The sequence below is a fragment of the Oncorhynchus kisutch genome, linkage group LG11, assembly GCF_002021735.2.
Source record: "Oncorhynchus kisutch isolate 150728-3 linkage group LG11, Okis_V2, whole genome shotgun sequence".
Classification (NCBI taxonomy): Eukaryota; Metazoa; Chordata; class Actinopteri; order Salmoniformes; family Salmonidae; genus Oncorhynchus; species Oncorhynchus kisutch.
In genome coordinates, this window is record NC_034184.2 from 21,550,048 (window position 1) to 21,838,405 (window position 288,358).

Sequence of the window (288,358 nt, forward strand, 5' to 3'; positions counted from 1 at the left end):
GTGCCTTCGTAGATTAGCAAAAAATGTTTTTTTCCCAAAAATTTAAATTGTGAAATGACACCTTGGATAACAATGTTTAAGTAAACTATTCAAATGTTTTTACATTACAAATGTCCTCTCAGGAAGACTGTGGCAATGTTATCATGTAATAAAGCTGTTCCTAAGAGATTATCTTCCTCTTCCTGCCTTTTTTATGGTTGTTGCTATATCTGTCTTTTACAATAGCGTACAGAAATTAAGTGAAACTTCCAAAAGCTTTAAAATGAGGGCCAGAATGTCAGGATGGGTAATGTACAGTATAAATCCACACTAATTACAAATAAGTACTCTACAAGATATACCTATTTTTAACTGTCTAAATCTTGTGTAACACCTAGTAATTACATTATACTTATGCAGACATTACATGTCTGGCCACAGTGTCTCCTGACCCCTCCTGTCTCAGCCTCCAGTATTTATGCTGCAGTAGTTTATGTGTCGGGGGGCTGGGGTCAGTTTGTTATATCTGGAGTACTTCTCCTGTCCTATTCGGTGTCCTGTGTGAATCTAAGTGTGCGTTCTCTAATTCTCTCCTTCTCTCTTTCTTTCTCTCTCTCGGAGGACCTGAGCCCTAGGACCATGCCCCAGGACTACCTGACATGATGACTCCTTGCTGTCCCCAGTCCACCTGGCCATGCTGCTGCTCCAGTTTCAACTTCCACCTGACTGTGCTGCTGCTCCAGTTTCAACTGTTCTGCCTTATTATTATTCGACCATGCTGGTCATTTATGAACATTTGAACATCTTGGCCATGTTCTGTTATAATCTCCACCCGGCACAGCCAGAAGAGGACTGGCCACCCCACATGGCCTGGTTGCTCTCTAGGTTTCTTCCTAGGTATTGGCCTTTCTAGGGAGTTTTCCCTAGCCACCGTGCATCTACACCTGCATTGCTTGCTGTTTGGGGTTTTAGGCTGGGTTTCTGTACAGCACTTTGAGATATCAGCTGATGTACGAAGGGCTATATAAATAAATTTGATTTGATTTGATTTGATGTACTCTGTGGTGTACAAATTTGTTTAGTCTCCCACTTACATAGTGCTTCTAGAAGCTTTAATTCTGAGTTCCAGGTTGTCTAGATGGGTAATGTACTGTATAAGTACACATTAATTACAGATAACTACCCCTCATGAGACACTTCATTTTAACAAGCTAAATCCTGTGTAACAGCTAGTGATTACATTGTACTGAGGCAAACATTACATGTACTATGCTTTGAAATAATGTAAGTAATTAGAGCCTATTGAGTATAGGTTATAATCTCTAAGACACCCATAACATCCATTTGGGCCTTGGTGAGGGAGGTGACCAAGAACCCGCATTGGTCACACTGACAGAGCTCCGGAGTTCATCTGTGAAGACAACCATCTCTGCAGCACTCCACCAATCAGGCATTTATGGTAGAGTGGCCAGACAGAAGCCACTCCTCAGTAAAAGGCACATGACAGCCTGCTTGGAGTTTGCCAAAAGGCACCTAAAGGACTCTCAGACCATGACAAACAAGATTCTCTGGTCTGATGAAATCAAGATTGGCCTGAATGCCAAGCGTTTCGTCTGCATAATGTCAAGCGTCATGCTGTGGGGATGTTTTTCAGCAGCAGGGACTGGGAGACTAGTCAGGATTGAGGGAAGATGAACAGAGCAAAGTACAGAGAGATCCTTGATGAAGGCCTCCTCCTGAGCACTCAGTACCTCAGACTGAGGTGAAGGTTCACCTTCCAACAGTACAATGACCCTAAGCACACAGCCAAGACAATGCAGGAGTGGCTTCGGGACAAGTCTCTGAATGCCCTTGAGTGGCCCAGCCAGAGCCCAGACTTGAACAGGATTGAACATCTCCGGAGAGACCTAAAAATAGCTGTGCAGTGACATTCCCCATCCAACCTGGCAAAGCTTGAGTTGATCTGCAGAGAAGAATGGAAGAAACTCCCCAAATACAGGTGTACCAAGCTCGTAGTGTCATACCCAAGAATACTTGAGTCTGTAATCGCTGCCAAAGGTGCTTCAACAAAGTACTGAGCAAAGGGTCTGAATATTTATGTAAATATGATATTTCAGTTGTTTAAAAAAACATTTGCAAAAAAATAAATAATAATGTGTGTAGATTGATGAGGAAAAAAAGAATTTAACCCATTTTAGAATAAGGCTGCAACGTAAGGAAATGTGGAAATACTTTCCCCGAATGCACTGTACATACCGCGATTACTACCAGTTGCATGTTGTTATTACACTGTAACTAGGAGATGTTAGTGTAATTAGATGTGTAATTACACTGTAATAAGGACCCTTTAAAATGAAGTGTTACAGGACATTTTTGTAATGGGTCCTTTCACATCTCCTCTTGAGTCATTTACTTCGTTGCATCCAAGCGGTATTGTCTGTGAGAGAACAAAGAAAACGCTATTAGACATTAATGGGCAATCGTTGTGTATTGTCTGTATTCCTACTGTATCAGCATGGTGTAGAATTTGAGGCATCTCACAGACACATGTTAGCTAGCTACCTACAACACACAAGTGTAGTTACTCCAATACAATATGAGTCATAAACCCAAAGTCATTCCTTTACTCTCCGCCATCATCATCAAAACATTTATCCAGTTTTGCTCCTAATGAGAGGCACTGAGTCTAGCTAGGCTAGTTATCTAACTACAGTAGCTATAATGCTAGACTACAGTTCATTTTAGGTATAGCAAACAAATCAAACCAAATCAAATCAAAGTTTATTTGTCACGTGTGCCGAATACAACAGGTGTAGACCTTACAGTGAAATGCTTAATTACAGGCTCTAACCAATAGTGTGAAAAAAAGGTATGTGTGTGTGTGTGCGTGCCTATGTGTAGGTAAGTAAAGAAATAAAACAACAGTAAAAAGACATTTGAAAATAACAGTAGCAAGGCTATATAATGGATCTGTTAGCTAACTAGCTAAACTGGGCTAGCTTGGCTTGTACTGTTTTTAGCAAGCCCCGTTATGGGTGAATAGATCACCAAATTGTAATGTACTGAAAATACTGCCTTGTGTAAAAAAGTGAGTTTATATTGCTAGCTAGCTACCGACAGCAAAACAACTTACTTGTTTGTCATTTGCCTTCCTTTGACCTGGTCCAGCTGGTCTAGGCTGCCGCCGCTGCTTGCTGGTTTCACAATTATTTTTATTGCTGTCTCAAATCCTCTCCAGTGCATTCCGACTCAAATAAACAGGGCTGTATGGTCCTATGTAAATGAACATCCCCAAAATTAGTCTTCCAGCTCTTCTTGGAAAGCGGAATCATCAGAAGCAGCCATTGTAGTGAATTATTTAGCAATCTCGGATATACAGTGCACAGTAACATAGCTCCTGTGAACCTGTAAAGCAGTGCCGTCTCCATTTTGAAAAGCCTGTCTTTGAGGGTGGGAACAGGGAAGTAGGGCTCCCATTATGCTGTAGATGCTGTAGATATCCTGCAATATCATGGCAGATAGGAACATCATTGAGCCAAGTCCAATGGCTCTATTGAACAATGACAATCATATCTACTCACTACTAGTGTAATCGTGCAATCGGCGAAACAAAAAAGGCCACAATAATTGCTACTAAACGTGATTTCATTCATTTTTAGATCAGACAGCAGGCTCAATCAACCAATGACGTAATTGGTTGAACTCTCCCGGAGCCAAACATTTAAAAAATACAACTATAGCGCATAGTTAGGTTTGAAACACCCTGTCATCAATCATAATTATGAAGGGAGACTGGAAAAACACCCCAAATAGTGTATAGTAGGAATGTTGTAAAGTATTTTGAAAGGACTCGCACCTCAGAATATGTTATAGATTACTACTTATTGTCTTATTATATCTGCAGACTGTAGTGGCAAAACTGCTCATCAACTTTGATCCTGCCCAGCAATACTATCTTAACATTTGCATATGTGCTGGTCTTTCCGCTGCCTTGGTGCCAGATGTAAGCCATAGTGTGCATTTGTGCCAAGCACAAAAAAATTCAATCAAGCCTGATTAATGGTGTAAACATGTTGGAATCAACTCACAGGGCACATTCTGTTTGCACATAATTGTATTTGAATGAGTGTTTAGTCTAATGGGTATTTCCACAAAATGTGTGCCTTTTGCATAACTTTGATATTTTAAGCAGAAATTGTGCACAAATATAGCATTTTAAAAGCTTGTAATATTAACTAAAGTGCCCTTTAATACAGACCACATGGGAATAAAGATTTGCTAAAGTGCCAAAATTCAACATGTTGTTTTCACAATCATTGTAAAGCCCTAGTTTTTTTTTGCTTTGAGAAAGTCATTTCTGAAGATTAGTATTTATTACATGTGATTAGTGATTCATTTTAAGATAAAAAAAAAAGACCTGTCCCTCATTTTAAGGTCAACCCTGTTACGGGAACTGAATTCTTGTTTCAATATGGTGAAACTTGTCACGCCTACTCCTGGGCTCGACATCGCCGGTCTTAACCAGAGGTCCTGGCTACCCACATTACGCACACCTGGCAACCATCATTGCGTAAAGCTGCTGCCCATCCTCACCCTGATTACTCCCCCCTTATTTAGCCCACAGTAGGCTCAGTCTTCAGGCAGTATTAGTTTAGTTTACGTTCAGTACGCTAGTCCTGTCACGCCCTGGCCATAGAGAGGCTTTTATTCTCAATTTTGGTTAGGCCAGGGTGTGACTAGGGCGGGCATTCTAGTTTCTTTATTTCTATGTTTTCTGTTTCTATGTTTTGGCCGGGTATGGTTCTCAATCAGGGACAGCTGTCTATCGTTGTCTCTGATTGGGAATCATGCTTAGGCAGCCTGTTTTTCCACCTTAGTTGTGGGTAGTTGTCACGCCCTGGTCTAAGTATTTTGTGTTTTTCTTCATGTATTGGGTCAGGCCAGGGTGTGGCATGGAGTTTTTGTATTGTGGTGTGTTTTGTCTTGGGGTTTTGGTGTGTATGTATTTGGGATTGTAGCTAGTGGGGTTTTCTAGCAAAGTCTATGGCTGTCTGGAGTGATTCTCAATCAGAGGCAGGTGCTTATCGTTGTCTCTGATTGGGAACCATATTTAGGCAGCCATATTCTTTGAGTTTGTCGTGGGTGATTGTCCTTAGTGTCTTACTTGTACTCGCTGTTAGTTTGCACTAGATAGGCTGTTTCGGTTTTCATTATGTTTATTGTTTTGTTCGTGTAAGTTCGTGTTATTTTGTTTCATTAAATATGAATCGCAATCGACACGCTGCATTTTGGTCCGATCCTTGTTCTACCTCTTCGTCAGAGGAGGATATAGAAGAAAGCCGTAACAGAATCACCCACCACCAACGGACCAAGCAGCGTGTTAACAGGCAGGAGCCACAGGAGAGGCAACAGAGGCAGCAGCAGCAGGAGCAGCAGCAGCAGCTGCAGTGGGAGAGGCTGCACCACCTGGAGAAATGGACATGGGAGGAAGAACTGGACGGTAAAGGACCCTGGGCTCAGCCTGGAGAATATCGCCGCCCCAAGGAAGAACTGGAGGCGGTGAAAGCTGAGAGGCGCAGATATGAGGAGGCAGCACGGCGTAGCGGATGGAAGCCTGAGAATCAGCCCCAAACATTTCTTGGGGGGGCTCAGGGAGAGTGTGGCAGAGTCAGGAGTCAGACCTGAGCCAACTCTCCCTGTTTATCGTGAGGAGCCAAGGAGGAGACCAGAACCAGAGCCGGTGTTGGAGGTGAGCGAAACAGAGACTGTGAAGGAGTTAATGGGGAAATTGGAGGAGAGAGAAATGAGGGAGTTGCTGTGTTGGTGCTTTTTGCATGGAATTCGCCCGACGGAACGTGTTGGGGATTTGATGGCACCTGGGTTAGCACTCCATACTCGTCCTGAGGTGCGTGTTAGTCGGCTGGTGAAGTTGGTGCCAGCCTCACGCACCAGGCCTCCTGTACACATCCCTAGCCTTGCACGTCCTGTGCCAACACTGCTCTCAAGATCTCCAGTACGCCTTCACGGTCTAGCCCATCCTGTGCCACCTCCACACTCCAGTCCTCCGGTAGCAGCTCCCCGCACCAGGCTTCCTGTGCGTGTCCTCTGTCCAGTAACACCAGTACCAGCACCACGCACCAGGCCTTCAGTGCGCCTCGCCGGTTCAGCGCAGCCAGCGCTTTTCTCCTCTCCTGCGCTGCTGGAGTCTCCCGCGTGTTTAGCGCAGCTAGAACCTTTCTCCTCTCCTGCGCTGCCGGAGTCTCCCGCCTGTTCAGCGCAGCTAGCGCTTTTCTCCTCTCCTGCGCTGCTGGAGTCTCCCGCCTGTTTAGCGCAGCTAGAGCCTTTCTCCTCTACAGCGCTGCCGGAGTCTCCCGCCTGTTTAGCGCAGACAGAGCTGCCAGCCTGCAGGGTGCAGCTGGAGCTGCCAGCCTGCAGGGAGCAGCTGGAGCTGCCAGCCTGCAGGGAGCAGCTGGAGCTGCCAGCCTGCAGGGAGCAGCTGGAGCTGCCAGCCTGCAGGGAGCAGCTGGAGCTGCCAGCCTGCATGGAGCAGCTGGAGCTGCCAGCCTGCATGGAGCAGCCGGAGCTGTCAGTCTGCATGAAGCAGCCAGTCTGCATGGAGCAGCCAGAGCTGTCAGTCTGCATGGAGCAGCCAGAGCTGCCAGTCTGCATGAAGCAGCCAGAGATGTCAGTCTACATGAAGCAGCCAGAGATGTCAGTTTGCAAGGAGCTGTCAGTTTGCAAGGAGCTGCCAGTTTGCAAGGAGCTGCCAGTCTGCATGGAACAGCCAGAGCTGCCAGTCTGCATGAAGCAGCCAGTCTGCATGAAGCAGCCAGTCTGCATGAAGCAGCCAGAGCAGCCAGAGCTGCCAGTCTGCAAGGAGCTGCCAGTCTGCATGGAGCTGCCAGTCTGCATGGAGCTGCCAGTCTGCATGGAGCTGCCAGTCTGCAAGGAGCAGCCAGAGCTGCCAGTCGGCAAGGAGCTGCCAGTCGGCAAGGAGCTGTCAGTCTGCAAGGAGCCGCCAGTCTGCAAGGAGCCGCCAGTCTGCAAGGAGCCGCCAGTCTGCCCAGCGTCGCCAGTCTGCCCAGCGTCGCCAGTCTGCCCAGCGTCGCCAGTCTGCCCAGCGTCGCCAGTCTGCCCAGCGTCGCCAGTCTGCCCAGCGTCGCCAGTCTGCCCAGCGTCGCCAGTCTGCCCAGCGCCGCCAGTCTGTCAGGATCAGTTAGATCCACCAGTCAGCCAGGATCCACCAGTCTGCCAGGATCCGCCAGAAGTGCCAGTCGGCCAGGATCCGCCAGAGGGGCCAGTCAGCCAGGATCCACCAGTCAACCAGACTCTTCCAGATCCGCCAGTCAACCAGACTCTTCCAGATCCGCCAGTCAACCAGACTCTTCCAGATCCGCCAGTCAACCAGACTCTTCCAGATCCGCCAGTCAACCAGACTCTTCCAGATCCGCCAGTCAACCAGACTCTTCCAGATCCGCCAGTCAACCAGACTCTTCCAGATCCGCCAGTCAACCAGACTCTTCCAGATCCGCCAGTCAACCAGACTCTTCCAGATCCGCCAGTCAACCAGATTCTTCCAGATCCGCCAGTCAACCAGACTCTTCCAGATCTGCCAGACTCTTCCAGATCTGCCAGTCAGCCAGACTCTTCCAGATCTGCCAGTCAGCCAGACTCTTCCAGATCTGCCAGTCAGCCAGGATCTTCCAGATCTGCCAGTCAGCCAGGATCTTCCAGATCTGCCAGTCAGCCAGGATCTGCCAGTCAGCCAGGATCTGCTGAAACCACCAGCCAGCCAGGATCTGTTAGATCTATCTACCTGCCTGAGCTTTCTCTCACTCCCGAGCTTTCTCTCACTCCCGAGCTTTCTCTCACTCCCGAGCTTCCCCTCAGTCCCGAGCTGTCCTTCAGTCCCGATCTGCTCCTCAGTCCAGTGGGGTTCTGGGTGAGGACTACTAGGCCATGGTCGGCGGCGAGGGTGGTCTATCCAGGGACGCGAGGAGAGGGGACTAAGACATTAACTGAGTGGGTTCCACGTCCTGCGCCGGAGCCGCCACCATGGACAGACGCCCACCCGGACCCTCCCTATTGTTTTTAGGTGCGTTCGGGAGTCTGCACCTTAGGGGGGGGGGGGGGTTCTGTCACGCCCTGGTCTAAGTATTTTGTGTTTTTCTTCATGTATTGGGTCAGGCCAGGGTGTGGCATGGAGTTTTTGTATTGTGGTGTGTTTTGTCTTGGGGTTTTGGTGTGTATGTATTTGGGATTGTAGCTAGTGGGGTTTTCTAGCAAAGTCTATGGCTGTCTGGAGTGATTCTCAATCAGAGGCAGGTGCTTATCGTTGTCTCTGATTGGGAACCATATTTAGGCAGCCATATTCTTTGAGTTTGTCGTGGGTGATTGTCCTTAGTGTCTTACTTGTACTCTCTGTTAGTTTGCACTAGATAGGCTGTTTCGGTTTTCATTACGTTTATTGTTTTGTTCGTGTTATTTTGTTTCATTAAATATGAATCGCAATCGACACGCTGCATTTTGGTCCGATCCTTGTTCTACCTCTTTGTCAGAGGAGGATATAGAAGAAAGCCGTAACAGTAGTTATCTTTGTTAGTGGCACTATAGCCCTAGTAAGCTTCATGGTCGTTTCTTGTTTAGTTGGCGACATTTACATAAATAAAGGAAAATGTACGCTCACAACGCTGCACCTTGGTCCGGTCATTTCCATGACGACGTCCGTGACAAGTCCTGTTTGGATTATCTTCATGTTTCTTATTATTAAACTCACCTACTGCACCTGCTTCCTGACTCCCTGTGTAAACGTTACAAAACTATTCCTTTTCAAGTACTTATTACTTTCTAACAGTCAAATAATATTGTAAAAGCAGTTTAACTGGTTCTACACTTTTTGGTAATTTTCTGGTGTTTTGTGTTGGAAAGCTGAGTGGTTGATAATACCATGCCAACCCTGTTACCCATGGATAGACAGGCTAGAAATGATTTTTAAACTATTTTTGTAAAATTGCATTCAATTGCCCCTCCCTGTTGCACACAACAAGCTTCCATTCTCTGTCACAAGGGGATTTATGGATGATTTCAGATGAAGTCGTCAACCATGTTTCTCACGGTCAAGCCTGTTCCTTTATTTGGCACTTAATAGGTGTCTTAATATAGTACGTTTTTATTGAACTCTTGATGGGAAAACACGTTTTTTAATAAGTTGAAAATGTGTTCTTTATGACAGAACACACAGAGAACAAATGTGTTGCTCGCCTCCTACACTCAGAACCCTAAGAGCTAATATGAGTGATGTCTCAGTTTCTGCTTAAATCTATGATATATTGAGTGTACAAAATATTAATAACACTCTTTCAATGACAGACTGACCAGCTGAAATCTGTGATCCCTTATTGATGTCACTTCTTAAATACACTTCAATTAGTGTAGATGATGGGGAGGAGAGGTTAAAGAAGGATTTTTAATTCTTGAGACAATTAAGACGTTGATTGTGTATGTGTGCCATTCAGAGGTTAAATGGGCAAGACAAAAGATGTGTGCTTTTAACGGGGTATGGTTGTAGGTGCCAGGCGCAACGCTCAAGAGTTACCTGTGTGTACCAAGAATGGTCCACTACCCAAAGGACCTCCAGCCAACTTGACACAACTGTGGGAAGCATTGGAGTCAACATGGGCCAGCATCTCTGTGGAATGCTTTCGGCACCTTGTAGAGTTCACTCCCCGACAAATTGAGGCTGTTCTGAGGGCAAAGGGGAGGAATGATTTGTTTATAAAATAAGTTCATGCTATACTAGATCAGTAATGTCACTCTACAGTACTACTAACAGGACAGGCAATATACAGTAAAACCTACCGAGTTTCCGTTTCAATACCATTGTAGCATTTCAGTTTCACATTACCTTTATTATTTGGTGTGTTGTTTCATTATCTTTTTGTAGTTTAATAAAGGGATGGTTAGTTGATACACGAGGCCCTACTGATTAATTTGTTTGGACTACAGCATGCCAGCATACAGTAGTGGATGACAATGTATTGGTTTAGCACTGCTTTACTATTTATTTCTTAGCTAATGCAAAGTCTAAGTCAAGTGTTTGCTTCCGGTCCTCCTGTGTTGAGGGTGAGTAGGCCTCCGCTGAGCTTTTTGATTGGACAGACTGGTGTGCTCCACAGGCACATAGGCAGCTTGCATGCCCCATTAGTGGAGGTTGGCGAGGCATGGGCTGTGGCAAGTCTTGAACATATTTAATAAGTGATTAAGGCCACCTTAGGGAAACAAAATACAAAATTGATATAGCAATGTATATACTGTATCTATTATATCTAAATCTTATTATCATCAGGATTGTAAATCTATTGTCATAGAGATAGAGTAAGGCAGGGATTCAATCCGATCCCGCTTTGTTGACAAATGCCCCATTTAATGTTAATTTTCCGATTGAGCCGACATATGCAGTATTGACCGCTAATGCAGTCACTGCCAACGCTTAGGTACATTGCTGACAAAGTGCGATTGGATTGAGTCCAGGCCTAAGTACACAAATTCTGATTATGTTTTCTTGTTGTATACATATCACTGTAGTCTTTTTAAAATATGTAATGACACAAAACAAAAATAAAAAAGTTCTATACAGATGAGACCATAGATAATTATATCAAAAATGTTTAATCTGAAATCATGTCTTCAAAATATGTCATATAACTTGTGTCATAGAACAATCTGTAATACAATTTTTTTCTAAGGTTTGTTTTTTCTTGTATAAACAAATATATACGAGCAAATGTTTTCAAATAAAAGCTTGTATATATCGACATTTGCAAGAAAAGTTTCAACCATAGATAATATACATTTTATATTCATACTCAGACGATAAATTTACATTTTGTATAGTAAAAACATTTATTTTAACAAGTTTTGTACCTACATTAATCAAAAAAGCACAGCATATTTAATAATTGTACAAATTCTTCATAAAAAATATATTTCTGTACAAAAACATTTTCTTTTGCACCTACTTAAAGTCAGCAGCACATGATAACATGATGTTGTAAAATGGATGATATTTAATTAAATGCAGTTGTACAGCTCTTTTCTTGGGAATATATTTTACAGATGATGAAAGAAAAACATTATTGCAGCAAGCCAAAAGGAAGGCAAGATGTGGATTAAAAGCAGTGGGTCTTACATCACAAAATGTTGACAAAGAATGAGGGATGATTTGATTCATTTTTGTCTTAACCCTATTGATTGAAAACACTGCTGTACAGTATGTAGGTGTGCAATGAACAACAGGCATAATTTGAAATGTAAAATGCTAAATAGTTCACTTTGTAGAAAAATGAAGGAAATGCAAATTCTTCTTATTTTACGAACACACATTCAATTGATCACACTCTGGGAATCCTGCAATGCTTCAATGGCCACAAATACAACAGACATTAACTGGAATCTGATAGCTCACAAGATTATATTACACATTTTGTCATTGATCTCAAAGCAAGTGCATATGATAACAGATTTTGAAAGGTAGTTCATCTACTGTTAATTTTTAACATTATTTGTGAAAACATGCATAACCAAAATTATTAGGAAAAAAAATAAGCTAATCTATGACTTTGGAATCACAGTGTACTGTATGCATTCAAGTAGCCCTACACTCTCAAGCATTAGTGTTGTAACAGGTCATCTGTGACAGCTTTGTCATGCTTTTGAATTTAATAAGGCAGTGTTTCTTGGAGTGTAAATATGAAGTCAGTGTTCATGTCATCATCACTGACCCAATACCCTTAAAGGATAGGACAGACATACCATAAAGGGGGAAAAATAGATTATTAAGACAAGCTTCTAAACAACCAGCTCAAGCCTCTGCTAAAGAAGGATTGCCATCCAACTTCATTCCCCATCTGGCCTTAAGTGACATGTGTGTCAGAATAAAACATGGTGTAATCTTATGGCACATATAAATTAAAATACACTTCTGCATTAAAACTGTGATTTAAAGCAAGTGCAGCATTTATGAAAAATAAACATTTCATTAGTTCCAGTATTGTAGAGTAGAAAAATGGTGTCCTTCTGCGCAACGAGGTATATTTGAAATGTAAGCAAATTTGCAGCAAGACCACAAGATAGGACTGCAAACTGTTTTGCAGGGTTACAAATGTTAAATGCTTGTGGTAATGTGAAATAAACTAAAATATGAACAGCAAACTGATGATTGACAATATAAACAAACTATCATGCTTGATACATACTGCAATTATCTGATGCAATTTACAGTATACTACAATATTGGGCATTGTTGTTTTTCAAAGCAGATGAGCCAGATCGGTTTGCTCTGCAGTAATATTGATCTGTGAATACAATGACAAATGACTCACAATAGCTGCACATTTGCATGTACTCCAGTTGCTCCTTAATTGAGATTTGTGGAATGCTGCTTGATAAGCTGCATGGTATTTGCGACTCCAGAGTTAAAATTATATGTAAAAAAGTAAGCAGAGTGTTCCATAAATGTATTTGCAAAACCAATATTGAAAATAAAATAAGCCTCTCTGTTTATAAACAGTAGCATGGCAGTATGACAACTTGCTCCCTGTGGATATGGAAATATACTGTATGTTTATCTACAAATGGTCAAAAACCCTGTATGTAATTTTTTCAGTTGGTTTGAAAATTCCTCTTTTGACTCATTTCATACCCATTCATAACACACTAGTGCAAAATTTGTGCAATAAAGTTTTTCAACACAACAGCTGAGAGAGTTCCTCTAACTACCCAGAGATTAGATAGCCAAGATCTCATGCGAGACAGTTGTAGTTGTAGCATATTTTCCCTTTATTGGAGAAGTCTGGCAAGGAATGAGCAGCAACACGTTCAAAGTTGCTCCCTCCTTTGTTGTTCATCTTCACTGAAGAAAATACTTTTTATCAACAATTATGTGGCTTTTCAAGACACTTCCGTGTTTCCCCAAGGAGGGCCTTTGGGGAAAAAATACAGATTTTTTTTTAAAAGAGAGGAGAATGAATACTTTCATCCTGCAAAGAGCAATGAAAGGCAGAACTCCTTGATCCAAGAGAGTATCTTCTGTCATATGTACATAGTCCTTGCTCCATAGAACACCAATAGTTGTTGTTTTAGTCCATATAAAACTGTCCTTGATTTAAAACTTGTCTTTTATCATCATAACGTGATGAGTCAAAGGAATATTTGCATCTCGCTATAAAAACCAGTCCAATGCTGGCGATACAAGGGCTATACTACTGTGCAGACTGTGTTCAGAGTTGTATCAAACCTCACAGCTTTCGCCTCCGTGGGTTTCATGTTTGTGTCATACAAAGGGTTTTCAAATGACGCTTGTCCATTTGTGTTTTCATGGCCTGTGTAGCCATTATATTGTACTTTTGGTCTTGTTCTGAAAGGTGAACAATTAAAAGTGTTAATACATTTACAAAATTTTAATAACTCTACTAGCTATGATTGTTGTTCACTTTTCAGACAAATATGACTTTGCATCATGAAGGGATGTTAATGTACAGCAAAAAGTACAAAGACACGGCAAAAACTCTTTCCCACTTGAAGAAATTGTAAATTAGTGTAACTGCATATTTAAATATAACGAATAAGAATAAATGAGACCCGTAGCTAATGAAATTATGTTTCAGCCCTCCTTTGATCTAGAATACACATTTACCCTAGGAGACTATATAACCTATTATTATTTGAAATATGATACTGAGGAGTCCTACTCAAAGCCTACTGACCTGGTTTTAAGCTTCAATATAACATCAATGTGAAGACCTTGATTCCATCCGGGAGTTACTTTGTTAGCCTTTACTTAATATTCCCTCCATTAGCTTACAAATCTCACTAAGTAAGACAAATGCAGGTTTAGAGACTTGCCTGGAGGGCTTAGTGTCTTCTACATTAACTTTGTTTGGATATAAAAAGTCCTAAAGCTAATCCCCCATAAAGGCATTGTTAAAGCAGGATCTATCTTCATACAGTATGTGGAGAATACCTCTGCACATTAAAAAACACATTTCCAAAGCTTTCCAAAGTCTCTGTGGGAGTTTGAATGAGGTAGAGAGGGTGGTAATGTAGCCTAGTGGCTAAACATGTACAGTATGGTATGCAAAAATCAGTAAAGAAAGAAGAAAATATTATAACTATCAAAACAGACTAATCCTATATTATGTTATTATGACATTGTCAAAAAACAGTATTCTAAATCTGACACGTATGTGAATATGAAGGTACTTAGTAAGCATGATTCTGTATTCATTATACATTAAAACACAATACTTCAAAACTCCCCTCCGGTAATTTTATCAGTCAAAAAACATGGATTCTCATGAAATGTTTTAGGCAAATGTCTACAAAAAACAAATAGAACAACATTCAGCTGGTTTAAATATGCTGACAGAGAGATGACAATATGAGATCAAAGAAGACAACATATTCATTTAAGCCCAGCAAGTTGATGTTTTTCCCTCAAATTATCATTTTTTCTCCACAAATGAATAAAGTAAAAGACAGTAATGACGATGTGGAAGTAGGAATTGTTGTTTATAGTGATTTAGTTTCTTATGTCTTACCTGCCGCCAGCCCTGATTACATCTTTGGGTCTCTCATTGTCATCAGTGTCTTGTGAAAGCACCCTGCCAATTTTTTATGTTCTTTTAGTATTGGGTAATTTCCATTTTATATTGTCACATTTTCTTTCTTTTGCTTGTTCAATTAGCTTTGGAAAACTCCACTGCTCTTTCTTGTAATCATTTTGTCACACACTCATCTAACATTTGGATTTGTTATGTAATGATTTATCAACTGAAACTTTTAGGGATCACTCATCATTGGTGATTTGCACAGGAGTTTCCCATAACTTATAAGAAAGAAACAACAATGTTGAACATCCAAGCATATATGGACAAACATCACCAATGCAGGTTACCAGATTTCCAACAACCAGCACTCCTTACCTGTGTTTGTAGAGGTAAAATGCAAACCCTGAAAGAATAAGGGCAAAGAATGGCACTAGTATGGCAACTGCTACTGAACTGCTATTCGTGCCATAGTATGGAGGATTTGATGGGTCCAGGTCTGTTGTAAAGAGACCTAATAAAGAAACATAACAGTACAATCATTCTTGTCAAGGTTTCGGGAGTAACTTATGTAAAAGGAATCATGTATCAGCAGTGAAATGTAACCGTGCATGTCGTTTTTTGTTGTTGTATTACTGAGACTACACAATGACTGTACCTCCTCTTGTTAGCACAAATATTCCAAAGTCCTTGCTGTGAATATGACCCTGGTAAACAAAGGTTTTCTGGTCAGACTCTGCAGTCACCTAAACCAACAAAAGAGAGAGGGGATTTAATTTTTTTACTGATTATATCAGGGAAGAGTTGAAATGCAGAACCATTACACAATGAGAACTATTACCCATTTACCTCACATAATCCTTTGGTTTCTCAAACAGCTTATCATTCTCACTCGCCTTGAAGTTACTTACTTCTATAGTGTTCACTTAAGTGATGCCCGAGAAGCCGGTGTTTGGAGGATATATTGGAACTTGCCAATATATCCTTATATACAACGGTTTACCTACATATTCAAATAATGATTGAGATATTTCATTAAAAAAATATTTTGATGAATGTATTCATACTATTTCATCCTTTCACAAGATATAGTCCCGACACAAATCTAGGGTTGCTACCCAAGCCGGCTTGTCGTTCGTTCTATCGGTTCGGTTGCTGGAGACGTCACCCAGTTGTTCAGACTTTTTGTTCTGTATCCATGGAGGCGGCAGGGTAGCCTAGTGGTTAGAGCGGTGGACTAGTAACTGGAAGGTTGCAAGTTCAAATACCCGAGCTGACAAGGTACAAATCTGTCGTTCTGCCCCTGAACAGGCAGTTAACCCACTGTTCCTAGGTCGTCATTGAAAATAAGAATTTGTTCTTAACTGACTTGTCTAGTTAAATGAAGGTAAAATAATCTATGGACACAACCCAGTTGTTCATTCTAAATGTTCCATTGCCATCCAGGATAGCAACGTTCTTATCTCTTGCTTGCTAGCTAGCCAACTACGGCTAACATACAGTCACGTCATGAAGTGCAGTAAGAATAACAACAAAATATTATTTGGATAACTCCATAACAATGACCTAATGAGGCGGGATTTCGTCTGGCATAGAAAAATGTGTTCACTCGCCTGGACACTGTTTTTCAGAGGAGCTAGTCAACAACACAGGGAACACAATGACTTCAAACTGAAGCTGGAAAGACTGCAAACTAGCTGCACATTGTTTAGTTTGACATTCCTTTGTATATATCCATAAAAATTATGCCAGCTGATTCATGATTTCAACTGGCTGAGAAACGCTGCCTGCCTGTCTGTCTCGTCCCGACTCCCAACACGTTCATTACTGTGGGACAGTTGGAGATCGTTTGGAGTAAAAAGTATATCCTTTTCTTCAGGAATGTAGTGAAGTAAAAGAAGAACATTGTCAAAAATATAAATTGTAAAGTACAATACCCCAAAAAAGGACTTAAGTAGTACTTTCAAGTATTTTTACATCTCTGCCTGTTGTATAAATGAAGAAACAGTATATTTTTTTACTTTCAAAAGAGGGCTACACTAAAGTAATATGGTATCTTAAAACTGACACATTTTTATTTAAATCATTTTAAGTATGCTAGTATTAGGTATGCTAGTCAAAACCCTATGCCAGAGCTGCATATTGATGAAGGACATGGTCTGCAGACATTAGCATCTCATGAGCTAGGTGTACAGCTTATTAGTAGAAAACAGAGGAAGGAGAAAACATGCTTAAAGTAAGGGAGCCAAAATATTTTTGTTTTGAGTCCATAATAAGGCCCTAATGTAATTGGAAATAATATATTTTAATTAAAATAAAAGACTCACGTAGCCATCCATTGCCCAGTTGTCATTCTTGAATTTACTGAAATGATGCTCTGTTGGACCACGTATCTGGTAAACCTTCAGTAGCAAATGATTCTCCTCCTTTTTGTATGTTCCTGAAAACAATGGAAGTTGGGTTATCGGTTGGTGTTAACTGTTGTAATGTTGACTTCAACTGTAATATTTGCCAAATCAAATAATGTCAGCGTTAACATGTGTGTTGTGCTTTACCAGAGAGTTTAAGCTGCACTCTGCTCTGATCCAAAAGTGTGACATTGACTCTACTGGTTGATGCATTGAATCCATTTACAGTAATAGTGGCACCTTCTCTTGCCCCAAGGTACTCATAGAACCCGGTCCAGCCAAAGTTTAAAGAAAACACATTTACAGGAACTGAAGGAAAGAAAGACTTGTGTTATACTGTATGCCTAGAAAAAGATAAGGTACAATAATTAAACCAGATTATTTTAGCTTTTGCGTCATCCATCGGCCGTCTGTACATAAAATCCGTCATTAAGAGTAATCTCAAAATGTGCAGTATCCATATTAAAGGAAAAATCCATAAAAAAACCTATATTGGTATTTTTTTCATTAGTCCACTGTTGATACAGTCCCAAAATGTTTTGCATGTCAGCAGTCAAGTTTTCAATATATTGGACTTTCAAGAAGCAAGGTGTCACTTGCCACATCATCATGACGACGCAAAATACCAAAAGAGAAGATGACTCAGAGAAAATAACATACCACCAATCTTGTTTTTCTGAACATCTGACTCCACTCCTTTTTTACCATTTATTTTTGGGCCAACTGAAAGACGGAATAAATAATTGATTCAATTAAATTTATGGATGTGACCTACTCACTGTCAGTTGCTGCTTGTAGCCTAATAGTCACAACGTTGTTTTGGCCACATTTTACCAAAGTGATTCAGATGTGATGATAGCAGAAATGTTGTATACTCAATTATCTAGGTATTCTCAGCCAGCACAGAGAACAAAGCAAATTAACTACTTTATTGAATACCAATGTATAGGGGGAAATATGATTGATAAATACAAGATGCAGGTGAACTGATAATGTAAATATATGGCCCACAGTAAATGTATCCTCCTCACCGGAAATAGTGACATTTTAATAATAGGCATATTCCAGTGCCAAACTATACCTTTGCAGACGGGTGGCTTTCCGGACCACTTTCCATCAGGTTTACATGTCCTGTGCTCTGATCCCCCATCCAGGAAGAATCCGTCTTGACATGTATAGATCAAAGTATAGCCCAGAGTTGGTAGATCAATAGCCCTCACGTCAATGTTAGACGGTGTCTCGGGCTGTCTGCAGGCATGGGCTACAAAAAAAGAAAGAAAGGAAGGTAATTCACAATAAATTCCCTTGACCCGGTCAGATAACAGCAGCCCCCTACCCACACCAGTACTATGGAGTTATGTAGAGATCAAGCAATCCTATCAGGAGTGAAATTATTAAACAAATCCTGAGTGTTGCTATCTATTTGTAACATAATATATGAGCTCAGTCTTCACACCTTCCTGTCATCAACTTAAGCCTCCCTACTCCCAAGCCTCTGACAGTGAAGCCACTTTATGTGGAGGAGACGCCTGAAGGATTTTGTGGGGTATGTTGTCAAAATCGCACACTGATTTACCACTCACATACGAACATCTTAAACTTGGCCAACTTTATCTATTTTTTGCTGAGGGCAGCAATCCCTACTTTACTTCCGTCCATGAATCACACAGCCATTTCTCAAATGTCCATTCCCTTTTGAACATCACCCTCAATGGCTTTTCCGTTTTGATCTGTCTTTTAATCCATATATACAGCTCAAGACCTATAATACTGGGCAGAGTTATTAAGAAGAGGGATAGAGAACATGACACTGACATGGGGAGAGTAGTGATATAGAATGCAATAAATCAAAGGGTTACATTTGCTAAACCAATACTTACTCCTTTTGGCTGTCATACCCCCCTATATACCGCCTGTATCTCTCCCTCAAGTCATTAACAAGTCAATGCTAAGAAAAATGATACCTGCCGGACTAATAAATTACTTCTTCAGTTTTCTTGACAATGTCTTGGGACAAAAACAAATCTTTCAAAAAGTCTTACCAATACATTCTGGTTGAACACCACTCCACGTCAAATTTTCCAGACAGGTTCTTGTCGTAGATCCCAGTATGTGGTAGTTTTTACGACATTTGAAGGAGATTTTGCTTCCAACCTAAAATAGAAGACAATTTACTATAAATGGTCAACAACCTGGGAATTACTTTGACTGACCAGAATACTATTTTGGATTGTTTTAGCTAATTATCTGAGCACAAATGTCAATACAAAGATGTCTGTTTCCTCATAAGGACCTTACCTCAAATCCTTGGTACGTGACTGGTATCCCGTAAGATGGAGTTCCAGGGTCTCTGCATGTGTTATATGCAGGATCTGAAGACAAATGGAATGTTTAGCTCACTGCCTACCAACATCATCATCACTGAAGAAGAGAAGGAAACACTCAACAACACAACACAACATGATATGGTACAACACACCACAATTAAGGCAGCATATGTGTATTATTATTATTATTATGGTATGAATGGGCGACCCACCTATACATGAGGGCTGTATTCCACTCCAGCTCCCATCAACCTGACACAGTCTCCTGGGGGACCCGACCAAGATGTTGGGGTCCCTGCAGAAGAAGGTCACCTCTGACCTGTAGGTGAACTGCTTCCCCTCAGCATAACCCTCTGCTGGGGTGCCAGGGTCTCCACACAGCACAGCTAGGCATAACAAATCACAGAGACCATAAATCAAATCACACAATTCACATCACACACATCATCCGGGTTACGTGGGTTTCGGATTTCATGATTCACCATTTTTTAATAGGCAGAGGATCACAATGTTTCAAAACTGACCAGCTAATCTGGAGGAAAAGAGGGGCAAGCGAGGTGCTAGCTAGTGGAGTAGAACACTTGAAAAAGAAAAGTAGAGCCACACACTTTAGGAGCACTTATGCAATAATTTAATAACCTAATAATCAACGTTTCGACAGACAAGCTGTCTTCATCAGGGTATAAATGACAACTGACTAGCTAGTCATTTATAACATGACTCTTGGAATCACAACATTATGAGGTGAAAAAAGATAATCTTGTTGTGAGAGCTTGTTCTTTACAGGGTTATGTGAGACAGAGAGCCTATGTAATATAGGTCAGTGGTTCCCATTACACACACACACACACACACACACACACACACACACACACACACACACACACACACACACACACACACACACACACACACACACACACACAGTATATATACACATATACTGTATATATACACATATACATATTTATTACGTGCTTCTACACCTGCATTGCTTGCTGTTTGGGGTTTTAGGCTGGGTTTCTGTACAGCACTTTGAGATATCAGCTGATGTACGAAGGGCTATATAAATACATTTGATTTGATTTGATTTGATTTTGGAGTCCGGCTTTCAACTTAATCTTGAAAGTTGTAATAGTAGAATGCACAAAGTGCAATTTCTAAACTAGGTTGTACATCATCAATTTTCCTCTTCTCAAGTCAGTCACTGTATACCTTAAAGAACTACAGCGTCTTCGGAAAGTATTCAGACCCATTGACTTACGTTAGTGTCTTATTCTAAAATATACATATATTTTTAAACACAATACCCCATAATGAAAAAGCAAAAAAAAAAATTTATTTTCTTTGCTAATTTATAAAAAATAAAAAAACAGAAATACTTTGTTTACACCACATGCTTCAAGAGGGCCACCATTGTTCCTGTTCCCAAGAAAGCTAAGGTAACTAAGCTAAACGACTATCGCCCCCATAGCACTCACTTCCATCATCATGAAGTGCTTTGAGAGACTAGTCAAGGATCATATCACCTCCATCCTACCTGACACCCTAGACCCACTCCAATTCGCTTAGCGCCCCAATAGGTCCACAGACGACACAATCGCAATCACTCTGCACACTGCTCTAACCCCTCTGGACAAGAGGAATACCTATGTAAGAATTCTGTCGACTATCGCCATGAAGCTCGAGATCCTGGATCTCGACCCCGCCTTGTGCAACTGGGTCCTGGACATTCTGACGGGACGCCCCCAGATGGTGAGGGTAGGAAACAACATCTCCACCCCGCTGATCCTCAACACTGGGGCCCCACAAGGGTGCGTTTTCAGCCCTCTCCTGTACTCCCTGTTCACCCATGACTGCGTGGCCATGCACGCCTCCAACTCAATCATCAAGTTTGCAGATGACACTACAGTGGTAGGCTTGATGAGGAGGAGGTGAGGGCCCTCGGAGTGTGGTGTCAGGAAAATAACCTCACACTCAACCTCAACAAAACAAAGGAGATGATCGTGGACTTCAGGAAACAGCAGAGGGAGCACCCCACTATCCAGATCGACAGGACAGTAGTGGAGAAGGTGGAAAGTTTCTATCTCAAGGCCATCAGACTGTTAAACAGCCATCACTAACGTTGTGTGGCTGCTGCCAACATACTGACTCAAATCTCTAGCCACCTCAGTAATAAACAATTGGATGTAATAAATGTTTCACTAGTCACTTTAAACAATGCCACTTTATATAATGTTTACATACCCTACATTTACTCATCTCATATGTATATACTGTACTCTATACTAGAGATCGAACGATTAATCGGAATGGCCGATTAATTAGGGCCGATTTCAAGTTTTCATAACAATCGGAAATCGGTATTTTTGGACGACGATTTTGCCAATATTTTTTTTACACCTTTATTTAACTAGGCAAGTCAGTTAAGAACACATTCTTATTTTCAATGACGGCCTAGGAACGGTAGGTTAACTGCCTTGTTCAAGGGCAGAACGGCAGATTTTTTCCATGGCAGCTCTGGGATTCAATCTTCCAACATTATGGTTAACTAGTCCAACGCTCTAAACACCTGCCTCTCATTGCACACCACGAGGAGCCTGCCTGTTACGCGAATGCAGTAGAAGCCAAGGTAAGTTGCTAGCTAGCATTAAACTTATCTTATAAAAAACAATCAATCATAATCACTAGTTAACTACACATGGTTGATGATATTACTAGTTCATCTAGCAAGTCCTGCGTTGCATATAATTGATGCAACGCTGGGGGATGATTTAACAAAAGCGCATTTGCGAAAAAAGCACAATCGTTCCTCGACTGTACCTAAACATAAACACCAAATCCTTTCTTAAAATCAATACACAGAAGTACAGTGGGGCAAAAAAGTATTTAGTCAGCCACCAATTGTGCAAGTTCTCCCACTTAAAAAGATGAGAGTGGCCTGTAATTTTCATCATAGGTACACTTCAACTATGACAGACAAAATGAGAAAAAAAATCCTGAAAATCACATTGTAGGATTTTTAATGAATTTATTTGCAAATTATGGAGGAAAATAAGCATTTGGTCACCTACAAACAAGCAAGATTTCTGGCTCTCACAGACCTGTAACTTCTTCTTTAAGAGGCTCCTCTGTCTTCCACTCGTTACCTGTATTAATGGCACCTGTTTGAACGTGTTATCAGTATAAAAGAACCCTGTCCACAACCTCAAACAGTCACACTCCAAACTCCACTATGGCTAAGACCAAAGAGCTGTCAAAGGACACCAGAAACAAAATTGTAGACCTGCACCAGGCTGGGAAGACTGGATCTGCAATAGGTAAGCAGCTTGGTTTGAAGAAATCAACTGTGGGAGCAATTATTAGGAAATGGAAGACATACAAGACCACTGATAATCTCCCTCGATCTGGGGCTCCACGCAAGATCTCACCCCGTGGGGTCAAAATAATCACAACGGTGAGCAAAAATCCCAGAACCACACGGGGGGACCTAGTGAATGACCTGCAGAGAGCTGGAACCAAAGTAACAAAGCCTACCATCAGTAACACACTATGCCGCCAGGGACTCAAATCCTGCAGTGCCAGACGTGTCCCCCTGCTTAAGCCAGTACATGTCCAGGCCCGTCTGAAGTTTGCTAGAGAGCATTTGGATGATCCAGAAGAAGATTGGGAGAATGTCATATGGTCAGATAACTTTTTGGTAAAAACTCAACTCGTCGTGTTTGGAGGACAAAGAATGCTGAGTTGCATCCAAAGAACACCATACCTACTGTGAAGTATGGGGGTGGAAACATCATGCTTTGGGGCTGTTTTTCTGCAAAGGGACCAAGACGACGGATCCGTGTAAAGGAAAGAATGAGTGGGGCCATGTATCATGAGATTTTGAGTGAAAACCTCCTTCCATCAGCAAGGGCATTGAAGATGAAACGTGGCTGGGTCTTTCAGCATGACAATGATCAAAAAACACACCGCCCGGGCAACAAAGGAGTGGCTTCGTAAGAAGCAATTCAAGGTCCTGGAGTGGCCTAGCCAGTCTCCAGATCTCAACCCCATAGAAAATCTTTGGAGAGAGTTGAAAGTCCGTGTTGCCCAGCAACAGCCCCAAAACATCACTGCTCTAGAGGAGATCTGCATGGAGGAATGGGCCAAAATACCAGCAACAGTGTGTGAAAACCTTGTGAAGACTTACAGAAAACGTTTGACCTCTGTCATTGCCAACAAAGTGTATATAACAAAGTATTGAGATAAACTTTTGTTATTGACCAAATACTTATTTTCCACCATAATTTTCAAATAAATTCATAAAAAATCCTTCAATGTGATTTTCTGGATTTGTTTTTCTCATTTTGTCTGTCATAGTTGAAGTGTACCTATGATGAAAACTACAGACCTCTCTCATCTTTTTAAGTGGGAGAACTTGCACAATTATTGGCTGACTAAATACTTTTTTGCCCCACCGTATATATTTTTATAGCTAAAAGAAATCCAGGTTAGCAGGCAATATTAATCAGGTGAAATTGTGTCACTTCTCTTGCATTCATTGCACACAGAGTCAGGGTATATGCAACAGTTTGGGCAGCCTGGCCTCATTGCAAACTAATTTGCCAGACTTTTACGTAATTATGACATAACATTGAAGGATGTACAATGTAACAAGAATATTTAGACTTAGGGATGCCACCCGTTAGATAAAATACCGAACGGTTCCGTATTTCACTGAAATAATAAACGTTTTGTTTTCGAAATGATAGTTTCTGGATTCGACCATATTAATGACCAAAGGCTCATACTTCTGTGTGTTATTATGTTATAATTAAGTATTATTTGATATTTGATAGAGCAGTCTGACTGAGCGATGGTAGGCAGCAGCAGGCTCGTAAGCATTCATTCAAATAGCACTTTTGTGCGTTTTGCCAGCAGCTCTTCGCAAGCACAGTGCTGTTTATGACTTCAAGCCTATCAGCCTAAATGGCTGGTGTAACCGATGTGAAATGGCTAGCTAGTTAGCGGGGTGCGTGCTAATAGTGTTTCAAACGTCACTCGCTCTGAGACTTGGAGTAGTTATTCCCCTTGCTCTGCAAGGGCCGCGGCTTTTGTGGAGCGATGGGTAACGCTGCTTCGGGTGTGGCTGTTGTCGATCTGTTCCTGGTTCGAGCCCAGATAGGGGCGAGGAGAGGGACGGAAGCTATACTGTTACACGGGCAATACTAAAGTGCCTATAAGAACATCCAATAGTCAAAGGTATATGAAATACAAAAAATGTATAAAGACAAAATTGAACATGTTTCATTATTTATTTGAGGCTAAATTGATATTTATTGATGTATTATACTAAGTTAAAATAAGTGTTCATTCAGTGTTTTTAGAAATCGGCCGAATAATGGTATCAGCTTTTTTTGGGGTCCTCCAATAATCGGTATCGGTATCGGCGCAAAAAAAAAATCATAAACGGTCGACCTCTACTCTAAACCATCTACTGCATCTTGCCTATGCCATTCGGCCATCGCTCATCCATATATTTATATGTACATATTCTTTTTCATTCCTTTTTTGTTGTGAAATTGTTAGATTACTTGTTAGATATTACTGCATGGTCGGAAATAGAAGCACAAGCATTTCGCAACACTCGCATTAACATCTGCTAACAATGAGTATGTGACCAACAAAATATGATTTGATTTGATTTTAAGTATTCAGATCCTTTGCTATGAGACTCAAAATTGAGCTCAGGTGCATCCTTTTTCCATTGATCATCCTTGAGATGTTTCCACAACTTGATTGGAGTTCACATGTGTACATTTAAATTGATTGGACATGATTTGGAAAGGCGCACACCTGTCTATATACAGTGCCTTGCGAAAGTATTCGGCCCCCTTGAACTTTGCGACCTTTTGCCACATTTCAGGCTTCAAACATAAAGATATAAAACTGTATTTTTTTGTGAAGAATCAACAACAAGTGGGACACAATCATGAAGTGGAACGACATTTATTGGATATTTCAAACCTTTTTAACAAATCAAAAACTGAAAAATTGGGCGTGCAAAATTATTCAGCCCCTTTACTTTCAGTGCAGCAAACTCTCTCCAGAAGTTCAGTGAGGATCTCTGAATGATCCAATGTTGACCTAAATGACTAATGATGATAAATACAATCCACCTGTGTGTAATCAAGTCTCCGTATAAATGCACCTGCACTGTGATAGTCTCAGAGGTCCGTTAAAAGTGCAGAGAGCATCATGAAGAACAAGGAACACACCAGGCAGGTCCGAGATACTGTTGTGAAGAAGTTTAAAGCCGGATTTGGATACAAAAAGATTTCCCAAGCTTTAAACATCCCAAGGAGCACTGTGCAAGCAATAATATTGAAATGGAAGGAGTATCAGACCACTGCAAATCTACCAAGACCTGGCCGTCCCTCTAAACTTTCAGCTCATACAAGGAGAAGACTGATCAGAGATGCAGCCAAGAGGCCCATGATCACTCTGGATGAACTGCAGAGATCTACAGCTGAGGTGGGAGACTCTGTCCATAGGACAACAATCAGTCGTATATTGCACAAATCTGGCCTTTATGGAAGAGTGGCAAGAAGAAAGCCATTTCTTAAAGATATCCATAAAAAGTGTTGTTTAAAGTTTGCCACAAGCCACCTGGGAGACACACCAAACATGTGGAAGAAGGTGCTCTGGTCAGATGAAACCAAAATTGAACTTTTTGGCAACAATGCAAAACGTTATGTTTGGCGTAAAAGCAACACAGCTCATCACCCTGAACACACCATCTCCACTGTCAAACATGGTGGTGGCAGCATCATGGTTTGGGCCTGCTTTTCTTCAGCAGGGACAGGGAAGATGGTTAAAATTGATGGGAAGATGGATGGAGCCAAATACAGGACCATTCTGGAAGAAAACCTGATGGAGTCTGCAAAAGACCTGAGACTGGGACGGAGATTTGTCTTCCAACAAGACAATGATCCAAAACATAAAGCAAAATCTACAATGGAATGGTTCAAAAATAAACATATCCAGGTGTTAGAATGGCCAAGTCAAAGTCCAGACCTGAATCCAATCGAGAATCTGTGGAAAGAACTGAAAAATGCTGTTCACAAATGCTCTCCATCCAACCTCACTGAGCTCGAGCTGTTTTGCAAGGAGGAATGGGAAAAAATGTCAGTCTCTCGATGTGCAAAACTGATAGAGACATACCCCAAGCGACTTACAGCTGTAATCGCAGCAAAAGGTGGCGCTACAAAGTATTAACTTAAGGGGGCTGAATAATTTTGCACGCCCAATTTTTCAGTTTTTGATTTGTTAAAAAGTTTGAAATATCCAATAAATGTCGTTCCACTTCATGATTGTGTCCCACTTGTTGTTGATTCTTCACAAAAAAATACAGTTTTATATCTTTATGTTTGAAGCCTGAAATGTGGCAAAAGGTCGCAAAGTTCAAGGGGGCCGAATACTTTCGCAAGGCACTGTAAGTCCCACACTCTGACAGACCTCTGGAGTTCCTCTGTGGAGATGGGAGAACCTTCCAGAAGGACAACCATCTCTGCAGCACTCCACCAATCAGGCATTTATAGTAGAGTGGCCAGATGGAAGCCACTCCTCAGTAAAAGGCACATGACAGCCCACTTGGAGTTTGCCAAAAGGCATTGAAGGACTCTCAGACCATGAGAAAGAAGATTCTCTAGTCGGATGAAACCAAGATTGAACTCTTTGGCCTTAATGCCAATCGTCATGTCTGGAGGACATGGTAGCATCATGCTGTGGGGATGTTTTTCAGCGGCAGGGACTGGGAGACTAGAAAACCTGCTCCAGAGCACTCAGGACCTCAGACTGGGGTGAAGGTTAACCTTCCAACAGGACAACGACCCTAAGCACACAGCCAAGACAACACAGGAGTGGCTTCGGGACAAGTCTCTGAGTGTACTTGAGTGGCCCAGCCAGAGCCTGGACTTGAACCCGGTCGAACATCTCTGGAGCGACCTGAAAACAGCTGTGCAGGAACGTCACTATTAAACCTGACAGAGCTTGAGAGGATCTGCAGAGAAGAATGGGGAAAAACTCCCCAAATACATGTGTACCAAGCTTGTTGTGTCACACCCAAGAAGACTCGAGGCTGTAATCTCTTCCAAAGGTGCTTCAACAAAGTACTGAGTAAAGGGTCTGAATAATTATGTAAATGTCATATCAGTTTTTTATTTTTAATACATTTGTGTAAAAATGTCTAAAAACCTGTTTTTGTTTTGTCATTATGGGGTATTGTGTGTAGATTGATGGGGGAAAAAATTATTTAATCAATTTTAGAATAAAGCTGCAACCTAACAAAACGTGGAAAAAGTCAAGGGGTTTGAATACTTTCCAAAGGCACTGTATTTATAACTTGTCAGAAATGTCCAGATCAACTAGCCCATGTCAGTTAAGATTTTCTTAGCCCATAGTTTTTGTTGTAATGTTTGAGTCACTCAAATATCACATGAATAGACATTAGGCATAGAAAAATGTATAGAAGTGCAAGGAAATTAGAGGGGTGGGATGTTAGACAATGCTGGAAGGGGGCTTTGAGTGAAAAAGTTTGGGAACCCCTGATATAATGTAGGTGAGTGTAAAAAGTGTGTGAACTAGTCCTGCTCTTTATAATGGATAATACAATGGTTTCAAGTTGCTTTTTCATAATAGGTCCTTCATGTTTGCGAAATGCCTCACTTAAATGTTCCACAAAGAGTTTAGCGGCAGAAGTCACTCAGACCTGTTTCAGACCCATAGCATGAGGAGTTTATTTTACAGAGTGGGCTCTCCTGCAGACGAAAACTCACTCTGTGCATGCAATTTCTGAACATTCTGGCTCTACTTCTGACACTGTGTCAGGAGCTTATGATCAAGGGCCTGCAGGCTTCAGCAGCAGACTCCATCCATGCACCTTGTAATGCTCATGTTATGGGCAGACCTAGCTGCGGATACTTGAGGGATCAAGAAAATGTTTGCGTCTGTCACAACAGTTTCACAATCTGTCAAATCTGACATAACACAGAGGGTTTAGTCTGGTCATGCACCCTCCAGCAGCACTACTTTAACAGGGCTATAGGAAGGATAAGTAGGCCAGGTACTGCACATTTCATTTGAAAGGCACTGCTTTCATTAGTTTGATGTATCTACTATAGAATTACATTTATTACAAAAACCAGCAATAGGCAAATAGCTAAGCTTTGAGCACACTGCCATTGCACTAAAGATTAGATCAAGTGCTCAGTTTCAGTCTTAAAATAACTTGAATTTCAACTTACGAAGACAATGAGGGATCTCTCCTCTCCATGTGCCGTTCCCCTCACATGAGACGATTCCAGGGCTGGATAGCTGGTACCCATCGAAGCAGCTATAGGTGACACTGGAGCCCCACTGCAAGTCTGATCCCTCAACCTTCCCATTGCGAACAGCCGGAGGATGGCCACACATGATCACTGATGTGGGGGCAAAACAATATCAATATTTTGAGTGAGGAAGTACTGTATGTTAACTCAAAACGCCTCAATTTTCTAAACATATCTATTGATGTACGAGAAGGGAATGGAGGATTTACAATGGTTCATATCCTATTTGATTATCATATCCGTTCTCCAACAGGGAGAAAGGGTTTTCACTTGCCTATTAATGGCAAGTAATGTAATTCATTGGGAAGTAGCCGTCCCTTTAATCACAATACATATCCGTTATGGGAAGTGTATCTGTTTTTGATTATATGCAGGGTATTGCATGAACTGTAATTTCTTAACACTCCCGCTGAGACAATAAAATATTACAATTCTAAAACAGGAACTTCTGGCATATTAAACAGTATTCACCCACAGGATTGCAATTGCTTTGCTAAAGTACTACTCTGGGGAATAATATGTGAAGTGCACACATTCATTCTCTGCCTGTCAATCTGCTCAGGAGGAGACTTCCCTGCTCTATGCTTGCCTGCATTGCACCACTAACTGGATACATTGTTTTCTCCACACGTTTGATGTCTGACATCTGATAGCACAGAGCTTACACATTTCATGGATAACATCCCTTCAGTCTGTGCAAGTCAATAATTTTGCTTGCTGTTCCAATAAGGTAGAGAAACTACTCCAAACAGGATCAAAAAACTTTTGAAATCTTTTGATCTCTGAGTGCTTGAAATTCTGGGGTGTTGTTGTAATATCTGTACTATATTTCTCTGGTTGCGCCTTCTCATCTCAGCCCTAAGTAAAGAAATTAAAGTTGAAATGTTTGTTTCTTTGTAAGCAAACGACAAGTATTATTGAGTCATAACCAAAGTTGAATTACCTTTACAGTTAGACTTGGTTTGGTTCCAAGACCCGTCCTTGGTGCAGAGGAGCACAGACGTACCGACAGTGTCCATGACGTGGCCTGGGTTACAGTGATACTGAACAGTCTTGTTGAAGGTGAACTCATTCCCTATGTAAATCCCATTGGCAACAGGTCCTGGATCTCCACAGCTGATCACTGTTGAATTGGTCAAATAGTCATAGACAGTACTGTCCAAGCATAATCAAAAGCATAGCGTGGCATGTAGGATTAGGTGCATTGTGGCCACGTCTCATTGTCTAGATTGAATGAACACAAGATGTGTGTTAGACGAGTCCACTGTAGTGCTCCTATCAGTGGCGACGCGTCATTCTGGGCAGGTGAGGCAGAGCCGGAGCGTACAGGTTGGTAATATTCTGATATGATTGGCTCAGGTTGACAGTGTTTCCTCTGACACATTGGTGCAGCTGGCTTCCGGGTTAAGTGAGCAGTGTGTCAAGAAGCAGTGCGGCTTGGCTCTCGACCTTCGCTGAGTCCGTAGGAGAGTTGCAGCGATGAGACAAGATCATAGCTACCAATTGGATATCACAAAAAAGAGGGTAACGCCATGGCCCAGAATAGTTTGAATACTTTGGCCATGCTGTCAATCCAGCATTTCTGACACGTTCAAAACAATTAAAAACTTGGAACTGGAAAATCTCAGGCTTCAGTAAGTTCAAGACAACTGGGAACTCGGAAAAAACTATGTCAGAATGGGAAAATACGGAAAAAAATGTTGAACGGTCATCCAACTCAGAATTCAGGGTTGTGATTTCGGCCCACAAGAAAGACATCTGTGCCAACTTCCACAACAAGGTGAGTCCAAAAATATATATTGTATGCTGCTGAATAAATTATGTAATATGCCAGGGAGATATGTATAGTGTAGCAAAGAAAGTAATATTAAGTGAATGTTGTATAGTAAGCTGTTAGTAGCACATGTGCCTCATGCTAATAATTTGGTTCCTTTCCTCCCTCTTAGCGTACTGTTCTGACATGATGGTGCACATGTAGCCCTATAGCCTGTTTTAGATTAATGCAATAATTTAATATTGTAAGAGCTTTCATTGTCTGCTTTTATGCCATATTTATATAGCCTAATTTCTGACTTGTTGTACAGGGAGAATACTGTAAGAATGGCCAATGTTCTGAATTCTGTCGCTGTACATTTCAAAAGTGCTGAACACATAGTTATATTGACTACGGCCGTCCTAGCTTGCTCAATAATGTCTTAATCGAAATTACGGATTGCCTCTTATCCGCTTGTTGTTCCCTTGTGCCATAGTTTGTACATCTCAATTGTCAGTAGAAACCACATATGTTTAAGCAAGTCACCCATATCAGCTATATATTTTTTTAAAGGGTAGTAAATGAGGCAGAGTCACCCATATCACGAAAAATAGGGTAACGCCATGGACCAGTCACCCATATCAGCTATATATTTTTTTAAATGGTAGTAAATGAGGCAGAATGTATTGTTTCGCTGCCAGACAAGGCTCTGCTGATTGCCAGGTGTAGCAGTGGTAAGGTGTTGGGACTGCTGTTTGGACTCTGCTGTCCTAACAGTTTGTGGGCACCGTTTATCACCGTTATAGTTGAATGTATTGTTTAGTGTTGTGATGTGTAGGCTTTGCTGGCCTTCATAAAACAATATATTTTTATGTTTGCCCCACCAAGATTTACATGCTAAAATCGCCACTGAGCACCATACCTGTGCAGTCTGGGGCCGAGCCGGTCCAGGTGCCATTGGTGGTGCAGTGGCGAGTGGTGAGGCCGGAAGTCTTATATCCTTCCCAACAAGCATATGCCACGGAGCTTGAAAACAGTATTCCATCACTGAAGACAATCTTCCCGTAGGCAGGCGTACCTGGATTCCCACAGGAAACCGCTGAAAAAACATCAATAGATTAAAAAAATATTTTAAGATACATTTAAGGTAAATAAACCCTACATTGATTGTTATCATTAACACTTTAGAACCCATAGCGGCCGTCGACTGCCTTTCTTTAAATTACTATAGCGGTCACGAACTGCCTTGTTTTTCTAACAATAATATCAGTGTCAATATCGCAAGATTAACTTGCAAACAACCTGTTGTCATATTCATGTGGCTGTTGTCATCAACCAGAAACCAGAAACAGTGTATGCTGTCAATTGACACTTGGGGTGTTGCTATCGTCCACCAAGTGCAAACAGCCAGTATCTATACAGTATGTGTGAAATGCTTGATAATGTATGTGATGTAAACAGATGTCACGCCCTGACCTTAGAGAGACATTTTATTTCCCTATTTGGTTAGGTCAGGGGGTGATGTGGGGTGGGCATTCTATGTTTTCTGTTTCTATGTTTTGGCCGGGTATGGTTCTCAATCAGGGACAGCTGTCTATCGTTGTCTCTGATTGGTAATCATACTTAGGCTTTGTTAGTGGCCTGTGTAGCCCTAGTAAGCTTCACGTTCGTTTGTTGTTTGTTGTTTTTGTTGGCGACATTCATAATTAAAAGAAATGTACGCTCACCACCCTGCACCTTGGTCCGGTCATTTCCCTGACGACGTTTGTGACAACAGAGAGATCTACTTTCTTGGGGACCTGAATATTGACTGGTTTTCATCAAGCTGTCCACTCAAGAGGAAGCTTCTTACTGTAACCAGTGCCTGTAATCTGGTTCAGGTTATTAATCAACCTACCAGGGTGTTTACAAACACTACAGGAACAAGACCATCCAGAGGTATCGATCACATTTTTACTAATACTGTAAAACTTAGTTCTAAAGCTGTATCCGTACCCACTGGATGCAGTGATGACAATATAGTGGCTATATCAAGGAAAGCCAAAGTTCCTACAGCTGGGCCTAAAATTGTGTAAAAGAGATACAAAATATTTAGTTGTGACTCTTATGTGGATGATGTTAAAACTATTTGTTGGTCTGATGTGTTTAATGAGGAGCATCCAGACGCTGCACTTGAGTTTATGAAATTGCTTCTTCCAATTATTGATAAACATGCACCTGTTAAGAAACTGACTGTTAGAACTCTTACGGCTCCATGGATTGATGAGAAATTGAAAAACTGTACGGTTGAAAGAGATGGGGCAAATGGAATGGCTAATAAATCTGGCTGCACATCTGACTGGCTGACTTATGTGACTAAACTCAACAAAAAGAAGAAGAAAATATAATATGAAGCCAAGATCAATGATATAAAGAATGATGGATAAAAACTTTGGAGTACTTTAAATGAAATTATGGGCAGAAAGACAAATTCAACACAACCTTTCATCGAATCAGATGGCTTATTCATCACAAAACCATTTGATGTTGCCAATTATTTTAATTATTAATTAATTGGCAAAGTGGGAATACTTAGGCAGGAAATGCCAACAACGAACAGTGAGTCATCATATTCATGCATAAAAAAAGAATGAAAGAAAAGCATTTTGTAAAGTTAGTGTGGGAGAGGTGGAAAAATGATTGTTATTGATCAATAATGACGAAACCTCCTGGCATTGACAATTTAGATGGAAAGCTACTGAGGATGGTAGCTGACTCTATAGCCACACCTATCTGTCATATATTTAATCTGAGCCTAGAGGAAAGTCTTTGTCCTTAGGCCTGGAGGGAAGCCAAAGTAATTCCACTACCCAAGAGTGATAAAGCGGACTTTACTGGTTTTAACAGTAGACCTATAAGCTTATTGCCAGCTCTTAGCAAACTATTAGAAAAAATTGTGTTTGACCAAATACAATGCTATTTCTCTGTAAACAAATTAACAAAAGACTTTCAGCATGCTTATAGAGAAGGGAACTCAACATGTACTGCACTGACACAAATGACTGATGATTGGTTGAAAGAAATTGAAGATTGTGGGAGCTGTACTGATTTCAGTGCAGCCTTTGATATTTACCATAACCTTTTGTTGAAAAAAACATGTGTTATGGCTTTTCAACCTCGCCATATTGTGGATTCAGCACTATCTATCTAATATAACTCAAAGTGTTCTCTTTAATGGAAGCTTCTCTAATGTCAAACATGCAAAGTGTGGTGTACCGCAGGGCAACTCTCTAGGCCCTCTTCTCTTTTCAATATTTTTAAACAAGGCATGCGTGTCCATGTATGCTGATGATTCAACCATATACGCATCAGCAACCACAGCTAATAAAGCCACTGAAACCCTAACAAAGAGTTGGTAGTCTGTTTTGGAATGGGTGGCCAGTAATAAACTGGTCCTGAACATCTCTAAACTAAGAGCATTGTATTTGGTACAAATCATTCCCTAAGTTCTAGAATTAATCTATATTTGGTCATCTGGTAATGAATGGTGTGGCTGTTGAACAAGTTGAGGAGACTAAATTACTTGGCATTACCTTAGATTGTAAACTGTCAAACATATAGATTCAGTGGTTGTAAAGATGGGGAGAGCTCTGTCCGTAATACAGATAGCTTTTTTGACACCAAACTCCAAAAAGTAAGTTGTGCAGGCTCTAGTTTTGTCTAATCTTGATTATTGTCCAATCGTGTGGTCCAGTGCTGGAAGGAAAGACCTAGTTAAGCTGCAGCTGGCCCAGAAAAGAGCGGCACGTCTTGCTCTTCATTGTAATCAGTGGGCTGATATACAGTGTAAGTACTATGCATGCCAGTCTCTGTTGGCTAAGAGTAGAAGAGAGACTGACTGCATTGCTTCTTCTTTTTATAAGAAACATTAATGTGCTGAAAATCCCAAATTGTTTGCATAGTCATCTTACACACAGCTCTGACACACACACACGTAGCCCACCAGACATACCACCAGGGGTCTTTTCACAGTCCCCAAATCCAGAACAAATTCAAGAAAGCACACAGTATTATATAGAGCCATTATTGTATGGAACTCCATTCAATCTCATATTGCTAAAAAATAAACAGCAAAGCTGGTTTCAAAAAACAGATAAAGCAACACCTCACGGCACAACGCCTCTCCCGTATTTGACCTAGATAGTTTGCGTCTATGCATTGATATGTAGGCTACGAGTGCCTTTTTTGTTTTTATGTTGTTCTGTTCTTGGGCGGTTCTTGTCTATTAATGTTCTCTACTATGTCATGTTTCATGTTTTGTGTGGACCCCAGGAAGAGTAGCTGCTGCTTTTGCAACAGCTAATGCGGATCCTGATAAAATACCAAATACCAAAAAGCTCTGCAGTGCATAAAATGTGATGAGTAGTTGACTCAGTGAGAAAAAGGCAATAGCTGAACAGTTTTGAACAAATAAATGTATTCCTAAATTAAGGAGAAGCAAAAGAGAGAGACTGGGAGAGCTAGCTACAGTACCCCATAATGACGAAGCAAAAACAGTTTTTTACACATTTTTGAAAATGTATAAAAAAAACAACTTAATATCACATTTACGTAAGTATTCAGACCCTTTACTCAGTACTTTGTTGAAGCACCTTTGGCATCGATTACAGCCTCAAGTGTTCTTGGGTATGACGCAACAAGCTTGGCACACCTGTATTTGGGTACAGGTGTGCCATTCTTCTCTGCAGATCTTCTCAAGCTCTGTCAGGTTGGATGGGGAGCATCGCTGCACAGCTATTTTCAGGTCTCTCTCGAGATGTACGATCGGGTTCAAGTCCAGGCTCTGGCTGGGCCACTCAAGGACATTCAGAGACTTGTCCCGAAGCCACTCCTGCATTGTCTGGGCTGTGTGCTTAGGGTCGTTGTCCTGTTTGAAGCTGAACCTTCGGCACAGTCTTGAGGTCCTGTGCGCTCTGGAGCAGGTTTTCATCAAGGATCTCTCTGTACTTTGCTCCATTCATCTTTCCTTTGATCCTGACTAGTCTTCCAGTCCCTGCCGCTGAAAAACATCCCCACAGCATAATGCTGCCACCACCATGTTTCACCGTAGGGATGGTGCCAGATTTCTTCCAGACGTGACGCTTGGCATTCAGGACAAAGAGTTCAATCTTGATGTCATCAGACCACAAAATGTTGTTTCTCATGGTCTGAGTTCTTTAGGAGCTGTTTGGCAAACTCCAAGCAAGCTGTCATGTACCTTTTACTGAGGAGTGGATTTTGTCTGGCCACTCTACCATAAAGGCTTGATTGATGGAGTGCTGCAGATGGTTTTCCTTCTGGAAGGTTCTACCATCTCCACAGAGGAACCCTGATCAAGGCCCTTCTCCCCCAATTGCTCAGTTTGGCCGGGTGCCAGCTCTAGAATGAGTCTTGGTGGTTCCAAACTTCTTCCATTTAAGAATGATGGAGGCCCCTGTGTTCTTGGGGACCTACAATGCTGCAGGCATTTTTTTTTTCTTCCCCAGATCTGTGCCCCGACACAATACGGTCTCGGAGCACTACGGACAAGTCCTTCAACCTCATGGCTTGGTTTTTGCTCTAACATAACTGTCAACTGTGGGACCTTATATAGACAGGTTTGTGCCTTTCAAAATCATGTCCAATCGGTTGAATTTACCACAGGTGATCAATGGAAACAGGATGCAACTGAGCTCAATTTCGAGTCTCACAGCAAAGGGTCTGAATACTTATATACAGGTATTTCTGTTTGTTTTTTAATCTAAAAACCAGTTTTCGCTTTGTCATTATGAGGTATTGTGTGTACATTGATTAGGGAAAATGTTATTTAATCAATTTTAGAATAAGGCTGTAGCTTAACAATATGGAAAATGTCAAGGGGTCTGAATACTTTCCAAATGCACTGTATATTTTTTCACTTTCACTTACTTAGCTAGTGTCAAATGCAGTTATGTGATGTGTATGGTTGAGAAAAGGAAATAGAGAGAAAGGAAAAGAGAGACAGTGTGAGAGGGAGAGAGATTATGATCTTGACCACAATTGTATCCTATTTGTTGCTTGTCTGGTCTCCCTCTGTTACTCTATTTCTCTAGCTCAATGAAAGCGAGGGAAGTGATGTGGAGAGTCAGGGCTAAGCAGCAAAAGGCAGGGAGGAAGAGGAGTTAGAGATGATTGGTGGAATAGAGTTGTGGAGGGTGAAGTGGAGCGAGGGGAGATTGGAGGGAGAGAGGGAGAGAGGAAGAGGAGAGTGAAGAGGTGGGAGAGGAGAGTGGAGGAAGAGGAACATAGATTTTATTTTATTTTATTTGGATCTCTTTTAGTCCCCCATTTGGACTAATCTTCCAAGAGTCCTTAAATATTAAAATACAATTTCTAATACAAACACACCTTCACATATAACACACTATTACAAACAAACAGTGGGGCAAAAAAGTATTTAGTCAGCCACCAATTGTGCAAGTTCTCCCACTTAAAGAAATGAGAGAGGCCTGTAATTTTCATCATAGGTACACTTCAACTATGACAGACAAAATGAGAAGAAAAAAATCCAGAAAATCACATTGTAGGATTTTTAATGAATTTATTTGCAAATTATGGTGGAAAATAAGTATTTGGTCACCTACAATCTGTCCTCCACTCGTTATCTGTATTAACTTCTTCGATATAGTTAATACAGATTTTTGGATGAAAAACGTTCCCGTTTTAAACAAGATATTTTGTCACGAAAAGATGCTAGACTATGCATATAATTGCCAGCTTTGGAAAGAAAACGCTCTGACGTTTCCAAAACTGCAAAGATATTGTCTGTGAGTGCCACAGAACTGATGTTACAGAAAAAGCCCAGATAAAAATACAATCAGGAAATGCCGCATTTTTTTAAACCGCCTCATGTCAATGACTCCTTATATGGCTGTGGAGGAGCTAGGAGTCAGCTTACCTTTTCCACGTTTTCCCCAAGGTGTCTGCAGCATTGTGACGTATTTGTAGGCATATCATTGGAAGATTGACCATAAGAGACTACATTTACCAGGGGGTCGCTTGGTGACCTCCGTCGCAATTATTGCGTAAACTCCAGCTGCAGTATTTTTCCGTTTGACTCTGATGACAAACCGACTGCCAGGAATTACTTTTCATCTAATAGAATTGTGAAAAACACCTTGAGGATTGATTCTAAAGAACGTTTGCCATGTTTCTGTCGATATTATGGAGCTAATTTGGAAAAAAGTTCTGCGATGTAAGTGACTACATTTTCGTTTTTTTTTCTAAGCCAAATGTGATGAACAAAACGGAGCTATTTCTCTTACACGAATAATCTTTTTGGAAAAAATTAACATTTGCTATCTAACTGAGAGTCTCGTCATTGAAAACATCCGAAGTTCTTCAAAGGTAAATCATTTTATTTGAATGCTTTTCTGGTTTTTGTGAAAATGTTGCCTGCTGAATGCTAGGCTTAATGCTATGCTAGGCTATCAATATTCTTACACAAATGCTTGTGTAGCTTTGGTTAAAGCATATTTTGAAAATCTGAGATGACAGTGTTGTTAACAAAAGGCTAAGCTTGTGTTTCAATATATTTATTTCATTTCATTTGCGATTTTCATGAATAGGAAACGTTGCGTTATGGTAATGAGCTTGAAGCTATGATTACGCTCCTGGATACGGGATTGCTCGACGCTAGAGGTTAATGGCACCTGTTTGAACTTGTTATCATTATAAAAGACACCTGTCCACAACCTCAAACAGTCACACTCCAAACTCCACTATGGCCAAGACCAAAGAGCTGTCAAAGGACACCAGAAACAACATTGTAGACCTGCACCAGGCTGGGAGGACTGAATCTGCAATAGGTAAGCAGCTTGGTTTGAAGAAATCAACTGTGGGAGCAATTATAAGGAAATGGAAGACATACAAGACCACTGATAATCTCCCTCGATCTGGGGCTCCACGCAAGATCTCGCCACGTGGGGTCAAAATTATCACAAGAACGGTGAGCAAAAATCCCAGAACCACATGGGGGGACCTAGTGAATGACCTGCAGAGAGCTGGGACCAAAGTAACAAAGCCTACCATCAGTAACACGCTACGCCGCCAGGGACTCAAATCCTGCAGTGCAAGACATGTCCCCCGGCTTAAGCCAGTACATGTCCAGGCCCATCTGAAGTTCGCTAGAGAGCATTTGGATGATCCAGAAGAAGATTGGGAGAATGTCATATGGTCAGATGAAACCAAAATAAAACTTTTTGGTAAAAACTCAACTCGTCGTGTTTGGATGACAAAGAATGCTGAGTTGCATCCAAAGAACACAATACCTACTGTGAATCATGGGGGTGGAAACATCATGCTTTTGGGCTGTTTTTCTGCAAAGGGACCAGGACGACTGATCTGTGTAAAGGAAAGAATGAATGGGGCCATGTATCGTGAGATTTTGAGTGAAAACCTCCTTCCATCAGCAAGGACATTGAAGATGAAACGTGGCTGGGTCTTTCAGCATGACAATGATCCCAAACACACCGCCCGGGCAACGAAGGAGTATCTTCGCAAGAAAAATTTCAAGGTCCTGGAGTGGCCTAGCCAGTCTCCAGATCTCAACCCCATCGAAAATCTTTGGAGGGAGTTGAAAGTCCGTGTTGCCCAGCAACAGCCCCAAAACATCACTGCTCTAGAGGAGATCTGCATGGAGGAATGGGCCAAAATACCAGCAACAGTGTGTGAAAACCTTGTGAAGACTTACAAAAAACATTTGACCTCTGTCATTGCCAACAAAGGGTATATAACAAAGTATTGAGATAAACTTTTGTTATTGACCAAATACTTTCTTTCCACCATAATTTGCAAATAAATTCATTAAAAATCCTACAATGTGATTTTCTGGATTCTTTTTCTCATTTTGTCTGTCATAGTTGAAGTGTACCTATGATGAAAATTACAGGCCTCTCTCATCTTTTTAAGTTGGAGAACTTGCACAATTGTTTGCTGACTAAATACTTTTTTGCCCCACTGTACATAATATACTAGCATAATGACCCAATAAATACTCAATCTAAAAAATATTGATTCTTCATCTACTATAGTCCCACAACATTTCTATATACTATATTTTAATTGTTTTAAAATAATGTTTAAATTTATATATTGAAAGGTTTATCAGGATCCCCATTAGTTTGCTCAGTTAATTTATTCAATTTCTGTATTTCTCTAAATCGAAATGTTCTTTGGCCTATTTCTCTTTTCTGTCTGGATAACGCGTAGATGGTGGACAATCTATTCCTAGTATTTACGGAACATCTATCTCTTACCAACTGAATACAGTTTTGAATAGAACTTGGCCGTTTTAAATGATGTATATTATAAAATAAGCATGTTTTTTTTCAATTACCTTGTCGATTGATGACCAACCGAGAACACTACGCATGACTGCAACAGAAGAACCATATCTCCACCTTAAAACAATCCTTGCTGCTTTATTCTGTGCATTCTGCAGCCTCCTAACTTCACTTGATGATGCATTTCCCCAGACCACCGAACAGTAGTTCACCTGACTCTCAATTAATGCTTGTGTTATTTGCTGAATAATTTTTCCTGGTAAATATTTAGCTATCCTTCTGATTATGCATGCTGTTTTTTTTTAACATAGATTAGTTATTTGAGACGACCATGATAAGCAGTTGTCTAGCTGCACCCCGAATAGTTTGGTTTCTGCCACTTCTTCAATTTGTACTCCTCCCATACTTAATTGTATCCCATGCTGTTTTGGGCTTTTCTCAGTTGAACAGACCAATATAACTTTGGTTTTCTTGGTGTTTAAAACAAGTTGGTTTAGGCAAACCCACTTCCTGATATTCTCCAAATCTCCTTGTAAAGCCCGCTGTACCTGTTGAACCGATTGTCTTGCTGCATAAATTGTAGTATCATCTGCAAATATAGTAGATTGAGTTTCAACCAATGCATAGGGAAGGTCGTTGGTATATATTAAATAAAGAAGTGACCCAAGGCAGCTGCCCTGCGGTATTCCACAGTTTAACACATTAGGGGAAGAAAATGAACCATTGATATAGGTGGACTGTTTCCTGTCAGTTAGATATTTAATTACATTTTTATTTTACTAGGCAAGTCAGTTAAGAACAAATTCTTATTTTCAATGACAGCCTAGGAACAGTGGGTTAACTGCCTGTTCAGAGGCAGAACAACAGATTTGTACCTTGTCAGCTCGGGGATTTGAACATGAAACCTTTCGGTTACTAGTCCAAAGCTCTAACCACTAGGCTACCCTGCCGCCCCACAGATATGACTGTACCCAATTCAAAGCTACCTCCTTAAAACCATAATGCATTCATAATGCATTCATTATTTCATGATCCACTAAATCAAATGCTGCACTGAAATCTAAAAATAGTACACCTACAAATTTGCCATTATCCATAGCATTGAGCCACTGGTCAGTCATGTCAACCAATGCAGTGGTAGTGGAATGTTTTTTGCGATAAGCATGCTGATTGGCTGTAATCAGATCATTCTTTTCCATGTACTCCCACATTTGTCTACTCACAATACCCTCCAATATCTTACTGAGTGTAGGGAGTAGACTAATTGGTCGACTATTGGCAGGAGTAATGGGTTCTTTGCTGTCTTTCGGAATAGGACACAGTTTCGCATGCTTCCATACATTTGCAAACATCCCCTTTTCCAGAGACCAATTAAATATGTATCTCAGTGGAACTGCAATGGGGAGCAGCACAGCGAAGCAAAAAATTGTCTATAAGACCATAACCTGTAGATTTACCATCAGGTAATGACTTCAATAGGTTTAACACCTCCTCCACTGACACCGTTTGTAGACTAAAAGAGCAGATCTTATTGCTCATAATATGAAAATCAATCCATTGGACCATAGCTTGAGGGAGAGGAGGAGGAAGAGGGAGGGAAGGAGGGAGAGGGAGAATCAGGGAGAGGAAGAACCAGGGGGAGAGGAGGAGGAAGAGGTAGGGGAAGAGGGAGAGCACACATGAGAGGGGAGCCTACGTTTCCATTGTCTGCCCTAGATCCCACCATTCACCCTTGTGGCAGGGGTTTTGGAGTTGTATTTCAAATGTGGTAGGAACTTATATCTGTGCCAGAGATTTTAATGGATTACACCAATAAAATGGGCAGGGTTGACCACCTTGACCAACTATGGAACTATTACAATTTTGGACGCACGGGCATAAAATGGTGGGAGTATGTGTTTTGGGGGATGCTCAGCATTGTCGTCATAAATGCGTACATTGTGTCGGGGACACTGCAAAGGTCGCTCAGAAACTGCAGGCACTGGTTCCTGAAGGCATTCAAAATGCAGCTTGTGCATTCACTTTGTGATATGGCTACAATGACAGGAAGAGAGAAGCCAAGAATGTGGTATTAGGGCGTGTGGACTCACAATTTGAAAGCAGGTGAAGTTTGAAGGGCACAAGAGAGGTTGTGTGGTGCGCATCCGGGGTGGACGCAGGCCAAAGAGTGGAAGATGTGTAGAAACCTTCTTTGGGTGCGCTACGTGTTCTGTGCCACATTCCAGGATGGGGCCGTGCTTCCATAAGTTCCATGACATATTGCAGGCTAAATGCAAACACTAAAGTGACCATGTGAAATATGAATTTGACCTACAAATCTTTTAGGGAAATTGTGTACTTTTTAAAATAGTCTCTGAACAGTTGTTGTGTTTTGTATCATCTCTATTTATCTGTCTCTATCTAATATTTGTTGCATTCACTGAATTGTTGTCAAAGTAGGCTACTAGTTCTACATTTTGTGTCAGGCGAGGAGGTACTAAATCTTATTGAGAGAGGTTATCTACATTTTGAAATGGTCTGTGAAAAGTTGTTGGAATTTTTACTTTGTTACAGAAGTAAGAATAGTTTAAAATCAAATGTGTGGGTTTTGAAATACTTTCTGAACATTGTCCTCTGGTCACATTTTGGATAAATGTGTACATTTGTTATATGTATATATATTTTTTAAGTATAGTATATTATACTTGGTACATTTAGAGCGAGTAATTTAGATAAAATGTACTACAATTTAAATACACTAGGTTTTTTTGGTGTGTTGAGTGTTAATAATTTTTTGATAGTCAGTGTCTTTACACAATGGAAGACAAAATTAATGTTATTCCCATTGACATATTTTGTATTTTCCCCCGTTTTTTCCCCCTAATTTTTTATTTTATCTCAACGCTGCAACTCCCCATGTGTTCTCCGAAACATTAACCCGCACCAATGTGTCAGAGGAAACACCATTCAACCTGTGACCGGGGTGAGCTGGCAGGGACCCGGCCTGCAGGCGCACAGCCCACCACAAAGAGTCGCTAGAGTGCGATGAGCCAAGTGAAGCCCAGCCGGCCAAACCCTCCTCTAACCCGGACGACGCAGGGCCAATTGTGCTCTGTCCTATGGGACTAGCGGCCCCGAATGCAATGCAGTGCCTTAGACCACTGCGCCACTCGTGAGGCCTATGTGGTGTCATATTATAGAAGAGGTTGTGCTCTATAAAACTAAGTTAACTTGTAATTGTAATTTTTGTTTTTGGGCTATATCTTTGTTTTTGAGCTATGTCTGTTTGAAATGTTTGAGAAAATGTGCTTTATCTTTAAAATTCTCAGTAATCTACAGCAGCATTCTAGAATTATATTGGGGTCTAATTGATTAAAGTCACTTGCAACCATGAAAGTCATACTCTCTTGACTATGGTTGTGGATAAAAGGAAATACATCTACTCCCATAATAAGTCCAATCGTTCTTCAGTACAATATATTTTACAGGTGCTGACCAACCCATCAACTTAATTGTAATCTAACAGAAACAAGACATTAAAATCAAATACTTATTGATTTGATCCAATTAGTTAAAGCTTTTTAATGAAATGTATCAGCCTTTGTCAATGACCTGTAGTGGCATTTTAGAAGGCTATAAATTAAATGGGATCCTCACTCTCAAAGGTTGCATTTACCCAGGCAGCCCAATTCTGATATTTCTTTCCACTAATTGGTCTTTTGACCAATCACATCAGATCTTTTCACATCAAATATTTTTAAAAGCTGATCTAATTGGTCAAAAGATCAATTACTGAAAAGAGAATCCGAATTGGGCTGCCTGTGTACACAGTGATAGATATCGTCTTTAAAAACCAATTACGTTAATTGGGAACAACAAGTCCATCCCATAAATAATGAGGCATTGGGGACATATGACAACAAATGACCACACGACTCACAAGAATAGAGCTTTCAGAGCTTTCACTCACACAGCCTGCTTAAATACTCTCAATACCGCACAAGCAGTTTCATCTTTGTTTACAGAAGGGGAGAACCAGCGGCATGTGAATCTTCAGAGGGCATTAATCAAAGAGGGATCAGTCAAAGCGTAACATACGTTGTGAGGAAATATGCTCTCCACTTTCCCCCATGTGTACATTTGCCATTCACTTTTACAAGTGCTGATCTCAAAATGCAATGAATGCTTTTGATTACAGCGGGAATATCTGGGGCTTATGTTACAGTGCAAGCTTTGAGTATGTATGACTCAATTAGGGTTGATTGAGCGTATACTCATTAGCTCAAGTCATAGAAAAGCCAATAGCTGAGCATTTAAGAGCAGTGAACTCTGCTAATTATTCATGTTGATAAGAATGTTTAGCATTATCTCTGTGTAGACATAATATCACTTCAAGGCTGCAACAGGATACTCAGTGGGTTAAAGGAAGCAAATACCCATGTACAGCTTCCCATAATAATGTAACCACTTTATATAGAGAATAAGGGGACCAATAAAGAGTTAATGAAGTCCCTCAGGGAGACTGTTGTGGCCATATGTATTTCCCAACCGTTAGGGAATAGGTTAGGTAGTTTAAATAGCACATACACCCCTTCCACACGTCATTCATCCAGGGGGCAGCAGCAACCTTGTCCAGGTGCTGAGCCTTGTTGATAAGCACATCAGGTGCTGCCAATTATGTGGTCGTCAAAGTAATTATTTCCCAAGTGACAGCAGTGTTGTGGTCCCCCTGTGCATGAGAATTTGCATTTAGTACCTGGGCACAGCATTATTGTATCACAGAAATAGTGTGCCGCCATCCACTTTGCATCACCCAAGCAGTGATCCGTCTCAACTCCCTTATAGCAACCGTTAAACCATCGTCAATTATGAATGACCTCTAAATAATGCAGCGTTATTGATCTCCTGTAAGCAATCTGCGGGCTTATCTCACTTTGTACTTTGTACTGTTGCCGTGAAGACTGAATAACTATGATTAATAATACATTTATAAATATAGAAATGCACAAAAACTGACCTAATGATGAAAATAAAAACGATGAATGACGGAATGAAGGACGGAAGGAAAGGTGGAAGGAGACGGAGTAATCCACCAGGGCATTCTTTAAAATATATAGTGTTCTCTGACAGATGTATCAGAGAGGAATTCCTTCAGCTTGGATGAAAAGTAAATACCCCTTGAAGGTTGTGCCATGCTGATTTCAGATAGTAGACAATCCATTAAATTCTTGGATATAGGGGGCGCTCTTTTAATTTATGGATAAAAAACGTTCCCGTTTTAAATAAGATATTTTGTCATGAAAAGATGCTCGACTATGCATATAATTGACACATTTGGAAAGAAAACACTCTGGCGTTTCCAAAACTGCAAAGATATTGTCTGTGAGTGCCACAGAACTAATGCTACAGGCGAAACCAAGATGAAATTTCATACAGGAAGTGCCCCAGATTTTGAATGCGCTGTGTTCCAATGTCTCCTTATATGGCTGTGTATGGGTCACGAATGAGCTTAGACTTTCTGTCGTTTCCCCAAGGTGTCGACAGCATTGTGACGTATTTGTAGGCAAATCATTGGAAGATTGACCTTAAGAGACTACATCTACCAGGTGGCCGCTTGGTGTCCTCCGTTGCAATTATTGCGTAATCTCCAGCTGCGTGTATTTTTCGTTTGCTTCGAGGAGAAACACAGCTGCCACGAATGATTTATCATCGAATAGATATGTGAAAAACACCTTGAGGAATGATTCTAAACAACGTTTGCCATGTTTCTGTCGATATTATGGAGTTCATTTGGTAAAAAGTTCGGCGTTGTAGAGACTGCATTTTCTGATTTTTTTTCTTAGCCAAACGTGATGAACAAAACGGAGCGATTTCTCCAACACAAATAATCTTTTTGGAAAAAATGAACATTTGCTATCTAACTGAGAGTCTCCTCATTGAAAACATCCGAAGTTCTTCAAAGGTAAATGATTTTATTTGAATGCTTTTCTTGTTTTTGTGAAAATGTTGCCTGCTGAATGCTAGGCTTAATGCTATGCTAGCTATCAATACTCTTACACAAATGCTTGTGTAGCTATGGTTGAAAAGCATATTTTGAAAATCTGAGATGACAGTGTTGTTAACAAAAGGCTAAGCTTGTGAGTGAATATATTTCTTTCATTTCATTTGCGATTTTCATGAATAGTTAACTTTGCGTTATGGTAATGAGCTTGAGGCTATAATTACGCTCCCGGATATGGGATTGCTCGACGCTAGAGGTTAACCACTCAGGCTTACATGGGCAAAACAAATATCTGTATTACATTAATTATGTTTAGAGTTAGGGGCTAAATGGCATAGTCAAACACCCCTGGTAATAATGTATCTTTATCTAAGTGATACATTAACTACTAGGTAATGCAAAATAATAAATGCTAACGTCAACCAACACTTAGCATAGGGGATCCGACCCCATCTAACAGACAACACTGATGATAACTGGGTTAAAATAAGAAACAGACAACAGAGCAACTAAGAGCTGAAGAATTCATAACAACCTCAACACCAAAACATACATAGGAATTAGAAACAACAACCTGAAAACAAGGAACCCATAATTACCCACAATCTTAAGGCACGCTACGATATGCGTTATGTTGAGCATACATAATAATGACGGTCATAATTCATTCGATTTTTACTAATTCTTTGTATTTGATTCTTGGATTACAGAGATATAAAGCTCAATCAATGTTGTTGGCCGATGAGACATAGTTTAAGACGTTCTTCATTTAAGATTTTTTTAGAAATATAGATCAATTCTATTTAAATTCCAGTAAATTCAGGGAGTACATTGAAATTCCAATTCCAATTATCTTCAAAACTTTTCAATGAGGAACATTTGGAATTTGAATTTAGTTTACTTTATGAATTGACCCCAACCCTGATCAGCTTAGATATTCAGTACACTCACATTTGCATACCTTTGTACATAATGTGTGTAGGTATTTTATACTTCATATGAATGTGCCAATAAGCTTCCCTCCTGGCTTCACTCAAGGTTCCCTCTTCATTTTTCAACCAAAGAATTAAACAGTGTCAGAAATAACCCTGGGTTCTCCTCTTTTGAATTCCTCCCAAAATGGCTGAGCATTAAGGTAATTGCAGACTATAATAGGTGGAGCAATCCTTTCTGAAAATGTGCATTAAAGCAATTAATTATCGTACACTACATTACCGGTGGCGGGTTGTCTGTGTAGGACTCCTAACCCATGCTTACATCAATGAGTCCTAAATTCAGACAAGTGAGTGTGAAAATGTTGCATTTATAGCAACCAGTAAATCTGTCAAATAGCCAGTTTAACTGTTATTATAATATATCATACTTGAGTAGTTGTACTGTTTATCATAATTATGAAAAAATCCCTGCATTGCACAGACATGCAATGTTCTCGTAATTGATTTTCCAATTAAATAGCGATATATATTGGGAAAACAATTATTTGTCCAATGCCATACAATCTAAAATATTTCCTTTTTGCAATAGAACTGATCATTAAAACAGTCTGACAAGGCGAACCATGACACTGCCTTATCAGCCCTCAATGATGCCCAGATTATGCTCATTCCCAGTCAAGGGAGTCATTGTCACAGTGGATAACGTATCTACAGGTATAGTAGTTGATTATATATGGCAGGGGACTCACCTTCACAGACTGGCTGGGTGCCACTCCAGGAGCCATTGTGGAGGCAGGTCCTCTCAGGTGAGCCACTCAGGGAAAAACCGGCATCACAGGTGAATCGCAGCAGGCTCTTCAGCTGGAACTTCTCCCCTAGCCTGGAGCCATGAGGTGGGATTCCAGGGTCACCGCACTCCCCGGAACTACCACCTCGTGAGGGAGAGAGAAAATATCCAACACTCAAACAGCCATCCCTCACCACAGCAGTCCCATAGGCAGCTCATATCAGTCACTCTAGCCTGTTTTCTGAGATGGAAATAGGCTTTTCCCCCTCCCTTTTAACTAACATGAAAGGCTACCAAGGCTCTACCCAGAGTGCTTGCATCTTACATCTCTAGCTACCACACGTGAAAAACCCACAGAAATACATAGCTTTTCACGCTCGGTTTGACATCCCTGAAACCTGTTGAGCTGTGGTATTTCTGTGCACCCTTAGAGCCTTCAGGTCGCCCCTGGCTGGCAGAGTGGTAGGCCCCTGCTGATGGAAATACCTGAGCAGTAGGGTGGTGACCCACTCCAGCGTCCGTCCTCCTGACAGTAGCGCGTGGCGTTCCCAATCAGCACTCGGCCCTGGCTGCAGGTATAATGGAGCACGCCGCCGTTGGTGAACTTCCTGCCTGACATGACAGCTTGGGGTGGTGTGCCAGGATCACCACAGGAAATAGCTTCAGGCGAAATGGAGAGAAAAAGTTCAGAGAGGACAGTTGATACTGAGTTGATCATGGATATACGCCATTGTTCTTGTGCCTTCAGTGTTAGCTACTACCACAATTACATTTTAGTTGTTTACCTACTACTACTCCCACTACTACTCCCACTCCTGCTACTACTACTACTACTACTACTTCTACTACCACTTCTCCTACAACGCACCTTTTATCACAAACATTAACACTACATATGACATTGTCAGCAAAGACAATGTTTCTATATTATTTATTTTCAAACACTACCAATATAAATTCTTCACAAATCCCTTGCACCATCCCCATATTCTCCCCACTATAAGAATGGTACATTTCACACTTTCTATCATTCTCCAACAGTGACTAACCACATGAAGTGGGACCCAGATTCCACTTCTGCCACTTCTTGTACCCTGATCAAGACAATCCTAGCATATTACTCACAAAGGCACTTAGGAAGTGATCTGTCCCAGAGGCCGTTTGACTGACAGGTGAGAAGTGATGAGCCGAGCAGATAGAAGGCCCTCTTGCAGTGATACATCACACTGGTTCTATAGTTGAAGCTATCGGGGAAACGCTGCTGCGGGTGACGAATGGCATTCTCCACAAAGCCTGGATCGGAGCAGTTTACCACTGCAAGATAAAATCAACCGAATGCTTAACGCCTGACAGTGAAACCAAGAGTGAGAAGAGAAGGGAAATCAATGAGAAAGCTTGAATAGCAGGGTTATTGTTCAAGTTCTGAGTCATTTCAATCAACCCATTCATGCTTTTTAATATATACTTAAACAGTGTGTAAGCTTCTCTCATGTTTCTACAGTCAATAGCATTTGACATAAAGTTGATCTAATAACTATGTAACAATGTCATTCATGTGGGTTGATATGCAGTTTCAGTTTAGTTCAGATTCCCTTGTCACAAAATGTAAAACCAGCAGGACAGGAAGCCCCAGTAACAATAAGTTGCACCTCTTGCCTCAGAGTTGGCTGAACATTGTTTTCAGCTATTGCCCTTCAACAACAAAAAATGCATTAAGTTAAAGTAATGTCCAAGGGAAACAAAACAGATTGCTTTCCCTCAGTGACAGCTGCCAATGCCCTGGCAGTCAATTAAGCCCTGGGGAAAAGAGGGATGAAAAAAATATAAAACAATTGATAATTAGCACCTGCTGTTAGGAGGTGTCAAAAACTATTATTCCTAAAACACTGGAGAAGGCACTGGAGAAGGCACCGGAGAAGGCTGACGTGTTCCTATACAATTGTGTTTTTGTTTGTTTCTTTACGTTGTTTGTAACTTACATTTTAAATGATTTTGTACATAATATTGCTACTACCGTCTCTTATGACCAAAAAATAACTTCTGGACATCGGAACTGCGATAACTCACCACGAACTGTCAGAATCCTTGTTTTCCTTTTACTTCTTTGGGATAGGGGGCAGCATTTTTCCTTTTGGATGAAAAGCGTGCCCAGAGTAAACTGCCTCCTACTCAGTCCCAAATGCTAATATATGCACATTATTATTAGTATTGGATATAAAACACTCTGAAGTTTCTAAAACTGTTTGAATGATGTCTGTGAGTAAAACAGAACTCATATGACAGGCAAAAACCTGAGAAATAATCAAAACAGGAAGTGGGAAATCTGAGGTTTGTAGTTTTTGAACTCAGCCCCTATCGAATACACAGTGGGATATGGGTCATTTTGCACTTCCTAATGCTTCCTCTAGATGTCAACCGTCTTTAGAACGTTGTTTCAGGCTTCTACTGTGAAGGGGGGCAGAATGAGAGGGGAATGAGTCAGAGGTCTGGCAGCAGCCTCGATCTCAGTCACGCGCATTCACGAGAGGTAGCTCTCGTTCCATTGCTTTTCTACAGACAATGGAATTCTCCGGTTGGAACATTATTGAACATTTATGATAAAACATCCTAAAGATTGATTCTATACTTAGTTTGACAAGTTTCTACGACCTGTAATATAACGTTTTTAACTTTTTGTCCAACGTTTGGCCGGACCTCAACGCGCGTTTGGATTTGTTTACCAAACGCCCTAACAAAAGAAGCTATTTGAACATAAATGATTAACTTTATCGAACAAATCAAATATTTATTGTGGAACTGGGATTCCTGGGAGTGCATTCTGATGAAGATCATCAAAGGTAAGTGAATATTTATAATGCTATTTCTGACTAATGTAGACTGCGCAACATGGCGGATATTTATTTTGGCTGGTTTGGGCTCTGAGCTCCTTACAAAGATTATTGCATGGTATGCTTTAGTTTTTTTAAAATCTGACACAGCGGTCGCATTAAGGAGAAGTGTATCTAAAGTTCCATGCATAATACTTGAATTTTCATCAACATTTATAATGAGTATTTCTGTGAATTGATGTGGCTCTCTGCAAAATCACCCCATGTTTTGGAACTTCTGAACATAACACGCCAATGTAAAATTTGATTTTGGATATAAATATACACTTTATCGAACAAAACATACATGTATTGTGTAACATAAAGTCCTATGAGTGTCATCTGATGAAGATCATCAAAGGTTAGTGATTAATTTTATCTCTATTTGTGCTTTTTGTGACTCCTCTCTTTGGCTGGAAAATGGCTGGGTTTTTCTGTGACTTGGTGGTGACCTAACATAATCGTTTGTGGAGCTTTCGCTGTAAAGCATTTTTGAAATCAGACACAGTGATGAGAATTGTATCTTTAAAATGGTGCCTAATACTTGTATGTTTGAGAAATTTGATTTATGAGATTTCTGTTGATTTGTATTTGGCGCCCTGCAATTTCATTGGCTGGGGTTCCGCCAGTCCTAGACAGGTTAACGAGTCCGATGAGCCCGACCTGAATGACATACTGCTTTCCCGGGAACAGGCACAGATCCCCGTCATTTGCGCGAAGAGAAGGCGGAGAAAAAGGGGCCAGAGGGCAGGCTGCCTTCTGAGAATTCGTAGGTGATCGAATAAACCCCCACTGCCTTCCATTCTGCTAGCGAACGTGCTATCTTTGGAAAATATAATCAAAGATTAAACTACTGAAAAAAACTGTAATATCTTATGATTCAAGGAGTCGTGGCGGAACAACGACATTATCAACATACTGCTGGCTGGTTATACGCTGTATAACCAGTCAGCACTGATGCTGGCACTAAGACTGCAATCAATGAGCTGTATTCCGCCATTAGCAAACAGGAACATGCTCACCCAGAGGCGGCGCTCCTAGTGGCTGGGGACGTTAATGCAGGGAAACTTAAATCGGTCTTACCAAATTGGCTTCATTGGCTTCATCAATAAGTGCATCGATGACGTCGTCCCCACAGAAAACGTACGTACATACACCAACCAGAATCCATGGATTACAGGTAACATCCACACTGAGCTAAAGGCTAGAGCTGCCGCTTTCATGGAGCAGAACTCTAACCCAGAAACGTATTAGAAATCCTGCTATGGCCTCTGATGAACCATCAAACAGGCAAAGCGTCAATACAGGACCAAGATTGAATCGTACTACACCGGCTCTGACGCTCGTCGGATGTGGCAGGGCCTGCAAACCATTACAGACTACAAAGGGAAGCACAGCCGAGAGCTGCCCAGTGACAGGAGCCTACCAGATGAGTTAAACAACTTCGATGCTCGCTTAGAGGCAAATAACACTGAAACATGCATGAGAGCACCAGCTGTTCCGGAAGACTGTGTGATCACGCTCTCTGAAGCCGATGTGAGTAAGACCTTTAATCAGGTCAACATTCACAAGGCCGCAGGGCCAGACAGATTACCAGGACGTATACTCAGTGCATGCACTGACCAACTGGCAAGTGTCTTCACTGACATTTTAAAAATCTCCCTGTCCGAGTCTGTAATACCAACATGTTTTAAGCAGACTACCATAGTCCCTGTGCCCAAAAACACTAAGATAACCAGCCAAAATTACTACCGACCCGTAGCACTCACGTCTGTAGCTGTGAAGTGCTTTGAAAGGCTGGTCATGGCTCACATCAACACCATTATCCCAGAAACCCTAGACCCACACCAATTTGCAAAGAGCCCTAACAGATCCACAGATGATGCAATCTCTATTGCACTCCACACTGCCCTTTCCCACCTGGACAAAAGGAACACCTATGTGACAAAGCTATTAATTGACTACAGCTCAGCGTTCAACACCATAGTGCCCTCAAAACTCATCAATAAGCTAAGGACCCTAGAACTAAACACCTCCCTCTGCACCTGGATCCTGGACTTCCTGATGGGCCGCCCCATGTGGTAAAGGTAGGTAACAACACATCCGCCACGCTGATCTTCAACACAGGGGCCCCTCAGGGGTGCGTGCTAAGTCCCATTCTGTACTCCCTGTTCACTCATGACTGCACAGCCAGGCACGACTCCAACACAATCATTAGGTTTGCCAATGACACAACAGTGGTAGGCCTGATACCGATAATGACGAGACAGCCTATAGGGAGGAGGTCAGAGACCTGGCCATGTGGTGCCAGGACAACAACCTCTACCTCATCGTTATCAAGACAAAGGAGATGATTGTGAACTACAGGAACAAGAGGACCGAGCACACCCCCATTCTTATCGACGGGATTGTAGTGGAGCAGGTTGAGTTCCTTGGTGTCCACATCAACAACAAACTAACATGGTCCAAGCAAGACCATGAAAAGATTTGGCATGGGTCCTCAGATCCTCAAAAGGTTCTACAGCTGCACCATCGGGAGCATGGTTGCATCACTGCCTGGTATGAAAACTGTGACCGCAAGGCACTACAGAGGGTAGTGCGTACGGCCCAGTACATCACTGGGGCAATGCTTCCTGCCATCCAGGACCTCTATACCAGGTGGTGTCAGAGGAAGACCCTAAAAAATTGTCAAAGACTCCAGCCACCCTAGTCATAAAATGTTCTCTCTGCTACCGAACGGCATGTGGTACCTGAGCACCAAATCTAGGTCCAATAGGCTTCTAAACAGCTTCTACCACCAAGCCATAAGACTCCCGAACATCTAATCAAATGGCTACCCAGACTATTTGCATTGCCACCCCCCCCTTTTACACCGCTGCTACACTCTGTTGTTATCTATGCATAGTCACTTTAATAACTTTAATAACACATGTACAGTGTGGAAAAAAAGTATTTCGTCAGCCACCAACTGTGCAAGTTCTCCCACTTAAAAAGATGAGAGGGGCCTGTAATTTTCATCATAGGTACACTTCAACAAAATGAGAAAAAGAAATCCAGAAAATCACATTGTAGGATTTTTAATGAATTTCTTTGCAAATTATGGTGGAAAATAAGTATTTGGTCACCTACAAACAAACAAGATTTCTGGCTCTCACAGACCTGTAACTTCTTCTTTAAGAGGCTCCTCTGTCCTCCACTCGTTGTACCTGTATTAACGGCACCTGTTTGAACGTGTTATCAGTATAAAAGACACCTGTTCACAACCTCAAACAGTCACACTCCAAACTCCACTATGGCCAAGACCAAAGAGCTGTCAAAGGATACCAATAACAAAATTGTAGACCTGCACCAGGCTGGGAAGACTGAATCTGCAATCGGTAAGCAGCTTGGTTTGAAGAAATCAACTGTGGGAGCAATTATTAGGAAATGGAAGACATACAAGACCACTGATAATCTCCCTCGATCTGGGGCTCCACGCAAGATCTCACCACGTGGGGTCAAAATGATCACAAAATCCCAGAACCACATGGGGGGACCTAGTGAATGACCTGCAGAGAGCTGGGACCAAAGTAACAAAGCCTACCATCAGTAACACACTACGCCGCCAGGGACTCAAATACTGCAGTGCCAGACGTGTCCCCCTGCTTAAGCCAGTACATGTCCAGGCCCATCTGAAGTTTGCTAGAGAGCATTTGGATGATCCAGAAGAAGATTGGGAGAATGTCATAAGGTCAGATGAAACCAAAATATAACTTTTTGGTAAAAACTCAACTCATCGTGTTTGGAGGACAAAGAATGCTGAGTTGCATCCAAAGAACACCATACCTACTGTGAAGCATGAGGGTGGAAACATCATGCTTTGGGGCTGTTTTTCTGCAAAGGGACCAGGACGACTGATCCGTGTAAAGGAAGGAATGAGTGGGGCCATGTATCGTGAGATTTTGAGTGAAAACCTCCTTCCATCAGCAAGGGCATTGAAGATGAAACGTGGCTGGGTCTTTCAGCATGACAATGATCCCAAACACACCACCCGGGCAACAAAGGAGTGGCTTTGTAAGAAGCATTTCAAGGTCCTGGTGGCCTAGCCAGTCTCCAGATCTCAACCCCATAGAAAATCGCTGGAGGGAGTTGAAAGTCTGTGTTGCCCAGCAACAGCCCCAAAACATCACTGCTCTAGAGGAGATCTGCATGGAGGAATGGGCCAAAATACCAGCAACAGTGTGTGAAAACCTTGTGAAGACTTACAGAAAACGTTTGACCTCTGTCATTGCCAACAAAGGGTATATAACAAAGTATTGAGAAACTTTTGTTATTGACCAAATACTTATTTTCCACCATAATTTGCAAATAAATAAATAAAAAATCCTACAATGTGATTTTCTGGATTTTTTTTAAGTGGGAGAACTTGCACAATTAGTGGCTGACTAAATACTTTTTTGCCCCACTGTACATATTACCTCAATTACCTCGACTAACCGATACCCTCGCACATTGACTCTGTACCAGTACCCCCCTATATATGGCCCACTATTGTTATTTTACTGCTGCTCTTTAATTACTTGTTCCATTTATTTCTTTAACTGCATTGTTGGTTAGGGGCTCGTAAGTAAGCATTTCACTGTAAGGTCTACTACACCTGTTGTATTCGGCGCATTTGACTAATAAAATTACATTTATTGGCGTGTTCCTTGCCTATAATAGAAACCCTTATTGGGGTAACCCTCTTGAGGTGATTGTTGGAAGGCTATCCTACAGGAACCCTGGGTGAAAGTGTGGAAGTGCAGATTGGTTTACAAAATAAAATAGAACCATGTCAGTAGCAGGGAGCACACTGACATACTGTAAGAATACTCAACAAATTGAGTGAGGAAGTGACTGACCATTGTTGTGGCAGGTGTATGAGGATATTTTCTTTACAAATGCAACTTTTTTCCCCCCTAGTTGTACCTGACTTTTTCAGCATGCAGAACTCTTCTTTCCATATAAATTAATGTGATTATTGACTTAAGCATTTGGTCTTTAGAGAACGTTTAATCTAATAGTGATATATATCATCTGAAAGTGAAAATTCATCCAGGTGATTTTTACATAAATTGGGCAAATTCTGTCACACTACCACTGCACTTGTTTTATTCTTCATTGATTCAAAGAGGGGATAGTCACCAAAATCCATCATTATTTGACCTTTAAATTGGAAAATAGTTAAAACCAGGTCAAAGTCACAGCACAAGATGTCCTGGATAACTGTTATTGTCAATTTTACCATTCCTTAAGCACATAACCAGATTAATTACTGATCTGCAAAGATTGGCCTACATGCACCTACTTTGTTTCAGAAAATATGCTGTAATGTAAAATGGTTTGTTCCTTTACATTAGAATTTGAAATCACCTCACTGGAACAGGAAATCACCTAAAACAGTGGGTAAGATGAATGCACAGACATTGACATGCACATATTAGTAATACAAAATAAAGAATGCACTTTACCCACAAATTAAATTGATATAGTCGGTAGTACTTTCAAGCATTGCGGCAGCATCATGTCATGGGTATGCATGTCACCTGCAGGTACTGTGGAGTTTGTCAGGATCAAAATCAATATGAAAGGAGCAAAGCCCAGGTAAAAAAGTTAGAGGAAAACCCGCTTCAGTCTTCTGAAAGCCTAACCCTGGGATAGAATGTTATTTTTCAGCGGGACAATAAAAGCAAAAGTTATGTCATAGACACCAGAATGGCTTTTCAAGAGGTGTTGAGTGTTAGTGAGTGATCAAGTCTCAGTCCTAACTTAAATTTGCTTGAAAATCAGAAACAAGGTTTCAATATTGCTGTTCATCAATGATTCCCAACCAGATTTACTAAGCTTGAGCAATTTTTACAAAAACAATGGATTTACTGTATGTTGCCCTAACAGGTGATTCATTTGGATGTATTTGTTACTGTGTCTTACCTCTACAGACTGGAAGAGGGTTGCTCCACTGTCCATTCATCCTGCACTGGGCTCTTGATGCACCATGCAACAGATATCCTTTGCTGCAGGTGAAGTTTACCACATCGTTCAGGTTGAACTCGCTGCCGTTAGTTCGACCATTTGTTGGGTTTCCAGGGTGACCGCACGTAATGGCTATGAAAACATTTGAGGTAGCCAAGGGTACAGATATTTAGGTAATAAGTAGGTAATGGGCCGAAGCATCGAATCTGCTTTAGTTTTTGAGGTGATCGATCTCTGGTGAGGGAGGAGCTGTTTTTTACATACTGTGTATATTTCTTTCTTCTGAACATTTCCATTTGTTATGGCAAATGGTTTTAAAAATACTTACTTTTATGTTCGCTAGCTGGACAGGCAAACACTGCCAAGTACTTAATAGTAAACCAATCAATACTCGTGTACTATCCAGGTACCATCTCTGTTGATCACGTCTGCCAATCATGTTTTCTGTACTTAAGGATAAGCTGTGAACATGAAAGAATAATCTGTAGTTGTAAATACATTCTCAAACATGTAACTGATGAGTTGTGAACATGGAAAAAAATGTGCATGTTAATTTTGCACGCTCAGACTTTTGGCACTGCTTTAGCGCCCTACCATGTGCAAACAGCGATTTGAAAGCATGGAGAGAGAGCAGGAGTTATTGGTGGTGGGACCTGTTTCTACTAATAGACCAGTATACTCTACACTGGTTCGTTGGTGACAGCTCATATGGGCGGTGTTGTCTGTCAATCACGACGTGCTTAACCACGTTACGACTTGGGCAATGTCCAACAAAGAAGCCCAGCTGTTAGCTGTCATGGTGGGTAAGTTTAAATGTATTTATTTTATGGCTAGGTAGCAAGCTTTTTTCTTCTTTGTAATACGTTTTTGGAAGCTATTGTCCAAATTATTGTTGTTAAGTGTTTGTAACTCTAACGTTGTAGCCTGATGCTAGCTACCAAAATCAATTAGGTAAAGTAATTTTGCAAACTCAATCGTTGTTAGTAGTAAAATAATTGATTGTCAGGAAATAGGCATTATCAACTTTCAGAAGGTAAGTAGGAAAGTTAGCCTAATCATTTAAACCACCTATATACTGTATATTCACATTCACACTCCAACTGGCCTATGGCTGGGACACTTCAGGAACTCCGATTTCAAGAGAGAATACTGTTATGTAGACGAACAAGACTAGCTAGATTCTTTATAAACTGCTTGGGTGTACTTGCTACATCCCTCCTCATATTCGTGAGCTAACATAAATACTGTTTAACGCAAGCAGGTATGGTGTCTCCCAGGTGAGTAAAAAAGAACACAAAACAATAATAATACATAGAGAACATAACAAATACAACTGTTTAAAATGGATGCTTATGACAAGTTGGAAAACAACCCTTACATTTTGATGCCGTTGACAGCATGTGATTATTAATTATTGTTATTTTTTAAAGGGTGGATCAGCTTTAATATTGCAGATTGTGGCTTCCATCAATGTAATTGTCTGCATCATTTCCAATCCCCCATTTTGTAAATATATAAAATATATACAGTTGAAGTCGGAAGTTTACATACACCTTAGATAAATACATTTAAACTCAGTGTTTCACAATTCCTGACATTTAATCCTTGTAAAAAATTCCCTGTCTTAGGTCAGTTAGGATCACCACTTTATTTTAAGAATGCGAAATGTCAGAATAATAGTAGAGAGAATTATTGATTTCAGCTATTATTACTTTCATCAAATTCCCAGTGGGTCAGAAGTTTACATACACTCAATTAGTATTTGGTAGCATTGCCTTTAAATTGCTTAACTTGGGTCAAACGTTTCGCGTAGCCTTCCACAAGCATCCCAGAACAAGTTGGGTGAATTTTGGCCCATTGATCCTAACAGAGCTGGTGTAACTGAGTCAGGTTTGTAGGCCTCCTTGCTTGCACACTCTTTTTCAGTTTCGCCCACAAATTTTCTACAGTATTGTAGAAGTGCCCCAGTCCCTCCTGCAGCAAAGCACCCCCACAACATGATGCTGCCACCCCCGTTCTTCACGGTTGGGATGGTGTTCTTCGGCTTGCAAGCCTCCCCCCCTTTTTCCTCCAAACATAACCATGGTCATTATGGCCAAACAGTTCTATTTTTGTTTCATTAGACCAGAGGACATTTCTCCAAAAAGTACGATCTTTGTCCGTATGTGCAGTTGCAAACCGTAGTGTGGCTTTTTATGGCAGTTTTGGAGCACTTGTTGTACTGTGGATATAGATACTTTTGTGCCTGTTTCCTCCAGCATCTTCATAAGGTCCTTTGCTGTTGTTCTGGGATCTATTTGCACTTTTCTTACCAAAGTACGTTCCTCTCTAGGAGACAGAACGGGTCTCCTTCCTGAGCGGCTGCGTGGTCCCATGGTGTTTATACTTGCATACTATTGTTTGTACAGATGAACGTGGTACCTTCAGGCATTTGGAAATTGCTCCCTCTGAGGTCTTGGCTGATATCTTCTGATTTTCCCATGATGTCAATCAAAGAGGCAGTGAGTTTGAAGGTAGGCCTTGAAATACATCCACAGGTACAACTCCAATTGACTCAAGTTATGTCAATTAGCCTATCAGAAGTTTCTAGTCATGACATAATTTTCTGGAATTTTCCAAGCTGTTTAAAGGCACATTGAATTTGGTGTATGTAAACTTCTGACCCACTGGAATTGTAATACAGTGAATTATACGTGAAATAATCTTTCTGGAAAAATGACTTGTGGCATGCACAAAGTAGATGTCCTAACCGACTTGCCAAAACTATAGTTGTTAACAAGCAATTTGTGGAGCGGTTGAAAAACAAGTTTTAATGACTCCAACTTAAGTGTATGTAAACTTCTGTCTTCAACTGTATACAGTAACAATCAAAAGTTTGGAAGCACCTACTCATTCCAGGGTTTTTCTTTATTTTTACATTGTAGAATAATAGTGAAGAGATCAAAACTATGAAATAACACATGGAATATATTTCAGATTCTTCAAAGTAGCCACCCTTTGCCTTGATGACAGCTTTGCACACTCTTGGCATTCTCTCATCCAGCCCCATGATGTAGTCACCTGGAATATATTTCAATTAACAGGTGTGCCTTGTTAAAAGTTCATTTGTGGAATTCATTTCCTTCTTAATGCATTTGAGCCAATCAGTTGTGGTAGCCCTATTTGGTAAAATACCAAGTCCATATTATGGCAAGAACAGCTCAAATAAGCAAAGAGAAACGACAGTCAATCATTACTTTAAAGACATAAAGGTCAGACAATACGGAACATTTGAAGAACTTTGAACGTTTCTTCAAATGCAGTCGCAAAAACCATCAAGCGCTATGATGAAACTGGCTTGCATGAGGATCACCACAGGAAAGGAAGACCCAGAGTTACTTCTGCTGCAGAGGATAAGTTTATTAGAGTTACCAGCCTCAGAAATAGCAGCCCAAATAAATGCTTCAAAGAGTTCAAGTAACAGACATATCTCAGCCTCAACTGTTCAGAGGACACAGTGTGAATCAGGCCATCATAGTCAAATTCCTGCAAAGAAACCACTACTAAAGGACACCAAGAAGAAGAGACATGCTTTGGACAAGAAACCCGAGCAATGGACATTAGACTGGTGGAAATCTGTCCTTTGATCTGATGTGAAAATGTGAGATTTTTGGTTCCAACCGCCGTGTCTTTGTAAGACACAGAGTAGGTGAACAGATGATCTCCGCATGTGTGGTTCCCACTGTGAAGCATTGAGGATGAGTTGTGATGGTGTGGGGGTGCTTTGCTGGTGACACTGACAGTGATTTATTTAGAATTCAAGGCACTCTTAACCAGCATTTATTTTACCACTGCATTCTGCAGCGATACGCCATCCGATCTGGTTTGCACTTAGTGGGACTATCATTTGTTTTTCAACAGGACAATGACACAAAACACACCTACATGCTGCGCAAGGGCTATTTGACAAAGAAGGAGAGTGATGGAGCGCTGCATCAGATGACCTGGTCTCCACAATTACCTGACCTCAACCCAATTGAGATGGTTTGGGATGAGTTGGACCGCAGAGTGAAGGAAAAGCAGCCAACAAGTGCTCAGCATATGTGGGGGGAAATGCATTTCAGGTGAAGCTGGATGAGAGAATGCAAAGAGTGTTATAACCTGTCTTCTAGGCAAAGGGTGGCTGTTTTGTACAATTTGTAGAACACTTTTTTGGTTACTACATGATTCCATAGATGTTATTTCATAGTTTTGTCATAGTTATGTCTTCATTATTATTCTACAATTGTCACGGCTTTCTTTCTGGGAAGGAGAGGCGGACCAAAACGCAGCGTGGTTATAGTTCATGGTTCTTTAATCAGAAAACTCAAACTCAAACTACAAAACAATAAACGTGAAAACCGTAAAAGTCCTAACTGGTGCATAAAACACAAAGACAGGAAACAACCACCCACAAAATGCACAAAGAATATGGCTGCCTAAATATGGCTCCCAATCAGAGACAACGATAAACACCTGCCTCTGATTGAGAACCAATCCAGGCAACCATAGACTTACCTAGAAACCTAAAAGAACACAACCCCATAAATCTACAAAAAACCCTAGACAAGCCAAAACACATAAATCACCCATGTCACACCCTGGCCTAACCAAAATAATAAAGAAAACAAAGATAACTAAGGCCAGGGCGTGACAGTACCCCCCCCCCCCCCCCCAAAGGTGTCGGCCGCACACCTAAACCCATAGGGGAGGGTCTGGGTGGGCATCTACCCATGGTGGCAGCTCTGGCGCGGGACGTGGACCCCACTCCACCATAGTCTTAGTCCGTTTTTGTAGCATCCTAGGAACGGCGACCCTCGTCGCCGACCTAGGATTGGCAACCCCACTAAATGGCCCCACTGGACTGAGGGGCAGCTCCGGACTGAGGTAGCTCAGGACTGAGAGGTAGCTCAGGCTGGTTGAAGGCTCTGGCAGCTTCTGGCTGAATGGCGGCTCTGGCAGATCCTGGCTGAATGGCGGCACTTGGCTGAATTGCGGCTCTGGAGGATCCTGGCTGACTGGCGGCTCTGGAAGATCCTGGCTCACTGGCGGCTCTGGAAGATCCTGGCTGACTGGCGGCTCTGGAAGATCCTGGCTGACTGGCGGCTCTGGAAGATCCTGGCTGACTGGCGGCTCTGGAAGATCCTGACAGACGGGAGACTCTGGCGGCTCATGACAGACGGGAGACTCTGGCGGCTCATGACAGACGGGAGACTCTGGCGGCTCATGACAGACGGGAGACTCTGGCGGCTCATGACAGACGGGAGACTCTAGCGGCTCTGGACAGACGGGAGACTCTGGCGGCTCTGGACAGACGGGAGACTCTGGCGGCTCTGGACAGACGGGAGACTCTGGCGGCTCTGGACAGACGAGACTCTGGCGGCTCTGGACAGACGGGAGACTCTGGCGGCTCTGGACAGACGGGAGACTCTGGCGGCTCTGGACAGACGGGAGACTCTGGCGGCTCTGGACAGACGGGAGACTCTGGCGGCTCTGGACAGACTGGAGACTCTGGCGGCTCTGGACAGACGGGAGACTCTGGCGGCTCTGGACAGACGGGAGACTCTGGCGGCTCTGGACAGACGGGAGAATCTGGCGGCTCTGGACAGACAGGAGACTCTAGCAGCTCTGGACAGGGCGAGTGCGGGGAGGAGGAACAGGGAGTACTGGGCTCTGGACACGCACAGGAAGCCTGGTGCGGGGGGCTGCCACCGGAGGGCTGGTGCATGTAGGTGGCACTGGATAGACCGGACCGTGCTTGAGCACCGAGCCTGCCCAACCTTACCTGGTTGAATGCTCCCGGTCGCCCTGCCAGTGCGGCGAGGTGGAATAGCCCGCACTGGGCTGTGCAGGCGAACCGGGGACACCATGCGTAAGGCTGGTGCCATGTACGCCAGCCCAAGGAGACACACTGGAGACCAGATGCGTAGAGCCGGCTTCATGGCACTTGGCTCGATCCCCACTCTAGCCCGGCCGATGCGAGGAGCTGGTATGTACCGCACCGGGTTATGCACCCGCACTGGGGACACTGTGCGCTCCACAGCATAACACGGTGCCTGCCTGGTCTCTCTCGCTCTCCGGTAAGCACAGGAAGTTGGCGCAGGTCTCCTACCTGGCTTCGCCATACTTCCTGTGTGCCACCCTCCCCAATATTTTTTTGGGGCTGACACTCGGGTTTCCAGCCCTGCTTCCGTGCTGTCTCTTCAAACCGCCGCCTCTCTACTTTGGCTGCCTCCAGCTCTGCCTTGGGGCGGCGATATTCCCCCGGCTGTGTCCAGGGTCCATCACCGTCCAACTCGTCCTCCCATGTCCATTCCTCCTTGCGCTGCATCAGCTGCCGCTTCTCCTGCTGCACCTTGGGGCGGCGACACTCCCCTGGCTTTGCCCAGGGTCCTCTCCCGTCGAGGATTTCCTCCCACGTCCAGAAGTCCTGATTGCGCTGCTCCTGCTGGCGCTGCCTGTCACTACGCCGCTTGGTCCTGTTGTGGTGGGTGAATCTGTCACGGCTTTCTTCCTGGGAAGGAGAGGCGGACCAAAACGCAGCGTGGTTATAGTTCATGGTTCTTTAATCAGAAAACTCAAACATGAACAAACTACAAAACAATAAACGTGAAAACCGTAAAAGTCCTAACTGGTGCATAAAACACAAAGACAGGAAACAACCACCCACAAAATACAAAAAAAATATGGCTGCCTAAATATGGCTCCCAATCAGAGACAACAATGAACACCTGCCTCTGATTGAGAACCAATCCAGGCAACCATAGACTTACCTAGACAGCTAAAAGAACACAACCCCATAAATCTACAAACACCCCTAGACAAGACAAACACATAAATCACTCATGTCACTCCCTGGCCTAACCAAAATAAGAAAGAAAACAAAGATAACTAAGGCCAGGGCGTGACAACAATGTAGAATAAAATAAAGAAAAACCCTGGAATGAGTAGGTGTGTCCAAACTTTTGAATGGTACTGTATATATACACTGCCATTCAAAGGTTTTGGGTCACTAAGAAATGCCCTTGTTTTTAAAAAAAGCACACTTTTTGTCCATTAAAATAACATCAAATGGATCACACTCCTGTGTTCCAATGGCACATTGTGTTAGCTAATCCAAGATTATCATTTTAAAAGGCTAATTGATCATCAGAAAACCCTTTTGCAATTATGTTAGCACAGCTGAAAACTGTTGTTCTGATTAAAGAAGCAATAAAACTTGCCTTCCTTTGATCAGTTGAGTATCTGGAGCATCAGCACTTTTGGGTTCGATTATAGGCTCAAAATGGCCAGAAACAAATACATTTCTTCTGAAACTCGTAAGGCTATTCCATGCGAGAAATTGCCAAGAAACTGAAGATCTCGTGCAACGCTGTGTACTACTACCTTCACAGAACAGCGCAAAAACGGCTCTATCCAGAACAGAAAGAGGAATGAGAGGCCGCTGTGCACAACTGAGCAAGAGGACAAGTACATTAGTGTCTAGTTTGAGAAACAGACACCTCACAAGTCCTCAACTGGCAGCTTAATTTAATAGTAACCGCAAAACACCAGTCTCAACGTCAACAGTGGAACGCCGAATTCGGGATGCTGGCCTTCCAGGCAGAGTTCCTCTGTCCAGTGTCTGTGTTATTTTGCCCATCTTAATCTTTTCTTTAGATTGGCGTGTCTGAGATATGTTTTTTTTCCAACTCTGCCTAGAAGACAAGCATCCCGGAGAGTCACCTCTACACTGTTGACATTGGGACTGGTGTTTTGCGGGTACTGTTTGAGGAGTTTCTGTTTTCAGGTCTCTTCAGAGATGTTCGATCGAGTTCAAGTTCGGGCTCTGGCTGGGCCACTCAAGGACATTCAGAGACTTGTCCCAAAGCCACAGCATGATGCTTCCACCACCATGCTTCACCGTAGGGATGGTGCCAGGATTCCTCCAGACGTGACGCTTGGCACGCCAAATAGTTCAGGCCAAAGAGTTTAATCTTGGTTTCATCAGACGATATAATCTTGTTTCTCATGGTCAGAGTCCTTTAAGTGTCTTTTGGCAAACTTCAAGTGGGCTGTCAGGTGCCTTTTACTGTGAGTGGCTCCCATCTTGCTACTACCATAAAGCGAGGATTGGTGGAGTTCTGCAAAGATGGTTGTCCTTCTGGAAGGTTCTCCCATCTCCACAGAGGAACTCTGGAGCTTTGTCAGACTGACCATCAGGTTGTTGGTCACCTCCCTGACCAAGGATCACCCCCATTTCTCAGTTTACCTGGGCGGCCAGCTCTAGGAATTGTCCTGATGGTTAAAAAACATCTTCCATTTAAGAATGTTGGAGGCCACTTCATTCTTGGGGACCTCCAATGCTGCAGAAATGTGTTGGTACTCTTTGCCTCGACACAATCATGTCTCGTAGCTCTACGGACAATTGCTCTGACATGCACTGTCAACTGTGGGACCTTATATTATATTTTGGTACCCTGTCACGGAGTTCTACGGACAATTATTTCGCCCACATGGCTTGGTTTTTGCTCTGACATGCACTGTCAACTGTGGGACCCTAGTATATAGACAGATGTGTGCCTTTCCAAATCATGTCCAATCAATTGAATTTTCCACAGGTGGACTCCAATCAAGTTGTAGAAACATCTCAAGGATGATCAATGGAAACAGGATGCACCTGAGCTCAATTTCGAGTCTCATAGCAAAGGATCTAAATATTTATGTAAATGTATTTTATTTATTGAAAATAATGTATTTGCAAAATTGTCTAAACCTGTTTTTGCTTTGTCATTATGGGGTACTGTATGTAGATTGATGAGGAAAAAATTGTATTTAATCCATTTTAGAATGAGGCTGTAATGTTACAAAATGTGGAAGTCAAGGGGTCTAAAAACGTTCAGAATGCGCTGTATATATCAATTCCAGTCTTACTTTATCAAAAGCTATAAGGGCAGAAGGCGAGCCCCAAATGCAGACACAGGAGGCAGATGGTTGAGCTCCGATATTTATTACACCAAAAGGGGTAGGCAAAAGGCAGGTCGGGGACAGGCGAGAGTTCATAAACCAGGTAAAAGTCCAAACAGTACCAGGGTATAGGCAGGCTCGAGGTCAGGACAGGCAGGGGTTCAGTGAACAGGTCCTAGTCCAAACAGTACAAGGGGATAGGCAAGCTCGAGGTCAGAACAGGTAGAGTGGTCAAGCAGGCGGATTCGGCATCAGGACAGGCAAGGGTCAAAATCAGGAGGGCTAGGAAAAAACAGAGACTGGGAAAAATAGGAGCTAGGAGAAACGCTGGTTGACTTGACAAAACAAGACAAACTGGCACAGAGAGACAGGAAACACAGGGATAAATACACTGGGTACTAATGGGGAAAACAGGAGACACCTGGAGGTGGGTACAAACAATCACCAAGACAGGTGAAACAGATCAGGGTGTGACAAAAGCCGTTTCAAAGTAATCTATGAATACCAGGCCTGGCGTGTGATTAACAAAGTTGCTTCTTCAAACGATCAAGACAATTTGTATGGCATGCTGCATCCCTCTGGGCACAGACTGGTTGAATCAACATTGTTTCCACGTCATTTCAATGAAATTACATTGAACCAACATGGAATACTGAAAACATTGAATTGAAGTCTGTGCCCAATGGAATATTTCAAGTGCACTCAAACAGATATTTATCTTATTTCATCACACATGTGAGGCTGCGTTTACATCTTATATAGAAACAGACTATTGGCTGCCTTCATCACGTGGAGAATATACAGGAGTTCTGATTGGTCCCAAGTTCAGCAGTTTCGCAAATTTGCCTGAGAAGACAGTGTTGAAGTATACTTTTTATGAGAAAGTGTGAAAGAACTGAAGGTGACAACAAATGTTACAGTCATCATAAGAATGTTTTACTGTCATATAGAAAAATCAGCTCCTCCCTTGACAAGGATCAATCAGCTTCACATTCTTAAGCTTCAGCCCACCACCTGAAGGTGGAGAATTCCTGTACATCTCTGATTGTTAAGGGAGAATCGATAGGAACAATTTAAAAAACTAAAGTTATTGCACTTACGAACACAAACAGGAGCTTGTCCAGACCATCTGTGGTCCTGTTGACAGATCCGAACCGATGTTCCAATAAGGCGAAAGCCCAGGTTGCACTGATAGACAACAGTGTCACGATAACTGGAGCCATCTCCACTGATATGACCATTGATGATTGGATCAGGGGAGTCACAGTGGCCAGCTAGAAGGGAGAATAAACCAAATATTTGCATAATATTTTCAGTTAGATAAAACATAAAATAGTCAAATATTAGTATGGATTGGCATGAAAAAGTATATTTGTTACGTAAACTTTCTTCTTATTCCCTAACACAAATCTTGTAAAATATTCTCATGACTGTAATAACCATTTGTCACTTTGACACATAAAAAAATATATACTGTAACACATAGAAATGTATTTGATCCTTCCCTCCCCCAATAATTAATGTCTTTTTTGGGGGAAATGCCTCAATAATTTAATCCAATCAATAATCTAATTGATAATAATGAGGGGTGGTATGTCTTCATTTTTAACTGACATTTAGGAGTTGACTGCTGGGGTCGGATAAAATCTCATGGATAGAATTATCAATATAAAATGTCATGACCTTCAAGAGTTTGAAACTGTAAACACAACTGTAACCTGAGAAATCTTAATGTGTTTCTGGCATAATGATGTGAAAACCAAAAACTTGGGGACTCGTCCAGGATGATACAATTTTGGGGCTCATCCGGGATGAGAAAAGAAAGAACTTAAGCATTAGACAACCATTTATACTATACCAAGACACTTTGTTTCCACTCCACTCCAGAGCCCGTTGGCCCCACATTCCCTCACGTGTGACCCAACCAGTGTGTAGCCCGTATTACACATGAAGATCGCTGTGGCGCCAAATGTAATCAGGGTTCCTATCTTGTTGCCATAGGGAGGAGAGGGGAGGTCCCCACACGAGATAACTGGAAGTGACACAGACAATCAGAGACTGGGTTATACTTGGTTGCACGCCACTGTGCCTGAGTAGAAACAAATTCCACAATGAGGAATGATTAGCGAATCATTTTGATCTAGTTACTAGATATCCTGGATGAAAGGTATGCCGAGTATTGTGTATTTGTTCTAGAACACTAAATGGGGAAGTGAAATGTGTCTTACAGCACTGATTGATTCAGCCCTAACAAATTACCTGTAAATATTACAATAATTTGAATATGCCATTACCTTATGTAAACACACATTGCTGGCCATTATGCCAACAGTCATTATACTGTATATTACCCCTCTTTCTGTTTTGTCATATTGTTCTAATGTATGCCACAGTGTGCTTGTTTGTTTGTCTACTAGATTCAAGTGGAATGACTAAAGAGGGTGAACTTTTGAGGAACTATGCAGAGCAGTGCCCTGCGGCTCACTGTGTGTATTCACCTTCTTTCAATTCAAATACAGTCTGGTTCACCACATGAATAAAAAGAGGCGCTAAACAGAGTATGTAAGTGCATTGGCTATACATACAAATGAGTACTCATCCAGCATATTGTCTTCCCTGTAAAAAAGGCACTCATGGAATGATCAGAAAATATTAGGGGCTCCTAGACGCACCCAATCAGAGCCAAGGCCAATATACCTTTGCATGTTGTGATGGCTCTGAATTTGTTTGAACTGTCTCAATGCTTCCCCTTTAATTCCCAATGAAATAGCCAGCATCAGCTGCGCAAAAGGGGGTTGTGATGGTGGTGCGAACGAGGATGTGTTCAACCCTCAGTTCCGAAGCTTCTTTACTCCGTTTGTTTTGTTGTATTTAAAAGTGTGCTTTGTAGCCTTGTCTCAAGTTTAACCGGGATCGGACCCACTCATTGCTTCCTTTGGACTACACATCTCATTTGCTCTCCTTCTTCGTGGCCTTTCTCTGCTGGAGATCTGTTGGCTGATTGGATTGTCTAACTGGCCGATTGACTACAGCTATTAGGCATATGGTATTTCCCGTGTTTTAGTGTTTTAGTGTGCTGTATACTGTGATGATTTATGTGGTCAGTTGTAGTTGAAAACTACTAAGATATTATTATTTTTTGTCCTTTGTATTGGTGTAGACTTGACGGACCAGACGGGACTCATTCAATATTTTCCGTGGTAGGCACAACCTACCTGGCACCGCTGCAAACAATAACCTCAAGTCAAAACCGTTACAATGTTCACCATGGCATGTAAACATATTAAATATTAAGTCCCCGCTAATTAGAATATTTATATTCTCCCTCTGACCTCTAATTAGCCGGACCGTATTTCCCTGATTACATCATCGCCACTACAGTTTATTGTTTACGCAGCACATCAATGCAGAGGAAATAGGGAGGGATGTGATCAAAACAAATGATTGGACACTGCCTTGTGACTTCCCAGCTCCCACACCAGATCCTGGAGATTATGAATGCATCAGTCCGGAAATACATTGGGAGCCACAAAGAGGAAGGATTTCAGACGTGTTAACTGCCAGTGTGAACAACAGCTCTGGCCAGACAATGAAATTGCTCTCGGTAATTAGAACAAGGTACTATTAATACTCAAAATATCAACTATTTTGTCCTCAATTCTTATGATAATTATTTCCTATTATTTTTCCATAACTCTAAGCAGTGCAGCCTGGTGGTAGATGTACAGTCTGTATCTTACTCTTGCAGGTAGACCTCTCCTGGATTCCAGCCCAGGTTCCATTAGCTAAGCACTTGATGGTCCTCCTGCCTCCCAGGTAGAAGCCAGGAGTGCAGCTTAGCATTATCTGAGATCCAAATTCATTCAGTGACCCCGAGATCAGCCGCCACACCATGTGTTCTGAGAGCATGCTCTCAATGTAAGGGCACTGGATCGCTGTGGGGGGAGAGAGAACATGCCAGATTTAATAGAACACACTCAAAAAGCCAGACATGACAGAGAAACATTTCTCATTTTCCTTCTCCATATTTGCCGATGTAATATTCTAAAAGCCTTATGTACATTATCAATTTCTGTCCAGTATCTATTGTTAAAACTGAGAAATGCCAAAGCACTTTATGATATAAAACTATAAAATATAATGGGTATAAAAGCATTTTTTATATATACTGTATTCACATATATCACATTCATTGAGGGATTAAAATGTAATTTATACAGTCATGTCCCAAAATGACTCCAACATGATTGCTTAGTGTGTTTCTGGTAATGCAGGCCTGAGGGGGCGGGTTGCATCCTACCATTTGTTTTTTGGGAGTGCTTAACTGCAAAAATCTAGTCATTATTGCTCTCATCTCAGCCGTTACCTGCTCCACATTACTCTCTAAGGAGGACATTAATGAGACCTGCATTGACTGCAGTGGCTCAATGAGGCAGGGGAATTTATCATACTGTTGGCATAGAAACAAAGGTTATTTTTCTCACGTAAACAAAGAGGTGGGTGTGCAGCGTTGCTCCATGTCCCATTCTCTAGACAGACGGTGCTTGTGGGGAGACTTGTCTCCATCCTGTACCCTTCATTGCACTGGTAATTCACTTTGCTTCCGACTGTGTACTGGAAACCATGGAATGAACCATTGGCAGGAGACTCAGGGATTCCACAAGATAAAGCTGCCGATGGAAAGACATTAAAATATTAAAATGATACTCATCAAACGACAACGACGACCTCAGCTGCATGGATTACTCTCAGCACTTACAGAAATGATGGCACAAAATGAGTAAACACTGTGGCCTCTTCTAATAAAAGGGTATAACGTGAAGTCTTCTGACTGTAGTGGCATTATATCTCAGAGGGGATAAAGAGTAAGTAAGCAAAGTGTGTATGATCCAACTATTAGGGTACTATGGAAACTAGATATTTCCCTTGAAGATTGTGGCATTCATTTGCTTAAACACACATTTACCATTCAAATACCATGTTCAGAATACTGTGCAAATGGAACAATCAATCTCATCTAATCAAATTATAATTTACAATCAGGTTTAGTGAGAAACAGAAACAGTTCTATTGTTTTGTACGCTACTTACACACCCGTAGTTGAGGGGACACAGTACCTTTAAAGAGATAATTGCCTTGCATACTCGTAAACAGCCATGTACAGATACAACCCCCAGAAGTAATTAGCTCCAACTTATCCTCTATTCCTTTATGTAAATATACATCTCCTTTGCTTAAAGCAACAGGCTGTCACACTAATTAACATAATAGAAAAAGGGTCAGTTACATAACTGTCAATGATATACTTCTGAACAAAGTTTGTTAGAAGACTCATTATAATATATTTTCTAGCTACAGTAAGATATTAGGAAATATTCATGAATTGTAGCTTGCTATGTTGAAGAGAAAGAGAAAAAGAAATGGAGAAATGAGTTGAGTCACAACTCCTCCAGATTTGTGCAGACACAAACACATCTCCACATTCTGACACGGGGGAACTCCCAGACATAAGATTAAAGTGAATCCCCCTCAAGCCAGTAAATGTCATCCGCAGCTCTGCATTACCTTGACATAGTGGAGCTGGGGCATCCCAATGATACAGCCCATTCCGATGCAACCGGCAGGTGGAATTTCTGGGGCCCACTAGCCTGTAGCCAGCATAACAATAGTACTGCAGCTTGCTTCCTGGACGCTCTCTTGTTCGATTAAGCACCCCTCCATTTCCAGGTGGGTCATTAATGCTACAATAAGGAGCTACATTGAAAAGAAAGAGCATTTTAAGTGTTTCTATATCATGCCACCATCTAAATGATTAACGATATGCTCTACATATACATTAGTACTTTATATTACATTACATTAGTATAACATGACATTACATAAGTATTCTCCAGAATTCTCAAAATCCCCTGCCCTAAATTAAAACTATTAATCGGGCTAAATGGTTGAGTCTAGGTTCTGGGTGATTAGACCACATGTTAAAACTCCAGGCAGCATATCATTTTAATTTACTTTGATGAATGCCCAATGGACTGTTAAAGACGAAGGGAAAAGAAATTCCCTGGCTGGGTAAAGACTTCTTTACTCCCAAAGCAGTTTTGTAAAGATCAATGAGAGGTGTATTACCCTGTCTGTGTTCAACATCCCTGCATTATTTAAAAAGCCTTTTACACAGTCTGACAGCACCGTGGTAGCCATTCTGAAGCCTTCAGAAACCATCACTCATTCTGACACGTCAGGCCTCAATGCAATGTAACCATTTTTTACCCCGAATCATGCCTTTTTTCTCCACTGCACAAGGGATGGCAAATTGAAAAAAAATGGGAAACGTGGAAACAAACTGGAATAATAACCAGCACAGTGGCTGGAATGGCAAAAGGATCGACTAAAATGAATAGAGAGCAGAAAAGTGACGGAAAAGGCAGAGGGAGAGAAAAGAAATGGAAAGTAATCATGGCCACTGGGCTTTGTGAGCTATATATCATGTTTGGTCATTGGTGGAAATGTCTGTTTGAGTCACTGGACATGGCAGTTATTCAGCCAAATTCATTATGGGATCTTTGACCTCTATTATGGAGGACTTGCAAAAGGATCCCTGCAGGTATACATGTCTGGGCCCAGCCTAATGAGAGCTAACTTGGAAAAGTCTGACTTCCTCACACTCTTTGACCTAAATTGGATCCAAAGCAACTGCCTCAGAGGACAGAGGATGGTGTATAATCTTCTCTGACACCCATACAATAGCAAAAGGCTATGGTGCTTTTCCCCTATTTTGAATGTGCTGTTGTTCAAATGTTTCAGAATTTGTCAAATCAAATCAAATTGGATTTGTCACGTGTGCTGAATACAACAGGTGTAGACGTAACTGTGAAATGCTTGCTTACGAGCCCTTTCCAACGATGCAGAGTAAAACAATTATAATTAAAAATAACACAAAAGGAATAAAATGCACAAGAATGGAGATATAAACAGAGAGTACCAGTACCAGATCAATGTGCAGAGGTATGAGGTATTTGAAGTAGATACTGTATGTACATGAAGGCAGGGTAAAGTGACTAGGCATCAGGATAGATAATAATAAGAGTAAAATAAAGAACTGAGTAGCAGCAGCAAATTATGAGTGTAAAAGTGTGTGTGTGTGTGTTTAAATGTGTTTGTGTTGTGTCGGTATGCGCATGTGTGTTTGTATTGTTGGTATATGTGTGTGTGTGTGTGTGTGTGTGTGTATGTGAATGTGTGTGGGTTTGTGTAGTGTCAGTGTAGTGTGTGTGTGTGTGTGTGTGTGTGTGTGTGTGTGTGTGTGTGTGTGTGTGTGTGTGTGTGTGTGTGTGTGTGTGTGTGTGTGTGTGTGTGTGTGTGTGTGTGTGTATAGTCTCTATACAGTATATACTGTAGTATTGTGAGTGTGCATAGAGTCAATGCAAGATAGGGTCAGTGAAGATAGTCCAGGTAACCATTAATTAACTATTTAGCAGTCTTATGGCATGGGGGTAGAAGTTGTCTCGAAACATAACAGTCAATCCTTATAAGAATTGTGATGCAATGCTGTAGGCATCCCCAAAGCAATTGTGAAACATAATGTCTTATCGCAAAAGGAAACATATGGTTATGCACTACAAACCTGTGTATCGGATTTTGAACCCTCTTTTGCTGGTTGCATGATCAGTGGACCATCTCAGGTAAAGGTGGTTGGTCTTGCTTGTAAAGTTTAACTGTGTGGAGTGATTTCCACTAAGGGCCACCAGCAAAGGGCTCTGACCAGATGGTCCTAACGGATAAAAATAAACACTAAAACATTACAGTGCTCGTCATGGAATATATATTTTTAAATCACGCATTGCTGACATTAGATAAATATTTGAAAACTGCACCAAAAAAAACAATGCGTGTGACTTAGTTGGCTGTTGGAAAAGGAAACTACCGTCAAAGATCTCGAGTTCGTCGAACTGCTTCTCACTCTGAAACATCTCCACGAAGATGGAAATAGTGTATGCAGGTTGAACTCTGATGACCCAGGAGCAGGTCTGAGAGTTGGGGTAGTTTTTAGGGAAACCTGGACTAAGGATAACCCCGGATGAGAAGGCGCGTTCTTCATTTGCAGGACACTGAGCTAAAAGCACAACAAACACAAGCAGACAAGAATTACTCATGAGAAAAAGGTAATTGTTGCTACAGTACACATCTTTATCACCTCAACTGTAGTTCTTGTGAACCTCTTCAGGTTGCAAATCCAAATGAGCTTAGGGTTAATGATCTATGACAAGAAATAATGTGAAGGCATTTAACATTTTCATATTATACCCTGTGGGCAAATAATAATGAAAACAAACCATATGGACCATAGCTGCTTAGCTCCATTATGGAATTACAAAATTCAAGGAAACTGCTGTGCTTCTCTATCTCCCCAAAAAACGCTTGGTAGTGCTTTGTGCTGTGCTTTAATAGAGCCATAGTGCTGCCTCCCATCTATGTCATCGCGTTGGCACTATAATTAGAAATTATATGTATGAATAAGCCATTAAATCTGTGACTCACTTCTGTTAGAGCTCTGATTTACAAAGAGACACAGAGGCTCTAGCAGCACTGCACTACCATGACAAAAAAGGGGTATTTGTTTTTTAACAGGGTGATACACACCTTGGAACAATGCCTACTAATACTGTAGTATAACGGAGCCATCACAAGGATGCAAGGGAACAAGGATCTTGGTAAGTAAGCATTTCACTGTAAGGTTATAATAATAAGCTGTAATAACTGTTGTATTCGGGGAAAATGTGCATAGATTTGCATAGAATGTCAAAGGGCAGCAAACTGCCATGTTTGTATAAGCAGATAACATAAATCATTTATTGGAACTATCTGAGCTGAAAGTTCACCTCCTGTTTCCTTTCCAAGAAAAAAATAATAATAATTATCCAAATATTCTGGTCAGAACATTCTCTTACCTTCACAAGTAGGCGGAGGACTCTCAAACTGGAGATGAGAGTTGAGCTTACAGGTAAGCTCACTGTTGCCGACCAGGGTAAATCCAGGGAAGCAGCGATACTTCACAATGTCTCCTGGACAAAATAATTATTTAATACGTCTTATAGTAGATGTGACATTATCAACGTCTGATGGAAACCTACATTGGATATTAAAGGTATTGTCTCTAGAGACATAACAACAGTTATATTACATAACAGCCTGAGTAATAACCAGTGTAATAACCTACTGTAAAGCGAGGCCGATTTACAACTGGAGTCAAAACCGAGACGGGAGGGTGGGGTGAGACCTAGTCAGGACCGAGACCGGGTGGGGGGGGGGGGGGGGCGAGGGGTCCGAGACCATGTCAAGACCATGGTTGTATTTGTAATAGGGTCAAGGAAATTCTGATTTGCGCGACAAAGTTTGAGAATATTTTTCAACGGAAGTAAAGGACGGTAATGTTACGAGTAAAGTAGTCAGCCCAGGTTTCAAGAGGCAATAAGATAGGCATGTGTCATGAAGGAGTGTGGATATTTGGTCTGGCAAAGAGGTTTTATGGGCTGACTGAATGGGAGCTGATAATTCTGAATTTTTCACTCCGCTAGTCTCGGTTGGTCTCAGCAAGAAATGACAAGTCCTCATTGTCCGAGTCCAAGTAAAAATGTATCTGACACCGAGACAAGACCAAGACCGAGACTGGTCTTGAATACTACAACACTGGTTATTACCCTAACATGGTTGTCCAAAAACTGCAGCATTGGTGACAATATATATGTAACACATTTCAATTAAATTTCCCCTTCAATACTGAGCAAAAATGAGGATCACACACCACCATGGTACAGTAAACCCTCTTTGATTCAAAGTCACATAGGAACATGTTGAACTGAACAAGTAGTGGATCACTGCCTGATGTTCCACTGAAAATAATAAATTATGAATATGTGGATAACCCAGTGTTTATCATCTCCCTGGTTCACACTAACCTATTTCATAATCTTGATCTTCATATACTATTTCAGCTTCTTCCACTGTTGGGGGAGGTGGGCATTTCTTCAGACGATAGGCTGGAGGAGAGAAAGAAAGAATATGTATTTTGCCAAAAACTGTTTGCAAATTATGGCTACAACATAGAAAAATTATCCCTCAAATCACATTATTTCACACTATCATAATCAAATGTCACCCACAAGGGATAGGTTATACAACAAAATAAAGGCATTTATCAATACAAACTGCAACACTAAAATGTACTACACTTACCCAATCTCATATTAAAAACATGAGAATACTTTATTTCTGATATTTTTAAACAGGTATTCAGCAAGCCTTAACAGTATTGCATTTTAGCTACAACATGTTTGATTTGGAAGAGAAACTAACCATGGAAATTGAGGACAAAGAATCCACTTGTGGAGAAGTCACTGTGAAACTTGATAAGGACCTGATTGAAAGAACTGTAGGCTGACTCTAGCGCTGTATTACCACTGAAAATCCCAAGTTGTGGGTAGCTCTGCTCAGGGCCATCCCTGGAAGAGACCAGAAGCCATTGAAAATGCATTACATTTATGATGCACATGTTAAAGAGTGCAATAATGTCCAGCATTTCAGTGTGTCTTGGTTGAATTGATTTGTTCTCAAATCTATAGCAATATTTGTGCTCACTTTCAGATAAAAGCATTCAATTACAGACTGTTGAATGAAAAAGCAAAAAATGATGGCTTTAGTAGTAACTTATATAACTCACAGAGGTCTGTATTGTGGCAAAAAGTGTGTATTTTCCCCATTGATATACAGTGTTTTAATCCACTCTCTAGTACTGCAGATTATTCTATTGTGACATTCAAGTGCATCTTCACTAGTAAAGGGAGGTAAGGCAACATGTACTGTACAGTAATATGATTATTTGTTTCCTGTCTTGCCTGTATTCTTAGTATAACTCTGAGTCTTCCATTGCTGTGACGTAAATGTTAGTTCTTCACAGAAAATACATATCAACCAATGGATTAACCGACGGGTGTTGTGAAAACCATTAATCCCTTACCATACAGCAATGTAATCCGTGACAGGCTCTGTCTGAAGCAGGGTGAAGTTGATGTAAATGCCATGTCCATGTGGCACAATGATAAGCCAGGTGCAGTCCTGTGAGTTAGGGTACTCATTTGGGTATTCCGGCGAGAATATGGTGCCATTCTGAGCTGTCATGTTGTAGCCACATGGAGCTGCATTAGAAGGGAAGAGGGAGCAGTATTATCACAGAGGGTATGCATAGCATGTAGTGGGAATAGATGTTAAGTGGATTGGTCTCGGTAGCTTTGCTTGGCTTTGTCTGCTAACAATTTAAGAGCATTACTTCACCAATTGAACCTTCATTTCAAATATTTGCTGGTAAATTCTGTATACTCTACTACTTGTAGATAAAATATGAGCAGCAAACATGAGTTTTGACTGTGTTGACAACAGAGTAAACCTCACACTTTATTGTACTATCATGCTGTCTCTTTCCCTGTTTTCCGGGATTAGTCAATTCTGCACATTGAGCTTTGAAACTAAAAGGGAAAAGTGGCAATGACTTTAGATACTTCAACAAGAACCGAATATACCAAATACACTGCAAAAACACACTATCATGATGCTGAAAGGTGTGGTTGAATGAGGGACCCCAAGCAGGATTATTCAAAATGTTTAAATATACATTAATCACATATTTTTTTTGCATTTTAAGTACATTTAAAATAATCTAAATTGGAACCATTTTAAATACATTTATTGCATTGTCAATTTTATTTGTATTTATTATTGTATTTATTATTTGTATTTTATATTAAACACACTTAAAATTATCTAATTTGGGACACATTTTCTTAGTATAGATAAAGAGCAAAAACAAATATACTTCAAATACACTTCAGGTAAATATTACGTATATTTCTCATAAATTAGAATTATACTAAAATGTTATTTGAAATACAATTCCTGTATTTTCTTTAAAAAAAGTATTTATATTGTATTTCAAGTATACTTTTACAAATACAGTCATACTAATTAAGCACATCAGCTATTGTAATTAGCCATGCTACCTTAATTGACCAAGGCATCTTCTCAACCAATGTCAACATGCGATTTACAAAGCAGTTGTAGCTGAACCAACAATTTACTAACCACTTTTGTTAACTGTGCACCATGGCCATTTCACGCTTTAGTTATTCATATTACGGTAATAAGTTCACATTTCAATAAAATGAAAGGTGTAATTAAAAGTACACCATTATTCAGTTTGAAAATGGAAAACATTTGAATAAGTTAAATATGTTAAATATGAAGAACAATATCCTATTATAAATCAAAACTTCACATGCAGAAAAGGATGCTGGTAATATGCAAATGTTTGAGCTCATGCGTTTTTGAAAGTACACTTTAAGTATATTGTGTGGACATTTAAGACTCTTAAGTATTTTCTTGAGATATGAAAAAGTTTATTCTCAGGAAGCATGTTCCTCAGCTGTGCATGTTTTGTTATGTGGAATAAACTATCGTTATCATTGTGAACTTTCTCTGCACTCTTCTGAACAGGAATTCAGAAAGTACTATACTTGAACTCATTATTGGCACTGAAACTACAGTGCCTTGCAAAATTATTCATAACCCTTGGATATTTGTCACATTATATTGTTACAAAGTAAGATAAAAATGTAATTTTTTTGTCAACAATCTACACAAAATATTCTGTCAAAGTGGAAGATTTCGCAATGTAAAAAAAAATGGATCGAAAGAAATTAAATAACTCAAATACAGTGGGGCAAAAAAGTATTTAGTCAGCCACGAATTGTGCAAGTTCTCCCACTTAAAAAGATGAGAGGCCTGTAATTTTCTTCATAGGTACACTTCAACTATGACAGACAAATTGAGAAGAAAAAAATCCAGAAAATCACATTGTAGGAATTTTAATGAATTTATTTGCAAATTATGGTGGAAAACAAGTATTTGGTCAATAACAAAAGTTTCTCAATACTTTGTTATATACCCTTTGTTGGCAATGACAGAGGTCAAACGTTTTCTGTAAGTCTTCACAAGGTTTTCACACACTGTTGCTGGTATTTTGGCCTATTCCTCCATGCAGATCTCCTCTAGAGCAGTGATGTTTTGGGGCTGTTGCTGGGCAACACGGACTTTCAACTCCCCCCAAAGATTTTCTATGGGGTTGAGATCTGGAGAATGACTAGGCTTCTCCAGGACCTTGAAATGCTTCTTACGAAGCCACTCCTTCGTTGGCCGGGCGGTGTGTTTGGGATCATTGTCATGCTGAAAGACCCAGCCACGTTTCATCTTCAATGCCCTTGCTGATGGAAGGAGGTTTTCACTCAAAATCTCACGATACATGGCCCCATTCATTCTTTCCTTTACACGGATCAGTCGTCCTGGTCCCTTTGCAGAAAAACAGCCCCAAAGCATGATATTTCCACCCCCATGCTTCACAGTAGGTATGGTGTGCTTTGGATGCAACTCAGCATTCTTTGTCCTCCAAACACGACGAGTTGAGTTTTTACCAAAAAGTTATATTTTGGTTTCATCTGACCATATGACATTCTCCCAATCCAGTTCTGGATCATCCAAATGCTCTCTAGCAAACTTCAGACGGGCCTGGACATGTACTGGCTTAAGCAGGGGGACACGTCTGGCACTGCAGGATTTGAGTCCCTGGCGGCATAGTGTGTTACTGATGGTAGGCTTTGTTACTTTGGTCCCAGCTCTCTGCAGGTCATTCACTAGGTCACCCCGTGTGGTTCTGGGATTTTTGCTCACCGTTCTTGTGATCATTTTGACCCCACGTGGTGAGATCTTGTGTGGAGCCCCAGATCGAGGGAGATTATCAGTGGTCTTGTATGTCTTCCATTTCCTAACAATTGCTCCCACAGTTGATTTCTTCAAACCAAGCTGATTACCTATTGCAGATTCAGTCTTCCCAGCCTGGTGCAGGTCTACAATGTTGTTTCTGGTGTCCTTTGACATCTCTTTGGTCTTGGCCATAGTGGAGTTTGGAGTGTGACTGTTTGAGGTTGTGTACAGGTGTCTTTTATACTGATAACAAGTTCAAACAGGTGCCATTAATACAGGTAACGAGTGGAGGACAGAGGAGCCTCTTAAAGAAGAAGTTACAGGTCTGTGAGAGCCAGAAATCTTGCTTGTTTGTAGGTGACCAAATACTTATTTTCCACCATAATTTGCTAATAAATTCATTAAAAAGTCATTAGTCATTATTCTCTGCAGATCCTCTCAAGCTCTGTCAGGTGAAGGTGAGCCTTTGCACCAGTCTGAGATCCTGAGCACTTTGAAGCAGGTTTTCATCAAGGATCTCTTTGTACGTTGCTCATCTTTCCCTCAATCCTGACTAGTCTCCCAGTCCCTGCCGCTGAAAAACATCCCCACAGCTTGATGCTGCCACCACCATGCAGGTTTCCTCCAGACGTGACGCATGGCATTCAGGACAAAAAGTTCAATCATTGTTTCATCAGAACAGAGAATCTTGTTTCTCAAGGTCAGAGTCCTTTAAACTCCAAGTGGGCTGTCATGTGCCTTTTAATGAGGAGTGGCTTCGGTCTGGCCACTCTACCACAAAGGCCTGATTGGTTGAGTGCTGCAGAGTTGATTGTCCTTCTGGAAGTTTCTCCCATCTCCACAGAGGAACTCTGGAGCTCTGTCAGAGTGACCATCAGGTTCTTGGTCACTTCCCTGACCAAGTCCCTTCTCCCCAAATTGCTCAGTTTGGCCAGGCGGCCAGCTCTAGGAAGTGTCTTGGTGGTTCCAAACTTCTTCCATTTAATAATGATGGAGGCCACTGTGTTCTTGGGGACCTTCAATGCAGCATTTTTTGTACCCTTCCCCAGATCTGTGCCATGACACAATCCTGTCTCGGGCTCTATGGACAATTCCTTCGACCTCATGGCTTGGGTTTTGCTGTGACATGCACTGTCAACTGTGGGACCTTATATATACAGGTATATTTAATCAATTTTAGAATAAGTATGTTTTAGAATATTTTATTTTGTATACTTGCATTATTTCACTCTGTCAATAAAGTCATTATTGTTTCACAACAATGTTGTTGATCCATCCTCAGTTCTCCCATCACAGCCATTGAACTCTGCAACTCACCAAATCACCAAAGGCCTCATGGTAACATCCCTGAGCAGTTTCATTCCTGTCCTGCAGCTCAGTTCAGAAGGACGACTGTTTGTTTGATGTGTCTGGGTGGTTTAATACATAATCAACTGCATAATTATTAACTTGACCATGCTTAAAGAGATATTCAATGTTTGATTGGATATTGTGAACGATCTACCAATCACTGCCCTTTTATGAGGCTTTCGAAAGGCTCCCTGATCTTTGTAGTGTAATCTGTGCCTGAAATGCAATACTTGACTGAGGGACCTTACAGATGTTGTATGAATGAGGGACAGAGGAAGGGTTATTCATAACAAAAATGATTTATTATTTCACACAGTCTATGTAACATATTCTGTCATTTGTTAAGCCAAATTTGACTCCTGAACTAATTTAGGCGTGCCTAAACAAAGCAGCTGAATACTTATGAAATTACTATATTTTAGTTATCCAATTTGACACTACAGAGTATTTTGAGTTCATTGTTGACAACAAATCACATTTAAATCAATTTGAATCCCACTTTTTAACACAATTTGAAGAAATACAAGGGGTATGAATACTTTTTTTGCAAGGCCCTGTATACTTAGTGTACCTGATCACTCGGGTAAAAAATCAATAATTAAAAACAACTCCAAGTGTATTTTGAATGAATATTCTAAACTACAATTAAAGCGTTTGAAGTTGAAGTACAGTTTTAATGAGTGTGTTTAAGTTTAATGATAGAGAACATATAGTATACTAAAAGACTGAAAAAACATTGAAAATAAAGTACACTTAAGTCTGTTTAGAGTGTAATGATATTATATTTATAGTATACTCCAGATATAATATACATCTCATATTATAAGTATATTATTCAAATGTTTTTGTATATTTAAGTATACTTTAGTATACTTGTAATATATTAAAATATATTTTTAAATCATTTGGGACGACTCTGAGAAATCTTTGGAGGTATTGATTGATTAAGGCTTTTTTCAGCTCTCACTGCTCAAATCAGAAGCAATTTAGAAGACGTCCCAGTAGTGTGGGTCTTAACTGGAGCAGTTTTCAAAGGCAGTAATTAGAGTCAGTTTTGGAAAACAATTTTTTTGTGCAGATTTAAAACAACAGAACTTCACTTCCAGAGCATTATGAGAAATAGGTAATGGCTGGATAGAATTCTAGTGTAGGGCTAAAACACTTCCTAACAAATACATTCTAAAATAGTTTGATAAACTGTAAAGCAAAGAAGTCATTTATGCTTTTGGTGAAACATCTGAAATGTATCATATTGATTCATGCTCACCCTCACACCGGGGAAAGGGATGATTCCATTTTCTGTTGATTCCATGTTGGCATGTGAGCACAGGATGTCCAATCAGAACGTATCCAGGAAAGCATTCAAAAGTTATTGATTGGCCAGCATTGTAGTCATTATTAATAATATATCCATTAGGGAATTGAGTAGGGTCTTGGCAATTCTGCAATTCATATGCTGAGAGAGAGAGAGAGAGCGAGAGAGAGAGAGAGAGCGAGAGAGAGAGAGAGAGCATAATTATTATAACAGGAATATACATACTAACACCACAACAAGACAGTTTCAAACAAATTCTGTGCTCCACAGGTGACTCATCCCACTTAACCTTTTGAGACAGTACTGGAACACATGCCACCTGTCAGACACATTTCCACCAAATGCCACAGTGACATGTGAATTTCAAGCATATGCCATCAACAAAGAATGGCCATCAGGAAATCATCAAGCTTTTCTATTTCAACTTAAAAATAAATGACCATTCAAAAGTTTGGGGTCACTTAGAAATGTCTAATTATCAACTTTTTTTTTGCTTTTCTTTTAAAAACAAGGACATTTCTAAGTGACCCCAAACTTTTGAACGGTAGTGTACATCAGCGTTATTCCAAAAGCTAATGAAGCTTGATAAAGCTGACAATTGACATATACAATTAACATTGCCTGATGACTCAAATTGAATTATTCCGCTGTTCTATGTTAGCTACAGGCTTCAGTCTGAGAGTGCCATCGTTGAAGTCGTTTGTGGTGACGCCAAAATGAGGGGTGTTATATAAATGTCACCAGTGATTGGATCATCTCTAACCAATCAGAGTATAAATGCCAATGAATAATTTTCAAAACACTGCTTTACCCACATGTGTTCTGGCTCTGGCCCAACCCATCGGTTTCTGGGATCAATCAGAACGGTTAGAATGTGTTTGCGTTCTCGAAATCTTCGGGGAGGTATTCAGATCCAGACTCATTGCGGAGACTAAACTGGCATTTGGCCAGAGAAAGGAGTTTGGGTAGTCAGGCAACAATGAACTAGCCTGTAAGTAGCAATTGTCAAATGAGATGTAGTATTCTAGCCATATTGTTGTTTTTGTCTGCTAAGAGGAGAGGAGGGAAAGCCAGAATATGAACCCACTGGCCTAGAAGTGGGAGAAGAAGACATACAGGGTTATCTCTTGTAAGGTGGAAGCCATACACTCAACATCTAAATGCTACTCAACATTGATTCTGAATGCTTTATCCAGACGGGAGCAGCCACATAATGGAGTAACCTCTCAATGCTCCTAAGAGGGCAGATTCTCAGATAATTTAACTGACAGGCACTTAAGTCCTTGAATTTGACATTCCATCTATTTTGTATTTAACATTTAATCACTCTGAGTTGCTTCCTAAAAAGAGAGCTAGAGTATATCAACAGAAGATAGATAAAAACGGTGACAATAAGGATTGCACATCGGCCTTTTCCATAGATTGTTTTCCAGATGTGGCACAAAATCCCCCAAAACAACAACCAAGTACCAAAATTGTCAATTGAAACCAATAGAGACCAAGCTCGTTTCGAAGAAACGGAGCTAGACGGATAGGCAAAACACTGTTTCACATGGTTGATGAAAACAGAGTATACCTCACCTTGGTAGGCCAGTTTGAATCCCTGCCTGTTTTCGGAGTGGTCACTGTAGAAGTGGATCATGGTCTCATGTGTTGTACTCAGCAGGTTGGGTGGCAGCTGACTTCCGCTGAACTGTCCAATCAGAGAGCTGCTGTGCTGCGGCCCATTTCGCACCTCTAAAAAATCATGGTTGTCTTCAGAGGAGAAGTTGAAAAACTGAATATGAGCACCTGTAAAACACAGAAATATTATATGAGGTATACTGTATAAACAATGTTCATTTCATAATCAAAACAAGCATCAAAGTGTTAAATGGTTTAAGTCCCATTAACCTAAAGCGTTAACTGTTAAGAGAAATTGTGGCACGTGTGCACGTGTTGTAATCATTTAATGCATTCAGCAGACATTAGCATGGCTCATTTGATGTGGTTTATTTTCACCTATTGTGCTAGCCTATTTTTGTCAAGCTACATCATATCGGCATGTTGAGAGAAACTATTCAACACATCATTTGTTATGATGGTACAAATGACTCCGCAATATGACATTAAGATCAGCTCGTGTTTTTCCAGGGGAGACACAGAAGTGGGAAACTATTATAATACATTTCAGTGTGTTTTTCTGGTAAGTTGTGTTCTGTTAGTTCAAGGCCTAATGCTGGAGGAAAGCATTTGCCACTTGGTGATGCTTAGGACAATCCATTGAAGGATAATCTTGTAGTTATGCATCCATATACCACTTTCTTACAATGCTTTATTCTACCCAGTCTGTCTGTCCTAAAAGCTCAAATCAGCGTCTGCAGAAGCATTTTTTGTGTCTTATAAAAAATATTGGGCCGTGTAAACAAGACAAACGTATGCATTGTTGGTATACACACAGTACAAAATTATTGTTTTTATTCTCACTTGGAGTGGCTGCTTGATAAGGCAGAAAATTGCTTTTGTATATCTCGATGTGTTACAATATTTTTCTTAGGTTGGGTAAAGAACATTTTTGTGCTCAGAGCCTGAATAGCTGAATAGCTTTTTAAAATCACACACAATTACCTAACATACTTTGTTCTGGACTCATTTGAACTATGAAGAACCACCAATATGTGGTCTGCAAACAACAGCTCTCTTGTCGAGTTGCTGTGACTTTGTTTTGTTTTTACATCTGATTTTCGATAAATATAACATTTTAACGACCACTTTTATACAAGGTAATTTGATTAGTATACTTTACAGATTTTTTTACTCACAGCAAAGGTTTAAATTTTTTTTATAAATAAAGCAAGAGGATAACTAAGGGGGGGACCCACTATCCATTTTCCTAAGGACTACCTTTTGTTAGTTCCAACAAAATGCAAAAAAAGAAAGCTATTATCGCTGACCTTGTTAACATTAGCCATGGCTCCTTATCATTATTGTTACCATAGCAGGTTCCTCACCATATCCAACTGGTAAAAGAATCCTCCATGTACAATCCAGGTTACCAGGGTAGTTGCCAGGGAATCCAGGACTTAAAATAACATTGGTCAAGTCATGTACTGTTCCACCACACTTTGCTGGAAAGGAAAAGGCACATAATGCGTGGTACACATTGTAAAATAGTGCAGACAATGAATAGCCCTGAAACTGTCAAAAAGAGCCTTGAATGTGACTATTTCAAAATAAAAGTTCTTACCAATGCAGAGTGGGGGAGGGTAGTTCCAGCGCCGCACAGTTCCTGGCATACATGATATATGGGAGTGGCCCTGGAAAAGAGTTTCCCAGCAGAAGTAAAGGCAGGGGGTTTCTCTCTAAGCACACTGAACTCAGAGACAAATCACTGTTTGCCTCTGTTACTGAGTTTACCATGCATACACGTGACTCAGCACACATCTCTGCACATTTACTTATTGAATAAAGCTTTGCATGTTGACATAGCAGTGGGAATACAGCAGACATGATTCTCTAAAAGACAAAAGCTCTCACCTGCAGCATGTATCCCGGTTCACAGCTGAATGACACTACTTCGTTGACCATGTACCTGTCCCCTGTTTTGATCCCGTTGGCAGGCACCATCGGCTCTGGACAGGTGGTGAGACCAACGGCTGGATGAAGCAGAGAGAGAGAGAACAGGTGTCATCATGTCTGGTTAGGTAGAATACTTAATGTTGCACATCACAAGAATGTTTGGTCTTTATTCCTCAGTTTGGTGATCATGTTTTGAGACTTATGTGTTTCAGAGTTGCACAGTAGTTATCAAATCTGGAGCAACAAGAGGCAAACACATTGGAGAACATTGCAAAGCAAATTGGATGTGATTATTGAATGCTGTGAACAGGCTCTAGTATAGCCTATAGCTAATTAAATAGAGAAAATGTAGATTGGTTTTGTCATGATGACGTAATGATTTTATTAAGTTTAAGTTTTGTATATTCAAATAATTTGTCATTTTGATCAAGGGCGAAACAGTACAGATGGGGGTCCTCCCACTGATTTTTTTGTTGTTGACATTTAAAACGCATTTCCTGTAATTCTACACAGTTTTACATTACTTATTGTGCCTCTGAGGGGTATTTTAAGGGGTATATGGAATGGTATTTTGAAAACACAGTATAAGTGGAAGGATAAGTGGAAGGCTGTCCAACAGATATCTTTTGGGGAAAACGGCTAACTTCCTGCATTTCAACACATTTGGCCATGGGGCAGAGAGAAAAATGTGCTGTTTTATAGCTTGTCTCATGCTATTCTTCACAATTTGCAATTAGGATGATAGAACATTATGCAGATTTAAAGTTCATTTCCTGCTACTCTACACATTGTTCAATGAGGCTGAGAGAAAACCTTGTAGTTTTAAAGTAACTGTCCAGTGAAAATCTCACTTTTAAAAGTTTATATTCTGCCAAGGCAGCAGCTACTCTTCCTGGGGGTCCAGCAAAATTAAGGCAGATATACAATTTTAAAAACATTACAATACATTCACAGGTTTCATACCAGTCTGTTGTTGGGGTAAGCCCACACCATTCCAACACAGAAAATGTGCTTTTTAACATAGCTTTTCTTCCCAAAATGATTAATTATTTCACTCATATCGTAATTAATTATATGTCATATTTCATAGAAATCTGGAAACACTGGTTGACCTTTTGAAAAAATAAGAATAAATAAAAAATTACGGCTTTAAACTGTATAACTGTTTAATGCACCATCATACCAAAATCATTTAATGCTTAAAAACAAAAATGGATGAATAAGATATTTGCCTACAGAAGTGACATTTCTTATTGATCCTTACAGAACCATCCAAAAACAAATCCTGTGAAATGATGTCAACACATACTGGAGGAGTTACTAGCTAGCTACAAGTGGCTAGCTTAGCTAAAGAATTAGCTACAGTACGTTGGTCGGGGTGCGCATGACCCGAATGACACAATGATGAACCACCAAAGGCACACCCCATTTCTGTTTGAAAATTGAGAAAGAGGAGGAGTTCAAATCAAATCAATCAAATGTTATTTGTCACATGCTTCGTAGACAACAATTGTAGACTACCAGTGCTTACTTATGGGTCCTTTTCCAGCAATGCAGAGTTAAAAATAAGATAAAAAAAGAAAAAATTGAAACAGTGACACAGTGAATAACTAATAAAAAATAACGAGTAAAATAACCTGGCTATATATAGGGAGTACCAGTACAGAGTCGATGTGCAGGGGTACGAGGTCATTGAGGTAGCTATGTAATGTACATATAGGTAGGGGTAAAGTGACTTGCAGCAGCGTATACGGTGAGTGTGAAAGTAAGTGTGTATGTGCGTGTGTGTAACAAACTGTAAGTCACTCTGGATAAGAGCATCTGCTAAATGACTAAAATTTCAACGTAAATGTGTGAGACGTCAGTATGCATGTGTGTGCATGTTATGTGTGCGTGGGTGTATGTAGTGTGTGTGTGTGTGTGTACTGGGGTCTTGGTGTAAGTGTGTGTGAGTGTGTGGGTAGAGTCCAGTGTGTGTATGAATAGAGTCAGTGCAAAAGAGTTGCTGCAAAATTTGATTAGCTATTTAGCAGTCTTGTTTAGAAGTCTTGTGGCTTGGGGCTAGAAGCTGTTGAGGGTCCTGTTGGTTCCAGACATGGTGCATTGGTACCGCTTGCGGTAGCAAAGTGAACAGTCTGTGGCTTGGGTAGCTGGAGTCTTTTGCAATTTTTTGGGCCTTCCTCAGATACTGCCTAGTATAGAGGTACTAGATGGCAGGGAGCTTGGCCCCAGTGATGTACAGTGCATGGATCGTTTATCGTCCCCAAAGTCGACCGCTAAAGCTAATTTCATGCAATTCTAATGACGTGGTCTTATGCTATCTGTGGGCCCCTGACCTCCAATAATATATTTTTGGATTTTAAAGAAATAATTGGGGGGACACGAATCGACCTGTTCTGAATATTGGGGGGAGACATGTCTGCCCATCCCTCATGGCAATTTCACCTATGATTTGGATGGATAAACTCACAGTCGTGGGAAGGTAATGCTGATAAATGACTACAGTTGGGGTACCCAGGTGCACAGAGTATTGACAAAATGATGAAGCTATAAGTGCCATTTCTGCTGTGTAACCTTTGTCTCTATGCTTTTGAATTTAGAATGCAAAAGCTGTATTGTTAAACAAATCAGACAACAGCATAACCACTGATCTGCGTTATGCAAATACATTATGTAATGACACATCTTTAAAGCATCTTTCAGTATGTTAAAACTGTACACACTGCAGTATGAGGCGGTGAGAGAGCCTGTTGCCATGACAACCACGTTAGTCAAGCCAATGAAAGGAGAACCTGTATAAATTCGCCTTGTTTGGATGTACGACTCAGCAGATGGCACTGTGCCGTTGTGAGTGTGTGTAAAACTGCCTCATTGTCTCTCTCCCTATCAATAGCAAAGCACTTTCACATGCAATGCTTAGTCCTACAATACCAAACACGAAAAAAGGTAAACTGTTTCAAACAGGGAAGCCCAGATGGCTGTTGGGGGATGGGGTGATACTATGGAGATTAAACATTAGCTTTGGTTCCTGGAGAATTCATAGCAGAATTCGGAGTAAGTTACTATCAATAGATTTTAAGGAGCGTGTGCTCATGTTCAGGAGGGGGTGAGTGGAGATTAATACAACTGTTGAAAAACCGTTTGAACCACAAAAGGAAAACTGGGTATTTCTTTAAATGCTAAGGCACTGGCTTATACCAAACTACTAGCACATCATTTATTTTTATCAATATCACTTGTTAATTCCAATTCCATCTAGCTGACACTCACATTACACATACCAACCATTTTAAATGTTTTTCTGCAGAATAAATCAATAAAATGCCACATGACCATATTCTCTCAGATGATAAATGATAACCCTTGAGCATAAACAATCTGACATTTTCTCCACAAGCACAGAGGACTGATCCAGGCAGGAATTCAGCCTTCAAGATCTAGAAAGTCGAACATTTGATACACTTGTCTCGTCACCCGAGCTCTAACTAATTCACCATCTTAATAGGTAATCAAAACACGTGCCATGAATCTCCCAACTGCATAATAACTTTGGCACTTCGCAACTACTGCACACAAGACAGATTTAGTCTCGGATCATTAAGATGCAGCCACAGTCATCCGATGCTAAACATTAAGAATGAACCTAAAAGTCAATGACAGCCATCTCCGTGCAAATATAACAAGCTGCTTTCATTCTGATTATATCTATTTTTACAGTGCAAGTAGCTCTGGAAATAAAAGCATTTGGACAGTGTATGTCCTTTACATATATTTCTTTCCCCTCTTCTGCAGAACATTGCAGAAATGGCATGGCTTTACAATGCATAACGCTTCCAGGGAGACATCCTGACAATTATGTGTAATATTCAAGAGAACTTGCAAATAGTATATATTAAATTGGCTTAAACCATCTTCATTTGGAACATCATGACATTCTCAGCAGGTCTTAGTTTTGTCCAAGTCTATTAGCAAGGTTGGGCTAAGATTTTTTTGCCCAGCATTTGCACATGCCTCCTTGGTCTGAACCTGCCTGTTCTGCATTCTTTTATCTTTATTTGACCAGGTCATTTTCATTTATACATGTAACAGCGACCTGGAAAGGGAAGTGTTGCTATGGAGAGATGAAGGGTTAAACAAGTCAATTCAAAGATAGATAAATCGGTTGCTGTTGCCATGTTTGAAGGAGGTTCCGGGTTAGCAATTGAGCCAGGACTCAAAGGTTAATATGCCTAATCTAGCATGTAGGTTTGTGTTGTGGGGCGTGTACCCACTGGGCACAGGTGTCAATTTAACGTGAAATGACATGGAAACACAGTTGATTCAACCAGAGTGTGCCCAGTGGGTAGTGACCAGAAGGAGTCATGACCTTCGTTAAATATCTCCTGTCTGTCTGTCTGTCTGTCTGTCTGTCTGTCTGTCTGTCTGTCTGTCTGTCTGTCTGTCTGTCTGTCTGTCTGTCTGTCTGTCTGTCTGTCTGTCTGTCTGTCTGTCTGTCTGTCTGTCTGTCTGTCTGTCTGTCTGTCTGTCTGTCTGTCTGTCTGTCTGTCTGTCTGTCTGTCTGTCTGTCTGTCTGTCTGTCTGTCTGTCTGTCTGTCTGTCTGTCTGTCTGTCTGTCTGTCTGTCTGTCTGTCTGTCTGTCTGTCTGTCTGTCTGTCTGTCTGTCTGTCTGTCTGTCTGTCTGTCTGTCTGTCTGTCTGTCTGTCTGTCTGTCTGTCTGTCTGTCTGTCTGTCTGTGTGTGTGTGTGTGTGTGTGTGTGTGTAAAACTTAATAAACAGAGTTTAAAAAAATAAAAAATAAAATATCTCCTCTCCATATACAGTGTGGTCCGAATTTATTGAACCCTTGATAAAGATATATGATTGTATAAAATAAACAAATAAAACATGAGCTATGCTGTATGCTCAAAAAAATAGTATAAATTAATATAATTCCCCTAATACAATTTTTCAGAGAAAGAGATTTGGACTAACAGTAATAATTTTTTTCTCAAAAAGCTACGAGTAAATATTATTGACACCCCTGTTTTCAATACCTTTCAATAACTCACCTTCAATAACTCACCTTCAATAACTCACCTTATGAGGATAACAGATAAACATTTTATGAATTGGAGAACACATTGGAAGAGATCTTAGACCATTCCCGGTGGTGGAAATAGTACTCAGTTGTCATCTTTAAAAGTAAAGATATCTTAATAGAAAATTACTAAAAGTGAAAGTTACCCAGTAAAATACTACTTGCGTAAACGTCTTAAAGTATCTGAATTTAAATGTATTTAAGTACAATGGTGGAAAAAGTACTAAATTGTCATACTTGAGTAAAAGTAAAAAGTAAATTATATATATATAATTATTATTTTTTTGCAAACCAGATGGCATGATTTTATTTTTACATTTTTATTAATGGACAGACCGGCACATTCCAACACTCAGACATAATTTACAAATGCAGTACTTTAAAGTATTTTTACTTAAGAGCTTTACACCACTGACAATTCCACCATACAGAATCCTTTCAGATCCTTGATATCCTTCATCTGCACTTATGGACTGCCCTCTTCAATTCAGATGTTAACATTTGTTGGATGACATGAAAATATAGCTCTTTGGCCACGCACACCAATGGTGGGTTTGGCATCGAAATGAAAATGCATGAGCAGAAATGCATGAGCACAATGCTAGTCGATATATAGGGGGGGTCTGAAATATAGGGGGGCAGGGCAATATGGCTGCTGGCCTCCGTATTAAGCTACAGCTCATACAGCGGTGAGAGAAATAATCTCTCGGGTCAAGATAAGAGACTGAAAACCCTCTTTATGACAGACCAGAGCCTGGTTTCCCGATAGCGATGGAACTTAGGCTTACAAGTATTTTAACGATGCATCTTTCCTACAGGGAGCACTGGTCTCGGGTCAGCTTCTCCATTCAAATATTTGTAATTATTTCACAATACAGACGACGGATCAGCTCTTAGACATATTACCACTTACGGCTTCAAATATTGAGGCGGCTTATCATAATGCTTACCTAATAAAAATGCACAAAATCACAGATTTCATTTCGCACATTATCCTTAAATATACTGAGACAAATTACAGACAGTAGCCTACAAGTAGCAAAATAGAACTCAAATGATTGAACATGAAATGTATTTCGACATGCAGTCATCTCAGTTTTCATTAGAAGCATATTTTTATACGTCGCTTTGTTTGTATCAATTGCAAAGACATTGGCCACTTTGTATTTGTAGTCGACTTTGTTCTGAAGTTATTGGCAGTCACAGAGTTGGATAAACCATGTTATTTTATGTTTAGTGGAGACCTTCAGTGTATAAAGTGTCGTGGGAGGACAAAAAACCATCTAGCGATGCACTTCGCTGTTCTATGGGTGGTCTGCGGCAGGTCTTAGATTGCGAGCATTTTTCAAGCACAACGTTAATAAAAATGTTTTTGGTAAACAGTTCTGAGATTTAACGATCCTCCTACAAAGGTTCTGAAAATTAACTTTAAGATGTTTTTTGAGAAACCGAGAACAGGTTATTTAGTTGTAAAGCTCAAATACAAATTTGGTAGGTTTCCTGGTTAGATCTACTATATATCACATTGCACACTGGCTGCACATAGGGCCTATCCTTCTAAGTGGACTGAGAGAGAGTATACGTCATGACATGCCACAGCAGCTAAAGGGCACTGTTTATTCTGTTGAGACAGAGCCAGGTGAGGAAAGCGGACACAGAGACAGAGGATCTCTGATGCTATCAGTGTCCACACAGCACAGATTGGGAGCCCATTTCAGAATACAAATAAGGAATTCACATCAGGCTCCAGGAGTCAGTGGTAAAAAACTGTCTCCAACCCATCTAAAAGGAAATGGTAAAAATCTGTCTCCAACCCATCTAAGAGGCAGCGGTACAAATCTGTCTCCAGCCCATCTAAGAGGCAGCGGTACAAATCTGTCTCCAACCCATCTAAGAGGCAGCGGTACAAATCTGTCTCCAACCCATCTAAGAGGCAGCGGTACAAATCTGTCTCCAACCCATCTAAGAGGCAGCGGTACAAATCTGTCTCCAACCCATCTAAGAGGCAGCGGTACAAATCTGTCTCCAACCCATCTAAAAGGCAGTTGTAAAAATCGGTCTCCAACCCATCTAAAAGGCAGTGGTAAAAATCGGTCTCCAACCCATCTAAGAGGCAGAGGTAAAAATCGGTCTCCAACCCATCTAAGAGGCAGCGGTACAAATCTGGATCCAACCGATCTAAGAGGCAGCGGTACAAATCGGTCTCCAACTGATCTCAGAGGCAGTGGTATAAATCTGTCTCCAACTAATCTGAGGCAATGGTAAAAATCTGTCTCCAACTGATCTAAGAGGCAGGTAAAAGGTGGAGACATTAGATTTTAAATCATCCAGTAATCTTTGTCTTTATTTTTGGGTTAACAACATTTCGGTTGTAATGCACTTGTCCTTATATTGTAAAAAGGTTGGCACTTCATCTAGCAACAAGGGTCTGTGTATGTGTAGATTATGTATTATTTGATCCTGTTAAAGTACATTGGTTTATACAGCACAGTATTTGGTCTACGGTCTTTTGTTGTTCGAGTGAAAGTAGTTCAGTGGGATGGCATCCAAAGGCAAGCTGACAACCTTCCAAAGGCTATCATTTTCCCTTAGACAGGTTACTGTATTCAAATCAGTCTTACTCAGTAGGCTACAGTAGTGAGTTAATAAACAGATGGACAGAATGCCTACTATGATGACAGCTTTGGTAACTTTTCTTAAGCTTTTACATATGTCTAAAATGCACAAACCTCACCCAGAGCTTCTTAATTCTGGACATACAAAAGTAAAATGCCCTGTTGAGAGTTTTTGATCCTGATATTTTTAACTGCACTTGTAGGTGATGCTACTACAAACCCACTACATCCTTGTTATAAACAAGGATGCACAGAGAGAGAGGGGGGAGAGAGATAGATTGTTTAAGCTAAATGTAATTTGCAAAGGGGAAATATTGTGGATTCATTTTTTTCCGTTACAGTGGCAGAGGGTATGGAGATAATTAACATTTCACAATGAGACACACTGTACTCACTTTTGTACTCAAGGTGGAATCCAGCGGCAACAACACTGATATCACTCTGGAAGTGAAGGTAGAGCTGGTTGGAGGTACTATTCAGCAAGGCTGGAGCAGTTGTACCTGAAATGCATCACAGAAGAAATCCACTTTCATCTCACTGTTGAAAGAAGTCCATTTGTACTACTGATTATATATGGATGTTCTCTTGAGGATTGGTATGTCAAATGACTACAGTTTATATTGATTGCCAAAACAGAATAAGGTGAACAGCTGTTTGCTATTCTATGGACATTTTCCCTCCTTTATAAAATACAATCATTTTTGGAAGACAACCAAAGGAAACAAACGGGAAAGGGAGGAAGAGGAATCCAAAATATGCTGATAAATTCTGACAGGCAGTGGCCATTGAAGTTTTTCGCTGATCTTCAGCAAGAACTGATCTCCCAGGGGAGAGCTCTCATCAAATCAAATCAAAGTTTATTTGTCACGTGCGCCGAATACAACAGTGTATATTACAGTGAAATGCTTACTTACAGGCTTTAACCAATAGTGCAAAAAAGGTATTAGGTGAACAATAGGTAGGTAATGAAATAAAACAACAGTAAAAAGACAGGCTATATACAGTAGCGAGAATATAAAAGTATCGAGGCTACATACAGACACCGGTTAGTCAGGCAAAGGCAAAGGCTTCCAAGGGGCAGTCAACCATCTGACACTGTCAGGGGCAAAGTACAATTTAAACACCCACAGCTGCTGAAAGACGATGCCCAGAGCTTACCCATGATGTTGCGCAACGATTTAAGTCAATAAGTCATTGTTTTAGTCAAAGTATGATACATTTGAGCATGATGTTGAAAATTCATGGAAATCCGTGTCAATGCAATGTCTTTTCATATGAGATGACATGCAAATACTTATCTGACTACGTTTCGTTTCAGGGCTGGGTTTTATTTGAATGTTACCATCCACCAGCATAGCATTGTTAATTAATCAGAAACACCTGCAATGTTCTTCCTCTTCACGAGGCATGATTGAGCTGAGCCAAATAGCCTTTCAATGTCCACTTGGTCTCCTGAGCCATGAAGCATATAAAAATAGCACCTCCACTTTTTTTTTACATGAAAAGGATCATTTTAAAAGTTTCACTTAATTTTTGAGCTCGCTTGTATTACAAAATATAAACTGTATATACAGTGCCTTCAGAAAATATTCACACCCCTTGTTCATCGGGAGCTTCGTGAAATGGGTTTCCATGGCCGAGCAGCCACACACAAGCCTAAGATCATCATGCGCAATGCCAAGCGTTAGCTGGAGTGGTGTATTGCTCGCCGCCATTGGAGTGATAAATAACATGTCTCTATCACAAACCGTTCAATACTTAACCATATTACCGGAGCTTCATCGCATTCTTTCAAACTATTTCTAAGGTGGATTCGTGGCCACAATTTATGGAAGAAATTTGGAGATAACAATAGATGTCAAATATATTGGTTTCCCTATCCATCTGTTGCAAAGTTTCCCCAAAATGCTTATGACAAATCCAGCTCCAGAACCAGCCTAGCTGGCGTTTTTTTAAATACGGTGTATAAAAATAAAAAAACCTAGCAAGAACAGATAACATTAGCTAGCTAGATAAGGTTAGCAAAATACAGGTTACATGTAACTGCCAAAATAAAGGAAACACTTCAGTAAATGAGGGATACAAAGTATGTTGAAAGAAGGTGCTTCCACACAAGTGTGGTTCCTGAGTTAATTTAGCCATTAACATCCCACCATGCCATGTATAATGGTCATGTATAAAAATGCCCATTATTTTGGCTACCATGGCTAGAAGAAGAGATCTCAGTGACTTTGAAAGAGGGGTCTCAAAGAAGCATAGGGGGTTTAAATTGTGTGTGTGTGTGTGTGTCTTAGTCACCAACACCAGATCTCAACCCAATTGAATACTTATGGGAGATTCTGGAGCGGCCTGTGACAGCGTTTTCCACCACCACCAACAAAATACCACAAGCATTTCGCTACACTCGCATCTGCTAACCATGTTATTTGATAACAAATGATGGAATTTCCCATGGAAAATGGTGTCGCATCCTTTCAATAGAGTTCCAAACACCTGTAGAATCTATGCCAATGTGCATTGAAGTTGTCTGGCAGCTCATGGTGGTCCAACGCCCTATTATTATACTTTATGTTGGTGTTTCATTTATTTTGGCAGTTACAGTACCTATCGTTAGCTAGCTAGATTAGGTTAGCATTCTAGCTAGCTACACTGACAACTGTCAGTGCCCTAGTGTTGTTTCTCCACTTCACGTGGAAATTACCATGTTTACATCCCTAATTCGTGAATATGTATTAGGAGCAATACGTCATTCTTCGGAGGTAGAACCTATACAAGCATTTCCTCTCTAGGACAGGAATTATGTCGAAATAGGGGCGGCAACTTCCTCTCAAGGGTGCCTTTAAAAAAGTATACAGAGCTCACAGGAGGCTATCGAGGTGGTAGATTAATTAATGAGTGGTATCCTTTGTTTTGGGATGATATCCTTTGGCTCAGGCTGCTAAAAATCCAAACACAGTGTTCACTATGTGTAAGCAAACATGCTGTTGAAAAAGAGTCTGTTATATAACCTGAAACAGTGTCATTCATCACTTGTATCAAACTTTATAATAGCAAATACATCTCTGGTGTCTTCGGCATCGGTCAGTTTAATTAAGAAATGTTGAAACTCCCCTGGGCAGTTTAAAGATACAGTAACAAATTATGTTGATACACCAGTTCACTAGCAGGCTTATATATTATGTTCAAACCCCAGCTCACAAATTCTTTGACATAGTTAAAGAAAACAATAATTGTTATGCTTTTCAACAATGTCAAACATATTACATGTTTATCCTCCAATCGAGCCATCTTCACAGATTTTAGAGCTATGCTATGAGATGGCAAAATACCCTTTACTCACTCATGACAAACTGTTGACTGACCAAATACTAACAACGTTTATATTCATTCACATTAATTAATCTGATAAAATGAATAAAGTTCTCCTGGAAAATACTGACTTGATAAATATTAACATATGGTCACCTGCAAATCATGTTAGTGAGCCACCCACTTTGCAATGGGCTTCTGTAATGTATTGGGATCCAGCATAGCATGACAGTAGAAGAACGGGAAGGTATAAGATAGTCCATTATGCTGATGATTGGGGTCTGTAAAATTCTTCTTTACGCTTGAATGACTTGACTAATAATTTTGGGATTAAGTTTGACAGCTCCGCAGAGCTCATCCACTGTCCAGCTATTCAGAGGTCCATCATTTATATTAGTGAGACAGGCATCTCCAGCATTTCTAGAGCTTGTCAGATAAGTCACATATGAGCTTAAAATGTATTTTGTGGGATTACATCTGGCACATTTAGAACGTGCATGTGATTAGGGAGCCTAGAACCGTGCTATGATTTAAGATTTTTTGCCAATGTAACGCTCGTCAGAAGAAGGTGCAGCGTGTTCATGATACTTTATTTAATCTGAACACCAAACAAAACAACAAAAGAACAATGAACGTCACGTTCCGTAGGCTACGCAGAGCTGACAAAAAACAACATCCCACAACCTAAGGTGGCAAAACAGGCTGCCTAAGTATTTATTCCCAATCAGAGACAACGATAGACAGCTGTCCCTGATTGAGAACCATACCCAGACAAAACATAGAAACCCAAAACATAGAAATAAAGAATGCCCACACAAATCACACCCTGACCAACCCAAATAGAGACATAAAAAGGCTCTCTAAGGTCCGGGCGGAGTCCGCACTCCAAAAGGTGCGGACTCCGGCTGCAAAACCTGAACCTATAGGGGAGGGTCTGGGTGGGCATCTATCTGCGGAGGCAGGCTCTGGTGCGGGACGTAGACCCTGCTCCACCTCTGGCTCAACCCACTTAGGTGGCGCTTCTGGTGCGGGGATCCTCGTCGCCTACCCCGGACTGGGACCTTCTCCGCAGGCCCCGGATTGGGAAACCTCGCTGCCGGCCCTGGACTGGGGACCCTCGTTGCGGGCCCCGGACTGGGGACCGTTGCTGGGGGCTCCGGACTGGAGTTTGTCGCTGGGGGCTCCGGACTGGAGTTCGTTGCTGGAGGCTCCGGACTGGAGGACGTCGCTGGAGGCTCCGGATTGGAGGCCGTCGCTGGAGGCTTCGTGCCATGACCCATCACTGGAGGCTTCGTGCCATGGATCATCACTGGAGGCTTCGTGCCGTGGATCATCACTGGAGGCTTCGTGCCGTGGATCATCACTGGGCCATGGAGACGCACTGGAGGTCTGGAGAACAGAGCTGGCCAAACCCGTCCTGGCTGGATGCTCACCCTAGCCTGGCAACAGCGGGCGTTGGCACAGGACGCACTGGGCTGTGAGAGCACACCGGAGACACTGTGCGTAGAGCCGGCGCAGGATATACTGGGCCGAGGAGGCACACTGGAGGTCTGGAGCGTAGAGCTGGCACCACCCCTACTGGCTGGATGCTCACCCTAGCCTGGCAACTGCGGGCGTTGGCACAGGACGCACTGGGCTGTGGAGACGCACCGGAGACACAATGCGCAGAGCCGGCGCAGGATAACCTGGACCGAAACGATGCACTGGAGGCTAGATGCGCTGAGCCGGCACCATCTGTCCTGGCTGGATGCCCACTCTAGCCCGGCCGGCGTGGGGAGCTGGAATATAGCGCACCGGGCTATGAGTGCGCACAGGAGACACACTGTGCAGAGCCGCATAACATGGGGCCTGCCTAGTCACGTTCTACTCATGGTAAGCACAGGTAGTTGGCTCAGGGCTATAACCTGACTCCGCCAATCTCCCCGTGTGCCCCCAAATTTCTTTTGGGGGGGGGCTGCCTCTCGGGCTTCCGTGCTAGCAGTGTCCCCTCGTAACGCGGGGCCCCTTTTCTAGCTGCCTCCGCCTTCCTAGCTGCTTCCACCTGTTCCCATGAGGCGATCCCTTCCGGCCAGCATCTCCTCCCACGTCCACGATCCTTTGCCGTCCAGGATGTCCTCCCATGTCCAGTTCTCCTTACCACGCTGCTTGGTCCGTTTATGGTGGGATGTTCTGTGGACCGAGGTGCAGCATGGTACGTGTTCATGGTACTTTATTTCATCTGAACACCAAACAAAACAACAAAAGAACAACGAACGTCACGTTCCGTAGACTACGCAGAGCTAACAAAAAACAACATCCCACAACCTAAGGTGGCAAAACAGGCTGCCTAAGTGTGATTCCCGAATCAAAGACAATGATAGACAGCGAGAACCATACCCGGACAAAACATAGAAACCCAAAACATAGAAATAAAGAATGCCCACCCAAATCACACCCTGACCAACCCAAATAGAGACATAAAAAGGCTCTCTAAGGTCAGGGCGTGACAGCCAAGAAGCAGGGAAAATGTATTTTTGTAATTATGGCTCATTTGGTTGAAATATTTAGAAGGAAAACCAATCATGAAGTACAATTGAAAAAAACATCAACATTAACCACTGGGCATTCATCTCTAAACATGATGAAGCAAAACCATCAATAAATGCCAAAGCCACAGAATGAGAAAGGTATCCAGACAAACTGTCACTATCTAGGGACGGCAACAGTAAATGAGCAACTTCGGAGTCCTATATTTCCATCAATCACAAATGAATCATGCTTCAAATGTAAGTATTTACCGCAAGTCATTAAAGCCACAATCTGTTATTCATGTTCCAGTCTAGGAATACCAAACTATGCAACGACAGCAGCTAGAGTAATTGGACAGAGACTTTCTCAACAAATTTCATGTTTAAATCAAATCAAATCAAACTGTATTTGTCACGTGCAGGTCACAACAGGTGTATTAGAGCTTACTGTGAAATGCTTACTTACTTACAAGCCCTTAACCAACAATGCAGTTTAAAGAAAATGTTTACAAAAAAATTAATAAAATAACAATAATGAGGCTATATACAGGGGGGTACGAGGTAATTGAGATGTGCATGCAGGTAGGGGTAAAGTCACTATTCATAGATAATAAGCAGTGTAGAAAAAGGAGGGGGTCAATGCAAATAGCTGCCATTTGATTAACTGTTCAGCAGTCTCATGGCTTGGGGGTAGAAGCTGTTAAGAAGCCTTTTGGACCTAGACTTGTTGCTCCGGTACCGCTAGCCGTGCGGTAGCAGAGAGAACAGTCTATGACTACGGTGGCTGGAGTCTTTGACCATTTTTAGGGCCTTCCTATGACACCGCCTAGTATAGAGGTCCTGGATGGCAGGAAGCTTGGTCCCAGTGACTTACTGGGCCGTATGCACTACCCTCTGTAGGGCCGTATGCACTACCCTCTGTAGCGCCTTGCAGTCGGAGGCAGAGCAGTTCCTATACTAGGCGGTGATGCAACCAGTCAGGATGCTCTCAATGGTGCAGCTGTAGAACTTTTTGAGGATCTATTGACCCATGCCAAATCTTTTCAGCGTCCTGAGGGCGAATAGACATTGTCGTGCCCTCTTCACTACTGTCTTGGTGTGTATGGACCATGATAGTTTGTTGGTGATGTGGACACCAAGGAACTTGAAGCTCTCAACCTGCTCCACTACAGCCCGTCGATGAGAATGGGGGAGTGCTCAGCCCTCCTTTTCCTGTAGTCCACGATCATCACATTTGTCTTGATCTTTACCTATCTTTACCTACCAATTTTTCAACAGCATATCCTCATCATTTGCACATTTTACAGACTGTTAATAGTCTGGGAGACAGAGAACACAAAGCATTTTGACAGTTTAATTAAGAGAATTATCCTAATGGATTTGTTACTAAAAGTAGAATGAAAAGCCTGATTATAATGGGTGAGGGAGTCAAGGATGTAATGGCGGACCACACAACGATGGAGGAAACTGTGCAACTTAATGTGTCATCACACACAATACGGTCTTCACCCCTTCCCTCTCTCTTATCCCCTCCTAATGTCACTGATTGCTGATTTGGAGATATTTCACCAGTGTTAGAGATGACTCAGTGGTTGTGCCATCTGGACAACCAAGCTCAAAATGGAGCCAAATTAGCATTATATTTTCCTTCAGATTCTTATGCAACCGTCACCAGGTGCTCTCTGGCATCATTATTTATTAATTTGCAAGATGGGCCAGACAACCTTTTTTCGGTGGTGGAAAGTGAACCAATATATTCAGCATGAGATCTGGGCATAAACACTTTGCCTTAAAGCACACACAACTCCATCAAAGGAGGTTGGTAGCGCCTTAAATTGGGAGGACGGGCGCATGGTAATGGCTGGAGTGGAATAGGAAGAATGGTACCAAATACAAACACTTAATCTCCATGTGTTTGATGCCATTCCATTTGCTCTGTTCCAGCAACTGAAATCCATAGTTGCCTGACCTTTGGAAAGCCTGTTGTCATGACACTAGCAGAGTTCATTACAGGCTTGTAGAAGGCATTGTTTGAGACATGGCCACATATATCTCCATTGGGAGGTACAAAAAAGGTTAATCCCCCATTCCCCCTGCAGAAGACTCCCTTCTTACTCTCCTGCTGGGGAGACCAGGCTAACAGATATGCACATTTTACATTTACATTTACAGTCAGCAGCTGCTCTATCCAGAGCAACTTAAGCATTTTAAGATAGCTAGATGGGACAACCACATTTCCTCAGTTATAGTAATGAAGTAGCTATCAGCAAAGTCAGTGCTAGTGAGAGGGATCAAGTGCAAGTGGCATATATATACCAGTAAAAATTTGGACACACCTACTCATTCAAGGGTCTTTCTTTATTTGTACTATTTTCTATATTTGAGATACTTCAAAGTAGCCACCCTTTGCCTTGATAACAGCTTTGCACACTCTTGGCATTCTCTCAACCAGCTTCATGAGGTAGTCACCTGGAATGCATTTCAATTAACAGGTGTGCCTTGTTAAAAGTTAATTTGTGGAATTTCTTTCCTTAATGCGTTTGAGCCAATCAGTTGTGTTGTGATAAGGTAGGGGTGGTATACAGAAGATATCCCTATTTGGTAGAAGACCAAGTCCATATTATGGCAAGAACAGCTCAAATGAGCAAAGAGAAACGACAGTCCATCATTACTTTAAGACATAAAGGTCAGTCAATACGGAAAATCTCAAGAAATGTTCAAGCTTCTTCAAGTGGAGTCGCAAAAACCATCAAGCGCTATGATGAAACTGGCTCTCATGAGGACCGCCACAGGAAAGGAAGAGCCAGAGTTACATCTGCTGCAGAAAATAAGTTCATTAGAGTTACCAGCCCCAGAAATTGCAGCCCAAATACATGCTTCACAGTGTTCAAGTAACAGACACATCTCAACATCAACTGTTCAGAGGAGACTTTGTGAATCAGGCCTTCATGGTCGATTTCCTGCAAAGAAACCACTACTAAAGGACACCAATAAAAAGAAGTGACTTTCTTGGGCCAAGAAACACGAGCAATGAACATTAGACCGGTGGAAATTAGTCCAAATTAGATTTTTGGTTCCAACCACCATGTCTTTGTGAGACACAGAGTAGGTGAACGGATGATCTCCGCATGTGTGGTTCCCACACAGTTGGAACTGTGTTGTTATGGTGTGGGGGTGCTTTGCTGGTGACACTCTCAGTGATTTATTTAAAATTCAAGGCACACTTAACCAGCATGGCTACCTACAGCATTCTGCAGAGATACGCCATCCCATCTGGTTTGTGCTTAGGGGGACTATCATTTGTTTTTCAACAGGACAATGATCCAACAACCCTCCAGGTTGTGTAATTGCTATTTGACCAAGAAGGAAAGTGATGGAGTGTGGCATCAGATGACCTGGCCTCCACAATTACCCGACCTCAACTCAATTGAGATGGTTTGGGATGAGTTGGACTGCAGAGTGAAGGTAATGCAGCCAACAAGTGCTCAGCATACAGTATGTGGGGAAAAAAGCATTCCAGGTGAAGCTGGTTCAGAGAATGCCAAGAGTGTGCAAAGCTGTCATCAAGGCAAAGGGTGGCTACTTTGAGGAATCTCAAATATAAAATATATTTTGATTTCTTTAACACTTTCTTTGCTTACACATGATTCTACTTGTGTTATTTCATAGTTTTTATGTCTTCACACAGTAAAATAAAGAAAAACCCTTGAATGAGTAGGTGTGTCCAAACTTTTGACTGGTACTGTATATATATTGTATTTTATTTATTATTATTATTATTATATTTGTGTACTCATTCTCACATCCACAATCTACATCTAAGGGTATGTAGTTTTGACCCACAGGAGTACATCCTAAAAGGCCAAAGATAGGAAGGCTTGAGAACTTTAAACCTGCCATGGAAATCTCCCACAGTTTAACACGCCCACTGTGCTAACTCCTATCAGTTCTCATTTAGCATGATTGGGTTAGGCTAAAGGAGGACAGACTTAAGTCAAGACACCCGCTGCCCACTGGTGCACCAGGCATGTGAGTTCAGGGTTGCCGAGTTCCCAACTGTCCCCAATGTAGATGTCAGTCATTAGCTTCTTCCCCAACTGGCCTAGCTTACTGACTCATTTAAAATGACGTACACACACTGAAAATCATGAACTAGTGGATCTAGTCAAGATTGATAAACACAAACATTTGCCAGAAATGGGAAGTGCCCTCTATTTTCTATTTTAATACGGCCCATATGTATCACTGATCATGCCTAATACAGCCATAGCATTCAAAATCTTCATTAGATAGCATACACAGCTGTTAAGTTGTGGGAATGCTGTTACTAGAATTAACAGGGAGGCAATGAAGGCCAAGATGACAGCCAACTGGATCTCAAAAGGTCTCTGGAGCTGATACTGTTCGTCATCCAACATGAAAATGGGGACATTGGTCTGCTGCGTAAAAGATGGCACAGAAAAGTATTGGAGCCAGATCAATGTTCAGTCCCCTGGAGGAACTACGGAAGATAAAAATGAGTGGGTTTCATTTTTCAAAATTAAAGGCCTGTAAGAATTCTGTAGAACACATGAAACCTAATTTGGAAGAAGAATTATATTGCACACAGGTATGATCTCTCAGATTGAATGAAGGGGAAACTTGCGGTTCAATGCGTGATTAAGTGATCCAATTTCCACCTGAAAAGCTTCCAAGTTTAGGAGCTGTCATGTCCCGTCCATCATAGATTTCCAAGGAATCCCAATTGTGCTCGGTGGCAAAGCTCATCACCTGGATCTGCAAAATAAATTAAAATAAATAGAGTGACAAATATGATGTACCTGCCTTCTCTCTGAAAGGACAAGCATTTGTAATGGTTAGTTGAGAGACTGGTGTTTATTATTGAGAGGAAGTTTTCTTTCCGGCTAAAGCATTATAAACATAAACCCAGGATTTATACTGTGCCTTTGTAAGAAATATTTCAGAAAAAAAGTTGTTCTCATTGTGGCACGATCAATAGCGATAAGAATGCAGCTGTCTTTGTGTATGCTTTTAAACTACTTCTGTTGGCAGCAGGTCAAATTTAAACCTACGTAGCCAGTCTAATTTTATTTTCTTCTCAGTAGGATGACTGGCGGTTAAAATGTGCTACAGCCTGTCACTCAAAATACATTTTCCCTATCTTCTCTCTGTCAGAGTAACTTATTGCTTTTGATGAGTTCAAACCTGACCCTTTTGTACTTGCCTGAATCCCAGCTCCTTCGGTGACAATGATTTTCCACACACAGTTCAAGCTGTTCCCATAGGGTTCTGGGAATCCCGGGGAGAGGATTGTGCCTCTTCTCTCTGTCAGATTACCGCTGCATGGAACTGGGGAGCGAAACAGAGGGGAAATTAAAATCACACTGAATGGGGCACATGCCAGGTTCCTGTACCCATGGTGAGACAAGACAACCAGGGTAAATTTGAATAATTTATATGCAGTACATTACTGTGACTAAAGAATCACCTCACTCACCAATATCTTAGTATGTTTATGGTAACTTACCAATGTAAAAATAATTACATATCTATTACATATTCTGCATGTTCTTAAAGAGAAATTCCACCACATTTCAACCTCATATTCATTATTATTTCAAGCACCATACTGATGTCTACAACGGTGCATTCTTACGTTTTGTAGTAATTAATAATCTCAAGCACCATACTGGAGTCTACAGTCGTGGCCAAAAGTTTTGAGAATGACACAAATATCCATTTTGACAAAGTCCGCTCCCTCAGTTTGTATGATGGCAATTTGCATATACTCCAGAATATTATGAAGAGTCATCAGATGAATTGCAGTTAATTGCAAAGTCCCTCTTTGTCATGCAAATGAACTGAATCCCCCAAAAACATTTCCACTGCATTTCAGCCCTGCCACAAAAGAACCAGCTGACATCATGTCAGTGATTCTCTCGTTAACACAGGTGTGAGTGTTGACGAGGACAAGGCTGGAGATCACTCTGTTATGCTGATTGAGTTCAAATAACAGACTGGAAGCTTCAAAAGGAGGTTGGTGCTTGGAATCATTGTTCTTCCTCTGTCAACCATGGTTACCTGCAAGGAAACAGGTGCCGTCATCATTGCTTTGCACAAAAAGGGCTTCACAGGCAAGGATATTGCTGCCAGTAAGATTGCACCTAAATCAACAATTTATCGGATAATCAAGAACTTCAAGGAGAGCGGTTCAATTGTTGTCAAGAAGGCTTCAGGGAGTCCAAGAAAGTTCTGCAAGCGCCAGGACCGTCTCCTAAAGTTGATTCAGCTGCGGGATTGGGGCACCACCAGTACAGAGCTTGCTCAGGAATGGCAGCAGTCAGGTGTGAGTGCATCTGCACGCACAGTGAGGCAAAGACTTTTGGAGGATGGCCTGGTGTCAAGAAGGGCAGCAAAGAAGCCACTTCTCTCCAGGAAAAACATCAGGGACAGACTGATATTCTGCAAAAGGTACAGGGATTGGACTGCTGAGGACTGGGGTAAAGTCATTTTCTCTGATGAATCCCCATTACGATTGTTTGGGGCATCCGGAAAAAAGCCTGTCTGGAGAAGACAAGGAGAGCGCTAACATCAGTCCTGTGTCATGCCAACACAGTAAAGCATCCTGAGACCATTCATGTGTGGGGTTGCTTCTCAGCCAAGGGAGTGGGCTCACAATTTTGCCTAAGAACACAGCCATGAAAAAAGAATGGTACCAACTAGAGGTCGACCGATTAATCGGAATGGCCGATTAATTAGGGCCAATTTCAAGTTTTCATAACAATCGGAAATTGGTATTTTTGGGTGCCGATTAGCCGAAAAAAGAAAAAAAAACTTTACAAATATTTTTCTTTTTATATACCTTTATTTAACTAGGCAAGTCAGTTAAGAACACATTCTTATTTTCAATGACGGCCTAGGAACGGTGGGTTAACTGCCTTGTTCAGGGGCAGAACGACAGATTTCCCCCTTGTCAGATCGGGGGATCCAATCTTGCAAACTTACAGTTAACTAGTCCAACGCAATAACGACCTGCCTCTCTCTCGTTGCACTCCACAAGGACACTTGTTATGTGAATGCAGTAAGCCAAGGTAAGTTGCTAGATAGCATTAAACTTATCTTAGAAAAAACAATCAATCATAATCACTAGTTAACTACACATGGTTGATGACATTACTTGATATTATCTAGCGTGTCCTGTGTTGCATATAATCTGACTGAGCATACAAGCATACAAGTATCTGACTGAGCAGTGGTAGGCAGAAGCAGGCCCGTAAACATTCATTCAAACAGCACTTTCGTGCATTTTGCCAGCAGCTCTTCGTTGTGCGTCAAGCATTGCACTGTTTATGACTTCAAGCCTATCAACTCCCGAGATGAGGCTGGTGTAACCGAAGTGAAATGGCTAGCTAGTTAGTGCGCGCTAAATAGAGGGACGGAAAATATACTGTTTCACTGACAATACTAAAGTGCCTATAAAGAACATCCAATAGTCAAAGGTTAATTAAATACAAATGGTATAAAGGGAAATAGTCCTATAATTCCTATAACAACTACAACCTAAAACTTCTTACCTGGGAATATTAAAGACTCATGTTAAAAGGAACAACCAGCTTTCATATGTTCTCATGTTCTGAGCAAGGAACTGAAACGGTAGCACTTTTTCTTTCTTCTCCAACACTTTGTTTTTGCATTATTTAAACCAAATTGAACATGTTTCATTATTTACTTGAGGCTAAATTGATTTTATTGTTAAAGTTAAGTTAAAATAAGTGTTCATTCAGTATTGTTGTAATTGTCATTATTACAAATAAAATAAAGAATCAGCCAATTAATCGGTATCGGGTTTTTTGGGCCTCCAATAATCGGTATCGGCGTTGAAAAATCATAATCGGTCAACCTCTAGTACCAACACATCCTCCGAGAGCAACTTCTCCCAACCATCCAGGAACAGTTTGGTGACAAACAATGCATTTTCCAGCATGATGGAGCACCTTGCCATAGAGCAAAAGTGATAACTAACCTCTCTAGGGTATGTGGGACGCTAGCGTCCCATCTGGCCAACATCCAGTGAGATTGCAGATTGCCAAATTCAAATACAGAAATGCTCATTATAAAAATTCAGAAAACATATTTTACATAGGTTTAAAGACTAACTTCTTGTTAATCCAACCACAGTGTCAGATTTATAAAATGCTTTTCGGCGAAAGCATACCTAGCCCAGAACATAGCCCAGTTGACAAATTATTACAAACAGTAACCAGCCAAGCAGAAGCGTTACAAAACTCATAAATAGAGATAAAATTAATCCCTTACCTTTGATGATCTTCATACGGTGGCACTCAGAAGACATTCATTTACTCGATAAATGTTCCTTTTGTTCGATAAAGTCTCTTTATATCCAAAAACCTCTGTTTTGTTCGCGCGTTTCCTTCAGTAATCCACAGGCTCAAACGCAGTCAAAACAGGCAGACAAAAAAAAATCACAATTTTATCCGTAAAGTTCATAGAAACATGTCAAACGATATTTATATTCAATCCTCAGGTTGTTTTTAGCCTAAATGATCTATAATATTTCAACCGGACAATAACGTCGTCAATATAAAAGGTAAACAAGAAATGCACTCTCTCGGGATTGCGCATGAAAAAACTCTGTGACACGTCAGCGTCCACTCATTCAGACTGGTCTTACTCCCTCATTTATAAGAATACAAACCTGAAACAATTTCTATAGACTGTTGACATCTAGTGGAAGGCATAGGAACTAATTCAATGGAGACTGTAATGGCATTGAACAGAAAACTACAAAACAAAAACAAACAAAAAACTTCCTGAATGGATTTTTCTCAGGGTTTGGCCTGCCAAATCAGTTCTGTTATACTCAGACACCATTTTAACAGTTTTGGAAACTTTTGAGTGTTTTCTATCTAAATCTATCAGTATATGCATATCATATCTTCTGGGCCCGAGTAGCAGGCCGTTTAATTTGGGCATGCTTTTCATCCAAAATTCTGAATGCTGCCCCCTACCCTAGAGAGGCGAAGTGGCTCGGGGAACAAAACATCAATATTTTAGGTCCATGACCAGGAAACTCCCCCGACCTTAATCCCATTGAGAACTTGTGGTCAATCCTCAAGAGGCGGGTGGACAAACAAAATCCGACAAATTCTGACAAACTCCAAGCATTGATTATGCAAGAATGGGCTGCCATCAGTCAGTCATGTGGCCCAGAAGTTAATTGACAGCAGGCGGATTGCAGAGGTCTTGAAAAAGAAGGGTCAACACTGCAAATATTGACTCTTTGCATCAACTTCATGTAATTGTCAATAAAAGCCTTTGACACTTATGAAATGCTTGTAATTATACTTCAGTATTCCATAGTAACATCTGACAAAAATATCTAAAGACACTGAAGCAGCAAACTTTGTGGAAATTAATATTTGTGTCATTCTCAAAACTTTTGGCAACGACTTTAAATGTGTGAAAATGACGCATTTATACTCATTGTAGAATAATAGTGAAGACATCAAAACTATAAAATAACACATATGGAATCATCAACACAACTGATTGGCTCAAACGCATTAAGAAGGAAAGAAATTCCACAAATGAACTTTTAACAAGGCACACCTGTTAATTGAAATGCATTCCAGGTGAAAACCTCATGAAGCTGGTTGAGAGAATGCCAAACGTGTGCAAAGCTGTCATCAAGGCAAAGGGTGGCTACTTTGAAGTATCTCAAATATAAAATATATTTTGATTTGTTTAACACTTTTTGGTTACTACATGATTCCATGTGTTATTTCGTAGTTGTGATGTCTTCACTATTATTCTACAATGTAGAAAATAGTCAAAATAAAGAACAACCCTTGAATGAATAGGTGTGTACAAACATTTGACTGGTACTGCATATTGAATATATAAATATGTAAAGTTAAAGTCTATTTTAACCGCAGATCGTATAAACGTGGTGTTGGAGATAATTAATATGAGGTTGAAAAGTAGTGGAATTGTCCTTAAATTAATCTCCACAAATGTGACTGCTTTGAGGAGGCTTACCAGCACAAGAGGGCACAGTATCATTCCACTGGGCTAGCGCGTTGGGGACCGCATTGCATTTGATGGCTTTGGATCCCTGTAGCAAATACCCTGGGTTGCACTCAAAGCGAACAACGGAGCCTGCGGAGAACTCGGACCCAATCCGTCTGCCGTAGCGTGGCTCTGGGACAGAGCTGCACTGCGTGTTACTGGTGCGAGGAACAGCTACAAAGAAAAGAGTACCTAGTGTTTTTAACACCTAGATGTGTGTTAACACAGGGAAATTGTAGTACAATGTGACATATGATTTGTCATTATGGACATATGAGACGTTTTAGAATGACCCAAATGTATCATCAGCCATATATATATTTTTTACCTTTATTTAACTAGGCAAGTTAGTCAAGAACATATTCTTATTTTCAATGACAGCCTAGGAACAGTGGGTTAACTGCCTTGTTCAGGGGCAGAACAACATATTTTTACCTTGTCAGCTCAGGGATTTGATCTTGCAACCTTTCAGTTACAAGTCCAATGGTCTAACCACTAGGCTACCTGCCACCCCAAAATGTGTGGCTAATGCAAGAATTAATAATGCATTACCATGTGTTATCACTGTTATTCAATCATGAACATTTAGAACACCAAGGCATGGAAGATGACAATGAAACCAGATGTACTGTATATCTGATATTCAAAACATGATTGGGTACAATCTGTACTACAGTACATAAAGAAGTATGTACAACTGCATCGCCTTGCCCCCTCTTATCTGACAGACATGCTCATTCCATACAACCCAGTGAGGGCGCTCTGCTCCCAAGGAGCCGGTCTGCTTATTGTACCTAGATGCAGAACCATCTAGGTTCTGCATCTAGGTTCAACCCCTCAGTTATGGAACAGCTTGCCCTGTCAGGTAAGAGGGGCAGTCACCATTGAGGGTTTTTAAAACACATTTAAAAAACAACCTTTTTAGCCTGGCCTTTAATCAATTATTATGTTAGATGTCCTCTGTGTTTAATTTTATTTTATTAATATTTTTTACTTCCTCTTGTTTGCCTTTACTTTATTTTATGTAAAGTGTGTTGAGGTTTAAAATGCACTTGAAATCATTTTTGATTTTACCTATTAAAACAGTCTGCGTTCTCATAAACTGTTTTATAAAAAAGCATTAATGCATAGCATTTTTTTTTTAACTTTAGGTTAAATTCAAGTCCCTGAACTGAATAATAGCTTGGTTTGCGCTGTGCCTGTGTTCATCTAGACCTGATTCAAATACTATTTAATCTCTGTGGTATACCTTGGTGCCATATTTGAGGCCTTAAATGTTGGGCTGATATTGTGTCTAATATTTCTAGATCTGTACAGGAGCAGAGAATGCTCTGCAATCATCACTTGGATGCCTCCATGTACCAAACCAACTGTCCTAACTGTCAGGAAGTATTTTTCAAACACCCTTCAGCGCAGTACATCATCAAACAGTGAAGCAAGAAAACTGCAGACATAGTAAGCATGCTCTGACAAACACTGTACAGTATACGTGCTCAAATTCCTTCATGAAAGATCACCCATTTTTATAAGCCAGCTAGAAGTTTGAAAAGTTCATGTAATTCACACTGCTTAGTTATTACAACTTTCACAGAGAGAAAATGCTTGATGCGTCCAAAGGGTGGGCTATTATCTGCATCTGGAGAGAATCTCTTATTGACACTGAAATAAAGTAGGAATGACACCAAAAGCATCATTGGAATTATTGAATCCAAAAAGATTGAGTAAAAAAAAAGTTAATTCGTACTCCATTCTAGAAACGTTTTATAAAACGTGGGTTTCTATTTTATATATTCATGTGTGACATGTTCTTTTGATTATGCAAGAGAGGGAATCCTTGAATATTAAATGTGACACTTTCAACATACTTTCAACACTATCTGTACGGAGGTTGTGAGCCCTTCTACTCCTTGCCTACTACAGTAATGCAGATAGAAATCCCTTTTCCCATTACATTCCCTGCGCAGCTGTAATGATTAGAGGACTGGCCCCCCTAGGCTGCCATGGGGCAAGAGAGATAACGGCAAACCCCCTGAACAGCCTGACAACCATGAGAACAGTAACACCAGAAGATAAGACCCTCTGGTGCCTGGGGTGGGAGGGCTTTAGGAGGCCTCCAGGACCCCCAGAAACACAACCACTGACACAGGAGTAAAAACAGGGAGGAATTGTCATGCATGTGACCAGAGTGTGTGTATGTATTACTACACATACCTTGGTAAACAAAGTGGAAACCCCTGGCAGAAGGACCATTCTTCGCAGAGAATCGCACCATAATTTGGTTTGATGTGGCCAGGGGCAAGGTCTCTCCTACAAAATAAAGGATAAAAATGTGAAAATATACAGTTTTTTTTAAACAATATGTTCACTTAGTGATAACCATCAGAAGCCAACATTTCTTCTTGTGTGCTATACGTAACAATACCTAGGATGCATGATGAAAAGCTTCTTTTAAAAAATATACCAGCTCACATTCAAACGCTTGATGGGTAAATATCATGCTGTTAGTAGTTTAACTTTGAAGTATTATGTATGCAGTAGAGAACTATTTTAATAATAAGGGGGTGAACAAATTCTTATCAATAATGAGAACATTGGACAAGGAAACAACTTTTTATACATAATAGTAGGCCTGAGTCTTGAAAATTTTCATCAGCCGTGATGAATGAGCTGGATGAAGAAAACATGGTAGAGAGTGTTTTCTTAATGGCTTGAACTTATTTGAAAGCCATGACATTTGAAAGCCTATAATAAGGTGGAGTAGCTTATTGTGGATGTGGCTAATGTAGGTGGCTAATCAGGCTCCATTTAGGTGAAAACACCCAAAGCATTATGAACCTGTATGATGTAATGTATCATTATAATTCAAATGTCACCATGAATAGACAGGGAAAACACAAGTTATTTGTTGACAGAAACCCAGAGAAGATTAGTGTGCACGTCTTGGACATGTCAGAGGTAATTCATGTGTTATCTAATTTAGTAATAACCTTTTAATTTACATTTTCTATAGGACGCCACCAGGGTTGGGGCGTAACCGATTACAACAAACTGTAACTGTAGACCGTTACATTACCAGCAAATATATTGTCCGATTTCAGATACTTTTGAAAAACGAGATGATTTTTTTGAGGATTACTTTTTCAGAAATTCAGAAAGGAGGTTTGTGAGAATTTTCGTTGTTGTTGATATACTTCTCTGTTTTCTCAATGACATTCAAATCAGCATTGAAAAAAGGCACAAATTTAAGTTTGTTCCACCTGAGCGAGTCTGACCAGAACTCAGAGACCACATGACACACCAAATGGGTTTAGGAATAGACTTTTGTAGGCTACAGTCCAAGCTATGTCTTCCAATGGTACGACTGCTGTCGGCATCCAAAGATTATCCAACCTGAAAAAAAAGTTTGGAGGAAAGGATGACAGAAGTGGTGTAGTCTACGGCGATAAGGATATCACTTATCATTGCTGTCTACATAGCACATTGATGTGAATCACACTGCTGCTCTCATTGAGCTATTTGCGCCTTACGGATTGTCGATGTTGTGGATAGCTTTTCACAAATCTAAATGTGCATTTGAACCCAATAATGGTTGAATTCAAGAAGTTTAAAACCTGTTATGGCTGCTGTCCCCGTACAGGGACCAACATCAGGGGAAATTTCCGAGTGACAACTAAAAATACAATTTCGTTACATTAAACATTCTTGAAAATGCAATTGTCTTACACTCTTCAAAGGATTAGAATCTTGGTAATCAAACTACGTTTTCCAATTTAAAATAGCTATTACAGAGAACAAATCCCATGCTTTTGTTTGAGAAGAGCAATCAAGAACAGAAACATTTTCCGCCATGACAGTTTTTACACATTTACATCTGAAGGTAAAATTATGACTTACATTCTGATATCTTGCTCTTATTTCTCTTCCTGAGTATCCCATTGATCAAATGAAGTGCCGTTTTCTTTGATAAAATCCATTTTTATAGCCTAAATCTAAACATTTTGTAAACTATTTGTGCAGTGAATTCCATCTCTATCAATTTTTTACGGAGCATTCGGCGTAATTCGCCCCTGTAAACAATCGTTTATTTCGTCATGGTGGGTTTCAGTGCATTCCTCTGGATGTTTGCAACACAGTCAAACAACTTTGTTTTTTTGGCTGGGAGAATTGACCAAAGTGAGCTGATTTGAAGACAACGATAAATGACTACCTGACGCACCAATAATTTTAGCGAAGCTTCATTGATTGACTATATTTCTGCCCAATGACCACTGATCTTCTTGAAATCTAGCTGGGTAGATAGCCAATGAGCTGAGGTAAACGCCAGTATGTAATGGTTTGGGGTTGGACCACAATTCCTTGGTTGTAATCGCACGCGCAGGGAACTCCATTTTCGCCTTGACGATGAGAGGGGTTGCTGTAAGGCTTTTTATGCACAGCTGTATTTCGGAAAGTTGTAGTTTCAACAATTTCATTGAAGATATCCTGGCGAATACTTAATGTAAAGCGAAGTCAAACTCTAAAGTAAAAGTGAAAGTGAGACAGATTTTTTGTTTGAGGAATCTTGGAGTGTTATGATTCAAACGAACTGAGGAGCTGTTTCTGCAAGGACAGGACGTACTTCTGGACGGGTAAGTGCTAATGCCGTTTTATGAAATATAAAAAAATATATATATTATATATAAAAAAAACGTTTTTACATTTTTTTTTTGCAATGAAATGTGTAGTTTGTTTTTGTGTGTGTGTGTGTGTGTTGGTTTGTTTGGGTGTGTGTGTATATATATATATACACAACAATGGCCAGAGTTGAATGGAACACCTTAGTGACTGTTCCCTCTGCTCTATTCAATCAATACATATCTGTTTATTTTATGTGATGATAAAAGGCTCATACAATACAAATATTTTTTTAATGTTTTCTTTCACAGTGATAGCGACTCCGACTGGGAGGCCCCAGTGTTAAGCTGCCCGCTCTACCTGTGCCCCCAGTGGTGTTCATATGCCACAGTTCATTACTGCAGGCATGACTGTGCCTCAGAGCCAAAAGGGCACAGTATGGAGGCGTCATTGTGTTCTGTGTCGCATGAAATGCACCACTTGTTCAGTTTGCTTCTGCTTTACATCAGAAAGAGACTGCTATGGGACATGGCACAGGCAGCAAAATATTATGACGAGGACTTCCAAGGGGTGTGTACAGTTTTTTGTTTTATATAAATTTTCTAATATTTTTTAAAACATTTTTTTTTGTGTGTGTGTGTGTTAGAATTGCTTTTTGATATGTTGTATATAGTTATTTGCACTGCTGTATATAGTTATAGGTCATTTCACCAATTCGGCCACTTGCGTACATTTGGGCAACTTGTGTGGGACACCTGGGTGACTTCATGCTAAATGTCATGTAGCTCACCCTTTCCTGAAGTTATCAGTCTCAAACTTTGCACACCTACAGTTGCCCTCTTGTGTTATCCATCAAAATTATCTCCAGCATCCTATCTGACTGTGTGGCTATTCTAGTACATGTGAAAGATGATACTACAACAATAAAAAACAGAAAACGCATGCTCTTTCTTTCTCTTTTCTTCCACCAGATCTACTGTGTTATATTCTCCTACATTCAATTAAAATTTCCACGAACTTCAGAATGTTTCCATTCAAATGATACCAATAATATGCATATCCTTGCCTCTGGGGCTGAGCTACAGGCAGTCAATCATTGTTTTTTAAATCAGCTGACAGCCAGTGAAAAATGCGCTCTTACAACAGCTGCACAGTGCAGATCCCAGCCTATGGAATAAAAAAGTGGGGCTTTTATTGCTCAATGTAATTCATGCTGATACATTTTTTTTAAATCCATAGGCTTCAAGGACACGTTCAAACTTGTACACTTTTGATAGACTTAAAGAGGCAACCTGTAGTTGCGACATACATTTTTGGACATATAAATTATATATACACTACCGTTCAAAAGTTTGGGGTCACTTAGAAATGTCCTTGTTTTTAAAAGAAAAGCACTTTTCTTTTGTCCATTTAAAATGACATCAAATTGATCAGAAATACAGTGTAGACATTGTTAACGTTGTAAATTACTAATGTGGCTGGAAACGGCTGATTTTTTATGGAATATCTACATAGGTGTACCTAGGCCCATTATCAGCAACCATCACTGTGTTCCAATGTTATGTTGTGTTAGCTAATCCAAGTTTATAATTTAAAAGACTAATTGATCGTCAAAACCATTTTGCAATTATGTTAGCACAGCTGAAAACTGTTGGTCTGATTAAAGAAGCAATAAAACTGGCATTCTTTCGACTAGTTGAGTATCTGGAGCATTAGCATTTGTGGGTTCGATTACAGGCTCAAAATGGCCAGAAACAAATAAATGTCTTCTGAAACTTGTCAGTATATTCTTGTTCTGAGAAATTATGGCTATTCCATGCGAGAAATTGCCAAGAAACTGAAGATCTCGTACAACACTGTGTAGTACTCCCTTCACAGAACAGCGCAAACTGGCGCTAACCAGAATAGAAAGAGGCGTGGGAGGCCCTGGTGCCCAAATGAGCAAGAGGACAAGTACATTAGAGTGTCTAGTTTGAGAAACAGACGCCTCACAAGTCCTTAACCCCAAAACAAATAAACAAACAAATAAATAGTACCCGCAAAACACCAGTCTCAACGTCAACAGTGAAGAGGCGACTGCGGGATGCTGGCGTTCTAGGCAGAGTTGCAAAGAAAAAGCCATATCTCAGACTGGCCAATAAAAATAAAATAATAATATGGGCAAAAGAACACAAGACACTGGACAGAGGAAGATTGGAAAAAAAGTGTTATGGATAGACAAATCTAAGTTTGAGATGTTCGAGTCACAAAGAAGAACATTTGTGAGACGCATAATGAATAAAAAGATGCTGGAGGAGTGCTTGACGCCATCTGTCAAGCATGGTGGGGGTACTTTGGTGGTGGTAAAGTGGGAGATTTGTACAGAGTAAAAGGTATCTTGAAGAAGGAAAGCTATCACTCCATTTTGCGACGCCATGCCATAACCTGTGGACGGCGCATAATTGGAGACAATTTCCTCCCACAACAGGACAATGACCCAAAGAACTATGACCCAAACTATGCTAGAACTATTTAGGGAAGAAGCAGTCAGCTGGTCTTCTGTCTATAATGGAGTGGCCAGCACAGTCATAGGATTTCAACCCTAATGAGCTGTTGTGGAAGCAGCAAGTGTCACGTTCTTCATAACGACGAGACCTAGGTGCAGCGTGATAAGAATACATTCTTCTTTAATGAAAGAGAAACACTGAACAAATTATACAAAACGAACGTGACGCTATAAGACACGAGTGCTGACAGGCAACTACACAGATAATAACCGAAGCGATGGGTTATAAGAAGCCTACATAACCAACCCATGAAGTAAAATGTAACATCCATAAATGGCCAGCTATGTAAACTTTTTAACATTGATTTATCCTGCAATAGATGTGGTTCAATTGGTAACATACATTGTTGTCTTCTTCTAAGGTCTCTTAAGGGGAAAGTAATATAAAAGTAACTGAATGTAATTAGATTACGTTACTGAGTTTGGTTAATCCAAATGTTACTTTAAAAATTACTTTACTGATTACACTTTTGGACAGTTAACACTTAGATTACACTTAGAAAGTAACATACCCAACCCTGTACACTACATACTGCATTACTGAATGCTGAAATCTAATGTTTTCAAAGACAAAGTAAAATCAAAGCATCTCCCTTGGGAATATATGGTTGCACAGTAGAATAAAACAAATCTGAACCATAAAAGGTGCCATAGAAACAGTTTATATTAATTTGCCTCCATCAATCCTCAAAATAATGTAATGTTGAGGGTGATTTCTGTGCAGAAATGTAACTACCTTCCCCAGTGACAGCGATAAATCAAACGGGGACAGCAATTATCAAATGTTAGCTTGAAATAATAAAAACACAGAGAGAATTTTCTATAAGGCCCATGACCGTTGAGCTTGGTGGAACAGACCTATCATTAAAAAAAATACTTGTTTATTTGTGATTGGCTCTATCTTCAGTGAATAATCCTTTCTTAAGTAAGTAGATACAGTACACAATGGCTGACATTTTGATAACACATACTTATTACGTCAAATCCTATCAAGTCAAACACTCTTCCAGCTTGCATTTCAAAACAGATTTGGATTGCAACAGTGCTTTCGGAAAGTATTCAGACTAGAGGTCGACCGACTAATCAGGGCCGATTTCAAGTTTTCATAACAATCGGTAATCTGCATTTTTGGACGCCGATTACATTGCACTCCATGAGGAAACTGCGTGCAGGCTGACTAACTGTTGCACGAGTGCAGCAAGGAGCCAAGGTAAGTTGCTAGCTAGCATTAAACTTATCATATAAAAAAACAATCCATCTTAACATGATCACTAGTTAACTACACACATGGTTGATGATATTACTAGTTTATCTAGCATGTCCTGCGTTGCATATAATCAATGCGGTGCCTGTTAATTTATCATCGAATCACAGCCTACTTCGCCAAACGGGTGATGATTTAACAAGAGCATTCGCAAAAAAAGTACTGTCGCTGCATTAATGTGTACCTAACCATAAACATCAATGCCTTTCTTAAAATCAATACACAAGTATATATTTTTAAACCTGCATATTTAGTTAATATTGCCTGCTAACTTTAATAACTGGTGCAAAACACAGACAGGAAACAATCACCCACAAAATACCCAAAGAATATGGCTGCCTAAATATGGTTCCCAATCAGAGACAACGATAAACACCTGCCTCTCATTGAGAACCACTCTAGGCAACCATAGACTTACCTAGAATACTATACTGAACACAAACCCATCAATCTACAAAACCCCTAGACAAGACAAACACATAATCACCCATGTCACACCCTGGCTTAAAAAAAATAAAGAAAACACAGAATACTAAGACCAGGGCGTGACAAGTGGCTTCCGTCTGGTCACTCAACCATAAAGTGCTGCAGAGATGGTTGTCCTTCTGGAAGGTTCTCCCATCTTCACAAAGGAACTCCAGGTTCTTGGTCAGGGAGGTGACCAAGGTCCTTCTTCTCTGATTGCTCAGTTTGGCCGGGCGGCCAGCTCTAGAAAAAGTTTTGGTGGTTCCAAACTTCTTTCATTTAAGAATGATGGAGGCCACTGTGTTCTTGGGGACCTTCAATGCTGCAGGAATGTGTTGGTACTCTTCCCCAGATCTGTGCCCGGACACAATCCTGTCTCGGTGCTCAACAGACAATTCCTTCAACCTCATGGCTTGGTTTTTGCTCTGATATGCACTGTCAACTGTGGGACCTTAAATAGACAGGTGTGAGGTGTCCAATCAAGTATGATCAATGGAAACAGGATACACCTGAGCTCAATTTCGAGATTCAAAGCAAAGTGTCTGAACACTTATGTAAACAAGGTATTTCGTTTTTTTTATTTGTATACATTTGCTAATATCTCTTAAAACCTGTTTTCACTTTGTCATTATGTGGTATTGTCTGTAGATTGCTGTGGATTTTTTTAAATGTCATCCATATTTTAATAAGGCTGTAATGTAACAAAATGTGGAAAAATTCAAGGGGTCTGAAAACTTTCCAAAGGCATACAGAGCTTTTGAGATAAATGTGGCCATTGTATAAGGACTGACACCGTGTCTTGGGATACTCATTGAAGCAACGCTTATTTCCCAAATGGCTGCCCTTCCTGTTCTTGCATGGATAGAATGTCGCAATACTAATTACTGAAAATAAACATTTTTGAATGAGACAGTAACAAGTGCCAACAGCAGTTACTAATACAGTTATCATGCTGAGGCCTTTTGTCCTTGCAACACCTCTTGTGTTCCCCAACTGACTGCAAACAAAATCCACGTGTGAGTGTTTTCCATTAGTTTTGTTCATTTAAAGACTATAATCAATGAAAGGAATGGAAAGCTATTACTTACCTGAGTGAAACCCAGCGAGGGAGCTAAGAAGCCTGGCATTCTGATTGGCCCCATCAAATAGTTCCACTGAGTCATTCATTGCTGTCTGAAAGTAGGCAAACTGCCCAAATACCACTGAGGAGGCAAAATGGGAACATCATACAGGTTATCTCAGTACATGTAAAATGTGGCTACAAAACAATCATATCCCCAAACGGTAAATTGAGTGCTTAAAATGGCAAATTGGGATTTGGTGTCTTGTCAACAATGACACAAAGCTAGCGTGCTAACCACTTGTCTACCAAAACCATTGTTGTTATACTGTAGGCTGGGGCCGACTCAGGTCTCAGGGTGGGTGATGTCACCACACAATGGGCTAGCCAACACTGTTTAACTAGCGATTTCACATCTGCTACAATAGATCATGCATGATAAACACTGAGGCATTGACAAATATCTTATGCAATGAGAGATGTTTTGGATGTCATACCTGCTGCATATCACTCACAATTAAGATAGCATGACTTGTGTGAAGACAAACAAGAACCAGCGCCATCTCTAGCATAGCTTGTCCATGATTCAGCAATTCATGACTGCTCTATGCTTTCCATAAGCCTGAATATGAGGAGATTTCAGGGATGCCAATTTAAAATAGTCTAGAGAATTGTATTGGATTCACTGTTTGTCTACCATGCCTCCTAAAGGTCTGAACCAATAATTTGATATCAGACCATTTCTTACATGTATGTGTTACATTGATTTGTCTTGCCATCCAGGTCTGCAATTTGTCATTTTGTACATACTGTACGTATATATTCAAATTTCTGTAACTACTACGTGCCCATCTCATTGATATACTTATTAGAGGTACTTATTAGAGGTACACCATTTTTGTTTTTTTTAAATAGGTCACTCTAATTATATCTACAGGCACCGCACACCATGTGCGTAATGGTCATTAAGGCAGGTATTCAAACAGTTTCCAACGTAATCTTTTTTACTGTTGCATAGGTTTTAACTTGGATCGATTTTGTATGCATAGAATATTTTCTGAACATATGTAACTTTTAATTATGAATTAATATGCGCAAAAGTTAATTGAATTGTTTCCACACCCACCATGTGATGGTCATGTGAGGTGAAATGTGTACGTTATATTTTGGGATGTGAGCACTCAGTCAGTTCACCTGACAATAATTTGTTTTGGATCTAAATGACGTCAATAAAGCAGTGATTTGGGAGCAAAAACAGTGTGCAGGCCTTCCTGTTCTAAGATTAAGGGGAGACCACTGGATTTTAGCTAATGTTAGCTTTGCTAGCTATTTCTGACAACTTTTCTAGCTAACGACAACATTTTTATCGGTCTAATGTAAATGTGATGACATGATGATGATGGCTAAGCTGTTTCCTACTAAATATTTGCATACTTTAGCAATGTCATCATATTTCCAGGCCACCAGTGTAATTTCGAGTGACGGAGGAGCAACCCACGAATATGCAGATAGAGGTGTAAAACTAGTCAAGCGTAGCATAAGTTTAAGTGTTGCATTAATAATGATGCTTTTGATTAACCTCACCAAATTCTCCAGAGACAGTGATATAGTAGGAGCAGCTTTGCCCAGCGGTGTAGTTGTGGGGGAAGTTAGGAGATAGTACCACGCCTTCAGATCCATTATAATGGCCACCACAAGGAGCTGAAAGACAACAAAACAACTTCAGTGTACTCAATTTCCAGAGACAATAATCCTGAAAGGACAAGCACCATGGATTAGCATGGGATAAAAGTCAGTGCACTAGCTGCGAGCTGTTGTGTTGGAACAAGGATGTTCTAGGATAGATCTAAACTCACTGTACAGAATATCAACAGTTTCAGACCAACATTAAGCCTATCAGTCCCGAGCCCCGAGCAAAAATCAGCTTTTTATTTATCTGACGTTCATATATCTGTATGTCCAGCCCTTATATTTACAATAAAGTGTTTTACCAATTTATTTTCAGGACAATCAGGCCACAAGTAAAACACAAAACAATTTTAAATAAAGAGTTGTATTCATGAGTTTTATTATGTTTTATTTATTCAATGTCAATAAAAAAAGGTCAGCCAAAGCAAAAACCTGATACAAATGAATTTATATGAATGCTGCAATTACAGAAATTGTTTTTCTCAGTGGAAAATGAATAGCCAACAAGCCACTGGCAACTGTGTGGAGTTTGTAGTCTGTGACAGCAACTATGTGAGTTTATTACAGTATTATAGACACTATGTCCTTGGATTTCCTATGACCTTCTATGTAGAAGAACCCCTTACCTTCTAATGACTCTTGTGTAGCTTGTGAGCATCATAGAGCATGTGAGTGTTTGTGAGAATCTCAGCTTTTCATAGATAGCTTTTAATAGTTTGTAGCTCAAACTGTTCAGACTCTACAGACGTTTTTGTAAAAAGACCCAGCCCGGGCCCCTTTGGGAACCGCCCTTGTCTCACAAACACCGCTCTAGCTCAGCCCCCGTTAATCACACAGACAACTGATGCAGAAGAAATAAACATATCCAACAGTACAACCCAGAAGTCTGTAGCTCAAACACACAATGTTAAAAATATGTATGAAGTCCAAATTGACCAGCATGTTAAAGTTGCCCTTAAGCATGTGTAAATTCTCAATATGGCCTGTAATGGGTCCAGAGATTAAATATACTGATGTCAATGGCTCCATGGAAACACACGTGCCTTCACTTTAAAGGGGAATTTCACCCAGGCTCTGTCATGGCATATAGTCTTTACGATATTAACAGCATTACGTTTTTTATCATAAACATCACAATTATCCAAACCACAAGCTGACTAGCAAATTTAAATTTCACTGGTAGAATCGTGAAGTTTCGAATCCCTGTGTATTCGTCTGCTCATAGTGAACCACTAAGTGTGGCATTCATAGCGAATGCTGATACTGCCCGCTAGGTAGAGGAGGCTAATGGCATTGTTACTTCAAACACCCAACACACAGTAATCTCAGAAATTCTCTAGGCAAGATTTTTGTGAAAATTTTGTTTTTCACAAAGTTTTTCCATCATGCCCATGTGGTGTTCTGTGCATGGCTGTGCTAATTAGCATCACTAAATTGGCAGAATCTTCAAGGTGAAGAAGGCACAGTATTAGAATAGCAAGCCATTCTAATAGAGATCAATACAATTAGTGGGGTGGTTAAATTGTGTATTGTTGTGTATTTTGTTGTAGGTGGTACAGAATTGGATTCTACCAACATGTGCAACTTGTGCTCCGCACAAGGTAAAGGTAAGTTAGCCAAAATATTTACAAGCTGATGGCTAAGATACACTATGCATGATATAAACATGAATTGGGTAGTGTTTGTATGGTTTGTGTTTGTGTAATGGGGTTACAGGTGGTTAAAGGTACCCTGAGGACCACGGAGTAGCTTCCAGACCATGTAATCAATTTAGTCTATACCTCTTCTCTTTTTAACCTGAGTTGTACAAAAAGAAGGTATCTGGAGCCATTCCACAGTGCCCTGCTGAAAAATACCCCAAAGCGGGGGCATTTTGGGCACACAAGCATGAGTGAGCGGACACACCTTACGGTTATGGTGCACAACAAGATTGTGGGACAGAAACCAGCAAGAGATACTGAAAGGTATAAAGTCAAGACTACAACAGTAATGACACAACCATCTCATTCATCTCTGCAGATTCTCTAACCACAATACAATGACATGTCTACCCCTGCAAAGGGCTACTATTGGCAAGAATGATCTGTCAAAGTCAATGGGCTGGGGGAGGTTTACAGGCAGTACTTTGAGATGAGGAAGGGGGGTTTTGGTTGTGCAGGTATGTGCTTAGACAGTAAATGTATTGTTGTGTATGTGAGCGATTGACGTGCCATTTCTCTTCAATCTCCCATACACAACTATTAATATGTGTAAGAACTGCCTTCCTAAGACTATTTACACCTTCTTCTTTAGCCCCCTCCCCCCCCAGCCCATTCCTTATTTTGACTGATCTTTCCTCTCAAAAGCAGCTCCCAATGTCCCCTCATTGTCCCTAAACAATACGCTAGCTGGTCTCATTCAGTTGATACCTTTACCAATAGGTGTGTTGCCCTAGGTCCCTTCCACAAAAAGTGCAAAATGCTAAGACCACATCCATGTCTACACCACTTTCAGCAGAGATGTATCCATAAGCACAAAGAGCCTCAGCTTCCCCAGCCCACCGTTGCCAGTGTACAGAAGCCAGATAAAGGACTATGGCTGCAGTTCTGACACAGATCTGATGTGATTAAGACCAATTATTAGGGCTGCCTGTGTAAACGCAACTAGTGTGGTTAAGCATAAGACCATGTAGAAAAGTGGTCTCCAACCGTGTTCCTGGAGAGCTACCCTCCTGTAGGTTTTCGATTGTAACTAACCTGGTTCAGCTTATCAACCAGATAATTATTAGAATCAGGTGTGCTAGATAGATTAGGATTGGATTGAAAACCTACAGGATGGTAGCTCTCCAGGAACAGGGTTGGAGAGCCCTGATGTAGAACCACCATAAAATAAATATGGATATTTTCTATCAATCTTTGAAATGTGTCTGCCTTTATGGATTCACATAAGATATTTATATAAACTGTACAGGGGCCAAGGCTCGGTAGCATAAAACAGATGCTAGACATTAAGATATCCCCAAAAAATTGTTTATTTGTCCAAATCTAAAATACAGGAGAGTGTCCACTATTTAATGCTACCTCAAGAGAACTGGGTATTCAAAAACAATGTTATATGGTAAAAGTAACATACAAAAAACATTAGTATGAACAGTGTAGTACAGTTCAGTGTGTCTGAGTGTGTCAGGTGTAGACACACAAGTGCAGAGAACTGTAGCTACAGATTGTTACACCAGATAATGTGATTCACCCAAAGACATCTCGTCTATTTGACATCATGTCCTACTTCAGGTCTTCTCTCATTGATCGAGACAGGTGGGTGTCTACCCCAAAGTCCTGCATGTCATGATGACAGAGACCTGTCTCGATCAATGTGCGAGAAGACTTGAAATAGACACGATGGCGGTGCACATATTGTTGTATTACTTATTACTTATTACTTAACAGAGCATTTTTTAAATTCAAACTGACCCCTTCAACCGGACAGACATTTTATGAGACACCTGTTTCCCAAAATTAAAAACGAAGATGGCATTGCTACTGCAGGTTGGTCAAAACATCTCTGTGCAACACCAAACAGTACCTATCCTGTAACTCCCAGTAATGGATACCAAACATCTTTGGTTAAATCACATGATATTGTTTAACAATCTGTAGCTAAGATAACTGGTGATCAGCAAATGATGGGAGAGGTGGTCTTGATGAAATTGCCATTCCAAAGAAACATACAGTATGTTCAGAGAATACTTGTAAAGCTGTGGGAGGAGTGTTGTCATGATCAAACTGCCATTCAGCTCCTCATGAGTCATCTGCTTGAAATCCAGCATAATGTCTAATCCCGAAAGAGAGAGTTCATGGGATACAGTTCTGCTATAAGGACACATGCAGGCAAAAGAATGTTGCTTCTGTATCTAGAAACCACTCCAGGAAGAAGCCCAGGCACTACTCAGTATTGTCTTTAGACAAAAAACGAAATGATACTCTATTGTACAGTTTGAACAACAGTTGAACCATACCAGCATAACATTGACATTAGGGTAAACTACTTGAACATGTATACATGTGCACAGGCACAGAGATTACATTTACAACCATATCTAGCCTAATAGAATGAAATCTGGCATATCCCTCCCTCAATCTTTGCAGTGGCCAGACAGTACTAATTAGCCTATGTAAGCAGGCAGACAGTATCTACCTACACCCATGTCTATCAGGCATGCTTAGGCAAATATTATTATAGCAAAACCAGCTTCAGTTTTAGAGATTTACAACATAAATTGTTGTATTGTTGTTTTTCCTCACTGTTTGCTAGTAAACTTAGCGAATGGCTTGCTGGATATGCAATACATGTTATTTAAATCTGTTTAGAATCCTATCTTGTGTCATGCCTATAATTTTGTGAGATTGATCTGCATCCAAGGTCATAATCATAACCAATGTCAACCCTCGTCAATTATGTTACATAGCTAGCTAGAAAAATTATTTACAGTTGCTGATGTTACACATGTTTGCTAACAAGTTGCAAATGTGTGCAGTGGCGCATAACAAGTTAGCAGGCACCAGGCTAACTAGCTATCCAACTCCAGTTATGTGCTAATGGTTACTGGTAAGCCTAGCTTTAGGTGGCTCATTGTAACATTGTAGCTTGATGTGTAGCTAGCCATATCTACGACTAAAAAGAGAAGAGGTTTTACAATCGAGATACTAAAGATCTCTGATTGTAAAACCTCTTCTATTTTAAGTCATAGATATGGCTACTGGTAGTTGTTTAGCTTGCTAGCTACCTACCTAGCTAGCTACATAGCTGGCTAAGTTAGCACACATACAAATTAATTGATTCCCCCCCACTGTAACACAGTAGTATGTTAGCCAGCAATACACAATATGGGGTTCAGTAGATAACTAAATTTAGCTAGCTAGCTAGGTGGCTTGCAGGAAAGATCATTTATTTAGCTAGGCACCATATTTGTCATCTGCCCTCTTGGTGCTGGCATTGGCTGTAGCTGAGCTTCTAATGTTAGCTAAATCAAACTCTCTTTGTTTAGAATCCTCTTCGCTATATTGAAACATGTATGGTTGAATGTCACCATTTAGCTAATAAATGCGCCATCATCAAATTCGTGTTGATGAGAGGAATCACTTGAAGCAATTGCGTCTGGTCAGTTCTTTGAGTTTTGCCCAAAGGATTGTTGTTAGTGTCACCCTTCTATTAAACAAATGCCAGCTTGGGGAAGAGATGGGCGCCAGAGCACAACGCACCTCCTAACACAACTTATAGTCTTTCAGAGACTACAACTTGAAAAACTGTGTCTGCTTGTATATTTAGCAATGAATCCGCCGATAGGAACATCAATGAAAGACGTCCAATGGCTCTATCGAACAAGGACAGCCATATCTACACCCCAAAACATGTATAGTGAGATCAGTATAACATTTAGCCTTTGCGAAATGCAACAAAGTAGGATTACATGTATTTATAGATCTTGCCCCCCCCCCATCAATACTGCCATCATAGGGTTATCTATCATTCAGCATGCAAAGCCCTGACCTGTCTTCCTCCTCGGCAATTATGTGTAAAACACATCTCACTGTCCTAGAAATGCCTCAGACAAGATAAAAACAATCCCAGATTCCCCCAGGGTGAAATTCTCCTTTAAGGACATAGCATGAGCATGAAGGGTAAAATAAAATAATCGAGGGTATCCAACTTTAAAATGTAAGGTCAAGGAAAACAGAACACATCCGAGGAAATCTGTCAATGTCAATATTCTATTATCTTCCTGTACATGGGCCCCTGGACTAGTAGTGTACTGCTCTCCAAACTACTTTTTAAAAACTCTGAATAAATACTGACCCAAGGAGAGAAAATGACTTAATGCACAACATTAGAGAGCAGCGAGCGCTCACCCTCTTGTTCTCCCTGACCCTAAATCCCTAGTTAACCCTTCTTCTCATTTCCTTTCATAGTATTATTACTCCCTCCCTTCAGAAAATGTCAATCCCAATCGCTTGAATCCCTCATGTGATCTTTCTGCACCTACCTTGTTTCTTTCATCCCCTTGGTCTTTGCTACAATGATTGTGGATTTAGATTCTTGCCACATCTCCAGCACACTAAGCCTCCCAGCGCTCATCCCCCCAGGTCTGCTCCTTCATCTGTCCACAATACCTTGTGGAGCTCATAAACCCGGTGTCAGGATGCAGCCGCGGCTCATGGTCCTCTGCATATCAAACACCTTCCCCATACCTTTGATCACATCACCCTCACCTCATACTTTCTATGGCAAGACTGAGTTGGTACTGTAAGAAAAAACTCTTGGTTGCGGGGTCTACCCTGCCTGAAACTAGAAATTTCACACACATGGAACGAGAGAATTAGGTAACAGTCGATCATTTGTAGATCATTTTTTAACTGTTATCACTGTGAGCAGTCAGTGTCATGTCAGGCCAAAGTGTATTTTCTCTTCTAGGTATCAAATGCTCACTCACTAAGGGTTTTGATAGAAAACACAAACCTTACCAATGACTCCAAATCCTTGGTGTCATGACTTCCGCCGAAGTTGGCTCTCCTGCCTGTTCGGGCGGTGCTCGGCGGTCGTCGTCACCATCCTACTAGCCACTACCGATCCCTTTTTCGTTTGTCTGTTGGTTTTGTCTTATTAGTTTCACCTGTGTGTATTTTAGTTTAATTAACGTCCTTATATGTAGTAGGTTGTCCCGCCCTTGTTTTGTGCGGGATTGTTTTTGTATTCATGTAATTTGGTGTAGTACTTGTGTTTTATTATCCGGTCTATTTTGATCCTGTGTTGGATTATTCACCCTGTGTGTTGGATTGACCGTGTTTTTTGTGCGCCGGAGAATAAACTGTCGAATCACTGAAACCTGCTCTCTGCGCCTGATTCCACCCACCTTGATAAAACGTGACAGAAACGTTCAGGACCTTGGCCGCAGGAGCAGGATGGAACGACAGGGCCTTGATCGATCATTTCAGATGCAGTCTCAGGGAGGACGTCCGCAGGGAGCTGGCATGTTGGGACACCACATTCACACTGGATGAACTCATTGACTTGGCTATCCGTCTCGACAACCTGCTGGCTGCCCGCGGGCGTTCGGATCAGGCCCTGTCGTTTCCACTTCCCATCCCTCCTGCCCCTATCCCTATGGAATTAGGAGGGGCGGCTTCGAGGGGGACCGGAGGAGGAGTGTCCTCCTGCACCAGTTGTGGTCGATGAGGGCACACGTCCGACCGGTGCTGGAGGAACTCGTCTGGGAGTCGGGAGGGCAGGCGGAGCACTGCTCGATCACCCCAGGTGAGTAAGCACCAGACTCACCCAGAGCTTCCTGTCGGTCATGTGTATGTGTTGACTTCTTTCCCTGGGTTTTTTCCCTCTCTACAGCATAAGGCGCTAGTCGATTCAGGCGCAGCTGGGAATTTCATGGATTGTGGGCTTGCGTTAAGGCTAGGGATTCCCCTGGTGTCGTTAGACCTACCTTTCCCCGTGCACTCCTTAGATAGCCGACCATTAGGGTCAGGAGTAATTAGGGAGGCTACGGTACCGCTGGACATGGTAACGCTCATAAGGAGCAGATTAGTCTGTTCCTTATAGATTCACCTGCGTTTCCAGTGGTGTTGGGGGTTCCCTGGTTAGCTCAACACAACCCGGTGATTTCCTGGCGACAGGGGGCTCTTAAGGGGTGGTCAGAGGAGTGTTCAGGTAGGTGTATAGGAGTTGCCGTTGGTGCGACTACGGTGGAGAGTCCAGACCAAGTTTCCACCGTGCGCATTCCCTCTGAATATGCCGACTTGGCTATCGCCTTCAGTAAAAAGAGGGCGACCCAATTACCACCTCATCGTCGAGAGGACTGCGCGATAAACCTTCTGGAGAACGCTGCACTTCCTAGGAGTCACGTGTATCTATTGTCCCAGGAGGAGACGGTAGCGATGGAAACATATGTTGCTGAATCGCTGGGACAGGGGTACATTCAGCCCTCCGTATCACCCGTCTCCTCGAGCTTCTTTTTTTGTGAAGAAGAAGGATGGAGGTCTGCGTCCGTGCATTGATTATAGAGGTCTAAATTCCATCACAGTGGGGTTTAGTTACCCACTACCTCTCATCGCTATGGCGGTGGAATCATTACTAAATGCATGCTCTTCAACCGATCGCTACCTGCACCTACCCGCCTGTCCAACATCACTACTCTGGACGGCTCTGACTTAGAATACGTGGACAACTACAAATACTTAGGTGTCTGGTTAGACTGTAAACTCTCCTTCCAGACCCATATCAAACATCTCCAATCCAAAGTTAAATCTAGAATTGGCTTCCTATTTCGCAACAAAGCATCCTTCACTCATGCTGCCAAACATACCCTTGTAAAACTGACCATCCTACCAATCCTCGACTTTGGCGATGTCATTTACAAAATAGCCTCCAATACCCTACTCAACAAATTGGATGCAGTCTATCACAGTGCAATCCGTTTTATCACCAAAGCCCCATATACTACCCACCATTGCGACCTGTACGCTCTCGTTGGCTGGCCCTCGCTTCATACTCGTCGCCAAACCCACTGGCTCCATGTCATCTACAAGACCCTGCTAGGTAAAGTCCCCCCTTATCTCAGCTCGCTGGTCACCATAGCATCTCCCACCTGTAGCACACGCTCCAGCAGGTATATCTCTCTAGTCACCCCCAAAACCAATTCTTTCTTTGGCCGCCTCTCCTTCCAGTTCTCTGCTGCCAATGACTGGAACGAACTACAAAAATCTCTGAAACTGGAAACACTTATCTCCCTCACTAGCTTTAAGCACCAACTGTCAGAGCAGCTCACAGATTACTGCACCTGTACATAGCCCACCTATAATTTAGCCCAAACAACTACCTCTTTCCCAACTGTATTTAATTTTTATTTATTTATTTATTTTGCTCCTTTGCACCCCATTATTTTTTTATTTCTACTTTGCACATTCTTCCATTGCAAAACTACCATTCCAGTATTTTACTTGCTATATTGTATTTACTTTGCCATCATGGCCTTTTTTGCCTTTACCTCCCTTCTCACCTCATTTGCTCACATTGTATATAGACTTGTTTATACTGCATTATTGACTGTATGTTTGTTTTTACTCCATGTGTAACTCTGTGTCGTTTTATCTGTCGAACTGCTTTGCTTTATCTTGGCCAGGTCGCAATTGTAAATGAGAACTTGTTCTCAACTTGCCTACCTGGTTAAATAAAGGTAAAATAAAAAATAAATAAATACAATTTCACAGGGCGCGCTTCTTCACAAAACTGGGCCTGAGGAGTGCGTATAATCTGGTGCGTATCCGGGGAGGAGATGAGTGGAAAACCGCATTTAGTACTACATCTGGTCATTATGAGTACCGCGGGAGTGGTAGTGTACATCGATGACATCTTGATCTATTCTGCCACACGCGCGGCACATGTGTCTCTGGTGCGTAAGGTACTTGGGCGACTGCTGGAGCATGACCTGTATTGCAAGGCGGAGAAATGTGAGTTTTTCAAACAGTCCGTTTCCTTCCTGGGGTATCGTATTTCCACCTCCGGGGTGGTGATGGAGGATGACCGCGTTACAGCCGTGCATAATTGGCCGACTCCGACCACGGTGAAAGAAGTGCAGCGGTATCCGGGGTTTTGGTCAGGTGGCTGCTCCCATCACCTCACTGCTGAAGGGAGGACCGGTGCGCTTGCGCTGGTCAGCAGAGGCGAGCAGAGCCTTCAGTCGTTTGAAGGAGCTGTTCACCAATGCGCCCGTGTTGGTGCATCCGGACCCCTCTTTAGCGTTCATAGTGGAGGTGGATGCGTCCGAGGCTGGGGTCGGAGCCGTGCTGTCCCAACGCTCGGGCGTGCCACCCAAGCTCCGCCCCCCAGCGGAGCGAAACTATGATGTGAGGGACCGGGAGTTGTTAGCTGTAGTCAAGGCTCTGAAGGTGTGGAGACATTGGCTTGAGGGGGCTAAACACCCTTTTCTCATTTGGACTGACCATCGTAATCTCGAGTATATCCGGGCAGCGAAGAGACTAAATCCACGTCAGGCTAGATGGGCCATGTTTTTTACCAGGTTCCGGTTTACCCTCTCATACTGGCCAGGTTCCCAAAACACCAAAGCCGACGTGCTGCCCCGCCTCTATGATACCTAGGAGCGGTCCGTTGAGCCAACTCCCATCATTTCACCGTCATGTCTCGTGGCACCGGTGGTATGGGAGGTGGACGCGGAGATAGAGGAGGCCTCACGGTCTGAGCCGGCCCCCCCTAACTGTCCAGTGGGGACTCAGTACGTGCCAAGGGGGGTCCGGGACAAGCTGATCCGGTGGGCTCATACTCTCCCCTCCTCGGGTCATCCTGGCATCGAGAGGACAGTGCGGAGTCTGAGAGGGAGATACTGGTGGCCCACGCTGGCTAAAGACGTGAGATTTTATGTCTCCTCCTGCCCGGTGTGTGCTCAGAGCAAGGCTCCTCGGCACCTGCCTACAGGGAAATTACAACCCCTCCCCGTTCCACAACGGCCGTGGACACACTTATCGGTGGACTTTCTTACCGACCTTCCCCCGTCCCAGGGAAGTACTACGATTCTGGTTTTCTAAGTCCTGTCTTCTCATCCCGTTGCCCGGTCTCCCTACGGCCCTGCAGACTGCGGAGGCCTTGTTTACCCATGTCTTCCGGCACTGAAACCTGCTTTCTGCGCCTGATTCCACCCACCTTGATAAAACGTGACACTTGGTCCCTCTATATTTATCAAAAGGAAAATTGGATTTCATTATTTAATCTGTCAAGACGGGAAATGTAACAATCTTCATTATAGATTTACAAACCAGGGCCACAAAACCCACAAAAAATATGAACATCTCAAAGATCAGGGGACTGGGGGGGTCAATCTACTCAGCAGACATCCAACTGTGGGATGCCACTGTGATACTGAATATTACAATTTAATATGAAATATGCTGTTGATATTACTGGTTACTTGAGCATCAGTCAGGCAGTACGAATTATGATGATAGTAGTTATAAATTTGTACTAGCATGACTAGTAAGAGTTTCTTTCAGACAATGACATAATGAGAAGGTTCCAGATCCATGGCCTGTGCAATTTATGCAAATATTATCCAAAGTGAACAGAAGTATGGACAAAAATAAGAGAATAAAGACAAAATAATACACTATACAATATGCTCAACCAACACCAGATAATATGCCAGAGAGAGAAGGACCATGCCTAAATCCAAACAAGGTCTAGTTCCTCTAGTGCAGGTATTCCCCCAGGGGTTCGCGCAATCAAACTGTGATTCAAATGTAAAAGATAAAAACATTCTTCACATTTTCAAACAGTACATTTATATTTTCCAATGGGGCTATACATTTGGGTGAGTTTTTTTCTTTCCTGAGTAGCCTCGTTTCACTGCCAAAAATCAAATTAAACCATCTAGTGTTCAGCGAAATAACACAATGTCAATATTTACGTTACTCTTTGGTGGGAAACCTTCACTCTTTGCGCAGACATTTAGAAACTAAACATGACAATTTGAAAAATAAGCCTTGGGAGTTTTTTGAGCGAGAACTAAGTTGGCTTTTGAGTAGTAAGACATGTACAAAAGCAACAGATACCATTAATAAGAAGGGGCTAGAAGCATCTTATATGGTGAGCTACTGAGCGGCTAGGACAGCCAAGCCCCATACTATTGTGGAGAACTTAATTATTCCTGCTGCCGCAGATATGGCTGGGACAATGCTTGGGGGAATGGCCCTAAAAAACTATATAGACAAAGCCTTAATCAAACAACACTGTTTCACGACGCATCAGTGACATGGCAGGATAATTTTGAAAGCAGTTTCTCCCGACACTACAGTGAAAATGGTTAACTTTGTTAAAGCAAGGCCCCTGAACTCTCATGTATTTTCTGCATTATGCAATGATTTGGGCAGTGACCATGTAACACTTTTACAACATACAGAAGTGCACTGGTTATCAAGGGGCAAAGTATTGACACGTTTTTTTTATTTGAGAGACAAGCTTAAAGTTTTATTTACTGACCATCATTTTCACTTGTCTGACCGCTTGCATTGATGATGAGTTTCTCACACGACTGGCCTGAATGATCTGAATCTAGGATTATAGGGACTCTCCGCAACTATATTCAATGTGCGGGACAAAATTGAGGCTATGATTAAGAAGTTGGATCTCTTTTCTGTCTGCATTTACAAGGACAACACACAAGTCTTTCCATCATTGTATGATTTTTTGTGTGCAAATGAACTCAAGCTTAGGGACAATGTCAAATGTGATATAGCAAAGCACCTGAGTGAGCTGGGTGCGCAATTACACAGGTACATTCCCGAAACGGACGACACAAACAACTGGATTCGTTATCCCTTTCATGCCCTGCCTCCAGTCCACTTACTGATATCTGAACAAGAGAGCCTCATCGAAATTGCAACAAGAGGTTCTGTGAAAATTTAATTTAATCAGAAGCCACTGGCAGATTTCTGGATAGGGCTGCGCTCAGAGTTTCTTTCCTTGGCAAATCGCGCTGTTAAGACACTGATGCCCTTTGTAAGCACGTACCTATGTGAGAGTGGATTCTCGGCCTTCACTAGCATGAGGCCCTCACTAGCACTAAATACAGACACAGACTGTGTGTGGGAAATGATTTAAGACTGAGACTCTCTCCAATACAACCCAACATTGCAGATTTATGTGCATCCTTTCAAGCACACCCTTCTCATTAACCTGTGGTGAGTTATTCACAATTTTCGATGGACAAATAAGGTTTTATATGTAAGATGCTAAATAAAGAGCAAAATGATTGATTATTATCATGTTATTATTTGTGCCATGGTCCTATAAGAGCTCTTTGTCACTTCCACGAGCCGGGTTGTGACAAAAACTCACACTCATTCTTATGTTTAATAAATCTATCGTATAGTGTGTGTGTGGCAGGCTTACAATGATAGCAAAAAACAACATTTGAGAGTGCACTGACCCTGGTGCTAGAGGGGGTACGCAGCTGGAGGTTGAATGTTTGAAGCTGTACAGGACTATAAAAAGTTTGGGAACCACTGCTCTCGTGTATGCAGTTATTTTGCTTCCTGCCTCCGAGGGGCGCTATACTACTGTGCTTTAACCACATTACACACCCCTTCTATTTACAGTCATGGAGGATTCCTCATTCAAGAGCACTGAGAAAGTATTTTAGTTACTATGGAAACAAATAGAAGACCTGCTTGGATGAGAAGCTGAGAGAGAGGGGGGAAAATTCTTTATTATTTAAAGGGATCTCACCCCTTTTCTAATTAGTTTTGTCTAAAGGCCCCAAAAAGTGCCTCAGAGTACATCAGTATTCTAAAAAGCAGCCGAAAATCACAGCCCAGTGAAACATCTCAAATGGCAACAACTTGGTCTTCAGCTTGTTGAGAGCAAAACTAAAGGGGCAGATATACTGCAAGTTTTTCATGGGTGAATAGTTTGCGCCTGCTGTTTTCCGAGGAGATTAAAACATAAAAGGCTGAACATGAAGTAGATAAATATAGTTGCAAATAAGAGTCGTTGGTGTTAAATAAATACAGTATCATGGTTTGGGTTTTGTTTTTAAATTACTATTCCTTTTTGAACAGTTGTAAACTTAGCACTTGTGTAAACATTCAGTAAAGCTGGCCCTAGATACCCACCATCACCCTGAAGCAACAACAATGACAGATACGTTGCAAGTGTTTGCTTTTCTTCCATGCTGAATGCTCAAAATGTACCACTTAAACACCTACGGCTGCTAAAAGTGGGGATTAATTGGGTACGGGACGGTTTTCACGGACAAATATTCCCACCCCCTTCCCCCACAGTCCTTATTGAATACATAACGATTCCTTTCATTAGCCAGGTGATACTGGGGACATTAGTAATCATTTCTCTCAACTGGCAGCAGAATGTCAGGAGTGCAGAGTTTAACATTCACAGTGAGTACTCCCTGTCTGACTTTGACTGATCTGCATATAACCCACGTGGCGTTTCACTGTCACTCAAGGGGCCTTGGCTTGCAGGCACAGCCACAGCCTTTAGAAATGGCTCTTTCTTTTGCTAATTTATGAACACAACCAGCAAATAACTTTGTTTACCTTTTTATCATCTAGCAAAATAAACTCAATTCAACCACAGATGAGGTGGTTAAATGCCTTTACTTAAGCGGCCATTATGTGTTTGCTTGGAAATATGCTTATGTTTAACCATGTTAAAATAGGCTAGGCTACTGATGTACGTTTCCCAGACATCAAACTATTAGCTAGCAGATTACAATGTCCTTTCACAAAATGTTGTTTCATCTAGCCGAAATCCATGACCTTGAACGAATGACTCAAATGACTTTAAATAAATAATTTCCCTTCTTTTCATGGATTTAAAACGTCTTCATAACATTGCTTTAGTGTAGCGTATACACACCACAATCCTCTTCGAAGGTGACATAACAAAAAAAAATCAGGATTAGAAATACACATAACTGACAGACCATATAAGCAAATGGCCCATGAAACAGCAACATTTGCTTCACATCCCTTTGGTTTTCAGAGTGATTTCCAATTGTGCCTGCTGTGTGCTTTTCATCAAAAAACACAGTAAAGTGGTATTCATATCACCGATCAAATTTTGCCTGCACATTCTGTTGGCTATTGGAGGTAGGCTATATACAACTGTTGAAAAGGCCAGAACAAGCCATTTAGCTCATTACCTACGCTCTCTTTCGAGCTCAGGGAATCGATCAACAGAGGCCATTGTGCCATTGTTGAGAGGCATTGTGAATCACTAACAACATCATGTCTCACCCTTATAATCCCCACACTTTTCCTTTATGGAGTTCAGGGATTAAACAGCACGTGCTCAGACATCCATAAATCTATGTTATGGTACCACATTGTCACCGTTTAACATACTTGATAATGACAAATTAGATTTCAATAAGCTTTTAGCAGGAAGACACTTTCCCATTTCCACTTATGAAAGGTTCGATGAGACAAAATCCAGGACTAGACAAGTCAGGTTCAAGTCAGGTTGAAAGTCAGGTTCAATTTAATGATATAATGGATAAGCAGATAGTGGTCCTGAGGTCCTTAGCTGTACCACAAGGTCAACCAAACTGTGCCGTTATGTCCATGACCAAGCCTAAACTGTAATTACACAATGTAATTTAATAATTCCATTAAGAATGAAATATTGAATGTTTAAGCCACATCCATAATGCAAAATGTTCTTCAAGGGAATACAGCTCATGGTATGAATGCTCTAGCTCGTCACCAAAATTAATATAAATAAATAAAGGAAAGAATAAAAATGGAGAAGGTAACAGGCCAAATGTACCATCAGTGTAAGCAAATAAATGATCTGGGAGTGAAGAATTGAGAGCTCTCTCTCTCAAAGGGCAAGGCATTTTGGCAATCAAAAAGGGTCAACTAATCAACACATGCTGTTTAAAAGCTAAAATCCCCTTAGACTGACTTACAAACAGGGGTCAGGAGTGTTAGCAATGTAAAACCATTATAGATCCATGGCTTCATTTTTAGTACCTCTGCTGGTTTGTTCTCCAGTCTCCTGTTGTTGTTGTAAACAAAATATATCCTTTGAAACGAACTTGTTTTTTTCAGTGTTCAACCCAGTATGGTCAAGGGACTATGTGCTGTTTGCTTTGCTTCAGCTGTGTCTTGGTACACAAAACACCCTCTATTGTTTATGTGAACTCCAGAGTAACTTCTTAATTACATTTCATCAGATTTACAAAAGCCCTAAATCTCTCAAAAGAAGGATCTCAGGTGGATTTTCTCTCATGCGTCTCACACTCCCCTCTTGATCTGACACTTGAAAAATGAAAACAGGTTAAATTTGGTTTAAAAAGTAGAAGGTAGCTAAAGCTAGATTGTGTATGTTTACATGAAAATAGCTTATATATGAAAACAATTAGCTTATTGCATACATCTAACCATTTTTATTGAAAGCAACCATTCCATGCTCATCATGTCAACCATAAAACTTTGGTGTGTGTCTCCCATATCCAAGTCATGTCTCAAGTGGCCATACTGCTATAAGGTAGAGGCTCGGTGTGTGAAGTGGCAGGGTGGAGACATAGAGACGATGAGTGGCAGCAACTACAAGGCCACCTGTCTGGGTTTTTGTGTCTCCTCAGAGACGCAGGGACATAAAGGAGAGAGAGAGAGGGGGATGAAAAAGAGAGGGAGTGTGAGAGAGGACATGTGAGTGGCAGTTGTCACCTCCCAAGCTCTCAAGACTGTCAATAAATGACAGAAAGTTCAGCCTTGGTCTTTGAAAAACCCATACTCCCCTCTTGTGCAAAGAAAAAAAGGGGTCCTCAAAACCATTTGGTAAAGCCAGTGAAAATTGGCTTGATATTAGCCTTGATTGATAGTGGTGATGATGGTACCAAGACCAACCAATTAGACTTGAAGTGAGAACAACAACAACAAAAGGTACTCTCTCTTTGATAAGCTGTTGCAAATCAGTTTTTAGGACTGTAGCCAAACCAAAACCGAAAATATCGTACCTTTACACGTTGGTAGGGCCTTATTCCATATAGGTTTTCCATCCAAACCGATAACACATGTGATTGTGGCTTGTCCAACCACAGTATATCCAGAGTTACATTGATAGGTCACTGTGGAGCCCAGTTTGTAGTCCATCCCCACACGACTGCCGTTCATGATATTTCCAGGGTCAAAACATGCCTCCCTGGGTTTCTCTGTGGAATAGAAAACATATACAAGCTCAAGATAAAGTACTGTGCAGGACAACAGGTCTTGAGCAGAGAGAATTGATTTCAATACAACACTAAGGAGGAAAATGTAAAACCATTTGTATTTTGCTAAAGCTTTGTAATTTATCCATAAATGCAAAAGAAACTCAGCAGTTGAAAAGCCCAGATATCATGAACAGGTAGGGTATGCATCCTGAGATATTTGATGCATTCAAACACGGAACATTCCAGGGATTCCCAGAAGCTGCTACTGATGTTTTGATCCCCTAGTTTATCGCCTAGACTTCTGCTGTGGCTCTGCGGTGAACCTTAATGTAGGAGGCAGAACACATGGAGTTTGAGTGTAAAAAAGAGCAGGTACAGTAGAGTTGCTCCAAGGCATCCTCAATGGAAAAGACCAGTGCAGAGGGAAATGCAAGGTAAGCATGTGGGTCTGTAGAGGCAGCCAACCAGTGTCCATCTGGCAAAAGACACTCAAAGAAGGACAGTTGGAAAATGCTCTGGAGGTGGTGCTTGTATACACTGCCAAACAAGATGACAGCTAACAGCCCACTTCTTTCTGCTGCCCTGTGCTTTGGGGAGCGGTGAAAGTAGGAGGCCTGTGGTGGGAGATTCTATCACTGAAATTGCTACAGTACATCACAATTTCAACCGCATTTCAATACCCAGAGACAGGAAATGCTTCTCAACATATAAGGCCAAAGTCTACATGCTAATGCCAATAACCTAAAGCTACATTTTGAAATGGATTTATGAATACATTAGAAATACAGTAGTAGAAAACAAGAAAAATCTGAAGTATATTACAGTAATGAGTATGAAAACAGGAAAACAGAAAAAGCAATGCAATTTTTTTCTTTAATCAACATTTAAATTACCTTAGTAACGGTGCATGGATGGGGGGGGGGGACTACGATATAGGAGATTGATTTACAGAAAAAATTGTGGTCCCTCATCCAGGTCCCATAAAAGGTCATTAGCTGCTCTAATATTGACAAAATACAGGGCCGTCTGTACAAAATAAAATAAAAACCACTTATCCAGTCGATCATCAATGCATTCAATCAAAAGGCATTTAATACAAAGACGTAGGTTGGAAAACCTACTGTTTTTCAGATGCTGAATAGCTCTCTATGAACAACAGGCAAAAGGGCAAGCTAATAAGGACAGCTTACTGACATGAATAAACACATGCAATAAGGCTTTATCAATAAATAGTCTACAAAATATATTACCCAGTGGCTAGAAATCTTTCATCCTAACAACCTATATCTATTGAAAACATTTCTATAGAGACATCAACTTTACAATATGGCCAGAGCTATACACTTTCAAAGGAACCTAGGATCACCTCCTACGAGACTAACATGATGCATCACTTGCCTTTGAATTCAATGGCAAAACCAGACATCCCGAGGGAGGCGTCACTTCTGAAGGCTAGGAAGAGGCTGTTCCCACTGCTCTCAATGCGCTCCGGGGCCTGGTTTCCCTGCAGGCTGCTGATCAGTGGACCATTGGAGTTCTCACCCTCATAGATGTGCAGGAAGTCATAGCTGGGCTCCATGTTGAAACTGCGAGGATACAAAAGAGAACCTAGGCCATAAAAGACTGATGCCTGATTCACACTATAGGGTCAATCAGAACCATAATGTGCTGGCTCGTATATTTCCTTTTCACATATTTCCTTTCACATTGTCTTTTCCAGCAACTATGACAAGGCCAGCCCGGCTCAGCCTGGCTTGACCCTGAATCAGGCATGTGGGGGCTGTCTGTACTGTCTATAACTTTTATTAGAAAGATCAGATCAGTTTGTTTTGATTTTTCAATGTCAATGTAATTCCTGTGGGTCAATGTAATTCCTGTGGGTACATACACAGCTAGCAAGTATTCTACATTCATCACACTGTAGGCCTATAACTCTGGGGCGGCAGGTAGCCTAGTGGTTAGAATATTGGACTTGTAACCGAAAGGTTGCAAGATCGGATCCCCAAGCAAACAAGGTAAACATCTGTCGTTCTGCCCCTGAACAAGGTAGTTAACCCACTGTTCCTAGGCCATCATTGAAAATAAGAATTTGTTCTTAACTGACTTGCCTAGTTAAATAAAGGTTTAAAAAAAAAAGGTAAAATTATACATTTTATAAAAGCTATTCCATTTATAGGTATCATCTGGGGATATTGGATAATACAGTACAACACATCGATTTGGATAATATTTGAACAAAGGCAAACTATTTCACCTCAAACACAGAATTGTTTGATAGTGTTTGATGTTTGTTTACGGTAATTGCCAAACTGACAAAGACAGAGATGATGCGCTCTTTCCATCTGTTCTTTGACTTTGGTCCTTATTACCGTGGGTGGCTCACAGCGTAGCATGAGCGACATACCTTCTGAAAATTAGGGCTATAACAAAGTCAGGGTTGACTTTAATTCTCCAGTCACATTCTTTTCCTGGTGGGTAGGGCTGTGGATAGTTGGGTGATAGAATTACCCCAGCAGGGCCTGTCACGTTGCCGCCACAGGTAGCTATCACAACAAGGAGAGTAAGGGCAACACATGTTTTAATACGACATGTCTCCAACACATTAAATGTTTACGGTGATTGAAGTGACAAAACAGGCCCCCATAGACATTCAGTGACAAACAGTAGTGATGGAATTCCTTCCTGCAACTGTCATTCAGAAGGGTTACTAGCATCTTTGCTTTTTCTTTTTAGCATTGTTCTATTGTCAATTTAAGTGTGTGTGCTAAGCAAAATCCTGTCAATCATGTGCTTGTTTGGGAGGGTCTGTGAGAGCAATATTTTTATAACCTTAGTAATCTTCCACCATTACTAATGATTCGGCCTATAAATGGCCTTCCATCAAACAATTATCAGTGTTGTAGTAAACATGTCAAATGACTAGAAGTGACAAAGTGTACTGTCTGACAAAGGATTTGTTGACAATGCCAATTACATTTCAGTTACTGATGAATCATTCTTCGCACAGGGATTCACACTCTACTGAGGCATGGTTTACATTCTTAAGGTTTCATTCATTCTTATAATAAACATGTCACTCATTCAACATAAAGTAATTAAACTGATGCAAATGAGTGGTTGGGTGCCCAACACCAACAGTAAGTAGTTCATAAAACACTGCTTACATGTATTTTCAGATACCACAAATCCTTGGAAACAAGACAGTGGAACGCTATAGGCCTAATATACAGATTCCAAATCACTTCTTTGCAGCAGATTAATCCTAAAGGGAACATCTACCTATTGTACAAACCCTTTGATGACATTCAGGTATAGCCATGAAAATAAATGTATTATTTCTCCATTACGGTGGAGACCAATGCAACATACCTATACAGGTCGGAGGGTCTGGCTGCCAATAGAACCTGTTATTGAGCTGTACACAGGTGATCTTGTCTAGGCCCTGGACCTGGTAACCTGGGTCACACTGGAAGGTGATAGTGTCCCCAGGCTCCCGACTATCCCCGTAACGTGTCCCATTTTGGGGCGTTCCGGGGTCATTACAGGTCGTCGCAGTAGTAGCTGAAATCACACAAATGAATCCCTTAGAAACATTTTGACAGGACTGTTTTAAATCATACAACTCTCATTTGTTTTCAGCCCAAGGCTGATAAAGATATAAGCATAATTTCATGTGTTGAAATCATTGGACTGGTAGCAAACTGATTTATGGAGACTAATTGTCTTTTAAATCATATTTCCAGAAAATATTTTCCATTTATATACAAATGCTATGCTCAATTTAATTGACATATATTTGTATGAAATACTTATTTGTCAAAAGGATTTGTCATAACAGTGTTTTATACATGGCCCAGAGTAGGATAAAGAGAGGGGAATCTCAAGAAACATACTGTAACCTTTGTCTGAAAAGCTACTGAATAGAATGTCATGTCCGAATTCCTCTGGTCCATTGTGACAGGTACTACTTACTTGAGAACTGAATGGAGAAGCCTGACTTGCTGATGAAGTAATCACTGTCAAGCTGGAGCGTTAGGATGTTGAAGGTGCTGTGGGTGTCTTCAGGTAGAGCTGACCCACTCCATTCCTTCAGGAGGAAACCCCCCTCTGTTGGACCATCCCACACCTTCAGGATGTCATGAGCCACTTCTGTGTCAAACACTATGAAGTGGAGGCTAAATAGAGAAAGGGAGGGGGATATTGATTACACACTATGCACCTGCTTAAGAATTAGAACCTTTTATACTGAAGTCTGGTTTTACCATTGATTTACATCTGTGACAAACACCTATACACTCAACAATACTCCATAAATCAACTGACCAAGGGTTGCTACTGACTTGTAATAAGAAAATATCATTGGAATTCTATAGAACCAGTTCTCAAGTCATGTCTCAGACCAAGGAAACATCTATATTAGATCATTCTTGCTCACCAAACCATTTAAGGTATGTTTCAGTTATGATCAGCAATAATTAGGAAGAGGATGAGTTCCTTCCATTTTTCCATTTTTCCATTTTATTCAGTTAGCAGGCGCTCCTATCCAGAGCGACTTTAATTAGTGCATTCATAAAGGTGAGACAACAACATATCACTATCATAGTAATTACATTTTCCCTTAACAAAGTAGTTAATAGCAAAGTCGGTGCTAGTAGGAAAAGACAAGTGTCATGAGATTTATTTAAGATATTCTTTAAAGAGGTCGGGTTTGAGAAGATTTCCTTAATAAAGTCTAATAGCCAGTGATGTCAAATGTATCTCTCCTCCTCCTTCATCTGTAAATTGCTTGAACTGAATTGGCATATCTGATTTCTGTGGCATTTCAAGCGTGCATAATTGGTTTATCTTTGGGGGTTATTGTTTTGTTTTTAAGAAGCCAGTAATGGACTTGAAGGAATAGATGCTAATGGTAGGAAGGCTAGCAGTGGGGTGAAATGCAATCAGCAATGGCACATTTAATCACAGCTTATTTTCCAAAAGTGCAGCCGAACAATTGCTCCGCTATACTAGACACGCCTCGCTATAAACTCGCTGATTTCATTTCAAATTTAAATGGAGTCAAGAAAAATTGGGCTATTGTGTATCTAATTGCCTATTCCAAGGGGGTGTGTCCCTATTGTGAGATACTGTACCTGATGGTTTTGCCTGTGTCCGCTTCGATAGACCAGGTACAGTGGAGGTTATTGTCATAGGGCGCAGGGTAACCCGGGGATAGTATCCGTCCAGATATTGCACCTGCGATGTGGCCTCCACATTCAGCTAGATAAGGAAACCAAAATGTCTCATATCATCAAAAATAGAAATCGGATTAAATAAGCCTTCTCTCTGGCATCAACCAGCTGAATTTATAAACATTACATAATACATCACATCATTACATGCACTTGAAAGAATCAAATATGTTCTCAAGCGTCTCAAAATACATGTGTATTATTTTAGTGACTGCTGACGACACTGGAAAAGAGGAGAGGATATCCCTATTATGTCACATCTTTCAAAGGAAATAAAAAATACAATGGCAGCCAAAGGCAATGTCATCTATTTTCCATGCTACTTTTCGGCTGTATGGAAATTTGTCTGAACCGAGCCAGGCTAATTAAGGAATGAGGCTGAAGAATGACACTGTAATGTATCAGTTCTCTCCAGTACAGAAAGCTCAGACTGTCCACATATTTTGTATAGCTTTAGGGGCTATAATATAGCCAGCATTAGGGGATAAATGTTCATAGCTGTTAACTAGCGTAACTATTTCAGTATCCTATAAATGACAGCATGTTAGCCCGGGGTTTGACTCGGAGTTAGCCTGAGAGAGCGTAACTGGCAAAGCTGGTCATATAATGGAATCAGTACGATGTTAATAACAGTGGGAAAGAATGCAGACAACACAACGAATTCCATGTTGACTGGTAAAACTGTATAATATTTTCAAACGCATCAGATGAAAATGAATCCTTTGGTATGGGTGTCTTGAACTTGACCATTACCATGGTAATTCAAATGTAAACAAAATGTTACTTAGGAATGGTAACTGTTTCACCATAATAAGGAAATGTATCCTTGATGATGAGATTTGTCTCTTTTCAGCTGTGACTCACTCACCTAGACAGGAAGGTAAAGGTTTGTCCCAAACCCTACGGTCTCCACTTAGGCATGTCAGAGTGCTGCTTCCATGGAGAGTATATCCAGGGTTACAACTGTACAATACAAATGTGTTTGCAAAATGGCCATCATCTTGAATCTTGTATCCGTAATTCGGAGTTCCTGGTTCTTCACACTTGACAAGGTCAAAACCTACAAAGACAGATATGAGACTGTTACCCATTCAAACATAACAATCATTCATTTATTTTCATTAATGACAAAGGTTTAACAATAAAAAAGATATCTGTCTGGTGAAATAAAGCAAGCTGCTTCAAGCGTTCTAGTTTGACTTTATATTAGTGATGCTTTTCATACATCAGCCTTGAGCATGCAATATTGTTGTTCAAGGTTATTGTAGAATGAATGGAAGCAGATATATCTGTCTCAACGCACAACTGCAACGCTCACTGGCATTATAGATTTTTTTGTTTACCATCTTAAACTACTCTCTCATGAGAAATTCACGATATTGTACTTACTTACAAAATATATACATTCTTAGGATCTGTGAGAATATCTGATAATATCTAAGGGTTTTTAATATCATTCTAAATGAATTAATAATAATTACAATAATAATAATCGCTTTGTTTAAAAAGTAACAATATTTTGGAGATTTCGTTTTCATTTAACATAGAGTGAGCGAGAAAAAGGCCATTCTTTAACATGGGGTGAGACATTCTCACTAATTTGTAAATAAAACCAATTTGTTATTTAGAATGATTTATTTCTGAAGAAACCTAACTTGATTATTTAGCAGACATCACTTGCTGATATTCTGGCAACACATATATCTTAGGAATATGATGGAATTGTCACGTCCTGACCTTAGTTACTTTTTAATGTCTCTATTTTAGTTTGGTCAGGGCGTGAGTTGGGGTGGGCATTCTATGTTTGTTCTGTGTGTTATAGTTCTATGTGTTTGGCCTGGTATGGTTCCCAATAAGAGGCAGCTGTCAATCGTTGTCTCTGATTGAGAACCATACTTAGGTAGCCTGTTCCCACCTCATGTTTGTGGGTAGTTGTTTTCTGTGTCTGTGTTTTCACCATACAGAACTGTTTCGATTTTCATTTCTTTCCTTCACTTTGTTATTTTGTATTTTTCGTGTTCTGATATAATAAATTATCATGGACACTTACAACGCTGCATTGTGGTCCGATCCTTCCTATTCCTCATCTGAGGAGGACAACGATCGTTACAGGAATATAATTGAACATTTTAATTTCTCCTGCTTGTCTCAGAGCAGCGCGAAACAGAGCTGAAATGGACATCCACAGCGGGAAGGCTATATATAACGATATTTTGGAGATTATTATTATAATTTTTTAAATGAGCGATTGTAATCTGAATAAAGGCCAAAATAATATTTATAATGGCTAAAGTATAGAGTATATTTATCATTATTTTATTAACGAAAGCATAAAAATGCTGATGAAGAAATACAGTACTGTACTGTATATGCTTTTACATTTGGATAACAAAGCATTTAAAGCATTTTGAAGATATAAGCCACCTCATTTGTTTATTAGGCTATTGTGCAGTCTGACAAGTAAACATAGCCTACAGTACATACTGTAGTAAACATGGGAATGTGTCAAATTCCTCACATAAGGGAGAGCAGGCCATGTCCAGACTTTCTCGTTGACCTCAAGTGCCTTCAATAAGGCCAGTCATTTTTCGGATGACTGCCTTGCCTGGTTCACCAATTACTTTGCAGACAGAGTTCAGTGTGTCAAATCGGAGGGCATGCTGTCCGGTCCTCTGGCAGTCTCTATGGGGGTGCCACAGGGTTCAATTCTCGGGCCGACTCTTTTCTCTGTGTATATCAATGATGTTGCTCTTGCTGCGGGCGATTCCCTGATCCACCTCTACGCAGACGACACCATTCTATATACTTTCGGCCCGTCTTTGGACACTGTGCTATCTAACCTCCAAACAAGCTTCAATGCCATACAACACTCCTTCCGTGGCCTCCAACTGCTCTTAAACGCTAGTAAAACCAAATGCATGCTTTTCAACCGGTCGCTGCCTGCACCTGCATGCCCGACTAGCATCACCACCCTGGATGGTTCCGACCTAGAATATGTGGACGTCTATAAGTACCTAGGTGTCTGGCTAGACTGCAAACTCTCCTTCCAGACTCATATCAAACATCTCCAATCGAAAATCAAATCAAGAGTCGGCTTTCTATTCCGCAACAAAGCCTCCTTCACTCAAGCCGCCAAGCTTACCCTAGTAAAACTGACTATCCTACCGATCCTCGACTTCGGCGATGTCATCTACAAAATGGCTTCCAACACTCTACTCAGCAAACTGGATGCAGTCTATCACAGTGCCATCCGTTTTGTCACTAAAGCACCTTATACCACCCACCACTGCGACTTGTATGCTCTAGTCGGCTGGCCCTCGCTACATATTCGTCGCCAGACCCACTGGCTCCAGGTCATCTACAAGTCTATGCTAGGTAAAGCTCCGCCTTATCTCAGCTCACTGGTCACGATGGCAACACCCATCCGTAGCACGCGCTCCAGCAGGTGTATCTCACTGATCATCCCTAAAGCCAACACCTCATTTGGCCGCCTTTCGTTCCAGTACTCTGCTGCCTGTGACTGGAACGAATTGCAAAAATCGCTGAAGTTGGAGACTTTTATCTCCCTCACCAACTTCAAACATCAGCTATCTGAGCAGCTAACCGATCGCTGCAGCTGTACATAGTCTATTGGTAAATAGCCCACCCTTTTCACCTACCTCATCCCCATACTGTTTTTATTTATTTACTTTTCTGCTCTTCTGCACACCAATATCTCTACCTGTACATGACCATCTGATCTTTTATCACTCCAGTGTTAATCTGCAAAATTGTAATTATTTGCCTACCTCCTCATGCCTTTTGCACACATTGTATATAGACCCCCCCTTTGTTTTCTACTGTGTTATTGACTTGTTAATTGTTTACTCCATGTGTAACTCTTTGTTGTATGCTCACACTGCTATGCTTTATCTTGGCCAGGTCGCAGTTGCAAATGAGAACTTGTTCTCAACTAGCCTACCTGGTTAAATAAAGGTGAAATAAAAATAATTTAAAAAAATAATAATAATAATGGCTGCACTAGAGAATGCGTTCAATTCCCTGATGGGGAGGAAGGAGTAGGCTGTCCTTGTAAATAAGAATTTGTTCTTAACTGATTCCATATCTTAACTGATTCCATATGTGCTATTTCATAGTTGTGATGTCTTCACTATTATTCTACAATGTAGAAAATAGTAAAAAAATAAAGACAAATCCTGGAATGAGTAGGTGTGTCTAAACTTTTGACTGGTACTTGGTTAATTACTTAGATTAATATTATGGTGTTTCTATTCCAAATAAAAACGAAAAACCCTCCGGGCTTCCATTAGGATGGAATGGAATATAAGGCGCTGTACAACGTGACGGTCGGCAGTACAGTTCTGGGCTATTTCGCTAAAGAATCCCCAAGTGACTATTCTCTAACCAATACCCAAATGGAGATTAAGTGAAAATAAAAATCTCATTAATTTATCAAGACCAGTCCCCATGCTTGTCTCAGAGCAGTGCAAAATGGTGCTAAAATAGTTGTAGGCTTTAGCTTTAAATCCTATTGCTTCTAACTTCAATATGCTCCTTAAATAAATAAGACCTACACCACTTTTAACAGCATATTACTCAACACTAGTGAGACTCATGTCGCCTACGGTAGGCCTACAGTATATCTAAAAACATGACGTGATTACATATAGAGGATTGGAAGATTCTAAATTAAAACCGAAAGCCGCCTTTTTTTACCTTTATTTAACTAGGCAAGTCAGTTAAGAACAAATTCTTATTTTCAATGACGGACTAGGAACAGTGGGTTAACTGCCTGTTCAGGGGCAGAACAACAGATTTGTACCTTGTCAGTTCGGGGGTTTGAACTTGCAAACTTATGGTTACTGCTCTAACCACTAAAGCCGCCTCATGGGTCTACCGGTGGAGGTCGGCACGGGTATCGAACCTGCATCCGTTTGCACTGCGGGAGCCCCCATCCACAAATGATCAAAATACAGAGAGGTGTTGGTGAAGGTATATTATCCTGCTAATAGCCCATAATGCTATATGACTGTGTCATCAACTTGATCATATATAACAATATTTTGGAGGTTATTTCGTTTTCAAAAAATTAAAGAGAGCGATTGTAATCTCAATAAAGGACAAAATATTATTTGTAAAGGTCAAATATTTATTTCTGTTTTTAGACGGAGAGAAACCCTGGGCCAATTGTGCGCCGCCCATAAAGGCCAAAATATAGCCCTGCTAATAGCCATAATGTCACTGTACAACATGGCCGTGTGTTTGAAAGAATATTTTCCAGTAAGCAACCATTTGTTTACCTTCATTAGACAACATTGTTCCTATATTTCTCCGCAAATAATTACATTTAGAGGATTGGAGGACATTTCTGTAATTCAGTGATATTTATTCCCATAGCAATTCTATATGAATTCATAACTAAATAAACATCAGCATTTTTAAATAATATTTTTATTATTATTTTATTAATGAAAGCATAAAGATGTTGATGAATAAATACTGTACTGCTGTTTTGAGTTAGAAATGTAACACTTCAGAGTGTTTAAGCATCGCATACATTGCAGGGTAGTAGCAGGGCTATAAAGAGTCTATTGTCCTGCTAATCGGGCTACAAGTATTTCAAAATGCCATCAGCTGTCAATCACTACTGTAAATAAAAATCTTGTTTACATTCTTTATTGTAACCACAATGTCACAAATAATTTAAATCTACCTTTCCAACTACTTTCAGAGTTTGGGATTAATTTGATTCATACTATGGTGTTTCTATTTCAAGGAAAATGAAAAACCCTCTGGGTTTCCGTTAGGATGGAAGGGAAATATGGAGCTGTACAACGTGACGGCCGGGAGTACAGTACTGGGATATTTAGCTGAAGAATCCAGTCCAGCGGGAGACCGGGGTTCAATTCCCCGACAGGGAGGAAGGAGTAGGCTATCCCTGTAAATAAGAATTTGTTCTTCTGACTTGCCTAGTTAAATAAAGGTTACACGAAGAGCATAACATTTCTACACCCTAATTTTCTAATTCTATTCTAACCAATACCCAAACGGAGATTCAGTGAAAATAAAATCTCATAGATTTATCAAGACCAGTCCCCATGCTTGTCTCAGAGCAGCGCGATACAGTGCTAAAATAGATGTAGGCTTTTGCTTCTAACTTCAATATGCTCTTTAAATAAATAAGACCTACACCACTTTTAACAGCACATTATAGATGATTGGAGGATATTTCTGTAATTCAGTTATATTTATTAGTATATATTATTTTATTAATGAAAGCATGAAGATGCCATTATTAGTTTAGTTTATTTAGTTTATTATTGTTTTAATTTGAACGTGCAAACTGGCACTAAGAACAGAGGGAACGTTTCCCTAGTCAGCGCCATTATTAGTGCAATGCCCCTTAAATATTTTGGCAATGATTTGTTTTCAAATAACGTAAAATGAGCGAGAAAAAGGCTTTTCTTGAACATTATTAATAATTTGTAAATAAAGCTAGTTTGTTATTTAGAATGATTTATTTAAGTTTTTAGAGGGAGAAAAACCAAACACCTACAGTCATCTCATGGGTCTCCCAGTCAAGGCCAGCACGGGCAATTGAACATCTGTAGTAACACAGCTTGCACTGCTATGCAGTACAGACAGTGTCTTAGACACATTGCGCCACTGAGACACTGTACAAAGTGACCGGTCGGGAGTGGCCTACAGTTTTACAGTAAGAGCAAAATAATCATAACAAAGTAAAATAATAAAAACCTTTGTGTAAAAACAGGCTATGTTTACTTGTCAGACTGCACAATAGCCTAATAAACAAATGCAGGTGGCTTATATCTTCAAAATGCTTTAAATGCTTTATTATCCAAATGTAAAAGCATATACAGTACAGTACTGTATTTCTTCATCAGCATTTTTATGCTTTCGTTAATAAAATAATGATAAAAACACTCTTTCAAAATGCCGATGTTGATCTAGTTATGGATCCATAATGAATTACTATGGGAATAAATAACACTGAATTACAGAAATATTGGAACAAAGTTGTCTAATGAATACAATCAAATTGTTGCTCACTGGAACTTTAGTAAGTAATACTGAAGTCGTGCACACTTTTCAGTTTCTATTTAGGTTTATGTCGCCCACTCATTGTCAGTTAGAGACACAGTTGGACCCAAAAGCTTCATCAGTGCTCTAACTCCCCCTTGAGCTGGTCTGAAGCAATGAGGTAGTGACGCAGAGTATCGTACTAAACCACAAATTACCTTTAAGGTAAGCTCGCAACTTTTAAAGGAGGAACTACTGTAAGCTTACAATTGGAAATTGGGTTAGTCTTGAGGGGGCCTGTTTCTCAGTAAAGCCTATTTGGACACGAATCAGGGAATATCTATAGAGGCTGTCTCACATATGTTCTAGGACATAGTCTACCTACTGCTGTACGTCAGTCTGAACCCCTTATTGGTTTCAGTGCCGTTGCTGTTGAACTCAATCCAGAGGTGATTTGAGGTACTGTTGATGACGGCATTGTACATGTCTGTTTTGGAGAAATTGCCAAGAAGACGATATGAAGTATCCTTTCCGTCATACACCTGTTGATGAAATAACAACACTATAAGGCACAGGTTTCTCAAAATACTATTAATATTCAAGGGAATATAATAATAATGATAACAATATAAATAATAACGATAACGATTTACTTTAACTATATATACATAACGCATTGATTACACACCTCCGTAAGCATTTATTGAATGTGTTACAACAGGTCCTAATCTTATTATTAAAGGTTCATTTATTGAAAAATATTTATTGTATATCAATAGCGCATTCATGTCATGCTATGCAAGAGCTCATATGTAGGTATCTTAATAGATGCATCATTGCAATTAGAGCTTAGTATCATTATTATGGCTGTTTCTCAAAAGCATGCTTCTGCCAAGCCACATTTAGAAAATAATGCTGATATAAATAAAGTAGGGCAAAAAAGTATTTAGTCAGCCATCAATTGTGCAAGTTCTCCCACTTAAAAAAAATGAGAGAGGCCTGTAATTTTCATCATAGGTACACTTCAACTATGACAGACAAAATGAGAAAAAAAATCCAGAAAATCACATTGTAGGATTTTTTATGAATTTATTTGCAAATTATGGTGGAAAATAAGTATTTGGTCAATAAAAGTTTATCTCAATATACTTTGTTATATTCCCTTTGTTGGCAATGACAGAGGTCAATCGTTTTCATAAGGTTTTCACACACTGTTGCTGGTAATTTGGCCCATTCCTCCATGCAGATCTCCTCTAGAGCAGTGATGTTTTGGGCTGTTGCTGGGCAACACGGACATTCAACTCCCTCCAAAGATTTTCTATGGGGTTAAGATCTGGAGACTGGCTAGGCCACGTTTCATCTTCAATGTCCTTGCTGATGGAAGAAGGTTTTCACTCAAAATCTCACGATACATGGCCCCATTCATTCTTTCCTTTACACGGATCAGTCGTCCTGGTCCCTTTGCAGAAAAACAGCCCAAAAGCATGATGTTTCCACCCCCATGCTTCACAGTAGGTATGGTGTTCTTTGGATGCAACTCAGCATTCTTTGTCCTCCAAACACGACGAGTTGAGTTTTTACCAAAAAGTTATATTTTGGTTTAATCTGACCATATGACATTCTACCAATCTTCTTCTGGATCATCCAAATGCTCTCTAGCAAACTTCAGATGAGCCTGGACATGTACTGGCTTAAGCAGGGGGACACGTCTGGCACTGCAGGATTTGAGTCCCTGGCGGCGTAGTGTGTTACTGATGGTAGGCTTTGTTACTTTGGTCCCAGCTCTCTGCAGATCATTCACTAGGTCCCCCCGTGTGGTTCTGGGATTTTTGCTCAACGTTCTTGTGATCATTTTGACCCCACGGGGTGAGATCTTGCGTGGAGCCCCAGATCGAGGGAGATTATCAGTGGTCTTATATGTCTTCCATTTCCTAATAATTGCTCCCACAGTTGATTTCTTCAAACCAAGCTGCTTACCTATTGCAGATTCAGTCTTCCCAGCCTGGTGCAGGTCTACAATTTTGTTTCTGGTGTCCTTTGACAGCTCTTTGGTCTTGGCCATAGTGGAGTTTGGAGTGTGACTGTTTGAGGTTGTGGACAGTTGTCTTTTATTCTGATAACAAGTTCAAACAGGTGCCATTAATACAGGTAACGAGTGGAGGACAGAGGAGCCTCTTAAAGAAGAAGTTACAGGTCTGTGAGAGCCAGAAATCTTGCTTGTTTGTAGGTGACCAAATACTTATTTTCCACCATAATTTGCAAATAAATTCATTAAAAATCCTACAATGTGATTTTCTGGATTTTTTCCCCTCATTCTGTCTGTCATAGTTGAAGTGTACCTATGATGAAAATTACAGGCCTCTCTCATCTTTTTAAGTGGGAGAACTTGTACAATTGGTGGCTGACTAAATACTTTTTGCCCCACTGTATATATATATATATATATATATTTACGGTATACATATATATATATAGCCTGTACTAGCCCCATTTCCCCCACCAGCCGGGGGAGGCCCGTGACTTATCTTTTTCTTCTTCTTCTTCTTCTTCTTCTTCTCACTGAGGTCAATAGTGTATGGGGTCCCCACAGGGTTGACTCCTCAGGGTAACTTATGGCTCAAATTGTGTAGTTGAGGGTCATAACTCTTTCGTAACTCATTAACTGCCCTCCTCCACATCACAATTAAGTTGGTCACACTGGTCTATAACTCACACATGAAGGGTCTATTAATGAATTCAATGCAGTCAAAGTAAAGTCAAATCTATTTTCCCATGCATAAAGCAGTTATAGCTAAAATAATTTAATTTGAATCTTTGTTAAATCTACTCAAGAAAATTCTAACTGAAAAATGCCAACAGCATGATTCGTCGGCGATGTCCTCAGCAATTGTTTTCTGTCCTACGTCTGGAAAATGTAAATAAAATGTTAATATTTCCTTTAACATTTGCGTTGTGTCCGTATTCTTTTTGATAAATGAGACATTTGTATAAATGCTTTAGAAATGCTTTATGAATGGGAAAACAGAAATGACAGTATGTTGACTGCATAGACTTCATACATAGATCTTTTATTATGGCGTTATAGATATGACAAACTGCTAAGTTAATTACCATGAAGTGCTTAGCTATAAATGCTTTATGAATGGGAAAATAGATTTGACTTTACTTTGACTGCATATAATTCATACATATAACCTTCATGTGTGCGTTATAGCCCAGTATGACCATCTTAGGCCTAACTGTGTTGTGGAAGAGGGCTGTTAATTAATTATGAAAGCGTTATCATATAACCTCAACTACATGATTTGATATGTAAGATTTACCCAGAGGATTCAACCCTGTGGAGATCTTCAAGCACCATTGACCTCAGAGAGAAGAAGAAGAACATAACTCACAGGCCTATACTGGCTGGTGGGGGAAATGGGGCTAGTACAGGCTATATATCAGCATATCTTTCTAAACGTCATTTGGCCTTTTGGCATATTCCCTACCACTGGTATGAAAGAAGCACACTTTTGTGAACAGCCATAATTATGACACTACTCTGCCATTGTAATGATACATCTGTTAAGATACCTAAATATGAGATCTAAATCTTGCAGAATGTAAAGTACATGGATGTACTTTAGATATGTCATGGATATATCTCATTAACCTTTAATAATGCAGGTGGGACCTGTTATAACAAGTTCATGAAATGCTAATAGATGTGTAATAAATGCACTATGGCTGTGTAGTCAAAGTAAATCGTTACCATAATAACATACAGTACCAGTCAAAGGTTCGGACACACATACTCATTCAAGGGTTTATCTTTATATTTACTATTTACCACATTGTAGAATAATAGTGAAGACATCAAACTATGAAATAACACATATGGAATCATTTATTAACCAAAAAAGTGTTAAACAAAAATATATTTATTATTTGAGATTCTTCAAAGTAGCCACCCTTTGCCTTGATGACAGCTTTGCTTAGTCTTGGCATTCTCTCAACCAGCTTCATGCGGTAGTCACCTGGAATGCATTTCAATTAACAGGTGTGCCTTGTTAAATGTTAATTTGTGGAATTTCTTTCCCTGTTAATGCGTTTGAGCCAATTAGTTGTGTTGTGACAAGGTAGGGGTGGTATACAAAAGATAGCCCTATTTGGTAAAAGACCAAGTCCATATTATGGCAAGAACAGGTCAAATCAGCAAAGATAAATGACAGTCCATCATTACTTTAAGAAATGAATGTCAGTCAATACGGAAACTTTCAAGAACTTGAAAATGTCTTCAAGTGCAGTTACAAAAACCATCAAACACTAGGCTCTCATGAGGACCGCCACAAGAAAGCAAGACCCAGAGTTCTCTCTGCTGCAGAGGACAAGTTCATTAGAGTTACCAACCTCAGATTGCAGCCCAAATAAATGTTTCACAGAGTTCAAGTAACAGACACATCTCAACATCAACTGTTCAGAAGAGACTGCGTGAATCAGGCCTTCATGGTCGAATTGCTGCCAAGACACCAAACACTAAAGGACACCAATAAGAAGAAGAGACTTGCTTGAGACAAGAAAATCGAGCAATGGACATTAGACTGGTGGAAATATGTCCTTCTGTAGAGTAGGTGAACGGATGGTCTCCGCATGTGTGGTTCCCACCGTGAAGCATGGAGGAAGAGGTGTGATGTTGTGGGGGTGCTTTTATGGTGACACTGTCTGTGATTTATTTAGAATTCAAGGCACACTTAACCAGCATGGCTACCACAGCATTCTGCAGCGATACGCCATCCCATCTGGTTTGCGTTTAGAGGGACAATTATTTGTTTTTCAACAGGACAATGACACAAAACACACCTACAGGCTGTATAAGGGCTATTTGACCAAGAAGGAGAGTGAGTTGGACCGCAGAGTGAAGGAAAAGCAGCCAAGTGCTCAGCATATGTGGGAACTCCTTCAAGACTGTTGGAAAAGCATTCCTCATGAAGGTGGTTGAGAGAATGCCAAGAGTGTGCAAAGCTGTCATCAAGGTAAAGGGTGCCTACTTTGAAGAATCTAAAATATATTTGGATTTGTTTAACACTTTTTTGGTTACTACATGATACCATGTGTGTTATTTCATAGTTTTATGTCTTCACTTCTATTCTACAATGTAGAAAATTGTAAAAGTAAATAAAAACTCTGACTGGTAAAGTTAATATTTATCAGACACTTTAATCAAATGCCACTGACAGTCATTCATATTTAAATGTTTTACATATGGGTGGTCCTGGGAATTGAACCCACAATCAAAGCATCGCAAGATCCATAATTTACCAACTGGGGTACAGAGGACCACAGTAACGCGCTATTTAATAGCATACAGTAAACAGAGTGTGAATTACACCATGTGATTCAGGGGGGGTCTCAATTTTCTTTTAAAAGTAAATTATTTACCTTTTAATCTGGCATGAACACAACCAGTCATGATATTTTCATCTGATTTTCAAACAAATCACTTAAGAAATTACCTGTGCATGTTCACCCACTCAATCATTCCAAACTGCATGTATTGTATACTCACGCAATTTGATGAATGGAAATAGACATTTGTTACAAAACACCAAACAGTGTGCCTATTGACATTCAGTGATTGCCATTGCTTAGGCTTACATTCATTGATGTGTCTTGCTGCCAAATTTACCTTTTTTGTAGCCTAAAAAGTTGGGACACCTGAAATGGGTCTGAAACTGTCCCTGGAAAAATGGGACGGTCAACCTAACATATAAGTTCAATTTACTCGACAAGGCTACAATGTGTATTACCATGAACGTCAAATAGGCCTACCAGTAGCCAGTGATGTAATGGTAAAAATAAGGTAAGTAAATTCTGAAATCCTGTCTCTTTCTAAAAAAAAAGTAACACTCCCTATACTTTCAATGCATTTTTCTGAAAATCTGAGTAAATGGTGTTAACCCTCCACTAGGCCTACACCACTGTCGGTTGCCTACCCTCTTTTAGCTGAGACAATTTAACACACATGAATACACCCAGAAGAGGTAGCCTACATTCAATATAATACATGAGTAGAATCCAAACATGTTTTGATACTGTAAATCGCTAAATGTATTTTCTTACATTAATGGCATTAATTACAGTGTTATTTGTCATTATTAAGCATTTAACAAATGAATTAGAAAATGTAACTTAAACCTTGTATGAATCATGGATCTTGGAGAATGCCCTGTAACTATGCCTACATAATATTTCGCCATGAAATGTTTCGCCATGAAAACAACTCCCATGGGCACACAAATCCAAAATAATGTAGGCCTACGCCATTGCAAAATTGAATGCTTCTAACCGAACGTTAACGACAGTAGACTTATAAGTCACATTATAGGCCTACTGTCATTATCGTATAGCCAGCCTGCTTGTTGGATGGATTGGATGCGCATTGGTGTCTAGCTTTAGGCTAGTTGTCTAGTGATATTGTCGACCATCATCAGCTGATCCAGGAAAGAAAATAAATAGATAGAAAATGATAAAGCTAATTAAATGCTCCATTACTTCTAGCCACGGAGAACACCCGTACCTGTGCGCATCTGAAAAACAAAGCAATGAGCGCTCTAAACAGCTGACTGACAAAAGCAAACAATGACAAATCAACTGATAAATCTAATACATTGGAATAAAGGCAATTCTTTTTATCAAGGACGCATGGCAAACAAATGGCGAAAATGAGGAAGTACAAAGGAAAATCTATGTGTAAAGGAGCTCCGCTGAGGCTGAAATTCAACACTACTAAATGGACAGCACCAACACATAGAAATAAATGGTTTAAACCATGACAAAGAGGTGGGGGTGTTTGTTTAATTTAGAAGCTTTTATCTTCATATTTACCACTGTAAAACATATTTAAGACTACATTTTAATTAAAGAAATAGGAGAATGGTTCAGAGACCCCTCCCAAACTTTTTGTTGCATTTAGGGCAGCTAATGTCTCATTCAGGGGAGCTAAGCCCACCTGGCTCCCCTGTAATTCACACCTTGACTGTACAGTATGCAGGCTCTTGCAGTAGAATTACATTATTCGCAGAGTGGCAGTGCGAGTACTTTGAGTGAGCAGTTAGCATTCAATCAATCAAGAAAACAATAAAGATACATATTCTACATACATACTACATACATACTATGAATGCATACAAAGACATACATGAATGCAAAGGAAAAATATTTAAAGTGTGGGCCTTCCAAAGGATAGTGATCAAGACAAAGGGAAAATCATGTTCATGCGGGGAAACCAGAAGGGTGCCATTTTCAAATAACATACTGTATATATTGAGACTACACAGAAAAGTGTACTGTTTAATAAAAAAATAGCAGAGGTCATCATAAATCAATGTCAGTTTTCCAATTTTCTAACGCAGTTAACATTGTTTCAACCCTGAGCAGAGTAGTAGACTGGGTTACATAATTCAAGACCAAAATGAGGAGAAAATATCTTTCCTGTGGTTGACTAAGCATTTCCAATGCAGAAGAAAGTTTCAAGACCAATCAATTTACAACATAAAAGACAATTAATTTGAAAGAACAAAATGTAAGAACTAAAACATTAGATGAATGCAACATTATTGGGAATCCTTCCTTCAGTCTCGGCAAAATCATTATAATACAAGAAACCCAATGGCAAACAATGCAGGAGGTGGGAGAATCCTTGAACCCTTTTTCTCCCCAATTTCAGGGTATCCAATTGATAGATACAGTCTTGTCTCATCACTACAACTCCCGTACGGAGTTGGGAGAGGCAAAGGTTGAGAGCCGTGCATCCACCGTAACACAACCCAAACAAGCCACATTGCTTCTGGACACAATGCCCACTTATCCTGGAAGCCACACCAATATGTCAAAGGAAACACCGTGCACCTGGTGACTGTGTCAGCGTGCACTGTGCCAGCCTGTCACAGGAGTTGCTAGTGCAAGATGGGACAAGGATATCCATGCCGGCCAAACCCTCCCCTAACCCGGATGACGCTGGGCTAATTGTGCGCTGCCCCATTGGTCTCCCAGTCGCAGCCAGCTGCGACAGAGCCTGGACTTGAACCCAGACTCTCTAGTGGCACAGCTAGCACTGCAATGCCATTGTGCCACTCATAATCTTGACTTTTTACAGCAATAAGCAGTGCCACCTCTGTACATTAGATAGCACTATAATGGGAAATAGTCGATATAAGATATCCAATAAAACTTTAAATGTATTCTTTCAACCAAGAAACTTTGCCATTAGGATAAACAATCCTTCCTGAATCCCCTTCCACTTCCTCAATTATTGGCTATTAGATGCACAGAATGTATGATGAAAGATTAACAAAAACATTTCATTGTACAAGCCATATGCACAGGCATTTCAGATTTCTCATATGATGTTACACTCAAAGAGAACACTTATCCTCTCTTGTTTTCAATAACATATCTGTATAATTAGTGGTCTTCAGGGATTGTTAAAAACGTATTTCCCTCATGGTGCTCTCTATGCCTCAAGCTCTGGTACCATGTAATTTTAATGAAGGCATTAATAGTTCATGATCTTACTGAGTCACTAGCTCTGGTCTCCTACAAGTTACTTTCGGTCATATTCCAACTGAATTCAAAGAGATGATGGTGCAGTGAAAAAGTCCCACATTGAGCCCTTTATTAACCATTTACACACCTTGCAGTAAGAGGATTATGCGTGGGGCAGTATTTATGTGTAACATCAACCGAGTAAATATCCAGTGTAGTGTATGAGTGATGTGCAGTGTCTGTGTGAGACCTCACCTTCAGGTAATCCCCCTCATGGAGCTGGAAGTGAGTGGCTGTGACACGGATGCCCTTCCCTGTCTCCGTCTCAATGCGGTAAATGCACTCATGGTTATTGTCATAATTGGATGGGTAATTGGGTGATAGCAGAACCCCCTCACTCCCAACGGTAGTGGCTCCACATTCAGCTAGGCAGAGACAGAGCGAGAAAGAGCAGGAAAGAGAGAGACAGAGCAGGAGAGAGAGAATGAGCCAAAGAGAGACAGAGGAATGGCGATAATTTGATATTAAGACATTTCATGGCAATCTGGGTTTGAAGCAAGAAAAATATCTTGATTAACTTTAGAGAACTGTCAAATCTCCCTACACACTAGAAGCTGCTCATTCCACAGAATGAGAGAGAGAGCGAGAAGACCTATGAGAAAATATACAGTATATCTGGCGGTCATGAAACTGAAGAGGGGCATTAAAGGAGCAGTTTAACCCAGAGTGAAGAGTTCACCACAAATATTCAGCAGGTTGAACCCAGAATACTTCAGCAGCTGCTGCTCTGTTACCCACTGATGGGCCAATCAGGTGTTGCCCCTGTTGGAATATTACCCATTGGCATATTGATGAATCGCCACAACAGAAACTTGAGAGGAATATGAATTAATGAACGGCTCTCTGCATTAAGTGTGTGTTGGTCACAAAGGCTCAGGGCTGTGCTGGAATTGGATGTCCTTGTAGTTAATATTCTGATGTTGTTCCTCAGGTATAGAAGCAGATGTTGCCTGTAGAACTTGAGCTGTGTGAGCTTGAGCCCGAGTTAAGTTATCGTGGGGTGATTGCCTAATTTTCTCTACTGAACTTTTGATGGGAAAGCACAAGGTTCTTTTGTAGGGGATGACAAAAGACAGCCAGATCATCTGTTAGCACAATAAATATGATATGTGTTTAACTGTGTCCAAACTCTGCCCTGGTTTCATGCTCTGCCCATAAAATAGTATGTAATTGATAATAGGAACAAGTTATATTCTTGAGATTTTTTCTGCAATTGAGGTAAATCAATCAATCCATTAGAAACTAGCTCATTCACTTGCATTACACTGTATGTTCAGTATAGCTCATTCTCCTGTCATGGGTAAAGTACAGTACAAGTTTTTTCAAAGTACAAGTATTCCCAGTTTGTCCAAACAAAATGAAAGCATGTGTCCACCTACCCACACACCTTGGCAGGGCTCCACTCCAGACCCTCCGGCCTCCCCCCAGGCAGGTGATCTTGTGGTCCCCCTCCAATCGATAACCCGGGAAGCAGGAAAAAATGAGTGAGTCCCCCACGCCAAACTGGAAACCAACTCGCCGGCTGTAGGCTGGCACTCCTGGATCTTCACAAGGCTCTAGGCTGTACTCTGTGGAATACACCAACATGTTTATTAACCCTCAAACTACCAACACACAGTATTTTACATACGTGGACATTTTGGCCCCAGAAACTATTGGAAAAAGCAACAATCATCGCAAAATATCAACTTAATTCTTATTCAAATATTTTTAGACATGTAAATAATGTTATCTGAAATATACATTTACCATAACAGACTGATGTTTTAGCAAAATTACAGTTATTTTGCATATCCTATAAAACTAAAATACTATAGGTTTAGTACAATGCACTAAAATGCAGATTTGCCATCATTTGATTGTAGAATCATTTCATTTTTAAAATGTAGAATTAAATTTGAAGTCATCTAAAATGTAATCTTCATAATCCCCAAAAGTAATTATTTACTGCATCATGAGAAGACCATAAGCAATAACTAGTAATGTTGCATACTCTAAGGTTAAAATCTCACCTTTTTGGTAAAAATAGTTATAAATTGCTGAGGTGTAGTCACATTTAAAGACACAAGCTCACATAGTACAAATATGAAAATATGAAATATTCTATATGATGTATTTGGTATTCAACAAAACTGTATGAATAAGGCTTGAAATTACATAAAAATTCAAATGACTAAATATAGTACAATAACATAAAACATATTTAACCTTCCTTATAACTGTAAAGTATATATTTGTATGTTTAGTGTTAGAGAAAATGTGCATAATTTCTAAAGTTCTCTCTTGATCAAAACCGTTGAACATCACACAGAGCTCTAGCTTGGCTTCCTGAACTCATCAGGAACTCGCCTTTCATCTCATATTAATCTTGCCCATCTATGACTAACATAAATAGTTATTTGTTTAAAATCTATTCATGGATATAAATCAGTATCTGAATGTGCTATAGTGATGAAACCACTCAACTGCTGCACTACGATGTAAGGATGTACAGTACGTAGGCTCGTTATTGTTATGTACATTTCTTGTGTTACTTTTTGATTGATTTGATTATTTAACTTTAGTTTATTTAGTACATATTTTATTAACTCTATTTCTTGTAAGTAAGCATTTCACAGTAAGGTACACCTGCTGTATTGTGACAAATGTGACAAATGTGACAAATACAATTTGATTTGATTGTAGGAATGTGCTTTGTCAATGGCTGTGAAGTAGGGAGAGAGCCAGGAGTTGATGGACAGCCTGAAGAGCGAATAAAATGGTCGAAGGGAAATCCCAGCTTCAATTGGTTTCAGATTTCACATTCGGTTGGAACTGGTACCAGAACCATGCAGGCAGTGGTGTAGTGGAGGCTGTACGCAGGTATACCCACTTATTTTAAATGATTTCTTCACATTTTAGGCGCAGCAATATACACACACGGCAGTAGGCCTACGCGTGAATGTTAAGTGTCCATGGTTGTTTATTTAAAAACAAACTGAACACTCAATGAATACAAAAACAATAAACGTGAACAAAACTGAGATAGTACCGTGTGGCGAACAAACACAGACACGGAAACAATCACCCACAAAACAACAGTGAAACCCAGGCTACCTAAGTATGATTCTCAATCAGAGACAACTAATGACACCTGCCTCTGACTGAGAACCATACTAGGCCGAACACAGAAAATCAACCTAGAAACACAAACATAGAATGCCTACCCAACTCACGTCCTGACCAACTAAAACAAACAAATAACACAAGAACTAGGGTGAGAACGAGACAACCGTTCACTGGCAGATGGAAAGGCTTTCCCAAAAATCCTCTCTATTAATAATGTTAACTAGCTACAAAGTACACAGTAAGCATTAAACAATTGATATTTATAAAAGTATCGCGTGGTAGTGCATGTTTGAAGTCACTAACTTCATACTCCATTGGAAAACTGGATTACGTTGTGCAATGTGACGGAGGTCACAGAGAATTAAGTTTTTATAAAATACGACAGATTGCTGCACAAAAAGAAAAGTCCCTTCAAATCAAACTTTATTTGCCACATGCGCCGAATACAACAAGTGTAGACGTTATTGTGAAATGCTTACTTACAAGCCCTTAACCAAGTGTCCAGTTCAAGAAATATTTTCCAAGAAGGCTAAAATAAAAAGTAACACAAAAAGAATAACAAAAACAAGGCTATATACAGGGGGCACCGGTACCGAGTCAGTGTGCAGGGGTAAAGTCTAATTGAGGAAATCTGTACATGTAGGCGGGGGCGAAGTGACTACGCATAGGTAACAAACAAACAGTGAGTAGCAGCAGTGTACATGAGGGGGGGGGGGGTCAATGTAAATTGTCCTGTGGCGATTTTTATGAATTGTTCAACAGTCTAATGACTTGGGGGTAGAAGCTGTTGAGGAGCCTTTTGGTCCTACACTTGGCGCTCCGGTACCGCTTGCCATGTCGTAGCAGAGAACAGTCTATAACTTGGGTGACTGGAGTCTCTGACAATTGTCTGGGCTTTCCTCTGACACTGCCTAGTATATAGGTCCTGGATGTGCTATAGTGAAGAATATAGGTCCTGGATTGCAGGAAGCTTGGCCCCATTGATGTACTGGGCTGTTCAGACTACCCTCTGCAGTGCATTACGGTCAGATGCCGAGCGATTGCCATACCAGGCGGTGATGCAACTGGTCAGGATGCTCTCGATGGTGCAGCTGTAGAACCTTTTGGGGATCTGGGGACCCAAGCCAAATCTTTTCAGTCTCCTGAGGGGGAAAAGGTTTTGTCGTGCCTTCTTCATGACTGTCTTGGTATGTTTGGACGATGATAGTTTGTTCGTGATGTGGACACCAAGGAACTCTCGACCCGCTCCACTACAGCCCCGTCCATGTTAACGGGGGCCTGTTCGGCCCGCCTTTTCCTGTAGTTCATGATCAGCTCCTTTGTCTTGCTCACATTGAGGGAGAGGTTGTTGTCCTGGAACCACACTGCCAGTTCTCTGACCTCCTCCCTATATGCCGTTTCATCGTTGTCGGTGATCAGGCCTATCACTGATGTGTCATCAGCAAACTTAATGATTGTGTTGGAGTTGTGTTTGGCCACGCAGTCGTGGGTGAACAGGGAATACAGGATGGAACTAAGGACACAACCTGAGGGGCCCCAGTGTTAAGGATCAGCGTGGCAGACATGTTATTGCATACTCTTACCACCTGGGGGCGACCCATCAGGAAGTCCAGGATCCAGTTACAGAGGGAGATGTTTAGTCCAGAGTCCTGAGCTTAGTGATGAGCTTCGTAGCCACTGTGGTGTTGAACGCTGAGCTGTAGTCAATGAATAGCATTCTCACATAGGTGTTCCTTTTGTCCAGGTGTAAAAGGGCAGTGTGAAGTGCGATTGAGATTGCGTCATCTGTGGATCTGTTGGGGCGGTACGCGAATTGGAGTGGGTCTAGGGTGTCAGGGATGATGCTGTTGGTGTGAGCCATGACCACCCTTTCAAAGCACTTCATGGCTACTGATGTGAATGCCATGGAGAGGTAATCATTTAGACAGGTTACCTTCGCTTCCTTGGACACGGGGACTATAGTGGTCTGCTTGAAACATGTAGGTATTACAGACTCGGTCAGGGAGAGGTTGAAAATGTCAGTAAAGACACTTGACAGTTGGTCCTCGCATGCTTTGAGTACACGTCCTGGTAATCCGTCTGGACCAGCGGCTTTGTGAATATCGATCTGTTTGAAGGTTTTGTTTACATCGGCTATCGAGAGTGTTATCACACAGTCATCCAGAACAGCTGGTGCTCTCGTGCATGCTTCGGTGTTGCTTGCCTCGAAGCGAGCATAAAAGGTATTTAGCTCATCTGGTAGGCTTGCGTTACTGGGCACCTCATGTCTAGGTTTCCCTTTGTAGTCCGGAATAGTTTTCAAACCCTGCCACATCCGACGAGTGTCAGAGCATGTATTTACACTTTTCTTGTTTGATGGTTCGTCTGAGGGCATAGCGGGATTTCTTATAAGCGTCCAGGTTAGTCTCTCGCTCCTTGAAAGCGGCAGCTTTAGCCTTTAGCTCGATGCGGATGTTGCCTGTAATCCATGGCTTCTGGTTGGGACATGAACAGTCACTGTGGGGACAACGTCATCGATGCACTTGATGAAGCCAATATGACTGAGGTGATGTATTCCTCAATGCCATTGGATGAATCCCGAAAGATATTCCAGTCTCTGTAGCATCCGCATCATCTGACCCCTTCCATATTGAGCGAGTCACTGGTACTTCCTGCTTTAGTTTTTGCTTGTAAGCAGGAATCTGGAAGATAGAATTATGGTCAGATTTTGTCACGCCCTGATCTGTTTCACCTGTCCTTGTGATTGTCTCCACCCACTCAAGGTGTCACTGATTTTTTTCTCTGTGCCAGTTCGTCTTGTATGTTTTTTCAAGTCAACCAGCATTTTCCCCGTTCTCCTGCTTTTTGCTATTCTCCTTTTTCTAATCGTCCTGGTTTTGACCCTTGCCTGTTTCTGGACTCTGTACCCGTGTCACGATAATTTTCCATTTCAATAATGATAATTAAACAATCATTCAATCTTTGTCCAATTTCCCGAGGTTTGTAAGACCCTAGGTTTAATAATAATTAGACAAATACTCAGCTTAATGCAAAAGGCTCGTATAGTTTATTCATGAGAGCTCTAAAGACAAAAATGAAGACTCAGTCTTTTTATAATATACACACACATTCCTATCTTTAGGTCACTCCCTTCTCAAATGACAAGTACTTTTCCACTAACCACATTGTAGACAAAGAACCATCAATCTTGTCTCATTCTTCAAGGCTTTCACTTCCCCTCCCCCGTTGGGGCCCTCTTGGTTTGAAAACCTCTGATGGTTTTCTATTATCTGTTTTACAACTTCACTCTGCTTACATCCCTACTAAAGACTATAATTCTAACATAGCTACACACTTCTTCATATTATCTTCTTATGAGTCTCAAACATTTCACACCATTATACAATATTAGTGTGGAACACTTTATCCATTATCTCAAACCATACAAATTAATCTAACAACCCGCCTGCCTGAATTGACCACGAACCTGTCTGCCACTCTGTACCTCCTGGACTCTGATCTGGTGCTTCTACACCTGCATTGCTTGCTGTTTGGGGTTTTAGGCTGGGTTTCTGTACAGCACTTTGAGATATCAGCTGATGTACGAAGGGCTATATAAATACATTTGATTTGATTTGATTTGGTTTGGACCTTTTGCCTGTCCACGACCATTCTTTTGCATACTCCTTTTGGATTAATAAACATTGTAAGACTCCAACCATCTGCCTCCTGTGTCTGCATCTGGGTCTCACCTTGTGTCATGATAATACGAACTGGCCATGACAGACCCAGCAGACTTGGAAAAGCTCTGCCAAGATGTCTCCCTGCAGGAAGCCACCATTAGGAGACATGAGGAGTTGTTACAGGCCCTTTGGAAGGGCTCAGTTCCTTGACGGAACACCACGACCATGGGTTAAAGGCTATTATGAAGCAAATCAGGGAGTTAGCTCAGAGGCTGCCTGCCACCCAGTAATTTTTCCCTCTCTGTGGTGAGTTTGTATAGCCTATTCCGGCTCCCCAAGAACCCCGCTTACCACCTCCGGAGTGATATTCAGGGAATCCTGGTGCCTGCCGGGGTTTTCTTTCTCAGTGCTCGCTTATTTTTGAGCCATCTTTGTTAACTTCGACCGATCGAAGATAGCATATATCATTACGCTTATGTCAGGAAGGACGCTCTCCTTGGCTACGGCAGTTTGGGAGCAATGATCTGGAGGTCATCTGGAGGAATTTATGGCAACAGTGAGAAAGGTATTTGAGTCTCCGGTATCTGGGAGAAAGGTGGCCAGTGAACTGCTTGACTTATGCCAGAACTCCCGTAGTGTGGCAGACTGCACGGATTACCTGAGGATGTAAAGGATGAGCTAGCTGCTCGGGAATTGACGGGTGACCTCGACTCCCTTATCGCCCTAACCTTCAAAATCAATGGACTCTTAAGGGAACGTAGAAGTGAGAGGAGGTCTGGTCTCGTGCACACTCGTGCACCCACTATGGCTCGTTCGCCTTCGAGGGATCTGGAAGTTTTTCAGAAGGCAGCTTTTCCCGAGAGGATTCGAAGCCACCCGAGCCCTCTCATGAATCTACGATGGGTGAGTTGGATACTCCTGGGCCTATGCAGTTGAGAAGAGCAAGGTTATCATTTGGGGAATGCTTACGGAGCATAAACAGTAACTATTGTCTGTACTGTGGAGGGTCAGGAGATTTAATAGCTACCTGCCCTATTAGGAAACCCTTGTCTCTAATGGGTACCAGCACTATGGTGAGTCAGACTGGGAGTTCCCTAATTCCCATCACCCGCACACCCTTTTTTGTGCTTGTGCTGTGGGTAGACCAATCTAAGTTTCTCAGAGTGCTCATTGACTCTGGGGCTGATGAACGTTTTATAGATGCCAAAATTGCTTCAGAACTTGGTATTCCCACTCAGCCTCTCTCTGTTCCCATGGATGCTAGGGCACTGGACGGCCGCTCTATATGTCACTCATAGTACTGTGCCCGTTCAATTACGGGTTTCTGGTAACCACAGTGAGACTATACAGTTCCTCCTCATTGCATCTCCCCATGTTCCTGTCGTTTTGGGATGTTCCTGGCTACAAAAGCACAATCCGGTGATTGACTGGACCACAAGCTCCATCCTGGGTTGGAGCCCATTTTGCCATTCCCACTGCCTTCAAGCAGCACAGCCTTCCCCAAGTCGCCTTCCTCAGGATGTTAGCAAGACTGTGGATGTCTCAGCTATTCCCACTGAATACCATGATCTCCTGGAAGTGTTCAGTAAGGCACGTGCTACTTCCTTTCCCCCGCACCATCCTTATGACTGTGCCATTGATCTTCTCCCAGGCACTACACCACCTCTGGGTCGGTTGTATTCTCTGTCCGGCCAGAGACCAAATCTATTGAGGAGTACATAGAGGAGTCTCTGGCCACCATGTTTTCCAAGTTGGACCTTCGGAATGCCTACCACATGGTTTGGATACGTGAGGGGGATGAGTGGAAGACAGCCTTCAACACCGCCATTGGACATAATGAGTTGTGAAAGCTGAGAAGTGTGAGTTCCACCACTCTACTATCACCTTTCTGGGATATGTATTGTAATATTCAGATGGATCCTGAAAAGGTGAAAGCAGTGGTGGATTGGCCTCAACCAACGTCCAGGGTGCAGCTGCAACGGTTTCTTGGTTTTGCTAACTTCTACTGCCGTTTCATCCGGTATTACACCACCCTGGCGGCCCCCCTCTCGGCACTCACCTCTCCCAAGGTACCATTCAAATGGTCTCCAGCTGTCGACAAAGCCTTTGTGGACCTGAAGAATCGGTTCACAACAGCTCCCATCCAGACCCCTCACGTCAATTTGTGGTGGAAGTTGATGCTTCGGATGTTGGAGTGGGGGCCATCTTGTCCCAGTGATCAGCCCAGGACCAGAAGCTTCATCCCTGTGCCTTCCTGTCCCATCGTCTCAGTCCTGCAGGGAGGAATTACGATGTAGGCAATCGAGAATTCCTGGCGGTTAAGATGGCGTTGGAAGAGTGGAGGCACTGGCCGGAAGGAGCAGAGCAGCCATTCTTGATCTGGAACGGACATAAAAACTTGGAATATCTCCGTACAGCCAAGCGCCTCAACTCCATGCAGGCCCGACGGGCCCCTATTTACCAGATTCAACTTCACCATTTCAGCCTCCAGTATTTATGCTGCAGTAGTTTATGTGTCGGGGGGCTGGGGTCAGTTTGTTATATCTGGAGTACTTCTCCTGTCCTACTCGGTGTCCTGTGTGAATCTAAGTGTGCGTTCTCTAATTCTCTCCTTCTCTCTTTCTTTCTCTCTCTCGGAGGACCTGAGCCCTAGGACCATGCCCCAGGACTACCTGACATGATGACTCCTTGCTGTCCCCAGTCCACCTGGCCATGCTGCTGTTCCAGTTTCAACTGACCTGAGCCCTAGGACCATGCCCCAGGACTACCTGACATGATGACTCCTTGCTGTCCCAAGTCCACCTGGCCATGCTGCTGATCCAGTTTCAACTTCCACCTGACTGTGCTGCTGCTCCAGTTTCAACTGTTCTGCCTTATTATTATTATTCGACCATGCTGGTGATTTATGAACATTTGAACAGCTTGGCCATGTTCTGTTATAATCTCCACCCGGCACAGCCAGAAGAGGACTGGCCACCCCACATAGCCTGGTTCCTCTCTAGGTTTCTTCCTAGGTATTGGCCTTTCTAGGGAGTTTTTCCTAGCCACCGTGCTTCTACACCTGCATTGCTTGCTGTTTGGGGTTTTAGGCTGGGTTTCTGTACAGCACTGAGATATCAGCTGATGTACGAAGGGCTATATAAATACATTTGATTTGATTTGATTTGATTACCAACTAGGGTCAAAAATTATGAAGCCTGACGGTCACTCACGCATATACAGTTCCTCTATTACAGCCTCGACCTCCGAAATCATTCTCCCTACCTCATGCCTTAATGCCACTGTAGATTGGGGTCCCAGCCGGGACCTGAAAGGGGTCAAGCTAACCGGCTGTTTGTCACTAGCCCGGTCCGGTCCCGGGTCCTGGAATGGACTCATTCCACCAGGCTGACCTGTGATCTAGGGTCCCGTCGTACACTAACATTCCTCTAATAACGTTTCTGGTGGCCCACAATGGTTCCTGACGTCTCTGCCTTCGTCGCCGCATGCACAGTGTGTTCTCAGAACAAGACTCCACGGCAAGCTCCTTCTGTTCTCCTTCAGCCACTACCGGTCCTTCATCGTCCTTCCTCGTCTCATATATCTCTGGACTTTATCACTGGGATCCCTCCATCTGATGGCAACGTTGTCATTCTGACGGTAGTTTATCGGTTCTCCAAGGCCGCCCATTTCATCTCTCTCCCCAAACTACCTTCTGCCAAGGAGACAGCCCAGCTTATGGTGCAGCATGTCTTCCGGATCCATGGACTCCCGGTAGACATGGTCTCTGATCGGGGTCCTCAGTTCACATCTCAGTTCTGGAAGGCATTCTGCACCCTTATTGGGTCGTTGGCCAGCCTGTCATCTGGATTCCATCCCAAAAACCAATGGTCAGTCGGAACGAGCCAACCGAGATCTGAAAACCACCTTGAGATGCATCGTCTCAACCCCCCTACCTGGAGCCGTCAACTGGTCTGAGTGGAGTATGCCCGTAACACCCTTCACTGTTCTGCCATGGGACGCTCCCATTTCGAGTGCTCCATGGGGTATCAGCCTCAACTCTTCCCGGAACACGTGCAGGAGGTCAGCGTGCCCTCGGCCCAAATGTTTTTCTGCCTCTGCCAACTCCAGGTATCGTCGAAAAGCGGACCATTGCCGGACTCCAGCTCCCCGCTACCGCATTGGGAAGAGGGTATGGCTTTCCACTCGGGACCTGCCCCTGCGGGTAGAGTCCCGCAAACTGTCTCTCCAGTTCATTGGTCCTTTTCCCATCTCCAGAGTCCTGAGTGCCACTGCTGTCCGTCTTGTGTTACTCCGTACCCTCCGTATCCACCCTACTTTCCATGTGTCCAGAATTAAGCCTGTGTGTCACTGTCCTTTGTCTTCTGTTTCCAGATCCATCCCACCCCCCCGGTAATCGATGGCCAGCCAGCGTATATGGTGAGACTCCTCCAGAAGGTTTGACCATGGGGTAGGGGTTTCCAGTACCTGGTTGACTGGGAGGGTTATGACCCGGAATAGAGGTGCTGGGTTCCTGCTAAAGACATCTTGGACCTGGCCCTCATCGCCGATTTCCACCGCCGACACCCCGGTCAGCCAGGTATGCACCCAGGTAGGACACCAGGTGGCGTCCTAATGTCATGCCCTGATCTGTTTCACCTGTCCTTGTGATTGTCTCCACCCCCTCCAGGTGTCACTGATTTTGCCCAGTATATTTATCTCTGTGTTTCCTGTCTCTCTGTGCCAGTTCGTCTTGTATGCTTTTCCAAGTCAACCAGCGTATTTCCCGTTCTCCTGCTTTTTGCTATTCTCCTTTTTCTAGTCCTCCTGGTCTTGACCCTTGCCTGTTTCTGGACTCTGTACCCACCTGCCTGACCATTCTGCCTGCCTTGACCACGAGCCTGTCTGCCACTCTGTACCTCCTGGACTCTGTTCTGGTTTTGACCTTTTGCCTGTTCACGACCATTCTCTTGCCTACTCCTTTTGGATTAATAAACATTGTAAGACTTCAACCATCTGCCTTCTATGTCTGCATCTGGGTCTCGCCTTGTGTCATGATAGATTTGCCAGATGGAGGGCTGGGGAGAGCTTTGTACGCATCTCTGTGTGTGGAGTAAAGGTGGTCTTGGATTTGGCAAAGTGGGTGGGGTTATATCCTGCCTGTTTGGCCCTGTCTGGGGGTATCATCGGATGGGGACACAGTGTCTCCTGACCCCTCCTGTCTCAGCCTCTAGTATTTATGCTGCAGTAGTTTATGTGTCAGGGGGCTAGGGTCAGTCTGTTATATCTGGAGTATTTCTCCTGTCTTATCCAGTGTCCTATGTGAATTTAAGTATGCTCTCTCTAATTCTCTTTCTTTCTTTCTCTCTCTCGGAGGACCTGAGCCCTAAGACCATGCCTCAGAACTACCTGGCATGATGACTCCTTGCTGTCCCCAGTCCACCTGGCCGTGCTGCTGCTCCAATTTCAAATGTTCTGCCTGCGGCTATGGAACCCTGACCTGTTCACCGGACGTGCTACCTGTCCCAGACCTGCTGTTTTCAACTCTCTAGAGACAGCAGGAGCAGTAGAGATAATATCAATGATCGGCTATGAAAAGCCAACTGACATTTACTCATGAGGTGATGACTTCTTGCACCCTCGACAACTACTGTGATTATTATTATTTGACCATGCTGGTCATTTATGAACATTTGAACATCTTGGCCATGTTCTGTTATACTCTCCACTCGGCACAGCCAGTAGAGGACTGGCCACCACTCATAGCCTGGTTCCTCTCTAGGTTTCTTCCCAGGTTTTGGCCTTTCTAGGGAGTTTTTCCTAGCCACCATGCTTCTACACTTGCATTGCTTGCTGTTTGGGCTTTTAGGCTGGGTTTCTGTACAGCACTTTGATATATCAGCTGATGTAAGAAGGGCTATATAAATACATTTGATTTGAATAGGTAAAAAAATAAGTTACACAAAATGCAAAAAAAATACCAAAATTGCACAATTGGTTGGGAGAATGTAAAACGTCAGCCATGATCTTCTGTGCCATCTTTCAAACACTGTTACATGTGTTTTGTAATCAAAGTCTGGTCTGTCAAAGCGTCTGGTTATTATTATTATTTATTTTGAAATGTTTGTATTTCATCTGTTTGGTAACGCCAACCTGTCCTGTTCTCTACTCACCACCGCTGTGCATTGGCTCCTATTTGAGCGGGCCGTTGAAGATAGGCACAGGCTGCAAACCTCTTGTTATTTGGTTTCTCCCATTTCTCAGGGGTGTTTTCATTGTTTATTGGAAATGTTTATGCTAACTGTGTTAAGTGTTGACCATAAGAATGTTAATTGGGCAATTGTAATACATTTAAAGTGTGCTATTTAGAGGTTTAAATGGTTTATGCCAAGTGGTTATTTAGGATTCCCTAATCCTCATTCAGGGCAGTTCGTCAGTTTATGCCTTGTATTCGAGTCAAGTTATTATATTATTGGCCGAGTAAGTTTATTATTTTGCAACCAAGTTAAAGGCCCAATGTAATGTTTTCTCAATATCAGATAATTTCTGGGTAATAATTAAGTAACTTACTGTGGTTGTTTTCCATTAAAATTGTCAAAAATATACACCAATTAAAAAAAATGCGAAATACAACTAGACAATTTCTCAAGTAATACATTTGCTAGGACTGTCTCAGAGTGGTTTGAGTGGGGAGGGAAAAAGCATCAAAGGGATGCATTGACCACAGAGTGGATCAATCCACCTGTCACGCCCTGGTCTAAGTATTTTGTGTTTTTCTTCATGTATTGGGTTAGGCCAGGGTGTGGCATGGAGTTTTTGTATTGTGGTGTGTTTTGTCTTGGGGTTTTGGTGTGTATGTATTTGGGATTGTAGCTAGTGGGGTTATCTAGCAAAGTCTATGGCTGTCTGGAGTGGTTCTCAATCAGAGGCAGGTGCTTATCGTTGTCTCTGATTGGGAACCATATTTAGGCAGCCATATTCTTTGAGTTTGTCGTGGGTGATTGTCCTTAGTGCCTTTGTTCCTGGCTCTATGTTAGTTTACACCAGTATAGGCTGTTTCGGTTTTCATTTGGTTAAGTTTGTTGTTTTGTAGTGCATTTGTATTGATTCGAGTTTTACGTTTTCATTAAACATGGATCGCAATCTACACGCTGCGTTTTGGTCCGACTCTCCTTCATCACACCTAGAAAACCGTAACAGAATCACCCACCACCAATGGACCAAGCAGCGTGTCAACAGGCAGGAGCAGCCCAAAGAGGAGATGCGCTATAAGTATTTCTGGACATGGGAGGAAATCCTAAACTGAGAAGGACCCTGGGCTCAGCCTGGAGAATATCGCCGGCCCAAAGAGGAACTGGAGGCGGAGAGAGCGAAGAGGCGCCGTTATGAGGAGGCAGCACGGCGACTCGGAAGGAAGCCTGAGAATCAGCCCCAAAAAATTATTGGGGGGGGGCTCAGGGAGAGTGTGGCAGAGTCAGGAGTCAGACCTGAGCCAACTCTCCCTGTTTATCGTGAGGAGCCAAGGAGGAGACCAGAACCAGAGCCGGTGTTGGAGGTGAGCGAAACAGAGACTGTGAAGGAGTTCATGGGGAAATTGGAGGAGAGAGAAATGAGGGAGTTGCTGTGTTGGTGCTTTTTGCATGGAATTCGCCCGACGGAACGTGTCGGGGATTTGATGGCACCTGGGTTAGCGCTCCATACTCAAAATCAAATCAAATTTATTTGTCACATACACATGGTTAGCAGATGTTAATGCGAGTGTAGCGAAATGCTTGTGCTTCTAGTTCCGACAATGCAGTAATAACGAACAAGTAATCTAACTAACAATTCCCAAAAAACTACTGTCTTATACACAGTGTAAGGGGATAAAGAATATGTACATAAGGATATATGAATGAGTGATGGTACAGAGCAGCATAGGCAAGATACAGTAGATGATATCGAGTACAGTATATACATATGAGATGAGTATGTAAACCAAGTGGCATAGTTAAAGTGGCTAGTGATACATGTATTACATAAGGATGCAGTCGATGATAGAGTACAGTATCTACGTATGCATATGAGATGAATAATGTAGGGTAAGTAACATTTATATAAGATAGCATTGTTTAAAGTGGCTAGTGATATATTTACATAATTTCCCATCAATTCCCATGATTAAAGTGGCTGGAGTAGAGTCAGTGGCATTGACAGTGTGTTGGCAGTAGCCACTCAATGTTAGTGGTGGCTGTTTAACAGTCTGATGGCCTTGAGATAGAAGCTGTTTTTCAGTCTCTCGGTCCCAGCTTTGATGCACCTGTACTGACCTCGCCTTCTGGATGACAGCGGGGTGAACAGGCAGTGGCTCGGGTGGTTGATGTCCTTGATGATCTTTATGGCCTTCCTGTAGCATCGGGTGGTGTAGGTGTCCTGGAGGGCAGGTAGTTTGCCCCCGGTGATGCGTTGTGCAGACCTCACTACCCTCTGGAGAGCCTTACGGTTGAGGGCGGTGCAGTTGCCATACCAGGCGGTGATACAGCCCACCAGGATGCTCTCGATTGTGCATCTGTAGAAGTTTGTGAGTGCTTTTGGTGACAAGCCGAATTTCTTCAGCCTCCTGAGGTTGAAGAGGCGCTGCTGCGCCTTCTTCACGATGCTGTCTGTGTGAGTGGACCAATTCAGTTTGTCTGTGATGTGTATGCCGAGGAACTTAAAACTTGCTACCCTCTCCACTACTGTTCCATCGATGTGGATGGGGGGGGTGTTCCCTCTGCTGTTTCCTGAAGTCCACAATCATCTCCTTAGTTTTGTTGACGTTGAGTGTGAGGTTATTTTCCTGACACCACACTCCGAGGGCCCTCACCTCCTCCCTGTAGGCCGTCTCGTCGTTGTTGGTAATGAAGCCTACCACTGTTGTGTCGTCCGCAAACTTGATGATTGAGTTGGAGGCGTGCGTGGCCACGCAGTCGTGGGTGAACAGGGAGTACAGGAGAGGGCTCAGAACGCACCCTTGTGGGGCCCCAGTGTTGAGGATCAGCGGGGAGGAGATGTTGTTGCCTACCCTCACCACCTGGGGGCGGCCCGTCAGGAAGTCCAGTACCCAGTTGCACAGGGCGGGGTCGAGACCCAGGGTCGAGGTGCGTGTTAGTCGGCTGGTGAAGTTGGTGCCAGCCTCACGCACCAGGCCTCCTGTGCACATCCCTAGCCTTGCACGTCCTGTGCCAACACTGCTCTCAAGATCTCCAGTACGCCTTCACGGTCTTGCCCATCCTGTGCCACCTCCACACTCCAGTCCTCCGGTAGCAGCTCCCCGCACCAGGCTTCCTGTGCGTGTCCTCGATCCAGTACCACCAGTTCCAGCACCACTCACCAGGCCTTCAGTGCGCCTCGCCTGTTCAGCGCAGCCAGCGCTTTTCTCCTCTCCTGCGCTGCTGGAGTCTCCCGCCTGTTTAGCGCAGCCAGAGCCTTTCTCCTCTCCTGCACTGCCGGAGTCTCCCGCCTGTTCAGCGCAGCCAGAGCTGCCAGCCTGCATGGAGAAGCCAGAGCTGCCAGCCTGCATGGAGCAGCCAGAGCTGTCAGTCTGCATGGAGCAGCCAGAGCTGTCAGTCTGCATGGAGCAGCCAGAGCTGTCAGTCTGCATGGAGCAGCCAGAGCTGTCAGTCTGCATGGAGCAGCCAGAGCTGTCAGTCTGCATGGAGCAGCCAGAGCTGTCAGTCTGCATGGAGCAGCCAGAGCTGTCAGTCTGCATGGAGCAGCCAGAGCTGTCAGTCTGCATGGAGCAGCCAGAGCTGTCAGTCTGCATGGAGCAGCCAGAGCTGTCAGTCTGCATGGAGCAGCCAGAGCTGTCAGTCTGCATGTAGCAGCCAGAGCTGTCAGTCTGCATGGTGCAGCCAGAGCTGTCAGTCTGCATGGTGCAGCCAGAGATGTCAGTCTGCATGGAGCAGCCAGCGCTTCCAGTCTGCATGAAGCAACCAGTCTGCATGGAGCAGCCAGAGCTGTCAGTCTACATGGAGCAGCCAGAGCTGCCAGTCTGCAAGGAGCTGCCAGTCTGCAAGGAGCAGCCAGAGCTGTCAGTCTACATGAAGCAGCCAGAGCTGTCAGTCTGCAAGGAGCCGCCAGTCTGCCCAGCGCCGCCAGGCTGCCCAGCGTCGCCAGTCTGCCCAGCGTCGCCAGTCTGCCCAGCGTCGCCAGTCTGCCCAGCGTCGCCAGTCTGCCCAGCGTCGCCAGTCCTGCCCAGCGTCGCCAGTCCTGCCCAGCGTCGCCAGTCCTGCCCAGCGTCGCCAGTCCTGCCCAGCGTCGCCAGTCTGCCCAGCGTCGCCAGTCTGCCCAGCGTCGCCTGTTAGATCCACCAGTCAGCCAGGATCCGCCAGTCTGCCAGGATCCGCCAGAAGTGCCAGTCAGCCAGGATCGGCCAGGATCTGCCAGTCGGCCAGGATCCGCCAGTCGGCCAGGATCCGCCAGTCTTCCAGGATCCGCCAGTCAGCCAGGATCCGCCAGTCAGCCAGGATCCGCCAGTCAGCCAGGATCTGCCGGAACCACCAGCCAGCCAGGATCTGGTAGATCCATCAACCTGCCTGAGCTTTCTCTCACTCCCGAGCTTTCTCTCACTCCCGAGCTTTCTCTCACTCCCGAGCTTTCTCTCACTCCCGAGCTCCCTCTCACTCCCGAGCTGCTCCTCAGTCCAGTGGGGTTCTGGGTGAGGACTACTAGGCCATGGTCGGCGGCGAGGGTGGTCTATCCAGGGACGCGAGGAGAGGGGACTAAGACATCGACTGAGTGGGTTCCACGTCCCGCGCCGGAGCCGCCACCATGGACAGACGCCCACCCGGACCCTCCCTATTGTTTTGAGGTGCGTTCGGGAGTCCGCACCTTAGGGGGGGGGGGTTCTGTCACGCCCTGGTCTAAGTATTTTGTGTTTTTCTTCATGTATTGGGTTAGGCCAGGGTGTGGCATGGAGTTTTTGTATTGTGGTGTGTTTTGTCTTGGGGTTTTGGTGTGTATGTATTTGGGATTGTAGCTAGTGGGGTTATCTAGCAAAGTCTATGGCTGTCTGGAGTGGTTCTCAATCAGAGGCAGGTGCTTATCGTTGTCTCTGATTGGGAACCATATTTAGGCAGCCATATTCTTTGAGTTTGTCGTGGGTGATTGTCCTTAGTGTCTTTGTTCCTGTCTCTGTTAGTTTACACCAGTATAGGCTGTTTCGGTTTTCATTACGTTAAGTTTGTTGTTTTGTAGTGCATTTGTATTGATTCGAGTTTTACGTTTTCATTAAACATGGATCGCAATCTACACGCTGCGTTTTGGTCCGACTCTCCTTCATCACACCTAGAAAACCGTAACACCACCACAGCGGAGGAGTCTAATGGGAGGAATATGTAACCTGAAAACTAGCTGTTATTGGCAGAGGTTTGGAAATATTTGGGTTATTGGTCTATTCACCAGGCAAGCCAAAACTTCACCCATGCAAAACCTGCGCATTAGAATGTCCTGTATAAATTGCATTTTCAACCAGCAACTGTCAGAAATAACAGTGATCATATTTTTTTCCATACTTTTGCAGTGTTAGTTTCATCAGCTGTTGTACACATATGAAACATAGGTAAAACAGAATTTTGATTGCACTGGGCCTTTTAATTATTTTGGTCATGTTTAAAATGTGTACATTTTTGTAGATACAACTCTGGATACAGTCTTCTCCATCACCTGTACTATAAATAAATACCGCATTTGATCTACTGACGTCTCAACTGTTACTGCTCCACACTGGGTCCTCTATCCTAACACAATGCCATTTGCAATTGCATTTATAATCAAAAACAATGTTCTAATCACTGCAGTCACATCAGATATTTGAATCCACATGAAACGGACTCTTAAAATTATACATTATACACAATGCATGACAACCCACCTGAAAAGGACATGTTGAAACCTTCATAGGACATGGAGAAATCTGAGACGAAGCGGAGCTGGGCGCTAAAGTTTCCAAACAGGCCGGCCTTGATGGAGGGGGGCAGGACGGAACCAGTGAGCCTGGCCACGGGTTCCGTGAAGCTGCCGTCCTCTGTGATGAGGAGGTAATCATGAGAGTCCTCCAGGTGGAACGTGTGGAAGAGCAGCTGCACTCCTGGAGAGATTCAGATAAGATTAGGCCTCCCTAAGTCACACATCAAAATCTCTGTCTCTACGTCACACCAGCCCTAAGGGAGGGCTGGGGATTAATGTTGATGAGAATATAGAGATACATCATTCAAATGGGGTGATGTAGGCCTAGTCACAGCCGCTTTTACTTACTTAATGCTGCAACAAATTATTGGTTGGTTCTTACTGTAGAGAACTATTCATGAGTCTTTTACCTTTGCCATGAGACACCTCTATCGTCCATGTGCAGTTCAAAGAGTTTGGGTAGAAATCAGGAAATCCAGGGGAGAGAATGGTTCCTTTTTTACCAAAGATATAACCACCACACAACGCTAAGGGAAACAAAATGAAACACGTTGTAAATGAGTGTATGAGGCATTGTTTTTTAGACTCCAATACATTGAGAACTGAACATTATCAATGATTAATTAATGCCATTTCTTGCATAACAATCAGGGGTTTTAGAAAAATAAATTATAACAGCATTTAAATAAATAAAGATGCAAACGATTATGAGCTCGTATCATTACATTTTTGATTAGTATGCTAATAGCGCAGAAAATTGCTCAAAGAAATTGCTAAATTAAAAACAGAGTCCAGGTGGGTTTGAAACCAGAATTTAGGTCAGAGCCTGCAAACAATATCCCTGGGTGTAAGATAATCTCTTTTGCACTTTGTAAATGTTCTAAGCAAACTTTTAGTCACTCCTCCATGTTATTTGTAGAGACAAACCTAATGACAGTGTGAAACACAGACGTAGACACATGTTTCTAGATTAAAAGCCTCAGAGTTTACTCAACTAAAGCTGAGTAAGATGAAGACATGGGAGACTGTACGCTGATAGTGAGTCTGTCTGGGAAGATCAAAAGCTAACTTAATAACCGAGGCAGAATTCTGACAGGATAGAGTGGAGAAAGTCAGGCAGTCGTCCAAACAACAACTTTTCACTGACTTAATTACGAGATAAATAAAAAAGCAAGAACAAGTTAAAGAAATATGCTAATCTACTTTGGTTCCTATGTAAATTTTACACTTTAATTGTACTTACCATGTTTTTGAAGCATGGAATCTTTAACATGAATGTATATGTGAATAGACAGAGGTCCAGAACCTCTAGCCTATGAGGATGAAGTCACTCAGTGTTTATAATTGGTGTGAGGATTTGTTAAATGGTTTGAAAATAGCTGAAAAAGGAAGCCGGCGTTCCCAAGATAGCACAGGTTCCCATGAACAAATGTATGGAGTTGGCACTTGCAATAATACCCGATTCCGTAGACTATAGAGATGCTAGTGATTAAATGGGGTTCATGTCGCGCGTGTTATCATACACGCCCAAGGCTAACACTGAAAGTTAATCAGCGAGGATAGTTCTTTTGAGTGTGAGACAAATAAAAATATCATAATTGCATGGTATCCCAGCATGCGTCTACACATTTACTGAGGTCTGAGTCATCCCGTTTGAAAGAAGAGGGGGAGATATTTTTGTTGTGAAAAACAAGGTGTACCTTCCCCCAAAGTGAGGGATCCTTGGAAATCCTTGGTATAGATATCACAAAGCGGGCCACAAAGGCAGCACTGTATGTTTATGATAAGACATGGATAAGACAAATTGTGGGTGTAAACAATCCATATCTACAGTATCGTCTTTGCCACAATGAAATGGATCCTAAAGATGGCCCCGCTCTTAAGAGCTTAAGTCCTGCTTGCACCATAAACACAGCAGTGGGCGAGAGGAGATAGGTGCTTAGGATGAAGGACTAGTGGAACATTTCCACAGGATGTGAAGAGTGCCTTTTCATTTTTTATTTTCACCTTTATTTAACCAGGTAGGCTAGTTGTGAACAAGTTTTCATTTGCAACTGCAACCTGGCCAAGATAAAGCATAGCAGTGTGAACAGACAACAACACAGAGTTACACATGGAATAAGCAAAACATAGTCAATAATACAGCAGAACAAAAGAAGAAGAAAAAAGTCTGTACAGTGAGTGCAAATGAGGTAAGATAAGGGAGTTAAGGCAATAAATAGGCCATGGTGGCGAAGTAATTACAATATAGCCATTTAAACACTGGAATGTTAGCTGTGCAGAAGATTAATGTGCAAGTAGAGATACTGGGGTGCAAAGGAGCAAGATAAATAAATAAATACTGTATGGGGATGAGGTAGGTAGATAGATGGGCTGTTTACAGATGGGCTATGTACAGGTGCAGTGATCTGTGAGCTGCTCTGACAGCGGGTGCTTAAAGCTAGTGAGGGAGATATGAGTCTCCAGCTTCAGAGATTTTTGCAGTTCGTTCCACTCATTTCTGCTGCACTTCTAAGAATGAGGGTTCTAAGAATTATACTACAAGAAAAACACAATGATGGATGACCAATGTTATGCTTTGTGATTGTTCATTATTTTTCACCATTTCCAAAAAGTATTGTGCCATAATACTCCTTCTAATATAAAACATTCTATCTCTTCCTGAAATGAATGGGTGATAAATCCAATTTAAAAACCAGATAGCAGCTTTGTCTAGAACAGGACCTGTCTATTGCATATGCCTACAGCCTTGTGAAATGATAGAGTGAGTAAGAGGGACAAATAGGCAGATACAACGGAAGAAAACATTTCATATTTCTGAATGGGATGTGGAAATGCCACCACTGTCGATCATGAAGGTCAAGTTCAGAAGAGAACACATTCTGTATCAGACTTGGCTAGAATAGAAAATACAACTGATAAGCTAGTTGTCTGGAGGATGATATTGGGCGTACGGTCAAACGCTTGACTTACTGGAAAAATATGCTGTACAGGTTTATTTTCATCCCGAGTAGCGAGAAACAAATGAGATAAACAGTTGGAATAATGTCTTTCTGCAGAACCTCCACCCTGTCTACTGCCTCTCTGACTCTCTGTTGTCTGACACCCAAAGTTATCTTAGTGTGTATAATCCAGTCACTTCTCCTCTCATCAAGAATTAATGAACTCAGCCCCCGAGGGGAGTCAGAGGCTTACCCTTTCCCCCAGATAAGAGAGAGATTCGCTAGCAGGGAGTTGTGTCTCCCACATCTCTCTCTGTGAATGTGATGGGGAGTGTGAGGAGAAGTGGTGATAGCTGGGTGCATGTACTGTAAGTGTACCTGACACGAACAGGAAAAAGGAGAGGAAGGAAGGGTTGAACAAGGCTAGATGGGGTACACTACCATCACAGCTGGGCAGTGCGTGATTCCACTGATGGTTCCTCTCACACACGATGGGTTCCTCATCGCTCAGCGTGTAGCCTTGATCACAGCTGAATGTCACCCTGGAGCCAATGGCGAAATTGTTCCCATGCCGTTTTCCATTGACCGGGATCCCAGGATCTAAGCAGGAATCTGTTTCCATCATAACACCTTTAGGGATAGAAATAACTATTTCATTCCAATTTCAGGCCCTAAATTTAATAGAGAATGGTGTCATATTCGCTCTTTACTATATAAATCATGAGAGGGAGCCACAAGAAGATCTCTCTCCTTTTCCCTCTCTTTTCATTTCATCCCTTGATGGAGGGTTGTCCTCATAGAAAATATTGTAATAATAATCAAATGTGTATTTTATTAATGAGGTTTTCCAAATAGCATACATTAAGTGTTTATAAAGCACAATAGATGTCATTAACAATTTTCAGCCATCTGTCTGGATTTGGTAGTCATGTCTCATCCCTGCTTACTTAAAATGACAGCCAGTATTGTGCTACAGTAATTGTGGTTAGGTTAATATGGGGAACATTTATGACATACATTTTTTGTGAGTATATAGTATAGAAGCTTGAATAAATTCAGAAAGTATTCAAATCCCTTGACTTTTTCCCCAAAAAATTACATTACAGCCTTATTCTAAATTGGATTTAATAAACAAAATGTCCTAATCAATCTACACACAATACCCCATAATGACAAAGCGAAAACAGGTTTTTCGATATTTTCTCCCATTCTTTTCTGCAAATCCTCTCAAGCTCCCCTTCCAACCTGACAGAGCTTGAGAGGATCTGCAGAAATGAATGTGAGAAACTGCCCAAATACAGGTGTGCAAAGCTTGCAGCGTCATACCCAAGAATGTACATTTATTATTTCAGATGTACATTGTTTATTTGCAAAAAATCTAAAAACCTGTTTTTGCTTTGTCATTTTGACAGATTGTGTGTAGATTGATGAGGGGGGAAAACAGTTTAATCCATTTTAGAATAAGGTTGTAATGTAACAAAATGTGGAAAGAGTCAAGGGGTCTGAATACTTTGAGTGCACTGTATCATAGTATTTGGAGGAAGAATTTGGCTAGCTATTTTGCAACACTATTGAATTGTTGATAGATTACTAAATCATCTTATTGCAGATGACAGCCTAGTACTATCATTGGTGATGTAATAACGTTATATCTCATGAGCTAAATCTCATGAGGTTGGCCTTCGTAATAACCAATTATTTGGCATTTAAATCACAGTCCTGTTCAGGCAACAACACTAATGATGACAAGCTATCAAATATAAGTGTAAATCTAATTTCACAGCTCCTACACCACTTCAGTAATATTGAAATGGTGTAAAAGCTGTGAAATTAGATTTACACTTCTTGTGATCACAACACCCACCACACGAGCTGAGTCAATATTGACATCAGCAGCACACAGATGAAAGCGATATTGCACCACCAGTTGTAGCCATTAAACATTTTGTGGATTGCAAACACAACGTCCCCAGCTTTTCAAAGGTAGCCCTGTGGACACATTTCAAATTGAAAACCGTAGAACTCACTGTCGTAGCGGATCTGGAAGCCCACGCTGGAGCGACTGTTGTCCGTGGTGAATAGCAGGTACATGTAATTACTGGTGCTAATGAGAAAATGGGGCGCCTGAGTGCCATGATACTCTCCGATTAAAGGAGAGGAGTTGGAGGGGCCATCCCGAATCTCCAGTGTGTCATAATTAACCTCGGTCTGGAATCTACATGAAAACAGACAAAAAAGGAGGGGAAATGGAAGTAAATTAGAAGCTACTATTCCATCCAGGCAATTTTATGTAAGAAAATAATGGCAGATTATCTCAAACTGAATTATTGTGTGAAATTGAAATAGCTGCATCAAGGACAAGATCAATTCTAAACAAAGTAGGAAAACCTGTCAAAGGATATCTTGATGGCGTGATCTTTGCTGGCTTCAATAACCCATTCACAGTTCAAAGAATCTTTGTAGTATCCCGGCCAGCCAGGGGACAGCAGTACTCCGGTTGGAGCTGTTAAATGTCCCCCACAAGGTGCTAGAGGGGAAAGTATAATCTTAGTGGCAAGATTCTGACATAGAGAGCTTTCAAGTCTATATGCAACAGTATACAAAATGTAACAGTATACAGTCATGGTCAAAAGTTTTGAGAATGACATAAATATTAATTTCCACAAAGTTTGCTGCTTCAGTGTCTTTAGATATTTTTGTCAGATGTTACTATGGAATACTGAAGGATAATTACAAGCATTTCATAAGTGTCAAAGGCTTTTATTGACAATTACATGAAGTTGATTCAAAAGAGTCAATATTTGCAGTGTTGACCGTTCTTTTTCAAGACCTCTGCAATCCGCTCTGGTATGCTGTCAATTAACTTCTGGGCCACATCCTGACTGATGGCAGCCCATTCTTGCATAATCAAAGTTTGTCAGAATTTGTGGGTTTTTGTTTGTCCACCCGCCTCTTGAGGATTGACCACAAGTTCTCAATGGGATTAATGTCTGGGGAGTTTCCTGCCATGGACCCTAAATATCGATGTTTTGTTCCCCGAGCCACTTAGTTATCACTTTTGCCTTATGGTAAGGTGCTCCATCATGCTGGAAAAGGCATTGTTCATCACCAAACTGTTCCTGGATGGTTGAGAGAAGTTGCTCTCGGAGGATGTGTGGTACCATTCTTTATTCATGGCTGTGTTCTTAAGCAAAATGGTGAGTGAGCCCACTCCCTTGGCTGAGAAGCAACCCCACACATGAATGGTCTCAGGATGCTTTACTGTTGGCATGACACAGGACTGATGGTAGCGCTCACCTTGTCTTCCCCGAACAAGCTTTTTTCCGGATGCCCCAAACAATCGTAATGGGGATTCATCAGAGAAAAGTACTTTACCCCAGTCCTCAGCAGTCCGATCCCTGTACCTTTAGCAGAATATCAGTCTGTCCCTGATGGTTTTCCTGGAGAGAAGTGGCTTCTTTGCTGCCCTTCTTGACACCAGGCCATCCTCCAAAAGTCTTCGCCTCACTGTGCATGCAGATGCACTCACACCTGCCTGCTACCATTCCTGAGCAAGCTCTGTACTGGTCATGCACCGATCCGGCAGCTGAATCAACTTGGTGCAATCTTACTGGCAGCAATATCCTTGCCTGTGAAGCCCTTTTGTGCAAACAATGATGACGGCACATGTTTCCTTGAAGGTAACCATGGTTGACAGAGGAAGAACAATGATTCCAAGCAACATTCTGGAGTATATGCAAATTGCCATCATACAAACTGAGGCAGCAGACTTGTATATGTATGTATATTTGTGTCATTTTGGCCATGACTGTAGACTCCAGTATGGTGCTTGAGATTATTAATTACTGGGTATACTTTACTACTTGTAGAATTGTAGCATACTTTTAGTGGCTCTACAATTTTTCACCAAATGACAACAATGATATGCCCAGTGCCCACCCACTCCAACCCAAGGGAATCAGGATGACATTGGCAGATTCCACTGGATACTTATAGGATTATATGGATTATCGTGCAACATTACACAGTACCTTCACACCGAGGAACTGCTGCATTCCACACTACATTTCCATCCTGAATGATGCAGGTTATGGACTCAGACCCATGGGTTTTGATGAAGCCTTCATCACATGTGAAGAGCACGGAGCTCCCCAACAAGAAGTGCTCCCCATTCCGCTGGCCATTGACAGGGATGCCGGGGTCGTGGCATTCATTCTGACCAAACGCTAGAGAGGAAAATAAAACTGGTTTCAGTGTTTTTCAGTGATTTCAGTGTTTTCTGTACTATTGTTTTTTAATCAATAAGAAGATATCAAACTGGATTCTGTGCCACATTTAACTTGTGTGTCTTATCCCAGAGAACACGATGAGAACCTTGTTAATTATTTAGTAATTGAGAATAGATGCTAATCAGGCAACAACATGAACACAGCACAGTGGCAAAGACTGATGCCATGAAGGCAACACGTCCATTTCCCTGCCTCATTGTCAATACACGCCTGCTCTCTGATAGTCACTTCCCATGCCAGATTGGAAGACATGTCCCTCTCCTCCTAACACGGCAACACCAGTTCTATAGAGCTATTGAGTTACCACACCACAGGCCATTCCCATCACATGGCTGACACCTCCCGCCAAAAACAACTCCCTGTATTAGTCACTCTCCAATCGTGAGAGGAGATTCCAGGGGGTGGAGGCAGAGGTGTCATGCCCACAGGAGGCACAAGGGCATGTGCCCCATCAGATTGTTTGTAAATTATGCAAGTTTTTTTTATTGGTAATACTACTAGCCTAAAGTTATCTTTAGCTAGCCCAGATAGGTTCCCAATCTCCCAATGTCATAACTAGCTACCAAGAAGCCATTTCAGGCTATCAATCAAGTTAGAGTAGCTAGCTTGTCTAACTATCTTAGCTGGCTTGCCTGCTGGCAAGGTTGGTAGACTTTAAATGAGAAAGCAATAACTTAATGTACTGAATAAGACTCACATTCCTTTCTATATTTTACCCAGATTTTACAGAGATGCAGAGAAGCATATTTAGTTTCTTTTAAAAAAGAACCACCAGTCAGCAGGATACAGACAGCTCAAGAGGTATTCTTAAATTTGCAGATTTTTTAAAAATTATTATTATTATTTTTTTTTACATATAATTAAGCATAATGATTCTGGCTCTAGATTGTAGGAAAATGCTGTTTCAGGTGTTTGAAAATGAATAGCCCCCCTCCGGACCACCCCCCAGTCATCCTCACATACTTTGTGACCCCTCAGATTTTTGGGGTGCATGATGCCCCTGGATGCAGATGCATAAGCGAGATAAGAATGGTAACAACATCCTCCTCCATTCCATTAATAATCTTTCCAACCACTGCAGACTGCCTCTGTTACTCTCCCACCAAATAAATCCAGGAGCTGCGGAGGAGAGACATGTCTCTGCATAGTCTCCCCGGCCGAGAGTTCAAGAAGAGAATGTGTCCTAGAGATAGCAAACAGGAACTGGGGACAGCAATACTCAGACCTATTTTCAGCTCAGTGTGGCACAAGCATAATTCCATTAACAATGGGTACAGCTGGATCAGTTCAATATTTTTCTGCTACAGAGTGTGTCTATTTCGAGGCAGAGGACATGAACACACCTCGACCATTGCTGTTTCCTGTTTCATGATAATGTCTCTAAATTATCAGCAAAAAAGGGAAAATAGATCATGCTTACCTTCAAGGTTGCAGTATTATTGTTTTTCTTATCTCGTGTTTACAGATACAAAATGTTGGAGGCCAACTGGTACACACATTTGCATTAAAATATGCATTAAATGTTAGGATTGTAAATGATTTAAATTACAAACATTCCCAAGGCCCCTTTAAACAGTGTAGTATTGAGAGAAAAGGGAGAAATCTGAATTAAATTTGCCATAATGTCATCTGTGTGAAATAATTTCATTGAATTCATGGGTAAGTAAGTAGGAAAGAGGATGCATTACTTCTTGACTAATATCATGACCAGTTAATCACATATAATATAATTAATAATAATTCAAATGGGATGTGGCTGGTTTTAATTACAGGGAAAAGATAGATTTGTCTACACAGGGAAATGTATAGTATGGCCATACAAATTCTTAAATAGAAGGTTCCCACCCACTTCCAGCTAATGAGTCTCCATTCTCAGACAGGGATCCTTTAATTGAAGACAGAATTTACATTTTTTATTTGCTTTGTAACTTCCCTTGTAAGAGTATACCTGACTTAGCATTTGATTGAACACATATGAATAGATACTATAGAGACCCCTTGACTCAGTATTTGTGCTACATGCAGTTCTGAATTGCAAAACAGAAGACATTGTGAAGGCCATGGGTCATCAAAATATAGCTAAAACGCAAATATCGTTAGAAGGGAGGGCCATTTACTTGTATAAGTGATGTTAAATCCTTTCCCAGTGTTGGAGTGGTCAGTCTGGAACTCCAGGCGCATGATGTGTCCATTGCTGGCTATCTGAGAGGGTACGTCCTTCCCGGAGAATGTGCCAAACGTGGTGGGCTCCGACATCCCATCGTCTTTCACAATTAGGTAGTCAAACTGGGGCTCTACCTCAAAGTCGCTGAAAATTAGATGAATCCTGCTCCCTGGCTCTGCGATAATGAGCCATACACAGTTCATGTTGTTCCCATACTCCTCAGGGTAGTTGGGGGAGAGGATTATTCCTGATGGGGTGGTGAAATTGAAGAAACAGGAAACTGCAAAAATAGATAGGGGCATACACACAGATCTGCCATCATGCATTGATGCAGCACACAGTGAGATAAATTAGCTCTTTTATAAGACATCACTGAAGACATTTTGTTTGAAATGGGTGGGATACATGCTTTCCTTTGAATTCCTCATTCTATTCACTGCACCAGGTGGAATAATATAATTCAGTGTCATGACAGTAGAGAGGCTATCAACCAAGAGCTGCCTGCCCTTGGCTGTATAGCTGCTTAACCCTGGTGTCAGCTTTCGTGCCAGAGGGAGGGTGAACGGAAAATATTGAAATCTACTAACTAACAATACAGGCTTACCTGCAACAGCAGCTCTTACTTTAAATAAAAAATTACTCTTAAGACCTCTGTTTAGAAATGGTAAATAGTAAGCTCCGTTAGCAATGTATAAATTAAAGGAGTAATGATCTATGATAGGTATAGCAACAGAATGGACAGCAGGGAGTGTTGACCAAGCAATGATGACAGCTTTACATGTGTCAGAGTGTATAGTCATACCACATTCCTTTGGACTGTTGGGAGTATGTAGGTATATCAGATGGATCAATCTAAATGAGAGTGTTGTTAATTAAAGTCATACATTTTGAAATGGCATCTTACACACGCAGCTGGGTTTGTTTCCAGACCACTGGTTGTTTTGCTGGCAAGATATTGTTCTCTCGCCGACCAACTCAAAGGCCGCCTGACACTCAAACGTTAGCATGTCGCCATGTAAAAACCTCTCCCCTGATCTTCTGCCGTAGGCCGGGATGCCAGGATCCCCACACCCTCCTTTGTCGATTTCTGTAAAAATATGCAAGCGTTACCATGTTCAAGTTCATTCAATGGTTTCAATTCCTAAGGACATCTGGTTAGTTGCTCTCCGGGTTGAATGTCCTAAAACTGATATCCACTGAGCAATCTTCATATCCTGAAAACATAACATGACAGCTTTCCTCTAACACAACATTCCTTACGCAAGTATAATCATTTTAGAACCATCAATATAATCCAATAGAGAACAAGACAGCGAGAGCAATATACTGGCATGCCAACTGTTGTCTATTTCCTCTACAAGTTCAGGTGGAGGCAGCATTTTCTAGCATGAGTAAAATGACAGTGACAAATGAATGACGTTCTGGAAGAGTTCATTTTTTGTGTTAACAACCAGCATGTCAGCTCAGTAGCTATCGCTCCACTGGCCCAGCTGAGCAATAATCTACAGGGGATGAGTTTAATTCCAGCAGCACATTCAACAACCTTTGTGAGATGTTAAGTGCCGGTTAAATACCTTTGGAGCTGCCAAGAGCAATTAGTTGAGGGATCTATGCGTAGGCTCCACATTCAGGTTAAGGGCATATCAGCCCGATTGCAACCGTGATTGAGATGTAAACTGTCTTACTGTCTTAAGGATTTACCATGCTCTTAAACACTAATATGTAAAAATGCCTCAAGTGTCTGTCCATCGCTGAATTTATTGTCCAATAACCTAAATTATGATGAGCTGGGAGTCAAATCAGCTGTCTAGGACATGTCTACCATTTACATGCATATTGTGGGTGAAAGTACAAGCATTGAAGAAATGGTAAGCAGGAGATAACATCAAAATATATGCCATTGAGGTACACAGTGGTCTGTTTCAGAGTTAATGCAAATATTTCAAAGATGTCATAAACAACTCAAAGCATCATATCAATGTCCACAAATAACAGAGAAATGTTTGTAATTTATCTTTATGCTCTCTCTGTGTCACAGTTTTCTGGGATATATACGGCATGATAAAAATAAATAAATAAATAAATATATATATATATATATATATATACACACAAAAGAGACTGCAGTTCCACCGAATAAAGCTCAGTGAATGAAGCTCATTGTTTCCATTTTCGATAGCAACGGGTTTACTTGGCTCTGTTCTCACATTGTAATGTATCTGGAAATGCATGACAACAAAAACACAATTTTGCTCCCTCTTATACAGCCGCTTTGTGAGACATCCCTCAAAATATATTTTCTCACAATGAGCCTACCTTACCCTGTTGTTTGACAGAAAATCTGAATCATGTCACAGAATAAATAAGAAATATGCACATAGAATGTGCTACAGGAAGGAATTAAAGAAAGAAATCAAGTACAAGTTACGGGTAAACTACAGTATTTACTAGGAGCCTCTGCCAAAAAATGCTTACCTACTTGCAAAGTGAGTTTGATGGTATTATGCAATTATTAGAATACTTAATCCTTAACGTTCATCATTATATGTGGCAATTTAGTGATTTATATGTATCGATAGACAGTCTTTAGAAAATATATTTTTTATTAGTATATCTTATAGACAGTCTTTATACCATGATTCTCTCCCTCTGACTGATACATGTTGCTTGATCATTTACACAAGCAATTACTTATGGGTTCTGAATGTTTCAAATAGTTCAAATGTAGGTATCACTTGGTGTTTCCAGCATTTCTCACACAGATGTAATTATATGATGCATACTACAGGTGAATACTGCCCCAGATTATATATACAGTAGACATGGACACCTACTGTACGGGGCCCCCTAAGAATACGTCCCGACACACTTATATTCAGTGGTTTTGCTGTCAAACATGGTACCTGGACAGTAGGCACTAGTGTGACATTGAGTGGTCTCATTGTGCAGGGTTATGCATTTTGTTGAGCTGTCAATTGTGCAAACTGTCAGTGGGGCCATATAAAGTAAGGGTTGAGACTTGTGTTTGAAGGGGTAATTGTACAGTCGTGGTCAAAAGTTTTGAGAATTACACAAATATTAATTTCCACAAAGTTTGCTGCTTCAGTGTCTTTAGATATTGTTGTCAGATGTTACTATAGAATACTGAATTATAATTACAAGCATTTCATAAGTGTCAAAGGCTTTTATTGACAAATACATGTAGTTGATGCAAAGAGTCAATATTTTCAGTGTTGCCTCCCGGGTGGCGCAGTGGTTATGGGTGCTGTACTGCAGCGCCAGCTGTGCCATCAGAGTCCCTGGGTTTGCGCCCAGGCTCTGTCGTAACCGGCAGAGCCGGTCTGTGGGGCGACGCACAATTGGCCTAGTGTTGTCCGGGTTAGGGAGGGCTTGGTCAGTAGGGATGTCCTTGTCTCATCGCGCACCAGCGACTCCTGTGGCGGGCCGGGCGCAGTGCGCGCTAACCAAGGTTGCCAGGTGCACGGTGTACCCTCCGACCCATTGGTGCGGCTGGCTTCCAGGTTGGATGCGCGCTGTGTTAAGAAGCAGTACGGCTGGCTGGGTTGTGTATTGAAGGACGCATGACTTTCAACCTTTGTCTCTCCCGAGCCCGTACGGGAGTTGTAGTGATGAGACAAGATAGTAGCTACTACAACAATTGGATACCACGAAATTGGGGAGAAAAAGGGGTAAAATTCAATATTTGCATATTTTCAAGACCTCTGCAATCCGCCCTGGCATGCTGTCAATTAACTTCTGGGCCACATCTTGACTGATGGCAGTCCATTCTTGCATAATCAATGCTTGGAGTTTGTCAGAATTTGTGGGTTTTTGTTTGTCCACCTGCCTCTTGAGGATTGACCACAAGTTCTCAATGGGATTAATGTCTGGGGAGTTTCCTGCCATGGACCCTAAATATCGATGTTTTGTTCCCCGAGCCACTTAGTTATCACTTTTGCCTTATGGCAAGGTGCTCCATCATGCTGGAAAAGGCATTGTTCATCACCAAACTGTTCCTGGATGGTTGGGATAAGTTGCTCTCGTGTTGGTACCATTCTTTATTCATGGCTGTGTTCTTAGGCAAAATTGTGAGTGAGCCCACTCCCTTGGCTGAGAAGCAACCCCACACATGAATGGTCTCAGGATGCTTTACTGTTGGCATGACACAGGACTGATGGTCGTGCTCACCTTGTCTTCTCCGGACAAGCTTTTTCCGGATGCCCCAAACAATCGTAATGGGGATTCATCAGAGAAAATGACTTTATCCCAGTCCTCAGCAGTCCAATCCCTGTACCTTTTGCAGAATATCAGTCTGTCCCTGATGGTTTTCCTGGAGAGAAGTGGCTTCTTTGCTGCCCTTCTTGATACCAGGCCATCCTCCAAAAGTCTTTGCCTCACTGTGCGTGCAGACGCACTCACACCTGCCTGCTGCCATTCCTGAGCAAGCTCTGTACTGGTGGTGCCCCGTTCCCGCAGCTGAATCAACTTTAGGGGACGGTCTTGGCGCTTGCTGGAGTATCTTGGGCGCCCTGAAGCCTTCTTCACAACAATTGAACCACTCTCCTTGAAGTTCTTGATTATCTTATAAATGGTTGATTTAGGTGCAATCTTACTGGCAGCAATATCCTTGCCTGTGAAGCCCTTTTTGTGCAAAGCAATGATGACGGCACATGTTTCCTTGCAGGTAACCATGGTTGACAGAGGAAGAACAATGATTCCAAGCACCACCCTCCTTTTGAAGCTTCCAGTCTATTTGAACTCAATCAGCATAACAGAGTGATCTCCAGCCTTGTCCTCGTCAACACACCTGTGTTAACGAGAGAATCCCTGACATGATGTCAGCTGCTCCTTTTGTGGCAGGGCTGAAATGCAGTGGAAAAGTTTTTGGGGGATTCTGTTAATTTGCATGGCAAAGAGGGACTTTGCAATTATTTGCAATTCATCTGATCATTCTTCATAACATTCTGGAGTATATGCAAATTGCCATCATACAAACTGAGGTAGCAGACTTTGTAAAAATGTATATTTGTGTCATTCTCAAAACTTTTGGCCATGTCATAAATGTCTAAATGGAAAGTTGATGGTGGTGACAACAGACTTTCTGTACAATGTTTCCACACAAAATATTTTATTGAATAGGGGCCTAAGTTAACTGTACTTCCACCTAGCAGTTGAGTTGATTGGAAAGCATCTTCCAAAGCAAACCGTGTCCCCACAGTATGTATCAGCAACGCAAATCTCTTCTGCTCTCACAGCATGACACTACTTTAATGTGGGTTTGACTTTGCCAGAGTGGCACACTGTGCCCAGTCAACACATGACTTATTAGTGCAAGTTCATTGCTATTCATCAGTTGGAAGGAATTAGACCGACCATCTGATACTGGAAATGAATTACCGTTTATGCTGGTGGAAGCAAATTCTGCACATTAGTGTTTATTGAAACAGATGCTTATATATTTTCATAGAACTTTGCTTTGATGTTATTTGGTAGCCTATCCAAAACCAGCCAGTGCAATTCATTTGGATAACTCTAACATATCAGTGTCTGTGTCATATGCTGACCCATTTGCGTTAATCTTTCACTGAATCTATAGAATTGATGACTTGGCTAGGCATACAGTGAACATTCTACAGGGTGTAAATAAATGCACATATAGTTGCCTAGTCAAAAGGACATGCTGGGCAGACCAACACATATCTTACATATCAAATTTTATGTATGCGGAAAAGTGGCACCAACTATGAAACTCAAATAAGCATGACCTCAACATGAAATGGGAAATGTACAGGGTTTAAATCCAGACCAAATCTATTTTTTGGGCAGACCATTGTATAAGTTCTCAAAGAGAATGGGAAGCATACCTTCATATAGGGCCTTAAACCCTTGGGACCCGATGGTGTCATCAGACTGGAGATGGAGCCACATCTGGTTGCTCATACTGACTATCAGGTCAGGAACACTGGACCCTGTCAGCCTGAAACACATCACATGGAACTCAATGGTTCATTGTCTCTTACTCACATCAGAAGCGCAATTTATTGTTTTTATGCTCCAAAAGCTTTGACCAGTATTTTCAAGTAAGGGGTAAATGTGTATTAATTATATCACAATTATGTTCAATGTATTATCGGAATAAATGCACAATGTATTGTCCTATTTAATCTGTGTAGACTAGAGCATGCAGTAGTAGTTCTGTGCAACTTAAAAAATCCTACAGAGAATGCTGGAGGGATAGTCCGAGATAGTAAATGATAAATTCAGAGCATCTGCAGAGTACTCACACATAGAGCACTCTCCTGGCATCGCCAATTTTCCCTCCGTCCCCCACTGTTAGCGTGTCATATCCTCTCTCAAGATCAAACTCCTCAAAGGCAAGCTTAATAACCTGCTCAAAAAAGGATAAATGTTCCATTGGTTCAAGGACAGCCACTATAGCCTGGCCATAAACAATTTTGCAATTGTACTATTTAAACAATGCTTCGTTTGCTTTGTTTCCTATAAATTGTATTAATTAAAAGCCTTGGGTCGGAATTCAATCATAACAAATTGCCTTTCAAATCATGCCAAAAGTAAACAATCCATATCTGTGTCAACAGTGGTTAGGATTTAAACAAATATTTAAAATACGTGTGGTTTTGCATCAAAAGTGTAATGCGCTATGATTGAATTATAACCATAAATCCCATACACTAATAATGAGTCTTTTAGCATGTAATGTATAAAAACATCATGGTACTCTATGGTATTCACCATGGCAAAACATAGCTTAGTCATATTAGAGCTGCAAAAGACAGCAACATTTCAGCTGCTGAAGCTCTATCATTTCAAACACGTCTTTTGGGGAGTGCTGTGATGACTGATTATCATTGCATAGTATGTGTAAAAAGCAATTCTGCCACTGCTACCACGGAAGCTGAAATAATGAAACCATGAAATACACTTGCAAATTATTTTGGGGTGGCAATGAAATTATGAAATGCAAAAGAGCAGTTCAAGTATTTGCAATGCCTGGCCACAAACAAAGCCTTGAGAAAAAAAGATGCCTCCACATTTGATGCCTGTACAGGATGAAAGGCAATTAAAAGAAAATTGGATTTCAGCGGAGATTGCTTGAAGGGAAGAAATAAAGCTTAATTAGGACAAACCCATCAGCATCCTAAAATTCTCTCATTTGGGCCATTAAATAACCATTATTCCCATCCATATTTTTTAATTCTGAAACTTGAAGCACAAATATATTACCTGTGTAGGTTGGGCAATCCTCACTGAAATGTGTATTAGCAAGCCAAAGGGCCCAAAGTGAATGATCAATGTGAGAGCCTAAACCCTTGAGTACAAGTTCACTGATAGCCAGTTTACTATTCAGGAGCCTCTGATAACTCACCATGCCATGTACAGTGCCTTCAGAAAGTAGTCACACCCCTTGACTTATTCCTCATTTTGTTGTGTTACAGCCTGAATTCCCATCTCCACACACTACCCCATAATGACAATGTATTTCAAGAAATGTTTGAAAATGTATTTTTAAAACGTTTTACCGAAATATCTCATTTACATTCACACACCTGAGTAATACTTTGTAGAATCACCTTTAGCGCCAATTACAGCTGTGTGTCATTTTGGGTATCTAAGAGCTTTGCTCACCTGGATTGTACAATATGCCCATTATTCTTTAAAATATTCTTCAAGCTCTGTCAAGTTGATTGTTGATCATTGCTAGACAGCCATTTTCAAGTCTTGCCATAGATTTTCAAGCCGGTTTAAGTCAAACATTTAACTAGGCCACTCAGGAACATTCAATGTCATCTTGGTAACCAACTCCAGTGTAGATTTGGTCTTGTGATTTAGGTTAAATCTCCTGCTGAAAGGTGAATTCTTCTCCCAGTGTCTGTTGGAAAGCAGACTGAACTAGATTTCTCTCTAGGATTTTGCCTGTGCTTTTAGCTGTACCCCCCCTAAAATCTCCCTAGTCCTTGCCAATGACAAGCATACCCATAACATGATGCAGCCACCACCATGCTTGAAAATATGAAGAATGGTACTCAGTGATGTGTTGTGTTGGTTTTGCCCAAAACGTGTATTCAGGACACGTTGCAGTATTACTTAATTGCCTTGTCGCAAACAGGATGCAAATATATATTTTATTCTGTACATGCTTCCTTCTTTTCACTATTTAGCTTAGTATTGTCGAGTAACTACAATGTTGTTAATCCATCCTCAGTTTTCTCTTATCACAATCATTAAACTCTGTAACTCATTTAAAATCACCACGGTGAAATCCCTTCCTCTCAGGCAACTGAGTTAGGAAGGACGCCTGTATCTTTTAGTGACTGGGCGTATTGATAAACCTAACACAGCCTAATTTATAACGTCACCATACTCAAAGGAATATTCAGCCTCTGCCTTTCTTTTTTTTTTTTACACATTTACCAATCACTTCCCTTCTTTGTGAGGCATTGAAAATACTCCCTGGTCTTTGTGGTTGACTCTGTGCTGGAAATTCACTACTCAATTGAGGAAACTTACAGATAATTGTATGTGTGGGGTACAGAGATGGGGTAGTCATTCAAAAATCATGTTAACCATTATTATTGAACACAGAATAAGTCCATGCAATTTATTATGTGATTTGTGAAGCGCGTTTTTACTCCTTAACTTGTTTAGGCTTGCCATAACAAATGGGTTAAATACTTATTGACTGAAGACATTTCAGCTTTTAATTTTTTATTAATTAAAAACAAAATCTGCAAAAAAAAATCACTTGGACATTATGGGCTATTGTGTGTAAATCAGTGACACAAAATCTCTGGCTGTAACACAACAAAATGTGGAAAAAGTAAAGTGGTATGAATACTTTCTGAAGACACTGTACTCTCAACTCTTCAGAAGAAAAAAAATACATTGCAGAGATTAATGATAACAATAGCTCGGGGCAAGATCTAACACACACTTTTCCCTCAATGACCAACGGCTACTAAACCAAGAATAATATACAGTTTAATGGAACTTAACACTAATATATGTAGATTTGATGAATGTGTGTTTAATTAGACTGCTGCACCATCTGTTTGTATATCAATCGTCATGCATTGCACTTCAAAGCGCACAAAAACAATACATTGTCTAAGGATCATTGTGGCTTTGTGGCAATCCATTATCCATTAAATGCCAATCTTCTTGACATAACACCATTGAGAACTCCAATACAGCATAAGCCACCTGAGAGAAATCGCACTGCAAAAAACAATGTGTGCTAAGATTGAATTCCGAACTATGCTTTAATAATAATAAAAAACAGACACTGTCCAAATACATGTAGCAATGTGATGAAGTCATGATAACTGGAACAAGCCAAAATACAAGCCGAGAGATGGACAGGGTTAAGAATAAATGAGCAATTACACAATGACCTGCCATTTACAATTACAATAGAATATGGAGAGCCTTTCATTTCTCAGTGTCACCACAATATCCATGTCCATGGTAACTCCCTAAAGCTGTGCTCTAACCGTATATATTGAATCAGGTGACACCTGTACTGTTGGGACATTTTACTAGCCTTCTCTTGTGTCTCTGGGATAATATACCATCAATAGAGGTAAACATATGTTGTTGGTTTTTACGCAACTATGAGCACCTCTGAAGTTTTTGGACAAGCAATCTGTGTGGAATGTCAAACTTTGTTTCATAGTAAGCAGTTTAAGGCAATCTTAAATGAGAAGTCTACATTACGACCCTCTCAAATTACCCTGTCAAAAACCAATAGGGTTTTTACAGAAGACTAAGCAATGGAGAAAACAGAACTCATAGTCTATATCAACACAATTGCATGCTGACAGCACATCTTCGTGATTGTTCCTTTAAGTGGTCTGTAGATAATATTTTAGGGCACTATTGATTCCTTTGTTTTATTCAGAACCGAAAGGCATGACAACTGGTTCAATGGTTCTGTTTTGTATTCAATTGTTGATAAGACTTCTAAAATGCTTAAAACCTCCCTGTGACTTTGTAGAGATTGTTGATGTTTTGTAACTCATCCCAAATAATCAATGTCTGGTTTGAACACCTGTCCCTATACATTTAGCCCATTTTGTGTCCCAACAACATTGTTTTGTCAAAAACATCACACTATTTGTTTATAAATACTGTCAACCAGTTATATACACAAACACTAACACATCAGGGGTAAATATATTAATGTGTCAATGACTATATTAATTAGTGAATGGATTATACTCCTTGGGGTAACCTAGTCTGATGTATGATGGTATGCCAGGTGACTCTCGGTTTAGAGCATAACATTGAAGTCCAATTGTGAGTTAAAACATTCAAATGATTGTATGCACAAAATTAATAAAAATGTATCAAAACTTGCTCCAGACATGAACATAGTTGTTTGAGGTACAGTTTACAGTTAAGCCCAAAACATGACTTTCATATCTTCCCAAACTAGCAAAAAAAGCCACAGAATGGACGTTCATTTGAGCTGAATGTGTCCATGTGTTCTAAAAAAAACCTCACTGGTTAATGTTTGAATAATGGCATACCACAAATTAGAGAAGGAAATAATGAAAGCTTGACTTACACAGCAAGTAATTTAAAAAGGGCACTTGCTTCTTGCAATAAATATAGGTAAAAACAACTTTCAGAAGAGTAGTTTTATTACAAAACAGACTACTTTAAGATAATTCTATCCTATACTACCTGCAAAATTAATTGAAATAGGTTTAAAGAAAAGGAACAAACTTATCAGTCTACACAGGAGACAGACAGGAACATTTGCCACAACCCCAGCCATTGGAAGAAAAACATCTCAATCAAAATCTCTAAGGACCATGTACTTGGTGCAATATACACTACATATGAAAAAGCATGTGGACACCCTTTCAAATGAGTATATTCGGATATTTCAGCCACACCCATTGCTGACAGGTGTAAAAAAAAAAATCAAGCACACAGCCATGTAATCTCCATACACAAGCATTGGCAGTTGATTGGCCTTACTGAATACCTCAGTGACTTTCAACGTGGCACCGTAATAGAATGCCCCCTTTCCAACAATTCAGTTTGTCAAGTGTTGAAGTGGAAACGTCTAGGAGCAACAACGGCTCGGCCGCAAAGTGGTAGGCCACAAAGAACAGGACCGCCGAGTGCTGAAGCGCATACACATTTTCTGTCCACTCACTTCCGAGTTCCAAACTGCCTCTGGAAGCAACGTCAGCACAATAACTGTTAATCGTGAGCTTCATGAAATAGGTTTCCACAGCCGAGCAGCAGCACACAAGCCTAAGATCACCATGCACAATGCTAAGGGTTGACTGGAGTGGTGTTAAGCTCACCACCATTGAACTCTGGAGCACTGGAAACGCATTCTTTGGACTGATGAATCATGCCTAACCATCTGGCAGTCTATCGGACAAATATGGGTTTGGTAGATGCCAGGAGAACTCTACCTGCCCTAATGCATAGTGCCAACTGTAAAGTTGGACTAATACAAAAATAAATGTATCTTTCCTCTCTCAGTGTTTCACAATTTTCCTTCAGTCGCAAGAGGCTGAATGTATCTCAAAGGAGAAAACATCAGAGCAAGCATAACAGCGCCCCTCTGTCTCTCTATGTGTAGGCCATCTATCTGACGCTCTCTGGTCCAAACGAGTATGGCATTGTTGCCGACTATATAGCATTGAAGGCAAAGGAAGCCAGCAACTATCTGGCCTCCCTTGACAAAAAAAAGTATAAAAAAATGTGCCAGAGTTGAGCTAAACTAAGCAAGCTCAACTGTGAATGGTCCTGGCGCACCAAAAAAAAGTGTCAAGGGAAGCCAGCTTGGATTTGGCGTCACTCCTATCAAATCCCACTGAGAGCATACGTCATTGTCAGAAAAACTTGAATTGTTACATCTATTTGTGTTGTTGTCCTCCGGTGGCTAGCTAGCCAGCTAACTAAAATTGGCACTTTCCTAAATTAGCCATGGATGGGGATAGGGATTTGGACTTGTGGTTTTACTTAAATCTCCATACTGGCCAATGTATAACAGCAATTCTGATCCAGCCATTAATTCATACATTGTTGTGCCCCTGGCCAGAGAGGATGGAAGTTGAGTATGTAGCTAGATGTAGAAGACTCATGTTAACTAGGTAATGTTGCCCATGAATGGAAGTTAGGCTAGAGAACAAGCATTTTAGCCAGGTAGCCTAGAACAACGAAAAATAAAAGCATGTACTGTATGACAAAGTGATAGACTGCTTCGTCAACATGAAAGAGAGGAGGATGGAATAGGTTAGGCAGCTCCTGTTTCTTTGGGACTTGCGGTAACTCTGTGGTTCTAAATCAAAAGTTGTTTAGTGGTCCGAAAATGTTGGAAACATTAACTTGCTTGACCATGCTGTACATGCAATATACTTTGTGGACTTCACTGGACAGAGGTGGCTATCCGGTTTTGTGATAAAGCAAAGGTGTTGTTGAATTCATTCTGCCACTGTGTCTCCTTATTGTCTCGGCCTTTAGGCCCATATATCATGTTCGCAAGGAATATGAATTAACAGGTAATAGAGCAAACAACGCAATTATCACAACACATACAGATGAAGTCGGAAGTATACATACACCTTAGCCAAATACATTTAAACTCAGTTTTTCCCCAATTCCTGACATTTAATCCTAGTAAAAATGCCCTGTCTTATGTCAGTTAGGATCACCACTTCATTTTAAGAATGTGAAATGTCAGAATAATAGTAGAGAGAATAATTTATTTCAACTTTTATTTCATTCATCACATTCCCAGTGGGAAGTTCGCATACACTCAATTAGTATTTGGTAGCATTGCCTTATATGTTTTGTTTATTCCATGTGTAACTCTGTGTTGTTGTTTGTGTCGAATTGCAATGCTTTATCTTTGCCAGGTCGCAGTTGCAAATGAGAACTTGTTCTCAACTAGCATAGCTGGTTGCGAAATAAAAATTGTTTTAAAAAATGTGTTTAACTTGGGTCAAACGTTTCAGGTAGCCTTCCATAAGCTTCCCACAATTAGTTGGGTGAATTTTGGCCCATTCCTCCTGACAGAGCTGGTGTAACTGAATCAAGTTTGTAGGCCTCCTTGCTAGCACACACTTTTTCAGTTCTGCCCACAAATTTTCCTGAGGATTGAGGTCAAGGCTTTGGGATGGCCACTCCAATGCCTTGACTATGTTGTCCTTAAACCATTTTGCCACAACTTTGGGAGTATGCTTGGGGTCATTGTCCATTTGGAAGACCCATTTGCAACCAAGCTTCAACTTCCTGACTGATGTCTTGAGATGTTGCTTCAATATATCCACATAATTTTCCTTCCTCATGCCGCCATCTATTTTGTGAGGTGCACGCCTCCTGCAGCAAAGCACCCCCACAACATGATTCTGCCACCCCTGTGCTTCACGGTTGGGATGGTGTTCTTCGGCTTGCAAGCTTCCCCCTTTTCCCTCCAAATATAACAATGGTCATTATGGCCAAACAGTTCTATTTTTGTTTCATCAGACCAGAGGACATTTCTCCAAAAAGTACGATCTTTGTCCCCTTGTGCAGTTGCAAACGGTAGTCTGGCTTTTTGTATGGCGGTTTTGGAGCAGTGGCTTCTTCCTTGCTGAGCAGGCCTTTCAGGTTATGTTGATATAGGACTCGTTTTACTGTGGATATAGATAATTTTGTACCGGTTTCCTCCAGCATCTTCACAGGGTTCTTTGCTGTTGTTCTAGGATTAATTTGCACTTTCGCACCAAAGTACGTTCAACTCTAGGAGACAGAACCTTCCTGAATGGTATGACGGGTGGTATGACGGCTGCGTGGTCCCATGGTGTTTATACTTGTGCACTGTTGTTTGTACAGATGAACGTGGTACCTTCAGGCATTTGAAAATTGCTCCCAAGGATGAACCAGACTTGTGGAGGTCTACAATTTTCTTTCTGGGTTCTTGGCTGATTTATTTTGATTTTCCCATGATGTCCAGCAAAGAGGCACTGAGTTTGAAGATAGGCCTTGAAATACATCCACAGGTACACCTTCAATTGACTCAAATGATGTCAATTAGCCTATCAGAAGCTTCTAAAGCCATGACATCATCTTCTGGAATTTTCCAAGCTGTTTAAAGGCACAGTCAGCTTCTGTATGTAAACTTATGACCCACTGGACTTGTGATACAGTGAATTATAAGTGACATAATATGTCTGTAGAATTACATGTGTCATGCACAAAGTAGATGCCCTAACCAACTTGCCAAAACTATAGTTTGTTAACAAGAAATTTGTGGAGTGGTTGAAAAACAAGTTTTAATGACTCCAACGTAAGTGTATGTAAACTTCTTACTTCAACTGTAGGTTGTGATATGGCTTTTTGGGAGGCCAAGTGACTAATTATTTATTTCCAATCACTTTGAAGAGTTCCATTTCCTTTAAGGCACTCTTTCTTGAAGTATCCATAATTTACAGCAGGAAATATGAATTACTGTTTGCTTTATCTTTAGTGCTCTGACCCCTATGTTGCACGAGGGATATACACGACAAGTAGAAAACATTAATTTGCACAGTTTCAAGTGGGCCCTCTTTATAAAATTAGATTTTTTTTCTGCTAATATGCCTCATATTTGTTATGATCATTTCGTGAATTTAATGCCATTTGTACGCTAATGCACACAATGGCATTGCATTAACACGGTAACATAATCATGATTATGTGATTGGATCCCCCCACCACGGAATAGATATTTATCCATTGCATCAGCATGATTCCAATACTGCTCTTGAAACTTTTCTGACATTGAGGTGACTGAATTAAAATATAATTTTCACACAGAAATCATCTCCATTCTTGCCGTTAACTTGTGGAGTTTATTATTCAAAGAAAATGAAATAAACATGCCAAGTATAAACAAATTGTTTAATCGCTGAAAGAAAACAATGCATGATAATGAAATGTTTCCTTAACAATGCCAATGAAGCCATCCAATGAAGTCATGGGTTGTTTGGCATCATGCAGGGTAAATAAATATACCACACATTTGTTATAATTTAAAGTTGTATGCCTCACATACTATTTTGCAACACAGAACATTTTGTCTTTCGTAAGATCTGTCCTATTGGGTCACTGTCACAATAAAATATATTTCCCTTCATTTAGAGTCAAAACATCTCTGACTGCATCCAAAATAATGTGATAACGCCTTGATACTCAACTTGCAAAATACTACAAAAAATGAATTAAATGATTGAAGTTGAACCAATCACCTTGCAGAGGGATTCATTAGCAAGTATATGAATGCTGATAACTCACCGTGTTAAAGTGAAAGAAAGAAGAAAATACATCTGACTCACCTTCCCATTGTCCACTGCTGTTATGACCCAGACACAGTGGGCATTATTTTCATACTGAACAGGGTAATTAGGGGACGTGATGAAGCCCTTTGGTCCTCTTAAATTAGAGCCACATGTTCTCGCTGTTGAAATCAAATCAAATACATCCATCAGAAATGAAACATTGGAAAGAACAATTCAATGATACAACAGGTGATATACATCCCACAATCACACTGAGAAAGATGAGCTATTTGGTAAAGCGATAACCTCAACCAACTCCAGAAATAGACTTGACACTGCTGTACATTTTCTGTAAAACAGTTAGTCGTGGAATGCATTCAAGGTTGGAAGATGGACACTTTCTCTTACAAAAATGAGATTCCATGTGTTGCGTCATAGAAAATGTGTCTGGAATCTTAAGGTTGGATTCCAGCCTTCTGCGAATCCAACCTTAAGTGGTATCCTTCTACAGTGGTATCCTTCATTGAAAGGCTTGAAGCCAATATGCTTGTTTACAAAACAGTGCCTTTTAATAGCACCTAATTACTCAAACTTTATCCGCTCCACAACAACTGAGGATTGGTGAGTGAAATCATCAAGAGGTGAAGCTGAAAATGATTAATTATGAAATCTCTGATGACTAGGCTGTGCGCCTGTTAATTATCAAAGTGTCAGAGGGTTCTATAGTCGATAGAAAAAAATGGCAAAACGAGCACATTCTTCATTTACAGGTCGGAACAACAGTCTATAATTAACTAAATAATCACCTGGGATCATGCCCATCCGGCAGAGAAAAGAGCAGCAGTGTATCTCTGAGCTGGAGGCTTTGTAACTTCACATTTAATGGCTTCTACCTGTTACTTAGCTCCGCATGGAGGGGATGGTAGTGGAGAGAGGTTTGGGGGTGAGGGGGTAGTAGAGTGTTATTCTTAAAGGGATTCATGGGTGATGCTGTGACAAAAAAGTGTCTGGATCAATCAGTACTTCCCAGGAATGGTACTAAGAAATTGTCAAACATGGTTACTCTTACTTCTGGATGGTTGACATACTGCCTCATTTCATTTTGATTTATGTTATCTGGAGGCCTGTGTCCTCTATGGCTTTGAAAGTTAGAAATCTTGCTTGTTTGTAGGTGACCAAATACTTATTTTCCACCATCATTTGCAAATAAATTCATTAAAAATCCTACAATGTGATTTTCTGGATTTTTCCCTCATTTTGTCTGTCATAGTTGAAGTGTACCTATGATGAAAATTACAGGCCTCTCTCATCTTTTTAAGTGGGAGAACTTGCACAATTGGTGGCTGACTAAATACTTTTTTGCCCCACTGTACATCTTGATTTGATTTGATACATCTCCTTCAAATGTTGTTATTTGGTTGCATTGACAACCAAAAACAATCCAATATCCAGTTTGTCTACGAATTAATAATTCATATGTTGGATTCGCCACTCCATCTCAACCAAAAATCTAAATTAAAGAATAGGACTTAATTGAATCTATTCAAAATGTAAATCCCCTTTAAAAAACGTTTGATTTGATTTAGTCCTATACTTTAACTTAGATTTTAATATTAATGATTAACTTGAAGATTACATTTGAAAATCAATTAAAGCTTGAAACCCTAGGCCTATTTATATAGCATATTTTTAGTTTAGTTTAACCCTGAATTGAAACAACAGCTGTTGATGACTTTGCAAATGCTATATAGGCCTAAATAGTATCATTGATGATATATGAGGACATATGTATGATTGCATTTAATTTGCTCCGTTAAACCTACTCTTTGGAATGACTTCGATAGCAACAGTGAAAATATTTAGTTATTAAGAGAGCTCTCAATAATCATTCTCATGATAGCATATTGGTAGAAGTCAGTGACAAATATCAAAGCTAAGCAAGGCTGGATTTGGCTAAAACCCTAGATGAGAGATCAAATTAATAATTGTAGATAAATCAACGATCCAGTAGGAGGTGCTGCATAGCCTATAGTTGAAGATCAAATGTTGTTTTAAAAGGTTCAAATTCAAATAAAAACATTATATGTGGAAAACTTGTTACAATGAGGACATAATCTTCTGGTTGAAGTTTCACCCTCAAAACAACCGTTTACGTTGATTACTTTTTCAAATCCAATATATTTTCCACGTTTACAGTTTGGTAGCACTTAACCCAGTCTATTGTATATGGACTGCTATAAATGTATTTTACTTAAAAAAAAAAAAATGCTTCCCCAAATCTAAATGGATAGGGATTACAGAATTTTAGTCAGGGGAAACCCATTGAGAGCAGTATCACATTTCCAAAGGTGATAAATAGTGTATATAGCAACAACAACAAAGAACTTGTAAAAATAAACCTTTTCTGTTTTTGTACACAACATGTGCTAACAAAAGCCTACCATGCAGTCACAATAATTTTGGGAGCTCATGTGATATTCATCCCAGGTATTAACACTTCAAAGGAAGACAGCTTGCAGTTACTGCATCTCACAGATGGCTAACAACTGCAAGTCTCAATAAAGAAAGAGAGAAGACGTCTCCATGCTTTTAAATCAAGGGGATTGAATCTTGAATAGCCTTTGTAAATTCCAGGTAAAGCCATGGAAATATGAAGAATAGAGAACATTCAAGTCTTTGACCTGGGAGGTAGTAGGTAGCAGTTACATCCTCAACATATAAGAATCTCTGTACTGTAGTCCCTCACCATTGAACAACCTACCCACCATTGGTGCGTGTCCCTCATCTCCCTTAATAACAAGATGGGAAAATGTACCAACAGAATGTGTTGGGATGGGAAAATGATCTGCATGCATTCACACTTACTGCGGCAGATAGGTCTGTGGTCACTCCACGCGGCCAGTGTCTCTGTCACTCTCTGGCAAGTGATGCTCTTTGATCCCTGAAGCACATAGCTGTCATCGCAGGAAAACTGGATGCTGGCTCCGACCCTATGGGAGTTGGAGAGACAAATGACCGTAAGTGATTGACCGGTCGTACAGAGCTCACCATCGACCCCTGGCCCTTCTATGCCTGTGACAGACTTCCTTCCTCTAAATATCACTGTTTTTCTCTGTGTACAAGTTCCCTACCATTCTCAAGTTGCTTTGTTTTTAATGGTTATAAGTAAGTCTGCCTCCTTAACAAACAAGTAATGGTCCTTGTTGAATTAAGGTATCTTCTTTAAGAGGGTCGTATCACCTATTGAGGGTGTGCAATTGCAGTCACTAATGGTGATGGTATAGCAGTGGGGGTTTAAAAATGCAACGCAGCAGGGCTCGCACTGATTAAAGCGGTTCCACACAGTTCCCATTACACTGACGCCAAACCTGATAAGAGTGAAGAAAAGGCACCCACTGAAAGTCAAAGCCCATCCTCTTCCCATTCTCTGGAATACCAGGATCTGGACAAACGTCTGCTGCCATGCCCGCTTGGCTCACTACAGAAAGAGGATAAAAGGTGGAATACAGAGTGGTGAGGGAAAAGAGGTACAACACCTATTGAAATACTAGTGACAGATATAATAAAATTATTCCATAAAAGTGGTGCACAACAAGTGTACTGTATATACCGGGCAGGTATGGAAAAAATACATATACTGTATGTATATCTATATAATTATCAAAGTAATGTGATAAACTTGACTGTACAATATTCATGACTAATTCATTCATTGACACTACAAACTATACACACTGATGGTTAGAAAAACAAGTTGAGTTTGCTACAGAGGCTGGGATACTTTTAACAAAGGCCCATATCGATACTCCATAAGAAGTGCTGACAAGAATCTGAAAGGTATTACACTAGAAGCACAGGGCCAGGAGCAAGAGGCAGCGGCGACAAACAGCACCCTCACAATTATAGTATTAGTGCAATAAATCTAATTTCATGTTCTAACAAGATCACGCGCCATTAGTCTCAATGAAGGAAAAATATTCCCCTATCGCTGCCATTAATTCAGATGCCATGAAATAATACAAAGATGAGTCCACTCACAGTTACTGCAAACTTAGATCATTAGTAGTAAAACTGTCAATTAAAACTTTTGGCGTCAATTTGGCCTAAAAATTGCTTTCGGAATGGAAAATACATTGATCATTGGCAGTTGTTTCATGTAATACATGTCTTGAAATAAAAAGTTAAAAGTCTCTAATGACCACAACACAGACTGAGACAAATCATTACACATAATAATCTTGCATCTAACACGACACAACACCACTGGATAATATCCCAATACACTTTTATAGTTTTATATCTATTCTAATATAATACACATTACTTAATGTTAGCGTATGTAAGCAAAATGTAAGTGAAAAGTTTAAGGTAAGAAATTTGTCATACAATTTACAGAATAATGGAACAATATATTTTTATATTACATCGAACTGGTTTATAAGCTTTGCTTCAAGTGAAATAATTGAACAGGTGACTCAACAGCTATAGAAATACAACAGCCTGTACAATGTTTCATCATAACATTTGTATGGGTTGCATTCAGATATGAAATATGTATTTGTGACGTGGTGAGGTTGGACCCAGGTGCAGAGAAGAGACCAGACGAGGAATCAGTGGTAAGGATAAACATAAATACTTTACTGAGAAACAGTAGCCGCAGGATCACAGTACACTAGAAAAACAACCAACACTGTGTTTGAATACTCATACTAACCGCACTTACTGTACTATTTGTGATGTGAATTGAGTATATAGCATGCTTATTGGTCATAGTATGGATATCGTTAGTATGCCAAATGTTCCCGGATGTTAATGAACTTGAAATTTATGTTATTTCCGTACTTCAGGGCCCATAAAGCAATTGTTCAGGAAATGGAAAATATGAAGCCAAAGTACAACGAGAGCAGATAGAAATTCATTGCTTTGAATAATTATTGCAAATGTAAAAAAATGTTGATCAATGTAATAGAGTAATGACTTTTCAAATAAGTTACCTTACCCGTTATGTTGGCTGACAATTTGTTAGCTACGCTGTCCTTACGAGCCACTTAGCATATCATCACAGCAATATGTACCGGTATGTTAGCTCGCTACCTAACGTTAGTTGGCTACCAGTATATTAACTATAAGCTATCTAACTACCTAACGTTTATTCGCTTTATTATTCCCGTCATTCCTGGCTTAGCTAAATGGTATCGTCGGTGTGCGTTCTCAATGGACATTCAGGTGCTTTGTAAATTCGTTCTGGCTATCTACTCCGATTTCAGAGCACTCTCGTTTGAGTGTACCAGGGCGCAGAATAATGAATTTACGAGCGCTCAACACCCGTTGAATGTGGCCGGTGTCAGTAAACGTTGGCAAAAAAAGTTTAATTAAATTGTAGCCAGCAGCACAGTCACCAACGTTCTGGATAACATGAAAACTGCCTAACCAGCTCTGCTAGGGCGAGTAAAATGATCAGTGTTCTCATTTGCGTCTGGAAGTAGCTAGCAAGCTAACCAACGTTAGCTTGAGTGCTTGACTGCCGTTGTAAGGTCAGAACGCTCAAATCAACCCTACTCTTTGGCCCGAGCGTCCAGTGTGCGCTCCGAGAGCGAAACGCTCTGAATTTACAAACGGACAATCTGATAACGCTCTGAATTTACACACCCGAAGTCGTAAAATGTCTAACAAGTAATTTGTTATGCTAACTAGCTAGCAAGAGGTTGCATAGCAACAGCATCAATTTCTGGTAGACAGGCGAAGAGCTAGTACGCTCAACTGAAAGCATACTGTTCATTTACAGTACACTAAAATGAACTAATAGTATATACTCATTAATTATGCAGTATACAGTATGTTTGTATGGGTATTCGACCACAGCTTAAGTCTCAAAAACTCACTCAGGAACCGACCTCACACGGTAAACAACTCAAGCTTCTGCAAAGGACCACAGAAAACACACGTGTTTTAACACGGACACAATCATGAATTAATAAGACACACCTGAGTCCAATAAATGTCTCTAGGGCGGTCTTTGCCGCCCTCTGGTGCCAGGAGGAACCATGACCGTATTTCCAACTTGTGATGACAGGAGCTTTAATGATTTACCGCTCATGGTAATTAGTGTTGCAAAGGGAGGGTATATTACTGGAAACTTTCAAAGTTCCCCAGTAAACTTCCAGAATTTTTACAACTTTCAAGGAATATATGGAATTTTATCAGATAACATCTAGTGGCTGTTTTGGGTACTTCAAATCATCACAGGTGTCTGTAATTATCTCTGGCCCTCTGTGTGGCCTTATCACATGTAAAATATACACTCACCCAGACAGTTTATTAGGTACACCACACTGTTCATGAAAATGGATCAATCCTACATACAGTGAGTAATGTGGCCATGGCTTGCTATATAAAGCAGGCAGACCGGCATCGAGGCATTCAGTTACTGTTCGATTGAATGTTAGAATGGGCATAACGAGTGGGCTAAGTGACTTTGAGCTTGGTATGATCTTCGGTACCAGGGACGTCGGATCCAGTACCCCAGAAATGTCCTCCCTCCTGGGCTTTTCACGCACGACAATGTCTAAGGTTTCCCGAGAATGGTGCAATAAACAAAAAACATCAAGTCAGTGGCAGTCCTTTAGGCAAAAACAGCTCATTGATGAGAGAGGTCGAAACGTGTGTGCAACATGTGCGTCGATTCTTGTCATGGATGGGCTATTGCACCGGGTTCCCTTCCTTTGAGCTAAAAGTAAGAATTGAGGAGTGGAAAAACCTTGCCTGGTCCGATGAATTGTCTTGCTGATGGCAGAGTCATGATTTGGCATAAGCAGCATGAATCCATGGACCCACCCTGCCTGGTGTCAACAGTACAGGCTGGTGGCGGTGGTGTACCGCTGCATGATGCCATTGCGGCATAATGGAATATCATCCCTGTGGAACGTTTCTGACTTGTAGGATCCATGCCCCGAAGAATTCAGGCTGTTCTGGAGGCAAAGGGGCGTCCGATCCAGTACTAGATGGGTGTACTTAATAAACGGTGTGGTGAGTGTGTAAAATAATTTTAAAAAATATTATTTGAAAATAAAAATAGTATGATAAACCTGTAAAACGTTATCCTATATATAAACCATATATTTAGTGAATAAGTGTTTAATATGAGGGTTTCTGCATGAAATATCCATAATATTTTTGCACACATTTGTATTTATTTTACTATGTAAATATGTCTTTGTTGTAAATGTTTTATTGCCAAACTGGTGGCAGTTGTGAAAAAACAAAACATTTGGAAGTGTTGCAGAGTTAATTGGAAATAATGCAATTATTTTCACTAATTAGGCTATTTTCTCTTGAACCATATCGTCTATCCACTAGAAACCCATGGACAGTATGGACACAGATATAAAAAATGAATGCTATATATGAATATATGAAATACAAGTTATTTAAGTATAAATTACCAAAGGAATCACAGATTGCCATAGACTACATGTTAATTACCAAAAAATCCAGTAACTAATTACCGGTAGCTTTGCAACCCAAGTGGTAAACATGAAAAATCATGGGATGGCTCCGCTCCATAGCACATCCAAGTCTACCATTCCTGTGCCAATGTGTGTTGGTGTTCTCGCCTTAATTTCTGCATCATTCTGTCACAAAATATCAGATGGTTTACTGCCCCCAAATCACATTAAATCAGGTTACACACAATTTTAGCTCACTCTGTTGAAAAAAAACTGGTGCAAAAAGCTGGTCCCCCCCATTTCCTTTGATGTACTGCATAGTAATCCCAGACTACAGCATCCTTTCATAACCATTTCCATGAGTGAACGCTCAATATACAGTATGGTATTGGTTTAAGTTACAATTATTTTCTATCAAAGATCAACATGCTACATACGAAATGGCATATTGGAGGTTACGTTCAGAGCATTTGAGAACATACAGTGCCTTGCGAAAGTATTCGGCCCCCTTGAACTTTGCGACCTTTTGCCACATTTCAGGCTTCAAACATAAAGATATATATATATATTTGTGAAGAATCAACAACAAGTGGGACACAATCATGAAGTGGAACGACATTTATTGGATATTTCAAACTTTTTTAACAAATCAAAAACTGAAAAATTGGGCGTTCAAAATTATTCAGCCCCCTTAAGTTAATACTTTGTAGCGCCACCTTTTGCTGCGATTACAGCTGTAAGTCGCTTGGGGTATGTCTCTATCAGTTTTGCACATCGAGAGACTGACATTTTTTCCCATTCCTCCTTGCAAAACAGCTCGAGCTCAGTGAGGTTGGATGGAGAGCATTTGTGAACAGCAGTTTTCAGTTCTTTCCACAGATTCTCGATTGGATTCAGGTCTGGACTTTGACTTGGCCATTCTAACACCTGGATATGTTTATTTTTGAACCATTCCATTGTAGATTTTGCTTTATGTTTTGGATCATTGTCTTGTTGGAAGACAAATCTCTGTCCCAGTCTCAGGTCTTTTGCAGACTCCATCAGGTTTTCTTCCAGAATGGTCCTGTATTTGGCTCCATCCATCTTCCCATCAATTTTAACCATCTTCCCTGTCCCTGCTGAAGAAAAGCAGGCCCAAACCATGATGCTGCCACCACCATGTTTGACAGTGGGGACGGTGTGTTAACCTTGTCCCATGAAATCCAATGTAATAATTTATCATGCTAATATGTTCATTTCAAGCCAAGGTCAGAGAATGTGTTCATGGAATGTGCAGCATGGACAGCCAGTGCTACCCCTTTTTTATAAACTGTCATGTCTTTCTGTTTGATGCTGACTTCAAATGTCATTTCTGTTTATTGCTGATATCAGTTTGTAAAGTTACACCCTGCGATCAAAGCTTATGTCCAGCTTACAGATGTGAATTTTGCACTAACATATCTGTTTCCGATTCTGCACAATGATCATCCTACTCCAGGATGATTGTGTTAGGACTATGGTTTGAAAATTAAAAGGATCATGACTTCAATTTCATACTAATTTAACAAAGATATTTTGGTTTGTCAGCTGTTTTTTTGTAGGGAATTTTTAGCAGGGATAACTACAACTGAAAGTTTCTGTTCCCTCTCATAGCCTCTCCATTTCGACTTCTCTATACTACCAGTATAATGAATGATGAGCTCACATAGCTCACTTCTGCTGCGAAAGGTAAATTTTCCACGGATGACTTCGTTAAGACACGTATTTGAGTACTGTTAACGATAACAATCTGAACAGAATGAATAGATTGTGATGGTATTCAGTAAGGTCTTCAGAATACTGTACAACAGATGTCTCAGAAATATTTACCAAGCAAGTTCTAGGTAAAGCCAAGACAACTTTAGATAGTGACCAATGCAGCTTGAATATAGAATTATAATTTCTTCCTTCGTGCTGTAGTTTTATACTACCTAAGGTTAAGTGCAATAGAACAAAGAACTCTTTCATCCCACATGCAATCAATCTGCTGAATTTGTGCAGGTGGAGGTGGTTCTACTGACCAGTATGTGCAAACCAAACCAAAAAAAGGGTAATGAATTCCCACACTCTATTGTATTCTCACAGTTTATTCGACATTTGATGGTAAACACAGGCTCCACACTGTGTACATAAGTGGAATTTTCATCCAGTGAAAAATGTGAAGAAACCACCTTGGTGATGGATGTCAGTCATCTTTCCAGCCATCAACAAAATTGACCAAAAAAATTGTCCATTTCAATGCAGATAAGAATAATTGAAATGTAGCTGCAGTAATTAGGCTGTCTATACATCCGGGGTTTGGCCAGAACCCATAATTTGACACCTCTTCTCCTTAAATGAGCACCATGGGATCTTTAATGACCAGAGTGAGTCAGGACCTGAGCTTAATCCCTCATCTAAAAAGAGTCTGGTGATGGTGATAATATGCATAACCCTGGGTAAAAATGACCAAATACATTTTCCTTTGCAGAATTTAGAATGCTTTAAAGGCAGATAAGAGTTACACACTTTGCTAATAATTGTCTGTGCTTGTTGATACTATTCAAGTATATAAAGATTACTTTTTTCATGCACTGCATTATGTTGCACTGTTGACAAGGTTGCCTTACACCAGCGTCACAAAATGGTGTTTTCATAATTGCTATTTGTTTATCCATCCAGGACCTAATATCACCATATACCTGAGATTCAAATTCCAGATTGTGCATGGTGCCTCACTTTTGCAAAATCAGCCATTTAGTAACACTAATTGCAATAGAACATGCTTTGTGAAGCATAGCATGGCGCACATTACTAATACAATTTAATGTGGTGTTCACCAGGGGATTGTTTTTCCCCATACTATTATAGATAGCATCAAGGGCATCTTTTGGAAAACACATTATGGAAATTGGGCAAACATTAACGCCAAGCAAACACTGCTTGTTGGATAAGGGTTTGTATGTGTGTGGATATGTGTGAAAATGAAAATCTTAATTAATTACGCACATAATTATGTGTGATACTCATAGTGGTAATGTCCAACTGATAATCAAACATTTTACCACATTTGGATAAATAAATATGAAAAACAAATACTATGACCTCCATTATATGGAGACATTTCTTCCCTGGATACTCAGAACAGTGTTACTAGCAAGGTCTGAAATACATTTTGGTCCAACACCCAGTGTGAATGAAAAAAATCACTGGCTTTCTTGTAACAGCGTTTCAATCCAAGGTGGTCATTCATCAGGTCAAAGAGATTGCATGTGCATGTACTGTACATATCCATAAACACATCAGAAACTACCTGAATCACCATGCATATGTGACAATAGTGCTAGTACGAACTTGGACCCAGGCGCAGAGAAACACAGCAGGCAGAGGTAAGGGTGAATCCAGAATATTTACCTAAGGACTTCATAGCAAAACAACAAAGCAAGGGCACACTAGGAAACTGAACAAAACCTGAGCAACTGGCCTAGTCCACAGAGGAACCTAAATAGTCATCAAGTAGGTGATCCCAATAACCCCAATCAGGGTCACCTGGATACTAAAGGAAATCCAAGGGTGCACTCCAGTGGCAACCACAGGTAGTATACTCCAGGAAGAAAACCTTATCTTAACTTGGGCTGCGATGACAGTTGGCCTGTCGTTGAACCCGAGCTGAGGACCTCAGGATCGCTGACCGAGGCCTCTTCCAGGTCCAGCAACAATGAGAGATAAGGCGTTGAGCGGAAGGAACCTTCACTTCAATCTCCTGATCTGGAAACAGGAGAGGCTGGTAACCGTATAACACCTGGAATGGTGACAGGCCAGTGGAGGAACACAGGAGAGTGTGGTGTGCATACTCCACCCAGGTTAAGGAAAGCAGTCCACAATAACCAGGATGACCGTGTCACTGTGAGGATGGAAGGCCCGTGATGAAATCCATAGAGAGATGGGACCAGGGTCGAGAAGGTGTTGGCAGTGGATAAAGAAGCCCCAGAGGCTGCTGACGAGGAGTCTTGTTCCGGGCGCATGTCGGACAGGCAGCCACAAAGGTCTGAGTGTCTGCCTACCAAAACTTCCTCCTCAAAGTGTTTTCTGCCCTCCTGGATGAGAGGTGAGATACGATGAGTGAGCCCACTGAAGTACCTTGGACAGTGCCCAAAGAGGAACAAAAAGTATTTTAGGTGGACAGCCGTCTGGAACTGCCTCCCTACCTTGCGCTTCCCTCACTACAGTCTCTATACCCCAGGACACCGGCGCGTGGATGAGCGACCTGGGGATGATGGATTCAAGCGGCCGATCCTCACTGGAGCTGGGGAACTGGTGAGAAAGGGCATCCGGCTTGACGTTCTTAGACCCCGGATAGTAAGATAACGTGAATCTGAACTGAGTGAAGAAGAAAGCCCAACAAGCCTGTCGGAGTTGAGGCGTTTAGCCTCCTCGAGGTAGGCCAAGTTCTTGTGGTCAGTCCAAACCGTGAAGGGATATTCCGAGCCCTCCAACCAGTGCTGCCACTCCTCCAAAGCAAGTTTGAGCGCAATAAGCTCCCAATTGCCGACATCATAGTTCCTCTCCGCTGGAGTGAGATGCCTGGAGAGGAAGACACAGGGATGGAGCTTTTGGTATTTCACAGAGCGTTGCAACAGAACTGCCCCCATGCCAACGTCAGAGGCATCCACCTCTACCACGAGGGGAGAGAAGGGTCCGCATGAATGAGAATGGGTGCAGAAGAAAACTGACGTTTCAGGTCCTGGAATGCCTTCTCAGCATACATGCCCAGCCTAGCCCTTGATGAGCGTTGTCAATGGCACCACCACAGCACTGAAGTTTCTCACAAATCTCTGATAGAAATTAACAAAATCCCAAAAACGCTGAACTTGCTTGACTGTGCTGGGTCACGGCCAATTGACCACCGCTCGTACCTTTTGGGAGTCCATCAGTACACAGGCCTGAGACACGATGTACCCCAGGAAGGAGATCTGAGGAACGTGAAACTCACACTCTTCGGCCTTCACGAACAAGTGATGAGCGAGGAGTCTTTGAAAGACCTGGCGGACATGTTGGACATGTTCAACCATGAAGATGAGGATGTCATCTAGGTGCACACACACAAACTGGTGAAGGAAGATGAGCAGCACATCATTGACCAGGACCTGAAAAATGGCATGACCCGATACTCATAATATCCATAAGGAGTGTTGAACGCTGTCTTCCACTCATCTTCCTGTCTGATGCGCACCAGATTTTACACGTTCCGTAAATCCAATTTAGAGAAAACCGTAGCTCCGTGGACTCTCTCAAAAGCTGATGACATAAGAGGAAGTGGGTAACAGTTCTTGATGGTAATGTTATTTAAACCCTGGTAATCGGATAGAGGCCTAATCCCCCATCCTTCTTCCCAACAAATAAAAAACCCGCTCCTGCAGGTGAAGTGGACAGCTGAATAAAATCAGCCGCCAGCACCTCCTCAATATAACTGTTCATGGCTGCAGTCTGTGGACCTGAGAGAGAATACAGCCCTCCTCTTAGAGGAGTGGTGCCATAAAGGAGGTTCGTGGCACAATCGTAGGGCCTGTGAGGAAGTAGTTTGCTGGCCCTTTGTTTTTTGAAGACCTGATCCAAATCCCAGTAATCCCGAGGTACGTGGGAAAGATCAGGCTTGTCATTCCCAGCCAGAGGAACAGGAGGATCGGAAGTCTCCAGATGAGCAGGGCCGGAAAAGTGTGTAGAGAGTTGCTGGCATGAAGGATTCCAGCCCAGAACTCTTTCCGAAGGCAAGTCAATTTGAGGATTATGTGTGGAAATCCACGGATGTCTAAGAACCAGGGGAAGCTCAGGAGAGTCCACCAGATGTTTTTTTTATTTAACCAGGCTAGTCATTCTTATTTTCAATGACGGCCTAGGAACAGTGGGTTATCTGCCTGTTCAGGGGCAGAACGACAGATTAGTACCTTGTCAGCTCAGGGGTTTGAACTTGCAACCTTCCGGTTCCTAGTCCAACTCTCTATCCACTAGGCTGCCGCCCCATGTAACTGGATAAGTTCTACATGGTCATCCAGATAGGCATGGTGAGTTGCTTCACCTAGGAGTTAACCATCCAGTGCTGTGACCAACAACGTAGTGTCCAGCTTAGTGAGTGGCATTTTCTGTTGGAAAGATAATGTGCTATCCAGGAAAAGGCCAGTAGCCCCAGAGTCTATGAAAGTTGATATGTCCAACTGTCCCTTGTCCCACCGCAGGTTGGCTGAAAGCAAGGTGCGTACCGTATCGGCCGCAGGAGACTGTATCTGACTCTCCAGAGCAGAAAGTCTGGTTCCTCCCAATTGTATCGGCTCCTCTGAAGGATATGAAGGAGAACCATAGTCGATTTGAGAACCCTGACAGGGTGCAGGACAAGCAGGCCCATCATACAGCAGTTGAACAAATGAAGAGTCGACTCCCTCAGCAGGGCCCGAAACACAGACCCCTCCGTCCTCTCATGACGACGTTCCCATAGCCGGTTGTCAATCCAGATGGCCAGAACGATAAGCTATCCAAGAGTGTAAGAGTTGTCCCGGGAAGCCAGTTCATCCTTGAGAACCTCACTGAGTCTGTTCAGAAAGACTGAGTGAAGTGCCTCTATATTCCAACAGCTCTCAGGGGCGAGCGTCCGAAAGTCAATGGTGTAATCAGCTACGCTCTGGCTGCCCTGCCGAAGCGCAATGAGTCTTTGAGCAGCATTTCTGCCACTGATGGGGTGATCAAAAACCATCCTCATTTCCTGGGTGAAGCTTTGCCAATTGAAACAAATGTCTGATTGCTGCTCCTAGATGGCAGTAGCCCAGGCCAGAGCCCGTCCTGAGAGCAAGGAGATGACATGCCACTCTGGAACGCTTGGTGTGAAACGTTGATGCCTGCCGTTCAAAGACCAGTGAACATTGGAGCAGGAACCCACGACACCTCCCAGGATGCCCTTCATAGCGCTCTGGTGCTGGGAGATGAGGCTCCCAAGGGGAGGGAGATGTGGAGCTGGTAGGAAGTGGAGGGTTAGAAACTGCCACAGGTGCAGCAGCAGCTGCATAGTGCTCCTTGGGATGTTTAAAGCTTGGGAAATCTTTTTGTATCCAAATCCGGCTTTAAACTTCTTCACAACAGTATCTCGGACCTGCCTGGTGTGTTCCTTGTTCTTCATGATGCTCTCTGCGCTTTTAACGGACCTCTGAGACTATCACAGTGCAGGTGCATTTATACGGAGACTTGATTACACACAGGTGGATTGTATTTATCATCATTAGTTATTTAGGTCAACATTGGATCATTCATAGATCCTCACTGAACTTCTGGAGAGAGTTTGCTGCACTGAAAGTAAAGGGGCTGAATAATTTTTCACGCCCAATTTTTCAGTTTATGATTTGTTAAAAAAGTTTGAAATATCCAATAAATGTCGTTCCACTTCATGATTGTGTCCCACTTGTTGTTGATTCTTCACAAAAAATACAGTTTTATATCTTTATGTTTGAAGCCTGAAATGTGGCAAAAGGTCGCAAAGTTCGAGGGGGCCGAATACTTTCGCAAGGCACTGTATGTTAAAATGAGTTGCATGTTCACAATCTGTGTGCAATAATGGTGTTTAGTATTAATGACTACCCAATCCCTGTAGCCCACACATAGAATTATCTGTAAGGTTCCAAAGTCAAGCAGTCAATTTCAAGCATGGATTCAAATAACAAAGACCAGGGAGGTTTTCCTATGGTTAGCAAAGAAGAGCACGTTTTGGTAGATAAGGAAAAATAAAGCAGACATTGAATATCCCTTTGAGCATGGTGCAGTTATTGATTTTACACTTTGGATGGTTTCAATACACTCAGTCACTACAAAGATATAGGTGCCCTTCCTAAATTAGTTGCCGGAGAGGAAGGAAACCACTCAGGGATTTCGCCATGAGGCCAACAGTGATTTTAAAGCAGTTACAGAGTTTAATGGCTGTGATAGGAGAAAACTAAGGATGGATCAACAACATTGATCTGAATACAAAGCCTTCTGTTTAGGGCAAATACAACACAACACATCACTGAGTACCACTCTTCATATTTTCTAGAATGGTGGTGTTATGAGTTGCATCATGTTATGGGTATGCTTGTCATCGGCAAGGACTTGGGAGTTTTATAGGATAAAAAGAGCTAAGTACAGGCAAAATCCTAAAGGAAAAACTAGTTAAGTCTGCTTTCCAACAGACACTGGGAGACAAATTCACCTTTCAGCAGGATAATAACCTAAAACACAAGGACAAATATACACAGGAGTTGCTTACCAAGACATAATTTGATGTTCCTGATTGGCCTAGTTACAGATTTGACTTAATTTGGCTTGAAAATCTATGGCAAGACATGAAAATGTCTGTCTAACAATGATCAACAACCAACTTGACAGAGCTTGATGAATTTTAAAGAATAATGGGCAAATATTTTACAATCCAGGTGTGCAAAGCATTTAGGAACTTACCCAGAAAGACTCTGTAATCAGCTGTAATCACTGCCAAAGGTGATTCTAGCATGTATTGACTCAGGGGGTTGAATACTAACCTAATCAAGACATATTAGTGTTCTATTTTCCATTAATTAATTAATAATAATATTAAAAAAGTGTTTTTCTTCTGCTTTGATATTACAGAGTAATTTCATTCATTTTAATCCCACTTGGTAATACAACAAAATGTGGGAAAAGTCAAGGGGTGTGAATCATTTCTGAAGGCACTGTAACTGTCAAGTAATGGACACATACAGATGGCATGATTTTTTTAAACAAAGAGGGCTTATCCAAACCCTCCAGTCCAGTAGACTCTAGTCCCAGAGATGCCAATGTAGGTGGAGTTTAGTAGGATGAAAGATCAATCAATTTGACTTAACTTTGTAAGAAAGACTCATTTGTTTGACTCTGGTACAACTACCAAATCCTAAAAACTTATCGTAATTTAAAAAGCTTATCGTAAGTGTAGATTTCTTCACTGTTTTGGACTGCCTGGGGAAAGATAACCGCTTTTAAGATATGCTTGATTTTATGATGATTACAATTCTGATGTCTGTTAAACTGCACCTCAGCTTATAAGAAAGTACTTACAAACAGCATTTTTGTGGTTTGTGTCTTTGCTTGGAAGCAGTTTCACCCCTCTGGACTTCAGCTCAATGGCCTTTTTTACTGTTGGGGAGAGAAAGTCGTGCACATCATAATCCATTATGTAATTAGCAAAACACCCTAAGAGCTCAGGCTGAAAGAAAATCTGTGTCACAAACAATTCTGTGAGATTATTTTGCTATAGAAGGACCCCCCCCCCCACGCCTGCCTCCAAATATACTTTGAAGCTGGCGTTTACTGGAGAAATTCACAAGCAGAGATGTCAAGCTGTCCTCCAGGTGATTGCAGAGGGCCAGCATGGTGCCAATGTGCCCAGGCCACCGCGCAATTATTGGGGCTGTATTATTTAGTCTTTATAGATCATCCAAGTCAGAGGAGTCCTTTGTTGTGCAGGGCAAGGGAGGGCCAGCTTGTGAACAGTGGTGGCTACACTTTCACCTAACACCACTGGGCTCAGTTCCCAGCAGGCAGTGCAGTGAATGCGTAGCCTGCGTTAGTGTCAACAGAAGCCAATTTGGATATGACTCGGAATCTAATCTGGTAATTATGTCATGCAGGGATGCCAATTAAACTCTGAGAAATCTGAAATAGGTTCAGTGTGAGTATTCTTTTCTCCATATGACTTCATCCCCTCGCCAGGTATTAAGGGGAAGTATAGTAATTTTACAATATAACACAAATGCTAAATAATAGGGGACAAAAATTCATGTGGGAGGGAAAAAAGTTGCCAACTATTTTTAATGAGAATGGGCTTCGTATCCAAACTCTTTTAGGCAGAAGTACCTGGGGCTACACTTAGTGACTAAGCCTGGAAGGCCTCAAGTCATGTTGCACTTCGTCAAACTCCATTTAACAGGCAGAAACCCGAGAAATAACCCTGCATACACCTGCAAACCGTATGCGGGCAGAATCCAGGTCAGGCCAAGATGTCATGTTTAGCAGAGCTCTGGCAGAGCGTGAAAAGTGACGCGATGTGAAGGAACTCACTGCCAATTGCACTGACGACTGCCTGCAATGGGAAGGGTTCTATCCCAACACTCTGACACTGACCCCTTACCTTGGTACTGGGCACTAAATCCTTTCCGCCGATGGTTGCTGTCTGATGTGAAATGCAGCCGTAGCCAGTTCTTGCTGCTGATGACAGGGGAAGGTATATTCATACCGGTCAGCCTGGAAGAAAATATGATTCTCAATTCAGCAGAGTGACCCAAAACTTCCATCAAAAGGACACTCAAAGTAAAACACATGGGGTGCTTTTAGTAACAATAGAACATCTACACTGCATGACTACTGGAATGATTACACAATGGGTTAATTGGAAGGAATGCTAAGAGTACATACCAAATCAACATTTTAATATAAGGACATTTGTGTGAAAAATCACACACATGGTTTACTCTCAAGTCTAGCCTGATTGTTTCTAGCCCAAAGAGTTATGCAATGCCTACTCAATTTGACAGCTGTGTGTTATATATTTTGCAGGGTTAACTTTGCTGCACTATCCCATTAACCTCACAGATGCCTTGAGTAAGCACACATTTTGATATGGCTGTATTGCTCTATTCCACTTTTTACTATTACTTTTCCTGTTGAAAAACAATATCCCATGTATAAATACACTAATTTACACACACTTAAGGGTAAAAAATATGTTAAAGAGCAAGTGCAAACTTTCAAGGATTCTGATGGTGCCCTCTGATGTCATCAGCCTCCCCCTTGCTTGAGGAACAATACAGGAGCAATAGAGAACAAAATAGAAAAGGGTCAACTGAAAAATTGTTACCTGAACCCAAATGAATGAAACCCTTAGACATTTCAATACGGCGAACCAACAAATATATACAGTTATCTTTCAAATCAATCTTTACCCACATCATAGGAAACTTAAAGATGAACTGCTATCTGTATTTCACTATCATAGCACAGTCTTTATGGGAAGCAAGTTTGGTGATGGAGTGAGTCGCTGCAGGTGAAGCAATTTAGGTAAAGTACCTCAGACCATGGACACATCATGATTGTTCCATCAACACCTCAGCCATTTTAGTTACACAAGCCCAGTTCAATCTGTTTATTTCAATAGCCTCAGAGCAACTGAACCCAATACTCGTTGATCAGCCAACTCTTAAATCTTCACAAACAGTACTAAAAACTCAGTGGTTAATTCAATCTGCTTTAAAAGTACAGCAACACATTTCCTTTTTCCTTATACCTGGGATTGCGAATACTTTTTTGCCTTCTTTCTGCTCATACTGCCTCATAACCTAGCTTTCAGACTCCAATGAGCAACACTGTTAAAAAGAAATTGAGAAGGCCCAACACAACTCAGCATTAATTGCTATTCGTTCACTGTCCTGTACCAATTCCGGCTAGACCTTCAATCCAATCCATTGTAATGAAGTGAGATCTATCTATGCTACAATCATAAAATTGTTCCTGTATCTTCTTGTAAGTAAATCCTTATTGTAAGAAAACGTATTGTTCTTTATCGGGAGTCGCTCTGTAAGTCGCTCTGCTAAATGTTAAAATGTTAAATTTGACGCCATGGTAGTAGATTTCTGCATCTCCTCCATATCTGTTGCCAAGTGAATAGTGATGCTTCAGGTACATTAATTATACTAATATTATGTGCAGTGCATTTTAAGCAAGCTTTCAAAACTTCTGAAAATGTCCTTTGAAAGTGAACATTAACATTGATTTTAACAACTCAGGTCGAAAAAATCCCTTGGTTTATTTTGTATCACAACTGTTACACCTCAGAGTCAGCGTAAATTAAATAACTAATCTTGACACTGGCTGGAAAGTTCAATTATGAAATTAACATATTTATTATTATTTATTATTAACCCTGACATGACAGCTTGTCAGGCACCTGTCTGCCAAGATCATGTGGTGGAAAATGCTGAGGAAAGCCTTTTAGGGAACTTCCTAAGAGGAGGATATGTAAACAGGAATTTGTTCAACTGTCAGTTGTCAATCTTGTTCAACATTCATTCATGTCTGTCTGTATATCAATTACCACCTCTTGTGTCAACAACGTACCAGTGAAAAAGATCTAATATTCTATAATCTTATCAATTTGTCTGAGGTTATTTAATTCAGACAGAAGCAGTCCCTGTCAACTCCAGGTGTTATATCAATATACAGTTGAAGTCGGAGGTTTACATACACTTAGGTTGGAGTCATTAAAACTAGTTTTTCAACCACTCCACAAATTTCTTGTTAACAAACTATAGTTTTAGCAAGTCGTTTAGGACATCTACTTTTTGCATGACACAAGTAATTTTTCCAACAACTGTTTACAGACAGATTATTTCACTTATAATTTACCGTATCACAATTCCAGTGGTCAGCAGTTTACATACACTAAGTTGACTGTGCCTTTAAACAGCTTGTAAAATTCCAGAAAATGATGTCAATGCTTTAGAAGCTCCTGATAGGCTAACTGACATCATTTGAGTCAATTGGAGGTGTACCTGTGGATGTATTTCAAGGCCTACCTTCAAACTCAGTGCCTCTTTGCTGATTTTGACATCAAAATCAATAGAAATCAGCCAAGGCTGAAATTCACCCAACTTATTGTGGGAAGCTTGTGGAAGGCTAGCTGAAATGTTTGACCCAAGTTAAAACAAATACTAATTGAGTGTATGTAAACTTCTGAACCACTGATAATGTGATGAAAGAAATCAAATCTGAAATATATCATTCTCTCTACTATTATTCTGACATTTCACATTCTTACTGTATGTACAGTGCCTTGCGAAAGTATTCGGCCCCCTTGAACTTTGCGACCTTTTGCCACATTTCAGGCTTCAAACATAAAGATATAAAACTCTATTTTTTTGTGAAGAATCAACAACAAGTGGGACACAATCATGAAGTGGAACGACATTTATTGGATATTTCGAACTTTTTTAACAAATCAAAAACTGAAAAATTGGGCGTGCAAAATTATTCAGCCCCTTTACTTTCAGTGCAGCAAACTCTCTCCAGAAGTTCAGTGAGGATCTCTGAATGATCCAATGTTGACCTAAATGACTAATGATGATAAATACAATCCACCTGTGTGTAATCAAGTCTCCGTATAAATGCACCTGCACTGTGATAGTCTCAGAGGTCCGTTAAAAGCGCAGAGAGCATCCTGAAGAACAAGGAACACACCAGGCAGGTCCGAGATACTGTTGTGAAGAAGTTTAAAGCCGGATTTGGATACAAAAAGATTTCCCAAGCTTTAAACATCCCAAGGAGCACTGTGCAAGCAATAATATTGAAATGGAAGGAGTATCAGACCACTGCAAATCTACCAAGACCTGGCCGTCCCTCTAAACTTTCAGGTCATACAAGGAGAAGACTGATCAGAGATGCAGCCAAGAGGCCCATGATCACTCTGGATGAACTGCAGAGATCTACAGCTGAGGTGGGAGACTCTGTCCATAGGACAACAATCAGTCATATATTGCACAAATCTGGCCTCTATGGAAGAGTGGCAAGAAGAAAGCCATTTCTTAAAGATATCCATACAAAGTGTTGTTTAAAGTTTGCCACAAGCCACCTGGGAGACACACCAAACATGTGGAAGAAGGTGCTCTGGTCAGATGAAACCAAAATTGAACTTTTTGGCAACAATGCAAAACGTTATGTTTGGCGTAAAAGCAACACAGCTCATCACCCTGAACACACCATCCCCACTGTCAAACATGGCGGTGGCAGCATCATTGGTTTGGGCCTGCTTTTCTTCAGCAGGGACAGGGAAGATGGTTAAAATTGATGGGAAGATGGATGGAGCCAAATACAGGACCATTCTGGAAGAAAACCTGATGGAGTCTGCAAAAGACCTGAGACTGGGACGGAGATTTGTCTTCCAAGAAGACAATGATCCAAAACATAAAGCAAAATCTACAATGGAATGGTTCAAAAATAAACATATCCAGGTGTTAGAATGGCCAAGTCAAAGTCCAGACCTGAATCCAATCGAGAATCTGTGGAAAGAACTGAAAACTGCTGTTCACAAATGCTCTCCATCCAACCTCACTGAGCTCGAGCTGTTTTGCAAGGAGGAATGGGTAAAAATTTCAGTCTCTCGATGTGCAAAACTGATAGAGACATACCCCAAGCGACTTACAGCTGTAATCACAGCAAAAGGTGGCGCTACAAAGTATTAACTTAAGGGGGCAGAATAATTTTGCACGCCCAATTTTTCAGTTTTTGATTTGTTAAAGTTTGAAATATCCAATAAATGTCGTTCCACTTCATGATTGTGTCCCACTTGTTGTTGATTCTTCACAAAAAAATACAGTTTTATATCTTTATGTTTGAAGCCTGAAATGTGGCAAAAGGTCGCAAAGTTCAAGGGGGCCGAATACTTTCGAAAGGCACTGTATCTCATTTGACAAATGGAGTGCCTTTTGGGTAGTGTACTTTTGTCAGAAATAACAATTTATTTATTCTTATTTTAACATTCTATCATAAAGAGCACGTTTTGAACTTCATAACAAACATGTTTTCCCATCTCAAAAAGTTAAATTAAGAAAAATTACTAGAATTTAGTCCTAGAAGTGGGACGAAAATGACTTGTGACATGCCAAAATTGGGATTTTCTGAGAAAACACATTTATTTGAACAAAAACACACTGCTATTGAAATGTTTTACATGGTTTAGACTAGTTAGAGCAGTTGATGCAACTGTTAAGTTTAGCCTTTTATCAAAACGTACACAATGTCTGACGGACATAAAAGGCAATCTATTGATGGAACGACCCATGTGTCTAATTAGCTACATGTATTTGCTTTATGACTCCCAAGTATTTTTACTGAATAGTATACTTTTTGCTCAATAAACCACTAGACTTATTTCACAATGTCTCATGGGCAAGGACCGCGTAGAACTTCTGAAGTTGAAGTATGAATTCCAAACATCTCTGGACACGTCTAGGAGGTGGAAGAGTTCCGGATGTTAAGGTCACGTGTGTGGTATTCTTACCATATCATAAATGGTATGTCTATAAAACTGCCTCCAATCATCAGAGTGCACAACAATGTCAGTAGCAGAGCAATGTTATAAGACACTAACTGACTTTGAAAGGCTGTGTGAAAGTCACTCAAACGATTGATGCTCCCTTGCCCCTTTCAGACTTTAATAGACAGAAGAATGAGGGTAGTAATTATTGTTACCTAGTGACTGCTTCGTTTTTCAACTCCTGTAACTTATCATTGATTAATGCTAGCGAAGTGTACTTCTGTAATTGACAGTGAGAGCAGCTCCTGAAAATATTAATTTGACCTATTTTGAGTTCAGTGAAGTACTTTTCATTGACTTTAACTTATGGGACTTTTACATGCTAATTGAAGACATAACATCACCCAGCAATGACTATTGTTAATAAAAATAAAATTAATCAGATAGTAGAATTCCCTATTGCAATTAGCATCTATGTGTGCTATCCACAGCTAAAGAAGATATTGCCACCTACTTTTAAACTGAGTAGACTTAAAGTATGAAAAACTGTCAAGCTTTGCTTTGATGTTGATGTCATTCCTCTATCCATGCTCCGGGTGTGGATTTCTGCTATCAAATATTAGGTGGTGCAAACGCAGATCTTGTGAGTCATTGGTTTGAGTTGTTTCTTAAATGACGAATGCATACCATCAACCTGAAAAAGAGAACATCTTTGGCAGTGTGCACATTGACATATGGGTTATTCCTCACAATACTAGAACAGAACAAGACCATGATTTTGGCGATTTTCACTAAATGTAATCCATAGAAGGGTCCTTTGGAGGGAGGATTGTTGATATATACTGACCAAAAATATAAACACGCAATATATAGTTTATATAAGGAAATCAGTCAATTTAAATAAATAAATTAGGCCCTAATCTATGGATTTCACATGACTGGGCAGGGGCACAGCCATGGGAGGGCCTGGGAGGGCCACCCACTTGGGAGCCAGGCTCACCAAGTAGTTTTGTGAGAAATCACCCATTTATCATGGGATGCTGCAGTAATGCAATGTTATTCATAAAACTAATATGATATTGATATCATATTGAAAAAAATGTTCCATATCGGTGCCGATCCCTAGTGAAAAGGACGTCCTAAAATGGACACCACATTGTTGAAAAATGTAACTCCCTAACAGGGTTGGGGAGTAATGGATTACATGTTACCAGCAAAAACATGATTACTTTGAGGATTACTTTTACATTTCGAAAGGTTTTTGAGAAAAATAATCTGAAACTTCTCTATTCTCTTAATGACATTCAAATTAGCATTGAAAAAAGGTGCAAGTTTAATTAAGTTTGTTCCACCTGAGCGAGTCTGACCAGAAGTCAGAGACCACTATGATGACACACCAAATGGGTTGGATGGATCGCGGGAAAAGAGCGGGAATAGGCTTTTGTTGGCTACAGTCCAAGCTATGTCTTCCAATGGAACGATCCAACTGGAATAAATGTTTGGCGGTAAGGATGACAGCAGTGGTGCAGTCTACAGGCGATACGGAAATCACTTATTACTGTTATCTACAAAGCGCATTGATGTGAATCACACTGATGCTCTCACATTTAGCTATTTGCGCCTTACGGATTGTGGTTGTTGTGGATGGCTGTTCAAAAATCTAAATCTGCAGGGTAGCCTAGTGGTTAGAGCGTTGGACTAGTAACTGAAAGGTTCCAAGTTCAAATCCCCAAGCTGACAAGGTACAAATCTGTTGTTCTGCCCCTGAACAGGCAGTTTAACCCCCTGTTCCTAGGCTGTCATTGAAAATAAGAATTTGTTCTTAACTGACTTGCCTAGTAAAATAAAGGTAAAAAATTTGAACCCAATAATGGTTGAATTCAAGGAGTTTAAGCTTCCAATCAATCATTGTTTTTGAAACCAGTCGACAGCCAGTGAAAAATGCACTCTTGCAACAGCTGCACAGTGCGGATCCCAGCCTATTGTCACGATCGTTACAATGAGTGGACCAAGATGCAGCGTGGTATGGTTCCATCCTCTTTATTTTGAAGTGAAACTCAAAGAAAACAATAAATGCAAACCGAAAGGAGCCGCTGCTATAGTGCTCACAGGCAACTATACATGGTCAAGATCTCACAAAGCACAATGGGAAAATGGCTGCCTAAATATTATCCTCAATCAGAGACAACGATAAACAGCTGCCTTTGATTAGGAACCATACCAGGCCAACATAGATATATATATATATATATATACACCTAGATAACCCACCCTTAGTCACACCCCGACCTAACCAACATAGAGAATAAAAAGCTCTCTATGGTCAGGGCGTGACACCTATAGAATACAAGTGGGGCTTTAATTGCTCAATATAATTCATGCTGATAGTTGTTTTTAATCCATAAGCCTAATGGACAACTCGCACACTTCAACTCGCACACTTAAATTGGCAATCTGTAGTTTCTACATCCATTTGTGGACTTATAAATTAAATATCTCCATTGATTCTTGAAGAATATAACTTAGAAATGTCTCATGAGCTTAGTTCAACTGTCACACTCCATGAGAACCCCAAAATATAAGCTTGTTTTTCTCCAATGTTTGTAAACATTGTAAATATAAACAAAAATTATATAGCCTCATAACATGGTTAAAACTATAATGTTGATATCATTGATGGTCAGTCCTTGCATCCATAGCTCTGTCTATTAATCTGAGAGTGGTTACATTTCTCCAGGCCCATCCCTCAGAGGCGGGGTGACATTTTGTTATTTTTCATCTGTGGATTTGCACTTTAAATGGATTCAAATTATCAAGATATAAAAGTGTCGCCAACAAAAAGTTCAACAACAGGCCTATAGCAAATGCAGCATATGGCATTCATTTTCACATGTAAATAGCACTTTCAGTAGTGCTCAAATGAGCGCAGCATATATTTTTCAACTCGAATCAATGAGCCGAATCAGTCCTCCATGACAACAAAATCATAAACAACAGAATAGGGCTGGCTAATAAGTCATTCGTTTTGGGGTTATGCTCAGGTAAAACAATTTGACTAATCTCTAAGTCCTAGTCTTGAAGATCAAGGGGTATAACATTTACTGGAACGACTGGAATTCTGATAGACTGGTTTTTAATGTAAAGATACAATTCAATCGTATTATTATATGTAGTAGAAAGCGATGGGTTAGAAGAAGCCTACATAACCAACACATAAAGTAAAATTTAACATCCATATATGGCCAGCTATGTAAACTTTAACATTGATGTATCCTGCAATAGATGGGGTTCAATTGGTAAAATGTTTGTCTTCTTCTAATGCCTCTTAATGGGAAAGTAATCTAAAAGTAACTGAATGTAATCAGTTTACATTACTGAGTTTGGGTAATCCAATAATTGCATGACTGATTACAATTTTGGACAGGTAACTAGCAACTAACAGATTACATTTAGAAAGTAACCTACCCAACCCTGCTCCCTAACAAAAATGGAAGCCTCTTCAACAGTCTTCAGGCAGTCTCCAAAGTCTTCACATGCTGTGTATGTGTTTAAATACAGATATGTCATCCCATTCTGCTCAGAACACACACTATAGCTCTCTCCATTGAAGTGGCATTCCACTGACAACACGTCGTAAATATTATTTTGTCAAGGAATTGTCAAATGGACCGGTCCTCAAAGTGTCAGGTTTCAAGTCCTGAAATGTCTCATGTCATACCTTAGCTGTTGACAGGACAAAATTAAGCAGTGTTGTGAGGTCCTGTAAAACTTTGACTCTTCTTTATATTCTCTCAGTTGAAAATATAGGTATATTATTGACATACAGGGATCAAACGTATAACACAATAGTACTTTAACTTATAGCTTTCATATATGAGTGAATCACCATCATGTCCCTCAATGACTTTTCAAGCAATTAGCAGATAATTGATGCCATGACAGTTGCTACCATTAGAATACAAGAGGTGCTATAATTATATTGCGGTTGTTAATTACTTACCATATTGATGGCGCCTCAGTCCCACTTATCTCCAGAAAGTCGTATCTGTCTTCCAGCTGGAAATCACTAAAGACCAGGGCGATGGTGTCACCTGGTTCAGCCAGAATACTCCATGTGCAGTCTGCATTATTCTCATACTCTGAAGGGAAATGTGAACTTGATATCGTCCCTGTTGTTCCCCTCAATGTCCCACCGCAAGCTCCTTCGGCTAAAGGAAGAAAATAAGTAAGACAAAATTGCATTACTGACTGGGTCACAACTTGCTCTTAGAAAATAAATCCATCTCGACTGAGTCCTGACTCTTTCAATTGTTACAGCTCCTACTGAGTGGATGAATATTCACTTGTGGGAGATAAAGGTTTGACAGGTAAGATTGGCATCGCTCCTGAGACAAGATTGGCAAATGTGTAAAATAAATGTTGTTTGTCGTTGCAGGTTGCAAGTTTAACAACAAAAACAGTGACAATTGGAAGCTATGGCCTTGTGACCTTTCAAAGACCTCTAAAACCTACAATTTGATACTTCAGGTTCCAGGATCTAGGACAATCCAGGATCACTACATCTTAATGATACACTAGGTCAACACAAATAAATGATGACCCAGGATCAATACTGCTTAATAGTGATCCAGTAAGAACACAGATAAATGATGATCCAGGATCAACACAACTAAATGACGATCCAGGATCAACACAGCTAAATGATGATCCAGGATCAACACAACTAAATGACGATCCAGGATCAACACCACTAAATGATGATGCAGGATCAACACAACTAAATGACGATCCAGGATCAACACAGCTAAATGATGATCCAGGATCAAATCAAACTTTATTTGTCACATGCGCCGAGTACAACATGTGTAGACCTTTCCGTGAAATGCTTACTTACAAGCCCTTAACCAACAATCCAGTTCAAGAAAGAGTTAAGAAAATATTTACCAAATAAACTAAAGTAAAAAAGGTTAGACGAGGTAATTTGTACATGTAGGTATGGATGAAGTGACTATGCATAGATAATAAACAGTGAGTAGCAGCAGTGTAAAAACAAGTGTGGGGGGGGGGGGGGGTCAATATAAATAATCTGGTGACCATTTGATTAATTGTTCAGCAGTCTTATGGCTTGGGTGTAGAAGCTGTTAAGGAGCCTTTTGGTCCTAGACTTGATGCTCCGGTACCGCTTACAGTGCGGTAGCAGAGAAAACAGTCTATAACTTGGGTGACTGGAGTCTTTGACCATTTTTGGGAATTTCCTCTGTCACCTTCTAGTATATAGGTCCTGGATGGCAGGAAGCTTGGCCAAAGTGATGTACTGGGCCGTACGCACTACCATACCAGGCGGTGTGTGAGCAGTTACCATACCAGGCGGTGCAACCGGTCAACCGGTCAGGATGCTATTCGATGGTGTAGCTGTAGAACCCTGGGACTAATATGTAAATATTGATATTCTTGCCACCCACTACAAACTTAATATGTAGTGTCTTACCTCGACAAAATGGTGCTGGAAAGTCCCATGATGCTCCAGTACCTGGACTCACAATACAAGTGAGTACAGCATGTCCCTCCAGTATATATCCCATGAGACAACTGTAACGGATCTTGTCTCCCATGTTGTACCTTGTTCCATGAATTACTCCTTTTGGTATCAACCCTGGATTTCCACATGTGTGACTTGGTAGCACTGAAAAACAAACCGTATAGATTAATAAACTCAATTCATTTCCATGGCAGGCCCAAGTGCTATTCTATTGTCATGAGTCTAGCACCAAGATCATTTCAGGTCCTCATAACCCACAGGGCCCCTCTGTTCTCAGTCAGAACAGAGGAGTCACATCCATCTTCACAAAGAAAATTTGTACACAACTCCTTTGTCATCAGGTTGAAATAAACATATTTTATTCAGCATCGCCTTTCCACGTGTATTAACATTTTAGAAAGGTAGTTCAATTATTGTTTCTATGGTTAAATGTACTTTTGCCATTTTAATTACACAAAGAGGTTAATTAATAGAATAAATATTTAAACATGCATAACTAAAACATCATCCTTTGTTAATTTTGAAATATTTTAAACAAAACATTGCCTGTCTTATCAAATGAAATGTATCTACTTTGGCACTGCCCAACAGATACCAGAAATAAGATAGTTTTTCTGATCTTTAAAACACATTCCAAAACCTTAACTTCCAGGGTTCATGTCAAAGAGCATTGTTACATCCTGTAAACTCCCAACTAACTGGGTCAAAAGATTCACTAGTGTGAATTATATCTGTGACATTTGGGGGTCTCTATTTTTTTCAAGGGACCTCCTGTGTGTTTTTTATGGGCCTAATAGTAAAGATGTAATTTAACATCACTTTTGTATTACCTTTTAATTTGACATGAACACAACCAGCCTAGGGACCAGTCTGCATCACAAAATAAGGGGGATGCAATTTTATGATGCAATTCCGGATAGAATTCTGATGCTTTATGGCGCAAAAATGTACGTACACTACATGACTACAAGTAAGTGGACACCTGCCCGTCGAACATCTCATGCCAAAATCATGGGCATTAATATGGAGTTGGTCCCCCCTTTGAAGATATACCAGCCTCCACTCTTCTGGTAAGGCTTTCCACTAGATGTTGGAACATTGCTGCGGGGACTTGCTTCCATTCAGATACAAGAGCATTAGTGAGGTTGGGCACTGATGTGGGGAAATTAGGCCTGGCTCGCAGTCGGTGTTCCAATTCATCCCAAAGTTGATAGATGGGGTTGAGGTCAGGGCTCTGTGCAGGCCAGTCAAGTTATTCCACACCAATCTCAACAAATCATTTCTGTATGGACCTGTCATGCTGAAACAGGAACAGGCCTTCCGCAAACTGTTGCCACAAAGTTGGAAGCACATGATCATCTAGAATTTCATTGTATGCTGTAGCATTAAGATGTCCCTTCACTGGAACTAATGGGTCTAACCAGAATCATGAAGAACATCCCCAGACCAATATTACTTCTCCACCAAACTTTACAGTTGGCACTATGCATTCGGCTAGGTAGCATTCTCCTGGCGCCCTCCAAACCCAGATTTGTCCATCGGACTGCCAGATGGTGAAGCTTGATTCATCACTCCAGAGAACGTGCTTCCACATCTCCAGAGTCCAATGGTGGCGAGCTTTAAACCACCCCAGCCAACGCTTGGCATTGCGCATGGTGAGCGTAGGCTTGTGTGCGGCTGCTCGGCCATGGAAAACCATTTCATGCCGCTCCCAACGAACAGTTATTGTGCTGACGTTGCTTCCATGCACAGTTTGGAACTCGGTAGTGAGTCTTGCAACCGAGGACAGACTATTTTTATGCGCTACCGCTTCAGCACTCGGTGGACTTATGTGGGTGACCACTTCGTGGCTGAGCCGTTATTGCTCCTAGACGTTTCCACTTCACAATAGCAGCACTTACAGTTGACCTTGGCAGAACTGGCAGGGCAAATATTTTACGAACTGACTTGCTGGAAAGGTGGCACCCTATGATGGTGCCCCATTGAAAGTCACTGAGCTCTTCAGTAAGGCCATTTTATTGCTAATGTTTGTCTATTTTACTTATTTACTTTATTTTACCTTTATTTAACGAGGCAAGTCATTTAAGAACAAATTTTATTTTTAATGACGGCCTAGGAACAGTGGGTTAACTGGGGTGGCAGGGTAGCCTAGTGGTTAGAGTGTTGGACTAGTAACAGGAAGGTTGCAAGTTCAAATCCCTGACCTGACAAGGTACAAATCAGTTGTTCTGCCCCTGAACAGGCAGGTAACCCAGGCTGTCATTGAAAATAAGAATTGTTCTTAACTGACTTGCCTAGTTAAATAACTGCCTGTTTGGGGGCAGAATGACTGCTTTTTAACTAGATTTTATATACCTGTCAGGAACGGGTGTGGCTAAAATAGTCGAATGCACTGATTTGAAGGGTTGTCCACATACTTTTGTATATATATTGTATATAATACAGTATAGTCACTATTCACAATTTCACAACTGTGGGGGAAAACATGGGATTCTCATAGATCGCAATGCAAAAAAAGCCTCCATTTATGTTGCTTAGGAGAGCATTTCGCACTACTTTTAGATTATAATTGGATCGTAAGGATCGTATAAATGTCCTGCTTAATAATATAATGTTTGTGTAATCGTTGCCAATCAACTGCATTATACTTAAAAAACATTCAACATCAACCAGTAAATTGCTCTTTGGCTAGCTTTGCTACCAGCCTATGTTAATGAGAGTTAGCATTCTAGCTAAAAACTACTGTATCCAAAAACAAATCTTCGTGATTGTTCAAGCAATAACCAAAACAACATTGTAAGCCTAACCCCAAAAAGTGTTTATGTTTAGAACTAATAAATAGAAGGCTATGTTGAATTGGCACAGATGGCTTTCTGCAGTACTCAATATAAATAAATAACTGCATACCCCGAATGCAAATGCTGCCTCAGTGTTGTGTTCTGTGGACCTTTGAAATAACTACCTCTGTGCTGATTAGACCTTGAATGAGCTTCATGTCTTATTGCAGTTCCTTTTTCCGAACTGGAAATAAAATCAATAGTGAAAGCCTGATACAAGCATCTATATTCAGACTGAGTCCTCCCCCTGCCCCCCTGCACCCTGCCCCCTGACTCCCGCCCCCTTTACCTTATGGATCAGACCGTCTCTGTCATACCGCTACCCCAGTGGATAAGACTGACTGAATCATCTCAGTTAGGAACTGACATGGATCTGGAGGTGTAGGAAATCACCACTGTGGGGGGCAGGAACTGGAAAGGAGGATATTGCGGTGTCCAGCAATTGAGGACAGGTCTATTACTCAAAGGGCACCTGAAGGGCCTCTGCATAGAGCAAGACATTCTACAAATAAATATAATATAAGAATGGAAACCTCACAGAGTATTACAGTGCATTCTGAAAGTTTTCAGACACCTTCGAAATGTTCCACATTTTGTTAGGCTTATTGTAAAATGGATTAACTTATTTTTTCCCCTCATCAATCTACACACAATACCCCATAATGACAAAGCAAAAACTGGTTTATAGAATGTTTTGCAAATGTATTAAAAATAAAAAACTGAAATATCACATTTACATACAGTAAGTATTCAGACCCTTTACTCAGTACTTTGTTGAAGCACCTTTGGCAGTGATTACAGCCTCGAATCTTCTTGGGTATGATGCTACAAGCTTGGTATACCTGTATTTGGGGAGTTTCTCACATTCTTCTCTGCAAATCCACTCAAACTCTGTCAGGTTGGATGGGGAGCGTTGCTGCACAGCTATTTTCAGGTCTCTCCAGAGATGTTAGATCGGCTTTAAGTCCGGGCTCTGGCTGGGCCACTCAAGGACATTCAGGTATTTCCCTAGTTTCACGTAAGTTGTCTTGGCTGTGCGTTGTCTTGGCTGTGTGCTTAGGATTGTTGTCCTGTTGGAAGGTGAACCTTTGCCCCAGTCTGAGGTTCTGAGCACTCTGGAGCAGGTTTTCATATAAAGGAACTCTCTGTACTTTGCTCCGCTCATCCTGCCCTCAATCCTGACTAGTCTCCCAGTCCCTGCCGCTGAAAAACATCCCCACAGCATGATGCTGCCACCACCATACTTCACCGTAGGGATGGTGCCAGGTTTCCTCCAGACGTGACACTTGGCATTCAGTTCAAAGAGTTCAATCTTGGTTTCATCAGAACAGAAAATCTTCTTTCTCTTTCTCATTTTTTATACAGGTTTTTCTCATTGAGATAACATCTCTTTTTCAAGAGAGACCTGGTCCAAAAGCAGCAGGGGGAACAAAGTTTCAGACAAAACTATTTACATACACTAACACAACATTAAACAAAACTATAGACACATATACAGTACAACAATTACATAATATGTAAAAAAAAAAATGTGTTGACTAAAAAACAGCTGTACAAAAGACAATTACACACTTCTATGATATTTACATCGATCAAATGTTTAAATTCCACCAACGAGACTAGATCATCAAATGTTTAAATATTCAGGAGAGAATTCCAGTGCCACGAAGCTGATTAACTGAAACGATTTCTACCATGACCTGTTCTAATTCTTGGTACTGTTAAAAGCAAATGAGAATGGGACCGTAATTGATATTTATTTACCGACCTTTACCGACCTAAAAAATAACAGAGATAAAATGGCATTTTACCCAGTATGGCCTTATAAATCAGTGTATGCCCGTGTTTAAGCCTGCGCAAGGTTAATGATGACCAGCCAGCAGTGCTGTAGAGATCACAATGATGTGTTCAACGTTTTTGATTTGTAATGATGGTCTGAGAGTCCTTTAGGTGCCTTTTGGCAAACTCCAAGTGGGCTGTCATGTGCCTTTTACTGAGGAGTGGCTTCCGTCTGGCCACTCTACCATAAAGGCCTGATTGGTGGAGTGCTGCAGAGATTGTTGTCCTTTTGGAAGGTTCTCCCATTTCTCCCATTTCCACAGAGGACCATTGGGTTCTTGGTCACCTTCCTGACCAAGGCCCATCTCCCCCGATTGCTCATTTTGACCAGGCAGCCAGCTCAAGTAAGAGTCTTGGTGGTTCCAAACTGCTTCCATTTAAGAATGAAGGAAGTGACTGTCTTCTTGGGGACCTTCAATGCTGCAGAAAGTTTTTGGTACCTTTCCCCAGATTGTGCCTCGACACAATCCTGTCTCAGAGCTCTACAGACAATTCTTTCGACCTCGTGGTTTGGTTTTCGCTCTGACATGCACTGTCAACTGTGGGACCTTATATAGACAGGTGTGTGCCTTTCCAAATCATGTAAATCAATTGAATTTACCACAGGTGGACTCCAATCAAGTTGTAGAAACATCTCAATGTCACGCCTTGGTCATAGTATATTATGTTTGTCTTCATTTATTTGGTCAGGCCAGGGTGTGACATGGGTTTTTGTGGTGCGTTTTTGTCTTGGGGTTTTGTGGGGTGTCTAGCATAGTCTATGGCTGCCTGAGGCGGTTCTCAATCAGAGTCAGGTGATTCTCGTTGTCTCTGATTGGGAACCATATTTAGGTAGCCTGGGTTTCACTGTGTGTTTGTGGGTGATTGTTCCTGTCTCTGTGTTAGTTGTCACAAGATAGGCTAAATAGGTTTTCGCGTTACGTTTGTTGTTTTTGTATTGTTCGTTTGTTTATTTTTCATTAAAGAACATGAGTAACCACCACGCTGCATTTTGGTCCGCTCCTCTTTCAACAGACGAACGCCGTTACACTCAAGGATGATCAATGGAAACAGGATGCACCTGAACTCAATTTCAATTATCATAGCAAAGGGTCTGAATACTGATGTAATTCAGTTTTTTATGTTTTATACATTTGCAAACATTTCTAAAAACCTGTTTCCGCTTTGTCATTATGAGGCATTGTGTGTAGATTGATGAGGAAAATGTTTTATTTAATCCATTTTAGAATAAGGCTGTGACATAACAAAATGTGGAAAAGGGGAAGGGGTCTGAATACTTTCCGAATGCATGTTTCTACTGTCCCGCCTTAGACAAAACAAGCATACGTACCTACAGTAAACTAATGATAATCTAAACAAGTCACATAATGTATGTAATGAAGAGAAGTCTCCATGCCTGCACATTCAGCATAACCTTCATCTCCCCAACTTTATGTAATACATGTATCACTAGCCACTTTAACTATGCCACTTTGTTTACATACTCATCTCATATGTATATACTGTACTCGATACCATCTACTGCATCTTGCCTATGCCGCTCTGTACCATCACTCATTCATATATCTTTATGTACATATTCTTTATCCCCTTACACTAGTGTGTATAAGACAGTAGTTTTGGAATTGTTAGTTAGTTTACTTGTTGGTTATTACTGCATTGTCGGAACTAGAAGCACAAGCATTTTGCTACACTCGCATTAACATCTGCTAACCATGTGTATGTGACAAATTAAATTTGATTTGATTTGATTTGTGTAAAATGACCAGTATTGGTTCAGATCTAGATGACGTGTCTTTTTAAAAAGCCTTTGGAATGCAACAGTTTTGCGGTTACCTACATAATTTATTCAATCCTGTGGATGGATTCACTATTTGGGATTTTGAAATAAATGCTGTAACTTGTATTGTGAGTAATATAGTCTCTTTTTAGTCCAGCCCTCAGCCTTCTTCATAAATCAAGGGATTACTACAAACACAGGATTGTAATGGCTACATAAGCCAAGATGCAGTAGTTGAAAGACAATGTGAAGATTTTGAGACACTCCAGATGTTCATACTAAATAGTTGTTACAGTATCTAATATCTGCAATTCTACATTCAAGAGACACAGACAGAAATAATATAGATCACATAAATGTACAATGTGACAATGCTGCTGGAATTTCCCTTCTGCACAAAACAGAAGTGGTATATAGGGCAAAGACACTGGAAGAAGAAGTCCGACAGACAGAAAATGACGACCATTGTCTTAAATCATGAGCAACAGCCTTTGATGTTACCATATGTATGGTGTTAATTAAGGACAATGGCACGTCTCCCCAATACGACAGGGATTTTCTGAAGGAATGACTCACTTTCCTTTCCTACCCATGCCAAATCTACAGAGACTGATATTTCACCTGAGACATCCTTAATGTAGAAATCAATGGAGGCCTTTCTGTCTAAATAAATGGTTCGTTTCTTTCAATTCTGTCACAGCTGAGGGGCATTTATTATGCAGTGTTGTGCACTTTGCATGCACTTTTTGAGACAGTTTTTTATGTCTTACTCTGACACTTTTCTTTCTCTGTCATTAAGTTTTTATTAGCAGTCTCCATATAGCATCTTTTTTCAGATAAAAAAGGTGATTAATTTATGTGTTCTGGCAGCATAGTGATTGCATAATGAACCTTATCGATTTAATTTTTTAAATAATTGTTTGTCAGTTTAATCATCTAATGACAAGACAAGACCATTAAACATCACATGTGAAGATCTGTTTGTTTTCAAGGGTGAAGAATAAACCCTTTTAAATTCCAATATATATGCACTTCCTCATTACTGGGCGCTCAATGAGAAACACAAGTTGGTTTTCAAGTAGGCCTAGATTTCAATGATTACCTATAATGTGAAAATGATGGGCATCCATTAAGATCTCTAAGTCTCCACAACAAATTGACACGTTTTAACGACATCTGAAATGACAGAAAATACACTGTCAACAGACTGCATCTGCTTCCCCCGCTGCCTGCCCAAACTGATTGCATCACTAGCCAGCTAAATGTAACATCCCCTGCAGTTTGTGTTGGTTCAGAGAAGAGGGCTGCTCCAGAACTGCTCACTGTTGGAGATGTGATGAGAAGATATGATGAGAAGCTACCTTGCAGTCCCTCACACTCACTATCAATGTGTATATGTTGGCATTCATGAAAACATTCCCATTTTAAAAAGTATGTATATGTTGGCATTCATGAAAACATTCCCATTTTAAAAAGTATGTAACTTATGGTCATTCAGCCAAATATCACATAAAATACAGAATGGAACAACTCTTTTATGTGACAGTACTATGGCTGGATCCATTGTGGTCCCCATACACTTTGTGGCCCTATAGAGGTTTCATCCAGGCACAAAATATCAATCCACATTGAATGGGGAATGACAGATGTAAATGTGAGTGCAAGCTGTTAAATGAAGATGCATTAAGTCGGAAGGGGGTGTAAGTCAATTTCCCACAGAACCTGTTGCTCGGGAGGCTGTTCAGTCCTCCCTGGCGCATCAGCTCAGACGTTTGTGGCTAACTTCAGCATCTGTTTTGCCCCCATGTATCATTTGCCTTGTCCGAACGAATCCCATGGAGTGACTAGACTAGCAGTCATGGGTCTTGTCTTGTATTGTTTTGACTGCCCTGAGCAGATACATCACATTTCGTAACACTTTCTTAGTTGGGGAAATTGTTGAAATGCATGAACTTTGCAATCCTTTCAAAATGCAATCTGGAGTTACATATTTTTCAGGAAGATTTGGCATACCCAGCTGTATTAAGAACAAATTTAGGGAAATTTTGTGTCTAGCTGTACTCACAGCATGGTACAAATTGTGTTTGGTTACCAGCTGAAAAGACGGTCCTTGAAGAGCTTATGTATTTCATGCATATCTGTTGGAGAGGAAGATATCTGCATATAAAAATGAAAAATGTCTTCATGGGCACAAACATCAGTGTTGCTGCCACCAGCCCAAAGCCTCTTCAGTAGAATCACATTTGTCTTTTGAATATCAGTGAGCTCTTGAGAAAGGGCTTATCGGACAAGTGGAACCATGCATTGCTACGCAACAGAGACCCCTAAAGAGGGCGTTTACTCTTAAACCATCAACAGATATTGATCCTTGCCTCTTCATACCACCCTCAGTAAAATTAAAGTGGGGAAAGAAAAATGTGTTCTGGCTTACGAGGGCTTTCTCTTTTATGGTCAACCCACACGTTTTTGAGAATGGCAGATGACGGTGTGCAGAGGGGTGGGCAGAATGATGCGTGAGTTGCTTGACTGGCAAGTGGTAATACAGTCAACCTACTGCCTTGTGACTAATAATATGGCACTGAGTTAAGAGATTTCTTTACTGACATGCGTGGAACAAATTATATGATATTTAACTTGTTGTTTTTTTACAACAAACGGCCATTACATAGTTTGAAAAAAGCTAGTCTTAGCTATCCCAGGTTGTTTCAATATCCCGAAACTCTACTTTTGTCTTTTGGACAAGAATTTGCTGAGTGTTGACATTGTGATTGATTGAGTTTAGCCTCCAATTCCTAAACACATCCAAAACTATGATGCTCAATTGGCATGCATTCCTGCTGACAGTTAACTAATGGAGCTGTATTGCAGTATGCAGTACTCTACACTGAGACCAGAAAGAAAACTATTTTAACTGAATTCTAGCCAAACAGGACTGCCACAAAAGCAGCCAAAGCTATACTTTTCTCCATGTGATGGATATATTGTTTTAACGAACTTCAATTCACTTGATAATAATGAAAGATGGATGCTGTTTATTTTTGTTTTCCCTTTACATAGGTCAATCCATTTAAAATTTAAAATATCTAGCCCATGGCGATAAGACCACAAAGGCACATTTCTTCTGGGTATAAAAGTGCTGCTGTGAATGCGACAAAATGCACAATGTGTGAAGAGTAGCACTTTCCCCAAAATACTGGAAACAATCATTAACATACTATATGTATAAATGTTGTTGATATCTGTCAAGTTACGAGAGTATCAGGTTGTGCATACAGTAACTAACCCTCGTGTTCCAGTGACATTTCGTGACATATTGAGATTGTAACAATCTAACAAAAGTAGCAGGCCAATAACTTTAAGCATACGATGCATGTGTGGGATATCATTGTTTTCAGTTAATTATCACTGTAACTAATGCTCTGCTAGGTACATTATCCTTATATTAATGTTCTTCATAGCAAGTTTTATTGCATCAGTCCATGCTGCGAAAATAGCCATTCATATGGGAACGTCTAGACAAGGACTACCGATCAAGCATATTGATTTGATGGGGTAGTTTTTTCCTGTTTTGTTTGTGTAATTTTCAGTCTCTCTCTCCAAGTTTACTTTGAAAACTGACTTCCCAAATACTCTTGTCATACGTTGTTTTTTCCTTGTGTGAAAGACTATTTTGCAGTTTAAAATTGATTGCTTAACCCAGCTTTACATATAGAAAACACATGTTCAGACAGATCTTCAAAACACGCCAGGTCAGTATAACAATATGCAGATAAATTGTTAAGAATTCCCTGTTTCCTTTACAATATACATTACAAAAACAAAAGCGACCTGGCCTCATTAACAGAAGACACCTCTCCAATCACATCTTACAGGCAATTTGCATATCAACATGAACAAATTCATCATAGGCACAATTGTAAAAAGGTTGACCATTATAACTCAATTAAGTTCAATTATATCCAGTCAAAATGAGTCAGTGATTGAATCCTAGGGTGCACAAGACAAGTCTTGACCTTTATCAAATTACTCGCTGTTATGTATGAACTTTGAAAGCTGTATCTCAATTAGAATCTTTCAAATCTTCAATACTGGTTCGAATTATGATTTGTTTTCAAGTACAGTCTAAATGACACACCTAATAGGGAGTGCATACTGTGCTTATACTGTATATACACTCCCCTACATATTTATTTGCAGAGGCATCGTGCCTCACTCAGATTTGTCCTGTTTAAAAAACAAATAATAATAATAAATGTATAAATTATTTGTAATACCACCTACAAATTTTATGAAGTTGGCTTTCGCTTGCCCAGATAGGTTACCAATCTCCCAACCTCATAACTAGCTACCAAGTAGCCATTTCAGGCTGCAGTATGAAACAAGTTAGAGTAGCTAGCTTGTGTAACTATCTTAGCTGGCATGCCTGCTGGCAAGGTTGGTAGACTTTAGAAAAGCAAGCAATAACTAAATGTACTGAATAAGACTGAAATTCCTTTCAATCTTTTACCAATATTTTAGCAGAGTATGGGGCTGTGGTGGTCATGACATTTTGTCAGACGGTTATTGTCATGCAAAAGACTGCCGGTCTCACGGTAATCACGGTACCATTAATTAACATAAACATATTTAGCATTTCCAGGTCTTCACGCATACGCCCTTGAAACATCTACATTTAAGTCAATTTAATATACACCATATACACCATCACAATAAATCCATTCTTTATTTTATGCAGGTCTAAAGAAACATTATCATATGCAGAGAATGTATTTCAGAAGAGCAGAATATGAGTTGGCCTACTGCATGCTATCTGGCTATGTGACATGCCATAGGCTGTAGGCCAGTTCATTTAGCAGACAAGATATTTGAATAAATTAATTTACATTATATGATATTATAGTATGGAGAATATAATTGAACTTAGCTGAATAAAATAGAAAGTATATTTTTCCCATTCCGGAGCGAGTGCGCATATGAAGTGGCTATGTAGAGGGTAAAAGTGATCATTTGAAACAGCTCCTATATGCTAGATTTAAAGGTATTTGGCAATATTATTTGTGAATGATACAAACCCTAGAATGTCTTAGAAATCAAAACACAAAACATTAGGAACACCTTCCTGATATTGAGTTGCACCCCCTTTGCCCTCAGAACACCTTCAATTCGTCAGGGCATGGACTAAAAGGTGTCAAGTTGGCTGGATGTCCTTTGGGTGGTGGACCGTTTTAATACACATGGAAACAGTTGAGTGTGAAAAACCAGGCAGTGTTGCAGTTCTTGGCACACTCAAACCGTTGCTGGCACCTACTACCATACCCATTTCAAAGGCACTTAAATCTTTTGTCTTGCCCATTTACCCTCTGAATGGCACACATACACAACCCATGTCTAAATTGTCTCAAGGCTTAAAAATCCTTCTTTAAAACCTGTCTCCTCCCCTTCCTACACTGATTGAAGTGGATTTAACAGGTGTCATCAATAAGGGATCATAGCTTTCACCTGGAATCACCTGATCAATCTATGTCATGGACAGAGCGGGTGTTCATAATGTTTTTACACTCAGTGTATATGGGCTGCATGATGCAACTTTAGGTTACTGATGCAAAAAAAGGCTTGCGCTCTGTTCCTTGCCTCAGGCTTCACATGATGTTTTCTCATCAAGTGATCATATTTTCACATTCTCAATTTAATCTTTACTACTATAAAACATTTGTTTTAATTTAGAATGGCCCATTAACAAATGGGCATGAAACAGGGGCAGGGGAAGTCATGCACTCAAATAGCCAATGGGGGACGCTTTCCTCCAGTTAGTTTTTGAATCATGCCAGTGGGCTACTCAGGCTACACATCAACCATTGTTTGAGGAGCATGCAGCCTCTCACTGCACGGCGGGTGACATTCCGCCCAAACAATGTATGCTATGGGCTCTCCAGTCATGTTCCTGCAGCTATCCAGTACTTTGTTTGGGAAACCAAGTGAAATCTGTTCAGGAACATCTATAGTAACATGTTTTCACAACGAAACATGTTTCATTAAACTGTTGACAGTCCCTCTCTCTGCACACTCAAGAAAGGAATAAAGGAAAAAGGGGAGGAGATGGAAACGCACGGTGGTGAGATATTCTGTAGCTAAAGGTAATGTGTCAGCCTATTAATTATGAAGAAATGACCTATTACTAGGCTATTCAAAATCAAATTCATACAAATTCACTATAATTGTTAACTCTGTTAGCCGATATTCAGAAAAATACACAATATTTCTTTTACATATAATTAAGCTTAATGATTATGGCTCTCAGGACAAATAATATATATATATATTTTTTTAAACCTGAAACACCCTCAATCTATTGTGCATTTTTCTGAATATCTAAGCATACCTGTTGAGCTGTCTGTATCCCCCTGACGGGTGGTTATTTAAAAAATAAACTATTATCCTTCTCTGCAACTCTGCTAGGGCTGTTGCGGTAGACCTGCTAGTTATTTCTTGTCACACAATCCCACACCTTAATATGATGTTTAGTATTGACAAGATTTGTAAGTTGGAAGGGCTAATCAAACTCCTAAAAGAGAAAAACGGAATCACTCGAAAAATCTATTTTTATTGTATATGGAGCACCTGGTCCAGGCAATTCGACAATCAAAAGAAATTACGCCAATATCAAAGCAGAGTGAAGGAAAAGCAGCCAACAAGTGCTCAGCATATGTGGTAACTCTTTCAAGACTGCTGAAGAGTCTAAAATATAAAATACATTTGTTTCACACTTTTTTGGTTACTACATGATTCCATTTGTGTTATTTCATAGTTGTGATGTCTTCACTATTATTCTACAATGTATAAAATAGTACAAATAAAGAAAAACCCTATAATGAGTAGGTGTGTCCAAACTTTTGACTGGTATTGTATATAATTGGTCCCCCAAAAATACAATCATGATAAATAATGTATAATGTATTGTGTCATTGTGGAGTCACTTTCATTTCATCAACCAGTAGCCGAATGGTTGCTAGATCGAATCCCCGAGCTGACAAGGTAAAAATCTGTCATTCTGCCCCTGAACAAGGCAGTTAACCCACTGTTCCTAGTCCTTCATTGTAAATACGATTTTTTTCTAAAACTGATGATTTTTTTCTTAAACAATTCCCAACCAACACAACTCTGATGTGCATCTTGTATTCATTTGAACGTGTTGGCAGTTGGAGAAAATGTTTGAGCTCCGCTGAGAATTCGAGAAGTATGAAAGCCAACAGTCCAATATTCTAGAACACTGCTGTGTGTACGTGTACACGTTTTGGACGATGATAAACCCTTTAGAATATAATATGTTTCTGAACACTTCTACATGAATGTGGATACAACCATTGTTAATTGGCTGGAATATTACCGCATTTGGGGCCCCGGGGAATATTTTGTCATGAGGCTAAGAGAAAATGTTGCAGGTTTACAGCTAATTTCCTGCGATTCTGCATGTTTTGCTATGAGGCTGAGAGACAATTGTGTTGTGTTAAAGCTAATTTCCTGGGGGGGGGGGGGGGTATGTGAACCAAATATAAACTTTGAACTGAATATAAGTATATAATATAAGACTCAATATAAGTGAATTTGTCCAAATACTTAAATATAGATACATAAAGTACATTAATTCTAAACGGTCAAACAGATATAGATGAAAATAGCCTAAAATAAAATATTATATTCTGTACTGTCGCTTCATATAAAACATTTAATCTCAAATCCAAAATGTTGGAGTATAGAGACAAATTAAAATCTTTAGCTTCCCTGTCCAAATAAATTTTGCTGCCTTAAAATTAAATCCAAATAGCGATTGAATTAGATTTTTTTTCCTTCCGGTCTATACAACCTACTCCACATTTTCAAAGTGAAAGAAAAATTATAGATCAGAGGAAGCTTCTTTTGGCAGCCCTTACAGCTGTGGATAATTTTGAATAAGATTCTACCAACTTTCTACAACTCTTGTAGGGCAACATTAATCCATTGTTGTTGTCAAAATATCTTGAGTGCGGTCAACTTGGCTGTGAATCATTGATGGACAGCAATATTCAAAACTTGTCTCTGATTGGTCATTTCCGGTCACAACTTGCAGACTTGTTTTCGAGTTGCTGTGCGTTTTGTTGCCAACCTATTTTGCTACCTGACAACTTTACGGTTTTTACTTTTAATTACCGTTTATATATATATTTTTTTCCCTTAACTTTTTCACTCCGGACGCTTTATCTGGACACGATTCGTCAGGACCTCCAACAGCCGAAGCTAAGTAGTAACATTAACATGATGCCTTCTAATTGCAGTCGCTGTACTCGCCTTATGGCGAGGGTAGCTGTGCTGCAAGCCCAGCTTCAGACGCAATCGTTAGGCAAGGGTAATTTCAGTGCAGGAAAGGATGAAACAGCGTCTGTGCCACCAGTAAGTACAGATAGTAGTATAAATCCCCTGGCACAGTCCCCGCAGCCGGACAACTTTCTCACGGTTTCTGGAAGGAAATGCTGTAGGAACGCTCAACCGGTGCCGCTCATTCAGCCGACAGAAACTTTCAACCGGTTTTCCCCATTAAGCAGCGAGTCGGAGTCAGAGGCCGAGTCTTCTCTGGTCTCTACTCCTCTCGTTACGGGGTCTGAGACGCCGAAGCTTCCCACCATTAGCTCTGACAAATTGAAAACTCTAGTCATTGGCGACTCCATTACCCGCAGTATTAGACTTAAAACGAATCATCCAGCGATCATACACTGTTTACCGGGGGGCAGGGCTACCGACGTTAAGGCTAATCTGAAGATGGTGCTGGCTAAAGCTAAAACTGGCGAGTGTAGAGAGTATAGAGATATTGTTATCCACGTCGGCACCAACGATGTTAGGATGAAACAGTCAGAGATCACCAAGCGCAACATAGCTTCTGCGTGTAAATCAGCTAGAAAGATGTGTCGGCATCGAGTAATTGTCTCTGGCCCCCTCCCAGTTAGGGGGAGTGATGAGCTCTACAGCAGAGTCTCACAACTCAATCGCTGGTTGAAAACTGTTTTCTGCCCCTCCCAAAAGATAGAATTTGTAGATAATTGGCCCTCTTTCTGGGACTCACCCACAAACAGGACCAAGCCTGACCTGCTGAGGAGTGACGGACTCCATCCTAGCTGGAGGGGTGCTCTCATCTTATCTACCAACATAGATAGGGCTCTAGCTCCACAATGAAATAGGGTGCAGGCCAGGCAGCAGGCTGTTAGCCAGCCTGCCAGCATAGCGGAGTCTGCCACTAGCATAGTCAGTGTAGTCAGCTCAGCTATCACCATTGAGACCGTGTCTGTGCCTCGACCTGGGTTGGGCAAAACTAAACATGGCGGTGTTCGCCTTAGCAATCTCACTAGGATAAAGACCACCTCCATTCCTGTCAGTATTGAAAGAGATCATGATACCTCACATCTCAAAATAGGGCTACTTAATGTTAGATCCCTTACTTCAAAGGCAATTATAGTCAATGAACTAATCACTGATCATAATCTTGATGTGATTGGCCTGACTGAAACATGGCTTAAGCCTGATGAATTTACTGTGTTAAATGAGGCCTCACCTCCTGGCTACACTAGTGACCATATCCCCCGTGCATCCCGCAAAGGCGGAGGTGTTGCTAACATTTACGATAGCAAATTTAAATTTACACAAAAAAAGGACGTTTTCGTCTTTTGAGCTTCTAGTCATGAAATCTATGCAGCCTACTCAATCACTTTTTATAGCTACTGTTTACAGGCCTCCTGGGCCATATACAGCGTTCCTCACTGAATTCCCTGAATTCCTATCGGACCTTGTAGTCATAGCAGATAATATTCTAATCTTTGGTGACTTTAATATTCACATGGAAAAGTCCACAGACCCACTCCAAAAGGCTTTCGGAGCCATCATCGACTCAGTGGGTTTTGTCCAACATGTCTCTGGACCCACTCACTGTCACAGTCATACGCTGGACCTAGTTTTGTCCCATGGAATAAATGTTGTGGATCTTAATGTTTTTCCTCATAATCCTGGACTATCGGACCACCATTTTATTACGTTTGCAATTGCAACAAATAATCTGCTCAGACCCCAACCAAGGAACATCAAAAGTCGTGCTATAAATTCACAGACTACACAAAGATTCCTTGATGTCCTTCCAGATTCCCTCTGTCTACCCAAGGACGCCAGAGGACAAAAATCAGTTAACCACCTAACTGAGGAACTCAATTTAACCTTGCGCAATACCATAGATGCAGTTGACCCCTAAAAACTAAAAACATTTCTCATAAGAAACTAGCTCCCTGGTACACAGAAAATACCCGAGCTCTGAAGCAAGCTTCCAGAAAATTGGAACGGAAATGGCGCCACACCAAACTGGAAGTCTTCCGACTAGTACCGTGCAGTACCGAAGAGCCCTTACTGCTGCTCGATCATCCTATTTTTCAAACTTAATTGAGGAAAATAAGAACAATCCGAAATTCCTTTCTGATACTGTCGCAAAGCTAACTAAAAAGCAGCATTCCCCAAGAGAGGATGACTTTCACTTTAGCAGTGATAAATTCATGAACTTCTTTGAGGAAAAGATTATGATTATTAGAAAGCAAATTACGGACTCCTCTTTAAATCTGCGTATTCCTTCAAAGCTCAGTTGTCCTGAGTCTGCACAACTCTCCCAGGACCTAGGATCAAGAGAGACGCTCAAGTGTTTTAGTAATATATCTCTTGACACAATGATGAAAACAATCATGGCCTCTAAACCTTCAAGCTGCATACTGGACCCTATTCCAACTAAACTACTGAAAGAGCTGCTTCCTGTGCTTGGCCCTCCTATGTTGAACATAATAAACGGCTCTCTATCCACCGGATGTGTACCAAACTCACTAAAAGTGGCAGTAATAAAGCCTCTCTTGAAAAAGCCAAACCTTGATCTCCAAAATTTTAGAAAAGGCTGTTGCGCAGCAACTTACTGCCGTCCTGAAGACAAACAATGTATACGAAATGCTTCAGTCTGGTTTTAGACCCCATCATAGCACTGAGACGGCACTTGTGAAGGTGGTAAATGACATTTTAATGGCATCGGACCGAGGCTCTGCATCTGTCCTCGTGCTCCTAGACCTTAGTGCTGCTTTTGATACCATCGATCACCACATTCTTTTGGAGAGATTGGAAACCCAAATTGGTCTACACGGACAAGTTCTGGCCTGGTTTAGATCTTATCTGTCGGAAAGATATCAGTTTGTCTCTGTGAATGGTTTGTCCTCTGACAAATCAACTGTAAATTTCGGTGTTCCTCAAGGTTCCGTTTTAGGACCACTATTGTTTTCACTATATATTTTACCTCTTGGGGATGTTATTCGAAAACATAATGTTAACTTTCACTGCTATGCGGATGACACACCGCTGTACATTTCAATGAAACATGGTGAAGCCCCAAAATTGCCCTTGCTAGAAGCATGTGTTTCAGACATAAGGAAGTGGATGGCTGCAAACCTTCTACTTTTAAACTCGGACAAAACAGAGATGCTTGTTCTAGGTCCCAAGAAACAAAGAGATCTCCTGTTGAATCTGACAATTAATCTTAATGGTTGTACAGTCGTCTCAAATAAAACTGTGAAGGACCTCGGCATTACTCTGGACCCTGATCTCTCTTTTGAAGAACATATCAAGACCATTTCAAGGACAGCTTTTTTCCATCTAAGTAACATTGCAAAAATCAGAAACTTTCTGTCCAAAAATGATGCAGAAAAATTAATCCATGCTTTTGTCACTTCTAGGTTAGACTACTGCAATGCTCTACTTTCCGGCTACCCGGATAAAGCACTAAATAAACTTCAGTTGGTGCTAAATACGGCTGCTAGAATCCTGACTAGAACCAGAAAATGTGATCATATTACTCCAGTGCTAGCCTCTCTACACTGGCTTCCTGTCAAAGCAAGGGCTGATTTCAAGGTTTTACTGCTAACCTACAAAGCATTACATGGGCTTGCTCCTACCTATCTCTCTGATTTGGTCCTGCTGTACATACCTACACGTACGCTGCGGTCACAAGACGCAGGCCTCCTAATTGTCCCTAGAATTTCTAAGCAAACAGCTGGAGGCAGGGCTTTCTCCTATAGAGCTCAATTTTTATGGAACGGTCTGCCTACCCATGTCAGAGACGCAAACTCGGTCTCAACCTTTAAGTCTTTACTGAAGACTCATCTCTTCAGTGGGTCATATGATTGAGTGTAGTCTGGCCCAGGAGTGGGAAGGTGAACGGAAAGGCTCTGGAGAAATGATCCGCCCTTGCTGTCTCTGCCTGGCCGGTTCCCCTCTTTCCACTGGGATTCTCTGCCTCTAACCCTATTACAGGGGCTGAGTCACTGGCTTACTGGGGCCCTCTCATGCCGTCCCTGGAAGGGGTGCGTCACCTGAGTGGGTTGATTCACTGGTGTGGTCATCCTGTCTGGGTTGGCGCCCCCCCTTGGGTTGTGCCATGGCGGAGATCTTTGTGGGCTATACTCGGCCCTGTCTCAGGATGGTAAGTTGGTGGTTGAAGATATCCCTCTAGTGGTGTGGGGGCTGTGCTTTGGCAAAGTGGGTGGGGTTATATCCTTCCTGTTTGGCCCTGTCCGGGGGTGTCCTCGGATGGGTCCACAGTGTCTCCTGACCCCTCCTGTCTCAGCCTCCAGTATTTATGCTGCAGTAGTTTATGTGTCGGGGGGCTAGGGTCAGTGTGTTATATCTGGAGTACTTCTCCTGTCCTATTCGGTGTCCTATGTGAATCTAAGTGTGCGTTCTCTAATTCTCTCCTTCTCTCTCTCGGAGGACCTGAGCCCTAGGACCATGTTCCAGGATTACCTGACATGATGACTCCTTGCTGTCCCCAGTCCACCTGGCCGTGCTGCTGCTCCAGTTTCAACTGTTCTGCCTTCTTATTATTCGAACATGCTGATCATTTATGAACATTTGAACATCTTGGCCATGTTCTGTTTTAATCTCCACCCGGCACAGCCAGAAGAGGACTGGCCACCCCACATATGCTCTCTCTAATTCTCTCTTTTTTTTCTCTCTCTCGGAGGACCTGAGCCCTAGGACCATGCCCCAGGACTACCTGACATGATGACTCCTTGCTGTCCCCAGTCCATCTGACTGTGCTGCTGCTCCAGTTTCAACTGTTCTGCCTTATTATTATACGACCATGCTGGTCATTTATGAACATTTGAACATCTTGGCCATGTTCTGTTATAATCTCCACCCGGCACAGCCAGAAGAGGACTGGCCACCCCACATAGCCTGGTTCCTCTCTAGGTTTCTTCCTAGGTTTTGGCCTTTCTAGGGAGTTTTTCCTAGCCACCGTGCTTCTACACCTGCATTGCTTGCTGTTTGGGGTTTTAGGCTGGGTTTCTGTACAGCACTTTGAGATATCAGCTGATGTACGAAGGGCTATATAAATCAATTTTATTTGATTTGATTTTCAATCAAATTTAAGTCAGGACTGAGACTAGACCACTCAGCAACACTATTGGAAAGCCATTCTGGTATCTCCCACTGAAAAACTCTATCCCATTTTTACATGTGGCTTTATTTTCACTGTTCCTGTGCTTGTAATTTAACGTTTAAAAAAAATATATTTTGTTTCGTTACAGAGAAAATTGGTTGTCACATTTTGCTGAGTCAACACTTGCCATTGATAATAATGCAATATGCAAATATGTCTAAAGTATATTAGAAAACAATCTAAAACACTCCACACCAACTCATCTTACATCAGAATCCCATTCTGAATGATGTCTCTGCACTAAATGTTTTTTTAAATGTGCCTATGTGCCATAAATTCATGTTCGAATTATGTTTTTTACAACACCAACAAAAATATGCAAATATGGGATTTACAGGACAGTGGAACATTAAAAAAGAGAATTTGCAGAGACATCATTCAAAATGGGATTATGATGTAGTATGAATCGGTTCAGAGTGTTTTGAAGCATTTTCTAACATGGCAAGTGATGACTACCAATTTTCTTTGTAAAGAAACAAATATAAAAACAAAGGTTTTGGGGATCAACTACAATCACAGAAAGAGTCTACATGGAAAAAATGGTGACCTTCCCCTCAGAAGACTGAGGCGGGTTTTCGCCTCTACATTTTAACCTGGGCTTTGCTCCTTTCATTTTTTTTTTGATCCAGATAAACTCCCAAGCACCTGTCTGTGACTAGCATATTCATAACATGATACTGCCACCACAATATTATAAAATACAGAGGTTTTCACTGTGTTTTGTTGAATTAGATTTGACCCAAACCCAAACCTGTTGTCTTTAATTTAGTCCAAAAAGTGATTTTCTTTTGCCTTGCAGTATTAGTTAACGGGTGTTTTGGTGTGGATTTTTCAACACAGGTATACTTATTTTCACTTTGTCATACAGGTCAGTGATGTGGATTTAATGCAATGTTGTTCATCCTCTATATTTTCAAGTATTGTGATGGCAACATAGATGTATGGATTTATTGCATATGTGCCAGCCATATACAAAGCAATACCGAAAACATTATTCACATTTTTTAGAACATTTACATTTGAATACTTTGTAGCTCAGAAACCCATTTTTCCCAGTAGTGGTTTTGATATTCTTCTCTGCGTAATCTTTTTTATATGGCAAAGCATTTTCATAATCTAATCCAAGAGACCCAGCTTGACACAACGTGCCAACATAAATGACACATTTGGGGACATATCATTTTTCACCCTGCACTTTGTGGCAATGTCAGGTCCTATTCTATTGGCCAAGGATTTCTTCTTTCACACGCTGTGTGGTGCTTTGACATCACTGACAGTTGTATGTATGAAACTGTCCAGCAAAATTAAGGCAGTTTATATTTTTTTTAAACATTACAATATATTCACAGATTTCACAACATACTGTGTGCCCTCAGGCCCCTACTCCACCACTACCACATATCTACAGTACTAAATCCAGGTGTATGTGTGTGTATAGTGCATATGTTATCGTATATATGTGTGTATGCATGTGTCTGTGCCTATGTTTGTGTTGCTTCACAGTCTCCGCTGTTCCATAAGGTGTTTTTTAATCTGTTTTTTTTTTAAATCAAATTTTACTGCTTGCATCAGTTACTTGAATAGAGTTCCATGTAGTCATGGCTATTTGTAGTACTGTGCACCTCCCGTAGTCTGTTCTGGACTTGTGGGCTGTGAAGAGACCTCTTGTGACATGTCGTGTGGGGATATTCCTTAGCTGTCCGAGGTGCGTGCCAGTAGCTTAGACATATATATATATATATATATATTTACAACTTTCTTCGCATACCTTTTTATATATATTTTTTCTTTTCCATAAACTCATCTTCAAAACACTCTCCTGCAACCCGCCTCACCAATTTATATTTAAAAAAATATAAAGTATTATTTACCTCAAATCTGTAATCCTCCATAGAAGCTAACGAGAAGCTAGCCAGAAGCTAGCCAGAAGCTAGCCAGAAGCTAACCAGAAGCTAACCAGAAGCTAGCCAGAAGCTAATCAGAAGCTAGCCAAAAGCTAGTTAGCTTCTTTACTGGCTAATCGTTAGTATTCAGCTAACCACGGTTTGTGGTCATCAGCTATCCTTTAGCTCGAAAATCTATCGCCAGTTTTGTACGGCACGTCGCAGACCGGAACATACCAGACCTATTTTTCTCTCCATGTCCCCGGATTTCAACCGCACGCTCTGGACATTTATACCTGGATCTCGCAGCTAGCTAGCTGCTATCCATGTGACTATCGGCTTACGGCGATTCCGGAGCAAACATCAATTACTCCGGAGCTAGCCAGCTGAAGAGTTCCATCAGTCACTCCTGGGCTACAATCACCTATCCGGACCCGTTTTACTGCCAATGCGGAGCCCCACCGGGCCTTCACAACTGGACTACCGACATTATCTGCCCGAGGGAGTTATCCAGCTGGCTCCTCCGTCGCAACGTTACCTGAACGCCCATCTGCGGTTCGCTAATCGTTAGCTGTCTTATCGGCTGCTAACTGAAAAGACCTATCGGACAATTTTTTTCTTTTTTTTCCCTTGGGCCTCTATAACTATATATATATATATTTTTTTGCGAATTGGATTGATCCCCTCTACCACACGGAACCCCACTAATCCTACCTATGGAAACGCACGAAGTGGCTAAAAACAGACCTCCATTCTATGCTAGCTTGCTACCGATTGCCCGGCTAGCTGTCTGAATCGCCGTGACCCCAACCAACCTCACTACTCACTGGACCCTTTTGATCACTCGACTAAGCATGCCTCTCCTTAATGTCAACATGCCTTGTCTATTGGCGTACACTGGTTAGTGTTTATTGGCGTATTTCACTGTATAGCCTCTAGTCCTGCTCACTATACCTTATCCAACCTATTAGTTCCACCACCCACACATGCGATGACATCTCCTGGTTTCAATGATGTTTCTAGAGACAATATCTCTCTCATCATCACTCAATACCTAGGTTTACCTCCACTGTATTCACATCCTACCATACCTTTGTCTGTACATTATACCTTGAAGCTATTTTATCGCCCCAAGAAACCTCCCTTTACTCTCTGTTCCAGACGTTCTAGAAGACCAATTCTCATTGCTTTTAGCCGTACCCTTATCCTACTCCTCCTCTTTTCCTCTGGTGATGTAGAGGTGAATCCAGGCCCTGCAGTGCCTAGCTCCACTCCTATTCCCCAGGTGCTGTCTTTTGATGACTTCTGTAACCGTAATAGCTTTGGTTTCATGCATGTTAACATTAGAATCCTCCTCCCTAAGTTTGTTATATTCACTGCTTTAGCACACTCCGCCAACCCGGATGTTCTAGCTGTGTCTGAATCCTGGCTTAGGAAGACCACCAAAAATTCTGAAATTTTCATCCCAAACTACAACATTTTCAGACAAGATAGAACTGCCAAAGGGGGCGGTGTTGCAATCTACTGCAAAGACAGCCTGCAGAGTTATGTCCTACTATCCAGGTCTGTACCCAAACAATTTGATCTTCTACTTTTAAAAATCCACCTCTCTAAAAACAAGTTTCTCACCGTTGCCGCCTGCTATAGACCACCCTCTGCCCCCATCTGTGCTCTGGACACCATATTGGAACTGATTGCCCCCCATCTATCTTCAGAGCTCGTGCTGCTAGGTGACCTAAACTGGAACACCCCAGCCATCCTACAATCTAGGCTTGATGCCCTCAATCTCACACAAATTATCAATTAACCTGCCAGGTACCTCCCTAAAGCCGTAAACATGGGCACCCTCATAGATATCATCCTAACCAACTTGCCCTCTAAATACACCTCTGCTGTCTTCAACCAAGATCTCAGCAATCACTGCCTCATTGCCTGCATCCGTAATGGGTCAGCGGTCAAACGACCTCCACTCATCACTGTCAAACACTCCCGAGCAGGCCTTTCTAATCGACCTGGCCGGGGTATCCTGGAAGGATATTGATCTCATCCCGTCAGTAGAGGATGCCTGGTTATTTTTTTTAAATGCCTTCCTAACCATCTTAAATAAGCATGCCCCATTCAAGAAGTTTAGAACCAGGAACAGATATAGCCCTTGGTTCTCCCCAGACCTGACTGCCCTTAACCAACACAAAAACATCCTATGGCGTTCTGCATTAGCATCGAACAGCCCCCGTGATATGCAGCTTTTCAGGGAAGCTAGAAACCATTACACACAGGCAGTTAAAAACCCAAGGCTAGCTTTTTCAAGCAGAAATTTGAATCCTGCAACACTAACTCAAAAAAGTTCTGGGACACTGTAAAGTCCATGGAGAATAAGAACACCTCCTCCCAGCTGCCCACTGCACTGAATATAGGAAACACTGTCACCACTGATAAACCCACTATAATTGAGAATTTCAATAAGCATTTTTCTACGGCTGGCCATGCTTTCCACCTGGCTACCCCTACCCCGGTCAACAGTACTGCACCCCCCACTGCAACTCGCCCAAGCCTCCCCATTTCTCCTTCTCCCAAATCCAGTCAGCTGATGTTCTGAAAGAGCTGCAAAATCTGGACCCCTACAAATCAGCCGTGCTAGACAATCTGGAATCTTTCTTTCTAAAATGATCTGCCTAAATTGTTGCCACCCCTATTACTAGCCTGTTCAGCCTCTCTTTCGTGTCATCTCAGATTCCCAAAGATTGGAAAGCAGCTGCGGTCATCCCCCTCTTCAAAGGGGGGGACACTCTTGACCCAAAATGCTACAGACCTATATCTATCCTACCCTGCCTTTCTAAGGTCTTCGAAAGCCAGGTCAACAAACAGATTACCGACCATTTCGAATCTCACCATACCCTCTCTGCTATGCAATCTGGTTCCAGAGCTGGTCATGGGTGCACCTCAGCCATGCTCAAGGTCCTAAACGATATCTTAACCGCCATCGATAAGAAATATTACTGTGCAGCCGTATTCATTGATCTGGCCAAGGCTTTCGACTCTGTCAATCACCACATCCTCATCGGGCAGACTCCACAGCCTTGGTTTCTCAAATGATTGCCGCGCCTGGTTCACCAACTACTTCTCTGATAGAGTTCAGTGTGTCAAATCGGAGGGTCTGCTGTCCGGACCTCTGGCAGTCTCTATGGGGGTGCCACCGGGTTCAATTCTTGGACCGGCTCTCTTCTCTGTATACATCAATGATGTCGCTCTTGCTGCTGGTGAGTCTCTGATCCACGTCTACGCAGACGACACCATTCTGTATACTTCTGGCCCTTCTTTGGACACTGCGTTAACAACCCTCCAGGCAAGCTTCAATGCCATATAACTCTCCTTCCATGGCCTCCAATTGCTCTTAAATACAAGTAAAACTAAATGCATGCTCTTCAACCCATCCCTGCCTGCACCTGCCCGCCTGTCCAACATCACTACTCTGGACTGCTCTGACTTAGAATACGTGGACAACTACAAATACCTAGCTGTCTGGTTAGACTGTAAACTCTCCTTCAAGACCCACATCAAACATCTCCAATCCAAAGTCAAATCTAGAATTGGCTTCCTATTTCGCAACAAAGCATCCTTCACTCATGCTGCCAAACATACCTTGTAAAACTGACCATCCTACCAATCCTCGACTTCAGCGATGTCATTTACAAAATAGCCTCCAATACCCTACTCAAGAAATTGGAAGCAGTCTATCACAGTGCCATCCGTTTTGTCACCAAAGCCCCATATACTACCCACCATTGCGACCTGTACGCTCTCGTTGGCTGGCCCTCGCTTCATACTCATCGCCAAACTCACTGGCTCCATGTCATCTACAAGACCCTGCTAGGTAAAGTCCCCCCTTATCTCAGCTCGCTGGTCACCATAGCATCACCCACCTGTAGCACATGCTCCAGCAGGTATATCTCTCTGGTCACCCCCAAAACCAATTCTTTCTTTGGCCGCCTCTCCTTCCAGTTCTCTGCTGCCATTGACTGGAACGAACTACAAAAATCTCTGAAACTGGAAACACTTATCTCCCTCACTAGCTTTAAGCACCAGCTGTCAGAGCAGCTCACTGATTACTGCACCTGTACATAGCCCACCTATAATTTAGCCCAAACAACTACCTCTTTCCCTACTGAATTTATTTTATTTGATGTATTTATTTATTTATTTTGCTCCTTTGCACCCCATTATTTTTATTTCTACTTTGCACATTCTTCCACTGCAAATCTACCATTCCAGTGTTTTACTTGCTACAGTATATCGTATTTACTTTGCCACCATGGCCTTTTTTTGCCTTTACCTCCCTTATCTCACCTCATTTGCTCATATCGTATATAGACTTGTTTCTACTGTATTATTGACTGTATGTTTGTTTTACTCTGTGTCTGTGTCGTTGTATGTGTCGAACTGCTTTGCTTTATCTTGGCCAGGTCGCAATTGTAAATGAGAACTTGTTCAGTATCACGGTACACACACCAACACAGTTGTGAAGAGGGCACAACAATGCCTCTTCCCCCTCAGGAGGCTGAAAATATTTGGCATGTGCCTTCAGATCCTCAAAATGTTCTACAGCTGCACCATTGAGAGTATCTTGACTGGCTGCATCACCGCTTGGTATGGCAACACTACAGTGGGTAGTGTGTACAGCCCGGTACATCACTGGCGCCAAGCTCCTTGCCATCCAGGACCTCTTTACCAGGCGGTGTCAGAGTAAGGCCCAAAAGATTGTCAAGGACTCCAGTCACCCAAGTCATAGACTGTTTACTCTGCTACCGCACAGTAAGCGGTAACAATGCATCAAGTCTGGAACCAACAAGACCCTGAACAGCTTCCCCAAGCCATAAGACTGCTAAATAGTTAAATAGTCTGGGTAGCTTTAGTTAACTATCGGACTGACCATTTTTGCACTAACGTTTTTGTCTCATCACATACACTGCTGCTACTGTTTATTTTCTGTCACTTAATTCTTAGTTATATCTACCTCAATTACCTCGTACTGCTGCAAATCAACTCGGTACTGGTACACCATGTATATAGCCAAGTTATCGTTCCTCATTGTGTATTTATTATAACTTTTTGTATTATTACATGTTTTACTTTTCTATTATTTTCTTTATCTTTGTATTGTTAGGAAGGGCCCATAAGTCAGCATTTCACTGTTAGTCTACACCTGTTGTTTACGAATATTGTGACAAATAAAATGTATTTAATATGATTTCAGGAAGTAAGGAAGTCACCAACATCTACTGCCATGAGGCATATAAAACTGGGTACCTTGAAATGTGAATCAAACACATGTGTTACGGTTTTCTAGTGGTGATGAAGGAGAGTCGGACCAAACTGCAGCGTGTCGAATTGCGATCCATATTTATTAGACAAACGTAAAACACGAACTAAACACTAACACTACAAAAACAAATAAACGAAATGAAAACCGAAAACAGCCTATACTTGTGTCAACTAACATAAACAAGGACATCAAGACAAATAGGACAATCACCCACGACAAACTCAAAGAATATGGCTGCCTAAATATGGTTCCCAATCAGAGACAACGATAAGCACCTGCCTCTGATTGAGAATCACTCCAGACAGCCATAGACCTTGCTAGAAAACCCCACTAGCTACAATCCCAAATATCTACACACCAAAACCCCAGGACAAAACACACCACAATACAAAAAACTCCATGCCACACCCTGGCCTGACCTAATACATGAAGAAAAAACACAAAATACTTAGACCAGGGCGTGACAACATGAGCAAGCATTGACATTGAGGCCTTTAACCTCATATTCATTTCAATTATGTATAGTGCATTATCCTTGTTTTATAACCTTGTTATTGCAGTCATTTGCATTGTGCACAGTCATAAAGTATATGTTAAGTCAAGCTTTGCTGGAATTGCAGTTTCCTGTCATCGAGCAGGGCTAGATCTGTACTTGTCTCCCAGAGAAATGACAAAATGTGACAAATATGTATTTGAAATGTTACAAAGTGATCATCGATAATGCCAGTGTTGTTGCCACACTTGAGTAACCTGCCCCTCAGGCCTAGAACCCACAAGCAAGGTCCTCGTGCCACCAAGGTATACTCAGTCAAGCTGTTCCCCAACCTCCTGGAAACTCTATATTGAAGGGCAACCTTTAAAAAAGTCTATGATGTCTGTCTTAAAGGGCTTTACTTCAAACCCAGGGAAACAAGCTTTATTATGTTAGGAAACAAACAACTATTTTTTCTTAATGTTTCCCTGAAAACATGATTTGTGTGTATTACTGTATGACAGAGCTTCTATACACAACAATGGGAGAGTCAGTAACAGCACCTCCATCGGTGACACGCCCGTAAGGTGTCCGTGGTCTGTGGGCTCCTTGAATCATGAAATTTCATATGGGAAATATCTGAAGTTCCACCATCACTTGTAAAGATAATTTGTTTGTTTTATCACTACAAGGGTACATCTCAATGGTGTTTTCCTCTCCTGGTCTCCTCTCCATCATTTGCACTCGTGAAATTACATGACTAGAGTAAGCAATACGGTAGATGCCTACCTGAGATTGTACTTTCTCTTCTCCAGTTCTTTCATATCAATGCAGATGAAGCAAAGGAGATGAGTAGAGGAAGCTACTTTGATATGTTGCTACTGATATGCACCCCTACAATATATCACCCTGTTGCACCTGCAATTGTGTCTGCTTTCAGCATGTGTTGTGATTGCACACAGCTGGGTGATCAATTACATCTGATTTGGTAAACAGCATAATATAATGATGGCAAATTAATTGGTAGTTATGTCACATAATATCCGATTTGCAATAAAGCAACCATCTCACAAACATTTCACATCTGTATATGTAAGGAATAATCAACAAGGGGCTATGCGTTCCATGGAAAATAATGCACAGGGTGTGACGTACTTAAGTAAAAATATTTTACAATACTATGATCAAGATCCTCACATACAGTATATCGTTTGGTCATTGTGCTGCCACAGAATTAATTGTGATCAAGGCCTCAAAAAAGCTTTAAATACCAAAGCTGCGAGAAAAGTTCTATATATTATTGAAACAATGCTGCGATTGTTTGTGAGAATGCCAACAGGTGTTGTTCCCGTGGGGGAAAGATTATATTGGGGAAAGGTTCGCATGGGGGTTGCCATGGCAACCAAGAGGGGAAGTGAGGTGTGTGTGTGCTCAAACACGCATGCATGTGGGGGTCTGGGAGAGGAAGTGTGTCCATCTGATGAATAGGCATGTGCCTGAACTCAATTTTATACACTAACTGTAGTCTCACACATTTATTTCTAATGACTGGTCATTTTCACCCGGGAAAACCACAGGTTTACAAGTTAAATAAAACACCCAAAATAAAATGAAAATCATCTAAATGTATTTTGTGTGATCAGATGCCCTGTGTGGACAAAGTCATGGAACCTTATGACAATCAGATTAAATGAACTACATTTTTCAGAAAGAACACAGCAGGAGGGTTAAGACATATTTACTATCTATAAAAATTGAGTACTTTTTTCACCACTGATAATGCACAATGTGGAAGGTGTGTGCCACGACGCGTAAGCGGAATGGCACTCACCTTACAGTGAGTTGCATTATTTTCCAGAAAATGTATAAATCCCGAGTTGATTATCCTGTTTACACCTGTCATGACGCTGCCCTGTTGGCTGAGGTTAATGACCCCCCATAAATACCTTTCCCCCTTTTCTCTCCACTCTACAGAATGGACTATTGGAAAGCCCTTTGTTAACATAGAGAGAGTATGGTAACATCAAAAGGTTGGGGAATGGAACAATATTTCCCTTTCTCAACCAGTTGAAAGTGTCCGTTGGTACTTAAAGAATATGATGTCAGATCAGTTGGTGTCTGGGACATTACATCTGATGATAGGACAACATAAATGATATCTTGGAAAGTCTGCACATTCTCGTTATCAGATTCACATGGAATTGTTGTGCAATTTAAATGTTTAAATGTGAAATTATTCGTGAAAAGATAAGGTAATTTTTGCTTCTAAATGAGAGAATTGTTTTCATAAGTAAACTATGCTAACTCAGTGGCCACGCCCAAGTGAACACACATTGTTTGAGAACTATGAAACACGCCCTTCTCTCCCACAGTACAAAAGCCCGTTGACGGAAGTCAACCTTAGTTCCCGATGACGTGAGGACTGGTGTCCATACATTTAAAAGGGATAATTTCAACAACAAGCTAACGAAATTAACATTTAGTTCCAAGTCATACTTCAACTTGGAGATGACGATCACCATGCTGGAATGGTGAATTTCGACTAGACCAGCCAGAATACAGCACGAGCTGATTATGGCAACTTGGTATGAACTTTGAACGATTATTCACAAAAGAAGATGTGATACCTCCTAGACGTCAAGTTATCAGCTGCATCTGTAAACGTACGTGGCCTAGGAAAGGACAGACAATCTCAGAAGAATGACAGGGTACTTTAACGTATCCACTCTACAACACTACGACCAGAAAGATTCTTCAAAGGACAATGGCGATTTCTGCAGGGTAAACCAGCCTTCCATCTTCGACCCATCTATCGAAGCGCAGCTCAGAGTAAATATATATATATATATCTTGCATTTTCCTCTTCTGAATGGGCAGTTGTTAGAATGCATAAGATTCTGTATTTACTGTAGCATAGCTTCTCAAGGTCCGATAGAGATTCAATCCCTTTGTCCCTCAGTCTTCCCGCTCTTTCATTCAAACCCAACCCTGTTCCTTTGTATAACCAGCCGTCATATCGGGTTAGCCCACTAGGGGCTTTTCATGACATGATTAGTAATCGATGTGTGATCTATCCTGTGTATATATACAGTGAGACAAAAAAGTATTTAGTCAGCCACCAATTGTGCAAGTTCTCCCACTTAAAAAGGTGAGAGAGGCCTGTAATGTTCATCATAGGTACACTTCAACTATGACAGACAAAATGAGAAAAAAAATCCAGAAAATCACATTGTAGGATTTTTTTATTAATTTATTTGCAAATGATGGTGGAAAATAAGTATTTGGTCACCTACAAACAAGCAAGATTTCTGGCTCTCACAGACCTGTAACTTATTTTTTAAGAGGCTCCTCTGTCCTCCACTCGTTACCTGTATTAATGGCACCTGTTTGAACTTGTTATCAGTATAAAAGACACCTGTCCACAACCTCAAACAGTCACACTCCAAACTCCACTATGGCCAAGACCAAAGAGCAAATCCCAGAACCACACGGGGGGACCTAGTGAATGATCTGCAGAGAGCTGGGACCAAAGTAGCAAAGCCTACCATCAGTAACACACTACGCCGCCAGGGACTCAAATCCTGCAGTGCCAAACGTGTCCCCCTGCTTAAGCCAGTACATGTCCAGGCCCGTCTAAAGTTTTCTAGAGAGCATTTGGATGATCCAGAAGAAGATTGGGAGAATGTCATATGGTCAGATGAAATCAAAATATAACTTTTTGGTAAAAGCTCAACTCGTCGTGTTTGGAGGACAAAGAATGCTGAGTTGCATCCAAAGAAAACCATACCTACTGGTGAAGCATGGGGGTGGAAACATCATGCTTTGGGTCTGTTTTTCTGCAAAGGGACCAGGACGACTGATCCGTGTAAAGGAAAGAATGAATGGGGCCATGTATTGTGAGATTTTGAGTGAAACCCTCCTTCCATCAGCAAGGGCATTGAAGATGAAACGTGGCTGGGTCTTTCAGCATGACAATGATCCCAAACACACCGCCCGGGCAACGAAGGAGTGGCTTCGTAAGAAGCATTTCAAGGTCCTGGAGTGGCTTAGCCAGTCTCCAGATCTCAACCCCATAGAAAATCTTTGGAGGGAGTTGAAAGTTCGTGTTGCCCAGCAACAGCCCCAAAACATCCCTGCTCTAGAGGAGATCTGCATGGAGGAATGGGCCAAAATACCAGCAACAGTGTGTGAAAACCTTGTGAAGACTTACAGAAAACGTTTGACCTCTGTCATTGCTAACAAAGGGTATATAACAAAGTATTGAGATAAACTTTTGTTATTGACCAAATACTTATTTTCCACCATAATTTGCAAATAAATTCATAAAAAACATACAATGTGATTTTCTGGATTTTTTTCTCTCACTTTGCCTGTCATAGTTGAAGTGTACCTATGATGAAAATTACAGGGCTCTCTCATCTTTTTAAGTGGGAGAACTTGCACAATTGGTGGCTGACTAAATACTTTTTTGCCCCACTGTATATGTAATTCTGTGTGATTATTTAGGTTTTTAGTAAATAAATATTTAAGACAATTTGTGTTTTGCTGTTTCAACTTATTAGCTAGGGTTCAGGCAGATTACCAAGTACTTACGACAATCAAAATGAGACCGATTGAGGTAACAGTTAATAATTGACTGCTATTGATTTAAAAGATCTTCAGATCTTTATTAAGAGAGTGGATTCGGGAGATAACCACTCTATATAAATGAATGCTTCCGTGGAACCACAGGTTATTAATGGTTTAATTTTTGCATTGTTTAATTCAATCACGTAATCAATTAAACGTTAGGTATTCGATTTGATAAAATAGCATGTCATATAATTTAATCATAGTCAGACATGACACACCACAACTATTATTTAACACATTTGCCGCTATAAATGTTTTAATATGCCAACATCCACTGAAGTAGTGAACAAGTTTGCTAGATAGCTAAAGTAACTCCTTTGGTAACCAAACAAACTATTATTATTATTATTATTATTTACAATACCAGTCAAAAGTTTTGACACACCTACTGATTCAAGGATATTTCTATATTTTTACTATTTTCTACATTGTATAATCTATAGTGAAGACATCAAACTATGAAATAAAACACATGGAATCATGTAGTAACATTTGATATTTGAGGTTCTTCAAAGTAGCCACCCTTTGCCTTGATGACAGATTTGCACATATACTATTTAAATAATATATATTCATCTATAATTTATATAGTAATAGCAATAAGGCACCTCAGGGGTTTGTGGTATATGGCCAATATACCACGGCTAAGGGCTGTATCCAGGACACCCCTTAGCTGTGGTATATCGGCCATATACCAACCCCCTCGGGCCTTATTATTTATTTTAATTGTATTTAACCTTTATTTAACTAAGTATACAATAGGTCATATCATTAAAAGTACCAGCGAGCCCATTTTGGAAATGTGCTATGTTTGAAGAGTATGCTGTTTCAAACAATTAGCCAAATAAAAGCAAAAACAAAAAGAATCTAGACATACTGTAGTTCTCTCTGCATTTTTGGGAATGGCCCATAAAGTAAGCATTTCACTGGCAGTCTATACCTGTTGTTTATGAAGCATGTCACAAATAAAAGTTGGTTTGATTTGAATGACACCAAGATGTATCATGTACGGTTCAAAGATCATAGGGTCTTGCATTCGGAAAGTATTCTGACCCATTGACTTACGTTACAACTTTATTCTAAAATGTATTAAATTATATTTTTAACTCATCAGTCTACACACAATACCCCCAATGACAAAGCGAAAACTGTCTTTTGGAAATATGTGCACATGTATTAGAAATTTAAAACAGAAACATCTTATTTACATTATACCCTAGAATATATGTGTGCATCAATGCCTCTTTCCTCGATAAAAAAAAAGCCATCTGGATCAATAGGCTCAACCCCAAAGCCAAACAGATTCTCCTTCCATATTTTCTTGTTAGGATTACTATTATAACAACCTGAGGCCCCTTTCTATCAATGGCCCTGGCCTACATAGTGTATATTTACCTGTATTGATATGTGATTTTCTGTCTGTGTGAAAGGATCAAAGACATGTTCTTTTACTGGAACGTGTGAAAAGCTACCATAGTATTTCAAAAGTCAAGTCCTTTAGTTCCAATTTAAGGTGAATCACCAGTAAACCTGGTGCAGGGTTAAATAAAACTTGCCATACACCTTAGTTTTCCCAGTGTTTCAGGGAACCTTAATTTTCTGGAGCCCTACTGTAATTTTCCACTTCGTGGTAACTAATACAAGGCAATTACTGCAGGCTTTTTGTTTGACTGTGTTTCCTGATGAGGAAGGTCATTTCACTACATTAGATTATATAAGGATGTGGATAAATAGTCTGACAGACTTTGCACCTTTTGTACTCTTCAAATGTATTCACCACCATTTGAATACATATTGTACAGTAAATTCCAAACATGTAGAGGCCAGATTTATTATGTTGTATGTTTCGTTTATAGTGAGAAATATAATACCAAAAAAGGGCATGAAACTTTCATAATAATTGAACTGTTGTCTTAGAATAGAAAAGCTGTCCTTTAATGTATATTCTGACCGAAAGAGATATGCTAATTCTTGAACCATGTAATAGGAATAGCTGAAATGCAGCCATTTCACCCCAGATGTGATGACTAATTATGGTTTAATGCCTGATTCATGCAAAGGTATGTTAGGTTAAGTATTATTGCTGAAAGGTACCATACAAGTGTCTCATCTATGACTGAACCTGTAACACTGAGGTCAGAAGACCAGAATCACAGCTATCGTTATACTTTCCTTTTTTTATTGAAGAAAATATGCATAATCCATTCCATTGAGACTCAAACAGTGCAAAAATGACTATCTCAATTAAATTAGTTGTATATTCCACCCATATAATTAGGTATAATCATGAATAATTGTATTCAATCTTTTTGTATGGCATAAATGTCAAGATCACTTACCATATTAATACATTGTGTGACAAGTCACTATTGGGATATATTCTCTCTCATGAAACATGTAAGTTCTGATATGATTGACAAGGTTTGAACTCCATGTCTCTTGAATGCCAGAAAAGTGCATTCGCCCGCTACGCCTAAGCCTATGCATTGGCTCAGAGAGCTAAAAGCAGAGGCAAGTTTACTTATAACTTGAGCATGTACACCAAACAACCTCCATTACATTGACCTGTTCTGTCAGGTCTAATGGTATCAGACAACATTTACTGCTTGACATTATGTACATTCTATAAATGGGAGGCTGATGGCACAGAACCACATACAACCGTCACAGCTGCAGCATGACTATCATCACCGCTAGTGCTGCTGTTGTTAGTCTGCCTGAGACATGTAATGGACTTAACCAACGATTCCTGTCTGAGGTCATCTCTGTGAAACACAACAGAATTCATGCTTGACATGCCCCATGTCAAACGTACCGATGTTGCTCTTTGCAGAGGTTGGCTTATCCGCCTGCTTACCATTAGGCCAAGCATACTGATATTAGCAAGCATGCCCTCTCAGCAAAAAAATTGCTTTATTGTTGGACTGCTCTTAAAAGCACACTGCCAATGTAGTTTTGTGCCTTTTCACAGCAATGACAGCAGAACCAGAGTTGTGTACATTTAGCAGGTGATTCATTTACTCAAAGATCAACTAAAATCCAATAAATTCCAAAAATGTACGTTACCAAAGGAGCACATAAGTAGGCCTATCAAGTCTCTCCCACTCACCACCTCAGATTTATCTACAAAATAACTTATGACTGTCAGAGTTTGTACAAATGGCAATATTTAATATGTTTCCAATACCAGAAATTGAACAGGATTTTATTTACACAGAAAAAAAAGCTGAAAGGAGTAATACAACATATAAAAAGTGGAATCAAAGTTGAGATCAGAGAATCTTTTTGGAAATTCAAATCACTGATCAAGGATATATACATTGCATCTATATACTTTATTTCACATTAAGGCACCTTTTGTGCAGCAGCAAAGCACTGCTTTAGAATTATTTGTTTATTTCTTATCACTTAATTTTTTTTAGATGATCTTATTTTTAATGTAGCTTTTATTACACAATCACTGATGCTACATAAAAATGTTTCCTTCAAAAACAAGACTAGCTGTTGACTAAGGAGATTCATGGATTTGTCACACCCTGATCTGTTTCACCTGTCTTTGTGATTGTCTCCACCCCCCTCCATGTGCCACCCATCTTCCCCATTGTCCCCTGTGTAATTATACCTGTGTTCTCTGTTTGTCTGTTGCCAGTTCGTTTTGTTTCGTCAAACATACCAGCATTTTTTCCCTCTGCTCTTGTCTCTCGATTGTTCCTGTTTCCTAGTTTTCCCGGTGTTGACCATTCTGCCTGCCCTGACCATGAGCCTGCCTGCCTTCCTGTACCTTTGCCCCACCTTTCTGGATTACTAAACTTTGCTAGTACGAACTGGCCATGACTGACCCAGTAGACTCGGACCAGCTGCGCAACGCCATCTCCTCCCAAGGAGCCATCATTGGTAGGCACAAGGAATTGCTTCGTGGCCTTATAGAGGGGGTCCACAATTCCGCGGGTTGGCTGGGAGGCAGCCTACTACGACGGTAACCTCACAGCCCCTCAGTAACTTGGCTGTTAGCAGCGCCGCCCCACCGGTTACTCCACCTTCCTGGGAGCCCCGCTTACCTCCACCGGAATGCTTCAATGGAGAGCCGGGCACCTGTCGGGCGTTTCTAGCTCAGTGTGCTCTCATATTCGAGCTTCTGCCCTCCTCCTTCCCCTCGGGCCTCTCTAAGATAGGGTACCTTATCACACTGATGTCCGGGAGGGCGATCGCCTGGGCTACAACTGTATGGTAGCAACAGCCGGCCATATGCATCAGTCTGGAGGAGTTTGTGGGATAGGTAAAGAAAGTGTTTGATGCCCCATTCTCCGGGAGAGAGTCTTCCTGGAAGCTACTCCAGCTTCGGCTGGACTCACGTAGTCTGTCAGACTATGGAGTGGATTTCCGCACGTTGGCAGCTGAGAGTGCCTGGAACCAGGAAGTGCTGTTCGACATGTTCCTACACGGAGTCTCGGAGGAGGTCAAGGATGAGCTTGCAGCCCAGGAATCACCGATGGATCTCAATTCCCTCATCACCTTGATGAGGATCAATGGAGGGAACGACGAAGGGAGAAGAGATTCGATTTCGCTCGAATCTCTCCAAGGATTCCACCTCGCCTCCGAGGCATCCCGGAAGTCCCTGACGGCTCCGTTGCCGAGAGAACCCGAGGATACCCTAGGTTCCCCGAGAGTCGCCAAAGACAGCCGAGTCACATTTTTCTATGCAACTAGGCAGAGCTGGGCTGTCTCCAGCGGAACGGTAATACAAGCTCAACACTAAGAGTTGCCTATATTGCGGGACTCATGGTCATTTTGTGTCCCCTTGTCCATTCAAAGACCAGGCTCACCCGTAGGTGCGAGTACTCTGGTGGACCAAATGGAGAACTTTTCTGCTTCCATTACTCGCACTCATGCCATTCTGCTGTGGGGAAACCAGTGGAAATTCCATCCGGGTCCTCATCAAATCTGGGGCCGATGAGAGCTTTTTGGACATGGGGATGCTTTTTGGGCATCCCCACTCAGAGACACCCACTATTTTGCTAGTCCTCCCAGTTTTTGACCCTTGCCTGTTTTCTGGACTCCGTACCTGCCTGCCTGACTATTCTGCCTGCCCTGACCTCGTGCTTGCCTGCCACTCTGTACCTCCTGGACTCTGAACTGGTTTTGACCCTTTGCCTGTCCATGACCGTTCTCTTGCATACCCCTTTTGGATTGTTTAAAATAAATATCAAGACTCAAACCATATGCCTCCCGTGTCTGCACCTGAGTCTCGCCTTGTGGCCTTATAGCACCAGCTGTTCCGGACGACTGTGTGATCATGCTCTTCGTAGCCGATGTAAGTAAGACTTTTAAACAGGTTAACATTCACAAGGTCACAGGGCCAGAGGGACTACCAGGACGTATACTCAGAGCATGAGCTAACTAGCTGGCAAGTGTATTCACTGACATTTTCAATCTCTCCCTGCCCCAGTCTGTAATACCTGTTTCAAGCAGACCACCATAGTCCCTGAGCCCAAGAATGCCAAGGTAACCTGTCTAAATGACTTTCACCCTGTAACACTCACATCTGTAGCCATGAAATGCTGGTCATGGCTCATATCAACACCATCATCCCAGACTTCAATTTGCATACCGCCCCAACAGATCCACAGATGACGCTCAACACAGGGCCCCTCAGGGCTAGTGCTTAATCCCCTCCTGTACTCCCTGTTCACCCACGACTCTGTGGCCGAGCATGACTCCAACACCATCATTAAGTTTGTTGACGACACGACGGTGGTAGGCCTTATCACCGACGATGATGAGACAGCCTATAAGGAGAAGGTCAGGGACCTATCAGTGTGGTGCCAGGACAACAACCTCTCACTTTACAGAGGAGCTTATCGTGGACTACAGGAAATGGAGAGCCAAGCACGTCCCCATTCACATTATTTTGTATCTATTTGTTAATTTTGTTACTTATTAACTACATTGTTGGTAAAGGGCTCGTAAGTGAGCTCCCTGCCATCCAGCACCTCTATACCAGGCAGTGTCAGAGGAAGGCCCTAAAAATGGCCAGACTCCAGCCACCCAAGTCATAGACTATTCTCTCTGCTACCGCATGGCAAGCGGCACCGGAGCGCCAATTCTGGGACCAAAAGGCTCCTAAACAGCTTCTACCCCCAAGCCATAAGACTGCTGATCAGTTAATCGTGTGTCTACCCGGACTATTTGCATTGACCCCCTATTTTTTCACTGGCTCTATGCATACTCACTGGCTCTAACCCCACGCTCACACATACTACAGTGACACTCCAACACACACACATACACGCTCAGACACGCTCACACACACGCTCACACACACACATGCACATTGACGCCACACACACACACACACACACACACACACACACACACACACACACACACACACACTTTCAGACTCTTCACATATGCTGCTGCTCCTCTGTTTATTATCTATCTTGATTGCCTAGTCAATTTTACCTACATGTACTGTACATATTACCTCACTTACCTCAACTAACTTGTACCGCTGCACATTGACTCGGTACCAGTACTCCTTGTATATAGTCTCGTTATAGTTATGTTATTGTGTTATTATTTCCATTTTTTATTTAGCACATTTTTTGTACTTTTCCACTCTGCGGGCTCATAGGTAAGTATTTCACGGTAGTCTCTCCTCCCGTCTGAAACTGATGGGATTCACTCTGACATTAAACACAGATTCTGTACACATCTGATCCTGTGCATCACAGCACAGACTGCCGTTTGCTATGTGATCTGCCTCTCTCTTATGGCATCCATATTTTGGGCGTCATCAGACATCTGTGTCAACCCTCAACCCTACACAATTCAAATCTCACCCCCTCCACCTCATGTCTCAACCTTACACCTCAAGTCTCAATCTTACCTCAGGCCACATTACGGGATGGTTAATTGGTTAAAAAAAATAACGACCTAAAAAATATATTTTATTTTGAGCAAGACAACTTTACACAGCTGTATCCCTGAGACAGGACAGTGCACACATGCTTAGACCATTCTGACATTGACAATAGCAACATTTTCAAGAGGTTCTCGAAAGGTATAGATTCTCGAGAGACAATACTGTTGTGTATACTTGTGAAAAACCTGCAGGCTAATTAGCATGGTAATAGTAGGCCAATGTTTTTGAAACAGCTGAAATGTATAGATATTTTTGTTGTATTTGAGACTTGTTTTATTGCGTTTTTACCTGAAATTGCAGTAACAGCCTCTTACATTCTAAAATTGTCACAGTAGCTGTTGCCCGCCGGCTGCATTGATCCATGTAAAACTATTGAAGCCCCATCCCGACATCAATTTTAATATAGTCGATCATACAAATAGAATGTATTTTCATTTGTAACATTGTGTGGGGATTTCAGAGATGGCACCACAGGTCCCAGAGTGGTGTGGGGGGGGGGGGGGGGGGGGGGGGATTGTTTTCCAGTGGCCCAGAGTTTTTCCTGATATGGTAGGCTAACCTAGCCAGGTAGAAACACTGGGTATAACATAGTAATAAATCACCTGTATGAAAGGTTTTATATGGGCAATGATGGGGCATGATTTTTTCTAATCAGGTCAAATCTGTCACTCCCCTTGGTTCTTTCCTCAGGTGTTATTGACTCTGTTTTCATGTTGATGCGTTGTTTGTGTTTTGTAAAAAACTCACTCCCTGGACTTGCTTCCCGACTCTCAGCGCACTCGTTACAGAAATCAACACAAATGAATAAACTATGTATGATATATACATTTATTTTTTGGTGGCTGGAATGAGCTTCCATATAAAACAGCTCAACCCAGTGAATTATACCCACATTTTCAGTTGCAATTTGCTTTTACCACATGTAGCCTAATGATTTGCATAATATTGATACAAATGAAGCATGGTTTGTTATGTTGTAAGGTAGGCCTACTGTATTTTTGTATTTGTATTAGAGGTATAATCGTTCATTTTTGCTAGGCTAACGTTACTTGATGAAGACATGTTGTTAGCTTTAGCTAGCAGTAACTCTGTGAAGTGTAGGCTACAGACGAGAAAATAAGCCCTTTAATTGTCTGCACATGCTTGTGAATTGTTGCGTTATTCAAGAGTGTAATATGATTTTGTTGCCATAATTAAGATCCTAATATTGTCACGCCCTGATCTGTTTCACCTGTCCTTGTGATTGTCTCGACCCCCCTCCAGGTGTCGCCCATCTTCCCCATTATCCCCTGTGTATTTATACCTGTGTTTTCTGTCTGTCTGGTGCCAGTTCGTCATGTTTGTCAAGCTTACCAGCGTTTGTCCTGTACGCTCCTGCCTCACTTTTCCTCGTCCTCCTGGTTTTTGACCCTTGTCTGTCCTGACCCTGTACCCGCCCGCCTGAACACTCTGCCCGTCCCTGAGCCTGCCGTTCTGTACCTTTGCTCCACTTCTGGATTACTGAACTCTGCTTGACCCTGAGCCTGCCTGCCGTCCTTTACCTTTGCTCCTACTCTGGATTATCGACCCCTGCCTGCCTTGACCTGTCGTTTGCCTGCCCCTGTGGTTACATTAAACATTGTTACTTCACACAGTCTGCACTTGGGTCTTACCTCAATTTCTGATAAATACGGTAGATGCATGAAGAGTTGCTTGCTTAACGTTAGCTAGTAGCTAGCTAGTTGAATAGTTTGCAATGCTCCCCCTGTCTAGTGGCTACGGTGACATTTATGGTACTTCTGAGCTGTGAATTGAAAAGTGTATGTACATATTATGAGAATAGAAATGTAATCCCAATAACTATTCAGTGAGAATAAGCCCTTACACAGACACATTCTAACTCACTTAACAAATGTATTTGTTGTCTAAAAGCACTTGATTACAAAACGATTTGTCACACTTTTAATCTAAAGAAATCTGATGTTACGGTAGTAGCTGCAATATGAGCACTCTCAGGTCACTACTGCACAGCTTGCAATTGCTATCTATAGAAATTTGTCTTTTAGCTGATTGACGATCTTGAGTCAACACAGCTACAGTAAACGACGATCCAGGATCAACACAACTAAATTATCCACGATCAACACAACTAAATTATCCACAATCAACACAACTAAATTATCCAGGATCAACACAACTAAATTATCCAGGATCAACACAACTAAATTATCCAGGATCAACACGACTAAATTATCCAGGATCAACACAACTAAATTATCCAGGATCAACACAACTAAATTATCCAGGATCAACACAACTAAATTATCCAGGATCAACACAACTAAATTATCCAGGATCAACACAACTAAATTATCCAGGATCAACACAACTAAATTATCCACGATCAACACAACTAAATTATCCAGGATCAACACAACTAAATTATCCAGGATCAACACAACTAAATTATCCAGGATCAACACAACTAAATTATCCAGGATCAACACAACTAAATTATCCAGGATCAACACAACTAAATTATCCAGGATCAACACAACTAAATTATCCAGGATCAACACAACTAAATTATCCACGATCAACACAACTAAATTATCCACGATCAACACAACTAAATTATCCACGATCAACACAACTAAATTATCCAGGATCAACACAACTAAATTATCCAGGATCAACACAACTAAATTATCCACGATCAACACAACTAAATTATCCACGATCAACACAACTAAATTATCCAGAATCAACACAACTAAATTATCCAGGATCAACACAACTAAATTATCCAGGATCAACACAACTAAATTATCCAGGATCAACACAACTAAATTATCCAGGATCAACACAACTAAATTATCCACGATCAACACAACTAAATTATCCACGATCAACACAACTAAATTATCCAGGATCAACACAACTAAATTATCCACGATCAACACAACTAAATTATCCACGATCAACACAACTAAATTATCCAGGATCAACACAAATAAATTATCCACGATCAACACAACTAAATTATCCAGGATCAACACAACTAAATTATCCACGATCAACACAACTAAATTATCCACGATCAACACAACTAAATTATCCAGAATCAACACAACTAAATTATCCAGGATCAACACAACTAAATTATCCAGGATCAACACAACTAAATTATCCAGGATCAACACAACTAAATTATCCAGGATCAACACAACTAAATTATCCACGATCAACACAACTAAATTATCCAGGATCAACACAACTAAATTATCCAGGATCAACACAACTAAAAGACAACCCAAGTTTTTCCTCCGTTTAGAGCGATATATTAAGTTTTACATCATCCAACTATACAAGTAAGCCTGTGAAAGTTTGTCTACAAGTCTGTATCAGTAAACAGTTATTTTGTTTTACCATTATCATGAAGCATTCCTAGGCAACAGAATCAATCTAAGAGAAATGAGTTTGGTCTGACCTCCCCTTAACAGATTCTTAAAAAATGCTATTGCAAACCATGTAATATCCAAACACAGCAGGGATCAGGAGAAGCAAATAGTCTTTTGATTTTATTTATTTTTTACAACCACACAAACAAACAAAAAATTCAAATGCATTATAGGGAGTTGAGAAGTCTGAGTCCTCAGTGCATGTATTTTTCATTACCTTGACATTTCTAATCAACATAAATTCATAAAGGATATTATGAAAATCTAAAATGTTTCCATTGTGTTTTTTTGCAACATTCTAGTTGACACCTAATCATAGAGGCAGTGACCGAACCATTTTTCTTCAACAGTTGAGTTGTGCTCTGCTCTTTTGCTACTGACCCTACATTCCAGCTCAGGAACCTAAGCATCCTCAGCCATGATTTGTAGTAGATTGATGATTATTGGGGCGAATCTAGAATGATTTCCACAAGATGGCCCAAGTCCATATTGGATATGTATTGTAAAAATTCCTGAAAACAAAAATGTTATTTTGGTCTTAATTTAAGGTTAGGTAGGCATACGGTTAGCAGTGTGGTTAAGGTTAGGGTAAAGGTAGTACCCTGTGTGTCTACCCTGCGGAGCTCGTGCCTACCCTGAAGAGCTGCCTCCAGGACATGAGTCATTCCAATAAATGTCAACCTGCTGATTTGTATTTTTGTGCTGGAGTTGCAGTTCCATAGTGTCACCTGTTGAGGGCCCCAAGTCTCACAGATTCCACCATTTAGAATTCCTGGTTAAGATACCAACTCATATTTAAACGTGTTGTAAACTCATTCATTTTTCAAAATCATGGTACATTCGAGGTTCTCATGAATTTGGGCGGAGGGATTTCCCTGCACACTGACTGAAACGAAAGTGAAGACCAGGCAGTGAAGATTCACAATTCCACTTTTAGCACTTAGCCATTTGTCTTTCCAATCCTCTTGTCTGCACAAAACATCTTTGATAATGTGATGGTGTTGTTGCACCTCACATTAGTAGCATTAGCACTAGAATCTTTCCCTGAGTTCCTGACAGATGGTACTCCGTCACATGCCCATATCCATTCTTCAGGCCTCATTGATCCTTTCAGGAAGTCCATTCCAGCTTTTGCTTGACCGTCCTCATTTGCATAGGAATGAAAGGCCGAAATGTGTGAAGGCTTCCATTGATTAGAAACACACCGAGGCTCGCAGCAGAATCTTTCCTCTGTCACAAATGGATTCCCTCATCATAAAAAGGGAGGCAAGTGGCTGCTCAATTAAAATCACCTAAAAAGGCATTTTTCAAATGCTTGGCCTTTTTAAAAATCTATGAACTGTTCTTAATACAGGTAAGGAATGCTGTTAGACAGCAGAAAACTCCACTGATGCCATTTAAGATTAGTTAGGTTATTGAGGTAGGTTTTTGGCTCGGCTGTATTCTTTTTCTTTCTTTTTTTTAACAATGTATATTAATGACGTAGGCTCTTTTAATAACCACAAATAATCCATCCGATATCTGTGTGAACCCCTACCCATTTTATATTTGTGAATACATACTATTCATTGTTACTATGCATACTACCTCTCTTATTACTTGTTATTATTGTTATTGACTGATGTACTGCATTGTTGAGAGAGCTAGCACATAATAATTTCACTGCACCTTTTATACCTGATGTAAACTGTGTATGTGACAAATAAAATGTTTGAATAAAGGTCTCTTTAAGGTTAACTCTAAGGTTTTATATCCTATCAATTTAAGTACTCCATTAGCACAGCAACCTCCCAACATTACTGGCCAACAGTAAGGTGGCTTGGCAATCATTAGAATTCTAATTAATCTCAGGTCTCCAATGGATGGTGGTGAGCCCTTTCAGTTTGAGGAGAAAATTACACCCTCTAACTTCTTTATGTGTGGGGGAAAATAGCCCTCCAGCATCTACTCAGCCTAAAGATTCCATATATGAACCTCTTGTAACCTAATACAGTGATCCAGCATTAAGAATGACACTTGCACAAAGATAAATATTAATGGGATAAGAGATTCTATAATCAATGTGTATTAGGACAACAGCAGCTTATAGATATGTTTACATATAAATTGGGTGGTTCAAGCCCTGAATGCTGACTGGCTGACATCCGTGCAATATCAGACCGTATACCACGGTTAAGACAAAACATTTATTTTTACTGGTCTAATTACGTTGGTAACCAGTTTATATTAGCAATAATTCACCTCGGGGTGGTATATGGCCAATATGCCACGGCTAAGGGCTGTATAAAGGCACTCCGTGTTGCGTTGTGTATAAGCACAGCCCTTAGACGTGGTATATTGGCCATAAACCACACCCACTTGTGACTTATTGCTTAATTATACAATGCCACTGCATTGTTTTGATCATTCTGTTTTTAAGAATCTATAAATAGTAATAGGAACAATAGGAATGTAATCAGGTGAATCACAGAGCATGAAGGATGCAAATATTAGAGGACATTTAGCAGCTTGTTATTACAATCATCACTGCATATTGCACTACAAGACATGAAAGTGGTTTAGCTCATTATCATACTGAGAGAAGTGAAGTGGTGTATCATAGATAAACTACATTTGGCCAGCAAAGCTATTGACAGCCTGGACTCAATATATTTAGCATAAAACTTTGTGTATCTACAAATTGTATATCTACATTGTTAGTTCATTGTGTTGCAAGATAATTGATGTGTCTTTGAAAAAAGAAAGAGAAAGACTTGCTTATAATTTACAAAATGATATCTTTATAATAAGATGGCCACCCTCATTCCCCATGATTAACAAACTATATGATTAGCATATGCCGACCCAAAACTTAAACATTTCCCCTGCCTCCAATAGTGCCACCATAAAGTGACTACAGAGCCGACCCAGATGTAGCCACCCTTTATGTAAACTCAACAATACTAATAACAAGTAGGATGCCATCAGAAGCAGATTTATTAAGATCTTTAGAGGGGCCTTGTTACGATCAACTAGGAGTGGTGGTGGGTGGAATCAGGCGCAGAGAGCAGGGTTCAGTCTTTCTTTCAAATTTATTCCCCAGCGCAACAAAACAGTCACGCCAACACACAGGGCGTATAATAAGTTGGCGGTCCAAACAACAGGACAAAATAGTCCGGAGAATAAATATACGAATAACTCACACCATCAAACACAGAGTAACACAAACAAGCCCGCACAAATACCCAGCGGGCCTAGTGCCCTTAAATACCCTACAAACAAACCCTAATACAAAACAGGTGTACCCAATTACCCAATAACCAAAAACAAACGTAAAGGGAATCGATGGTAGCTAATAGGCCGGCGACGACGACCGCCGAGCACCGCCCGAACAGGAAGAGGCACCGCATTCGGCAAGGTTCGTGACAGGCCTTGCCGTAGTTTATATGGATTCCAATACCCTTCAAAACAGTTTGCAGGCTACACCATAATATTGTCATGTTGTGCATGTACCAACATAAAGTTGCCAAGCAGTTTTACCATTTTTAAGGCTAGCAGCCAAGAAGCAGACAGGACTTGATGTATTACGTGAAAAGTGAGGCCACACATGAGAACTAAAGACAATTCCTAAACAAATCTTCCATGATGAATTTATTTCCCTATGAGATTGAAGGTAAGATACTGAAAAGGTCAAGATATGTGGTACTGTACATTACTGTAAACCTTAGATCTCTCCACAGTATGGAAGCGCTTGACAGTAACTCTACAGATACGCTAAGGATAGAGAATACCATTCTTGAGATACATGTTTTTTTAATATGACGATTGTTCACCCCTATAAATTTGGAATTCATCATCATAACACTCAATGCCAAACATTACGACTTCCCCACCTTTTATATACAGCAACTGAGTACATGTCAAGAAGGAATTCTTGAGAAGTAGAGTTTTTTAGGGGAAAACGTCAGCACAATCACACATTGTACTTCAAAGAACTAGATTTATTTTGACATTTTGTCCTCAACCAATGCTGAGAAGTGTTGATAAGTTGGCTCTGATAGACTATAACCTACATACAGAACATACAACTCAATCTGAAGGTTAAGAAACAAATTGACTTAACAGGGACATTGTTTTGACATATATTTGATGTGTCTTTGCTGATGGCATTGTCAGAGCATTTGGTTCATCCAATGTTAATTCTGATGACTAAGGTCATGTAGAAGGAGCATATTTGTGCTTCAAGCAGTCATGATGAACCAACCTAATATTGGCAACAAATGGCTCATTGTGGGCATGTCATTAAAAGAAATATAGGAGTCCTTCCTAACTCAGTTACTGGAAAGGAAGAAAACCACTCAGGGATTTCAACATGAGGCCAATGGTGACTTTAAAACAGTTACAGAGTTTAATGGCTGTGATAGGAGAAAACTGAGGATGGATCAACAACATTGAAGTTACTTCACAATACTAACCTAATTTACAGAGTGAAAATAAGAAAAGCCTGTCCAAAAATTATTGTTTGAAATAAGTAATACTGTAAAGAATGTGGCAAAGAAATTTGCTTCATGTCCTGAATACAAAGCGTTATGTTTGGGGCAAATTCAACACATCATTGAGTACCACTCTTATTTTGAAGCATAGTGGTGGCTACATCATGGTTTGGGTATGCTTGTCATCATCAAGGACTAGGGAGATTTTTAGGATAAAAATGAACAGAATAGAGCTAAGCACAGGCAAAATCCTAGAGGAAAACCTGGTTCAGTCTGCTTTCCAACAGACACCGGGAGACAAATTCACCTGTCAGCAGCACAATAACCTAAAACACAAGTCCAAATATACACTGGAGTTGTTTACCAAGACGACATTGAGTGTTCGTAAGTGGCCTAGTTACAGTTTTGACTTAAATCAGCTTTAGAATCTATGGACAGACTTAAAAATGGCTGTCTATCAAGGATCAACAACCAGCTTGAAGAATTTAAAATATAATAATGTGCAAATATTGTGCAATCCAGTTGTGCAAAGCTCTTATAGACGTAACTGTCATGCCCTGACCTTAGAGATCCTTTTTATGTCTCTATTTTGGTTTGATCAGGGTGTGAGTTGGGGTGGGCATTCTATGTTTTGTGTTCTCTGTTTTCTATTTCTTTGTGTTTGGCCGGGTATGGTTCTCAATCAGGGACAGCTGTCTATTGTTGTCTCTGATTGGGAACCATACTTAGGTACCCTTTTTCCCATCTGTGGGTGTGGGAAGTTGTCGTTGTTTGTAACACTGTAGCCCTTAGGCTTCACGGTCATTTCTGTATGGTTATTGTCATCCGAATAAAGGAATATGTACGCTCACCACGTAGCGCTTTGGTCCACCTCATTCAACGATCGTGACAGTAAGACTTACATGTCACGACTTCCGCCGAAGTTGGCTCCTCTCCTTGTTCGTTCGGCGGTCGACGTCACCGGCTTTTTAGCCATCGCCGCTCCATGTTCTCATTGTTCCATTTGTTTTGTCTTCTCCCTGCACACCTGGTTTACATTCCCTAATCACACTGCATGTATTTATTCCTCTGTTCCCCCCATGTCTTTGTGTGAAATTGTTTTGTTACGTGTTTATTGTCTTTGCGCCAGACTGGTCTTTTCCCGGGTATCGTATTTTGACCCTTTGTATGTATTTGTCATACATTTGTAATTTTGTGAGTGTTTTCGCGCTTATTGACTTTTACCTATGGCTGGAGGATTTTTGACGCAGTTGCGTCTGTCTTTTGTGCTTTTGCCAAATAAAAGTGTGCCTGATCACAACTCACTGCTCTCCTGCACCTGACTTCGTACCAGTAGCGCACAACATTGACATTTTTTTTAATAAAAAAATGTATTTCACCTTTATTTAACCAGGTAGGCTAGTTGAGAACAAGTTCTCATTTGCAACTGCGACCTGGCCAAGATAAAGCAAGGCAGTGTGAGTTACACAACAACACAGAGTTACACATGGAGTAAAGAATAATCAAGCCAATAATACAATAAACAAGTCAATGACACAGTAGAAAAAAGAAAGTCTATATACAGTATGTGCAAAAGGCATGGTGTAGGCAATAAATAGGCCATAGGAGCGAATAATTTCAATTTAGCAGATTAACACTGGAGTGATAAATGAGCAGATGATGATGTGCAAGTAGAGATACTGGTGTGCAAAAGAGCAGCAAAGTAAATGAAATAAAAACCGTATGGGGATGAGGTAGGTAGATTGGGTGGGCTATTTACAGATGGACTATGTACAGCTGCAGCGATCGGTTAGCTGCTCAAATAGTTGATGTTTAAAGATGGTGAGGGAAATAAAAGTCTCCAACTTCGGCGATTTTTGCAATTCGTTCCAGTCACTGGCAGCAGAGAACTGGAAGGAAAGGCGGCCAAATGAGGTGTTGGCTTTGGGGATGATCAGTGAGATATACCTGCTGGAACGTGTGCTATGGGTGGATGTTGTTATCGTGACCAGTGAGTTGAGATAAGGCGGAGCTTTACCTAGCATAGACTTATAGATGACCTGGAGCCAGTGGGTCTGGCGACGAATATGTAGCGAGGGCCAGCCAACAGGTCGCAGTGGTGGGTGGTGTAAGGGGATTTGGTAACAAAACGGATGGCACTGTGATAGACTGCATCCAGTTTGCTGAGTAGAGTGTTGGAAGCTATTTTGTAGATGACATCGCCAAAGTCGAGGATCGGTAGGATAGTCAGTTTTACTAGGGTAAGTTTGGCGGCATGAGTGAAGGAGGCTTTTTTGCGAAATAGGAAGCCGATTCTAGATTTGATTTTAGATTGGAGATGTTTAATATGAGTCTGGAATGAGAGTTTAAAGTCTAGCCAGACACCTAGGTATTTTATAGTTGTGCACATATTCTAGGTCGGAACCGTCCAGGGTGGTGATGCTAGTCGGGCAGGCGGGTGCGGGCAGCGAACGGTTGAAAAACATGCATTTGGTTTTACTAGCGTTTAAGAGCAGTTGAAGGCCACGGAAGGAGTGTTGTATGGCATTGAAGCTTGTTTGGAGGTTTGTTAACACAGTGTCCAAAGAAGGGCCAGATGTATACAGAATGGTGTCGTCTGCGTAGACGTGGATCAGGGAATCGCCCGCAGCAAGAGCGACATCATTGATATATACAGAGAAAAGAGTCAGCCCGATAATTTAACCCTGTTGTACCCCCATAGAGACTGCCAGAGGTCTGGACAACATGCCCTCCAATTTGACACACTGAACTCTGTCTGCAAAGTAGTTGGTGAACCAGGTGAGGCAGTCATTAGAAAAACCAACCAATACATTCTTGATTACAGCTGTAATCGCTGCCAAAGGTGATTTTTAACATGTATTGACTTAGGGGTGTGAATACTTATGTAAATGAGATATTTCTGAATTTAATTTTGAATATATTTGCAAATATGTCTAAAAACATGTTTTCACTTTTTCATTATGGGCTATTGTGTGTAGATGGATGAGAAAAATATACATGTAATCCATTTTGAATTCAGGCTGTAACACAACAAAATTTGGAATAGGTCAAAGGGTATGAATACCTTCTGAAGGCGCTGTAAGTGTTTTCTTAAGTGTATCATAGTATGCAGGGTTTATGAGAGATTTCTCCTATTGTATCCTTGTGAATTTGTAAATATGCGGATATACACTGAGTGTATAAAACATTAGGAACACCTATCTAATATTGAGTTGCACCCTTTTTGCCCTCAGAACAGCCTCAATTCATCGGGCATGGACTCTACAAGGTGTTGAAAGTATTCCACAGAGATGCTTGCACATGTCGACTACAATGCATCTCACATTTGTGTCAAGCTGGCTGGATGTCCTTTGGGAGGTGGACCATTCTTGATACACACGGTAAACTGTTGATCGTGAAAAACCGAGCAGCATTGCAGTTCTTGACACAGTCATACCAGTGCGCCCAGCACCTACTGTACTACCATACCCAGTTCAAAGGCACACATACCTTTTGTCTTACCCATCCACCCTCAGAATGGCACACATACATACACAATCCACGTCTCAAGGCTTAAAAATCCTAATTCAGCATGTGTCCTCCCCTTCATCTACAATGATTGAAGTGGATTTAACAGGTGAAATCAATAAGGGATCATAGCTTTCAGCTGGATTCACCTGGTCAGTCTATGTCATGAAAAACGAAAGTGTTCCTAATGTTTTGTACACTCAGTGTCTCTTGGCCTGATTATCATGATTCAGGTTTGTTTGCAACCACCTCAATTATTTCATTAAAAAACCCTGACAGTTTTCTACTCTACTCTAATGGTAAACTTCAAATGCAATCTTGGTCTACTTCAATTATACATTTGTTTACTGAACAAACAAATTAGAGGCAAAGTGATCTCATCTTGAAATGTCTAATTTGACAAAACATTCAAAAGAGTTCAGGCATACTATGGATAAAAGGGTTAATAAAATGTATATTATAAATTGAATAATATATTCTATGTTGACCTTTTCAGCCTTTTTGAATAATTACTCAGTCACTGCACACGCACACAGGTGAAAATCCACAGCTTTATTTAATGTGAATGTAAATTACTTGCATATATTAGTCAAAGGGCATCCAAGTGTCTTCTCTTGTAGCAGTATTGAAAAAATTAAGAGGCACTTCTTTGCTTTTGTATTCATAAGCATTCACGTCACATGCAGCATCACAAAAACTTGGTCAACAGACTTCTTTCAATACGGTATGTGTATCTGGCTGACCAATAATCTTAAAACTAAAAGACAAATCCTGACATGAAATTAGTGTGCCTATGACTGGCATTTCTGCACACGTTTCCAATTGACAGTAATGCATGACTGATGTGAAAATGATTTGAAACTTCAATTTTTTATGAGTTTAGTGCGATGGTGCAATGGTGTGGCCAAAACATCAGCAATAAAAGCATGGCTCTCCCTATGATCCCTTTGCTTCTGTCTTTCTGCAGTAACATATTTAAATAATTACCATCCCTACTGGCTTGGTATATTACACATCTAGCCTTCCTGGTCTACCACACATCACAACACTGCTGACTGATGATATCCTGGTTCTGATGTGGTTTGTCTTTTGAGCCCAGGGCTGTTTCTGTTTACCGTCCATTTGTGGGAACTTCGGAGGGATTTTCATGTCGTCTTGAATGTCAGTCATGCTGGCTTGCGGTTGGTCACTTCCTCTTGACTGCTCTTTCATCTGTTTGTGCATTGGATGTGTCGTCTTCTTCTCCAAGCAAGTCTTTCTAAAAAGCACTAAGTGTCTCTGTATAATTAAAGGACGTAGCTCAAGGCCCATGACCTCAATGTCATTCTGGATGGGATATACAGTAATTGGCATTGTAGATTAAATGTAATGCCAAAGTGTATCATTGAGTGAAACATTTTATTTTAGGCATTTACTGTTGATGTGGGCTTTGTAGCCTGCCTTGTTATGTAAAGCCTCACAAATAAATATGTTTTGGAGAATTATGTTAATTGTTACACTAGCTACTCAAAATATATTGCTATAATGATTTTTAATAAAAGTATAGTCATAAAATCAAACATATTTTCTCTATTTGTGCCAAGCAAAACCGACAGATTCATGGAATCAAGGTTTTCATGAAGGTCTCCAGCGGAGCAAGTCAGATTATGGCTGCCCAACCAAAATAGAAAGTAATTTTTGTAGGCAATTCCAACGAGATACTCTGTTAAGTAAAACTTTGAAAGAGACTGATTTTGTATGACAGACTGGTTTTCATGACAATTTGCAAAAGAGAAAAAAATATGGAGAGAAAGTGAGTGAGAAAAAGAGGGAGATAAAGTTCTGTTCTTGAAGACAGACCTTAGAGAAACTATAGAGCCTATTGGCAGAAGTACAAAATATCTTGCCAGTGACATCCACAAAGTAGTATTCCCTGCAGTATCACAGTCATTTTCAAGGCTAAGATGGACAAGGTAACTTGGAACAATGCATGCATACTGAAAGTCCTTTGACATTTCAATTGAGAGAAAGGGACATTTATGCTACCAATGCATTTAAACACCTTTTGACTATAAATAAAATTGGTCAATCAAAAAAAAAAAAAAGGCCTTTTACTTTGAAGAAAATATTAACAATATCTTGGGAATTCAAGAACAGAGAAAAGAAGCCAAAAATGAATCATAATCACAACTCATTTCAAGAACTACATTGATTTCAGATGATTACATCAAATGTGAAGCAGACAGGCCTATTTTGAATTTGCAAGTCATATTAAAGGCCCAATGCAGCTGTTTTTATATAAAATCATTTCTGGGTATCACTGTAAAAAAGAATAGATAAAAATTTACAAAAATTTCTCAAGCAATAATGTTGATAGGACTGTCTATGAATGGTCTGAGTAGGGAGGGGAAAACTGAAAACTAGCTGTTTTGTCAGAGAGTTTTGGAACTATTTATTATTGGACTATTAACCAATTTCCTGCATGGCAATGTCACCGTGGAAAGCCGATACTCACGCCCAATCAAACCTGCTGACTGGAAAAGTGTCCTTGAAACACAAATTAGTACATGCTGTTAATCTAACGTTAAATTCACTCTCAAATAGAACACTGCAGCCTCAAGGAATCCGCATGCTTCCCATCCAAAACAGTTTGGAACAGTTCATGCATATATGGTAATATTTTGTGACATTTATGTTAGTTTTGTTCTTCTGCAATGTTTTTTTCAGCTGTTCATGCACAAAACATTCTTTCTTGAGGCAAGCCGAAGTCAGTAGCCGAAGTCTACGCCCCTTCATCTGTGATTGGTCAACAGTAGGGATTCTTCAGTGAAGTGTTTGTTGTTATTCAATAAGAGACCAATCGTTTTCTTGCAAATGTTTTCACTTGAGAAATACTGAACCAAACATCTCTGTTGGATGTAATATTGCTCGACTAAGATATCCTCTGCAAAAACGTCAAAAGGAATGACAGTTGACTTAGATTAATTCTGACTATTAAGAGGAAGTGTATATACTCCCTTAAAAGGAAGGTATTTTAAGGGAGTATGAGCATACTCGTTCGATTCGCCTCGCTGAGTTCGGCTACATTCCAGCCGAACTGAAGCATGCGTAAGGCTTAAGGGTATTTGCTCTATTTTACCACTTACTTTGCTAAATATCATTTGCTCTCGGGACCATACTGTACCCCCTGCGACTAGTATTCAATACCTCATTGTGGTAAAAATGGCATGCTGTGACATTAATGAGGAACTTTGATTAAATTGATGATTATATTTCTGATAATGCCACTCATTAGGTATCTATTTTAATTATGGTTTAATCATGAGCTATAGTACAGTAGTTGTCATTGTGATTTAGGTAAGCCAAAAGCTAAGCCAAAAATTAGAAGACCCATGAGAGACAGTTTCATCATAGCGCTTGATGGTTTTTGCGACTGCACTTGATTGACTGACCTTTATGTCTTAAAGTAATGATGGACTGTAATTTCTCTTTGCTTATTTGAGCTGTTCTTGCCATAATATGGACTTGGTCTTTTACCAAAAAGGGCTCTCTTCTGTATACCACCCCTACCTTGTCAAAACACAACTGATTGGCTCAAATGCATTAATAAGAAGGAAATAAATCCCACAAATGAACTTTTAACTAGGCACACCTGTTAATTGAAATGCATTCCAGGTAACTACCTCATGAAGCTGGTTGAGAGAATGCCAAGAGTGTGCAAAGCTGTGATCAAGGCAAAGGGTGGCTACTTTGAAGAGTCTAAAATATAAAATATATTTCGATATCTTTTAACACTTTTTTGGTTACTACATGATTCCATGTGTTATTTCATATTTTTGATGTCTTCACTATTATTCTATAATGTCGAAAATAGCCTGCCCTCGACCTGCCATTTGCCTGCCCCGTGTTTATAATAAATCATCTGAGAACTGTACTATCCGCCTCCCGTGTCTACATCTGGGTCATATCCTGAGTCATGATAAACTGGTACTGTACATGAAATATTAGGGACGAAAATGCAAAAGTGAGTCCAAGCATACTGTTTGAGTCTTTTAGATGTATTATGTTAAGATTATCATACTCATGAGTAAACCTGTATTAACTATAAACACTTTTTCCACCATTCTGATAGACATACTTAAGGAAGTAGTTTAAACTTTTTGCAGGTATCCAATTCCTCTCTGCATTCTGAAATAATCAATTGTGTAATTTCTTTGTTCTCTGTGGCCACAATAAAAGCTAGAACAAAGTCCATGCACCAGATTCCTGAGGTTGATATTTTGACCAGAATGAAACCACAGATGGCACTTTTAATCTTCTCAAGCTGTTAAAATAATCCAAATAAGACCCATTGCAACAACAAAAAATGTCACCTTCACTTTAGTAATGACAAACAACATTCATTCAAGGGAGGCACTGAACTTAGACACTTAAATGAACCTGACATTACAAATGTGTGATGAGAAAATAAGATATGCTTATGAAAGTACTTGGTAGCCACCAACATGTAATATGACATATTCATTACAGCACATCATGGGTATTAAATTATGTTTTAATTAATGGAATGGTGGTTTACTGTATGTAGTGAACCAACCACATATTGGGAGTTTAGGTGTTTCATGCCCACCCATACATATTGGTAGCTTATTTGGGGTATTTAAAAAAAAAATGTAATCTCTAATGGCTTAAAAGCTTTTATACCTTAAGTGCACATCATTCTGACAAATTACAACAACGTGCTCAATAATATCCTTTTAAGATGGACGATTAACTTATCTTATTAGATCTGAAGTGTGCTCTCTATAGTCAGGAGACATCTAAAGTTCAGTACCATGGAAACCACATCTTCATAAAATGTGTCTCCTTGTTCATTCTAAGGGGTTTGTGTTTGTTCTCTATGACTCAGAGTTATTCCTCTCTGTCGTGTAATTAAAACAACCTGCTGCTGTGGATTCCCTTCTATGGAGCACAGAATGAAAACAGTGGGAGTTCTCTGAGGGATAGAAAAAAAAGATCCTCGGCTGCTTGACTCCAAACTCAGCCACAGTGAGGCTGCCACCTGATTTACCAAAGTAAACACTTTATTTGCTTGACTTTCTTATGACTGTCACAAAGGACATAGGATATATATCACTTGAGTGGTTATTTGCACTCTAACATTGCAACAGTAAACAGGGGAATCTTAAAGGGGTACTTCAGGATTTTGGCAATGATTCCCTTTATCTACTTCCCCATAGTCAGATGAACTCGTGGATACCAATTGTCTGTCTCTATGTCCAGTATGAAGGAAGTTACAGAGGTAGTTTTGCAAGCCAATGCTAACTAGCAGTAGTGCAATGACTGGAAGTGTCTGCTGCCAAAATCCCAAAGTATCCCTTTAATATTCACTAACTTCAGAATCTTGTACAGCAAGTGTGCCTAGTGGAAGAATACGCCTAAAATATATCATATATGCAATTTAGCAGACGCTTTTATCCAAAACGACTTACAGTCATGCGTGCATACATTTTACATATGGGGGTCCCAGGAATCAAACCCACTACCCTGGCATTGCAAGTGCCATGCTATACCAACTGAGCTACAGAGGACCATAAACTATCATACAGTATTTGATAATATTATCTATACTATACTATACTATACTATACTATACTATACTATACTATACTATACTATACTATACTATACCATCATACTAGGTTACAAACTATCATAGAAGTTCTTCCAACACACCATTTTATTGCACAGTAGTCTGTTTAAATTGAATGTGTGTTTGAATAGTTTGAGTTAAAATGAAATGCTATATGTCAAAACAGTCTTGACAAGAATTATTATTGAACAGTCCGCTAGTCATTTACATATATGCATATATCATCATATCATCAGAAGCAGTGAGTGGATAATGAACAAATAAAAAAACAAAGCTCATCATTTTCGACTGTCCCCAAGTCCCTATGGCACGGACATATTTTAAAGCTCATTTTAAAAGTCACCAGAGTTTATAGCTCTCTGGAAAATTATTGCTGCTATTTGTCCTTAATTAAGCAAAGGATTTAATTTACTTTGTCGGCATGGGATATTAATGTGTGGAGTTTTGAAAGGAGGGCTGGAGGGTCTGAGACCTGGCATCTCTTGCAGCCCTGTGTGGTCACTTGATTGCTTAATAGGTTTGGGAGTGCCCAGAGAATGAAATATTAGTCGATCAGGAGTAAAGCCAGTTTACTTGACATAGTACATTCATTACCTATACTGTATATCCTATTGTGTACATATCAGGTTATTACTATGCATACTACCTCTTCAAATACGTGTTATACGTGTTTTTTATATATATTTTTATTGTTGATATTGATTATTTTTCTGCAATGTTGAGGGAGCTAACACACAAGCATTTAGCTGCACCTTTTTTACCTGCTGTAAACTGTGTACGTGAGGAATAACATCTGATTTGATTTGATTTGATTTGATGTGAACACCATAGAGGGATTGGTAGGCATTCAAATCCCAACACCTCCCAAAGTACCAACCACCTTAATAGAGGATACCAACAAATTGGTCAACTTGCACTGAATGGCCTATTTTAAGAGAACTTTACATGGGTATTAGGCAAGTTCTTTAAGTTGTTGGTCAGTGGTTATAATATCGCTGGATACAGAGCTCAATGGAACAATAGAAAGCGGATAGAAATCTTGCCCTTGCATTTTGGGAAGTACAGACCAGTAAAAACACATAGACATTTGGACGTATAATCTCCACAATGTTGTTCCAAGTTGTTTGTTGTCAGCAAGTCCATTATTTCTGAATTGTACTAATCTTAACTTTTTGGGAACTGTTGAATATGAAGAGGGCTATTGAGGTATTTTAGAGAGAAAGGTTTGATTAGTGATTAGCACTCCACGTGAATAAATTACTCTCTTTACTCTTTGGTCAGTATGATGAAGGGTTGGGTGTTGAATGGGGTGACAAGAATACAGGTAGCCCTTTTATGTCTCAGTGAAAGAATTTCCTGAGAATCTCTAATCACCTGGCATGGATGACTGGCTTTTGAATTATTTGAGAGCTTGCTGTCTACAAAGACAACTCCAAAGGTGCTGTCTAGGCCCTCGGGGCAGAGAAGGTCGATGGTCCTTAGAATACCAAGCCACCTCAGATTGAGCTGACTGAAGAAATCATCCACAGCTCAATGCCCTCTGCACTCAAGATGGTCTCTGCAAAGGGAACTAAAAATAAACATTTTCCCTAAGGTCTCCTCAGGCCAGCATCCTGTCAAAAGTAGACCTATCTTCTCATTCCACTTGTTGTCTGACTGCAGGGAGGGAATGGGGAAGGTATTTTCTGTTTAATATAGAAAGATTGAGCTTCCACATTTAGAAGAAAGGAAACTTCAGATTACTCCATATATCTGGCCACAGGCAAGCTATGTCTATCCACAAATGATGCCACAAGGCTGAAACTGCAGGGCACTGACAGTACAGTATATTAAATAATCTGATTTACACTCCTCTTCCACTTTTTAGGAACATTGAGGAGGCTTCCCAGATTGACTACTATATCAACTACCTGATATGCTTGAGTATTTTATTAAGTGCTGCTATAACTTTGATCATCAGAAATGTGGGTCAAAGGATTTAATGGAGAAAATAAAATAGATAAACTATGTAATGATTGTTTTACTCCATTATTTATGTATTTGTTTGTCATGTGAGTCTTTGTAAATAAACTACTTATACCATCAAAATGTAAAAAAATCAAAAGCTGAAATGTTTTGAGTCAAGAAGTATTCAACCCTTGTGCTATGGCAAGCCTAAATAAGTTAAGAAGTTGCATGCACTCACTATGATTTTTGAATGACTACTTCATCTCTGTACCCCACACATACAATCATCTGTAAGGTCCCTCAGTAGAGCAGTGTATTTCAAACACAGATTCATCCACAAAGACCAGGGAGGTTTTCCAATGCCTCGCAAAGAAGGGCACCCAGTCACTACTAAGATACAAGTGTCCTTTGTAACTCAGTTGCCAGAGAGGAAGGAAACCGTTCAGGGATTTCACCATGAGGCCAATGGTGACTTTAACACTTGTGTGGTGTTCAGGTCTGTGGGACCTGTGAAGAACATGTAAAATAGCACATTTTCACTGAGTGCACACTGTGCACCCCCCTACACATGTATATTAGATATGTGTTGTTCAGGTAATAAACGTGTG

The 288,358-nt window shown here is 41.0% G+C and overlaps 1 protein-coding gene across 1 annotated transcript; it reads right to left on the minus strand.

Moving 5' to 3' along the window:
* Positions 1–11,002: 11,002 nt before the first annotated feature.
* LOC109898910 (CUB and sushi domain-containing protein 1-like) lies at positions 11,003–229,865 on the minus strand. The gene is given in 70 exon segments (XM_031836493.1): positions 11,003–13,393; positions 14,577–14,639; positions 14,961–15,096; positions 15,241–15,328; positions 16,910–17,022; positions 17,138–17,299; positions 17,651–17,713; positions 18,072–18,251; positions 19,033–19,144; positions 19,289–19,362; positions 19,530–19,703; positions 28,602–28,775; positions 29,629–29,808; positions 31,361–31,537; positions 47,423–47,605; positions 47,947–48,120; positions 48,586–48,774; positions 56,277–56,450; positions 66,383–66,556; positions 67,141–67,314; positions 69,023–69,217; positions 69,767–69,952; positions 70,848–71,036; positions 72,904–73,050; positions 73,204–73,392; positions 74,228–74,341; positions 75,236–75,316; positions 75,633–75,778; positions 76,294–76,471; positions 81,703–81,891; positions 83,332–83,541; positions 84,741–84,857; positions 84,977–85,046; positions 85,267–85,385; positions 93,396–93,500; positions 103,496–103,551; positions 103,553–103,592; positions 104,022–104,165; positions 108,876–109,079; positions 111,117–111,212; positions 118,882–118,995; positions 120,438–120,554; positions 137,077–137,271; positions 138,670–138,857; positions 139,676–139,814; positions 140,641–140,832; positions 141,244–141,446; positions 142,404–142,530; positions 143,371–143,562; positions 149,929–150,085; positions 158,325–158,494; positions 159,509–159,697; positions 176,772–176,987; positions 177,217–177,333; positions 180,190–180,378; positions 181,776–181,963; positions 182,137–182,275; positions 183,780–183,974; positions 186,155–186,481; positions 187,106–187,288; positions 192,066–192,178; positions 192,486–192,589; positions 201,546–201,667; positions 204,354–204,478; positions 204,885–204,966; positions 218,021–218,098; positions 219,093–219,205; positions 227,989–228,196; positions 229,477–229,671; positions 229,850–229,865. Coding segments are annotated over 70 exon segments (10,392 nt in total). The 3' UTR covers positions 11,003–13,233.
* Positions 229,866–288,358: the final 58,493 nt, after the last annotated feature.